This window comes from Pseudorca crassidens, chromosome 16, assembly GCF_039906515.1.
Source record: "Pseudorca crassidens isolate mPseCra1 chromosome 16, mPseCra1.hap1, whole genome shotgun sequence".
NCBI lineage: Eukaryota > Metazoa > Chordata > Mammalia > Artiodactyla > Delphinidae > Pseudorca > Pseudorca crassidens.
Genome location: NC_090311.1, coordinates 36,757,171 through 37,040,785, shown reverse-complemented (window position 1 = coordinate 37,040,785; position 283,615 = coordinate 36,757,171). Strand labels below are relative to the sequence as shown.

At 41.2% G+C, this 283,615-nt stretch overlaps 6 protein-coding genes and 2 pseudogenes across 8 annotated transcripts; 3 read left to right on the top strand and 5 right to left on the bottom strand.

Moving 5' to 3' along the window:
• Positions 1-94,963: 94,963 nt before the first annotated feature.
• CH25H (cholesterol 25-hydroxylase) lies at positions 94,964-102,706 on the bottom strand. The gene is made up of 2 exons (XM_067710067.1): positions 97,143-102,706; positions 94,964-96,736 (listed from the first exon to the last, which is right to left on the bottom strand). The coding sequence occupies exon 2, from the start codon at positions 96,616-96,618 to the stop codon at positions 95,806-95,808; it is 813 nt and encodes a 270-aa protein (XP_067566168.1). The 5' UTR covers positions 96,619-96,736; positions 97,143-102,706; the 3' UTR covers positions 94,964-95,805.
• A 643-nt stretch (positions 102,707-103,349) lies between these two features.
• LIPA (lipase A, lysosomal acid type) lies at positions 103,350-204,851 on the bottom strand. Of its 2 annotated transcripts, none has more exons than XM_067710065.1 (10): positions 204,713-204,851; positions 135,919-136,030; positions 133,513-133,630; positions 117,808-118,006; positions 116,577-116,686; positions 114,892-115,028; positions 112,021-112,167; positions 111,064-111,135; positions 104,541-104,612; positions 103,350-103,666 (listed from the first exon to the last, which is right to left on the bottom strand). In XM_067710065.1, the coding sequence occupies exons 2-10, from the start codon at positions 136,027-136,029 to the stop codon at positions 103,433-103,435; spliced, it is 1,200 nt and encodes a 399-aa protein (XP_067566166.1). In that variant the 5' UTR covers position 136,030; positions 204,713-204,851; the 3' UTR covers positions 103,350-103,432. The 2 variants fall into 2 exon arrangements, with proteins under 2 accessions (XP_067566166.1, XP_067566165.1); XM_067710064.1 differs by lacking the exon at positions 204,713-204,851 and adding an exon at positions 138,759-138,902.
• LOC137208457 (serine/threonine-protein kinase MARK2-like) lies at positions 150,199-154,073 on the bottom strand (annotated as a pseudogene).
• Positions 161,719-168,101, top strand: LOC137208444 (interferon-induced protein with tetratricopeptide repeats 2-like). The gene is given in 4 exon segments (XM_067708884.1): positions 161,719-162,098; positions 164,023-164,134; positions 166,358-167,235; positions 167,238-168,101. Coding segments are annotated over 3 exon segments (1,272 nt in total). The 5' UTR covers positions 161,719-162,098; positions 164,023-164,066; the 3' UTR covers positions 167,564-168,101.
• On the top strand, positions 174,146-199,271 carry LOC137209015 (interferon-induced protein with tetratricopeptide repeats 1-like). The gene is made up of 2 exons (XM_067710063.1): positions 174,146-174,357; positions 196,501-199,271. The coding sequence occupies exons 1-2, from the start codon at positions 174,353-174,355 to the stop codon at positions 197,936-197,938; spliced, it is 1,443 nt and encodes a 480-aa protein (XP_067566164.1). The 5' UTR covers positions 174,146-174,352; the 3' UTR covers positions 197,939-199,271.
• A 61-nt stretch (positions 204,852-204,912) lies between the features above and the next one.
• On the top strand, positions 204,913-216,757 carry LOC137209017 (interferon-induced protein with tetratricopeptide repeats 5). The gene is made up of 2 exons (XM_067710066.1): positions 204,913-205,032; positions 212,705-216,757. Exons 1-2 carry the CDS (start codon positions 205,028-205,030, stop codon positions 214,146-214,148), a joined length of 1,449 nt encoding a protein of 482 aa, XP_067566167.1. The 5' UTR covers positions 204,913-205,027; the 3' UTR covers positions 214,149-216,757.
• A 9,370-nt stretch (positions 216,758-226,127) lies between these two features.
• On the bottom strand, positions 226,128-250,106 carry SLC16A12 (solute carrier family 16 member 12). 2 transcript variants are annotated; one of them, XM_067710060.1, is made up of 5 exons: positions 249,862-250,106; positions 239,397-239,500; positions 234,448-235,027; positions 231,977-232,236; positions 226,128-228,984 (listed from the first exon to the last, which is right to left on the bottom strand). In XM_067710060.1, the coding sequence occupies exons 1-5, from the start codon at positions 249,969-249,971 to the stop codon at positions 228,722-228,724; spliced, it is 1,317 nt and encodes a 438-aa protein (XP_067566161.1). In that variant the 5' UTR covers positions 249,972-250,106; the 3' UTR covers positions 226,128-228,721. The 2 variants fall into 2 exon arrangements, with proteins under 2 accessions (XP_067566161.1, XP_067566162.1); XM_067710061.1 differs by lacking the exons at positions 239,397-239,500; positions 249,862-250,106 and adding an exon at positions 236,687-236,853.
• An 11,816-nt stretch (positions 250,107-261,922) lies between these two features.
• On the bottom strand, positions 261,923-263,677 carry LOC137208443 (SNW domain-containing protein 1 pseudogene; annotated as a pseudogene).
• Between the last annotated feature and the right edge of the window lie 19,938 nt (positions 263,678-283,615).

Here is a 283,615-nt window from a genome sequence, read left to right as displayed (position 1 = left end):
CACACACATACACACAGACCTTTAATATTACCCCTTGTTAACTCAAGAAATATATATATTTCAGGAATATATATATATTCTTGAGTTTATCTCATGGGGGAAATATATAGCAGAAAACATCTATACTAATTAACTAAATAATTTCTTCTCTAATGATGGATATCAAGAAAAAAGTACAGGTGCTATGAATTGGTGTAACAGGGAAACCTAATCTAGACTGGGATGGGGCTAGAAGATTAGGGAAGGGCTTCTCAAGGAAATGATGTCAGACTGTGTATTTTTCCATATCTAAATGTATCTCTATATAGATACGAACAGATATTCATGAAAAATTAAAACATGATTACCTCCGGGCAGTGAGCATTGGAATGATGTGGGATTATTCTTTTGCACACACACACATATATGAAACAAAAGTTATTTTTTAAGGCATTTCCTATGCAGATAAAGTACATACACATTTGTTGAAAGTTAGGTTTAAGCACAATCAAATCAAAAGCTGGTTTAATCTCTGCTGATTTTGTATCTTTGACTTTGTAACTTTTACTAAATAAGGAGCTATTTGATGTTCATAGAGAAACTTAGGAAATCTCAGATGTTTTATGTTTCCGAGAATTGGATTGCAAAATAGGTATTACAAACTCAAATAATGACAGTGTCTGCTGGACCCTAATTGAAGCCATCACACGGGGCTAATTTTCCTGTAACACCAGGCAGTGAGCCTTCTTTGTGACGAACTCACTCAGGTCACAACACCTTTGCTGGGTGGGTCTGTGAAGGAGGCTACTGGGCAGAGTTTCCAGTACTCGGGAGCTTGCTGTCTTGCGGGAAAGACAAGCCAATCACACAAAAGCACATTCTGAGTGCACATGGGCTGCATTCTCTTATTCCTGCAAATAACCCAAAATGTCAGGCAGGACATATTGACTGTGGTCATTTAATCTGTATGGTAATGAGGGCACATGAATCACCTTGTGGGGTAAGTTTAAAACGTAGAGGACTGTTTTCATGTGTAGATTCTAATGCAGAGGAGCAGAGCTGACATCTGAATTCCTAACGTGGTTCCCCATTAGTGAATTCCAGTGAAGACCCCCTGAGAAATACTGACCTAGAGGACCTGTAGATGGGCTTCAAGGAGCCTTGAATCCTCTAAAATTATGTATTAAATTGAGGTTGCGTGTAAATTTGTCTAGGAAACAGCCCATCCTGTTCATCATCGTCTCTAAAATCCACGCTGAAAATGGGTTACAAATCACCTCCTTGAAGAGTATCGATTGCCGTGCACTTCTCAAGGGCAAGATGCTCATCAGGCATTTCACTTCACTCCAACAAAAACGTATGGACTGGGGGCTTCCCTCGTGGCGCAGTGGTTGAGAGTCCGCCTGCCGATGCAGGGGACACGGGTTCGTGCCCCAGCCCGGGAAGATCCCACATGCCGCGGAGCGGCTGGGCCCGTGAGCCATGGCCGCTGAGCCTGCACGTCCGGAGGCTGTGCTCCGCAACGGGAGAGGCCACGGCAGTGAGAGGCCCAAGTACCGCAAAACAAAAAAAAACAAAAAAACGTATGGACTAAGTATTTTACAAATGACGAAACTGAAGCTCAGAGAAGTTAACTGTTCCCTCCACCTCCTCAACACCCCTGTACAATTCACCCATTTAAAGTGTATAGTTCAGGGAGGGTGGGAGGGAGACACAAGAAGGAGGGGATATGGGGATATATGTATATGTAAAACTGATTCACTTTGTTATAAAGCAGAAACTAACACACCACTGTAAAGCAATTATACTCCAATAAAGATGTTAAAAAAAATAAAGTGTGTAGTTCAGTAGTTTTTAAAATATTCATGGAATTGTGCAGCCATCACTATAATCTAAATTTAGAACATTTTCATCACCTCACCAAAAAAAACCCATACCCATTACCAATGAGTCCACATTTCCCCACCTCCAGCCCTAGGTAACCACTAATCTACTTTCTGTCTCTATATTCTGGACCTTGGATGTCAATGGAATCATGCAATATGTTACCTTTTGTGACTGGCTTCTTTCCACTTAGCATAATATTTTCAAAGTTCATCCATGTTATACTATGTACCAGTACTTCACTCTGTTTTACAGGTGAATACTGTATACAATATACATTGTATAGATGTATCACAGTTTATTTATCAGTGGATGGATATTTGGGTGGCTTAAACTTCTTGGCTATTATAAATAATGCTGCTATGCACATTCGTGTACTAGTTTTTGTGTGGACATATGTTGTTATTTCTCTTGGGTGTATACCTAGAATTGCTGGATCGTATGGTAACTCTATGGTTTACATTTGGATGAACTGTCAAACTTTTCTGCAAAGTGGCTATGCCACTTTACATTTTCAGCTGCAATGAGTGTGGGCTCCAATTTCTCCACATTGTCCCTAGTACTTGTTACTGTCTGCCTTTTTGATTATAGCCATCCCACGGGGATGTGAAATGATATCGCACTGTGGTTTTGATTTGCAACTCAGTAATGACTAATGATGTCGACTTATAATTTATGAGCCTATAGGCCATTTGTACATCTTCTGTGGAGATATGGCTATTCATATCCACTGCCCCCTTTTTTTGGCTTATTTGTCTTTTTTATTACTGAATTGTTAGTGTTCTTTATACATTCTGGATACAAGTCCCTTATCAGATATACGATTTGCAATATTTCTCCTGTTCTTTGGGTTGACTTTTCACTTTCTTAATGATATCATTTGCGGTCCAAAACTTTTTAATTTTAATACAGTCCACTTTATCTATCTTATCTTGTCACTTGTGCTTTTGGTATTATATTTATGAACCCATTGTTTAACCCAATGTCACAAAGATTTATACTTATGTTTTCCTCTAAAAATTTCATAGTTTTATACCTTTAGGTTTATGTCTATTTCAAGATAATTTTGTTATATGGTGTGAGATAGGCGCCCAACTTGATTTATTGGCATGTGGATACCCAGTTGTCCCAGAACCATTTGTTGAGGAGACTGTTCTTTCCCCATTGAACTGCCTTGGCACCCTTGTCAAAAATCAATTGACGATAAATATAAGCGTTTATATATGAACCCTTAATTCTACTCCATCAATCCATATATCTATCCTTATGCCAGGACGTTTTGAAACAAGAAAATACGAGTTCTAGCTTTATTCTTTCTTTTCAAGATTGCTTTGGCTATTTGAGGTCTCTTGCATTTCCATATAAATTTTAGGATCAGTTTTTACATTTGTGAGAAATAAAAAAGCCATGTAACTGCAAACCACATTTTATACATTATCTCCCTCTTCTTTCTTTTTTTTTGTGGTACGCGGGCCTCTCACTGTTGTGGCCTCTCCCGTCGCAGAGCACAGGCTCTGGACACGTAGGCTCAGCGGCCATGGCTCACGGGCCCAGCCACTCCGCGGCATGTGGGATCTTCCCGGACCGGGGCACGAACCCGTGTCCCCTGCATCGGCAGGCGGACTCTCAACCACTGCGCCACCAGGGAAGCCCCTCCCTCTTCTTTCTTGATATTAGACCCAGAATATATATGTCATTGGCAGACATATATGCTATTCAAGATGCTGTGTTATTAAATAATGTTTCCGTATTCAATTTTTTTTTTACATTTTTTTTTTTTTTTTTTCTGTATGCAGGCCTCTCACTGTTGTGGCCTCTCCCGTTGTTGAGCACAGGCTCCGGACGCACAGGCTCCGCGGCCATGGCTCACGGGCCCATGGCGCACAGGCTCCGCGGCACGTGGGATCCTCCCGGACTGGGGCACGAACCCACGTCCCCTGCATCGGCAGGCGGACTCCCAACCAGTGCGCCACCAGGGAAGCCCCCGTATTCAATTTTCACCAAACTATCATCAAACACAAACTTAATTATAGCTGTCAAAGAAGGAAAACCCAAAATATCTGTAATGTTATGGGCTTTCAAAGCTATGGGATCTTAATAACTTACTAAGTGTTGTGCTTCAAAGGCTTTTATACTGTTGATGACTGATTACTATATAGGAGTTAAGGTTACATGCTTAAAGTATAACATTTGAGATAAAGAAAATCTGCTGGTATATTGTTAAAATTTAACAATTTGTTTCTAAATGATGAGATGGGGATTCCATTCTGCTCTAGGTGAGCACTTTTCCATAAATAATATACTGTAGGTGAGAGAAGTATTCCTACCAATGAAAATTCACGTTGTATATAATTAAAACTCTTTTTTTTCCTTCTAAACTATATTTTTCGGCATTCAAAAAGGGCCCAGAATCCTATGATTTTGAAAAATTACATAACAGGAAAGTTAAGGAGAAAGAATTGCAAATATAATACTTTTTCTAGTAATGAGTGTCTTGTTTATTAAATTCATTTAAGCAATGCTAACTGAACATGTACCATCTGGGGCAACAGAACAGACAAGGTCTCAACTTCACGACGCTGACAGTCAAGTGCAGGAAGCTTTCCTCCAAGCCTGCCAGTTTAGTACTGTGACCCGTAAATTCCTTCCAAATCGTTCTGCATTTCTAGCAGTGTGGCCTTGGCCAACACATGTAACCTCTCTGGATCTTAATTTCCTCACCTGTAAAATGTCTATAAGGTTAAAAAGATTAGATGATGTGAACAGAGCACTTAGTGTGCAGCAATGACATAGATAAGAAGAATAGGTTATGTATGGAGCACAAATCTTCTGAGTCCTTTCAGATTCCTTCAACTCCGCCTATCTCCCAGGGCCCCAACTACTACCCCACCTATCAAGTACAGTCCCCTAAACTCTGCTTATCCCTGTCATCTGCCACCTAAGGCCACCCAGTAACTCGCACTGAGTGTGTTGACTCAGCCTTGACTGACCACCCGCGCTCTTGGCATTTCTGGTTCTGATCATCATTTCTGGGTTTAGACAGAATGCCCCATATCAGGGTTTGGAGTCTAGCAGCCCAAGAGGTTACTGAAAAGACTAGATGACACAACCCAGAAGTACAGGGGCATTTTCTCCTTGTGGGGAAAATTTTGACCATTGGAAAACATCCATTGGGAGGAATCTAGGCAGATAAATCCTCTCTCCCTCCTCTTTCCTCAAAGGATAGTTTCTCCTTGCCACTCAATTGGAGAACATCCAAGTAGACAGAGATGCCTGCTGAGCAACACTCTGTGTCTTTTCATGACTTGTCATGGAGCAGTAGACAGCATCATTTCTGATGGCTTCACATCCTTCCTTGCCAGGAATTCTCAGATACACATTTCAGCAGAGTTCAGTTCTAAATTTTATTGCCATTTCTTCCTTTTTTGGTGTAAGAATTTTCTTTTAAGAATTTTTTTCGTGTAGATTTTGAGTAAGAAATATCTAAGAGCTATGACACAATCATTGATAAACTAGTAGAAAACTCGTGCCCTGAACATAAGTTCCTGGAAGACTTTTGCAGATCAGGCTCTCTGGAAAAGTCGGAAATGATAACAATAGAAAGGAAACATTCCAGCTGTTCTGTCTTAAGGAGAAATCATTTAAGCTTTAAAACTCAAGCATCGTCATCTTCTTTTCCTCCCTCACTTCCCACAGCCTATCTATCTCCCATGCTAGTCAATGGAACTTATTAATAATTTTTTAACCATGTCCTTGGTCTTTGTCCCATTATCAATTTATTCAGCCTCTACTCACCACACTTCTCAACAAAATCCTCAGAGTTGCTGGTTAGCCAGCCTCCAGTCTCACCCTACTTGAACCCATTTTCCAAATTGCCACCAGATCCATCTTTCTTTCTTTTCTTTTAAACACTGTGTTTTTAATATTTATTTATTTCATTTAAAAATTTTCCTTATTTTTTTTTTGGCTGCGTCGGGTCTCAGTTGCGGCACATGGGATCTTCGTTGAGGCATGCAGGATCTCCTGTTACGGTGCGTGGTCTCTTCGTTGCAGTGCTCGCGCTTCTCTCTGGTTGTGGAGTGAGGTTTTCTCTCTCTAGTTGTGGTGTGAGGGCTCCAGGGCGCATGGGCTCTGTAGTTTGCAGCACACAGGCTCTCTCGTTGAGGCGCGCGAGCTCAACAGTGGTGGCACGCAGACTTCGTTGTCCCACGGCATGTGGGATCTTAGTTTCCCATCCAGGGATCGAACCCAATGCCCCTGCACTGGAAGGCGGATTCTTTACCACTGGACCACCAGGGAAGTCCCCAGATCAGTCTTTCTAAAATATAAGGCAGATTGCTTTGCTCTTCTGCTCACAAATCCTCAATAATTCCTCACCGTCTTTTAGAGAAAGCCTCCAGGTTAAACTCATTGTGTGACCACCTGCCCACCAGTATGGAGTAATTACAAGAGTATTATAAATATTGAGGAGGGAAATACTAAGTGCTATGAGAACAGGGAAACAATCTTACACGCTGGTTGGGATAGTGGGCAACGTTTTAAGAAATGTGTTGATATTTGAGCAATGTTTTTTTGGAAACTAGATTTAAAAAGTGTCCAACCATTGACTCTTTACTGTTCTTTCTCCTACATAAGGATGTTCACTCTGGCAGATCACATCATTGTCCAGAGTGTCCCCCACTCCTCCCTGTGAAAGGGTGATGCATGCAGGCCCCAGTGTGGCTGGACATACAACTTCTGCTCCTTCTTGCAGGAGGATCATCCTTTCCTGCCCCATTTGAAATGTTGTCAGTCTGGGCCACTTGATTTCTTTGCCCAGTGACGTGTGAGTGGAAACGTGTGCCTCTTCTGAGTAGCAGCTTTCAGAGCCTTAGTGTGGTTCCTTCACTTCCGTTTTGCCCTTTACTGTGACATCATTATGCTGCAGATTGAGGTTGTTCTTTCATCTGGGTCCAGAGCAAGGATTATTTGGAGTAGAATGCAGCTGACCCACAATGGACAAGTGAAATGAGCGAGAAGTAAACTTTTGCTGTTACTAAGTCTCTGGGATTTGGGGAGTTGTTCCTGTAGTAAAACCTAGTCTAAGCTGATCCACATGTTCACAGACAAGGTGTTTCAGTTATCAATTGTTGTTTACAATCCACCCTAAAATTAATGGCTTAAAACAGCACTAATCATTGTGTTTGCTTACAAATCTACAACTTAGGTGGAGCTTGGGGCTAGGGAGAGTTGAGTAGTGTCTTTCTGTCCCCTGCAGTATAAACTAGTGCAGTTCAGTGGCTGAGGGCTGGAACCACAAGATGGCTCACTCGCTCCCTCCCTCTCTCCCTCCTGTGTCTGGTGGTTGAGGTTGGCTACCACCTGGGATCTCAGCTGGACTCTGGTCAGAACACCAACATGCAGTTTTTTGATTTACCTTCCTCACAGCATGGTCACTGGCTCTCAACAGCAAGCACTCCAAAAGAAGCAAGGAGAAGTTCCATCGCCTTTATAACCTATAGCCTTATCAATCATATAGAGTCATTTCTACATAGCACTTCATATCCTAAACAAAACAAAATAAAACCAAAAAATTGTATTTGTCATACATAGTTCTCCACAGAAACAGAACCAACAAGATATATATAATGAGAGAGAGTTTTAAGGGATTGGCTCATGCAATCATGGGGCTGACATGCCTGCAATTTGCAGGGCAGGTAGGCAGGAATCTACATTACAGTTTTGAGTCTGAAGGTGGTCTAGAGGCAGAATTCTGTCAGATTTAAATCAGATGTTACAAATTCCCCAGGAGAAACACAGCTCTAACCACATGAGAGAGATTATCAGTTCTTTTTGTGATTCAAGACAACAACATATATTCATGGACACTAGTGAAAAGTAGCTATTTTACAAAAAATTTCATAGGGCAGAGGAGGTTAATAATGCACATGCAATTTAAGATACTCTAATTACAATGAAAAAAATCAAATCAATTTAATGGGAAAGGAAAAATTCTGAATGTAGAGGTGAAAAAGAAATGATTTGAAAGAGTGAATAAAAGGAGAAGATGACAAATATTTGTCATTAAAATGACTTTAGAGTTGTGGTTAATATACTCAAGCATTAAATAGATTTATGGATTTATTTCATCCAATTAATTAATAAAACAACCTAGGAAGGGTTTACAGAGTATCATCTAACCATATCATGTGACAAATTTGAAAGAACCCAGAGGTCAGGGTTTTAAAACTAATCTCATAAAATGAGTATTAACTTGGAATCTCCCATTGCCTTCATAAAAACTCAAAAAGAATGTGTGTGTAGGCAGGTGGAGTGGGAGGGTGTTAGTGTTTCTGTCTGTGGCTCAAGAAGACTCATCTTAGAATTATGTAGCCTCCAGTTCTTCATACTGGTCCCAAGCTTTTGACTGACACATAATCGTATTCAAGTTATCAATTGTCAACCCAGAAACCAAAACCTATTGCAAATTTTGAAGTATTTAACAAGAAAATTGAATATAAAAATTATAAATGCATTTAAAATGTCACATAATTTAATTTACTAAGTTTGTAGATAATTTAATATGTTTGAAATGAGGTTATCGAACGTTAATCAAAACCTCCCCCAGAAATAATAGCTCTTGTTTTACATAATCTGTACTCAATTAGTAAATATACAAGATTGACAAAAGATGTATAAAGTCTTAAAGAAAACTAGGTTTCTAAATTTTTACTTTAATAAGTTAACCAGTACAATTGGAATCAAAGTAATATCGCACATGACTAAATTAAACATATTAATAAAATTTAGTGGATAAAGAGCTGAAATGTAGGACTAGCAGTGTTTGGAAGTTTCTTTTCTATTTCTACTTTATTCTCAGTACTGAAATGTGTTTCTGGCACCACATTCTTCGTTCCATTATTTAGTTTGAATCCCTCACCATTTTTTGAGTATAACATAATAATCCTAGTGGTAAGAGTCTATTAAGTAGCTCTATACCAACAATGGCTTAGTTCTATATATAACCTCAGGTACTGATCTGTATGAATTACAAAGAAGAAGCTCATAATTTTAATTGCCAAGGAACTTGCAAAATTATTTTTATGACAAAAAGTTACATTGATTTGAGTCCTTTATCATTCTATTTCCTTTTTTAATTGGGAAGAAACTAGTAAACTATTCAGAGACAAAAATTCTCTTTCATCAGGAAGTTTTCCATATTGTATTCTTCTGAAGGCCAAAGAATGTATTAAGTAAGCTTAAGTTATCAGTAAGATCTCTAAATATTCATATAAACATATAAATTTATATGCTAAAACTTTTAACTCTGAGTACTATATTCTGTGTGATTAGCTTCCTATGCACTTTGTATTGTTAAAATTATCTCTCATAAATATATGTAATTAGAACAAATTTTTTAAAATTTAAATGACATATACAATGTTCTAAATACCAAATAAGATAGTCATACTTACATAAGAATATATGACCACAGGGAACCAACAGAAAGAGCTCTCAATGGTCGAAGCTGGAACAATTTGAGCAACAAAATAACACAGTATTGGATTATAACCCAAAGTATAAAAGAAATATCCACAAATCCATACTGATATAAACAAATGATTGATTAAATTAACAAAGAAGGGAGAAGAGACAAGTCTCCCATGCAGAAAACTTCCAAATAATTGATGCAGATACTCCCTAATCTCTACGTGTGAGCTGTTTAGGGTGACTTCCTTCCAAAGAGTAGGATATGGGGCTTCCCTGGTGGTGCAGTGGTTGAGAGTCCGCCTGCCGATGCAGGGGACGCAGGTTCGTGCCCCGGTCTGGGAAGATCCCGCATGCCGTGGAGCGGCTGGGCCCGTGAGTCATGGCCGCTGAGCCTGCGCGTCCGGAGCCTGTGCTCCACAGCGGGAGAGGCCACAACAGTGAGAGGCCCGCGTATCGCAAAAAAAAAAAAAAAAAAAAAAGTTAATAGGATTTAGTGATGGTCTCAGGAATAGAGGGCATTTGCTAAGGTTACACAATGCAACCTTCATTGAGGTTTTCAATGAAGTTGAAAAATGCAAACAAACCACTAATTATACACATTAAAAATACCAGTTCACTCAAGCAAGCAGCACGTGCTTGTTGAAGATTCACAAGGTGTACAACTTCTGAAGTCACTGAGCTCAGGGACTCCAAAATCATAACACCAAGCTCTTGTTAAAGAATTTACAGTCCAGGACTTCCCGGGTGGCTTCCCAGTGGTTAAGAATCTGCCTGCGAATGCAGGGGACATGGGTTCGAGCCCTGGTCCAGGAAGATCCCACATGATCCCACATGATCCGAGGCTCCACATGCCTTGGAGCAACTAAGCCCGTGTGCCACAACTACTAAACCTGTTCTCTAGAGCCTGTGAGCCACAACTGCTGAGCCCGCGAGCCACAACTACTGAAGCCCAGGCGCCTAGAGCCTGTGCTCCGCAACAAGAGAAGCCACTGAAATGAGAAGCCCGCTCACCGCAATGAAGAGTAGCCCCCACTCACTGCAACTAGGTAAAACCTGCGCACAGCAAGGAAGACCCAACACAGCCAAACATAAATAAAATAAATAAATTAAAAAAAAAAGAATTTACAATCCACTTGGGGAGATAAGTTATAAAATTATAAACAAAATGATTAGTGATAAGAACTAACAGCATTATGGAGTTATGTAATAGATCACTCAACTGTCTAAATCAAGGAATATGATAGCAGATGATAAGGTGATGGTTGTTTAGACAGTAAGAGGCAAAGAAATTAGAAATAAAGTAAATCTGACCTCTCAGTGATTTTGGAAGTTCCAGAAAGAAAAAACCCTGAGACAAATTAGTGTGTGTGTGTGTATGTGTGTGTACATGATTGTATTTTTCCAGGAAAGATAAACTCAAGGTTGTATTTTAGTCTTTCTGTATCTTTTTTTTTCCTTTTTCCCTTCTGTATCCTTTTTGAAGTAAGTTACTTCCTGACACTATAAGAGGAAACTTGTGATATTTTCCCCCTCCTCTTAAGGGTACAGATTTCTATTAATTTCCTATTTCTCAGAACTTTGTACTGTACTTTTTTTCTTTTGCTGAGTCTGTACATCTTAACTTCCTACTATATTCAAGGTACAATACAGAATTCTTAGAATGGAATTTTTGTAGTTTTTATAGTTTTTTCCTGGGCATATATTTTTAATTTTTTTCTTTTATTAAAATATTTGAAACAGTTATAAGAACTGTTATTTGTTACACTTAGGTAGTGAGTACATGAATGTTTTATTATTGTATCACACTGTGTAATGTTGTATTATATTTATCTGTACCATATATATTGCATTATACTACATTTAAATTTTTCAAAATAGAAACAAATGTTTTGCCCAGTTACAGTACTCCCAAATTCTTGGCACTAGGAATACAGCTCACTGCTACAATCCAACATCCAGCATCAACAAATGAGGCAAACCCCAGCATAACTTAAGTCCAACACAGCAAGAAGGAGGAAGGTGGAAAAGATTAGCTTGGGCTGACAGATACAAAACTGTTTTAATACAAAGGGGAAGGCGAAGCTCTAACTTCAGTTTTACGAAATCAAATTGTGATAGAGGTAAAACGCACCACCCAGAGAACAAAAAAAGAAATGGTATAATTCCACATTTTTCACTATCCCTCTTCTCTACCTCCCTCTAAGGCTTCCAAACACACAAGGTATTTATATATCAAATTAAGAAAAGGCCTTAGGAACTCAAGAAATGAAGTGACTGGCTCGTTGTATAATAGTTTGGGGGCACAGGCTTCCTGGGAGTCACTCTCAAATCATAGCACGTAAGTTTTCCAGTTGGACCTGGACTTCCATCAGAATAGTTGGTGGAAGTGTTTCCATTTTTGAAAGTTTTGTGTTTGGAAGACAGTGAAATTTTTTTAATGGACTTTGTTTTCTAGAACAGAGTTAGAGGTTTACAGAAAAATTGAGATGATGATACAGGGCGTTTCCATATACCTAGCACCCCATTTCCCCTATTTTTTAATTGAGGCAACATTGGTTTACAACATTATATGTTTCATGTGTACAACATTATATTTCAACTTCTGTATACATTTTCCACCCATCATATTAACAGTTGAATTTCTTTACCCATTTTGCCTTCCCCTTTCCACCTCGCCCACCCTGGTAACCACTACTCTTTTCTCTGTATCTATGTGTTTGGTTTTGTTTGTTAATTTATTTATTTGTTTTATACTTCACATATGAATGAAATCATATGGTATTTGTCTTTCTCCATCTGATTTATTTCACTTTGCATAATATTTTCAAGGTCTATCCATGTTTTTGCAAATGGAAAGATTTTATCTTTTTTATCACTGAGTAGTATTCTACTCTGTGTGTGTGTGTGTGTGTGTGTGTGTGTGTGTGTACTAACTACATCTTCTGTATTCATTTATCCATGGGCACTTAAGTTGTTTCCATCTCTTGGCTATTGTAAACAATGCTGCAATGAACATAGGGGTGTGTATGTTGTTTTGAACTAGTGTTTTTGTATTCTTCAGATAAATACCCAGAGGTGGATATTAATTGGCTGGATCATATGGTAGTTCTATTCTTAATTTTTTGAGGAATCTCCATACTGTTTTCCACAGTGGCTGTACCAATTTACAATCCCAGCAACAGTGTATAAGTGTGCTTTTTTCTCCACATTCTCTCCAACATTTGTTATTTCTATTCTTTTTGACAATAGCCTTTATAATTCTAATTATAGATTTGATTTGCATTTCCCTAATACAGTAACATTGAACATCTTTTCATGTGCCTGTTGGCCATCTGTATGTCTTCTTTAGAAAAATGTCTATTCAAATCTTCTGCCCATTTTTAATTGGGTTGTTTGTTTTTTTGTTGTTAAGTTGTTTGAATTCTTTACATAGTTGAATATTAACCCCTTATTGGATATATGATGTGCAAATATCTTCTCCCATTCAGTAGGTTGTCTTTTCATTTTGTTGATAGTTTCCTTTGCTGTGCAGAAGCTTTTTAGTTTGATGTCGTTCCATTTGTTTATTTTTGCTTTTGTCTCCCTTGCCTGAGGAGACAGATCCAAAAAACTATTTCTCCTTTATATCTGAATGATAACCTTGCTGGTTAGAGTATTCTTGGCAGACAGTTCTTATCTTTCAGTATTTTAAATATGTCATTCCACTGTCTCCTGGCCTGTAAAGTTTCTGCTGAGAAGTCTGTTGATTGCCTAATGGGGTTTCCTTTGCAGGTTACTGCCTTTTTTCCCTGTCTGCCTTCAAAATTCTTTCTTTGTCATTGACTTTTGATAGAAAGTGGCGAGTACATGAATGTTTTATTACAGTTCTTATAGGGGAATAACTCATATTTTAGTTTATATAGTACATTATACTTACATTTAAGTTATATTGTAACTTACATTTTCACGTTTATACTTTGGCACATGCTATGAGCAATTTGACTAGAGATCACAGAAAGTCTGCATCTTGAAGTCAGAGGCCAGACACAAACTGGTTATAGGACCCTAATCATACAGGTTATATGATGCCATGCCTGGAGGGTGCTCCATAAACGTTTGTGGAATAAATTAAATAACCCTCCTGCTCTCAGTTTTTTCATCTATCAAACGGGTGTAATTGGATCTAACCTAGAAGAATTATTGTAAGGACTAAAAGACATAATGTGTTAAATGTAACCATATATAACAGAAAATGTATATTTCAGGACATACCATTGGCATTTGCCTGACTTTTGGTTTCCCATAGACGTAGTGTGTTTTCTTTATATTTTTTCTTTGCCTTTGAAGGAAAACAAGCCCAGTTCATCTTTTATTCCTTCTCTCACTGTACTCCACTTATTTCATTCACGGCACTAATTATGATGCATGTTTTTTGGTGCGCCCGCCACCTTATTTTTAGTATCTTTCTCTAGACATCCAAGCGCACCATGTATTGTTCACCTCTATGACCTATGTGTGCCTTACACTGAGCCTGACTACCCATTTGGAACTTCTTCTGAGGATTATCAAGTCTGAGCTGCATAACACAGGGTACACTCACTGGTGTGAGTCACCCTCAGGACAAAAGGAAACAATCTCTGCTCCCACTCTGCCCCTAATAATGAGCTAGGAGAATAAATTATCCTTTCCTCTGAGGGATGTTGGAGGCACACTGGCAGGAATAGGTGGGAAATTTCTCCCTTGGGCTGGGAAGTGCATTGGCTCCTGAAGGAGGTCTATTAACTCCTTCAGGACAAAATGACTCATTTCCTAAGGACTTTCTTAAGCAGGAATTTTCTAATATTCTAGTGCATAAAAATAGTCAAGTGTATAAAAATATTTGAGTGCATAAATATCACCAAAGGAGTTTATTAAAAATGCAGATTTCCCAGGTCTCATTTGCTGGGAGACTAATTTGTTAGGGGTAGTGCCCAGAAATCTGCATTTATCAGTCACGACTCTCCCCCCTCCCCATTATATTGATGCAGATGGTCTTCTGGCCCCAATTCAGGAAAGATTGTTAGGCTCCCAAATTTTCTTTTCTCCAGATTGGTCAGCACCTTCCTTGGCAGGGCCAGGTGTGTCCAAAAGCCCCATATGATACCAATTGGGCTGATAGGATGATACCTTTACCGCTCAGTTGGTTGCTTTGGCAACATGAATTCTAGTAGAACCAGAAACAATCAATGGAGTTAGTCATTTAGATACTCAGCAGTTTAAAAGATGAACTCAGGACCCCAAAATTCTGTCCAGTTCCAGATGATACACTCTTAGAGTGTTCTGAGATATGTCCAGAAAAAGATTAAGTTGGGGAAGCGTTTAAAAACCATGACATCTGTGGGGTGGCTGAAAGACCTGAGGATGCTGAAGGCTTTGGGGAAGGAGCTGTCTTCAGATAGCTGTAACACTGCTGTCATAATCTGGGGTGAGTGGAGGGGCGTTTATTCTGTGGGCTCCAGAAGGTAAAATATATTTATCCCAGCAGATTGTATCCTGACCTGTACCCCACCCCTCAGTGCCTTCAACTCAATGATCTGTCTCACAAACATACCTGGGATCATGATTACATCAACTTAGAGCAAAAATAAATTTAAATAATTATCAAAATTTGATTAAATCTTTGAAGCTGAGAAAAATACTTTAGTCCCTAGTCATTGGAAATTGTCCTGGTACTTTCCTCATCCCATCTCCAGGTCTTTGCTCCAGGTCTTTGCTCACTCAGTTTCCACTCTCTGAAGTGTCTTTTCTCTTACTTCTCTGCCCGGTGACCTCCTATTTATTGTTAAAATTAGACAACTCTTCTAGGAAGCCCTCCTTGATTTCCAGGCAGAGCTAATTCTCCATGGGTCTCTTGTGATTCTGCATGTCTTGTGAGTGGGACACAAAGCGTCCTTTTGTTTCTGGCTGCCTTTTTAAGGATATTTATACAGCAAGCAGCCTTGGAAGATAGATACAATGTCTCCCTCTGAGGAGGAGGGAGTAGTACTTTCATACTAGATTCAGGTTCCCTAAACTCAAGGGGACCTCAGCTATGAAGCAAGCATCCAGATGCGTCTCTCCCAGTCACCTCTGTGGAAATTGCTGGGCAAGAGGAAGTGACACAAACATGAAATTCACAGTTTCCATGAAACTGTGTTAGACTAATTTGTTAGCTTGCAAGGAGGGTGAAAGCTCTGATCCATCACAGCTCTTGATAAGTGGCCTCCCTGTTAACTCTTTTTATCATAGCATTAGTCATCTCCAATACTCAGTTTATATTGTGATAACCCCACTGGAAGTAAGTGACCATTTTTGTGTTTTTGCTTGTATATGTACCTCATGTGATTCAGTGAAACAATTATCATTAGAGGAATTTGGTGGCCCTCAACTGAACTGAAGACTTAATATGTTGCACTGAATTGAATTCAATTACTATTATTTGCAAATTCTCCTGCTAAAGGAACTTTTTTTTGCGGGTACGCGGGCCTCTCACTGCTGTGGCCTCTCCCGTTGCGGAGCACAGGCTCCAGACGCGCAGGCTCAGCGGCCATGGCTCACGGGCCCAGCCGCTCCGCGGCATGTGGGATCCTCCTGGACCGGGGCACGAACCCGCGTCCCCTGCATCGGCAGGCGGGGTCTCAACCACTGCGCCACCAGGGAAGCCCTAAAGGAACTTTTTGAAGGAAAAAAAACGTCTTAGAAGACAGGAGAGTAGAGGTGAAAGTGAGAGTGAAGTTATGAAAAAATCAGGAGCAATTTAAGGACACATATTTAGGGCTGGGAGAAAAGCCCTCTCACAGGATGAGAAATGGGTTGGTTCAGGGAAACATTATTTAGACCCATCAGCCAAGGTGCCAATCAGGAGCTCTCTGCTAATACTTTTCAACTAATTTTTACCTCTAGTTGTTTCCTAATGGTCATTATCAGCAGCCTCCTGTACCTTCCCTAATTTAACATCCTAAGCAATGAGAACATAGACTCAGAAACATACTCCCCCCAACACACACATTCCTAATGAATATTGGTAAACTATTCTAGCATTCTTTTCTTCTAAACTAGGAATCTGTTTCTCCACCTAGTTCTCCAGTTACCCATTACCAAACAAGAGGAATTGATACAGGCATTAAACCTATATGCCATTACAGACAAATCTCTCTGGAATGATTTTTCACAATGGGATATAAATAAATGGTAAATCACTCCCAGAAGAGTAGTGCTGAACAAATGATAAGCCTTGTCACCCTAGCCCTGATGAAGGGCAACCAGAAAAGTAACTTTTAGGATCAAGAATCAAACTCCCACAGAGATGAGCACCAGATTCTATACAAAACCAGACACACTTGACCACAGCAGTTGTAGGACTTTGGCTTGCCCACTTCCTTTGCCCTCTCCACTGCTTTTTCCTCCTCAAAGGAGGAGAGGCATAAAGAAGAGAGGAGGGGTGGGGGGGAAGTTCCTATAGTACGAGAAACACACCGGGGGAAAACTCACTGTGAAGCAATGTCTTCTAAATGTCCTTTGGGGCTCTGTGCATACCACTTCTGGAGCTTCTGAGGGCATTGGGGAAATGCACCAGATGTCTCTGTGGGAAACTACCAAATGTGGTTTAATACCATTTGATGTCAGTGAAGACAGGAGACGTGGAGGATGGGTTGCCTGCCAGATATCCTCGGCGGCCTCCCACATCATGCGGTCCTGCCCATCAGCACCACAGTCTTTACATGCAGGGGCGTGTGGTTTGGCTATGCCTGTTTGTAGCCCACATTTTCTGCTCCCACAATGAAGCATTTTGGATAATCATCCAATACTTGGATGATCTTAAGGAAGCAGTTGGATTCCCAGGTCATGCTGTCTTCCCTGGGCAAACTGGTGGTGCATCAGAGATTGTCATGTAGGGTTTAAAGATGATTTCATTCTCATGAGGACACCTGGCAAGAGGGACCCCAACAGTTTCATAGAATCCTAGAGTCAGGCATAAAACCAAATATTAATTTACAAGAATGTTTGCTCCCGTATGATTCAGAACAGAGAAAAAATCCAAAGAAACCTGAAATTACCAATAATAATGGTTCTGTTAAATTGTTTATTTGATGCCAATATGTTGGAAGAGTACTATTTAATTATTTTTAAAGTCATAGAAATTTATCATATATAATAATTTTTTTATTATATATAAATTTATTATATAATATATAGAAATTTATTCAAGTGAGAAAATATCTCTGAAATATGTTAGGAGACAAAGGAAGATAGAAAAGATTATATATAGCATGGTCCTCATTTTATGGCATATATGGAAGATATTTACATGAAAATATTCACAGTGATTTTACCAGAAGGTAGAAATCATGAATGAATTATTGATTTTCTCTCCCCTTTTTTGTAGTTGAACATTTTTTGTACATTGAATAATTATTATGTAGGTAATCAGAAAACTGTATATTAATAAAATAGTGATAAATAAAAAATAAAATCTTGTGAGAAGGACGGTGTGGTCTTTTTGAGAAATATAAATAAGTTTGAGAGAAAGCTGAAGGCCTAAAAAACAGGTACTGAAATCATGTTAATGGATAAAGTGACTCACTGCTGTAAAAATGTCACTTCTCCCCAAAGTGATCTATAAATTTAATGCAAATCCAGTCAAATTCCAAGCAAGTCGGTGTGTGTGTGGACATGTAGAAATTAATAAGATGTCTGTATAATTTATATGAGAAGTGAAAAGATCCAAGAATAACTAAGTCAATATTGCAGAAGAAACATAAACCTGAAGGTCTTAAACTATTAGATACAAAGACTTGTTATAGAGCAGTTAATCAGTTTCAGCGGGGCACTGGTGCAAGAACAGACAAATAGACCAGTGGAACAGAAAGGAGAGTCCAGAAACAAATCACATATGGTCACTTGATTACTGCAGTGCACTGGGGAAAGGTTGGTCTTAATAAATGATGCTGTGTCAAGTGGATAGCCGTATGACAAAAAATTTCACCCCTACTTCTCACTGTAAACAAAATTAATTCCAGATAGACAGATGTTATGACAGATAAAATAATTAAAGCTTCAAGCTTAAAGTATAGAAGAATGTCTTTATGACTTTGAAGTAGGCAAAGATTTCCTAAATAAAATAAGTTAAAAAGCACTGACCATAAAAAAAAAAACCAGATACATTGGACTACATTATAATTTAAAATATCAGTTCACCAAAAGACATCACTAGTGAAAAGACGAGCTTCAGAATGGGAGAAGATACCTGCAAAACAGGTATCACGAAAGGGTTCATATACAGAATACATATACTTTTAAAACTCATAGAAAGGGAAAAAAGCAAATAATGTAATAGGAAAAAGTGGACAAAAGACATGAAAAAATGCTTTTTAAAAGGGAATACTCAAATGGCCAATCAATATAAGAAATGCTGCTCAACTTTACAGGTTATTAGGGAAATGCTAATTAAAAACAATTTAAGTACCAATTCACAATTACATGAATGGCTAAAATGAAAAAGACAAGGAAACCAACTCAAATGCACATCTAACAGAGTGAATATATAAATTATGGTGTTTTCATACAACAGCAGTAAAACAAGGCTACGTGCAACAATGTGTGATTTTCACAAATATAATATTGAACCAAAAAAGCCAGTATGTACTGCGTGATTCCAGTTACATATTAATTACAAAACAAGAAAAAGTCATCTATGTGTCATGTAAGGTTAGCGGTTAGCCTTAGAAGAATAATGCCTGTGAAGACCATGAAGGTGTTGGTAATGTTTTATTTTTTGATCTGGATGCTGATTACCTGGTATGTTCACTTATAAAAAGAAGTCCTTAAACTGCACACTTGTATGTGTTACGCTTTCATAAAATGTATACTTTAAGGAAAATTGCTAAAGAAACCATTTCTACGTCATATTAAGCTATTTGGTGGACAGGTGTTAGAATATGATTTTTTTTTTTTAAAGATTAAAGGTAAGCCACCCAACCTGGCCTCAAGTTTCTATGTGTGCTCAAGTCTTGAAACCTAGGCAGGACACAGGTTCCAAACATGTTTTCCTCTTTGAGTTTCCTGAGCTCTGACTTGGCTCTTCCAGTAAGGTCTGGACTTGGCCCCTCTTGGCTGCTCTCTGATCTTTGCGCTCTGATTCACAGCTTCCTGCCAGCCTCCAACTCGGCTCAGCCCCACACGTGAGCCCAGGTCCTCACGCCATGGACTGGCTTCGTTCATGTCCTGTCTATGACTCCATCTCCTTGATTTTCACCCCTACGTCAGCAGTCTCTGATAAGCTTACAGCTTGAGTTTATCACTATTCAGATATACACTGATAGGAAAAATAAAAATACTAAAGATTTATTTTACAGAAAACAACAGTTCTCCCTCTCTCTTCTGGCTTTCGTAAAGCTCTGAGAAACGAAAAGCGTGGAATCTCCACCACAGAAAAAAGACAGTAAGGCAAGAGTTGTAAAATCAAATACCCAAAGGGGCCAGGCAGATTAAAAGTGATTAAATTTCTGTAAAAAACCTCATTTTCCTATTAAGAGAAAAATACATGCTCATTTCCATTTTTCTAAAATTATACAGCTCTCAGTCTAAATTTGTGGTACAGGGAAATACATATTTACTATACATTTGGAGATTAACAGAGCAAATACAATCATTCAGGGCAACTCCTCTTAGGTCAGACATGCACTGTAGCAAAGTGTAGGGCTCATGCCTTGTCTAAAACAGGTAGTGAGTGATATTCTGATCCACCATGTGATGCTGCAAGAGATATAGACATAGTGCAAGAAGAGAGAGAACCTATATTTTTAGGTAAAATCTCACAATTCCTAAATTTTAATTAAAAAAAAAAGACTGTGTAAGTCAAATAAAAAGTGTTTTGGGGCTGGATTTGGCTAATGGATTGTTATTTTGTTACCTTTCTTATGAGCTGGTTGCATATTCATTAAATTCATCCCTTCATTGAAGAAATTTCAGAGAAATACTCATGATGAAAATAACTAGAGATCTGGGTGCTGCATACAAGTTTTCGACAAAGAATTAAGGGTCAATGTCAAGCCTTCTTTCTCAGTTCCAGAGACAGAACCAGGTTTAGGTAGGTAAGGCAGTTCATTCATTTATTCATTCACACAGTGAGTAGTTAATGGGCGGCTACTCCCCACATGTACTTCAATTTGGCTCAATTAGAATTATTTAATTATTTTGAAGTAGACAACCAAATATAAGCAAAGGCACAAACCAGCAAAACTTTTGGTCAAATGATAGGCCTGGACTTAAAATTCAGAAACCATGACCCCTCTCTGGGAAAGCTTTTTGGCATCAGCTTTTATGGTAGTTACTCAGAGGTTAGTCCTAGAGTCTAGAAGGACTCTAAAAGCCTCTTGAAGGCTGACCTTTCAAACCAAAGTCTAGCCACTGCTCAATTCAAATTCAAAAGAGCGAAACAGAAGATAGAGAAAAGTTTCACTAGACACACAGTTAAATAAGTTAATTCACGCAGAATGATATTTCAAAGCGGAAATAGCAGTTAGAGCTACTATTCTAAGAGCTAAGGAGAGATCAAGGGCAAAATGACATAGTACCTCAGTGATACTGCTGTTCCACATCCCAGTTTATTTCTTTTAAAGAAAAAGGCATAAAGAATAAAATGTCTGTCATCCCAATGGCCTTTTTTTTCTTCTTTCTCTAATAGGAGGAGAGTTGAGATCACTACTCTTTTTTTTTTGTTATTGTTACTGTCTCCGGGGTCTAGTTTTTCCTTACATACACAAGCCAGTCTTTAATAAATATTTTGCTTCTCACAATACCACCCGAGGACTCAAACATTAATTAATTCAAATGACAGAAATTACTCTTTTATGTAACATCAGTTCTCCAAGCTACTCAGGGGCTTCCCAAAGATGTTGCAGCTGCCAATTCAACCCTGATTGAATGCAGACCCGAAGTGAATTCTTTCCTGGAACCAAACGGCGTCTTTCTGAACTTTGTTTACAGAATTTAATTTCTTCTCCCTTTAGTTCCAAGAGAGCTTGTGACCAAGGAATATGAACACATTCTTTAGCAATTACAAGGTCAAGACCGTAGGACAAAAGGGGCCCCGTGGTTTGCTCCTTCTTAACATTTTGTGCAGAAGAGAAAGGATTTTTAGATTCCCCTGCATTAAGGTAGTCAAAATCATGTCTGAGTCGGGAAAAGAACAAACAAAAAAAACCTTGCATTGGATTTTGTTTGCCTAGACCTCATCCTCAATAGAAAAGAATGGAAATGCTTGGCAAATTCTGTCTGCCCATATTCCTTCCCAGGCCCATATTCCTTTCTCCATACCCGCTTCTTCTAGCCTAACATATGCTGATTTACGGGCATAGGATGGTGCCTTGGTGAGCACAGCATAAGGCTTCTTGTCTCCTAGACTTCTCAGCAGTGACAGTCTCTAGAAGAAGACAATCTCTGAGGGTCACTAATAGGATGGAAAAGTCTTACATTTGGAGTCAGAATTCTAGCTGGACGAGACAATTTCAATGGCTTCTGTTTTCTTACTTGTATAATGGGAATAAATATCTATACCCATATCTGTAGTTGCAGTAAAAATTAAATGAAGAATATGAAATATCCAGAATGGTATCTTGTGGCAATTGAATTTGAACTCCTAAGAAAAATGGCATCTTGAACATTGATCACAATATTGTATATTATTCACAAAACCCTAAGAGAATGGTCAACCTGAATTATTTATCAATATATGTCTCTTTTATTGGTTTGAAAAAGCCCAAATACTCTAGAATTTTACTAAACTAATCACGTATATTTTTCAGAACATACACAGTCTCCAAATTATGCTGCTAGGAACACTAGCACGTAACAAATCAAACACATTTTTTCCCCACAAATGAACACATAAAAGTTTGCAATTCCAAATCCAACTATCCAGAAAATTAATATAAAGGTCAAAACAGGACAATTTTTCTAGTTGAAAATCCTGTTTAGTTTTTAATCTAAACATTTTACAAATCTGAAAAGTACGTTGGTTATATTTTAAATGCTCACTTTTGGTTTATTTGGGTCTATTTGGTTAAAGGGTTATGGGATCTGGCCAGGCATTTTTTTCCCCAGAATCAAGAGTCATTCTCCGAGGAAGATCAAACCCACTCACTGTCTTGAAACACTGAACATCTGTACTATTCACCAGACTATGCAGGGAAACTGCATGGGTGTAATTCGTTTTTTTAAAAAATCTTTATTGACATACAACGTACCTACAAAAAAGTGTGTACATCATAAGGGTATAGCTCAGCTGAATTTAATAAACTGATTACACCCGTGCAGCCAGCACCCAAATTAAAAAACAAAACAAAACCAGCATGTCAGAAACCCCCTGGTGCCCCCACCGCAGCTCTGCCCGTCCAAGGGTAACCTGATAACACACAGAAATTTTGCCAGTTTTTATACATTATACAAAATGACTCATATAGTATATATGCTTTTTTTGGTCTGGCTTCTTTTACTCAACATTATGTTTGTGAGATTGATTCATATTTTTGCACATATCCGTAGATCAATGTAGTATTTCATTGCGTGAATATATCACAGTTGGTTTGCCTACTGTGCTGATGGATATTTGGGGGTTTTTTTCCTTCTAGTTTTCAGTTTTTACAAATAGTGCTGTAAAAAGCTTTCTAGTGCTTGCATTTTGGGGAACATATGTATGTATTTCTGTTGTTTATATACCTAGAAGTAATATTTAAAAATTAAAAAATAAGCATATCTTTATCTTTGCAGATAATGCCAAACAGCCATCCAAAATGGCGGTGCCAAAATCTACTCTCATCAGCAGTATACGGGAATTCTGATTGACCCACATCCTCATCAACACTTGGTATTGTCAGCCTTTTTATATTAGGCATTCTTCTGAGTGTGTAGTTATTATATGGAAATCACATGTGTATTTAGAAACAAACTGATTTCTATAAAGGAAAATGATATATCATCCTGGCCCTGAAGAAGTATAGTTGGAGAAGTCATTTTTAGGATCAGGAATCACACTTCCACAGAGATGAGCTGCCTACATATTCTTCACAAAGTACAGACACATTTGACCATAGTATAGTTGTGCGCTATTGGTCATAGCTTACAGTTTTTGAGACCAAGGTTCAGATGTATTGAAGCCACAAATGAGCTGGGTAGCTTTCCCAAAGTAATACTCTTCCTGTCCAGAAGTGGCACACTTAATGTTTGCTAGCAACTTTGTACATAGATGTTGGTCATTCCCAAGGGCAATGAAAAAGAGTGAGTGGATGGACCACCACAAAGCCTTTAGGGAGATCAGAAAAGCTCAAATTTACGGGCTTTTCCAATGGTACCTCTATAAATTTATCATTACTTGATAAAAGAATTGCTTTTACTATATTGAGGTACTTGTTAAGCATAGAGTCTGGAACCAGGCTGCAAGGATCTGACTCCTGATTCTCCTATTTACTAGCTGTCTCACCTTGCCCAAGTGTTTTAGCCTCCCTGTTCCCCAGTTTCCTCATATGGAAAATGTGGAAATAATAGTATATACTAACAGTGTAGTCATGAAGATTACATGAGTTAAATGAGTTAATGAAGTGCTTAGAACAGTGTTTAGCACATGGTAGGCATTATGCAAATATTTGCCATTATTTCATAGTATTATGTCATGAAACTGTGCCCCATCACCTAAGATAACCCTCCAATAGTTCTTAAAACCTGGCATCATACGTGGACAGATTCTCCTTCTAGAGTAGTCCATGGCCAAAGAGGAGAAGTTACCAGCCTTAGACCAAGTCAGGAGTCATGAATTATCAAGTCAACCATGCTGATCAGTATGACTTTTGGGATCTCTTGCATCTGTTAGATTCTCTAGTTCTGAAACGGGGCCAAGAAGTAAGTATTGAAATAAGAGATGTCTTAATATTTGAGCTTGCTAATCTTTTAATCTTGAAACTTCTTGCCTATTTCAAGGATGAAATAGGCAAGATAGAGAAGATCAATACCCTAAGTACCTTAGAGGAACTTATCTAGAAGTCAGTCAAGAAATAAAGGTTAGTCTAGCTAAGAAGCTGTGTGTGTTAGGATGCATTGTTGATAATAATAAAAAAACCAACTTAAAACTGCCCAATGATAAAGGAAAATTCAGTGTGTGTGGATAGTCAGGTTTCAGGCACATTGTTTCAGCAATGCCTTCCTCCATGCCTTAAGATGACTGCCAGCAGAATCACGGCTACATGCTTTCTGGTTCACATACAAAGACAGAGAGAGGATCTCTTCCCAACATCATTACACCAAAGTCCTAGGCAGTACCACAACTGGACCTGAGAGACTGACTCTGAGGCAAGAGCTATGCTGAAGAGGATAGCAATGATCTAATTGATCTAGTACAACCAGAGTACAGTCCAGAATTTGGTATAAGGTAAACCATCCCAAAATCTCAAAGCTGCTATGTTTGGGGAGGTGTGGAATAAATATGGGTATAGGTGGAGATAAAATGATGTTCACATAATCAAAGGAGGCCATATTATTAATTTGGCCATGGGAATTGAGAAGGGAAGGTACAATGAAATCACATTATGGAAAAAGCAAGGAAATGTCTTAGCAACAAGAAATAAAGAGAAGGGTAAGAATTGGAGTCCCATAAAGATCATACCTGAGGCCAGTTTTATTTAACCTGTTCATAAAATAATTTGGAGGAGAGAATGAAGATTGAAGAGTGGAGGAACCCTCCAATCTGCTGACTATGAACCTATTCTCGTTGTAAAACACATAGGCTGAGAATAAACTGTATGTAGAAAGACTGCTATATTGACGAGTAGGTAAAAAAATTGCAGATTTGTTTAAAAATGGGCATTGACTCTAATGCTAAGCATTAACTCTAATTGCTTTTAGAGTTAAATAAACATAACTCAAAGTATCCTGAGTATGACAGACCCTTTCTAGGCTCTCTGCCTTTATACATGGAGTGCCCTGTGTCCAGAATGCCCTCCCCTCCACCTTTCCTCATAGCAAACTCTCATGCATCCTTTAACACCCAATTTAAATGTCATCACTTATATAAAACCTTTCCTGATTTTTTCCCCAGAAGAGTCACCTCTGCCTGTTTCGTAGCAATCTCTATATACCTCTAATACAGCACTTAATTTACTGTATTAAGATTGTTTATATATTGTCTCTGTGGCCTAGATTTGTACTATTACATGAGGCTACTTAAGTTAAATTGACATTTAAACGTCCGTCCTTTAGTCATGCTGGTCCCATTTCACGTGTTCAATAGCTGCATGTATCTAGAGACTACTGTAGCAGGCAGTGCAGGTATACACTATTTCCTTCACTGCAGAAAGTGCTACTGGATAGCACTTCTAGACTAAAAAATCCACAAGGGTGTTAGTATTCTTTTATTCATCTCTGTCTACACAAGGCTTAGTGCCACATCTTGCACATGGCATATTCCTGGCATATCCCTACTACATATCTGATTGATTGATTGATAATGAACATAAAGATATTATTTAATATTGTTAAGTACTAACTATATGCTAGGCACTGTGCTAGTCTACAAAAAACAAACTTTTATTTTGGAAAGATAAAGCCTGAGTACAGTATGACTTTGGTCAAAAACCATGACAGAAAAACTACTTTAAAAAATAATGTACATATATATATATGTATAACTGAATCACTTGGCTGTACAACAGAAATTAACACAACATTGTGAATCAACTATACTCTAATAAAAAAAACCATAACAGACTAGATAATGAAGAGACTCTATTGCACTAAATAAATCTTCAAGTATTAGCCCAAGGCTGTGTGAAATCAGAATTTCAAAGAACTGTTCGTGAGCGACCAAAAAACCCAGATGAAAGAACATGGATGACGCAGTTGAAATTAACCACATCATTAGACAAATCACTCAAAACCTTGTCAAAGAGGAGAGTTAGACATTTTTTATAAGATATAATACTAGTCATTTGGGACAAATAAAAGAAAGGACAACTTGTCACAGCAGGCAGTATATACAAGGAGTCTGTTACACTCAAGGGATAGAAAAGAAAAGAGAAGAAGAAACAAAGAATGAATTAATGAATAAGTAAATAGGTTTAAAAGTATAAATACATTCAAAAATCACCCTTGGAAAATTGGAAAGTCCGGGGTATCCCTTGTACTTAGTATCTGGTCTACATTTAGGACTGGATGAATCAGCACCTTCAACCATTGTGATACTTCTTTTTCTTCTTTCTTTTGCTTTCTTTTCCTTTTTCTTTCTCTCTTTTTGTCATTATAAGATATTTAACATAGGGTATGTTAACTTTATTTATTTATTTCTCTATCTTTTAATTTTTGACATATAGTTGACTTACAATATTATATTAGTTTCAGGTGTACAATATAGTGATTCAATACTTTTATAGATTACATACCATACAAAGCTCATACCGTATTATCGACTGTATTCCCTGTGCTTTGCGTCACACCCCTGTGACTTATTTTTTTATAATGGTAGTTTGTACCTCTTAATCCCCTTCACCTATTTTTTTTTTTTTTTTTTTTTTTTTTTGCAGTATACGGGCCTCTCAATGTTGTGGCCTCTCCCGTCACTCCGGACGCGCAGGCTCCGCGGCCATGGCTCACGGGCCCAGCCGCTCCGCGGCACGTGGGATCCTCCCAGACCGGGGCACGAACCCGTGTCCCCTGCATCGGCAGGCGGACTCTCAACCACTGTGCCACCAGGGAAGCCCCCCTTCACCTATTTGACCCACCTCCCTCCCCCTTGGCGACCACTAGTTAGTTCTTTGTATCTGTGAGCCTGTTTCTGTTTTGTTAAATCTGTTCATTTGTTTTGTGTTTTAGAATCCACCTATATGTGAAAATATACAGTATTTGTTTTTCTCAGTCTGACTTTATTTCACATAGCATAATACCTTCTAGGTCCATTTATTTTGTCATTTCTTTTGATTAATTCCAATTCAATCATTTAGAAGCTATATGACCCTGGTCTCCTTACCTGTAAAATGATGGCTATAATACCTCTCCACTGGGCTGTGAGGATTAAACATGAGTGTTATAAATGATTAAAACAACACCTTTTTTACTTTCGTAGGTAAGGAAAAATTGATCGTCTGGGTGGGTTGCTTCTGTCTGACAGTGCATAGAAATAACGTAGCTAAAATCTGCTTTGAATCCAAGCCTCAGAAAAGACAAATAATTTGCACAAAGGAAAACTCTTTGAAATGGTTAAAGAATGTATCTTCAACACCTGCCTGGAAGTTGGAAATGCTCAGCTTTAGAAAGGTTGGTCCCCAGACGACAGAGAGCTGATGAATAAGCACGAACTCATTCCCAGTCTAACAAAGACTTATTTGATTCTCATCAGACATTACTGTTCGACCAAAAGAGGCTATTTCTTAATATTTTGATAATCATTCCATAACCTCATGAAGATTTTCTACTTTTACAAATAAAACTTCTAAATAATTCTGGAACCCTGCCCCTTCTTTAAATCTGCATTTGGTCAACTGTATTTGTCGACATAAAAAAAAAAAAAAAAAAAGGTCGATTTCTATCACAAATGATTCTAAAAAAAATCTCAGTTACAGACCTTCCTGCTCTTAATTTGCTGATACAGTCAATGAAAGAAGCCTGATAAGTCTGATTAAAAGGTAAACCTTAAAGTGTGAAATAGATGCATCTCATGCAGTGTTCAAGGAAAAATTTACTGTTGCTTATTGAAAGAGATCCCTTCAAACATGTCTGAATTCTTAGGATGCACGCGTAATGGGACTTCCCTGTGGGAAACTCAATAATTCACTTGTAATTTGTAAGTTCACTGAAGGTAAATTTGTTGAATGAGACTGAAAGTGCCACCATTTCACTCAGAGCTGTTTTCGGCCATGATTAAACAAATCACCTTAGTAAATTTAACATTGAGTTATTTAACCAGCAATTAAAAGACCAGTTGTAGACTCCATGTAGTATAGCTGCTTAAACAGCTGCACTACCTTACTGGTTATTTTCAGACCAGATTGCTTACATTTTAGTCTCATTTATAAACCTTTTTTAAGGTCTTAATTTGTATTAAAGACAATACTCATTCTATTTAGTACTCTAGCCAACAGAAGATATTGCAAGGATAGATTCAATTTCAGCTAAAAGGGCTTTAATTACTACATAAGGAATGACCATGTTGAGTGTACAATTTAAGCTTGAATTTTGTAGCCAAATTTCCATGAAAATCATGAGTAATATTAAAGCAGCAAATAAGTGCCAATTTTTCTTTATTGAGCCAATATTTAAAATTTGTTTTGAAGGCATCCACGTTTTGTTTTAAGCACCACTTCATCTGTCTTTGCAGCTGTTAATACAAGAATATAATTCATGACAAGCTCCCTTTGGATCACTGCTCCTTCTATCCTTTCTCTTCTTACCCGCCTTTTTCTCCTACTGTCTCCTCCACCAGCCCCTCATAGCTTTTCTCATCTTCAATATGTAGGATGGGTCCTACTTATTAGCATTTTCAAATTGATTAAAATAAAAGCCATCCATATTTCAAACAGTCTATGTTATAAACTGTCCACTCGAAAAGACTATGTTCAGGAAATGGAATGTTAGCTAAAATATAGCTTCATTAATATGCTATTCTTCATAGTTAGGATGAGAGCTAGGACTCTGGCCAGAATGTAAGCTCCCATGAGAACAAGGAGTTATTTCTTACTACTTAATAGATACTTGAATTTCCCCCTATAATTCAAATATTATTACTATGGACTTTAATGACTATACAGCAAACATTAACAAGTCATTCTAGAACATTCTATGTGCCAGGCAACACATATTACATTTGTAAAATTACAATGATAATCCCTTTATGAGTGGAGGGACAACGCCAATATAAAGTTGGGGGCTGGCACATGTGGAAAGAAAACAAGCTTGAGGGGATATGGTGGTCTATTTAATTTGGGTAAATATTTTCAAATTCACGAAGGGGAATATGGTACAACCTTGAAGGGCTGATGCCAATGTGAACAATTTGAACTCATCTAGGAAGAACATAATATGACTCCAAGCAGTAAGCAACTCCAAGGTGAGTCTGGTAAGGTTCCAAGGTTGGAGGTCGTAAGAACCAGTAAAGGTATAGTGGAAAACCAAGGAGTAGGAAATGAAGAGCAAGAGGCCCGTTTTCCTAGATGGTTCTTTCTGAAAGGCTTCCCAAGGCTGGCTTGATCTCACCCTTCAGATGTCAGGCTTTGACCAGCTTTCCAGTCCAAGTTCTCTCTCCCCTCCCACCATTGACCTTTGTCCTGTCACACTGTTTACATCAGCCATAGCACTTACCATGATGTGAATTTATTATTTACATGTCTTTTACTTCTCCTCACTGGGTTGCGAACTCCATGAGGGCAGTAACCCTGTCGATCTTTTTCATCACTCTAATCCTCAAAGAGGTGCCCAGTACGTAATTGTTGAATGATAGATTGATTAGTTGACTGAAGGAATGAAAAACTGAAAGAACTGATTTGCTTCAGGGGAGAAGCAATAGAACATAATGAATGAGGTACTGGTATGAAAACAGAAATATAGATCAATGGCATAGGATAGAAAGCCCAGAGATAAACCCACGTACCTGGTCAACTAACCTATGAAAAAGGAAGCAAGGATATACAATGGAGAAAAGACAGTCTCTTCAGTAAGTGATGCTGGGGAAACTGGACAGCTACATGGAAAAGAATGAAATTAGAACACTCCCTAACACCATACACAAAAATAAACTCAAAATGGATTAGAGACCTAAATGTAAGACTGGACACTATAAAACTCTTAGAGGAAAACATAGTTAGAACACTCTTTGACATAAATCACAGAAAGATCTTTTTTGACCCACCTTCTAGAGTAATGGAAATAAAAACAAAAATAAACAAATGGGACCTAATGAAACTTAAAAGCTCCTGCACAGCAAAGGAAACCATAAACAAGATGAAAAGACAACCCTCAGAACTGGAGAAAATAACTGCAAACGAATCAATGGACAAAGGATTAACCTCCAAAATATACAAACAGCTCATGCAGCTTAATATCAAAAAAACAAACAACCCAATCCAAAAATGGGTGGAAGGCTTAAATAGACATTTCTCCACAGAAGACATACAGATGGCCAAGAAGCACATGAAAAGCTGCTCAATGTCACTAATTATTAGAGAAATGCAAATCAAAACTAGAATGAGGTATCACCTCACACCAGTCAGAATGGCCATCATCAAAAAATCTACAAACAGTAAATGCTGGAGCGGGTATGAAGAAAAGGGAACCCTCTTGCACTGTTGGTGGGAATGTAAATTGATAAAGCCACTATGGAGAACAATATGGAGGTTCCTTAAAAAACTAAAAATAGAATTACCATGTGACCCAGTAATCCCACTCCTGGGCATATACCCAGAGAAAACCATAACTCAAAAAGACACATGCACCCTGATGTTCATTGCAACACTATTTACAATAGCCAGGACATGGAAGCAACCTAAATGCCCATCGACAGACAAAAGGATAAAGAAGATGGGGTACATATATACAATGGAATATCACTCAGCCATAAAAAGGAACAAAATCGGGTCATTTGTAGAGACTTGGATGGACCTAGAGACTATCATAAAGAGTGATGTAAGTCAGAAAGAGAAAAACAAATATTGTATATTAACATGTATATGTGGAATCTAGAAAAATGGTACAGATAAAACTGTTGCCAAGGCAAAATAAAGAGACAGTCGTAGAGAACAAACGTATGGACACCAAGGGGGAAAGGGGAGGATGGGATGCATTGGGAGATTGGGATTAACATATATACACTAATATATATAAAATAGATAACTAATGGGAATCTGCTGTATAGCACAGGGGACTCCACTTCGCTGTACAATAGAAACTAACACAACATTGTAAAACAAATATATCCCAATTAAAAAAAAAAAAAGGAAAGAACATAATGGATGAGACAGCAGACTGGAAGATTTGTATTCAGATGTGGTGTCCAACAAGTACTGGCTATGTGTGGTCAAGTGACTCAATTTCTCTGACCCTCCATTGCCTCATCTATAAATTGGGTACCCTTTTCAGTGGTTGTGAAGATAAAGGAGATATTCTGTGTGGCATGATTATCATAGTATTTGTATTAGTTACCTATTGCTGTGTAACAAATTACAGCTGATTCTTGAATAACACGTTTGAACTGCGTGAGTCCCCTTATACATGGATTTTTTTTTTTTTTTTTTTTTTTTTTTTGCTGTACACAGACCTCTCACTGTTGTGGCCTCTCCCGTTGCGGAGCACAGGCCCCGGACGCACAGGCTCAGCGGCCATATACATGGATTTTTTTTCCCACTAAATATGTGCTACAGCACCACACGATCCGTGGATATGGAAGAACCATGGATAAGGAGGACTATTAATTATACTCGGATTTTCCAATGAGCAGAAAGTAGATGCCACTAACCCCCAGTGATGTTCCAGGGTCACTGTATCCCAAAACATGACAACTGGAAACAAGGAACATATATTATTTCACCAGTTCTGTGGATCAGGAATCTGGGAAGTGCTAAGCCAGGTCTCTTACAAGGCTGCGATTGAGATTTTAGCAAAGGCTGCAACCACCTCCAGGCTCATCTTGGGGGTTCCACTTCCAAGCTCACCCATGAACCTCTCTGAGGACTGTCTCATAACATGGCAGCTGGCATCTCTCACAGTGAGCAATCCAAGAGAAAGCTAGAGAGAGCTCAGGACGAGTCACAGTCTTTTTATAATCTAATTTCAGAAGTGATATACCATCACTTAGCCATATTCTGTTTGTTAGAAGTGAGTTATTGGGTCCGTCTCACGCTCAAGAGGAGGAGATTTCATAAGGGCATAAAGGTGGGGAGACAGGGATCAGTGGGGCCGTCTTAGAGGCTGCCTACCACAGTGCCTGAATATGGTAATAATAATACGCTAACATTAAACATGGTTTACTGCCCGCCAGTAAAATACTTTATATGTATTATGTATTCAATTCTCACACAGTACTTTGAGGGAAATAGAATTATCAGCCTCATTTAATAGATGAGGAAACTGTGGCAGAGTCCCAACATTACTGTGTAGCATCCTCAGCCCTTGAAACGTGATAATCTGAACCCAAGACCATGATCTTAACCTCCAGTGCTAAACTCTTCCAGAGAAGGGTTTAATGAATGGTAGCTATTGTCATTAAATTCAAGGACAGCAAGTGTTACAGATCATTCAAAGAGCAGAGTAGGGGAAAGACCCAGAAGATGGGTAGCTGGACTCAAGAAACTGAAAAAAAAAGGAAATGAAATGTCACATCCGGGAGAAAACACAATGATCTCTTGTGGGTTAAGTCCAAGGGTTAGGGCCATCAGGAGAGCATCTTGGTGGTTGAAAGGCATGAGTCTGACTCAAATAAAAAAGAGCCTTGCCAAAGAGAGCGTCATAGCCTTATGATATTGGACAGCATCGTAGACACGGATGCCTGGGCAAGATTTTTAGAACCTTAAACATTTGCCACAATATCGTGATTTTGTTCCTAATGCAGGGGTATTCAGGGTAAAAGTTTTGGCCTGGGACTTCCACACTAAGTTATTGTTTGGGGTTAGAGGAAAGAAAAAGAATATTTACTGAAATGACATGTACCCTTTCATCTGTTTCCCTAAATTTAAAAATATTGTTTCAAAAAAGATACATGATTCAAGAGCCAAGTTTACATCACATCCCTGGAAAGGAGACAACGACTCTGCACATGACACCTGGCAAACTGTCTCACGAACCTTGGGAACACTTACTATGATCCTAGCAAAAATGCATTATTAACGAGTGAAACAGCAGCTTCTCCCTTCTAAGCTAAACACATGGTCAAAACATTTGGTTAGAGGACAGGAAACAGAAGATAAGGGTAGTTTCGTTTGGACTCATACTTGCTATAGTTACATCCAAAAAGTTTCAAAGGAAGCCACAGCTGGTGTTCAGATAATCATCTAGTAGTGCTAGCAAAGACATAGAAAAAGGGGACATGGGCCAATGAATTTTTCAGGGAAAGAGAAGAAAATGATTCCTTGATCACTTCTAACTCTGGCCAGAATGTGATGCAGGGAAGCATGAATAACATGTAAAAAGTTCTCTTGCAAACTGTGAGTTACTTTAAGAAATGCAGTGTGAAATTTTTCAGTTGGAGAATAAATGATTTTGAGAGTGACTCTCTACTGCATTCATAAGCATTGTTTCATTTAGGAAAGGATTCTGCTAAGACTTCAGAGTTTCTGTTTTTCAGAAGTTTGCCTGGAATTGTGGCATTGTAAATTTTTGGAGCTGGAGAGGACGGTGGTCAGAGTAGATCTGGAAGTGTTGCTTGAGGGATAGTGACCAGGGAAGGAGATCACATGGCTGCTAGTAAAATTAAGTTTTCTGTTATATTTCTGAATGGGACAAGGAAGGACTGAATGTATCATGGGATTTGCTTCTTTCCCTAATGAATGGTTGTGTTTTGGAAGAAAGATGCACAAGAAAAGCCTCACGGTGTATTTATTGCATTTCCCTTGTCCCAAAGAAGTTTCAGTGAAGCTCTTTATACCTCAAGAGAATCTGAACCAAAATTCTTGTAAAGGAGTGGGATCTCAGAGGTATTGAAAACTATGGAGCTCTGTGGTGTTCTTTGAGTACTATTATATCACTAGTCCACACTTCACCACCTAAGTCAGTATAAAACATCTAAATATAAACCCTTTGAAGGCAGAGTTCAGTCTGCATCATCTTTGCATTCCCTGCTCTGCCCAAGGTGCTCAGTGAGTTGCCGTAAATGTTGAAATGTAATTGATAACATTGATAACATGTAGTTCGGCGCAGTGATGTCTCTGATCAGCACGTTCACGTCCTGATACCTACACCCTCCACTTCTCACAACCAGAGCAAATCATACCCAAATTCAGGGGCCAGAAGCATCCAAAGAAGGTTTTTGGGAATCCTGGTTCATTCATGAAAGCAGGTGTCTATTATTTAATTAAGTAATTTGTTGAGCATCTTCATGTTAGTATCCCAGGTGTTGAGGATCAAAAGATAAACAAGGCACACATCTTTGCAAAAAGGGCATTTTTTTTTACACTAAAAACATGACTCGTTTCATAACATTTCTGTGTACATTTTACTTGCCAGGAATATATCTGTTCCTTACAGCTCTGTACCTCTAGAGTCAAACAAACAAACAAAAAGCGCTCAGAATCTATGACTTACCTATGTAGAGAGTATGTCTTGCCTTTGCAAATGAAGTTGAGCACACATAAATAGGCAGATGATAAATACAGCCACTTTTCAAAAAAAACTTGAAGACTGAAGCTCCAGTTCTATTTTCTTACTTGCTAGACACATAAATGTGGGCAAGTCATCTGTAAAAGGAGTGAATGAAATTTGCCCCGCATTTTAGTCTCAGCACTCATACTATAGTAAATTAACAATAACTATTTCTTAAATAGATTACTGAATAAACATGTATCTCATCTACGTTCTAAAATGTCTTCTTATTCTGTTAAGAAGACTATGAAAAGCGCTGGGAGATCATCCTTTGGAATAATGCACGTGAAGCTGCTTTCACTCCACAAATACTTTTTGAGCACATATTATATGCCACAGCCTGCGCTGGGCTCTGTGGATCCAGTGGTGAGCAGACAAACTCACTTTGGAGGAAGGCAAATTATGAGATTATTTCTGAAATGTAAGTGATATCTGGAGCATTGTCATTTATTTTAAAAAGACAACAAACGATATGCAGTCTGGCTCTGGAATTGCATGACCCCTTTTCCTCATGAGTGGGAAATAGTGAGAGCTCCAACTTTGGAAATGATCCCTTTTACATCTATAATAATTCTGCTTCTCTTTCTTCTAATCCTCTTTGTATTTTCTCTCTCTCTATTTTTGGTCAAGTCATGTGCATTGAAATAATTCTTTTCAAGGATAACATTCAAATATGTTTTACAACCAGCATAGTTCAGGCAACAACCTGACACGGGTCGTGGTGCTGAAGCCCAGATCTGGGTGTCCCTTGTTATTCTGGATGTAATCTCTTTAGACACTGGATTATGAAGAAATTCTGAGAAAGGTCCTGGGGAGGGGGCTGCAGGGGCGGGATGATGGGAGGATTCAGGTTCAGGACAGTATCTACCTACCCAAGCTATAAAGGTAGTATTTCAATGCTTCCACAAATGACACAGCCATGCCAGATGCGAAATAAAGCATCTGCATGCTTAGTGTCTGGCTACAGCAGAGTTTCATGTGATGCTAAGCTTTAAGAATGTTTATTCTGCTTCCATATACTCTGCAAAATGAAAATGATCACCATTATAACCACATTTCAAAGCAGCCATGCGTGGACTTGCATACAAGCTCTTGGCTTTTTAATAAAATGGCAATTTCTAGTTTGTGTCATACGTAAAATTGGGTAGGAATCACAGAGTCTTTGCTGGTTTCCCATTCTCCCTGGAAATATTAGTTTAAGCGTTTTATGCCTCCTTTCATATTGGTTACACCCATGACCTAGTCACATGGATTCCCAAAATGGCAGGTTGCCCACTAAAAGTTCTAGGAAGCTGACATCTCAGTTACTGTTATACCTTGCTTATGTAAATTGTTACTTATTTTAAAAAATAGTCTGGGTTGCTTCTGGTTGTTTGGAGTAGGAGAAAGAATGAAGGAAAACAGGGAATAAACTTGTTCGCCTTTCGTTCAAAAGAGGAAGCTCAGTTCTCTGTAAAGGATTGGGAAATAGCAGAGTATTCAAGGAGAAGCCCCCTGGGAAGGTGGCTGTTCCTGAGACAGAGAAAAGACAAACACCAAGGGCAATAAGGCCTCTCCATGAAGATAAGCAGCCTGGTGGGTGGTGGAGGGAAAGTCCGCTGAGCACTCAACTGAAAAAGAACAGGAGGATGAGAAATAATTCTGAGGAAAAATAGTGCAGAAAATGATCTTGGCTCACTTGGACTTCTGGTTTTGCTCCAGATTAATGGTCAGTTGTAATACTGATTCCTGAAGCACAATGAAAAGGTTTCTGTGATGCTGATGAAATGAAGAAAGTGGGAATTTTGACCTATTGAAATAAAGCCATTGCTCCTTTCTCTCTCCCTCTGCCCTTCTGTGGTTTTCTTCCTTCTTCTCTCCCCACTCCCTCCCTCCTCTTATCCTTCTTCTTTCCCTTTTTCCTCTTTCTTCTCCCTCCTTTGTCTTTTCTCTGAAGGAAGGAAAGGGCTGTGTTCAGTTGACTCCCACCAGGCTTAACTCACAAGTCCATCTGTGTTCTCTAGAAATTAAATCTCATTGGGAGCCAATGTGTCTCTACCGCAGATAACGAATGCATTTGAACAGATAAACTGCAATATTTGGAAAGATTTTCCCATTTGCCAGCTCTACCCATGCCCCATTCCCCAACTCCTACCCCAACGCAAACGCGAAGACAACCTTCGGGTATAAAGTTAAGCAAAGAAGAAATCCATGACCTGCTGATTTTTAGATTATAACAGATCATCAATGCACTCACCATTGTTTTCCCACTTTCTAGTGTAATATCTATCACAGAGGAGGCATCCAGAGAAAAAAAATCTTGAATAAATTATGACAAATTCATAAATAGAGTCTAAACGTAGAGTCTAAATGTGGACTTTTTGCAGCGTCATATTTCCATGGAGTAGCTTTGGTTTCCTGGGCAGTTTCACAACAAGGTTAATTGCTTTTATCAAGTTTTCTCTTTCACCCCATCACCATTTTCATAACAGGTCGTTTATTTGGTGACAAGAGTTAATAGTGATGAGTAGTGAGCAGAGAGTGAGATTCATTCACTTTTCTTTCCAACAAGCATTTATCGTGTCAAACACTGTGTTGGGTGCCAGGGATACAACTGTAACCAAGATAGAATCCGTTTGTGCCCTGGAAGAACTTACCTTCTATTGGATACTTAAGCTGCTCAGATTGTGAAATGGGCCAGGCTCTCCAGAGCTGAGTGACCATATTATTCAAAATTTTCATTACTACACGTTGTGGATAGTCATTGTCTCCGGCTGAAAACCAGAGGTGAAAGTCATGACTGCTAAACTTAGACTACATGCACATCTAAGCAATTAGCACGTCTAAAACATCTAGGAAGATGGTCTTCTCTTCCTCCCAGAATCAATGTCACTTCCTTACATTGGGGAGGTGCTTTTATGTGCATCTTAACTTTTTAGCCCCTAAAAAATAATTTAAAGCTTATAATTTACTCCTTTTTTTCCTTTAGCAATAATTAAAGAAAACCCCAAAGTTCAGACACTGACCTATATTCAGTAGTGTGCATGCTATGACTTATTTTTCCCAGAAGTGGACATAAATTTGCACTTTTTTTTACCACACTCATAGGTTCAGTTTTCTCTGTTAAACAATAGCTAACATGTGAAAGTCAGTTCATGGGTGTGGTTCATGGCCTGGAACATGGTCAAGGAGCTGCCTCCATGGAGCTGAAAATGATTTGTGGTGGGCCTGGAAGCACAGTTCAATCTATTCCTGGGCCCACCCCAGGGCAGGCCTTGCCCATGTAACTGTCTGTGTGTGCAACACACAAGGAGGAATTGAGACAGGCTGGCACCTGAGACCTGGGACCCTTTGCTGCGATGCTTGCACCTGGACAAATATCTCCTCAAGCTACAAAATACAATGACACTATAAGGGACTAAAAATAACTGCGTGCATGCGCAGTTGGGGCAAATTCTGTTGGGACAGAAGGTACAAAAAGACCAAAAAACCCAAATGCCACTTCTGAAGAGCTGGGAGCAAAAACTGAGTGTTGGGAGCAAAAGCAGGGTACTGTGCATGCCCCCTGCACTCAACACCACCAGAGGGGTGGGCAGACCACCTAAGCCCCCTCCGGCCCCACCCCTGGACACACCCCTACCCTCACTCCCTGTGAAGAAGCAGCTGGACCCACCCACCTCAGGGAGTGATCAAGGGAACCTGTTACTTGTATTTGCTCCCTTCTGTGGCTGTAGGACCCCCAGTTAAGCCTTGGCTGAATTTCTTGTCTGGCCTCTAGTCAATTTCTATTGATTGCGGAAGGCCAAGAACCCTGGTTGGCATCAGAATGGCTTCAGGTCAGACCAAAACAAACAAATGATCGAAAATCATTATGGCTAGATTTTTAAATGAAATTATTGAACCGAAAAAGGACATCCAAGATCAAGAAGCTGGGACCATCGAGGCCAAAAAATTTAAATAAATAAATAATAAGAGGGAGGGGGCACAAGGGAAAGTCTCCAAAAGCAGAGCTGGGAACCAATCCTGCCAACAAAAAGTGGCCCGGGTGCATCGATGCAAAGTCAGAAGTACAGACGTCCTATCTTCTCCCCTTCCTAAAGTAAGTTATACCCTTTTGGAATTCACCCATTTCATTAAAAGTTATCTGTTTTACCTGTAAAAAATAAATAAATAAAAAATAAAAAAATAAAGTAAGTTATACCCACTGTAATCATGAAGAAGGCTCTTAATACATTTTTGTCCCTTTTTCTTGGGCTCTGAATATAATTTGAAATAGTGGTAAAAGGACAGAATAACCTGAATAATTGTGACTATCCATGGGGTGGAGCTCAATAGTGAGTGCTCTCAACCATCCAGATGCTTAAATAAATCTAGATTTTATTTTCCATGCCAAGAAAATATCGAGATGATTTAGTGCATTTCCCATTTTCCCTCTACATGTGTGGAATCATGTAAACATTATTTGAGCAGATTAATCAAATTCTTTTTGAAGAAATGGAAAAAAAAAATGTATCCCCCTTCAACAAGATTCCCAAGATGGCTAACCCCTAAGCCTAATTTTAAATTTAACTTCAATTTCCAGGTTCCCAGGGAAAAGTCTACTCCAAATAAATTTGTTCAAAAAATGTCTTCTGACATTCCATCCATTTAGAGAGGCTTATGAGGAAGCTTGATGAGCAAACTTTAAATACACAAGGCACCTTCACTCTCTGACAAAGACCCAAATCAACGAACCACCAAATCAATCAATAAAAAGGAAGATAAATCTGCATTAGGTGAATCAGCAGCCCCTAGTCTTACCCTTGAGTGTGCCTGTTAATCTTGAAGTTTGACCTAATATGTAGCATGGGGTGAGTGTTAGGAGACGTAAGTCAAAAACATCATTGTAAATGTTTCCTGGTTCCCTCAGTAATATTCCAGTTGGGTTTCTCTCATGCCTCTCTTATAGCACGTGTCACTTTGTCTTACAGCTATTTGCACATGTGGCAGAAATTTATTCCAGAGTACTTAATAGATGTATGCCCCACTTCCTACACCCCCTCCCCTTCAAAGTCTGAGGTTGGCCCAGCCCTTTCCTTGTTCAGGAAACCATTTATGTGTCAGCCATTTCCTGAGGGGAAGGTCTCAGGGCAAAACCACCAAAGAAGTCTCTGGGCTGTGAACTTAAAAACTGAGAGGAAGCGGTGAAACGGAAAGATTTGGAAAATAGAGGAATTGTTTTCTCCTTCTCCTATAATCTCCCAGACCAAGAAAATCCTCTATGGACTGGGGAAAGAGGAGAGGAAAGACATGCTAGGAAATGAGAATAAAGGAATAAATAGAGAAGAGTGAGGTCAACGTGAGACATAATTCACCATCATATGGGGAGAAAAGGAACTGGCAGAAGGAATAGCAGTCTCGATTAAAGTGGGAGTGAGTCAGGGAGTGAAAGGAAAAGGAGGCTGTGATCAGAGAATGGCACACTCATTTCTGCCATAGAACATTCCCAGTTGGTGTAAAGGACAGGTATGACCACAGGTACATAGAGCAAGGTGGAAACAAAGGCCACTGCATAGAGAATATCAAGGAATTTTGAAGTGAGGGAGCTGCCTGAGTAATTGCACTGCCATCTTATCTACACAAAGCAAAAGGGTCTCCACCCTGCCTACAAGCAGAACGTAAGCTACCAGCTGATGGCACAGAGTAGCAGAATGGACTTGTCTCAGTGAAATAGACAGCATCCTCCCCATAAACCAATAAGATGATATAATGCAAAGAGAGTGGAGTGGGAGCTGAGAGGCTGGTGCATCTTCAACCCTCATGAATGAGGGAAAATGATGCGGTCAAGGACGCAGGTAGAGCAGCTGGAGCACAGCTGAGAGCACAGAAGTGAGTCATGGCAACGCTTCATAAAAGACCGCCAGGATCTCGCCACCTGCCCTCAGCTGGGGCTGGTGGAAGTTCTAAAAGCGTCCGAGAAGGGACACAGCTCTGAAGACAGCCTCTCTCCCTAAGTGTTTCTGGAAATGTGGGAACAAACATCTTCTCTGGCCTCCGGAAGAACGTTCTAAGACTAAACTGCTTTCATCTTGGGAGATGCTGGCAACAGAGACTCTGATTTTCTCCAGTCATTAGAGTTCATTGAAATCAGGGCAAGCTTTTTGTTAAGCTTTTCCAGTTTCCTCAAATGTGGGAGATCAAATCTCTCCCACACGCCTGTCTCCACCCAGCTATACCAGGCAGCCCTCAGGGGCGGATGCTGTCAGTTCCCATTTGTTAGCATCAATACTCATCAGCAAAATTCCTTTTGTTGCATAATGTAATTTATTCACAGATTCCAAGGATTAGAGCACAAACACCTTGCATTGGGGGAGGCATTATTTTATCTACCACACTCAGCTTCCTTTATCTGTAAAATGAGAATAATAATACTACCTACCTTGCAGAGTTAATACATATACATCTCTTAGAACAGTGTTTGGCATTCTCTTAAAGTTACAGCCTGTTGCTGCAGAGCACACCAGCTATAAATCCAGGTAAGATACAGCAGGAGAGAGAGGATGGAAGAGAAGACCGTATTTTATGGCTCAGTGCAATGGAAAGTTTGTGAAGCCGGGAGCCCGGTCAATCTGAAATTGAATCCTGGCTTTGTCACTGATAGCTTCATCACCTTAGAAAATGAACCTTTTTTGAGCCTCAATTTCTTCATCTGGAAAAAGGAGACAATAATATCAACTTTACACAGTCTGTGGCAGGATTAATTATGATGACATGTATAAAACTTGGTGAATAGTAGTGCATGATCAGGTAATAAGTTCACTTGCTCCTCCTTATCTCTTTTTTTTACTTACATAAGTGCCATGTCCTGGTGTCTGTGACAGTGCAGAACGTAATGTGTCATCTTATATTCTGCTATTGAATTCCTAAGACTGCAATAAACTCATAATTTTTTCCTGCAAGTTGGCTTTTATACTCTTCCACTGTTACTTTTTTCCAATGAGTTCTACCTCCTTGCATTATCCTGGATTCCATCTCCTGTCATTAGATGGTATTTACTGTGGAAAGACAAACTCTTTGGAATACTAGATTCTGGAAACCCTAATAAGAATGCTAGATATTAAATCATGGGCAAACTCATACACTGCACACCCAAGCATTTTTGAATCATTCACTCTTTTGAAATTACCCTTCACATGCATAGATTAACTCAATACAAAGGTAGATATATATAAGACTGGTTCCTTAAAGGATCATGTAATCTCATTCCTTTAGAAATCCAAGCATGATGTACCCCAAAAAGATATTTACTTATTATGATTAATTATCCTCCAAATATTCTTCATTTATGTATTAAAAATCTAGTAGGAGAGTAGTTCTCAAATTTTGCCTCCCACTGGTATTACTTGGGAGTCTTAAAAAAAAAAAAATCCAGGCTTTTCTTTGCCACTTCCAGACGTTACGACTTAATTGATACAGGATTTGACCTGAGCCTGGGGTTTTTCCCAGATGATTCTAATTAATGTACAGCAAAGTTTGGAAACTGCTGTTTGAGGCTAGTATCTACCCAAGAGCCATTACAGAAAAGAAGTTTGTTTATATTAATGTTATTCTGCTTGAGTTCACTGATTCATTCAGTAAATATTTGTATAAGACATTGGGAGACAGAACATTGTTTAAATGTATTGATTTTAGTAGTACTAATTTATTTGTATTTTCTTTTATAATTAGGATGAGCGCCTCAACTCAAAATGAAGCATGGAATTTGTTAGTCAAATGAATTTTTTTTTTCAGTGAAAGGTAAACCTCACAAACTATATGACAGAATAGCCTGTATCACTTTCTCTTTTATTTTGCTTTTCTCTCTCAGGACACTCTGCTTCCAGCCACATACAAAAGTATAAAAGCAAGCCAAGTGGAGGGCTGTGTGCATGTGTGTGTGCATGTGTGTGCATGCTTGTGTCTTCACATATGTATGTGTGTACATATTTTTGTCGAGGGAGAGCCAGGCTTACTTATGGCTTGTAAAAGTCACATGACACAATTCTGTCTCCTCATACCCTACACCCCTTTCTACATTCGCCTCATCTGCTGCTGATCCCAATCCCTTTTTACCCTCCATTTCTCTCTTCCTCATCTCTACTCTTTGTAGAAATAGCAGACACTCATCACTCAGGGGGTTATGGAATTTTTTTTTTCAGACTTATTTATTTGCTGAGGTGTGGTGGAATACATCTAATATGGGCTTTGCAGCCAAAAAAACCCTGTTAATATAAATATTTACCTTTAGCATTAGCTGGCTACCTGTCTACTTAGGGGAATCACTTGAAGAACTTTAAAAAACAAAAATTCAAAAAAACGAATGCCAATGCCAGGGCGCCAGCTCCATAGATTCTGGTTCAGTTGGTTTGGGTGAAGTCCAAATTTAGGGCATTCATGTTTTGCCTTCTCCTTCTCCTTCTCCTTCTTCTTATTCTTTTTCTCCCCCTTCTTCTTCCTCCTCTTCTTCTTCAAAGTTCCTAAGGTAATGCTCATATAGAACTTGAGATAAGCGCTGGAAGAAAAAGGTAATGTATTTCCAGGCAGAGATGGGTCAAGGAATAACATAACATTAGTAAATACATATGAATGCAAAAACCTGCACAGAAGTAGCATAAAACAATTGAAAGTGCATTCATTTAATTAAATCATACGAAATCATTGCTTCTGTGTACCATCAATTCAAATCAATGGTTACTGAGTCGGCATCTACTATGTCCCTTGGTGATGCTACGTGGCTCTTTGTTAATACCTCCACTCTAGCTGTCCACTCAGTTGATTGTAACTCTTTCCCAACATGTTTGCTGCTCCCAGGACTGGGAATTCTTTTTTTTTTTCCGGTGCGCGGGCGTCTCACCGCTGTGGCCCCTCCCGCTGCGGAGCACAGGCTCCGGACAAGCAGGCTCAGCGGCCATGGCTCACGGGTCTAGCCCCTCCGCGGCACGTGGGATCCTCCCGGACCGGGGCACGAACTTGCGCCCCCTGCATCGGCAGGCGGACCCCCAACCGCGGACCCCCAACCACTGCGGCACCAGGGAAGCCCGATGACTGGGAATTCTTGATGCAGACGTCCCCAGCTTTTTTGTGCTCTCAGGGCCTGACCAATAGAGTCTCACACGTAGCTGGTGCTCACTGATGTTTTGTCGATTGAATGCGGAAGTGGGAAAGTAAATGAAATGCAGAGTGTCATGAAACATTCAGGCGAAGATACAGTCTGACTCCCGCATTCATGGCATTTATAAGCTCATGTGAGAGTCGCATGATATAGATCCATGGCACAATTAGAAAATAACATGGGACATCCTCCCTCAAAAAAATTTAACGAGATGCAAGAGGGAGGAGATATGGGGATATATGTATACATATGGCTGATTCACTTTGTTGTGGAGCAGAAGCTAACACACCATTGTAAAGCAATTATACTCCAATAAAGGTGTTAAAAAAAATTAATGGCTAAAGCAGTTGTTAATGCAGTTGAGGGGGGAGATCTTTGAGTGGTCAAGAAGAGGAAAAATAAACATAGGACTAAGGCGTTAGGAGGAAGGCTTCGAGAGAGAAATGAAACTTAAATTCAGTGTGTAAGTGGTGGCAGAATTTGAAGGATAAGAACAGGAGCAGGCATTGTGTAAAGTGAGAACTAAAGTGTGGAAATGTAATGATGGAGGCCCAGTGTAACATCTGAATGAGGATCTTGTTGTCTGTGCAATTGACAACAGTAACATAGATTTTTGAATAAATCATGTGACAATAAACTCTGGATGAATGGAACTTGTTCACCACTATAGTCTTAGTTCCTAGAAGAATGTGTTGCCTATAGTAGGCTCTTAATAAATATTTGTTGAATAACTGGTTAATGAATAAGTGACTAAATGAAAACATGCAGGAAGGCATGAAGAATCAGTATTCATCAGACATTTATTTATTGCTCAACATTTATTAAGCTCCAACTGCATGCCTGGTTACATGCTAGAAACTAGGGACACAAAGATGAATATAAATGTAGTCTTTATTGTTCTTATAGTATATTCCAGTGGTTCTCAAATTTTCATTTGCCTAAGAATCACCTAAGGAGCTTAGTAAAAATGCAGATTCTTGGGATTCACTCTCTAGAGATCCCAGAGATTCTGACTGAAAATGTTGGGAGTGGGGCTTAGGAATAGGTGACTTGCTCCAGTCACCGGATATTCTGATGCCTCTGATCCAAGAATTATACTTTGAGAAATTCTCGCCTAGAAGAAAATATCTAACAGCCAACTCACCAAAAGAAATCCCTCAATAACTGTGAATATCAGGTAATAGGTGTCATAACAGAGACTCCTTCAGGGAATGACAGGGGTGGTATCGCTCGAACCGACTCCTGAGGAATCAGTCAGCTTCTAGAGAGTCGGCGTGAGAAGAGACAAGACATTCCTGGCAGAAGGAACAGCCAGGAGATGTGAAAAAACATAGAATATTCAGGAAACCGCAATTGGTTTGATACAAGGATTTGAGGTATTTGGGGATGCACCGATTTCTGTCAGTACTTGGCTGCTTGGTCTGGTATTGTTAGGAAAGAAAGGACAAGCAATGCTTAAATCAGATGAACCAATTAAGAACTCAGGAACAACAGAGAGACCATCACCAGATGGCTGTGATCATGTTTCTAAGAGTCTAACTCTGGTCCACTGCTTGATTTAAGTTCACATATTTTACAATTAGCTTGATGCTTAGTTTCCTAAACACAGGACCTTCAGTTCTCCGGTACTGGAAAAACTGGACTCGAAAAAGCAGAACAAAACACTTTCTTAGTACCTATTTCCTCTGTACCAAGAATATTCTTTTGTTTTTTCAAGGAAATGTGGCATTTTGCCTTATCAAGAAAGGAGCAAATGATTTTCCAACTAAATACAAATCATTTAGATATACTTCTTAAAGGAGGAGTTTGGGCTGTTTATACAAAGCAGTCGAACACAACCTTTTGTCCATCCAGGTAAACCTGTAGGTTAATCTCTAACTTTACTGTCTGGAAAGAACACACAGAAAATGATCCTAACAACAATATCTAGTTGATTTTTTTTATATCGATGGTCCTGATTCTCCCTTTTACCTATGGGAGAAGAATTCTGTGAATTGGACAGAAAACAAGATTCAGCTTGAGTCTACAAGACACATCCACCTGCATAATTTAGATGTTTCAGCTCAGACAGGCTTGGTAATTCCTCAAATACGAGACAAGCCTGAGTAAAAGACCATCAACCATAAATTGGGGGGATGCTAAGGACATAAGCTCCCAGGCTACCCATCTCTGAAAATAATTATTAATTTAAAACTTAGACATCCTCTGGGGTTTCTACAACTGTAGAACATTTGGAAGGGCCATTCTCTCACTCAGCCTTGTGGCTTGGACGGGGGGACAGTATCTCCTCGGCTTCCTGAAGTGGGTCACCACCACTCTAACCTAGCCACACATGGGGCTGACGGCACCAGTGCATGTTAGTGGGGCCCCTCAGAGGCTGAGGAGTGGGGAGTTGTTATTTCATCAATTGAGGTAGAAGAGGTTCCCAAGTGACCTAAAGGCAGGTTGAATTTCTTCTGCCACATTTATATCCTCACAGCCAAGGCCCTGCTGCGGGCCACTGACCCTCGTATCTGGAAGAAGCATCGTTTAGGGGTGGCCCTCCCTACCTCAGCTCCTCTCTCGTGGGGATGCAGTTACTCCCACCCCCTGCAGCATTTCATGGTCTTTTTTTGAGGGACAAAATAGTTTCTTTCACATATACAACCTGCCACAAGATGCTATTCCTTTTAACAACCAGAACAGTTGGGTAAATGTTTCTACCTCATTCAGTGCTCTTTTTTTTTTTTTTTTTTTTTAAACTGTCTGCTGTTTCCACACCAAACATACTGGGCTTTACTGTGCTAGAGCGCACTGTTCCTGTTTATCCCTTTGAATTTGGAAGCAAATTAAAAGGCATGACTTCTGACTTATTTTGGTGCCCGTGACCGAAATTGGGGTCTCCATCCCCCATCCCTAGGATCCTATTTGGGAATGCCCCAACTTGAAGAGTTGAGTCGCACTCACAGGAGCCTCCGGTCACCGGATTGAAATAGGCATCTCCGAACCTGACTTCCCTCTTTGGTCTTGTTCTTTAACATTGCTTCATTTTTTCTCTCTTCTTCCTCTTGAAGTATTTTTATTTATAGCCAAATCACTGGCAAGTTGAAGGGAGAAGTAGCCATATGATCCTTTCAAGTGCCAGTTGGGTCTGATTTCCCAAACTGCACCTCATAGCATTTCGTGGTATGTTTCTTCACAGAAGTCTTAACAATTGTGTAAGGCTTTCCCTTTCCTCTGCATATGTGGCCAGCATACACATCCCAGTAACTATATACATCACCAACCACCAATAACCTTTGCAGTGCTACCAGGTTTTATCCCAAAAAGGCACAGTCATTTACACTGTCACGACGACTTATATATAATTCTTAAGGCTGGACCGGGAAAGTCATGGAGTAATTGACAGCCTTTGTTTCTCGATCTCCAAGGCCAGGTACCCTATGGCAGATGCTATCTGTACATTGCTCCTCATGAAGGACCCCTGCAGACAGTTTCCATTCAGAGCAATGGTTTCCTGAAGCTTTATACCTTAGAGCATCTGTTCAACTTATATTCAGCCTGTGCTTAGAACAGGCAGGAAATGCCAAATAGTAAGGTGTCAGGAAGGATTCTTGCCTATTGTGGAAGGAAAGATTCCTTGTCCCTCTTTGGACAATTCTGAAGTGTGTTCTGCACAGTTTCTCAGAGGGTCCCCTGTGGGATTGAACCCCAGTGACCCTTAGCCATCACCTGATGATGAACTCACCCTTCCCTGGTTTTTCTCCCTACCCTGTCTGCCTTCCTCATGTTGTTGGCATGCTTTCTGGAATCACCTTCAAAATAAATTTACACTGAAATCCTTATCTCTGGGTTTGCTCTAAAGAGTACTCAAACGAAGACAGATCCCAGGCAAGTCTGGGACCTGTCCTAACCACAACCTAAATCATTCTCCTTAGGATCAGGAACTACAATACCCAGCGGTCTATGGTTTCTGGCAGCATGTAGCCTTGACGAGGGTTTCCAGTGAATGACTGAGAGCACTCTCTATACCAGTGGTTCACCTGATCACCAGTAATTCCTATTTTGTCAGGCAAAACAAAAAGACCATGAACCAGCACAAGCGTACCTGCCTTCAACCAAGAAAGGTTCCAGGTCCTTAATAAAAGGTTTGTACACAAAGGCTGGAAAGAATGCCCACTTCTGGCCTTTTCTCTCACGAGTTTCTTAGACATTCTTATTATTCTCATGTGAGGCTGCATTTGCCTTATTCTGATGCTTCCCTCAAGGGCTGTACTGCCTATTGCAGAGTACCTTCCACAACTTCTGTCCATCACTGATGCAGTGTTTGGGGAGTCCAGCCAGAGACGATAATCCCACGTGTGGTCCTTCAGGCCCTAAACCTCAGATGACGATGAAGCTCTGCACGGCAGGCCTCCTGGGGGTAGCCGTCCCCCCCACACTAGATGAGGTGCTCAGCCAACGCACTGCAGTTTTCTGAAGGGAGCTGCAGTCAAGGACTCAGGCCTCGCCCCTTACTCCCAGGGCAACCACGTTTATACTCACATCTGCATCCCCAGCCCAGACGTCTCCTTACTGGGGCCTCAGCCGAGGCACTTCCTAGGTGCCTTCCTTATCCGGGCACTTTTCTCCACTCTGATCCAGTAATTTTTCCACTCTTATCTCTTCCCCATTTTCCTACCCCTGACCCCCAGGTTCATGAAGAGAAGAACCCCTTAGTTTAGGGTCCTTCAGCAGTGAGACAACTCTTCTCATCTGTACTACATGTCATGTCACCTGATCCGTGCCCAGTACCGTTCCAGGGAAAAAAAAGAAAAACTGGGAAGCCAGTGCTTCTCTTTTGGGCCTCTTGCTTGTGCTATCACAGTAAGTGTCTAAAGCCTTGATTGTCACTTTCAGTTTGGTTCTTTGCCCTAAGTGACCACCTTGACAGCTAGAGGCTCTATAACAATCTGCAGACCATCACAGCCCATGTTGGACCCTCAGGTCCAACACTTTGGCTGTCAGGGTGAAGGCATACACCTGGCTGGATTCTGTGTGATGAAATGTTGTCACCAGAGATGTGGCAAGGAAATGCACCTCTCTTTAAATATCAAAGCCATGATTCCAAAAGACAACCCTGGGATCACCCAAGAACTCCTTAGCCTTTAGTGTTTTTTTTGTTTCTGTTTTGTTTTGTTTTGTGGTACGCGGGCCTCTCACTGCTGTGGCCTCTCCCGTTGTGGAGCACAGGCTCTGGATGCGCAGGTTCAGCGGCCGTGGCTCACAGGCCCAGATGCTTCCTGGCATGTGGGATCTTCCCGGGCCGGGGCACGAACCCATGTCCCCTGCATCGGCAGGCGAACTCTCAACCACTGCGCCACCAGGGAAGCCCGAAATTCTGATCTTAATAATCATGTCATTTCCTTCTCTGGGCCTCATATTCCTGTTCTGTAAAACAGAGCTTAAAACATGTATTCACAGAATTATTGAGAGGATGTTTACCAAGCAATTAATATAGTAGCCCTTTTATTCCATTTAGCTATCAAGTGTCCCATGAGGAAGAATGCTAAGTGGAAGGATTCATCCAAATCTTACTTTAACCTTAATCTCTAGCCCCTAAATCTCTAACTATCCATTCTTCGCTGCCAATGCTCTCTTCAGTTCAATGATCATTTTTGAAGGCCTTCTTCATGTCTGGTCTTAGGATATGAAGATTAATAACACATCCATTCTGTCACTGAGGAACTTCAAGTTCTTTCCCTGAAAGTTGTCCCTGTAGTCATATAGCATTTTGTTTATATCTCTAGGGTATAACTCTTTATTAATATCTTACAAAAATAACTGTCCCACTGAACTTGGGGGGACAGTTACCCTCATACCACCAGACTGCAAGCTTTCTTAAAGTGATGTCTATCTATGTCTTATTCAATTTTATATCCTCAACCTTGTAATAATGTCTGCCATAAGATCATGCCCAATAATTGCTTTTGTTGTTGTTTCTTTGTTTTTATTGAATTGAAAATAATCAGAAACATAATACTGAATACAAAAATCATTGGATTTAGGGCTTCCCTGGTGGCGCAGTGGTTGGGAGTCCGCCTGCCGATGCAGGGGCCGCGGGTTCGTGCCCCGGTCCGGGAGGATCCCACGTGCCGCGGAGCGGCTGGGCCCGTGAGCCATGGCCGCTGAGCCTGCGCGTCCGGAGCCTGTGCTCCGCGACGGGAGAGGCAGCAGCGGTGAGAGGCCCGCGTACCGCAAAAAAAAAAAAAAAAAAAAAGTCTCTGTAGTTCTAGTATTCCTAGAATTTTTTGTTTTATTCCCAGCATACACACACAAATTGGTTCATGTAGGATAGTTATCATCATTAAAGGATTCCCTGCTATACCTTGTATTTGTTTAATTGATGTGGTAGATTGTTCATCAGATTAGGATATCACCCCTATTTCCCTTCCGCCTTTCCACACCTAATTCCTTAGAATTAGCAGTCTCACAACAAACTGTCCTTTCTTTCCTCTAAAGAAAGAGTCATGATTTGTTTCTACCAGTTCCTTTTCCTGACGTGAACCCATTCCTAATATAATAGGTCTTCTGCTAGTCCTGGACAAAGCCCTTCAAGTCTTTAAACTCCCAAGATGTAAAAGTGTGAAACTTCAAAAATAATTCTTAATATAACTAATTAATACCATACATATGAAACTTCATCTAGAAATTCAAAAGGGAAATCTGGCTATGAGTCATGTGCCTTTGCCCTAAGAGAGAATTCCTTTTCATGTATTTCAGTTATAGAAAGTGGAAAAAATTCTTTTATTAGCGCCAATGTATTCGAATTTAAATTTAATTCTTTAATTTAAAGTAATTTTTAAAGCAGAAAGTAAATTGAGGATACTAAAAGGATATGTTTAATGTTTAATGGAGGAAAGTACTTTTGTCTAAAAAAAAATGTAATTCCAATGGCACAGGATGTTTAATTCTCCAAAAGGATAACTTTTATGAAAACCTACAGGAAATGAAAATTTTTTCCTCTGGTAATGAAAATTCAAATGAAGTATTCTATGCACGAGCGTTGTGTAGAGGCTGGAATGTGATAGACATTCAAGAAACTTTCATTTCTAACCCTCTGCTCTGCCTAAATTTGACTAAGATAATGGTAAATAATTTTGGGGTATTTACACAGTGCCAGGCATTGTCCTATGCTCTTTTCATAAATAATCTCATTAAATCCTTACCAGAACTCCATGAAATTAGTACTAGGTTATTTCTATTTTAGAGATGTGAAAACTGAAGCATGTAGAGATTTGTAATTTATCCTTAGTCACACAATTAGTGAGTGGCAGAGTAAAATTTTGAACTCAAGTCTGTCTAGCTCCAGAATGTGTGCTCTTAATCTATATATTATGTCTCCTAACCCCCATGTTATTATTCCAGCTAATTAGAGAGGTAAAAGCTTCTGGAAGAGGAAGAGCATAAGTTAGGTGTGTCCACCAAGCCTATGGCTACACCAAAACATTGGTTTGAACATCAGAAAACTCAACGAGTAAGGCTTGTTGGAAGACATCCAGCTTCCTGCCAGAAACTCAGTCTTTATACTGCTAAGCATTGGATAGACATTGCCTAAATTTCCAAACTGGAGTATAAAACCTTGGCTAATGGATCTCCATCTGACTCTGACAGAAGCTGTACCTGAGAAAATAACATAGACTTTTCAAGGGATAAAGAACCCTATTTAACATACACTATCATCTTCAGAAGATGAAAGGGTAAGAGTAAACTTAAGCCCTCCTCAAATTCAACACCGCTTTTCATCTGGAAGCAGTATTATATGTGCAGTTGCCTAGGGTGCAGTTGGGTAACAGAATAAATCTAACTAGATGTTATATATTCATCAAACATCTACTCATCACTAACACAGATCAAAGCTCTGTGTTTGGGGAGAGACAGGCTACAAAGGTAAATTAAACAGATCTGTGTGCTACACAAGAAGTTTACAATCTTAAATTTATAATAAAGTGAGTTCACCGATGACAGGAATCCAGGGCAGTATGGTAGGTTCATTGATGTGTTGGTAATAGTCACAAAAGGAGTACAAGGAGCGATAGGAGTTCAAAGAAGGAAGAGAGACCACCTATATTTGGAGTGATCAAGGAAGAATCTAGGTGCACTTGAGCTGCACATTGAAGAAATTTCTACTATTTGTAGAGGAGCTATCGGAATGAAAATCCAGGCTTTAAGGGATAACGCAAACAAAGGTCTTTCCGTAAATAAGTACCAAGACTTAACTGAACCCTAATATGCCCATATTAAAATTTTACTATTTTTTCACCAATTTATTCCGCCAATTTTTTAACAAATGTAACAGATAGATCTCTACCGAATGTGTCTGAATGTTTATGAAATTTATTCATTCAGTTAACTCTTCCTACTTTGTGTTGGGAACTGTGCCAGCCTCTAGAAACAGGGAGATGAAAGCCTACCGCCTGTCCTCAAGGAAACTGGTTTAGTTACTGGGGAAGACAGATAAGTAAATATGTTGCTAATCACACACACAATAGCACAATTTGAAATTTTCTGGACTTGGGAATAAAAAGCCATGTCAAGTCTGAAAGGAAATGATTTTTTAATGACCCTCCCCAAAGAATCTATTAATCTTCAAGATTAAAATAAAAATTTTTAAATCTAGAATAGAGAACAATAGGGGTGAAGGGCAAAGGAACTCAAATGTCTGGAGTGAGAGGAGAAGGAAAATGAGTCAGAAAATAGTATTGAAAGAATATGGGGTGAGTCTTGTTTTGACAAGAGTAGCACTTAAAAATAAAAGAGAAGCCCTGGGATCCAGACAATGAAACGATTAGTATCCAGAAAGCTAGAAAGAGCCCAATCAAATGAAATACGTGTGTATCCCAAGACTATGTATTCCAGGACTTGGCAAGCATGCATACCTTGTTTAGACATACCTTTTAATATACCTTTGAGTGTATTCAGGCTGGTCTGATCCATCTTACCGCTGACTTTTTTGACTAAGATATCCAATAAACCCTTACAAAATTGTTTTTCTCGAGCCTAGTTTAAATTGAGTTTCTGTCACTTATAAGCAAGAGGCTTAACAGAGGTCCACATGCAAAACTCTGGAACTCCCTCTGTCCCTTCCTTCCATCCTCAAATCCAGTGACACAGACACACCCGCTCAGCTCTCCGTGAGAGCAGTCCCTCTGTAGGTGAGTAAAGGGGCCCCTTGAGATTGGGCTGCCTTTCGTCATTCCATCTCCGAATGGCTAGACTGTTCATCTTCTCATTTGCTCTTTAAACACAGGAATTGTTTTGAATCAAATGCAACATTTGTTGCCTTCTAAAGAAGTCAGAATCATTTTAACTAATTAAAACCTTTGGCTTCCTTTGTATATGCTTTTTGAAGATGACTGATCCAATCAGGTCAGAACTGGAGAGTTTTGTTTCATCATAAGAGGCAAATTTCTGCAGTTATTCCTCTTTTAAGAGACAGTAGGATCCCAAATGGTGATAGCTGAAGTTGAGCAAAGACATTCGGTAAGTCACATAGAGGAAGTGTTTCGTGTAAGAATTTTGAGGTAGTCAGCAGGGACTGTTACCAACGCCTCCACTTCATTTATTTTTACTCTGTTGAAAAATAATTCTATTATAAGGATTCATCCGTCAACAGTAAAGTATTAGGTTCATGCCTCACATCTGCAAACGTCGGATTTCAAGGAAAATACTGATGAGATATAAATAAAGAATGCGGAACATGATACTTGACTTTCCTGAGAAACAGAGATAAAGAGGGAGAGAGAAAGAGAGAGAGAGAAATAGTTATGCAAGTATATTCAGAACATCATTCCAAATAAGGAAAATGCTACTTACAGAAGCAAAATCAGTTGGCGCTATTTTGCAAGTCAACACTAAACCAGATTAGGATTACCACTCAGTTTTAGGGAGATAACAAGCCTGATGCAATCAATTCAGACAGAATAGAGAACAAATATTTTTGGTGGCACAGTGTGTACAGAATTGGTGCATGACTTTGGACTTCCCATGTTATCAAGCTAGCCAGAAACTCACAGCCTGGGCCACCACTCAGAATCATATACAAGAATCAAAATTCTTTAAAACCATATACTTACTTTTGTGACGTGATGGATTTAGAGAGCACAATACTTAGTTTTATGACATTTGAAGTTTTAACAATTTGATAGGATCTAAGGCTCAACAAGGACCCCAAAACCAAGGTTTGACAGCTCAGCTCACTCAGAAGAATGACTAGGGCAACAAGTGTTTTTTTGAGTTTGATTGTTTATCTAGCTCTGTAGCAAAGGAGTTGTAAGAGAATAATAAGGCCTGTGTCCTATCCCTCTCACACAGTTTTTTTTTTTTTCCTCTCACATAGTTTTGGTTATCAAATATCAAACTGCATAGAACAGTTATAAGTGATCAGTAACAGAGGGTGAAATAGGAAAGGCTTTTTGGAACAGATATGAGGCTGGAAGAACTGGTAGAATTTGGTTATTTGGATGTGTAAAGAGAAGGAAACTATTCGGGAACGGGCTCTCTCTCTCTCTCTCTCTCTCTGTGTGTGTGTGTGTGTGTGTGTGGTGTGTTTTCATGTATTGTGTTCTATGGGTTTTAGAGGTACCATAATGGCACTGATTTGACTAGAAGAAATAAATAGTGCTCAGGTTTTTATAGAGAGGTAGGTTCAGATGAAAGAGGCCCTGGGAGACAAGGCAGAAGGTTCGGCACTTGGTAAGGGAGGGAGCAATGAGTCAGTATAGTTCACTGGGTAGGAGAAAGATATGATGTGTTACCTTCTGATGGCTGCTGTAACAAATTACCACAAACACAGTGGCTTTAAAACAACACAACTTTATGATCTTACAGCTCTAGAAATTACTAATCCCAAATGGGGCATACTGGGCTAAAATCAAGGTTTACACAGTGCTGTATTCTTTCTGGAGGCTCTAGGAAAGAATCCATTTCTTTGCCTTCTCCAGCTTCTAGAGGCTGCCTACATTCCTTGGCTTGTTGCCCCTTCTTCCATCTTCAAAACCAGCAATCATATCACTCCAACCTCTACTTCCACCCCTACATCTCCTTCTCTGACTCTTCTGCCTTTATCTTCCACCTTTTAAAGGTCTGTGTGATTACAGTAAGTCCCCCACATACAAATGGGTTCCATTCCGAGAGACTGTTTATAAGTCCAGTTTGTTCGTTAAGTCCAACAACGTTAGCCTAGGTACTCAACTAAAACAATTGGCTATATAGTACTGTACTGTAATGGGTTTATAATACTTTTCACACAAATAACACATAAAAAACAAACACAAAAATAAAGAAAACATTTTTAATTGTACAGTACAGTACCTTGAAAAATACAATAGTAAAGTACAACAGGTGGCATACAGGGGCTGGCATCAAGTGAACAGGCAAGAAGAGTTACTGACTAGAGTGGGGAGAGGAGACGGGAGGTGGTAGAGCTGAAGGATTGTCGGCAGTGGGAGACGGAGGATGAGCTGCAATTTCACTCACGCCTGACGTGGATGGCACAGTTTCTGGTTCCTGGCCAGATTCAATTCTATCTACCCTTTGGAAAACCAATCCAGTGATGTCCGGGTAGTCTCTTTTTTTCTCATCATAGATAACATGGTAGCACAGGATTGCGTTTTGAAAGGCTACTGCATCCTTCATGTACTGTTCTACATTCAGGTTCTGTGCCTCAAAAACTAACAGTGCCTCCTCAGATAAAGAAAATCCCTTGCCATTTCCTGCATTGTGAATCTCTTTGGTACTTCAGTTACTTCTTCTTCCTCTTGTCTCTCTTCCTCCTTCCTCTGGGCCCCCAATTCCATCAGGTCTTCATTAGTAAGCTCCTCATGTTGCATAGCAAGGAGTTCAATGAAGTCGTTCTCTTGAAGATCTAGCTGGAAATAAAGATACTGTACTACTGTACTCTATACAGTACTATACAGTAAAGTACACAGAAGCACAACCACTTGTAGAGGATGCAGGCAAGTGACAATGTACGCCAGACATGTGAACTTACGTGATTGGACATGTGAACACATGTTCACACCTTTGAAACCTCACAACTTGAAGGTTCGTATGTAGGGGACTTACTGTATCCTGGGCTCATCTGGATAATCCAGAATACTTTCCCTATTTTAAGACCCTTAACTTTATCACATATGCACAGCCCCTTTTACCATGAAAGGTAGCATACTTGTAGGTTCTGTGGATAGGATGTGAACACTTTGGGGGGAGCATTAGTCTGCCTACCACATATGGAACGGTGACTTAATCCTAGCCCTGAATCAGTAAATCACTGTCAGCTTTTAAAATTTGATGATAAAGTAAAGATGTTAAACAGGAAAATATAACAGGCTTCATTCCTTATAATGACTGCTTTTGGTACATCTCTGTGTTTCTGATACACATATCAACTCTAGAAACCAGCAACCTAGAAGAGAATACCATGGGCCCACCAAAGGCAATTCGGACTGGTCTAGCACTTAGAAATTCTGCAGGTGTAAATAACCTGGAAAGGGTAGGATTGCCAGTGAATGGAAAACTGAAGTACTTTGTTCAGAATGGAAAACTGAGACTTTAGGAAATGGTACAGACATATCTACAGTAAGTGACCACAGAAGGAACTGGATCATGTTAACAAATGCACTGAGTACTTAATTTCACTTCTCCTTTTACATGAGTGGGTTTTTTTTTATTTCCTTCATAAATTCTCAATGTAAGTTGTCAGTTTGGTCACATGGATGAAGAAAATGTCTATGGATATATTTCATTGCAGTGAGAAGTAATGATATTTTTAAATTACTTCATAATGGCTGACTCAATCATTCTTTCAACAAATAGATATTGCAGACCAACTTAGTGCCAGGTGCTAAGGACAGAAAAATGACATTTAATCCATAGTGTCAAGGATGTCGTGGTCAAGTAATCTTCACAGTAATTATGTGAGTTAGATGGACCCTTACCAACTTTCAGGTAAAAGAATAAAGTCTCAAAAAGGTTGAATAACTCATCCCAAGTCATTCAGCTAAGAAACGACAGGGTAGGCATTTGAATGCACATCCAAGGGTAAGACCTATTTTTCTTTCCACTATGTGGCTTTCCTCTGGACTCAAACACTTTTATAAAAAATACTTTATACCTTGCCATTTTTTGCTCATATTCTATCAAATTTTATATTCACTAAAATAAAAAGCGCTCATGACTGCAAAAATTTACAAGTTTGTTCTTTCCATCAGTCTTAGGTAATATGGCCCTGTAATTCTGAAATTCACTGACTCTCCTGTCAATTGTGGTTGTGGTGTACTCTTTCCACCTTACACTGATGCATATAGTTAACAATTTTAAAAATATGCAAGAGGGACTTCCCTGGTGGTGCAGTGGTTAAGAATCCGCCTGCCAATGCAGGGGACACGGGATCAATCCCTGGTCTGGGAAGATCCCACATGCCGCGGAGCAACTAAGCCTGTGCACCACAACTACTGAGCCTGCGCTCTAGAGCCCGTGAGCCACAACTACTGAGCCCGTGAGCCACAGCTACTGGAGCCCCTGTGCCACAACTACTGAAGCCTGCGCGCCTAGAGCCCGTGCTCTGCAACAAGAGAAGCCACTGCAATGAGAAGCTCGCTCACTGCAACAAAGAGTTGCCCCCGCTCACCGCAACTAGAGAAAGCCCACGCACAGCAACAAAGACCCAATGCAGCCAAAAATAAATAAATAAATAAATTTTTAAAAATATGAAAGAGAAGTTACAGGTAGTAAATGTTACAGAAGCTCAGAGAGGGCAGATAGAACCATGGTCTGAAGGAGGTCAGATTTAAACCGAGTCTTAAGGGATGGCTGGATTTGGAAAGGCAGATAGGGTAAGAGAAGCCAGGTCAAAGGAAGGGTAAAAAACATGAAAGATAAGAAGCCCGTAGCGTTTTCTGAGGCAGTGAGACAACTAATTTGGAAAGAAACAGTGTTATGCAAATGTGGAAGCCACCCTAAAGGTTGTATGAAACCTCTTCTCCCTCTTTCCGGATATTTTTTCCATATTTCTGTTTTAGCCTTTAACTTTGCATCATAATTATATGTTTGCGATACCTTATTGACTATTAAATCTGTGGCACAGGGCTCACAGTAGGAGAAACTATTGATTAACTGACTGAATGACTACCTCTCTCATTAGCTGTGGAGTCTGTGGCCGAGGCTGTGTCTTCCTCAGCCCTGTAGCTCCGACTCTGAACCAATACTTGTAGGTTTTCAGTAAATGTTTATAAAAATGATTTATTCAGTCAAACTCCTACTCATTCTTCAAGGATCTCCCATGCTACACTTCCACCTTTTCCCCCTTTTGAAGTCTTTCCTATTCACTAGCCAGACAAATGTAGAACACACCCCAACCCTCCGCACCGTGCACAAGGGTGCTATTTACAATGGTGTGCTGGAGTCATCTCATACCAGATCCTGGAAGCCCATTACAAGATGTTCAGGAACTTAGCAAGTCAGCTGTTAAACTTGAGTAAATTACATAAACTTGAAATTAAATAAATTATTAAAAATAAAGATAATAAACTTGAAACTCATCACTTCCTAATTATTTTACTGTATGTTTTGATTATCCATGCCCTTGAAATTCTTTATGTCAATTTTAACTGTACAGTACAAGTATTATATAATCATGTGCCACTACTGTGCATCTCTTCCCAGCTCCACGTTCAGTGATGTCACGTTGGAAGCTTGAAATGAGCCTTCAAGTGTTACAACATGGAAATTGGCAAACACTACAGGACAGTGTGTGATTTGCTGTTTTGCTGATTGTCTAGACTAGAGGTCAGTGACCCTTTTCTGTGAAGAGTCAGATTATAAACACTTTAGATTTTACGAGCCATCCCAGCCACAACTAATCAACTCAGGCTACAGCTTAAAAGCAGCCATACACAACATGGAAACAAATGAGTATGCTTGTGTTCCAATAACATATTCTTTTAAGTAAAATCAAGGTGTTTGGGGATGGTGGAGTAGATTTGGTTGCTTGGTCTAGACTTAGGAAAACAATGGAGAAATGTTAACATTGCAAATTCAACTTAAAAGTTGAAACAGCATCATAACGGTTATATTATGCGTAGTATCAAAATTTGAGGATTATTCTTCTAGTGTTCTAAAACTATTATCCAATTCAGCAATGAAATCAATCACGTAACTGATGAATGAGTGAGGTTCCAATGTTGGTCTTTGCTGCTTCATTTTCACCTTACTCGTTAACACCTATGAAAGTATCAATAAGCATCCCTATCAGAACTACATTACTTTGTCAGTTGTAACTACAGTTGGACTAGAGTTACGAGGTTTCAGCCAAAATCATTGAAGGCATTCTTTGAGAATCAATTGCTTATGTAGAATTGACAATGGAATAGAATCTGAAAAAAATATATAACTGAATCGCTTTGCTGTACACCCGAAAAAAAGGGTGTTGTATATTTTATTGTTATTTGTAAATTGTGTGCTACATATCCTTCATATCACTAAGATTTATAATAAATGTTTGCACGTAGAAGTGCTATGCCCTTGGTCCTCAACTGTAATTCCATCTCTGTTACTTAGAAGCTAGGCTTTAGTTATATCTGAGTCTTCTAGTCAAATGACATCCCACGGGCCCCAATCTCAAATCAATATCTGAAAAACAAGTTTTATGAAAGCAACCTGATACCTCATACAGATACTCCAAGGAGAGTTAAACTAAATTCTGTGGAGAATTATAAATTGTTTATGTAATAGCTTGTCTTTAAATAAAGTCCTTCTAGACAAGTTTTATTACTGTTTGGTGTGTTATACTTAATACAGTTATCTTTTATCATGTGGAAGCACAACTGGCTTGATTAAACTCCACTCGTAGAGTGGGTTGAAAGCCAAAAGACAACATCCTGGAATGAGATGGCCTAGAAAAGGAGAGAGAGCATTTGGTCACATACCCTCCTCCTCTGCTTTAAGAAGTCATTATCCCTGCCAGAAAAGACATTGCTAGTTTGTTTAAAGTATCTAAGATTAAAAAATTAGATAATGGTTTAGAACTGCAATGTGGTTCTGATGAAAACACAGTGGTGGAAAAAAAATCCCCTCCAGATATAGATAATAGGAAAAAAGAAAAGTATACTGACTGCAGCTCAGCTTCAGCACTCAAATTAGTGTGTGGGGTGAGATCAGTGTGATCAGATCAATCTTTACCACCTCTGAACAGGCGTCCATGGGAAACTTCAGGGACGCTGCCAAAGAAACTCAGGGTACATTCCCGTCGCTCCATTGTGTCAGAAAAAGACGCTGGTCTGGCAGATACCATCTTGTATTGCCATTGTTTTCCTGTCTATTGTTCCATTTGTGAACAACTTGGCAGTAAGGGTGGGGACCTATTTATCTTTGTAATCCAGTTTCTAAAATAGTGGCTGATAGTGTATATATGTCAATGCCAAATGTAAAATCGATAGCTAGTGGGAAGCAGCCGCATAGCACAGGGAGATCAGCTCGGTGCTTTGTGACCACCTGGAGGGGTGGGATAGGGAGGGTGGGAGGGAGGGAGACACAAGAGGGAGGAGATATGGGGATATATGTATATGTACAGCGGATTCACTTTGTTATACAGCAGAAACTAACACACCATTGTAAAGCAATTATACTCCAATAAAGATGTTAAAATAAATAAATAAATAAAATAAAATAAAGTAGTGGCTGAGGTGTAGTCAATGTTCCATAAAGGTACACCACCTGGCTGCATGAAATTGAATTAGGGAGCTTCTGAGAGGGTTGGGTGTCCTGTAACCAGTTTCATGTTTTGTTATAATTTAGAAGTCTCATCCAACAATACTATGAGAGCAGTAAGGCAGAAATGATTAAAATAATTCTACCGATTTAAAAAAAATGGAAACTTTTTTTTTTTTTTTTTTTGCGGTACGCGGGCCTCTCACTGCTGTGGCCTCTCCCGTTGCGGAGCACAGGCTCCGGACGCGCAGGCTCAGCGGCCATGGCTCACAGGCCCCGCCGCTCGGCGGCATGTGGGGTCTTCCCGGACCGGGGCACGAACTCGTGTCCCCTGCATCGGCAGGCGGACTCTCAACCACTGTGCCACCAGGGAAGCCTGGAAACTTTTTTTTAAAAGCAACATTTTTTTTAAAAGAGGGAGGTTAAGTGTTTGCCCAAACTCATAAAAATGGTGGGTGGAAGATTCAAGAATAAACTCCCAAGTCTGAAGCAAGTTTGAGAATCCTAATCATAACATAGACTCAGGAAGTTTAGGAAAGCAAATAGAGCATCATTTCAGTAATCAATGGATCTCAGAAGTTGCAGATATAAGAAGGTTGGCTTTAAAAGAATAATCAGTTCTTCCATTTTGAAGAAAATAATAATGAGTAGTTTTGTTTTGGTTGCCTCAAGCCAGTTAGATGCCTAAAATTCCAATAATTAGTCTTATTCCATAGGGACCATATTAAGGAACAGTTTCCCTTTGCTCCACGCAAGGCAAAATGTTTATTTCATCCTATTATTTGATGACCATAGCCCATTGTTAACATGTCCATTGGCCATGGAATGCAGGCCAGGCATACAGAGAACAGGGCTAGAAAGTTGTGGCTCTGTCTGGGAGAATAGTTCTCAGCCTTGGCTGGATCAAATCACCTGAGGAATTTCTAATAACACAGATTCCCAGGCCACAAGCCAGAGCATTTTTATCAGAATCTTTGGGAGTGCCACCCAGGCATCAGTATTTCTGAAAGCTCTTTGGGTGACATAAATGTGCAGCCAAAATTGAAAACCTCATTAGTGGATCTTTTTTTTTTTTTTTTTCCTTTGCGGTACGCGGGCCTCTCACTGTTGTGGCCTCTCCTGTTGCGGAGCACAGGCTCCGGACGCGCAGGCCCAGCGGCCATGGCTCACGGGCCCAGCTGCTCTGCGGCATGTGGGATCTTCCCGGACCGGGGCACGAACCCGTGTCCCCTGCATCAGCAGGCAGACTCCCAACCACTGCGCCACCAGGGAAGACCCTCTAATGTATCTTTATTTATAGATCTTACTTATTATTTCCCTCCCTTGCCTTGAAGGTAAGCTCTGAGAGGCAAGTGTTTCTGTTTGCTTTGTTCTCTACTATACCCCTTATGTCTAAAATAGTGCATAGCATATAGTTGTTGCTCAATAATCACTGAATGAATGTCTGCTACCATTTTCTAGTTGAAGGAACAGGAATTCAGGAACACAAGTTCCCATGGTCACAGAGCTAGTAAACTGCAAAGCTGTGCGGAATGCTAGTCTATCCGACACTATCTCTTACCAATGGTAAGAGATTTCTCTTATTATTAATCAATGTCATAGACTGCTTCTTTTTGAAAGAGTTTTATATGATCGCTTTAATTCTTCAGCTTTCATTTTGGTAATTGATGTGTCTGGGGGGACTCAGTGCTCTCCTCCTGAACAGGACTGCATTCTCTACCAAGACATGTTAAAACGTAGTCAAACAATAAGGAAGTGTCAGGATGACATCTTGCGTGAGGCGTTGTGCTTCCAAGGGGTCCTGTTTCAGAGAATTTGATTCAGAGCTAAAAGGGAAATGTGTACTGCTTCTGCTTCATTCCTTCCTGCCACCCCCTCCTTCCTCTGCCTCCACAGTTTGAGGACAGTCTTCCCACGGGACGAGCATAGGAAGTAAAGCCTTATCATGTTCCATGGCTCCCCTAAAAAATAAGGTCTGGTTTAGAATATCAGGAAACACGCTTGATTCTTTTCTCTGACTAGACAGTTAGAAGTCAATGTCCTTGCCTCTCCCGTCACTGTAGCCACAGGACTAGGGCTGGTGAACGGGAGCGGAATTTATGCGAAAGTATTACTCTTAGCTCTGCCATTTTCCAGTGTTCAATCAGAACTTCTCTGAGTTTCACTTTTCTTATCTCTAAAACAGAAATAACAGCACTAATTGAGAGGGCTCCTGCGAGTATTAGCGATAATACACCCGGGTGCTTAGGGCACAGCTTACAAGCCTTTATGACAGGCTACTTGTTTCTGACTGCGGTAAAAGAAATCTTCTTTGTAGGACTATGGCGGCTTATTCACTCCAGTAGTAAAGCACATGGATTGGCTTCCCTGGGGAAGAAGAAAAGAGCTCTGATGTGGGCCAAGTGGCACACATTATCAGTGACTCTGTAAGGTAAGTGAAATTAGCTCCATCTCAGAGATGTGGAAACTCAGGTTCAGAGATGGTAAAGGAAAGGCTCTGACTTGTATAATCAGTAAGCAGCAGAATGAGGATTCCAATGCAAGCCCAACTCCAAAAAGCCCATCATTTGTACCAGAACAGCACATCCACAGGCCCCCCAAAACCCTCCCCTCACCATACAGTATCCTTATAAATTTTATGGCATGCTAACCACGAACTTAACTGTGAATATTCCTGGCATTCTTTGAAGTCTATTCTTATGTAAGGACCAAAAACAAGAAGGACCAAAACAAGAAAAGAAGAGGACATCTCAGGAGGAAAAGGATCAGGAATCACAATGCTCCTTGATTTTGCCTCTTCTGGATTTCCTTCTCCATCTCTGTTCTAATCCCTCCAGCTTTTCCCTGTGCCTTGGGTGATAACGGCATAATGGGTAAGAGATGGATTTGGCATCAGACTTGGGTGTAAATGCACGTTCCCTAATTAGTTGCCGGGGTCTTGGGAAATTTGTTTAACTGAATCTCAGGGCTCTCTTCTAGAGAACTGGAATAATAATAGCGACCTGGTATTGAGATGAAGGATGGAAATAGCTTAATCCTGTTTCTCTCACTTAGTATGCCTGCACCAAGTGTAATTTGACAGAATAATTTATATAAATTTGCTTTGTGCTTTGATACAGATGCCAAAGGAGATTTAGAAGGAAGATTTTTCCCCACTCTGCAGTCCAAAAGCTTACAGCCTTCTGAACATCTCTGAGCATTTTCCCTCCCTTTACTCTTAGGTTTCTCTTTCTTCTGGGAAGGGAAGTGATCCTCTATTTACACTGTTCAAATCCAAATGTTTAGACTTAGATGCTTTCTCTCATGGAGATTTCACTCACATTTTCTTACAGTTTTCATGCAGTTTGGGGTTGACTCTGTTTCTAATCCATCTATCAAAAGTAGTTGAAAGCAAGAGTCTCGTTAGTTATTGCTTGAACTATTAATCAGTATTACTGATGGAAGGGTGGTTGGACCATCCCTACAAAGCAATAATTCTTAAACTTTGTTCACTGTTGCATCCCCATCACCTAGGAAATACTGACACACAGCAGGAATTCAATAATGAATAAATGGACAAATACACTTTTTGACAGTGTGCCTCTATGGGTAAAAACATTTGAGCAAGCACCCCTAGTGTATATACATGAACATATTTAGTTATTATATTTGTATAGCATTTTATTACTATATATTATGTACACTAGAAAACACACACCAAAACAGAAACTAAAAAGACTGAGATGAAAAAGCTACTAAGAGTAAAAGTTTTAATATTGTTTTCTCATGTTCCAACAGTTCTCTCCTAGGACTTCAGACAGAGCAGAGGCAAGGGTAAGAGAAATACCAGCAGTGACCCCCAAACCATCATTCAGTTTCTCATCAATCTGTGCCCAGAAGCTTAAGCTTCCACAGTCACTAGTCCTTTCATTCTCTTCTTCTTGCCCCCAAGAAGGAACCCGAAGTCCTCTGCAGAAGTAGGTTGGCCCTGCACTCCTAGGAAACGCACAGTATTTCTTTGGCAGATCAAGAAGGAGGAAATGGTTAGGTACCTTCCAGAGAATACACATAGAATTCTGTTTGTTTCCTCCAAAGCGCCAAGAAAATAGTCAAAAAGTTTATTACACACATGTTATTTTCAGGTACTAAAAATTAAAGAATCACTACAGCCTCACATGCCCCAGCTTCTTCTCCTAAAACTACAACCTCCAGGAGAGACGGAGGAGCCATCTTTCTCTCTGCTTCCTACATCTTCCTCTCTTCCACCCTGAGAATCTTCTAAATCAAGGATGTCTTAACTTAGAAGTCTGATCAGGTAATGGGGGAAGGAGGGCAACTTTTAGGGTAAAAAATAAATGAAAGAGAGAGATGCAGGGCAGGAAGTCAAGAACCATGCAAGGCTGGGTTTGGAGGAAGTTTTTATTGAAGTGAAATTGAAAGGTAAACAGAGAATCTCCATGGTAGTGATAGGTTGACAGAGATCTTGAGAGCAAGAGAGATGAGAAACAAGAATTTTATGAAGGAATGGGAAATGAGAATCTTACCACAGGATATAAACTGAGTCCTCATAGATGTTCTACAGGAAGTTCTAATAAACATTTGAAATGCTTCGAATCACTTTCATTTGGCAGACTATTTCTTTGAGTGAGATTCTATACTAGACATTGTGAATCCTCCCCCCCTGCCCCTCCCTAGCTTTTTTTTTGCTTTTGTTTTTGTTTTGTTTTGCGGTACGCGGGCCTCTCACTGTTGTGGCCTCTTCTGTTGCGGAGCACAGGCTCCGGACCCGCAGGCTCAGCGGCCATGGCTCACGGGCCCAGCCGCTCCGTGGCATGTGGGATCCTCCCGGACCGGGGCACGAACCCGTGTCCCCTGCATCGGCAGGCAGACTCTCAACCACTGTGCCATCAGGGAAGCCCCCTCCCTGGCTTTTATTCATTTTATATGAGTAGTAAATCTTTTAAGTTCTGAGGTCCATAGTTAGGAAAACTACAAAGAGGGGAGCGCATTGGTGGTAAACAAGTTTAGAGCCATACAGTTACACCTTTTAAACCCCATGGCACCATGGAGCAGATTAGTAAATTAAGAAGCACAGAATCTGGCTGTTGAAATTCTGTTTCTGTGTTTACAATAAAAAGGATGACCCACTTGCGACCTCAGGGAGAACTTCCTAAGGGCCAAATAGCAGAGGAGACACACAGAACTGGAAGACCCTCAAAGCCAGACTGAAAAATGTTGAACCCATATAGGACACTCTTAGACAAAGAGAATTTCAAAGTATCACTCACCTTACCACCACTATCTCAAGCTTAAATCTCCAATTTTCCAGTTGGAAAAATAAAAGAGTGGACCCAATATTGACTACTCTAACCCCATACTATGCACTGATTCTATTGGAATAATACCAAACTTATTTCTAACTCGTTTCCTTACATAAACGTTTGCTTTCAAAAATAAAATGTTTAATATTCTCATATAAGCAAAGAGGCATGTGCAGGTATTACAGGATTTATAATAGCAAGAAATAAATAGATAAGTTAGAGAGAGAGAGGAATGGAAAAGGTAAATAAATGATCTATACTAAAGAATTTTACTTGCAGTTAAAAAGAATAGGGTAGCGCTACATGCATGGACCTAGAAGATCTCCAGGATCTATGTGAAAAATTGCAATAAAATATGTATGAATATATAAATATATAAAATAGTATAAAATGATTCTATTAATGTTTTTTTAATCCACAAAATATTACTCTACACCTCCGTGTGTGTCTATGTGTGTGTGTATATATATACATATATCTAGAGAAAGAGAGAGAGAGAGAGAAGGGTACATCATATAAAATTGCTGATATTCAACCATCTGTGTTCTACAAAACAAAAACAAAAAAACAATTTCATATGATCCAACCTAGTAATTGTAGAAGAAAAGACATGGAAGGATACATATCAACTAATAACAATGGTTACCTCTGGGAATGGGGGTGAGACTAGGGATCAGTGCTCAAGGGGACTTTTTTTTCCAAAGGGACCTTCTGATTATCTGAATTATTTGAATTTATATCATGTAAATTCTATAGGAATTACTTATATAATTAACAGTAAGGTGAAATTTACATTTAGTAATAAAGCAAGGAAAGAAGACAGGCAGGGAGGAAGGAAAACATGCTGGAGGCCAGAACAACTGGAGAGCGATGGAAAGTAAGTAAAAGGAGACTTCTGAAAACAGACTTTGAGGGTGCGAGGGATGACTCAAGAAAACTTTAAGGAAATATCGCCTGATCATTTGTGTGTCCGAGCACACCTCAGATATCTTCTTGCAAGATTAAGCAAGTATTTAAATTTTGTTCAATTGATAAGAAAGAAAGGAAGGAAGGAAGGAAGGAAGGAAGGAAGGATTCACTTATTAATCACCTCTCTTCAGTATTCATTCCAACTAAATTCCATTAACTTTTTCCATTTCATAGGCTACTTTTAACATCTTGAACTTAATGATGAGATAGTTTTTAATGACTTCCGTTTAGGAATCCCATGAGTGCCCCTGTGGCCAGTGTGAATGATAGCCCCACTGTTATCAGAACCTCCTATCCCAGCTGATGACCATCCAGCCCAAAGTTGATCAAATTCTGTTGTCTTTTAATGAACAACATTATCTACTTAAAAAGGCACAACTCTTCTGTCTCAGGCTTGGCAGTTAAAACTTGGGAGCTGCTCACAAGAACTGGGATTTCCTTTGGGAGTTAATGAAGGTGAAGAATTAGAGCCATGGTCCTATGTGTAAACAGTAGCCTCAGCACTGAGGGTGGCGGCTGTGTGTGCAGTGAGAACAGAGGTGCTGCTTACACTTGGTTACCTCTCCAAGCCAACAGACAGGTCCACATCACCACTTAGATAGAATAGTCTTTTTCTTTCCTCCAGGGGGAAAAAAATCCAGAAAGAACCACTGAAATCCTCAGAAAGAAAAAGAAAACAATCTTGAGAAATTCCCCAAAATAGCTACAGCAGAATGAAAGTGACCATCCAACCATCATCCTTAGAATAAAATCACATTTTGGTCAGTTGGGTCTTAAATAAATAATCTCTTTTTGTACTTTATGAGATGACTAAATGTTTTATTTCTGACTTGTCTCAAACTTTTGAAGAAATACGTGTGTGTGTGTGTGTGTGTGTGTGTGTGTGTGTGTGTGTTGAAAATTTAAACAATACAAAAGTAGATACTGAAGCTTCTTCTATTTCCTAGAGGTAACTATTACTAATATTTGAGTACTTATGTCTCAGCTATTTTTCTGTGTATACAGAGATACAGTTTTATAAAACAAATGAAATAATACTGTTCAACAATGTGCTTTCCTATTTTGTAACAAATCATACCCTTCTTATCAGAATATATAAGTCAACATTTTTTTAATAACTGCAAAGTCCATCATATGGTAACACCTGCATTCTTCCTGAAGGACCTGTTTCCACTAAATTACATGGACAGTAGTTAGTTTTTTCTATTTTTCTCTATTTCATGAAATGTAATATTTAAGTTTCATATCTGAATTTTTGCACAGATGTGGAAATATTTGTTAGGATACATCTTAGAACTAAAAGAGATCAAGAAATGAAACAGTTAAAATTATAATAGCTTTTTAATATTTGACAAATTGTTGGTATTTATTTGTGTTTGACATTTGATTGAATTTTTTTAATTTGAAAATATTTAAGAAATAATAATTACAGTTTTGATTTGCTATTTAATGATCAGTAAAGTTAATCTTACCATGACAGTAATATTCATATTATTAATCTATTTATTTTTCCACTTGTTTTCTTTATTTGGTTTATTGATTTCTTTATAGACCTCTACTCTTTGTTACCTAGACTACAAATTTTTTTCTCAGTTGTTTCCTTTTTAACTTTGTTTGTGCTTTCTTTTGCCCTAACAACATTTTAAATTAGTCCTATCAGTCTTTACTTTCTTTTATAAATTATGGGCTGATGCCATACTTAGCAAAGCCTTCTCCACCCTTAATAATATAAAAATACTTTCTACATTTTATCTTTTCATGGAGTTTTGTATTTTTTATTTAGATATTTTACCTACCTGGAATTTATTCATGAATGGTCTGAGAGTCTAATTCTTTCCAAAATTGGTTCATCAATCATTTTATTTTTAGATAAATGCTTTATTGTGTGATGGTTAATAGCACAAGGGTTTTTGGTCACAAGGATCTTTACTGGAGACCCAACTCAGTCTTTCTGGTACAGTGAGACTCCTGGCTGGTTATTTTCTAACTCTTAATTCTTCCATCTGTAAAATGTGAATATTCCACTGCATACCTGGAAGAGTTATGAAGAATAAATGAGGGCATCCAGGAAAGCAGTTAGCACAGGACTGGGACATGAGAAGAACTGAATAAATATCAGCTACTCTCATTATTATTATTTTATTTTGAAATGTGTCACTGCAATCAATTTCTGTAATGTTAGAAACCTCTTGCTGTTTAATTATTTTATGTTTGTTGGTTGATGGATTTGCTGTTGAGTTAGTTGCTTTGCTTGTTTGGTTTGAATTGGATTGATTTTCATTTCCTTTTTGAGAAGATTAAGGCAAAACAAATTATTATCTATGGGACAACTCTTTCAACTTTTCTGGTATATATCATAAAACCCATTATGTAATAGCTCCAATTTTCTACTAAGAAATGGATGCTAAAATGTTTTCTTTCTTGCTTATATTAAAAACTGCTGATTTCCAGTATTGTACCACACGTAGGGTTAAGTGATGGCAGGAACTAACATAGCGTCCTGTTTATTTTCTTAGTTTTTATTGTAATTATAGCATTATTTGTAAGATTATCTGTAAAATTTTTGTCTCCTCCACTAGATTAACTATAAGCATTCTAAGGACAGAGACTCCATCCCTAGTATAGTGTCTGGCTCACTGTAGATGCTCAATAAATATTCCATAAATAATGAATAGAATTTCTGTTGTACATCTAACGTATACTTTGAAATAATTTAATTTTTAGCACAATCTTGCAAGATAAGTGGTAATAGTCTCATTTCAAAGATGAAGAAATTGAGTGCAGAGTTGATGAACTGAAGACTGAAGATATGCATGACCTAAACCAGAGCCTTGATATCTTTAGTGCTGGTAGCAGATGCATGACTGGCCCTGGGAGAGGTATATGTAGGAAGTGAGGGTCACAGCTTGGCACTACTCAGGGGCAACCACCCAGGATGCTTTCTAGTAAGTCCAATCTTAGTGGTTTCCTTTACATAAATTAGACAACAAACTATGTGTGGCCTTGAGAAGCTAAAATCGACACTCGTCTTCCCTCTGTGCAAGTAATCAAGACTGACTCTCTGCAAATTGGATCGGAATTGCAATCTGGCTGGTGGTCCACTCTCCAATAGGTTGACAAATAGGTTCTAACCTAGGTGCAGAAAGGAAAAAGTGAGTAGGTGTCTGAAAAACTAACACCACCTGCAAGATGAGTTATATTTTCCTGTATGTTCTGGCTTTCTGCTTATCCTGGCTCCCTGCTGTGCATTTGTACCAGCTGGGCAGCAAAACAAGACTTGTCAGGAAGTGGAAACTTGCAACCAAACAAGAGAGGCCACTCACCAGATAGCATGTCCCAACATTGCTCTGTCAGCTTCCCAACATACATAATTGCCTAGCTTTGCACAGACATGAATTTGAATCAGTAGCAATGTTAAGTTTGGTTTCATGTCATCTATTCAAACATTCTAGATTGGAAATTCTACCTGTGGTTTTTCCAGTAACTTTGTGGTATTAGGAGTCTTTTAACTTCTCTGGGAGTAATATGTCTGCAAAGCCAACCTTAAAGAGAGTTTAAGGAAAAAATAAATTTTGTCTATGTGAGAGGGAAGGGTATGGTGGAAAGGAGGCATCATGGCTACTCAAGGTGATTAGAAGGGGCAGAGGGCTGCCAGTGACTCTCAAGGAGGCATCCCAGAAAGTACAGGAGGCAGAGGACAGGTGTGGGCACCAGCCAAGTAGAACCTGGTGGAGAGAAGAACTAACTGTTAAGAGCCATTGCAGCCAGCGCATAACCGATGGGAGTTGGGGGCTGGGTTGAGCCATCTGAGCCTAGGATAGTTTTCCCTGGATTATGCCAGGGATTGGTGACTCCTATAAATGAATACCAGAAATAGAAGAAGAATGGAAAAAAAATTTAACAGGGAGATGCAGGAGAAGAGTTTTAAAAGAAAAGGAGAGAAGGGGGAAAAAAAGGAGAGAAAGAAGATTCTGGTCATTATATCTTCTGTGTTACAGGATAAAGAAGGGGCTATATAATCTAGGCTGAGGATGGTGGTGTGGAGAACTTTAAGGGTCACTCATGGAGAAGGAGGTTATCAGTGGAAAAAACTCTAGGAAGTCACCACAGAAAGAAATCACTGGGAAGCATTTATCGAATGAAAACGAATAGAGTTAGAAACATCCTCCCGCTGCAGATGTCCGTCTGCTAAGGCACAGAACAAGGGACATAAAGACAGTGCATTTGAGTTCTTAACATAAAGACGCAAGCCTAATACGATAAATATCAATAATCAATACTATTTTATTAAATGGAATTCACACTCAAAATGCAATAATAGAAGAAGAATATTCCTTTTTCAAAAGCATTGGTGTGATGAGGATTGTTGCAGCCCAGTTGCAAAGGTTGCTGCTTGTTTTATTTAGAAGGGACTCCTTCCCCCAGGGCTGGCTGCTATCTCCACTGAATAGGACACTGTCATAGACCACCCCTTACTGCCAAGAAATCTAATTGTTCAGCTGGTCTCATTTCAGCTCTGAAAAAAAAATTATTATCTTAGTAAAGGAGGATAAGGAGGGGAATTCCCTGGCAGTCCAGCAGTTAGGACTCTGCGCTTCCACTGCAGCGGGCCCGGGTTGGATCCCTGCTCAGGGAACTAAGATCCCACAATCCTCGCGACTAGGCAGACAAACTGAGTATCATGATAGGAATTAACATTTTAAATAAAATCTTATAATTATTATTTAGTAATTAAATTGAATTTTTTTCTCTATGAAAAACTGTATTTAAAAATATATAATTAAAATATACCGTGATTTTTAACACTGTATTCTTATTTTTTATCATTTTTAAATAATCGGTTAACTTCAAAAATACTTTAATGGCTTGGGCCTCTCTGAATCTCTGAAAGATGTTGGTGCTGATATAAAGATGGTAAATTATAAATGTTTGTAGACCCAGAAGAAATGCATAAATCTGATGGTGGGGAATTAGAGAAAATGTGAAAGTATAGAAATAATGATTAGTGAATAAGTTCTAGAATTCCCACTTACTAGACAAAGGACATAAAAGTGTATTCCTGACAAAGATAACTAAATCAGCACAGAATGAAATATAGTAGCAACAGAAAACCTCTCCTATCTGGATATCTGATTAAATTAGCCAAAATTAGAGAACTGAATACATTTGTGACCTTAGTTTTGAAGCTTAGTTTCAGCTTCAAAGAAAGTGAAAGCTATTTCCAGGTTGAATTATCCACAAAGGGGAAACAGACCCACATAAATATAGTTAACTAACCTTTGACAAGGGAACAAAAGTAATACAATAAAGAAAAGATGGTCTTTTCAACAATTGGTGCTAGAACAATTGGACATCCACCTAGCAAAAAATAGTGAATCCGTATACAGACTTTACACGCTTCACAAATTTTAATTCCAAATAGATCATAGACCTAAATGTCAAATGTAAAAATATAAAACCCCTAGGTTTTAGAGGAGAAATCTAGATAATCTTGGGGATGGTGATGGTATTTCAGTACAACACCAAAGGCACAATCCATGAAAGAAATCATTGGTAAGATGGACTTCATTAAAATTTTAAAACTTCTGCTCTGCAAAAACACTATCCAGAGAATGGGAAGACAAGTCATAGACACTGGAAGAAAATATTTGCAGAAGACGTATCTGATAAAGGACTGTTACCTAAATATATCAAAAATTCATAAAACTTAACAATAAGAGAACAAACAACCTGATTAAAGAATGAACAAAAGACCTGAATAAACACTCCACCAAAGAATTTATACAGATGGCAATTAAGTACATGAAAAGATGCTCAACATCATATTTCATTAGGGAATTGCAAATATAATAATAATGAGATACCACTACACACCTTTTAAAATGGTCAAAATCCAAAACACTGACAACACCAAATGCTGATGGGGATGTAGAGCAACAAGAACTAATTGCTAGTGAGAATGCAAAATGGTACAGCCACTTGGGAAGATAGTTTGGTTGTTTCTTACAAAACTAAACATACTCATGCCCCTTGATGTTTACCCAAATAAGCTGAAAACTTATGTCCACACAAAAACCTAAACTGGATGCTTACAGCAGCTTTATTCATAATTACCAAAACTTGGAAGTATGAAGATACCCTTCAGTAAGTGAATGGATAAATAAACTGTGGTACATTCAGACAACAGAGTACTATTCAGCACTAGAAAGAAATGAGCTAGAAAGCCATGAAAAAACATGGAGGAACCTCAATTTCATATTTCTAAGTGAGAGAAACCAATCTGAAAGGCTACATATTTTATGTTTCCAACTCTATTACATTCTGGAAAAGCCAAAATTATGGAGACCATTAAAGGATCAGGGATTACCATGGGGTGTGGGGGGAGGGAAGGATGAATAGGCAGAGCAGAGAGGATTTTTAGACCAATGAAACTACTCTGTATGATACTGTAATGGTGGATGCATGTCATTATACAGTTGTCAAAACCCATAGAATGTACAACACCAAGAGTGCACGTAATGCAAACTAGGAATTTGGGTGATCATGATGTGTCAGCGTAGATCACTGATTGTAACAAATGCACCACTCTGGCGTGGGATGTTGATGGACGGGGAGACTGGGTGAGGGGGCAGGGAGTATATGGGAATGCTCTTGTACTTTTCTCTCAGTTGTGCTGTGAACTAAAACTGTTCTAAAAGATAAAGTGTGTTTTTTAAAAAAGCCAAAAAATAAAGTGGGAAAGAAAGAGAAATCTCATGACCTGAGACTCTGAAATGTAAGCTGTTCTAGCAAGACGGAACATTCTTAAGGGAATTCAGACAATAAAGTCATGTGAGAAATAACGGAGAAGGCAGCTAAAGAAAGCTCTGGGGTTAGATAGGAAGCTCTTTACTATGTTCTTATTTTAGAGGGCAGGTAGAAAATATGAAAGGAAAATGCATGTCAAAGGTACATAATGGACTTCTTAAGAAGAGTCTCAAAAAGCTAAAGCTCAGGAAAAAAAAAGAAATTTCTTTATAAAAATAAATTTTAAAACAAATTTTATTAATTGTAAAGTAATACAAGTTCTTCATAGAAAATTTTGAATATGCATATAAGCAAAATGGAAAACAAAATTATCTCACACTCCTATAGCCCATCAATAACCACAGTGAACATTTTGATGTCTCTCCTACAAGTTTTCTTTCTATGTACGTTTTTACAAATAATGTAATTTTATTCTAAATAGCTTTTCAAGTTCTTTTTCATCCAGTAACACATTGTATATCTTACCTTTTGTCATCAAGTATCAAAGTGAATTTAAATTACTGATCATTATTATGTTATGGCTTTACCATATTAATTAACAAATATCATACTATTGAACTTTTGAGTTGTTTGTAATTTTTTAATATTATACGTAACGCTGCAATGAACATCCTTGAAGTGAAAGCTTGTCACATGTGTGATTATCTCATTGACCAACATTTGAAGTGATATTGTTTGATCAAAGGGTATATCACACTTGAAGTGCCAAAATATATTCCAGAAAGTTTCTGTCCTCAAATGAGCCTTTAAATTTGTATTTAGAACAAGAAGATACTAAAAAAAAAAGTGTAAGCCTCTCAGCTGGAGACACATGGCAAATGGGAAAAGATTATAAAGTGACCATGAAACTACTGACACTGATTTTACTTATCTCTTTCAAAGAGAAGGATTTTTAGGCAAGGAAAATAGAAGAAAAATGGCTAAAGAGAGGTTTAAGGCCTTTAGAAAGCATATAAATATTCAAAATGAGCCAAGTTTTCTAACGGAGTTGAAATAGGTCCCAGGATGCTAAAAGAAAGTATAGATGTAATTATTGAACTGGTGTTTATACACTATTGAGAAATTATGGAGAATGGGAGAAGTGCTACAAGAATGGAGGATGGGCAAGGTAAATTCTAAAAACTCAATGTTGAATTTGAAATTGAGCAGATCACACCCTCAGAAGAGTTTGAGGGACAATGAGGTTTGAAGGGAGGAAACTTAAGGAGCTAGAGGACCAATATGGCACCTGGTGACCTAGGTTGGAATCCTAGCTCCCTCACTTACATGCCAAGTGGGCTTTAGCAAATTATTGCATTTCCTGTAGCCTCAGTTTCCCTGCCTATAAAGTAGTCATAATAACACATTTTTCTTTAGGTTGTAACGAAGATGCTATTAGATAACATCAATTAGCATAAAGCCTCCAGACCAGTAGGCTCCTAGCATGTAGCAGTCACTCAACAAACATCTGTTCGCTTTCTCCCTCTTGGTTGCACAGAGGGTTTATTTTTCTTATTTTTTTTTTCAGACAGCTGGGAATCAAGAAGAACTGGGAGGGAACAGTTTCTCTACAGATGTAGGAGAATTGAGGAGCCCTATCACTGACACCTGTCCATTACTGGGACCTGTCCTCCTTGCTATCCTGTTTTACACTTCTTCTCCAGTGACTAATATGCAGTCAGAGAGAACCTGCCTATCAAAATGTACAGGAGACAAAAAGCCAAGTTGAGTAGAATCCAAAAAGATCCTAGTCCACTGGAGGAAAAGGTCAAATTTAAGGGATATAATATAAAAGAGTAAGTGTAAGCTCGCTCCCACACTTGGTTCCAACAACTCAAGTGTGTAAAGACAAACATCATACTTCAATGGAAGAGACTAACCTATCACTCTATTCTGCACCTAAGGAGAACATACTTCTAAGGTCCTTTTCTGGTCCTCCATTTACAAACAGAAAGAGCTTTACATTCATGTTTGCTGAGTTTAAGTTGAAAATTGTATTTTTAATATGGTTTAGCCTAATTTGTATGTAACATGAACCCTTAGGCAAGTGAAACTCTATGAACTTTGGCACCTTAGCTTGAGTTTACATTTATGGGAAAAAAGTCTGTGCTTGAATGACTCAGATAGATGAAATAGACTCTTTCATTTTCTCCAAGTGTCTTCAGGCTGTTCTAACACAACATGGCCAACATGACTCAGAGGATAGAGCAGCATGTCCTATTCTCCTACATGAATCTCATATTCCTGAGAAAGGCTTTCTTATAAGCATGAAAGATACTAAGAATCAAGACTTGAAATCCTGAAAAAAAAAAACACCTGAGAACAATTATAATAAATGAGGAAGCAATTAGCATTTTTGCTATGATAGAGCCAAGAAACAAACCATATAAGTAAAGGTCTCTGCTTAATGCCAAAAATGAAGAACATTGGTGGTTTCTTCAGGGTGATTTTAGAGATAGGTGAATGCAATAATTCCATTCTCCCCAAGGACTAGGAAATAAGGGAAATTCAGTTGCCCTTTGAGGATGAACTTCACTTTTAAGATGAAGGAAAAACAATATTCTAAGTCGTAAAAATAACTACTTCTGTGGGAACGGCTATCTTGATGAAGGAGGGATTACAATTCAAGTAAAGCAAGAATGTAACAACTAATGGGCTGGAAAATTTAGAGAAGTGCAGTTTGGAGAAGCACAGATGAGGCAAGGAGGCTCATTAGGGTCAATGTAGCTAAGGGGGCTCAGAATTAAACAAGCAACCACCTGGCACCTAGGTCAGCTCCCTAGATACCAAAATACTGGAAACTGCATCCTGGGCAAGGGATGTCCCCCGCTTGTTAAATAAGAAGTTGGCCACTTAATCCATGGGGGTTGTCAGTAAAGCTAAGAGTCTGGGTATACACAGTTTAAGACCAGAGTCTGGGCCGCACATTGGATGCCATGAGATGGTGACTCACTTTGACTTGGCAAAAATTTGACTTGGCAAATACAAGTATTGTATCTCCAGCATCATGGCAGGTTCTGAGAACAGTGATGGACAAGACAAAGATCCTGTTCTCATGGAGCCTGCAATTCAATTTTATCCTGTAGGATTTCTTCGTAGGCAGCCAGTTGCCTCCCCAAACAACCTTGATAGACCAAACATCTTTCAGACCCCCCAAAAGTGTTAAGTATGTTTAAAATTCCCAGGGCACTGACAACCCATTAGAGATCAGTCATAAGAAGCCAGATTACACTCTCCTACTTCACAGAGAGCTCTTTTATATGGCAGGTGGTAAGTGTATGATATTTTATAGCCCTAAGCCACTGGCACAAGAAAAAAGATAACTTCCTTTGAGAAGAGATTGGAGGAAAGAAATGTATTAGCCCTGATCCCAGTTGATGAGTCTACAAGAAGCTCCTGCGGTGAGGTGGGATGGGGGTTGAGGGAGAAACAGCAGCTTCCTTTGGTGGTTGATTTCAAGAAACACAGTGTATCTTCTCTTTAAACATCTCTTGGGACTTCCCTGGTGGTCCAGAGGTTAAGACTCTGTGCTTCCACTGCAGGGGGAGCGGGTTTGATCCCTGGTTAGGGAACTAAGATCCCACGTGCCACATCTCTTAATGCAGAGAAATGGAATATGGGACTGGATACACCAGGGATTGTCAATAGGGGCTTACTCACATTTCACACAAAATAAAAGATGACGGCATGCTTTCCTGGTGAGATTGTATCAGAAATTTTGTCAGAAGTCTTGTTTTATACTTGTTGAACTGAACAGAATTTTTGGATAATGTTTAAACATTACTTTTCATACTTGAAATAAACATTTATTTTCACAAATAAAATCGGCATGAAAGCATGCCATCATCCTTTATTTTGTGTAATGAAAATAGTAAAATAAAAATAAATAGAAGTTACTGCTTGTGGATGTATTGGACATATAAAGAATGTGGAGGCATAAAAAAAGAGTTTGCAAACTAGGGATAGACCATGAGTCTCACTGGTAACAGAACTCTTAAGTTTTAGGAAGGTAGCAGAGTACAGTGTAAAGGGAAATAAACTTTGGAATTAAAAGTCCTGGCTTAAGATCCAGGTACAACATTATTAACTGTGGCATTATAGCTTTTGTGGAGGATGTATTTCTTCATCTGCAAATATCTTGTACTTAAACTTAAATAGCCATTTTACTTACACAAGAATAACAGTAAATCTTCTTCTGTTAGGATAATTACTGTGAGAATGAGTCTGGACAGTTGCACGGGGTTGAGAGAAGGAGAGAGGTAGATTACCATGGCCTCAAGCAAAACTCTTTCAATTCAAAGACCTTCCCCACGCATCCCTCAAATTAATCACAGGACTCAAACATGAACAGCAATCTATACTTGGAAAGAAAGCCTTAGAGGCTGCTGTTACTGAAGAAAAGATGCCTTCTCAGTGCACTTGTGGAAGGAGCCTGTAATGACTCCTGACTGGACCAGACCAGAGCCTCAGAACTCTCAGCTAGGAAAACTGAGACTAGCACCCGCCATAGGGAGAGACAAGAAATCTGTTCAAAACCTGGCATCGCATGACTTCTCTCCAAATAATGTTTAGTCGGAATTGTAACTGGATCAAGGGCAGGGAAGCCTAGAAGCAGAAATAAATCAGAAACTGGTGTAGGAACATTATTTGCCAAGAAATGTTAATAGATACCCTATGCAAAAACGGTTTTCTGGTCCAATAAACTTGAGAAACATTGCAAACAAAATCACCCCTTTTGAACATTCACATTGCACAGGAGTGCATTAAGGCTCTTCCTTCAATTACTACTCTTGACTCACAATGGCCTTCGTTCTGTTCTTTAACCACACCAACATATCTTAGGTTGTTGAAGGAGTGATTCCTTCTGCCTAGAATCCTCTTCCTTCTAATCATCACATGATTGCCTCCTTCTTGTTCCTAGGATCTCAGGTTAAATGAAGCTTTTTCAGAGAAACTTTCCTGACCACCAAATTTAAACCAGCCATCAGCCCTCTCTATCATATTTTAATGACACATTTTAATTTTCCTTATATTACATAAGCTCCATGCAAGCATGAACTTTTCTTCCTGTTCATCATTGAATCCCTAGTGCATTGAAGTGTCTGGTGCAAATTTAACACTCAGTAAGTGCTTGTGAATAAATTGTTGAAACAACATCTCTTGTTGCATGTTTGGAATATAATACCCAGTTTCAACATTTTCTTGGATAGTGAGAAAATGTTTCCCTGCAGATGTACACTGGCTTGCCAAGTCATGGCATTCACTGTAAGCACAAGGAAAAGCAAGATAGACCTAGATCCCAGAATGAGGAAGGAATCAACATGTACTGAGTGTCCCCTATGTGCTTTTTAGTGTTAAAGCACACTTAGAACAACAACTCTGCAAGAGGGGTCTTATCACATGCGTTTCTTCAGATGAGGAAACCAAGGCTCAAGGCAGGACTTCAATTTGAACCCACATCCAAGGCAGCCCAAAGCTCAGGACATTATACTGCACCACCCCTGCCTTTGTACCATGGCCTTAATCATCCGTGGTAAAGAGAGGAAGCACACCCTAACCAAGTGGACTTCAAATGCCCTCTTACAGGCACAGAAGTCCAAGGACAGGGCATGCACAGGAACAAGCTGCTGAATTAAACCTTCTTCAGCACCGCCTTTCAAACCTGGACCCAAACCTGGCGTCAGTATTAGGCAGCAGATGCGACCCCCAGGGCCTTCAACTTGAAGGGTTTCTACTGCGGGGGAACAAGGCGGGTCATCCTGAATACTTAACAACAGAAGGCGACTTGGAGCAAAGAAGCTGAAAACCCTCTACAGATATTCCAGCTTAATTATTCATTCAGTTGACACATAACCTAGGGGCAGGACAGGAATAAAGACACAGACGTAGAGAATGGACTTGGAGACATGGGGAGGGGGAAGGGTAAGCTGGGACGAAGTGAGAGAGTGGCGTGGACATATATACACTACCAAATGTAAAATAGATAGCTAGTGGGAAGCAGCCGCATAGCACAGGGAGATCAGCTCGGTGCTTTGTGACCACCTAGAGGGGTGGGATAGGGAGGGTGGGAGGGAGACGCAAGAGGGAGGGGATATATGTATATGTATAGCTGATTCACTCTGTTATACAGCAGAAACTAACACGACAATGTAAATCAATTATACACCAGTAAATATGTTAAAAAAAAAAGATGTCTATCATTCAGTCAACAAAAACTCCATGAATGTTTGCCACATCCCAGGCACTGTGTTACATGCTGGCGATACAGTGGTGAACAGGACAGAGAGAGTCCCTGCCCTATTCAGTAAATGTTTCAAGCAGGAATGAATGAATGTAAGAATTAATGAATACAGCTAAAGACGTGCAGGGCCTAAAGGGCTGCTGGCTCTGGTTCAAGAGATGTGCACTTTGGCAAAAACAAACAAACAAACATATATATATATATATATATATATATATATTTCTGGGAAAAAGCATTTAATTACCTCATTATTTCCCATCTAAGTGTCCATTTACCTCGGGTAAATTTGGTTTTGAGTTCTGCTCCAAAGGAAGCTATTCTATCATGCCTCTGTCTAATGGGGCAGGTCTAATCAAGCAGCAGTTACCACCTGCTTCTACTTACCCCCCGGTAAACTGACACCTGAGAAATTATCTAACCAACTTTGATTTAAAAGCCTTTTTCACTTTCAAGAAAACATGTGATATGACCTCTGCATCAGTCAGGGTTCTCCAGAGAAACAGAACCAACAGGATACAGGTTTCCCCTGCTCTCTGAAAGCAGAGCATTCCTGTGAAACCTTTTGTGAGTCAAAATGGCATACAGTGAAGAAGCAATTACCTTAGGACACATCTTGTTAACAGATGCACAAAATAAATCGAGATAAAGCACAGATGCTCACAGAGTTCAAAGCTATGGTGGCTGTATGCTGAGATGCTGAGTGTAGTTCCTGGGAAAGGAGCTTGGTGACACCACTCCCACTGCCCTGCCCGTGCACTGCCTCGCCAAAATAACTGGAAAACAAACGCTGAACACTATTTTTACTTTTTGCCTTTTTTCTGAAAAGCAAAAATTTTTGGATTTCGTTTGAACCTACAGGTTCTAATGTAGGTCTTCCACAAGAGCAAAGTGGCATCAAGCAAACTTTTGAAAAGCAGGAGCTACCTGTATGTAGGTATTTATAGAGAGAGCTTTGTTTTAAGGAATTGGTTCATGTGATTGTAGACACTACCAAGTTTTAAACCTGTAAGGCAAGCTGGCTGTCTGGAAACTCAGGCAAGATTTCTATGTTACAGTCGTGAAGCAGAATTCCTTCTCTGAGAAATCTGCTTTGCTCTTGAGTTCTTCAGCTGATTGGATGAGGCCCACCCACACTATGGAGGGAAATCTCCTTTACCTGAAGTCAACTGATGGTAGTAATCACATCTGCGAAACACCTTGACAGCAACAGCTCGACCAAACAACTGGGCACCATAGCCATTGGCTTATAAAATTAACTATCACCATTGGCTTATAAAATTAACTATCACCATTGGCTTATAAAATTAACTATCACAACCTCTTAAGTAGCCAGAGCTTTCTGTGTGACTTAACTGAAGTCTTTGGTTACATTATTGTTTTACATTTTTCAGCAGTAGTTCCAAACAAAGTCAAATATCCCTCAGGGACTTTTTCAGTAAAATGTAACAAGTGAAGTTAGCCAGAAAAAAGAAACAGAACAAAAGTTATGTTTTTACTGTTTGCAGAGACACTGCTCAAAACTCTACTGATCTTCAAAGGATTGATTGCGTGATATTCACTGAAGTAAACAACACTCCAGACAGCCTAATTATTGCTGTCACCATAATAGGCAGGATGCCAGCAAAGATGGTGAATTTTCACAGGATGCTGGCTCCTTCAGCAAAATCAGACCCAAAGAAACTATATATTCTTCTATAGAAGAATATATAGACTTTAGGAATTAAAGAGGAGAAAGAAGGAGGCTAAAAAGGAAGAGGAGATGAAGAAAAAGGAGGAAGAGAGGGGAGGGGAGTAGAGGAGGAAGAAAGGGGGAGGAGCAGAGCAGAAGAGAAGAAACCCCTTGGGAGATGGAAGACTATTTTGAACTGGTGTGTGTGTGTGTGTGTGTGTGTGTGTGTGTGTGTGTGTGTGTTTTGGCCAATGCACTGAGTAATGGCTACAGCCTCGGTGGAGGGTGGCTGGCACTGTGAAAAGATCAGTTGGAGAAAAGCAGAGTAAGTTCTGCTCTTGCCTTTCCCCCTCCATCATCTTAGGACAATCATTGCCTGTGGGATTCCTCTCTGCAGAAATCTGCAACAATGGCAAGAGCATGGATGCAGGAGCCTTTGGAAATAAAATCACAGCAGAGCACAAGCCCATCTGGGGTGAGAAGGTGAAGAAAACGGATGTAACTAAATGGCTTCAGGAATCCACCATACTCGCTGCAGGCACCCAGTTCTGGTGTTTTAAAACCCCGCCTCTCCCCACCCTTTCTCTTTGAGGGTTTGAAAACAAAGCCCTCATGGTTATTGATGAGTTACTGAAGGGTTGCTGGTGGGTGATTCCAAAGGAAATGGGTTAACTCTGATTTTTTAAATCCTAGGGCTCATATCCTTCTCTTCTTGAACTCACCACTGACTAGAACAGAGTTTCTCGAGTAATTACTGCACAAAAAGAAGAGGAATAACACCCTTTATTTGCCAATAAAAAACAAGGATCAAAAGAGTAAGGCAAATTGAAATCATATATGGGTTGTGTATTTTCTTAAAATTTGGATGTAAGTTAAAACAACTACTGGAAAGGTCAGAGAGTTCCCATCTCTGGCATGATCAGCTTATTAGAAAAACAACTTGCAGCAGCTGAGAGAGAAAGAGAGAGAGAGGTGAACATCTAGAATTTTTTTAACCTCATAGTGAGAGGTACGCATGGAACCAAAAGGAATGGGAATGACTGTTGGGCGGACCAAACAACAGTGGTAACCACATAGCATGTCTACTGTGGTGCCTTTGATGATGGAGAGAGGAGAAAGGGGCTAAGAAGAGCAGAGACAGTAAGGGGTCAGGGCTGCAAGCACTTGCCCTTGAACCCAGGTCTGTCTTACTCCAAAGTCAAGATCTCAGTGGCTATGTGGCTGAAGGGTGTGAACAGAACACAAGATTTAGAAGAAGAAGAAGGAGGAGAAGGAGGAAAGCAGAGAAAAGAGAAATTTGTGAAGTTAGAGGCCACAATATGAGACACATCATTATCAACAAATGTCCCTAGAAGATTAAAATGGAACAGTAAAACCATATTTGACAGTTTTGAAGATTATTGTATGTATATTGTATTTTTAATTAATATAATTTTGCCACATGAAAATGAATTGTTAGGGCAGCATTTTCTTCTACTCCTGAAATCACACAGAGAAAAGAGGAGGAGAAAGGACAACAAGAATAACAACAACAAAAGTATCTTTTCAGTAGAACTAAGAGATTTTAAAACACTCCATATGTGTAGGGTCTTGAAATATACATGAGGTCGGTAAGAAGTCACACAAAAGGAAGCATAAAGAATTGTAGGAAGGCTGATCAGTGGCAGATCTTAGAATGTGCCAGCAAATAAATTTTCTAAAAGAGAAGAGTTCACTTTGAAAGGCAGAAGCTATATCCCTTGTCTTCAACAAGATTTGAGGGATAAACAGATATAGAAATAGGAGAAGGAAATCCAAAGAAGACAGGAACAATGGATCAGAACAAATATTTACAAAGATATATTATAAAAATTATAATTAAAAAAAATTCCTGAAATAAAAGAAGTTCCAAATCTTCATATTGAAAGAATACCATATGCCCTGGAAAATGACTCAGAATTTATTTGGATGTGAAGACATATCCTAATAAAGTTATTGTACTTGAAAGATAAACATCCCTTCAGACATCCCAGCCAAGATCAAGTTCCTAAGAGAGAAAAAAATCAGTTTGGCCTTAAATTTGTCCATAGCGACATTCAACTCCAGGATAGGGTAGAGCAAGATGGCAAGATGTTTAAGAAAACGGGAACCAAAATTTTTATAACCATTCAAACTTTCCTTCCAAATAAGAAGGGGTGTTTGACATACAAAATAAGAAAGAATAAGTACAGAAACAATAAGACAATCATAAAAAAATTTTTTTTGCTGAACTTAATACAAATAAATTTGCAAACATGGCTGAAATGAGTATTTTTCTAGGAAAATATAAATTTAAATATAATTTAAAATATAATTTAGGAAATTGATAGGTATGCATACAGCAAGCAGAGAAGAACTGCTCTACCTTCCATTCCAAAATACACCAGGATCAGACATTTCACAGGGTACAATGATTTTAAAGAGCAGGGTATTTCAATGTTACTTGTCTCAGAGCACAGAGAGAGAAGGGAAGCTCTCATATTCTTTTTATAAAGTGAATGCAACCTCAATACAAAAACTTGACAAACACCTCCTGACTGACCTCCTCCTCTGTCTCCTCCTTCTTCTGCCTTTCTCCCTCCCGTCTCTCTCTCTTTCCTCTTGCTCCCCCCTCCCCCATTCTGACATGCATCCACACCACAATATTCAAACTCAGTAATGAATATTGGGGGAAAATTCTAAAAAAAAATGTTGGCAAAGCAAATCCAGCAGCATACTGCAAGAATAATACCAAGAGTACCAAATAGTTTTTATTCCAGCGATGTAAGAATAGTTTGATGATGAAATCTATTAATTTAATTTATCAGACTATGAGATCACACTAATGAAGGGTTTTTAATAGATCGCATTAATAGGTCATATCATCTCTGTAGACACTAAAGGGCATTTGACAAATTCAATAACCTTTCTTTATTAAAAATAATAATGGGAAAAGATGAATCATTCCTCAATACGATAAAAGAAAATCTATCTCAGGCCAACTAGTATCATGCTTATTGTAAGGAAAACTGGAGAACTTCCTACAAGAGTCAGCAAGTGGACAAGAATGTCTTCCTTCACCACTATTATTCAATATTTTACTAGAGGTACCAGTAAATCCATGATACAAGGAAAAATTACAGACAGTTTAGAAAGCAGGAGGTAAAACTATAGTCACTTGCAGATAATATCATTGTAAATATTTAAAAACCTAAGAGAATAAATTGAAAAGCAAATGCATGCTTAAGAATAAGAAATAAGGGACTTCCCTGGTGGCACAGTGGTTAAGAATCTGCCTGCCAATACAGAGGACACAGGTTCGAGCCCTGGTCCCGGAAGATCCCACATGTCACGGAGCAACTAACCCCACGTGCCACAACTACTGAGCCTGCGCTCTAGAGCCCGCAAGCCACAATTACTGAGCTCGCATACCACAATTACTGAAGCCTGCGTGCCCTAGAGCCTGTGCTTCGCAACAAGAGAAGCCACCGCAATGAGAAGCCTGCGCACTGCAGTGAAGAATAGTCCCCGCTCGCCACAACTAGAGAAAGCCCGCGCACAGCGACGAAGACCCAACGCGGCCATAAATAAGTAAATAAATAAATAAAAATTAAAAAACTAAAAGAATAAGAAATAAGAATTTGGTACAGTGATGGGTATGCATTTGTTTAAAAATCAGTATCTTTCACCAATACAAACAAGACTCATAGAAAGATATAAAGAGAGGCAGAAAAAACATTAAAAGTAGCAAAAGAAACAGTAAAACAGGAATAAGATTACAAAAATTGTGTATGATCTTGTCAACAAAATAATTCATCAGTCGTCAATCTAAGAAAGAAATGAAACATTTGATTTGAGCCAACCTGAGGATTATAAGCCAGGAGACAGTCTCTCAGAGAGCTCTGAGAATGTTCTGAAGAGGTAAAAGGCGGGCCAGTAAATATGTGATTTTAGTGAAGGCATGCATGAGTCAAGCACACATCTCGGTGGAAAGTTACTGCTCTTCTCAAGGAACAGATACCTTGGTTAATGGTTTTAGTGCTTTTCTGAGCATGGGAAGATGCAAGAAACTGGGTTTACAAAATCTTCTTCTAGAAATATCTAATTATCTAAGTAACAGTTCTGTCAGTTTTCCCAGACAACAAAGTACCTCATCCTGATCTTTGCCCTGAATTCCTGTTAGGGTATGTGGTAGGTCAGCAACTCAGTGGCTAATGAATCATCTTGTAGAACTGGACAGTGGCAAACATTCTTTATTCTACGATCCCTTCTCTTTCTGTCTTAATTTCAACCAAAGTTTGAGAGGCATTTTGTAACCAATTTGTCCCACGGAGCTAGGAATGCTCATTCCCAGGTCAGGTGAGGATTCGTTGATAGGCCACTCACTGTGCACTCTGGTCTAGACCCTGCTAACAGCAACCAAATGCCTCTGGGCCACCCGTCTTACTAGTCTGTTATGGTCCAGGAAACGGTTTCCTCTTGTTGCTTCTTCCCATATTTAGAGTTACAGGATTATAATCATTAATCTTATAGAACTATATTTTTGATCAATTGTATCAAGTCATCACTGATTTTATCTGAGGCTCAGTCACACACTTGGTAATGCAAGAAACAATAATCTTATAAAATAGGCAGAGTGCATTTATAAGGTCACAAGTAAGTATTTAAGCTAAGAACTTCCATTAGGTGCTGCACAGTTTCTTCCCAGGTAGTCTGACCCATCTGTTCTGCACCAATTGCTTTTTTTTTTTTTTTTTTTTTGCGGTACACGGGCCTCTCACTGCTGTGGCCTCTCCCATTGTGGAGCACAGGCTCCAGACGCGCAGGCCTAGCGGCCATGGCTCACGGGCCCAGCCGCTCCGCTGCATGTGGGATTCTCCCGGACCGGGGCACAAACCCGTGTCCCCTGCATCGGCAGGCGGACTCTCAACCACTGCACCACCAGGGAAGCCCCCAGTTGTTATCTTTAAGGGGAATGATGTACTGGCATTGTGCACAAAGTTCACTGAAGATGTCTGCACATACATCTTTGGTGAACTTTATGTAGATGAGGACTGGGTCATCCTGCCTTAAAAGACTGAGAAAGGAATGTTATCTTCTAAGGAGTTACATGGTCGGCGCCAGAAGAAGAAAAATTGACCTTTATGGTTGAGTCGGTATTTCTACCATTGGGGAGGTCTGGTTAACACATAATGCAGATGCATGATATGCACACTAGAGGGGAAGGAAGAGGCCAAAAGGTAGAGAAAAAAGCTTTATGTTTAAATGTTTCTTGTCTTGCCTTAAAATGTGGATTTTTATTTCATCAATTCTATGTAAAGAGAGATGTAAAACACTGGAAAGACATACCATTGTTGGGCAGGAAGAAACATTCCTCTACCCTTCTAGGTTCTTCTGGCTGGTCTAAGAATTAAACTGATGAGAGACAGATTAACAGGAGAAAATCAAACAAAAGACCCAGTAAAATGGAGTAACTCACCAAAATGGCTGAAACCCTCACCTGAAATATACCATCTTCAGCTAAAGACAAAAGGGAACCTTGGGGGCAGTGGTTTAGGACATCACAGAGGAGGAAGGTAATTCACATGGAGAGGGAAGAAGAAAAGTTTGGTAAACAAGTGTTTGCTGGGCCTGCAGAGACAGTAGGACATAGAGTGAACTAGAAGCCTGAAGTTTCTTCCTGAGTCTTTTGGGCCTTGATTGTTTTCAGCTCAAATAATCCACATGCCAAAGAGACATTTTGGGGTGGCAAATTTTGTCCTCCTACACCATGTTCTTAATAGAAAGGTCCAACATAATAAAGATATCGGTTCTAATTAAGCTAATTTATAAATTTATTTTAGTAGCAGTAAATAAAACCAACGGGGTTTGGGGGAGACTGAAGGGACCCAGAACAAATCATTTGAAAGTTTATAAAGAAAGATAAACAAACAAGACTGGTTAAAAATTCTTTGGGGGAAAAAAAAAAGTAGCAATGAGAGGTGACTAGCCCTACCAGATAATAAAACATATTATGAAGCTCCAATAACTAACAGGTACTAAATAGGCTGACAGGCAAATAAAAGAAATAATGAATTCAATAAGTGGAGTCCAGATAACTGCATTGCTATTGGGAAAAAACTATAATTGGCTTCACCTCTCACAAAATGTCAGTGTATATTATATGTATATATGTATAAAATATTAAACCACAAATGGCCTCAAGAAACAAGAATTCTTTATAACCTTAGGGTAGTGGAGAAGGCCTTTATTATTTGACTCAAAATCAAAAAACCATTAAAAAACTAAGTTCAATTCTTTAAAAAAAAATTAATGACTTTACTTGGGTAAAACTCACCATAAACAAATCAAAAAATAAATTAACAAGCTGGGAAAACTATTAACAATTCATCCCAGCAAAAGACTAATCACTCTAAAATATATAATCCCCAGAAATGTTTAAGAAAGAGAACAACAACACAAGAGAAAATGGATAAAGAATACAAACAGTTTATGGGAATAAAGATACAAATAACTTTCAAGCCTATGAAAGAATACATAACTCACTCATAATAAAAGAATAGTATATTAAAACTACACTGAGGGCTTCCCTGGTGGCGCAGTGGTTGAGAGTCCGCCTGCCGATGCAGGGGACACGGGTTCGTGCCCCGGTCCAGGAGGAACCCACATGCCGCGGAGCGGCTGGGCCCGTGAGCCATGGCCGCTGAGCCTGCGCGTCTGGAGCCTGTGCTCCACAATGGGAGAGGCCACAACAGTGAGAGGCCCGCATACTGCAAAAAACAAAACCAAAAAAACCCAAAACCAACAAAAAAACATGAGGTCCTGGATTAACTTATCACCATCATCGTCATCATCTAGTATAACTGATATCCAATAAACTACACATATTTAAAGTATAAAATTCAATAAATTTTGACATATGTATACACCTATGAAACCAGTCCCACAACCAAAGGTACTGAACATATTCATCATTCCTAAAAGTTTTCTCGTGCCCCTTAGTGATCCATCTTTGCAGCCACTCTTCCTCCCCCAAACAACTGCAGTCATATGAATTTCTGTCATATGAATTCATTTACATTTCCTGGAATTTTATATACATGGAACCATATAGTACACATTTTTTTGGTCTGGCTTCCTTTACTCAGCATAATTATTTTAAGATTCATCTTTGTTGTTGTATGCATCGAGTTCATTTTTGCTTATTGCTGAGTTGTAGTCCATTGCACGGAGGCTTTCTTAAACATTTTCTAAAACAAGATTTTCAGAGTTCACAGGAATGAAAGAAAAGTTCACACCAGCTCTGCATGAAGGTATGCAAAATAGACCTCAGCAAAATTTGAAATAAATGCTTCACTCAAGTTCCTACAAATCAGCAGAGCTGTTTATGTTGTGTTTATCCAAATGATTAATGAAGAATATGGATCACAACAATTCCTAAGCAGTGTCCCCTAACTGCATTTCTGCTACTCAGCAGGAGACAGCTCCCAGTGGCTCTGAGGACCCAGAGGGTGGGAGGGAAGCAGAAGGGAAAAGCAGGAAGAGCACGGGTCTTTGAGTTCTAACCCAGCTGTGTGACCCCGGGAAAGTTACTTCCCATCTCTGAGCCTCAGTTTCCTTATTCATAAAATAGGGAAACTGGACAGTGGTGTCTCAGCCTTAGCATTTGTAGAATCTCCGAGCTTGACAGTGTCAGCATGTGAGCTACCCTCCCTAGGCGATGCTGGATCTCAGGCAGATCAAACCCACTGCCAAGCGTGGGTCACTCTTCCTTTTCACCTCATGACAAGGAACTCAAACTGCCTAGTGAAGGGTGACTTCTTTTCAGTTACTGTCCAACTCCAAGGGGCTTCTTTCAAAAGCCTTTTGCGGCCAAATTCCACTTATCCAGCAGGCTGCAGCTCCTGGCTTGGAGCCGGTCCTTGGTACAGAAAGAAGAGCCCTCTCCTGGCGTGTCTCAGATTGACACGACTTCTGACTCCGGCACAAATACTACCGCTCCGTCTACTTCTGCAAACTGCGCTACCCTGGGGCCAGCTTCCTCCACTCCTGGTCCCTCTAAAGCCCGCCTCTCTTCCTATATTCTCCTGAGATTCAGCAGGGCAGCAAGAGCCAGGGCATGCAGAGGACGGGAATACAAGTAACAGAAGGTATGGAGCGCAAGAGGCAGGGGCTGGATGGAGGAAGCCCTCCATCCATGGAGGAGTGTGGTTGTGGCAGAGATGGAGGGAGATGGCAGCCATAGCAGCTTGGTGCCCCCCAGCTGCCGAAGGTCCACATCGTCCCACACCCACTCAGCCACTCGCTGCTCTATCTCATTGGGGCATCCCAGCAGCCTGAGGAAGTAGGCAATGCCAGTTATTATCACTCCAACCTCCACCCATTTCACAGAGAGAGAAACTGATGTTCAGCATGATTCAATGATTTCTCCCCAAACAGAAAATCAGGCAGCTCAACCTCAGGCTCTTCGGCCTCCAAGCCCTGGAGCCTCCCCTCCAGAGACATTTATTGAGCATTGTTCAAGTGCAAGATCCTTGAAGGAATCAAAGATCTGTAAGACATGACCTCTTCTTTCAGAGACCTCTCTCCCCGGCAGAGAAGGCAACTGCTTCGCTGGAAGGCAGAAAGTAAAGTCACGGTAAGAGGCACCAAAGAAACGCTCTAGGCGTGAGAAGGGGAAGCAAGGAAAACCTCGCTTTTCCTCTGGCCCCGGGCAGTTCTGTGCGCTGTGAAGAGAGACAACTTGAGTTTCTCTTCTTGTTTTGAGTAGTGATCAAAAGGAATAGAAAAAAGAAATAAGCAAAAGATATTTAGAAGGAGGAAATGCTCTTGGGCCTTTGTCCAGAGAACTTCTGTTCACACTAACTTCCTTTTATTTTAATGCATTCATTCAATGCAAACCACTTAATGCATCCCAGCTGAAAGGGAGAAAGAGAGAAAAGACACTGAATGACTGACTTACTGTTTGGCATCCTAAAAAGGGTTAACTTTGATTATATCTGTGGTGGAAGTAAATTCATTGAATGGGGATTGTTGTTACTTTTTACCTTACACTGTTCTCTAGGTTTGAAATTTTTCCATGACCGTATGTTACTTTTATGTTAAAAGAGAAATCTATGTCTTAGTCTCCACCTCTCTCTCAGCTTGTTTTGCTGCAGGCTTATCATCTCACACTTGCAATTATTACCCTTTTGTAACAACTTCTAACAAAAGAGCTACTATTTACAGTTTTTGCTCTATGTGGGGCAGAGTGCTAAATTCTCTAAATATCCTCCTTATTCCTCACCATAATTCTACAAGTAGGTATTATCACCCTGTTTTTCCAGATGAAGAATCTGAGCCTTAGATGAAGTAATCTGCTCAAACACACAAAGTTCATCAATGGTGGAGGCAGGATTAGAATCCAGGCAGAACTTGCAACGGTCCTAACTGGAATCACCACTACCATTCTCTGCTGCCACTTATCTTCTTCCATCAGATCTGATCACATCACCCCTTTGCTTAAGGTCTGTGGAACTCTCACCCCTGTCCCCCACCATTGCCTAAAGAATACAACCTAAGCTTATTAGCATGTCATTTCCAAGTCCAGTTTTCAATTCATCCTCATTATAAATCAACAAATAATAGCAAGGCCTAATGTTCATTTCAAAGCAATTTTCCACACCATCTCCCAAATCCCTGTGACATAGGCAAACGAGCAAGCGGTTCGAAGCAGCTTCAATAGCTTGTCAAGTGGTGAGACAACATGCCTTGACGTTCCTTCCTTGGTCGCCCAGTGCTTGGAGCTTCCCACCATGTTTCTGGCATATCCTGTTATTTCATCCCTCTCTGATTTACGTGCTGTTTCTTCTTCCAGGTATGCCCTTTACCCCGCCCAGTGAATGCATACAAATTTTTCATGATTTCTAGTGTTCAAAGGACCTGTCTTTCTTTGGGCTCCCTTAACAACCTGTTAACACACCCCCAGTGTGGCACTAACTACATTAGATTAGATGCATTTGCTTGCCTGATGCTCCTTCCCAGTAGACTGTGAACTTCTCTAGAACAGAGATTATGGGTTGTGGGCATGGCCTTAGTTAGGAAGCTAGGATGGACTAGTGATGGAAGATGGAATAAATGAAGAAAAACATGATTAATGGCAAATCTGTGTTTCTACTGCTTCCAGGATTCACACAACACTGAACCAGTATTTATCAAGAACGAGGCATAGTACTAGGGGCACAGATGAATGTTAAACAGGACCGAAATAGCAGTGTGTGTGTGTAGTTAGAGAGAGGAGTATATATATATATATATACACATATCCGTATATATACACATATACCTGAATATACATATGTATATATATACATATACACATATATCTGTATATATACATATACATATGCATATTACATACACATATATAATATATGGTAGATGTACGTATATAATGTCTCTATATATGTACACATATATGTCACGTTTGAACATGTATATATATAGTGTATATATATTATGGGTACATATATACATGTATAGGGTGTATAAAGTATGTTTGTACATATATAGTGTTCATACATATACTGTGTATGTTCACATACACATATACTGGGCAAATGCATGTCTGTGTCCGTATAACAGTGTGTGGACATATAGTCTGTACGTGGTAGGTACATAGACAGTGTGTATACATATGTCGTGCACTTATACACATTCACATGGCCTGTGCACGTAGAAGTGCCCACGTGTGCACTGGAATGCAATGCAAGCAGAGATTTAGAGGGTGCACCAGAAGATGGTAGGAAGGATCGTCATTACACACAGCATAGATACTTTTTAATAAAATGAGAAGCACCTTGAGGCTGGCCTCCCTGCTGAGGAGAGCGTGCAGCCACTGAAGGAAGGAGAAACAGCTGGAGAATTGGGAAGGAAAACAACATAGAGAAGCATCACTAAAACCAAGCAAGAACCACATTCTAAGAGGCTGGTGAGCAGAAACAAATACCTTAAAAACAAAGCCAAGGGGCTTCCCTGGTGGCGCAGTGGTTGAGAGTCCGCCTGCCGATGCAGGGGTCACGGGTTCGTGCCCCGGTGCGGGAAGATCCCACATGCTGTGGAGAAGCTGGGCCCGTGAGCCGTGGCCGCTGGGCCTGCGCGTCTGGAGCCTGTGCTCTGCAACGGGAGAGGCCACAACAGTGAGAGGCCCGCGTACTGCCAAAAAAAAAAAAAAAAAAGCCAAGGAGATGGAAAATCAAGGGTGGGAAATCGTTGGATTTGATCATTAGGAAGATAGCAGTGAATAGGGAGTGAAAGTCTCAGGAAGAGGTGGGAGTGGGATGACTCAGAGGTGAGGAAACAGAATCAGACAAACACAGACCTCTGGCTCTTTCCAACACTTTTTTTGGTTCCCTGTAGACAGGAGAGCTCAAACATCTGTGTGGACAGAAGATTACGATCCTGGTACAGTCCTGGAGCTCACATCGTGAAGCATCATTTGTAGCAAACACAAATACAGTCCAGACCTCCAACCCACCTAGCACTCACACAGAGTAGCTCAAAATCTCTCACAACAGCTCTAGGAGGTAGGTTCTATAATTAACTACATTTTACAGATGAGGAAGCCAAGCACAGAGAGGTTAAGTAACTTGTCCAGAGTCACTCAGTTTGTTAAGTCCCAAGTCAAGTTTCCCCCCACACCCCTCCCGGGGCAATCTGGCTTCAGCATGTGTACTCTTCCCTGATGTGCAACGAGGGTACAGAAAACAGAGCCTCTGACCTGCTTCATGCTTTCCCAAGCCCTGCTGAGATTAATCTGGCTTTCTCCTCTGCCAAGCAGAGGCTTTGAATTCATGGCGGACGCTGTGTTTGACAGGGGAGGAATAGCAGAGGGAGGCCATTTGTTGGTGTTGCAGGGTTTGTAGCTCACTGGCAGTTGTGAAGATTACCATAAGCGCCACCCAAAGACAGGTACAGTATACACTACAAGACCTAAGTTCAAGAACCAGCTCCAAATCCTAGTACTTTATCATCTGGAGCAAATCACTTGACCGGTGCAGATACCAAGTCTCCATCCATATCATGAAAAAATAATGATAATTATTTTTTATATTATATTATTATATATATATTTTATATTATATTATTATATATATTATATTAAAATATATTATATTTTTATATTATTTTAATTATAATAATAATTAAAATTTAAAAAATAATAACTATTCTACATCCCTTAGAGTGTAAGGAACAAGTGAAACAATGTGAGAAAATTCATGCAAATGTGCATTATTTCGTTATTATCATTGTTCTTCTTCTCTCAAAACTATCCAAGAAATTGCTCATCCTCTTCACCCCCCTAGTTCCACCCCCCAAGGTATCAGAAACTGCTAAGACATCCAACTCTGAGAAAGTGTTCTGAACCCAAGTAATTTCCACGTGTACAATTTGTCCTAAATGGGAAATTCCCTTACACAGTGAGGCATTATGACCCATTTCAAAAATTCTCTGGGAGGGAGCTGTAACAAATTGTCATTATCCAAGATTTGCAGACTGCTTTTGCATGCCTAAAGCTGCTCAAAGCAACTAATAGTATATATTCTACCCCAGCCTGTTCATCCCCCTTTTCTTTCTCTGCTCACCGTTTGGCTCATGATAATAACATACTACCTCCAGTGAGGCATTTTCCCCTCACTACCTGCGCTCGCGAATTTCACTTTTTATTCTTGATATAATCTTTAAGTCCCAGCATGGTCCTGCTGCTGACAGAGGAGGAGGTGACTTCAGCAGAAGCCAAGAGGGCACGCCCATTGGGAGGGAATGTGAGAAAATCAGAGGGGCAGCCAGGCACTCTGATTGCATCTTGCAAAGGTTTGGAGCACTGCAACATATTTCTAGGGAGGTTCATTTGGCAGAGTATGGATATCAAGTCTTTAGATGGATTTTTTTCATCTTTAAACAAGATAGTTTGGTGCATATATTATGAGCCTAGAATTCCATGCAAAGCTGCCTCTCTTTAGATCTTCTGTCTAAAGTGTCTTGATTTTTTACCTTTACCCTATCTATCTAAACGGTGTTCCAAAGATAAAATTAAAACAATTATGCAGCAGCAGAATGGGGTACATGATGGGTGACAGGTGTGCAGTCAGTTATAGGCACATTTACTGTCACAAGTAATCTATGAGAACATCTGGGACACAATCAATCTCCTTTTGCAAGTGAGGAACTAGGGATCTAGGGCCAAATTTCACTTTTTTCTTTCTTTGAGAAACGAGTATGCAGTTTGCATGTAAGTCTTCATAAAGAAAAGTGAACATACAAAAATCTCAGATTGTAGAGACAATGTGTGATGGTCATTTGTATTAGATGGCTTTATGAAAAGGGGGGGCTCACTCATAATCCCTCCCCTACCTATCAGCCCCTTTAAAGCACACACTTGACTTACCCGTTTTGCAAAGCAAGGCACTTCACTAATTCTACTCATCCCCCAACACCGCCCTTTCCCCCCCAAATAATGCAATGGTGGCCCAGTGTTAATCTCTCTGTAAAACTTTACAGAGTAAGTTTTATCAGTTTTCTGTTACACAGAAATCAACTAAAACACATCCAGAACAACAGTGTTTTTCCCTCTGTGAAATCTCTAGACCCAAACCAACAAACAGATCCCTTCTCTGACCTCCTTTCCTACAAGCTTCCCCTCCCCCAAACCTGCCACCACCAGATTCCTCTTTCCACAGCTGGGCTGACGCAGACTCTGAAGAGCACCTGCCATCCCAGCTCCCTGTTCTCATTCCAGTTTCTATCAGTCAAAATGCCAGTGAAAATGCCAGAAGCCAGTACTTGTTTGGTTTATGTCCTTTTTTAACTTTTTTTCAGACATAAATAACGTTTCCTTCGATATAAATATACAGCTCTATGAAAACAAAGAAAAAAGGCACAATAATCTTAGTCACTGTCCAGCAGGAACATGTTTCATTGTTTACAGAGTCACAGATCAGATTCTCCATAAAAATATATATTTTAGCCTAGTTCTAGGACACCTTCAAACAGAGTAAAACTCCTTGTTCTTCAAACAAACCCTTTCAGAGATTATTTAAATACGCCAGTGATTTTGGATACTTTGTACCCAGATATCAAGGCTATTGAAGTGAGCTGAAATTCCACATCAAGAATATAATTGTTGATATACAAACATTACATAAATTACTAGATTGTGAAAAATACATCAGATTTTCTCTGTAAGTTTCCAGCAAATAAAACAAAAAAGCAACCTCAAGGGCGTCTCTCCCGATTCAAGGGTGAAATGCACAACGTCTGAGGTACACCCACCCCTCACCACAGCACACACTACTACGCCGGGAGGGGTGCCTGCATGTCACTTGGCGCGAGCAGACCGCAGAGTTCCCAGTATTTTGTCCCAGTGTGTGAAGTAAGGGGCGAAGTTGCAGGTAAACTGGGAGTGATGCAGGTCGTGGTGTTCCACGCCCCCATACCACCCGAAAGGTACCAGTTTGTGCGTGGACCAGGGGAAGTCGTAGCCCGAGTGGTCCTCCACCGACAGCCAGATGTTGACCACGTGGAAGGTCAGGACAGTGAGCGGGTGGCACTGGAGCAGCAAGACGTTCATCATGTCAAAGAAACCCAAGGATAACAGCTCCCCGACGCTCATGTATTGCGTGGCCAGCGCGAACGGGGCCGAGTTCTGGTGGTGCATCTTGTGGAAAGTCCGGTACAGCCAGGGCACCTTGTGGTGCAGCACGTGCCACACGAAGAACTCGGTGTCGAAGAGCAGCAGGCAGAGCACGACGTGGCGGACCAGCTGGAGCAGCTCGGGGGCTTCGGGGGGCAGGAGGGCGGGGCTGGCCGCCCAGTGCAGCAGTGTCATGGGGAACACGAACACCACGTGCTGGTAGAGCGTCTGCCCCAGACAGGGCAGCTGCTGCCAAGCCGACGGCGAGAAGTCCGGGTGGATCTTGTAGCGCCGTAGCGCGGGCACCCAGGGGCACAGGACGTCCAGCACCACGAAGGGCAGGCAGAAGCCCACGTAGGTGGTGATGGAGAAGAAGACGGGGAAGAAGGGCGACTGGATGAGGGCCTCCCAGGTCCTGAGGCGGTCCCAGAGGGGCTGCAAGAACAGCTGGCCGGAGCTGCAGAGGACGTGGAGCTCGGAGCCGTTGCGGCTGCTCATGATGAGCTGGTGTCTGGCTGCGGCTGCCGCTCGGGTCCTACCGACTTTTCTTAGGGCTTTCGGCCCCGCCCCGAGTGATGTCAGCCGCCGTTTTTCTCCCCTTCCCGGCTTCGGGGAGCTTGCATAATTAAATAATCCAACAGAGTTGCGCTTAGTTGCTATAAATACTCATCTACAGCTGCATTTAATCGGCATTCATGTATGCAGTTACGCAACGGCACGCAGTACTTTCTACGCATGCAAGATTACGTTCTGATTTTCTAATTGACGTACAATTTACACACGATACCATGCACAGATCTTCAGTGTAGAGTTTCTACGAGTTCTGACAACTCAATTCATGGATCATCACCATTCCCAAACAAGATGAAGAATATTTCCATCATCACCGGAAAGAGCTCCTTTGCAACCAGTGCAGAATTACTTGTGTTTTTTCATGCATACGTAAAATTGCATCTATGTGTTTTAATAAAGATACAAGTGTAACTGCATTAAAAAACAAAAAACTTTTAAAAGCCACGTACCTTTCATATTTCGGATCTTTTCTTTCTGCTCTCGCCGTATTGATCTAACCAGCAGTGATCAGCAAACTACCCTTTTGCAGTTAACCGCGGGTCTTGAGCGGCGCGCGGCGGCGAGCAGCGCAGGAAATCAGATTGGCGGGACGGGAACCTCCTCCAGTTTCAGTGTCTCCGGTGAGGAGCTATGCCCGCCAGCTCGCGGACTGCTCCAGATCCCACCTCACGCAGACTCCCCCGGAGGAGCCCCCAAACCTGGCGGGCGGGTCGTCCCTTCGCGGCGCGCCGGGGTCGCCCAGACCAGCGACGGGAACCTGGAGGCACGGAGGGATGAGAGGGGACCGCGACTGTTATCCTTCACTTTACAAAAAAAGAGAAAAAAGTAAGTCAAGGGCTGGATTTAACATCCAGAGCCTGCCCAGATCTGGCTAAAAGCCGCTGCATCTCAATTTGGGGTGGAAGCAGTGAAATCAGTAAACCACCCACTTTGAGAATCAAGGGAGTATTTTTGCATTCTGGAAGCCTCAGGGGAGGCTGTTGATTGAACAGATGATGTCACGCCCTCCCTACCTTTCCCTTGCTGGCTTCGCGAAGCCAACTTGCCCCACGTCCTTGACGCCTATTCCCCCAAACCATCCCAGGCTCAGAGAGCCCACCGGCGAGGCCACGCTCACCTCTGCGTTTCTCCACCATCAGCTGGAGTCGACTGGCCTGGACTGAGCCTGAGGAAGTCGGTACTAAGAGAGCTGTGCTGGGTCGGGGGCAGGGGGTGACCCCAGAACTTGCATGAAAAGCAACCTCCGCGTTTGACCCGGGGGCCAGACACAAGGGGCGCCTAGAGGATAGAAGTTTGGGACGGAAACTTCGAAGCCAGGGATCGCTCCCAACCCTAGCTTTGCCTCTTCTTGCCTCACAGACAATGAGGATGGGGCCAGCGCCTCTCTCCATGAAGCTTTGCGTATTCTTATCACCCCTTCCTTTCCAAAGGGAAATAACAATAGTAGCCGCCGCATGAGGCTACTGCAAGCATTAAATGAGAAAACAATAACAATAATGTTAAAGTTACTATGTAACGTCTGCCAGGCATTAACTAAGTGTTTTACTTGAAGTGATTTCATCCAGTCCTTAGAAGAGCAGGGTTTGCCACACGGCCAAGATGATTATTGCCATGGCCTTACAGAAGGAAAAGTATAGTGCCTGGAACAGAGTTACAGAATGAGACATATTATTTTAAATGTATACTCCACATTTTACCTAAAGAATAATTGAGGAAGTTTTCATTTAACATCAAATAAAGTTATGTAAAGAGAAATAAAAGATAAAAAGCCATGTACTATGAGGAAATAAGTACAACAAAAATATAGACCAATATATGGGCCTAAAATAGATGATGTGTAATAGTCCAATTCATAACATATATATTAATATATAAGATATATATGGGATGTTTTATGTGTATGTATACACACACACACCCCTATAATAGGTCAATTCATAATTCAGAACCTCCTTGAACTGCCACTAATGGAATATGGATATTCCTTAGATGCCCATTCTCTGGAACCCCCAGCCTCTGGCCCTACTGCAGCCTTTTTTATTTTTTTTTAACTCAGTTGGCCATAAGAATATTACGATATTCTGCTTGTGTCTTGATCAATGTTCAGAAGCAGCTTTGAGCTTCTTGACAGCCAATGCGAAAAAGGAAAGGGGGTGAATTTTCTAATGTTGCTTGGATATCTGGATGGTAGCAGAGACAGGTACCATGCAGGCCCTTGGCTTCCCTGCTGGGGGGGTTTCTCCCAGTTAGACAGCCTGGCCTTTCTAGGCTTCTCTTCAATCTTCCCCCTCCTCCACTGCTCTTTGCAGTTCACCTTTAGGACAACCCAGGCACTTCTTCTTTCCCATTCCTGGCAGACATCACCCTACCTTTGAATTTTGTGTAACTCATGCAGCAACTCAGAGAGAAGAGGAGGGCTTTTTCTCCTTTACTTTTTTGGGGGGTGTTGGGGGGGTGGGGTGATTTTTTAAGAAGAAGTTTGAGAATTACACCACACTATTGAATGTCTCTTATGCCATTTACTAAGCCTTCACTCTTGGGCTCCTCAGTGCTCCAGAGGGACCATCAAAGCTCACTTTCTCACACTTCCAAATGAATTCTGCTCAGAAGTACAATGTCACTCAGATTTGCCCTCCACAGACATTAAGTCAACCTTCAAATTTCCGTTCAGCACATGCTGTTCTTTTCTTTGGCTTCAGCTCTCATGCTTGAATGCTTTGGAATCTCTCAGATTTAAGTAGGTGGCTTCATTTGCTTAATTTGGATTTAGCTAATAGATTGCTATCAGGACTGCCTCCTCTGAGACCCCAGCCTCAACCATCACGTTCTTTTCCTTACTTGGTTCTTCCAGCCTCTATCTCTAAGCCTGTTAGAATATGCTCCATAAAACCCTGAGCAGCAAGACCTGAAGCCACAGCTTCAGCCTGCTTGGCCCAGGCTCTCCCCTCTTACTCGCAGCAGCACTTTGAAGAATAGCCACCAGCTTCTCTGCCTTTCCAGCCCATGAAGCACCCCCCGCCCCAGGACAGAAGTCTGTGTCCTCCTATCTACAAATGCAATTGTCTCGGGGAAAGTGGTCAGTTAAAATCTCATCAGTTGTCCACTCTCTCTCACAGAGGATGCTGAAACAGTAGGCACAACATTTTGACCGATCAAAACCAGCACCCCACTTAATGGACCCAAATAAAATTGAGCCCTATTTAGCCTTAAGTAATGCCACTTCCTGCACTGGCAAACATGCACCTTTAAACACTTTAAACTTACACAAAATTTAGTTAATGGCTTGCTAGATGAATAGGTCTTTTTAGGGCACAGAGTCTATCGTCTAGGATTTTTTTCCCACAGTGTCAAGCATCATATGAGGTTCAAAAGATATCTGTGAACTCAATGCTCATTTTAGAAGATATTGGCTTTAAATAGAGGCTTAAAAAGGAATTTTTTCTGGGGCACTGGTTGATATCATTTAAGTCTATTTACTTACTGGGATTACTGGGATGGTTTTCCATAGAAGGGGGTGTTTGCTGACTTGTGATGGTATTAGGATTTTGGCCACACTATTTCTTGTGCTTCTCCAGTTGGTTTCGACTTCTGTGTATTTTTATCTTGGCGTGGTCTTTCTGACAGAGATCCAATCACTCTTCTGAGAGTACACCAATCGGGTCTGTGCCTGTTTAACACAATCTCAAAGCTCTTTGGTACCAACTCACCAAAAGACAACGTGTAATGCCCCCACCTCCCCACAAGAAAAAAATAGAAGATGTAGTTGGAAAAACCCTTTACCAATGACACAATTTCATTTTTTTGCATGGCCTTTACGATTATTTTTTCTTTCCATAATTAGGTGAGACTGTGTTGGCATCTGTCTAGCCGAAACGATTATTCCTGGGTATCAGAGATGAGAAGTGTTTTAACGTTTTACAGCTGTAACACGTAAAACTCATAGAGGCTGGAGCAAACTCAAAGATCAAAATCTAATCCCTCCTTGTAAACATGAAGACTCAGTCTCAGAAAAGTCAAGACTAGCTAGGGTTCAATAGGAAGTAAGAGCCAAACTGAGAGCAGAACTTGGTCAGTGTCAATTTCAAGGTAGGTACCTCTACAGGAGGAGTTTGGTGTTGGAGTGCGGCATCGAAGTTCCACTTATAGGGCAGTTTACAAGAGACTCAGAAAACAATAATTATCAACACCAAAACAGTAGGGGATGCTGATGAAGAACTTGGTGGGGGGAGGGTATAAGCTCCCCCAAGAGAGTCCTTGATGGCCTTATTTGACACAGATGCTGAGACATACTTGGTTTTAAAAGTGTTCTCTTTATATTTTGATCCATCTGTGTCACATGTAAGTGGGTGCTTCTACTGACATTGTTGGAACTCTCAACAACCTGCTTAAAATATTTAAAGCATATAAAATCATCCCCATTAAAAGGCATACCGTTGCCTGTAAAGCAGAGAAAATACTCACCTTACCCGTCAAAGGGGTGCTGTAAAGATCAAAGCCTTATGAGAAGGCTTCAAAACCCCGGAAGGCACAGTGTAAAAATGCCAAGTATTTGTTTTAGTACTACTAAACCAAGTTGGTAGAGAAGGTTTTACTTGTTTAGTTTGGAATTGATCTTGAAATCTGTACCTTGCACAGTACAATAAATACTCAATAAATACTCTTGAATGAATCACTGACAAACTTTTTAAAATCAGAGTTATGATAACTTGATGTTGTCTTTCAGGGGTCACATTTTGAAAATCTCTCCATATATCAAAAAAAAAATGACGAGTTAAAATTACAGGATACTTTAAAGGCATACATTTAACAAATTAACACATTTCATACCCACAAACACAAAATAATCATTGTTTGGAGATAATATCAACAGTCTTAATAAGTGTGAAGCCTTGGTTAAAGCATTCCCCACTTCCTCCTCATGTCTGAGGTTCTGACCACTCTTAGCTATTAGGCAAGTTTTTATTTTCATGTCCCATTTGGGGCACAGTTATTCTTTGAGAACATTTTTCAGATATTACGAATTAGGCAAGAATTAGTTATAATCCTGGACAGAAATGACCACAGACATGGTTGGTCTTATCAGTCCTCAAATTACCAGTTGCCTCCTAAATCAGCAAAGTTCTCTGCCTAGCCCAGAAAAGGTTAAGAAGCAGAGCCAAGAGCGCCCCCTTATGGCGAATGAAAAAAATGACTTCATTCTCAATTGTGACTTCATGCAGTGGCTTTACCCAAGTAAACACAAGATCTTGGAGTTCCAAGTTGACGGAATATTAACTAGTCTTCTCCTTGCCCTAGAGGTCTGTGGAGATCTCTGTGCTCTGCTCAAAAGAATATATAGCAAACCCAGTGGAAAAGAAGAGAGTCAGAACTCCTCCCAACCTGTTACAGGACTTCTCAAGGTACAAGGTCCAATCTTGTTCTGTACTGTCAGCCAACGGTAAAATAAAGCTACATGAATGCAGCTAGGGTTGTAAGGATATAAGAGCCTACACAGCTGCATCAGGAGCAAGAGGCCAGCAACAAAGGCAAATGCACCGTGTAGCCCAACTGTAGTAAAAACCACCATGCAACATCTCCACCTCTGGACTGGCCCACATACTGAAGAAAAATCCCCAAAGAACAGTTTGGGAAGGAGGTGAAGAGAAAAACACTCCAACAGGTGGACTCTATAGAATGTAGCCCCTGCTCATTCATTCCCGTGGTCTGAGTGGCAGATTGACTGACCACAAGTTCTCAAGGGCATCTGAAGGAGACTCCACGGCAGCAACCAAAGAAGGGAAACCAAGTCACCCGGGACACAGAAGCCATTCTCTGACGAGCTCTCTCCCACTGCTGCTGGAAAACAACAAACAAAAACAGCCACTCACTGTCCTGTCCTTTCTGGCCCTGACCCAAGAATCTTGTACCTGGTTGGCCAAACCAGTTTGCCTTCGTCAAAGGAGAAAGCATTGTTCTTTCTTGAGGGGGACATAAGGCCAGTGGGGAGAGTGGCATCCTCCTGGGGACGTAGATCCTTCGCATCTAGTACAATTTTACTCTCTTCTTTATGATTTCACTTTAGTTGCCATGAAAAATCAGATTCCACTTCAGACCCGCCCAGATGTTACTTGTGCATCTAATTTCATATAGCTAAATGACAAAGTCCATCGCTTGTCACACATTCTGTCAGTCCGCATATATTTATTAACTCACTAATATTCCAGGTATTGTGTTAGATTCGGGGCATACAGAGATAAGTAAGATATATCTTCAAGCTTACAGAGTAGTGGAAGAGATCACATTAGACTCCTAAATCTATGTTTTGGGGGCCCTATGGCATTGTCTCTGCCAGCTTTGGTTGCTTCATTTGTCCAAGGAGAGCATTGGATGGACAGTCCTTGAATCCAGGGTCGCACCTGCAGCCACTACCTGCAAATGGGGTCAATCAGGGCTCAGTCTCCACTCACAGCCTCGCTCAATGGAAACTGCGGATTTCCAAACCACCACCCACCCCTCCTCAGGTTTAAGACCACTCTCCTCCCCATGGGAGAGGATCAAAGGTTGGCGGGCAGTTTGTTTGATTAAACAAAAAAAGCAAAAGCGTTTCTTATCCTAACTGGAGAGAACTGGGCATCTTCAACGGCATCATTTTCTTGAATATAAAAATACGAAACGCCTGGGAAAGGAAAACAAGTATATTTAGAGAAATTAAGCAAACAGATTTAACATGACTTGACAGTAAATGTCTCCAGCCTGGCGTTCACTGATACTTCCTCATTAGACTTATTATTTCATTATAGAGCCGCCACGGGGCATCCAAGCCCCAGATGAAGTCGAGATGCTCCCACTCAGGAATGTGCTTGTGGTACACCAAGTTGGAGATCTGGGTCAGTAAGACACTGACGTCGCTGACGTCCGCGAGCCAGTCCTGCCCCCCACTCCAGACAGCGGTCCGCACCAGCATGTCTCTCACATTGTAAGAGGGAGGGTAACTCTGTAATGAAAACCCATAGAAAGCTTTGTCTTTGTTGTTTTAATTGACAAAAATACAATCCCCAGTAAACACTGATTAGTCAATCTGATCTGAGAATCAAAGACTAAAGTTTGAAAATCACTCTAGTTACTTTTCAGGTTGCTATTACCAGAACAAAAAGAAGCCTAACCCACAAGAAAAGAATGCTAGCCGTTACCACTGCTAGCTATCGAGTTGTTACCCTGTGTTGGGCAAGGTAACGAGTTTCATCCCCTGGGAGGAAGGCGTCATTCTCCCAGGTAGTTGATGCCAAGCTGTAAAACCAAACCAAGTGGTTGGGAAGGGGCTTTGGAGTCATAGCCACACCTCCCTTCCCTCTGGGGTGTGACCCAAGTCATAGAAATTCCCTAAGCCTCTGTTTCTTCCTCTTTAATCATCATCACATCTATGTCACAGGGATATTCTGAGAATTAAATAAGAAAAACATGAGCAGAGTGCCTCCCATTTTAGAGCCCTTAGCACCCAAAAAGTGGTCAATTCATGTGTATATGGAAGAAAAGGTTTAGGCAACGTAATTTGGCCAAGGCCCCCCAACCACCAGATAACAGCCCTATAGGCTTGTCTGACTCTTAAGGTCTGTGTGCCTGCCTGATCACTATCCATGACCGATGACAGAGATGACTATACAGAGCCAGGGAAAGGACAAGGTCCAAAGCACGAACCAGGATGCTTAGGTTGTTCTAGAACTGACTGGGGGGAAACAAAGGCTACCTAGTCAACCCTCCCGACCATTTCCCCTGGCACCTGAACCCAGCCAGAATCCTCATAACTCAGGGTGGCTTCCTTGATGAGTTTTCAGGGCCCATTTTAATTCTAAAGACTCTGAAGACTTTACCTGGTTGTAATGAAAATAATTCTTGGCACTACTTCCCCAGTCGAAGGCTTGAAACTTCTGCAATTTAACAAGCTAGACAGAAGATAATTGGGGGAGAAATAAAGTTATCTAACACAGAAATTTGATATAGCATCACAGGTTGCAAGAGTTAAGCCACCCCCTCAGATACCAAGTTTACACCGATACCCAGATTCACTCTTAATTTCCAAACTGCAATTTAAAATAAAACGGCATAATTTTGCTCTCCTTTCCTAAATGACTCAATTTCTCACTGTATGATTGGAAAGTAGCTATTACATGACACAATAAAGCAGCTACACATATGTGCTGTAAACGATCCTGGATCAGCATTGCACCCGTTGGATAAACTTTACGCTGATGTTTTTTTATTGGAATTTGAATCTTAAACTTTTCCAAAGAGTTCACTATCTCACTTGGGAAAGAAATACATATTACATATAACAATGGATTAATATATTAATGTGTATTTATATTAGTATGTAAATACATTAATTGTATATGTAACTATATTACATATAATCTCCATCATATTTCCTATATATCCATCCGATTTGACTAGTTATATTATTTAATATTTTACAAATTTAATTCATTTAACACTTTTTCTTGAATACCAGTACCAGTAAAATCACCAAATTGTACTGTACACTGAACAATTCTAATCAGTTGAGGATACTAGAGCCATGAAATGATATTGTATATGAAATTTAAATGTATGCTTATTTAGGATAGCATGATAGAAAAATATGAACAAAAAGTCACTTATTCATAAATTTTTAAATAATGCAAATCCATACCTCCTCTATATCCCCCAATTAAAAATATGTCAAGAATTAAATCCAAAATTGGCGAACCAAATGAATTGGAAACTGTTTAATAAGCTTTGGCCAGAGGGTGGCGTCTGGTAAACAGGAAAAACCTAGGCATTCTTTGTCAGAACTGCCTTTGGCTTCAGTTCTTATCAATTGCATAAAATTCTACTGGTTTCTACAATAAACAACAGTGTGAGATGAGGTACTACAGGGGGACTGTTTAGCATCTGCATTTGCCATTGCAAATGACAGAGATTAATACCTGCAGCACATTTAACAAGCAGAATAAGATATGAATTTACAGCACCTGTTAGTGCATCTCTTCCCTAGCTCTAAATGCCAGTGAAAATATATCAGTGCAAGTTGTTCTGCCCCCATAGACAGACACCAGCTTGTCACTTTCTCACATATGTCTTTGGCTTTTATATAAAGCACCCAGAGTGAGTGTAGAAACAAAGGAAAGACGTGCCGAGAGTTCAGGCTAAACTTCAGATTTGACTTTTGTGCTCAGCGTCATAGGACTTCAAACTACGCCCTTGAAAGGGCATCTCAGAAGGAGGGAAATGTGAAGAAGACTATTCATAGTAACAAAAACCTGCGAATAAGCTAACATCCAATGACAGATACTTGGTTAAATACATTATATTACATCAATATACACATGGTATGCCACTGTCGTAAATACAAATATAATACAATAGAAAGAAAAACTGTTTATAAATAATACTAAGTGGAGAAAAGTCAGAAAGTAAAATTGAACATGCACTATGGCTATACTTAAGTGGCAATCTTATGTGGATAAAGGTCAGGTGAAAATGCTTATAATACTAGGAGAGACAGTTTTTAAAGTCTCTCCTAATATTATAAGCATTTCCACCTGACCTTTATCCACATATGAATATTTTAAGTTTAAGTTAATTTTAAACTATTTAAAAAATTATTTTAACATCTTGTTGGTAATGAAAATGTAAATAGGTTCAACCTTTCTAAAGTACCAAACATATTTGGAAGTCTTAAAGAGATGCCTACCCTCTGATCACTAAGTCTACTAAGACTGTATCCTAAGGAAGTCATCTGCCTAATGTATAAGGACAGATCTCTAATTCAAGAATATTTATCCCAGAATGTTTTATTGCCAAAAAACCTATCATAGTAATAATAATAATAATAAATTCGAACAATAAAAAGTTGTCCTCAGTTACAAATATTTTTAAGTGTAGTTACTGACCTGGAAAAGCATTTCTGATCATGGCAGAGGCTGCTATCTGCCCCCCAGTACCCATTCCTGCCTTCTTCCTTTCAGTAATAAAATTTCTAAAGTTTTTGCTGAGCACATGGCTGCCAGGGTAGGAACCATATCCCTCATGTGCCTTCTTCCTGGGGGCTGGAACTGCCATGAACGTGACCCAGTTTCAACCAGGCAGAAGAGGCCAGCGCCCCAGAGATGGCCAAGCTATAGTGCAGAGGGGACTGGGTCACTGCATGACTTCCCAAAGCAGTCACAACTCCTCCACAACTGTGTGCCACTGATGTCTGGACTGGATTCTGAGGAAGGAAACTATTTATTTAGATGCTGTATTTTAGGGTCTTTGATACAGCAACTTAGCCTGTACCTCAGAAATACAATGCTGTTTGATCAAATAAAAAATAAAATTATTAAAAAGTGCATGTAGCATAATCCTCCTTCTGTAATGGAAACAATTATACCAAAAAAAATAATAAGATTACAGTGTAAGAGTTCAGAACATGCCACCCCAAAATATGCCGCTTTGGCATAATGATTATTTTGAGTTAAAGGCACTTGAAAAACAGAAGATGTGAAGAGGACGCTGACCTTCCTTTTTCTTTCTAAAAGGAGAACACAAAACTCCCATGTGAAAGAAGCCCTCCCTATACCAGGAGGAAGAAGCGTGCTCATCACCAGAGTCTAAAAGAGGAGGCTGACAGAAATCTATACAAAAAGACCTTGTGAAAATAACTCTCATGTCTTGTAAGTCTCCCCATATATTTTAGTTACTTTTCTAAAACTGCTACCCTTTGTTCAACCTAGTATATAAGCACTCAGGCCTAGTTACTTCTTTGGGTCTTCATTTTTGTGAGGGCTCCCATGTACACGTAAATGAAATCCATATGCTTTTCTCCAGTTAATTTGTCCTATGTCAGTCCCAGTCAGAAACCCCAAGAGAGTAAAGGAAAAATTTTACCTCCCCTAGAATACGCAAATACTAATCGTAGTTATCCCTGGTGGTAGACATACAGGTAATGTATTTTCTTCTTGTACTCACATATTTTTAAAATTTCATAATGAACATATATGTATAACAAAAATTTTACTAAATGTCTCTTACAGTGTTTTGAAGAGCCTAGCTAATGTATATTTTGCTTTTTTTTTTTTTAAGCAGCAGGTTTCAAACAATAGAGAACATCAGATCTTACAAGGTGCTTATTAAAATGCAGATCCCAGAGCCATACCCTCAGGAATTCTGATTCTCAACAAGTCTTGGGTAGACCCAAGAAACTGTATTTTTTTATAGCACCCTAAGTAATTCTGAACAGCGCTGTAAAGATATGTTAGGACCAGCCTTCTTCAAACAGGAGCAAGTAGCTGGGCTCTGGGCATAGCTGGCAAGGGGGCTAGAGATTCCGGAGGGTCTCTGAAACGTGTGAGGCTTATAAGAGAAGGAGAAGATTTCTAAGCTAAATTAAAAAAACCAGTGAAGAACTAGGGTTTAGAACTTCGAGAACTGAATGCTAATTACTTATACAAAAGATCCATTTCAAAGTTTACTATGAATAGAATGGCCTTTAAGGGCACCCCCAAACTCCTGCCACGGAAACCTCCCAACTTCACATCTGAATTGTAGCCCTCAAGCCTGCCAGGATCCAGGCCCCGCACACCCTCAGTGGAAGCCTCTCCCAGCAGGGACCAGGGCTGCTGCCCCAGCACGTCCTGGGTAGGCAGAGAGTGGCAGTCCCTGGCCGGCAGCCCTTGGCCAACAGCCCAGAGGAGGGAGAGTCAAGAAGATCCTATGAAACAGCTGCACAAAGCAACCATTTTCTTAACAAAGGGATGACACAGGGAGCAGAGGAACAAAGGGCAGGGCTGACTGCTGCAGGGAATCTGGCCTTCAGAAACGTTCGTGGTGCACATTGCAATGCAGTGAGGACCTAAAACCACGTGGTCACCACTGGTGCTCTGATCCACAGCCAGCAGCCCCCGACCCCAGTCAGCTGCTTGACAAAAGGGCTGGAATGGGCTTCCCTGGTGGCGCAGTGGTTGAGAGTCCGCCTGCCGATGCAGGGGACGCGGGTTCGTGCCCCGGTCCGGGAGGATCCCACGTGCCACGGAGCGGCTGGGCCCGTGAGCCGTGGCCGCTGAGCCTGCACGCCCGGAGCCTGTGCTCCGCAACGGGAGAGGCCACAGCAGTGAGAGGCCTGCGTACCACAAAAAAAAAGGGCTGGAACAAGAGCAGGAGCCTGGATTGCAGGCAATCCAAGAGCTCTAGGCAAACCCAGCGCCAGTGGGGGCCTGCAGCACAGAAGGCTGGAGGACTACCGTGCTGTGACATGCACCACATTCCCAAGGGTACCTGAAAGGCTAGGGCTGGCGGTCCCCTGTGCTCTGCTGAGGCACGGGGGTGCCAGCGTGGGCCGCTCAGCAACAGCCCCCAGCTCGGCTCAGTCGTCCTCCACACAGGGGAGCACTGACTCTTGAGGTGACAGAAACTGGACCTTACTGAAAAATGTCCAATAGGTAAGAGGGTAAAAATGCTCAGAAAGATAAGGCTCTTCTGATGGCAGGGCATACAGAGAAAACAAGCGGCTCTAGATGGAGAAGTGTCTGGGGAGAAAAGTAGGGGACTGAGGGGACGTTTGGGGGTGAACATCTGAGGACTTCTGAAGGTTTCGGGACATCCCTTCAGAGGTAAAGGTGTACTCCTCAGCATGTCATGAGCTACCTGCCTTCCAGATGCCCCTCTTCTAGGCCAAACTCTGGTACTGAGTCCCTGACGCTTAACACTAGGCCTTACAGTCACTACGGGGCTAAAAGCCTCAGGCCGAGTCCTGCCTGGTTCCATAGGGATAAGCCCAAGGAGAGGTAACCGACAGCACTCACAACTGACAGCGTTCCTGGGACAACTGAGGAAGGATACCAAAGCACCAGTGATGTCCCGGATCAGAGGTTCCCAAATCCAGTTGGGCAGAAGAATCTAATGGGCAGAATTTTTAAAAAATATAAATTCTCACCACTCAGCACCAGAAAGAAATGAAGTACTGATGCACATGACAACTTGGGTGAATCTCAAAATAATGATGCTGAGAGAAGCCAGACAAAAACAAATATATACTGTATGATTATATTTAGACAAAACTCTGGAAAATTCAAAGTAACCTATAGTGACAGAAAGTAGATGGGTCGCTGCAGATGGGAGAGGGTGGAGGGGGTACTCAAGGGGGCTTCTGGGGGTGACAGATACGTTCACTGGTTTGATTGTGGTGATGGCTTTGCAGGTGTATATCTATGGCAAAACATACTACATTGTACACTTCAAATATTGTATGTCACTTATACCTCGGCAAAGATGTTTAAAAAAAGTAAAGGTATACACACTGCAGTCCGAATGAATTAGAATCTCTAGGGATGGGACACAGGAGTCTTTGTGTTTAAAAGCCTGGATTGTAGCTAATCCAACAGCTCTACCACAAACCCAATATCCCTTACTTTTTAAAAATAATATTATATTAAAAAGTATACTTTTAAAAGCAACTCACATGATTCTGATACAGGCAGTGACTGCCAGTTGTTTGAAGATTGCTATCCAAGGCACTCACTGCATCTTGGTCTGACACTTAAATGGTGAGTTATTTCATATTTAAAAAGAATTTTGGGGGAAAAGTTATACAAAAACATGTCCTGAGGTAGAAAAAGTCCCTGACATATTGTCAGGTGAAAAAAAAACAGCTATAAAAGAGTAAGAAGAAAAGTAAACGATCTATTTCTACAATTATGATTTCTATCTGTATCTTTAACCACTTCTTTCTGAAATGATACGCAGCAAGAGATATGGAGTAGAATGCAGAGACATTTTATATCCCTGGTACACATTCTCTATCTCTGTGTGGGATTACAGAACAATTTTATTTTTCACCTTATGAGAATTTTTATTATTATACTCGTATGTAATTTATACATTTTCTAGAATGAACATGCATACTTTCGTGATGTGTGATCATACAATCACAACTCTATTTTAAAATTTAGTGTCTCTTACTTATATCCTTGACTGATTTAGCTCTGTTTCTCCACTGATGTTTCAGGCATACAGTGTTCATAGGTTAATGCTGAAATAGCAGCTTCTATCTCCAAAGCTGCTCTAAAATCTTGCTTTCTGGAGCAGCACAGAAATAAAATAAATCTGGGACTCAATGAAAAACTGACAGAGGGGAGGGGGAAGAAAAGAACAAACAAGTCAACCCCAAGAGCTGTTTGGTGAACTCATACCGTAGTACAGTCTGCCCCAGGGAGGATAACACAAGCGAGATAAACATAGTGACAGGAGCCCAGGACTCAGGAAGGAAAGCAGCTCAGATGTGTAAGCAGACTACCTTTCTATTTGCTTCATGGAATGCACAGAACTTTCTAAGGCCGATGTTCCACAAACCCCCCACTGTATTCCTGGAATGAGTACCTGGCTCCAGTGTAACATATTTTGCACAGAAGTTCCGGCAGGACAGTGTGTGGCATACACAGCCACTCTAGACTGCAAAATAAACACATGGAAATAAAGGATGAAAACAGCCTGAAGGAGGCATTGATAATAAACACAGTTTGCACCTTGAAGCATTAAAAACTACAGAGCCACAATCTCAAATACGTGAGATTAAGAGCAGGAAAAAAAATTCTTTGACTACAAATACGTCCTGTAAAAATATGAATAACCACACATACACACACAGAATACACATGAAGGATATACAGCAACATGGTAACCGTGGGGCTGTATTGGTTGAGATTACTGCTCATTTCTATTTTCTTCTTCATATTTTTCTGAATTTCCAAAATTTTATATAACAATCATACCTTGCTTTTATTCATCAGAAACAAGAAAAATTAACATCCCTTAAAAATTCCCTAGAGCCTTCATTCCAGAATTTTAAGACCTGTTTTCAAAATACAACATGACAAACTACGAATGTATTTAGAAACACCAGCACATTGCTGGCCAAGGGTTTACATTTTATAAAATAAATAAATAAATGTATATATACATGGGTGGGTATGTGCCTGTGTGTGTGTGTAAATGGCCATTCCAAATTTAAACACATTTATAGTAATTATTTTGAAGAAAAAGATCACTATAATAAATATAAATATTGCAATTTAAATGACGACCGATCTCCCTCATTCCATAGTTTCCACATAGGTACAATGTAGGAAGCTGACAATGGCTGGCCTGAGGTTAGGCGCAAATGGTGTTCCAGGTACCTGCCAAGGTCGATTCTTATACCCGTTAAATGAAAGAGCCTTTAGAGCTCTAATGAGGTCATTCCTGCCTCTCCCACACCCTCCAACACAAAGAAGCACATTCACAGATAAAATAAAATCACTGACAGTTTAAAGCAAGTGTTATTGTAAACATACATACCATATTTAAATTTCTCTCATTAAATCCACACATAACAAAAAAGACATTTCCGCAAAGCTCCTTCAGAATGACATGAGTACAAACATGTGTACTCAGCCACTTCACAAACATACTCTGGGGAAGAAATTCTTTAACCCCAAATAAGTCCTGCAAAATAAAAAGAATATCTCAGCATTTGCTTCTGGTGTATGGCCTCCACGTCCCACCTCACAAGCAGACACATGCCAACCGTGTCCACGGATGGCCTCAGAAGAGAAATGGCAACCAGTGGGCATTCAAACTAGGACACCTGTGTGATATGTTTACTAAGGCAATAGCAGATGTTACAGACGTGTATTTAAAGTCTCAAACGAGAAAAAGAAGGCAAAAAATCACATAGGTCCACAGAAGACTTTTACAGTGAGAGGGGGCCTGAATGATCCCTGATCCCAGGGCCATCCCCAAAGTTTCATCTGACTTTGACGGATTGCTAGTGAATTCTGAGAAAGAGTTGAAACTGTGGTTGGTCAGCAATGTGTCTGCTTAGGACACATACATCTGATCCGATGCTACTGGCCAGTGGGCCAAATCCTGCCCACTGCCTTTGGGGTTTTTTAATACTTAATACAAAATTTACCATTTTAACCATTTTTAAGTGTTCAGATCAGCAGCATTAGTACATTCACATTGTTGTGCAACCATCACTACTATCCATCCATCTCCAGAGCTCTTTCAACATCTCAGACTGAAACTCTGTACCCGTTTAAACAATAACTCCCCATGCCTCCTCTGCCAGCACTGCCTGTTTTTATAAAGTTTACTGGAACACGGCCATGCTTTTCTCTATACACATTGTCTCTGGCTGTTTTCATGAGACAAAGGCAGAGGACTTCCCTGGTGGCGCAGTGGTTAAGAATCCACCTGCCAATGCAGGGGACGTGGGTTTGAGCCCTAGTCCGGGAAGATCCCACATGCCACGGAGCAACTAAGCCCGTGCACCACAACTACTGAAGCCCACGTGCTCTAGGGCCCGCGAGCCACAACTACTGAGCACATGTGCCACAACTACTGAAGCCACGCGCCTACAGCCCGTGCTCCGCAACAAGAGAAGCCACCGTGATGAAAAGCCCGGGCACCGCAACGAAGAGTAGTCCCCGCTCACCGCAACTAGAGAAAGCCCACGCACAGCAACGGAGACCCAATGCAGCCAAAAAAAAAGAAGACAAAGGCAGAGTTCAGTAGTTGAAACAGAAACCATATGACCCACAAAGCCAAAAATATTTATCATCTGGACCTTTAACAGAAAACATCTGCTGACTCCTGGTGTACATCAGACCTGACCAATGGCCCCTGGACCTGTGCTCAAGTATTTCTGGGGCAATCACTATGCCCTCAAGGCAGATCGTCGTGTACATGTGTAATAGGAAATAGGAAAAAGATCTTCTTTATAGTGAACCCAAATTTGTCTCCTTATAATTTACACTTTCGCTGATGCCTACCCTCTGGAGGGACAAGCAGAGTGAAAAATTCAGATGCCTACAAAGGCAGTTTTATGGGTTGAATTGTGTCCCTCCCGAAAAAGATATGTGGAAGTCCTAATTCCCTGTATCTCAGCATGTGACATTATTTGGAAATAGGGTCTTTGTCAAGGTACTCAAGTTACATAGTTGGATACTGTCTACAGTGAAACAAAACAATACATTTCTCTCTGGACCTATATAGGTATACAAATTCACACACAAGGTCTATAGGAAAAGACCCCAGGCTGAGCATGGTGCTTAATTCTGAGGAAGGCGCTAGGAGAAGCCTTGGTAGTTGAAGCGTACTTTATTTGTAATCTCTGAATTGTTTATAATGAAAATCGAAGGTTCTGTTATCCAAGGTATTGAAAATAAATGTGGTTAGAGGGGCCCACATCTTACCTGCCTGTCTGATCACTGGTACAGAGAATCCCATCTTAGGTGAGAGTCAGACTCTAAGGTCAGAGTATAGTCTATATGTCCTGTGAACATATTTCTTAAATGGCCAAGAGATATGTATAAGTTAAGTATATATTTCTGTATAGGATTTCATATGTGTATGTACACACCTATCATACATAAAACATAGATAGTGCGTGCGTAACGGACCATCTGGCCTCAGCTGGCTCTCAACTCCTCATAAAAACTGCTTCCTGGGCTTCCCTGGTGGCGCAGTGGTTGAGAGTCTGCCTGCTGATGCAGGGGACACAGGTTCGTGCCCCGGTCCGGGAAGATCCCACATGCCGCGGAGCGGCTGGGCCCATGAGCCATGGCCGCTGAGCCTGCGCGTCTGGAGCCTGTGCTCCGCAACGGGATAGGCCACAACAGTGAGAGGCCCGCGTACCGCAAAAAAAACAAAAAAAACCTGCTTCCTCCTTGAGCAAATCCTGGAGGGTTCACACATTGAGCTCCGATGAAGTTACTGGCCTCTGCTTAGGAGCCATATAATAAAATATAATAGATCACCCTCAGTGTGGTCAGGGTCGGGCATGTGGAATAGCACATCGCCTGTCTCCCATCTGCTGCCTACTCCTAAGCACAGACCCACCCTATGGAATAAAGGGCAACTTCAGGGAGGTTTAAGGTTTAAGCTATGCTCTCTTTGTAAGGTGGGTGGGGATCTGCACTGACGTGTTAGCCATGAGAACAGGGAGCTCCAGTGTGGAGTTAAGGACACCTTCCCTGGCTCCCCCGGATCTGGAAGTAGGGGTGAAAGGGGAAAGAAAAACCACAGAGAGAGGAAAACCCACTGTTCCATTGATAGCAAAACACAGGGGAGGAAGACACACCTTCTTCCTCTAAAGGCCAATTCTTCAGAACCAAAAAGGAAATCTGTGAGGGAAGGGAGTGGAGGTGGGGGAAATCCAAGTACCTTAATGAGAAGATCTGAAAATCGTCCTAATTTAACTAGAGGGCTAGTAGCGAACTGGGCTGAGGTCACGGGAGCCAGGGCAAAAAACATTTTAATCTTTTTGGCCAGCTCCGGGATCCGTGAAAATGCTATGAAACCTGTGGGAACAAAAGGAAAATAAGAGAATTCCATCTTCTGGGACTCTTCTCTGAAAAGGCAAGGGCAGGCATGCGTGTCGCCTTCTAGTGGCAATCTGAGACCTGTGCAAGCAATGCCAGGAGGCAAAACTCCTGAAACAAGGGCCTCTGAACTCCTACGTGCAAAAACACTGAATTTGGTTAAACCAGTAAATCAAGTTTTGCTAAGTGCTTGTTTTGATTTTCAGCCTACCTATGCACTGGAAGAAATCCGGGTTGCTAGAACCAGAAGATGTTTCCCGTTCCTTTAATGATGTAAGCCAGGGAATCGAAGACTATTCCTAACAGCTCCACCGCACTGTGTCCATCCCCTACTGCCCCCCCCCCCTTCACCAAGAGTGATGTACGAAGGTGCTCAACGCAGTCGCCAAGGACTCGAAAGGAACTTACACATTTAGAATCCTCTAGCTTTAAAATATCTTTTAGCTTCCTCTCAGGTCACTTCTTGCCTTAAACTTGACCCCAGAATGTCAATTTTGAAAGCAGTGGGGCAAAGGACACCAATGGACAAGTCATGGAAGAACGAATATAGATGCAAGAAATGCTTAAGTCCATTAGTAAGGAGGGCAATTACGTCCATGTTACTTGTTGCTTGAAGGCTCTCAAGGTGACCAAGGGGAGTGGTAGTGAGGACAAGGCAGCTTAACCACGCATAAGGAGACACTTCAAAGCATTCCTACCTTTCACATCATAGCTGTCTTCTAGGAATGTATTCTAAGAAGATTGTGTGATAGGAACACAAAGATATGAGTCATAGGAAACACTAACAGGGGAATTAAATAAATTACGGGACAGGTCTCTAGTCCCTAATCAGAGGAGCTCTTGTTTGCTCGAATTACGAGCATTTTTTAGGCGGGGGGGCGGGGGGTAGGCCACGACGCGTGGCTTGAAGGATCTCAGTTGCCTGACCAGGGATTGAACCCAGGACGAGGCAGTGAAAGCTCAAAGTCCTAACCACTAGGCCACCAGAGAACTCCTGGCAATTTTTATTTTTTTAAAACTTTGCTAACTTTTCTGTTTCTGTTTACAATGAACACATAATACTTTTATCATCAGCATAAATTAAAAATATATATGACTTTAAAAAATTATTTGTAAATAAAGTGTACTATGGCATCCTTGGAGCTAGCTTTATTCCACTTCACTTTAAAAAATCAGTGTATTTCCTTGTTTTCTTTATAAAAGTCTCTGCATTTATACAACTTCCTGTTTTCTACTCTCTCACATCCCCATATCACTTAACTAGGAAAATATGTAATACGCTGTGGTTTACATTGATTCCTTCAATCAAGGGAACCATACACCATGTTCATCTATTTATGTTTGTCTGAATTTCCAGAGAAGACTCAATATTACCAAAATTCTTTGCCCTATTCATTATTTCTGCCTGGCATTAAAAAACAAACACAAAACTCTATCTGAACATTATTTTTTTTATATTTCACTTTTAAGAAGGAACAAACTGTAATAAAACATTATATCAACCTCCCATCTTTATTTTATACATACCTATCGTGGTGCCTTGAGAATGGCCCACATAATACACTTGTTCTTGGCCAGTTTTATTCAGAATGAAGTTAATTGAAGCTGGTAGGTCATAATTTGCCATCTCATCGTAACTGTAATCCAAACAAGGAAATTTTTCATTGAGACATTGCATGCAACTACGACAGCATACAAGTGTGCTGCTGGACGAGTTATCACAAACTGAACACAGCTGGGTAAACCAGCCCTGAGCACAGGGAACTGAACGTTACCAGCGCTGCAGAAGCCTCCCTGGGCTCCTTGCTAACCATGCCTCCCCCAAATAACCACTATCCTCCTTTCTTAAACCCTAAATTAGTTTGATCCATGTGGGAACTTTTCTATGAATGGGATCAAACAGCGTGTATCATTCTGCATCCGACTTCATCTTTGCCGTCACATACAGCTGTCGGCTGGTCATTGTGTAAATACATGACACTTTATTTGTTCACTCACTGCTGATGGGCATTTGGTAGTTTCCAATTTCTCGCTATTACAAACAGTGTAACAACGAGTATATTCTTGGAGATGCCTTTGGTAGAAGCTCTCATTCCTGTGTTTCACGGCCTCGAGTAGGTTCTGGTTTTACAAATGGGGAAGCAAGCCCGAAGGAGTCATGGTGCTGACTTTCTCTAATGCGTGGTACAGAGACACAGCCCTGAACCTGTACGCATGTGTACTGACTGTAACCACCACTTGCGCTGTGCCAGGCTCTGTGTCAGCCTCTTTCCTTGTATCCTCTCCTTTAAGCCCCCAGTGACCTTATGAGAAAGGTATTTATTATCCCCACTTTACAAAAAGGCAACAGACACAGGGCTTATGCCACATGCCTAATATCATGCAGTGATCAACTGGTAGAGCCAGAAGTAAGAGAGAGAAGAGGAGAACTTCTAGAAATAAGAGGAGTGAATAGTTGCAGGACGTGTTTATGGAGGAAGGGAGAGGGTATGGTACACAATTTACACAGCGACACCCGCACCACCAGGAATGTCAAAATAACTAAAAATCCCTTATTGAATGTAACCCATAAATGTAATCATTTATTTATAATTTACCTTACTGCTATTTATTAAATTCCTAACAAGGCATAAAACCTTTCATAAACCATTAGTTTCCCATCATATGATCTTGAGTTTCCTGTCTATTTGCCTCCCCAGTGTCTATGTTGAGGGTACCAAGGGAAAAGACCCCCCCGTCATAATCAATTCAAAGATACCTGAAGGCCCAGAACTCATCTTGGTCTATGGAGAGGGTCTTGTGTTTCCGAGACCAGGTGTTTCCCCTGCTGTTCCCCATCCACACATCAAAACCCGCGTCTGCCAGAATGAAGCCCAGGCTGCTGTTGGGCAGGTTTGTGACCCAGTTACTGGAATCTGCCAGCAAGCCATGCTGCAGGAACACAACTGGTTTGGGACCTGGAAAGCAATCATGTTTAGGGGTTAGCAGCACTAAGCTTCAAAACAAACATGATATCTTGCTAATCAGAAAAGTCACAAAAGATCACAAAGCAAATAAGGAAACAGAAACAAGACTGAGGTAGCATTATCATTCCGTGGTAACTGTACTATATGTACTTGTGTGAAGGGCGCTTGGGAGCTGTATGCTTTCCTTGGGCACATTAAGACACTTCTCACACACCCAAGGTGCTCTGGGGCTGGGCCATGAGGAAGAAGACTGGACCTTAAAAGACCAGAAAGTCAGGCTAAGCAAGAAAAGACCTTGGCAACATATGGGGAGCAGTGGGGCAGGACTGCCTTGTTCCAAGAGGTGCTGCTGCTGGTCACCAGTCAGAGAGAAGGAGCGTGGGCACTGCGGTGGCCCCTGCTGGGGAAAGGAGAGTTAGAGCGAGGCAGAAGGAGAGCACGATGGGGGCCAGATTCCTTGTGCTGGTTCCAACCTGTGCCTCTTCAGACACTTAGTGAAACCTGAGGCTGTGCAGCCAACTTCACAGGGCAGAGTCCTGAGAAAGAAGGACGGGTTTCAGTGGGGGTGGGAGAACTGAGGAGGGGAGAGCAGGATAGAGAGTGGGGCAGCCAGGCCAGGACTGAGCTGGAAGGGGGGTCAGGTGCCAGTTTTCAGGGACCAGGAGTCAGCTGCCTACCTTTTCTTTCTTTTTTTTTCTTTAACATCTTTATTGGAGTATAATTGCTTTACAATGTCGTGTTACTTTCTGCTGTATCACAAAGTTAGTTTCAGCTATATGTATACATATATCCCCACATCCCCTCCCTCTTGCATCTCCCTCCCACCCTCCCTATCCCACCCGTCTAGGTGGTCACAAAGCACGGAGCTGATCTCCCTGTGCTAGGTGGCTGCTTCCCACTAGCTATCTGTTTTACATTTGGGAGTGTATATATGTCCGTGCCACTCTCTCACTTCGTCCCAGCTTACCCTTCCCCCTCCCCATGTCCTCAAGTCCATTCTCTACATCTGCGTCTTTATTCCTGTCCTACCCCTAGGTTCTTCAGAACCATTTTTTTTTAGATGCCATACATATGTGTCAGCACACGGTATTTGTTTTTCTCTGCCTACTTTTTCTAGATGGGGAATATGTCAAATTCCCCTGAAATCTCTCTGCACTTCCCTCCCTAACCCCACAGAAGGCTTCAAGGGAGAAATTTAGGAGTTGGCAAGTTGAAGATATACCAGGAAACTCTTTAAGCATCACCAACAAATAACTTCTGGATTCCCACAGGCAATTAGGAGCCACTAACACTTTCCCAGGAGATGAGCGTGAAGCCCAGGAAAGTGCAGGCGGCCAACTCAGGCATGTGCCCACCATGCATGTGTGCCCACCATGCATGTGTGCCCACCATGCACGTGTGCCAATTATGGTGGCTGAGGGGCTTCCAACAATACCTGCAAATACCCCCACTGCAGCCCGTACCTACCATTCACCCCTGCACGAGGCTTAAAACATTCCCAGACCCCTCGCCCTACACTCCATGGAAGGGTTTCCCAAAGTTCCTATATTCTCCCTGTACATTGAACTTCCATGGACTTGGCTTTGCCTAAAACAACCACTACTGCAATCCAGGTTATAAAGAGTCTCTGTTTAATAGAAAAAGAAACAAAGAAAATATGTTTAATTACTTTGGAATTTAAATAAACTGTTTACATTAAAGGGTAATCTGTGGACATCCATTAACTCTATGCCACAATCAGCTGGGTACCTACAAAATGAAAGTAACTGCACAAGGACAAAGAGAACACACCTACACACACACACACACACACACACACACACACACACACACGCGCGCGCACAACCAGACCATGCAGACCCCAGGGTGACAGCAAAGCCATCCAGTGTGTGCCGGGGGAGGGGGGGTGGAGAAAACTCAGTGATTTGTTAAGACACCTGTCACGGGGGAAGGGAGCGGATCGAAGTCGCTTGTTTTTCTAATTCTCTTCTTGTGTGTTGGGATTCCCCCATCCCTCACTTCAAGCTGAATATGAAAAGCTCAATGAACAGACAGAAGAGGTGGCACCCAGGAAGAAAACAGTGAATCTGTTCTTGGAAAGCCAGGTGTTTCCAAATCTGGAGGATCCGGGCCAAGAACTCAAAGCATATGGCAGACCCCACGGCTTTCTCGTGGGAAATGCCAGCAGGGGAGGAAAGGGGCTGGCAGGGAAAGGCACATGCTGAGAAACGGCATCTCAGCAACCTCAGCCTCTCAGCTGCGTCCTACTCATTCATCGGAAGAGTTTTTACTGAGAATTCTACTGTATAATAAGCAGTGCACTAGAAGTCAAAAGAAATCGAGTGATTCAGAACACACGTTACATCTTGTATAAACCTGTCCTGGTACCTACTATGTGTTAGTCACTGTGTTAGATTCAGGGACACGAAAGTGGGTAAGCCATGCTCCCTCCCCCACGGAGCTCCATTCTAGTGAAGGAGACAGACACACGATTACCTTCTAGCCCAGTGTGGAAAAGGTCAGACCACCACGCAGGAAAGCCCAGAGGAAAGAGAAAAGTACTCAGCCAGGGGAGTAATATTCGAGCCGGTTCTTAAGTAAGAGACAGACTGCCCCACAAAGGGTTCGGGTGAGGAAACGGCAGCCTGGATTGGCAGAGAACTGGCACCGCATCCCAGGCCTCAGCCCGATGGGACCCCAGAGTGTACTGTAAAATGTAAACGCTCCCTACAGGAGTCTGATGCACAGGCAGCTTGGGGAACCGCTGGGAGGGCATGGTGCCTTGTCTGACCTGCGCATAGAGGGGATATGAAGGACTTCCTTCAGGGCTGCACATCCTTGCAGGTGTGGCCAGCTCCCTTTCCTCCCAGAACAAAAGGGGCCTCTAAGGAGGAAGCTGCAGAGGATACAACCCACTGGGCTTCCCATGCCCGTGATTCCATTAGACACGATGGGCCACCAACAAAGAGAAAATATTAACAAATCCCGTCCTGGGATGGAAAATGGGTGCTAAACTGCTTGTCCCTTCCCTCTGGCATTTAGCGAATGCAAAAGGGCAGCAGAATAGACAAGGGCACTGTGACGGGCCTACCCACATGTCTGCCAGCTTCTCCCACCTGCTCCTAAGAGGGGGCGAGTGGGGAGAAAGGAAGGCATTATGTCATCTTTCCCATCCCGCCACCAATCAAGGATTTAAGGATTTGCAGGAAAAAGAAGTTTCTCTCTAGGAGGGTTAAACCTACTGCCATTCACACCTTCCAGTGAATTACTTTTTTTTTTTTTTTAACATCTTTATTGGGGTATAATTGCTTTACAATGGTGTGTTAGTTTCTGCTTTATAACAAAGTGAATCAGTTATACATATACATATGTTCCCATATGTCTTCCCTCTTGCGTCTCCCTCCCTCCCACCCTCCCTATCCCACCCCTCCAGGCTGTCACAAAGCACTGAGCCGATATCCCTGTGCTATGCGGCTGCTTCCCACTAGCTATCTATTTTACTACGTTTGTTAGTGTGTATATGTCCATGACTCTCTCTGTGACAGGGCGAGAGAGAGCCAGTGAATTACTTTAATCAGATTTCTTTTCATCCTGCTGAGAGAAGCCGATTGAATTAACAGCTAGCTATATTATTATGCACCCCTGTGCTCTAAGGCACTGTGCTGAAAATCCTATGAAGTTAGTACTATCTCCATTTAACAGAACAAGAAATTGTGGCTAACAGAAGTCAAGTAATTTGCACAAGATTGGATAAGAGCTAAAAAGTGGGGGAGCTGGGGTTCGAATCTACATAAGGCTAATGCCAGGGTCCATGCTCTTAGCGGTTTTGCTACGGGAAAGGCTAACAACAGAGTCATTCTACAACGTACAGCTATGGGAAAGGCTAACAACAGAGAGTCATTCCACAACATACAGAGGCCCTCAGGGAATGACAAGCCAAAGACAGAACGCTATTTTGGAGGGAGTTGGACCAAGTGCTTGGAAGAAAGGAATCTCTAGTAGATGGATGAAGGAGACAGAGAACAGGAGGCCAGGCCACGATATGCAACCTTGCCCGCTCAGGCAATTCTTCCAAGGACCAGCCTAGCCCACACACTCCAGCACCTGCAGCCTGGTCTGTCTTTGAGCAACAAACCAACAGGTCAGGACAAGGGCTGCCTTTCCTGCTGTGCCCTGCAATTAGCTTGTCCAAACTGGCTGTACGAGGGCTGGGGGCTGAGGGAAAGCCCTAAAAGTACCTTGGCCCAGAGAGGGCAAGTGACTTCTTCACAGTCACCTACGTAGTTAGCACAGAGCCAGCAAAGGAATGCAGCCCGGTGACAGGCCGCCACGGCGCTGCCTGCCTGACGGGGCCAAACGTGGGTGGAAGCCAGGAGGGGATTACTCAGCCTCCAAAAATGAATCTGCTGAGCCCACAGCCTCACAAGAGGAAGATGACCGGGTGCACGGGCAAGTTCCTCCTGCCTCCCAAGCACTGGCCTTCTCTACCAGGGCGGTGTCTGGACAGGCCTCCACCTTGCTCAAAAATGGTGTGAGACACCAGCTGAGGTCCAACAAAGAACCAAAAGAAGGAGGAAGAGAGGAGGAGATCACAAAGATCAGCACGATGGCATGAAATAGACTTTGGTTCTTACTGGATATGTAACCCTTTAGAATTTACTCAATCTCTCTGGAGTATCGATGTCCTTTTCTAAAGTGGGGATGGTACAATGGCTGATAAATAATAGTGACTCACAATAATAATAAATGTACAAATGTAATAAATCATTACTAGAACGCAAGCTCTGTGAAGAAAGACAACATGAAGTGGCATTCTTTAGCCGAGAAAAGGCTAATGGCAAAAGGAACTTGGCAGACGGGATTAAGGATCTTGAGATGGGGTAGCATCCAAGATTATCCAGTGGGCCCAGCGTAATCACAAGGCTCCTTCTAAGAGGGTCAGAATCAGAGAGAGACTGGAAAATGCTACCCTACTGGCTTTGAAGATGGAGGATGGGGCCAGAAGCCGAGGAATGTGGGCAGCGTCCAGATGCTGGAAAAGGCAAGTGAATGGATCTTCCCCAAGTGCCTCCAAAAGGCAGCCCTACGAACACCTTGATCTTAGGACTTCTGGCCTCCAGGAGAGTAAGGTAATAAATTTATGCTGTTTTCAGCCACTAAGTTCGTGGTAGTTTGTTACAGCAGCAGTAGGAAACTAATGCATTTGGGGACGAGTTTTCACCCCCATTTTTCAGATAAGGACTCTGAGGCAGTGTGGCTAAGTAACCTGTGCAGAGTTGCACAGCCACCAATCCCAAACCAGGACCCAGAGGTGGGCAGGATGTCTCCTGGGCCTGAAGAAGAGAGAGACCTGGCTGCTTGCTAGTTTGGCAGGAGCCTGCATGACCTAAAATCTTCTAGAAAAGCTTAGAAGACGGGCTGTAAGTGGCATAAGGGCCCCCCCATCTCCTTCTGCAAAGGCAGGTTCTAGACAAAATGGCAACAAGGACCTGGCTTATGGCGCACACGCATCCCTGGCACCCCATACTGAGTAATGCAAAGTCGGGATCACCCCTCACTTTAGACCTCCCTGCAGCCATCCATGGGACTGGACAAAGCCAAAGTCCAAGGGCTGGTTCAACCACGCCAAAGATAGGCTGTCGATCACCCAAAGAGCCAGGGCCCAGGGGGCTTCCTGAATCTGCCCCGACTACTTAAGACAAACTCTAGCCAGCACTGTGGCACCTGGTGGATTTGTTGTTATTATTACTATTCATCAGTAACAGCTATCTATCATGCACCACGTTCCACATGGATTACACTGTTGCCAAGAGAGCTGTTAAGATCCACCCCCATGGTACAGATGAGGTAACTGATGCCCGGAGAGAGAGGATAGGTAACCTGCTCTGAAACAATCACCTAAGCAGTGAGCCAGAATTGAAACCCAAGTCAGCCCCATTCTAAAGTCCTTGCCTGTAACCACTACTCTAAAGAAAACGTCATTCAAAAGTAAAGAGGTAGGGCTTCCCTGGTGGCGCAGTGGTTGAGAGTCCGCCTGCCGATGCAGGGGACACGGGTTCGTGCCCCAGTCCGGGAGGATCCCACATGCTGCGGAGCGGCTGGGCCCGTGAGCCATGGCCGCTGAGCCTGTGCGTCCGGAGCCTGTGCTCCGCAGCGGGAGAGGCCACAACAGTGAGAGGCCCCGTACTGAGAAAAAAATAAATAAATAAATAAAGAGGTAGGGGATGGGGGAGCGCTTATAAATATTCCGTTTGTACGTGGCCACTTCAAATCAAGCCAAGCACTATTTCCTAGAAGTGGCTACATCTCAAAATCATCTGGGGGCGCTCCACGCACATTTCTGCCCTTGGTCCTGATTTAGGGAATCAGGAAGTCCAGAGACGGAGCCTGGAAATATTTATTTTCGGCAAGCTCCCTCAGCTCTTCTGACGTAGCCCATCCATAGCTGTGCTCAAAGTGGCTTCATTGAAAGGGGAGCATGTCCAGTCCTCTGCTGCACCAGGCTGGCCCAGAGAGGAGGCCAACCAGACGCGAAGATCCCGGGTCCAGCACCCAAGAGGCCCCTGAAGGTAGCTCTAGGGCCTCCGACTCCAGAATAATCAAGAGTGGACTTTTATTTATCCACAACAGGGGACGACTGGGTGAATTTTTGTAGTCTAATTCTAATGTGAAGAATGGGCCTCAAAGACAGCCCAAAACACTGTCAACAAATAACATTAGTGGGAAGGCTCGGCCACAACACCTTATACTCACTGGAGGGAGAAATAAGGAGAGGCTTATCTCCAAAGCACTCATCACCAGGAACGTAAGCAATGGAAGCTGGTACGCAGGTTATCTAAATCAAGCACTTTGCACGCTGTCCCTTGATCAGAGACATTGCTGCAGTGCTAAGAGCCCAAGGGGCAGACATGCCATCACAAGCCATGGGAATCCTGCCTTTACTACCAACCACCAGCTACTTTATAATAAGCAAGTTAATTAACCTCTGTAACCTTGGTTTCCTCCTCTGTAACAGGGGGTAATAAGAGCCCTTACATCCAAGAGCTGTGTGACAAGTCATGTGACAGTTCACACAGAGTGCAGCACGTGGCCCAACCACAGGAAGCGTTCAGAAAGGCACGCAGACCTTGCCACTGCCCAGATCACTGCACTCACATTTCACAGTCACCCTGCTGGAAAGGGGGTGACCCGCGGCAGAAGGAAACACAATAGTGCCGTGATCACAGAGCAGGGAAGAAAAACACCCCATCCTCGGGATGCCATTCGCCCCACCAGCCGCAGTGGTGGTCACTTTGATCGCTAAGCAACCAGAAGGCAGCAATCGGTCCGTCTCATTCACTGCAGCCTCCGTGGCGCCCAATGCTGAGTCTGCCACGTGGTGCTCGCTCCAGGCAAATTTGATGAATAAAAGCAATAATGAAGGAATAAAGGAAGGAAAGAAATAAAAAAACACCCAACAGCGCATATTCACACACACAGAGATACCCACCCCACATATACCATGTGTGCTTTCCAGGGCACTGCCTTAATTAGAGTTTACTGTGTACCCAGGATGGCACTACGTCATTTAAGTTATCCTTCCTACGTTACAGACAGGGACTCTGAGGCATAGAAAAAAGAAATGATTTGCCCAAGGATGTAAATACAATTAGTATATGGTGGAACCGGGAACCATGTGATTACGTGACACCAAAGTGCTTGTTATCTCCATGCCAAACTGCCTTTCTGCTTCCCCTGCCCTTCTCTGCTACCACAGCCTGCCTTCAAACAGAGGTACGGTTTGAAGCCATAGCCTGATGCTCTTTCCCCCCGAAACCTAACTCAGAAGCCACGTTGTGAATTTTCAATTATGACTCAAAAAGTTCAATGGGCAACCCCACGGCAAAGTTCAAAAACCCTGTTTGTGCACGAAGGCAATTACTCACACTCCAGAATGAACTCACTCACCAGGCCATCAGACACATACTGCTTTTCAGACATAAATGTTCCACGGTTGGTGCTTTTTTTGATGATTGCTTTATTTTACAGTTTATTTCCTAGTTAGGCAGAAGTAAGTCGGCCTCGCTGTTACTGTTGCTATTTTATGTGTTTTAGGCAAGGCCTTTCTCTATTTCTTTGTTTTAACCAACAAATAAATACGCTATCATAGGATCAAGTTGCTCAATACTTACTACGTAAGGCCGCACACTCCAGTTCAAAGGACACTGAACCCGGAGTCAAACTGGCTGGGCCACTAACTTTTGACCTAAAGCAAATCCCCTTCCCTCTTTGAACCTAACAGTCACGCCCAGTAAAATGAGAGTGTTGCTCTAGAACCTGGGTTCCCAAACCCAAGGATTTTCCCTTGGAATCCACTAGAGAGTTATGTTAAAAATGCAAGTTCGGGCTTCTCTGGTGGCGTAGTGGTTGAGAGTCCGCCTGCCGATGCAGGGGACACGGGTTCGTGCCCTGGTCTGGGAAGATCCCACATGCCGCGGAGCGGCTGGGCCCGTGAGCCATGGCCGCTGAGCCTGAGTGTCCGGAGCCTGTGCTCCGCAACGGGAGAGGCCACAACAGTGAGAGGCCCGCGTACCGCAAAAAAAAAAATGCAAGTTCTCCAAACTGCCGGCCCAGGCAGGACTCTGAGATCCTTCTAGTGCCAGCATCCCGTGACTTTCTGAAATAAGGCTGAGCAGATTAAAATATAACCACTTCCCTATAAAGGATGGATTTCTGAATTTCAATTCCCTTATTGGAGTTAGTGCAAAGTAGGGGTAGCTCAACACTTGATAGAGAAGTTTGCTTAACATTGAGAAACAGCCCACATACACTCCACAGGTCACTAACAGTTTTCTAAATACACATTTCAAGCTTCCTAATTAGTAGAGGTCTGACCAGACAGACAAAGGATTACCTAAATCAGGGGATTCTTTAAAACAGTGTGGAATTGGTACAAAAACAGGCATATGGATCAATAGAACAGAATAGAGAGCCCCAAAATAAACCCACACACCTATGGTTAATTAATCTTTGACAAAGGAGGCAAGATTATAAAATGGGAAAAAGTCTCTTCAGCAAGTAATATTGCGAAAGCTGGACAGCTGCATGTAAATCGATGAAGTTAGAACACATCCTCACATCATACACAAAAACAAACTCAAAATGGCTTAAAGACTTAAACACAAGACATGACACCATAAAACTCCTAGAAGAGAGCATAGGCAAAACATTCTCTGACATAAATTGTACCACTGTTTTCTTACGTCAGTCTCCCAAGGCAATAGAATTAAAAACAAAAATAAACAAATGGGACCTAATCAAACTTACAAGCTTTTGCACAGCAAAGGAAACCATAAAAAAATGAAAAGACAACCTACGGAATGGGAGAGAATATTTGCAAATGATTCAATAGACAAAGGCTTAATCTCCAAAATATACAAACAGCTCATACAGCTCAACAACAACAACAAAAACAACCCAATTGAAAAATGGGCAGAAGACCTTAATAAGACATTTCTCCAAAGAAGACATACAGATGGCCAGTAGGCACATGAAAAGATGCTCAACATCGCTAATTATTAGAGAAATGCAAATCAAAACCACAATGAGGTACCACCTCACACCGGTCAGAATGCCCATCATTAAAAAGTCTACAAATAACAAGTGCTGGAGAGGGTGTGGAGAAAAGGGAACCCTCCTACACTCTTGGTGGGAATGTAAATTGGTAGAGCCACTATGGAAAACAGTATGGAGGTTCCTCAGAAAACTAAAAATAGAATTACCATATGACCCAGCAATCCCACTCCTGGGCATATACCCGGACAAAACTGTAATTCAAAAAGATACATGCACCCCTATGTTCATAGCGGCACTGTTCACAATAGCCAAAACGTGGAAACCACCTAAATGTCCATCGACAGATGAATGGATAAAGAAGATGTGGTACATATATACAATGGAATAAAAAAGAATGAAATAATGCCATTTGCAGCAACATGGATGCAACTAGAGATTATCATACTAAGTGAAGTAAGTCAGAAAGAGAAAGACAAATACCATATGATATCACTTATATGTGGAATCTAAAATATGGCACAAATGAACCTGTCTACAAAACAGAAACAGACTCACAGACATAGAGAACAGACTTGTGGTTGCCAAGGGGGAGAAGGGGAGGGAGAGGGATGGACTGGGACTTTGGGGCTGGCAGATGCAAACTATCACATTTAGAATGGATAAACAACAAGGACCTACTGTAGAGCACAGGGAACTATATTCAGTATCTTGTGATAAACCATAATGGAAAAGAATATGAAAAAAGAATGTCTATATGTGTATAACTGATTCACTTTGCTGTACAGCAGAGACTGGCACAACACTGTAAATCAACTCTACTTCAATAAAGAAAATTTTTTTAAATAAAAATAAATCAGGGGATTCTTTACTGAGTCCACACAACCTCTGCATCTTAATAAAAAATCTGTGTGTGCACAAATGTCTATTTTATTTTACTAGAGAGAGGATCCATTGCCTTCATGCACTTCAGAATCCCAATTCTGAAGACTGCCCGATATATCTCTTAATTAGGCCACCCACGCAGGCAACCTGGTGCTGCTGGTTGCTGTGAGGAACACAGAGGTGACAAAGACACAGCCTCTGCCTTCAAAGAGTGGTTGCAGGGAGGGATGGCGGGGAGAGAGAAGTACACACGTGAGTTAACCCCGAAGCAGAGGAAGAAAAACACCTCAGGAGGGGTGTTAGCAAGGCATCTGGGAGTTTGGAGGAAGTGTGTCTCCTTCATGCTCAAGCAGCATGTTAAGCTGGGTGGGGCTGGAAGGACAGAAAAAAAAAAATGTTTTTAGGAATGCATAGAAATAAAGATGGTGGGCAGAGTGAACACCAATCCAGAGGGTTGTGTCACCAGCTGAGGCCCAGGGAGAATTTAGCAAAAGGGAAATAACTCATTTGGATTTCAGCATGTGAGAGAGCAGTTCTTTGATACTTATCACAGATACAACTTCAGTTATACCATTTGCAATTTGGCTATGGTGCCAATTTAAACCTGTGCTGTTGATAAATGATAAATGTTTCTTAGATGATGGGTAAACACAGCTGGCAACCAGTGGTTCTCAAGCACTCCTCATAAACCTTGTGAAAGAGGTATTCTATCCCATTCTACAGAGGAAGTCACCGTAGACATCATAGCCCATAACTGTAATCACTAGTTTGAGGAATCATGAAGTTCTTGCACATATCCATGGTGAACTTCAAAGGTCCACTGCTGTATAAAATGAGGGTGAACAGTAAAGACAACAGCTAGGACAAAATATTAAGGAATACTGTTATCTTCATTTATGACGCTCATGAAGATTGCTGAGTGGCCATATCATATAATTATACCTGCGCTCCACGAAGCTTAATCCTGCAAAACTACATAAGACGGGTGAGAACAGGGAGGTTGGCAGAAAGGAGAGCAGTTGGCATGGGTAGAGGAGCCATGTGGCCAAGTCCTGTGATCATAAAAAACTTCCAGTGATCCCCAAGTGAGGCTCTACATACAATCAGAGGGGGTCACTGAGACAGGACTGAAAGATGCTCACCACACAGCTTTTTTTTTTTTTTTTTTTCCTGCGGCACATGGGCCTCTCACCGCTGTGGCCTCTCCCGTTGTGGAGCACAGGCTCCGGACATGCAGGCTCAGTGGCCATGGCTCACGGGCCCAGCTGCTCGGTAGCATGTGGGATCTTCCCGGACCGGGGCACGAACCTGTGTCCCCTGCATCGGCAGGTGGACTCTCAACCACTGCGCCACCAGGGAAGCCCTCACCACACAGCTTTAAACTAAGGTTCCACAAGGAATGTGGTACCTATAAATAAATAACGGAGGTGACATCGGCAAGATGGCAGAATAGGAGATCCCCAGCTCTAGCCCCCTCACAGAAACTCCAACTTAGCAACTATCCACATACAAGAATGCCTTTGTTAGCACCCCTGAACCCAGGGGTAAGGTTACAGCATCACAGAAGAACACAAAAACTGAGAAAAACTACATTAAGAAGGGTAAGAGGAATAGCTTCACTTCATCCTTGATAAATGAATAATGTTTTAACGTATCTTGTAATGACTTATAAATAGTACAGATGTCCGGCATTATTTTCTTAAAGCATTAATTTCTTAAAAGATAAGCAGACTGAATTTCCCTATTCCTGTTTTGAAATTCTTTCTCTCTCTCAGGTTCTAAGCTTAATTTCAGATGGCCAAGTAAATGGTCATAAGAGCATAAGGTACGATGGTGGCCTGGCGAAGAGAAGAAAGGGCTGAACTGGAGCCATATAACAGGGAAGCCTAGAGAGGCCCTGACAGCTCCTCCAGGATGGGAGTCAAGAGTGACTATGCAGTTTCTGGTCTAGGTCCAGGAGGACAAGGGTGTGATTAATAGAGAGGGAGTCAGGAGAGGAAGGGGCATGGATGAGCTGGGTTCCATGTTGGGTGTGAAGGATTGTGTGTATTCTTTTTGTCTATCTGGCTTAAATAAGCCAAATTAGTACCACTGACAACACTGCTCCTGAATGGGAGTGAAGGACAGTGCAGAGCCTCAGCTCCGTGCTCTGCCTTGGATCATGGAAATGCAAACCATCAGAGAAACACCTATGCAGTTTTCAGGAGAATCACAAATTCCTTTAGATAACTAAGTCACTTGTCACAGATTTCCTCCAAAACTCGTCTCTGAGCTTAGCTCACAGCAGGTGTTACATACATACCACTGATCCTCTACAGGGAGGTCTCCGGCAGAACAGAGGAAAAGGGTGGGGACTTAATGCTATCACCAGACTTGGTTTAGAGTGCATTCAGTCTGTTCCCCATTCTGAAAACCAAGGGTATCCACTGCCCCAATCCACACACCCCTGCCAATAAATGAATGAATATAGAATATAACCCGTAGAACCAGAGAGTGATAAAGACTAATGGGGAACTTTGAGATCATCCCAGCCAATGGACTGTTTTTACAGATGAAGAATCCAAGGCCTACAGAGGAGAAAGCACAGAAGTATTTAGGGGCAGGCAGACTTCTCCTGATTCTTCTTCCCACCACCTGAGAGCAAATCAAAAAGGATGCTGGGCTCCCCTGGTGGCGCAGTGGTTGAGGGTCCGCCTGCCGATGCAGGGGACGCGGGTTCATGTCCCGGTCCGGGAAGATCCCACATGCCGCGGAGCGGCTAGGCCCGTGAGCCATGGCCGCTGAGCCTGCGCGTCCGGAGCCTGTGCTCCGCAACGGGAGAGACCACAACAGTGAGAGGTCCGCGTACCGCAAAAAAAAAAAAAAAAAAAGGATGCTCACTTCCCAGGGCATAGCACCTTCACCTGCAGTGGCTGAGATACATACCATAGGGCATCTGGCACTATATGCTTTAATTGCTGTAGGAAAGAGAAGCCTAGAGGTGGATATAGAAAAAGAAAGGAGGCACATTCTCTAAGCATGTTTTTACTGGGGTTCCCTGCATTTTTTTAACAATGGCTCACACTACTAATTATTAGTCAACTAACCACTTTTAAGAGAAATAATATCAATACCTACTTTTCTTTATATGGTATCCGAAATCTGTATACAGGGTTTACTTCTTTTTAAAAAAGGGAAGGAAATCAAGATCATATGTTCACTCTGAAATAAAATACGTTTTGTGTGTCTTGAGCAGAAGGAAAAATAGAAGCCCTTGCTGTAACTCATTGCTCATTTTGTAACATGCTTTTAAGAGGATCTGTAAATCATAAAACTCTCAAGAGTTAGAAATTAAATTTCAAAAACAGCATTGGCTGTCTTGACCAGGTAACATTACTGAAAGGCTCATTATAGCTAGAATTTATGGCAGAACAACATGGATAAATCAGATTATATTAAGAGAAAAACATATAATGATACAAAGCTCACATTAACACAGAGGGCTTTTAAGTTTGCTTTGAATAAAAATTTTCTACTCACATAAAATTTTAATTGAAGAAGAGATAGTTATCCAATTACCTTAGTCTCACCTTAATTTCCTAAGTTTCTAAAATCAGAAAATGTTCAAAGAAAAAAAATAAGCTACATCTGGAGAGATGATTGACTAAGGATCAGATCCTTATTCTGATATCTAACAAGTTCAAGTAATCTATATAGAAATTCCTCAATCCTCATTGGAAACCACAGTTTTGCTTGAGTTATAAGAAAAAATATGTATATATTTTAAGCCAAAACTATAAGAACTTTCATATATTGCTTATGAGAGTAATTACCAGAACAAGACCACATGAAAAGCAATTTAACAATATCTATCAAAATCACAAATCCATATATCCTCTGACCCAAAAATTCTATTTCTGAAAACGTATCTTATAAATAAACTTGCACACATACAAGGTTACTTACAGCAGCAATATTTGTTAATCGAAGACTAGAAATAGTCTAAATGCCCATTAATAGGACACTTGTTAAATAAATCATGGTACAGTTATACAGTGGAATACTATGTATCAGCAGAGATAAATGATGAAGTGCTCTCTGTATTGTATGGAAAAATCTCTAAAATATTAAGTAAAAAATTCAAGGAACAAAAGAATGTGCATTATAAGCCACATTTTATATTAAAAGGGAAGCAAGGAAAAAGAATAATTTATGTTTGCTTCTAAAGAGATTTTTTTAGAGATAAAGAAATTTAAAATAAAGAGATTTTGGAAAGATACATAAAAAACTGGGGAGGTGGAGAATGAGATGGGAGGGAGGTATTTCACTGTGTATCTTTTTATTCTCTTTGATTTTTGAACTATGGGAATACATTACCTATTCAAAAAATTAAGTAATTTTCAATCAGCAAGAGCTATCTACTTAATGCTCAAACCATTTTATTAAATGAAATGCTTCCTTATAACAAAGAAAGCAGAGATTTTAGCATATCCTCAAACAAACCTGACCTTCGAACCTTTAAGCGAAATATGAAATTAGATGACTCTTGTCCTTATTTCTTTAAAAGAAGAAGTGTTTTTTTTTTTAAAGGAATTTTGCCTTTTTTTTTTAAAATTTTATTTATTTATTTATGGCTGTGTTGGCTCTTCGCTTCTGTGCGAGGGCTTTCTCTAGTTGCAGCAAGTGGGGGCCACTCCTCAACGCGGTGCGCGGGCCTCTCACTATCGCGGCCTCTCTTGTTGCAGAGCACAGGCTCCAGATGCGCAGGCTCAGTAACTGTGGCTCACGGGGCTAGTTGCTCCGCGGCATGTGGGATCCTCCCAGACCAGGGCTCGAACCCGTGTCCCCTGCATTGGCAGGCAGATTCTCAACCATTGCGCCACCAGGGAAGCCCGAAGAAGTGTTTTTTATACACCTTGCATAAATGTAACATGTTGAGTACTTTGGTCTAAAAATTAATCCCATTTCAATGTTTTCAAGTTAAATCTGAACTTGGTTACTGACATAAAAAAAGAACCAAATTCCAGCAATGCTGTTAAATTTTCAGAGCTTTCCTTTCTCACCACAGAAAACACCCATACCTCTGTCAGAATGGTTCTTCCTCCCGTGGGGGATTCGGTTAAGGCAAAGAATATATCCATCTTCTGTCACAACTAGGTGTTCCTCACTAGGGAATCCCCAGTGAGAGATAATTTCACTCTGTGGAGCAAAGGAGAAGACGAAGTGTCAATGACATTCTCCAGGTTTTCCTTAAGAAATGAATTGTTACTGAAATTGCAGTCTGCTCAATCTAGCAGCCAACATCCCATCGCAAAAGTAAATCCTCCCCTTGTTTTACCTCTGTGTTCTACTCATAGATGTTCAGCTAAACCATTTTAACATGTTCTACGCCAAGTGTGTTTTATTTTACCATAGCTTTGGGCTTGTTTCCATCCTGGCTCCCAGGTACAAATAAACACTTCTTTCTTTCTTTTCTAGATATGCCAGGTAATACTGTAATCTACCATTTTCCTTGTTTTAAGAGACCCCATCCCGGGAAATGAAGCATAAAAAGTATTAATCTGTTTTTAACCAATGGACCAATAAAACTACACTAGAATGTCAAGGTAGAGTTGAACAAGAAAAGAAAAAATGATTGTGATAGCATACGCTATTTGTTTTTCTCTTTCTGACTTACTTCACTCTGTATGACAGACTCTAGGTCCATCCACCTCACTACAAATAACTCAACTGCGTTTCTTTTTATGGCTGAGTAATGTTCCATTGTATATATGTGCCACATCTTCTTTATCCATTCATCTGTCGATGGACGCTTAGGTTGCTTCCATGTCCTGGCTATTGTAAATAGGGGTGGGAGGGCTTCCCTGGTGGCGCAGTGGTTGAGCGTCCGCCTGCCGATGCAGGGGACACGGGTTCGTGCCCCGGTCCGGGAAGATCCCACATGCCGCGGAGCGGCTGGGCCCGTGAGCCATGGCCGCTGAGCCTGCGCGTCCGGAGCCTGTGCTCCGCAACGGGAGAGGCCACAACAGTGAGAGGCCCACATACCGCAAAAAAAAAAAAAAAAAAAAAAAAAATAGGGGTGGGATAGGGAGGGTGGGAGGGAGACACAAGAGGGAGGAGATATGGGGATATATGTATATGTATAGCTGATTCACTTTGTTATAAAGCAGAAACGAACACACCATTGTAAAGCAATTATATTCCAATAAAGATGTTAAATAAATAAATTAATTAAATGATTGTGGTAATCATTTTACAATATATACATAGTGCAAATCATTATGTTGTACACCTTAAACTAATACAATGTTATATGTCAATTATATCTCAATAAAACTGGAGGGAAAAGAGGAAAAGTAAGGAATTATGATCAAATTCACTACTCCATAAGGAAAGATCCATGGGGCAATTAATTGTTTTTTGTTTTCTTTTTTTTTAAACTGAGGTTATAGCTGATGTACAATATTATATGTTTCAGGTGTGCAACACAGTGATTCACAATTTTTAAAGGTTAAATTCCATTTATAGTTATTATAAAATATTGGCTACATTCCCTGTGTTGTACAACATATCCTCGTTTATCTATTTTATACATAACAGTTTGTACCAATTAATCCATGGGGCAATTGTTAATTGGGAGCTCAGTGGCATATGGATAACTCAATTATCCAGAAGACTTAGTGTAAATAAGTACTCATTATTCTCTCTACCACAAACACTTGAAAGGATTTAAGTTTATCATTCTTACAGGAAAAAAATTTTAAAATAAAAATGCTTTCAATTTTAAAAAAACTTAAAAAGAAAAGATCTGGGACAAGAAATAAAATGTAACCTTAAGACCCAGATATCAGGTCATACTCTCTTGGCTGACTATAAATTTATCTCCATCTCCAAGGTTGCCTGATTCTTCAGTTGCGTCACTGCATCATCTGTTTTAAAGCTGCTGTTTTCTGTAGCAACATGTACTTTCCTGATATTTTATGCCTAAATAAGGTATCGCCAGATTTAATTGTTTACTTAAGATTAATAACTTTGAAATGTTTTCATTACTCGAGGGACTATTTTTGCTTATTTGTTCTAACAAATTTTTTTTCAGATACTTTGATTTTTGTATTGAACTATGGACATTGGTAATCCGTCCTTGTTCAGCACATTGAGTATTAACATTCTTTCAAAGTTTTGACACTTTTTTTTATTGTTGTTTAAACAAATTCAGTGAGACTTAAAAATGAAATGAATGTATAAAAATATCACTTATCTTACTAAGAAGTATATGTTTTAACAGCAAATGAGGTTTGTAAAATACACATTACCTTTTAGGTAAAGTCCAGCTAGCTGAATCTAAGATTCGGAGAACAGGAAAAACATAATGTGATATAAAGAGAATAGAGTTTGTGGCTTCGTGTAGCTACATAACTGGATTTCAGAAAATAATTAACATTGATCACAGATGCGCTTTTAAAAACAGATGACTTTGAGAAACTTACCACATTCATGTTTGTTTCAGGATCCACAGGTGCCAGCTTCCCTCTGGATACCTCGGAATGCAGGGTCCCAAGGACCAAACAGACCACCAAACACCAGAGCCACATTTTCATTCTGTATAAAACAGTCTGCTGTTACTTGTCTACACAAAGTTTTACTACACAAAATTATGTTAGTAAATAATGCTCCCATACAAAGTTCTGAACCAGGTTTAGGTCAGGTAAAAGTTAGGTAAAGGGCAAATATAGAACAAATGACTCAAGCCATACCTCGAAGCAAAAATTGAGGAATTCTCTTTTACTGGGAAACCTCCCACCCGCCACCCCCAGTTAATATGTGACATTTGGAGCCCAGAACACCCACTCACCTCCTCACCAGGTGGTTAAACATAATGTTCCCAGAGAAATAGCAGAAAGAAGGACTCAGAAGAGAATAGGTTGAGAAAAAGGAAGATCCCCCAAATTCCAGAGCCTGTTAACCTCCCACCTTTTCCTAATTGTAATTTAAACACTTTTAAGTTCAGCGATATGAGTTCTTGCTCCCACTAGCTATTCACTTCCCTTCATGCATAAAATTACACCCAAGGGAAAAAGTGTAATGAAAGAAAAGAGAGCTTGCAAGAGCAATAGAGGGAAAGAAGACCACCCCTCTTTGCTTCTGAGACCCTCCAGCCATCACCAAAGACCATCTAGTTTCTGGCAGTGATGGCACAAAATCATAGTGTAGCAAAGACCTTGAAGATGGATGTTAAAGGCAAAATGAAGTGACTCTTCCAAGGACACCCAGATGGTTAGAGGCAAAGCTGGGACAACAGCCCAGGCCTCCCACATTTTTTAAAATAAATATAATCATTCAAAAAGATGCATGAGTGTATACCCATACAAAGACTTGTGCAACAGCCAAACACTGGAAAAACCCAAATGCCCCTAATGGGTGAATGGGTCAACATATTGTGATATATACACACTACTCAGCAATAAAAAGGAATGCACATAAAATAACATGGATGAATCTCAAAACAATTATGGTGAGTGAAAGAAGCCAGACCATATAAATAAATATGTACGATTTCATGTCTATAAAACTCTAGAAAATGCAACCTTATCTCTATTGATGCAGATCAATGGCTGCCTGGGGAGACGAGGGCCAGGAGCTAAGCATTGCAAAGGGAAATCTTTTGGGGGTGATGAACAGGTTAATGATATTGAACGTATCACAGTTTCACATGTGTATACATATCAAAACATAAAATTGTACATTCTAAATATGCCCTGCTATTGTACGTCAGTAATACAATACAGCTGTTTTTTTTTTTTTTAATACAGCTGTTTTTAAGTCTTGGGCTTAAACTGAGTATTCCACAAGTCTTAAGAAATTGGTTCTCAGAAGATTGCAAAAGTGAACTGACTCCCTTCTGTCGGTGCATCTCTTGATGGTGCTACAGTGATTTCTCCCAGCAGTGGTGAACCTGGAAATTCTAGACAGGAGGGGATGTTATCTTGAGTCTCTACTGGCAAAGCAAGCCCACTGTGCTTACTCATATAAGTTTGTATTTCTCTACAGTGGTTGCGAAGGGCTGTACAGTTCCGGGCTACCTTTTATTATAAATATAACCTTCCAAAAGCCCATTATTACTCGGGAATAAGGAGTATATTGAAAAGAAAAGTGAAAGTCTGTAACCACAATTTGAAACAGTGAAGCCTCTGGCAGTACCTGCGTTTCCACTCAGGCCTATCCTCCGGGACCTGGACCAGCTGTCCACAATGGAAGCTCCAGGACGATAACAGCTGAAGCCACTCAACTGGAAATGTCACCCAGCTGATTTTTCCTTCCAACAAAACACTAGTTTTTCAACCTACTCGTCCAGTAATTGTCATAAGGATGAGGATTGAGAAGTTCAAAAGAGAAAAAGCCTCCTCCAGGATGCATGCAATGTGCTTTGCTGGGCTCTCTTAGCAACTTTTATCTCAACCCTTTTTATACTGTAACAATCCAATTAAGTACTTGTCTGTCTTCATTTTACCCCAGCCCAAGGGCAGAGCCAGCATCTGAGTCAACTCTGAACCCCCAGGACCTAGCAAAGTGTAGGTGCACAAGACAGATTTTGAAAAATGGGATCGGGGCAGTCCAGAGTTCAGTGGCTGAAGAAAAGCTCCAAAGCAGCTTGTCATTCAGCTTTCTAATAATACCACCACCACTAATAATTTCCGCTCCCATTTAATCTCCTGCTATGCTCCAGACTTCCGCAGGCAGCGTTTCCGACCTACTATGTTAATTACGCCTCCGACAACTTTCTGCAGTACCGTTAGGTCCTTTTTCCAGGAAACTGAGCCTCACCCAAGTTAAGTACTGGAAGCAAAATGCCAACTGATTAAATAGTATCGCCAAGATATCCACCAGGACCGATGGCAAACCGTTATCGACCACACCTTGACTAACAAGTTAGAGTGGTCTGCAGGCTGCCTGGGGGAGTTAATAGGAGTAAAGGACAAGGAGGAATGAAGTGAGGGAAGCTGGGAATCAGAAATCCTGGGTGTCGCTGCAGCCTGCGCCTGCCCAGGAAACCCGGGGTGACCTGGGAAAGAGCAGGCAAATTCAAGACAGCCCTCAATTCCTGGGTCACCGCGAGATGCCTCGGGCGACCACCTGCAGAAGAGGCATCCACAGGTGCTCCAGGTAAGACGCGCCGGAGACCAGCGCAGAGAGTCCTGCCGGCGTGCGGAGGCTCAGGGCCGGCTGGAATGAGCCTTGGAAGCGGTGCGGGGCCCTGGCCTCAGAGCCCGTGGGGGGAAGCCGAAGCTGCGGCACCCGCACCTGGCAGCGCAACGGGGCCGGCACTCACCTGCAGCAATCCTCCCGGGCCGCTGTCCACAGCCGCAGTGCCAGCTCGCGGGGCTGGGTCCCCGGCTGGGACCTGGAGGAGGCGGTGACGGCTGGACGCCAGGGCCAGCTCCCGCCTCCGGCTACCAGCGCCCCCAATCAGAGCAGCCGGCCGCCGGGAAGTGCCGCGGAGACACCGCCCAGGCCTAGCGCCGCCGCCGCTTCTGAGAGGGTCCTCCGCTGAAGCGGAGCATGCGCCATGGACCAAGAGGTGCGGCGCCCTGCGGCCTCCTCCCCGGCGGAGTCGATTACCAGCTACACCTGCAGGCCGCACCCGCCCGGTCTCCTAGCGGCTGCCCCCGGCTCTGCCCCAGGGGCTCTTGCAGGGCCGCCACTCTCTGCGCCTAGCACGGAAAACATAGGCTCTACAGATGAAAAGAAATTATATGCTACGTATAAAGCCCTTAGCGGTGTGCCTGCTGCAAAGTAATCTTACTGTACATTTTATTTTTATTGCTAAGATGCCTAGCATTATTAAGACACTAGGGGTATAGTAGCCAAACAAGAGCCCTCTTCTCCTGCTTACATTCTAATGGGAAGAAACACCATGAATAAATTAAAAAATGAGGTAATGGAAAGTGCTATGAAGAGCAATAAAAAACTAAAGGGATAAAGAAGGTGGGTGCTATGTTATGTACAAGGTAATCAGGAAAGGACTCTCTGATGAAGTGACACCGGAGCACAAACAAAAAGGAGGTGACTCAGAGCCATGTGGATACTGGGGAAGGAGTATTCTGAGATGAGAGAATAGCAAATGCAAAGGTCCTGAGGCAGGAATATTCTTACTAGGTTCTAGTAAGCGAAATTCGGTCAGCGTGGCTGGAACAGAATGTACGTGGTGGAGAGTGGTAGAACATGAAGTCCTAGAGGTGCCTTGGGGGCCAATTGTAACGACTCTGCTATTTCTTCTGACCAAGATAAGAAGCCATTGGAAGGTTTTCAGGAGAAAGGCAACAAAACCTTGCCAGTCATATCATTTGTAAATATTTTTCCCCATTCCATAGGTTGTCCTTTTATTTTGTCAGTGATGTCCTTTGCTGTGCAAAAGCTTTTAAGTGTAACTAGATTCCCCCTCCCCTTTTTTTGCTTTTGTTTCCTTTGCCTTTGGAGACAGATCTAAAAATATATGTATATATTACTATGATTTATGTCAAAGAATGTTCTGCCTATGTTCTCTTCTAGGAGTTTTATGGTTTCAGGTCTTACATTTAGGTCTTGAATCCATTTTGAGTTTATTTTTGTATATGGTGTGAGGAAATGTTCTAATCTCATTGTTTTGCATATAGCTGTCCAGTTTTCCCAGCACCACTTGTTGAAGTGTCTTTTCTCCATTGTATATTTTTGCTTCCTTTGTCATAGATTAATTGGCCATAGGTGCGTGGGTTTATTTCTGGGCTCTCTATTCCATTCCCTCTTAATAGTTTAACTGCCAGCAGGCCATTTTTCACTTCGTCACAAAGAAGGGGCCAATTGAGTCCTGAAGGAAATGGGGGAGCTTGCCCTGTCAATATTGGGGCAGGGGAGGCTTCCAGGTGAAGATTCAGAGGGTGGCAGGGGTAGAGGTAAGGATGGGGAAGTCCATCATGTATGGCTACATAAATCCTTGCAAGAACTTTGGCTTTTACTGATTTGAAAATGCTTTTGTTGTTTTATTTTAACATTGCTTATTATTGAGTTTGTGGTTGTTCTGTGATACACTTACAGGATATTTTAAAACAATGAAATTGTGCTTATGTCTTTAAACAATTTGTTTGCAGTGACTTCTATACCCCTTGTAACATTATAATCCACAAATTTCTGTTGGAGTTCTATAACATATTATCATTTTAAAAATGATTCATGGTTCAAAACAAAACAAAACCAGACAAATGAAAAAACAAACAAACAAAAAAACTCAGAGGAGCTATTAAAGTAGAGAGAGAGGGGGCAATTACACTTTTTGTCTGTACCATTCATTTCATTACAGAGAAGGAATCTTCCAAAGAAGAGAAGAACCAGGCTAAATCCCTGGGATCTTTAGGAGAAAAGAAGGCCTGAAAGGGAGCAGACTGAGACCTGAGTAAAGGCCACAGTGGTCGGCAGTGCTGGGTTCTCCCACAAGATCCTGGTTACCCTGTAAACCCTAGGAATATGGAAATCAGTGTCAATACTAAGTGCCAACCAATTGTAGACAGCCAGGCCAGTCTCACAATTACTCTCATAAGATCAGTCTTTCCAAGTATTGCAGAATTTATTTGCATTTTATAGAAAGCACAGATCTGAATGTAGTTAAGGAAGCAACTATAGACAGAACTAGCAGATGCAGCATTAGCTTTAAAAGATGTTCTGTACCTTTATATCTGCTGGCTTGTTCCTTTTATGTGTAGGCAACTTTCTAGAATTTCTCCTTATTCTCTACCTCCTCCTCCAACCCTTTCCCTTCCTGTGTGAGTCAGAACTGAGCTGTCAGAGCAGAAAATGAAAGCCTCTCTCCTTGCCTCAAATTTAGAAAAATATATATTTATTTTTTGTTTTTATGAAACTTTTATATGTTATCACCATCAATCATGTTGGGTACAAAATAAGAAGGCAGCTGCCTCAAGGGAGTGGAAGAGTGACCCGGTCATGACTTGTGATGCTTGACTGTAGACACACCTTTTCTGCAAGTCCTAAAATGTCTGTTCTGCTCAGACTTGTGAAATAGTTCAACAGTTAACGAGAAGGGCCTCAATATTAGAGGACTGAGAAAGCAGGGAAAGAACTGTGTTATTATATTATGCTTTATGTTATCTTGAGTGGAAGATAAGGAGTCTATACAAATTTTTGTTTGTTTGTTTTTGTTTTTTTTGTTTTTGCGGGATGCGGGCCTCTCACTGTTGTGGCCTCTCCCGTTGCGGAGCACAGGCTCCGGACGTGCAGGCTCAGCGGCCATGGCTCACGGGCCCAGCCGCTCCGCGGCATGTGGGATCTTCCCGGACCTGGGCACGAACCCATGTCCCCTGCATCGGCAGGCAGACTCTCAACCACTGCACCACCAGGGAAGCCTTATACAAATGTTTTGACTCAAGTCTGTCTCAGCTTCTATTTTCTGTTTCTCAGTTTCTATAGAGGGCCTATCTAATGACCTCATAAATCTGTTCCAGATAAAGAGCTGTCTATAAAATGCTGTATGATTCGATGACCATGTGTGTCACAAGGTCTGTAAATTGCTCTGAAAACTGCTGTGAGAATTACTTTGATATAATTACTTATGACAGCAAGATTGCAAAACTTCAGAGAGCATTTTGATCACCCTGCAGCATGCTTTACAGATATCTCTACAGCTAATCTGTCTAAAAGAGGAAAATAAGGAATGGAGAATAGAATAATGTGCAGGTGGCCATGAACATGCAACTTAAAATATCTTAGTTTGTAACCATCAACCTTACTCCTACAGTGGATCTATTCTTATACTAGCTTCAACCTTCCTGTTCATGTGGTGTATACCCGAAACGCTCAATGTCAGCTTTTTGAAAACAGGTATCACGACTTGTATCAGTTTGGATTCTAACTAGGACACTTAAAATGGGATGATTGAGAGAGCTGATTTACAAAGGGACTATTTAACAGTTGTTGGGTAGGGGAATCACAAGACAGCACAGCAGTTAGCCATCACTAGGCCCAAAGAGATGAGATGGCTACTGGAAAACGGAAGGAAAGAGTCTCATAGAAGGCCCCTTGAAAGGAACAGTACCCTTCAGTAGACTGACATAGCACTTAGCCTCTCAGCAGGGAGAGAACCAGAGAAATAAACCCTCTACCGTCACTGTCTCTCTCCCTTCTTCTCCAAAGTGCTCCCCATTGACAAAACTCAATCAGTAGCTGGAGGACATAGGAGCCTGTTAATATAGTCTATTCCATAATCCTTCCACTTCACAGGGCAGGATGGAAAAAGATGAAAAATGGAGCTAGATTGGGGAAATTCAAGATAATGTTCACATGATCTTTCTACACTCTATGCTGGCAGAGGGAAGTAGGAGGAAGGCCAGAATTGTGGTTAACAATGCGGACTCAGGGATCAGACCTCCCAAGTTCAAGCCAGTATCTACAACTTGTTAGCTATGCAAACTTGGGGAAGATTTTTAACTTCTTTCTGCCTGTTTCCGCATCTCTAAAATAAAATCAGTAGTGTCTAAGACCATTTCAAAGCTTAGACAAGATAAAAAGTGTAAAAGCACTTAAGAGTTATTTGTAGTGAGGTCGATGGACCTAGAGTCTGTCATACAGAGTGAAGTAAGTCAGAAAGAGAAAAACAAATACCGTATGCTAACACATATATATGGAATCTAAAAAAAAAAAAAAAATTGGTCATGAAGAACCTAGGGGCAGGATGGGAATAAAGATGCAGACCTACTAGAGAATGGACTTGAGGATATGGGGAGGGGAAAGGGTAAGCTGGGACAAAGTGAGAGAGTGGCATGGACATATATACACTACCAAACATAAAATCGATAGCTAGTGGGAAGCAGCCGCATAGCATAGGGAGATCAGCTCGGTGCTTTGTGACCACCTAGAGGGGTGGGATAGGGAGGGTGGGAGGGAGAGAGACACAAGAGGGAAGAGATATGGGGATATATGTATATGTATAGCTGATTCACTTTGTTATACAGCAGAAAATAACACACCATTGTAAAGCAATTATACTCCAATAAAGATGTTAAAAAATAAAAAGCACTTATAATAGGTCTGGCATATAGCACTCGATAAATGTTGGTTAATTGTTTTTTTTTTTTAACATTTTTCCTTACAGTAAATTCCTTTCTATAAATTCAGTTTATTTGCTTATTATTAATGGCTTTTCGTTATCATATAGGTTCAATATAATTCCCACTTTGGTGTGTATATATCTAACACAATTCTCCTCTGCATACCTAATTTTACAAAAATGGCCTCATACTATACATATTATTTAGTTGTCTACTTTATTCCCACTTAATATTGGAAATCTTTCTATGCCATTCAACATTTAAAAAATCATTTTTAATGGTTGCATGTATGATTTTGTCATTTGGAGGTACAATAATTTACTAACAAATCCCCTTTGTTGGATGTTTAAGTTATTTCCATTTTTAAAAACCAATATCAGGGACTTCCCTGGTGGCGCAGTGGTTAAGAATCCGCCTGCCAATGCCAGGGGCACGGGTTCGATCCCTGGTCGGGGAAGATCCCACATGCCACGGAGCAACTAAGCCCGTGCACCACAACTACTGAGCCTGCACTAGAGAGCCCGCAAGCCACAACTACTGAAACCCGCGTGCCTAGAGCCCATGCTCCGCAACAAGAGAAGCCTCCACAACAAGAGAAGCCACCGCAATGAGAAGCCTGTGCACCGCAGCGAAGAGTAGCCCCCGCTCACCGCAACTAGAGAAAGCCCGCGTGCAGCAACGAAGACCCAACGCAGCCAAATAAATAAATAAATTTATAAAAAAACAATATCAGCTATTATGCATGGTAATTCCATTAGGATAAAGTCTTTGAAATAAAATTTATAGGTTTAACGAAGGTTCTCCTTTAAGGATTTTTCTTATTTGTTCTAATATTTTATTCTTCTTTCAACGTTGTTTAAAGATGCCAACATAGGGACTTCCCTGATGGCACAGTGGTTAAGAATCCGCCTGCCAATGCCGGGGACACGGGTTCGATCCCTGGTCAGGGAAGATCCCACATGCCATGGAGCAACTAAGCCCGTGCGCCACAACTACTGAGCCTGCGCTCTAGAGCCTGTGAGCCACAACTACTGATGCCCGCGCGCCTAGAGCCCGTGCTCCGCAACAAGAGAAGCCACCACAATGAGAAGCCCGTGCACTGCAACGAAGAGTAGCCCCCACTCACCGCAACTAGAGAAAGCCCGCACACAGCAACGAAGACCCAACGCAGCCAAAAATAAATAAATAAAAATAAATTAATTCAGAAAAGAAGAGATGCCAACATATTAGACAAACAAATCTTTGGTAATGTAAGTGTTAACTTCTCTGGAGACAACCATACAATCCTTTAAGATGACATGAAAGTGTGTATAAGTGAGACTGAGGTTTCTGCAGCCTAGAGGTTTCCCTCTCTTTGGGGGTAAATTTAAAGTGACATATTGGCAAGACAATAGTTCAACTGTAGCTTTTTTTTTAATGGGTAAGCACTTTATTTATTTATTTTGGCTGTGCTGGGTCTCAGTTGCAGCACGCGGGATCTTTAGTTGCGGTATGCGAACTCTTAGCTGCAGCATGCATGCAGATCTAGTTCCCTGACCAGGGACTGAACCCCGGCCCCCTGCATTGGTAGCGCAGAGTCTTACCCACTGGATCACCAGGGAAGTCCCTCAACCATAGCTTTTGAAAATATTTCCTTTCCAAACGTTAACATCCGGTAAATGAACATATCCCCTGTTAGATCAAAGAACTCAACACAGGAAAAGCACAAGCATGGGTACTCCCTTCACCTCCGTGCATCATCTTAGACCTTTCTTAGACCCCAGGCTGCTCCAGGAAATTCTGGTCACCTAGAAAGACCCTTCACCTCTAGCTCATGCTAAAAGTACTCCTTATTCTGAACAAGATGAAAGATAACATTCTTCCTAAGGGAAGGCAGAAGGAGGAATCACATTTGTTAAGCATTTCCTGTAAGTGTCTTCCTAAGTACTTCACATCCAATATCTCAATAACCCCTTGCAAATATGCATAAAATTCTCTAGACTGCTCACTTCTTTATCCAAAAAAGAAGGATGTTATATCTTTCTAATTCATTTTAGGTGACTCCTGGCACAACTAAGTATCTCCCTGAAAGACAGGTAATAAGTAATATCTGATAGAGATGAGAATAAGACAAAAAGGACTCACTTGCTTTCATTTGGCTTAAAGAAAAAAAAGAAAGCACTCTATTATAAGCAATACTCAGACCAATGCATGATACAGTGCAAAATTTTAATACAATGTGGTTAAACACAATATTCAAGCACAGGAAGGTCATCTTCTGACAGATGAACTGGGCATTTTTTCAATAGTTTCCTTAGTGTAACTTTATAAAATTCTTGCCTTCAAAAGTGTCTGGTGTCTTGATACTTGTTCAAAAGTCTGATATAAGACAACCACATCTCAACAGTGAGAGATTTAGGAGATCTTCCTAATGCCCGTCTTCAGAATACATCATCAGAGAACTGATCACCATCTTCATCCCTTACTTCTTGGTATTTCCCCCAAAGTCTACCCTCTGGATTATAGGTATGCATTTTAATGTTCGGTCTTTCAGCTAATCTTTGTCCTGGGATCTTGGCTTGCATCTCCTCACAACTGTTTCTGCTCTTTCTGAAGTACCAAATATCCTTCTAGGAAAGCAGCCGTGTAGGTGTACAGTGACGTGGTAGATGTCCAGCTGCTGTGATGCCATTAAGATGCTTCTTATCCTTGTGCCTCCTTCTTCAGAGGAAACAGGAGGCCCTCTTCTTGCATAATGACAAAAGGGAATACATTTGTTTTAAGTTTTCGTGGTGAGGGCGCTGGGTTTTTGGCCCAAATTCCTAGCACTTCCATGAATGAGGCTCCTTCTGAGTTCCACTGTGAAGGCCTAGCCACAGGTACAGTACTTGTGTTTTCCTCTGAGTGATTTTTACCTTGTGATCCTTTGTAACCTATCAATAAACAGGTTGTCAGAGCTGGAGTATCTTCTGCTTCACTTGAATGTCGATGCTGAGGGAGGTACTCACTAGCTTCGGAAGAGGAAGGCGCGCAGGCCCTGCAGCTGGAAGGCCGGCTCTCTCCCGCTGAGGACTCGCTTTTGAAGTCTCTCCACCGTTCGTGAAGGGGACGAGTGGTCCCTGTTTGTGTGAGGTTGCTTTAGATGACCGGCTGTTATCTGCGGAGGAACAGCCAGGAACGGGTCATAAAATGTCGCGAATCACTGTCAGAATTCTGGGCCTTAGCCGGGTCCACATCCTTTCCCGCAGTGGCTTTTCGCCTTGGTGCACGGTCTACGGGATGAAACAGTTCGTGTTTCCTCCAAGCTCCTCACGTTGTGCAATTTGGCCACAGAGTTGAAGCCCTTTTCACTCTCGGCGGGCAGTTTGCAAGTGACCTTGTCGTTGTCAAAGCCTCGTCTAGCGCTTCAGCGCCTCCCAGAGCTCTGCCGGACTCGGCGGCCCGAGTCCCAGAAGCTGGGGCTCCAAGCGGGTACACGGGCGCGAGGCTGGAGGGCGACGTACAACTCGGTCCCCCAGCAGTCCCGCCGCTCGCGCCCATCGCTGCCGAGAAAGACAAATACCGTATGCTAACACATATATATGGAATCTAAGAAAAAAAAAATGTCATGAAGAACCTAGGGGTAAGACGGGAATAAAGACACAGACCTACTAGAGAATGGACTTGAGGATATGGGGAGGGAAGGGTAAGCTGTGACGGGGTGAGAGAGTGGCATGGACATGTATACACTACCAAACGTAAAATCGATAGCTAGTGAGAAGCAGCTGCATAGCACAGGGAGATCAGCTCGGTGCTTTGTGACCACCTAGAGGGGTTGGGATAGGGAGGGTGGGAGGGAGGGAGACGCAAGAGGGAAGAGATATGGGGACATATGTATATGTATAACTGATTCACTTTGTTATAAAGCAGAAACTAACACACCATTGTAAAGCAATTATACTCCAATAAAGATGTTAAAAAAAAAAGGATGTTGATTCATTACAAAACCGCCATCTAGAAAGCCAGTCACGAGTTAAACTTCCATCAGAGATCAGTTATTGCAGGATTGGATCATATTTGGGGCACCTATTTTGCAATCTATTTCATATTTGAGAGAGGATGAATTTTAAAAAATTTCTTTACCAAAAATTGAGACTAAGTCCTAGTAATGAATCTGCAGGTCCAATTTGTGATGGCGACTGGATGTGATTACAGAGTCGCTGAGGTGTTAAGATGTGAGGACCTGGGCTTAGACTTTGGAGTCAGAATTCTTGGTCTGTCATTTGTTCGTTGTGTGGTCTCAGTGCCAATTTCTTTCTCTTTAAAGGATTGCTTAACTATGTCTATGCAAAGGGCAGATGGATCTTGGGGACAGTGGATTTTAGTCAACTTAATGAGATGGTCACTTCAGTTTAGCTGCTGTTCCTGCTTTTCATTGTTGGAGAAAATTGACCCATTCTGGGGCAGGTGGTATGCAGCTATGCAACTGGTAAATGCTGTATTATCTATTCATGTTAGTAAAGACCAATAGAAGCAGTTTGCTTCCAGCTGGCCAGACCGGAAATTCACCTTCCCTGTCTTATCTCAGGGATACAGCCCTCTGTCACTGTTTCCTTCACAGAGACTGATATTTCTTCATTTCCCAAGACATCATGCTGGTCCACTGTGATGCTGATGGTATGCTGCTGATTTGGATATGGTAAGCAGGAAGTTGCAACCATTCTAGACACCTTGGTAAGACTCATGTATATCAGTGGGTGGAAATAAGCCCCTTAACATTTCAGAGGTCTGCCACCTTAGTGACGTTTCTAGGAGTCCAGTGTCTGGGGCATGTTGACATGTACTTTCCAATGTGGAATACAAGTTGTTGCATCTGCTCCCTTCTCCTACTGATAAAGAGGTACCAAGCCTAGTGGGCCTCCTTGGAGTCTGAGACAATGTGTACCCCGTTTGAGCCTGCTACTTTGACCCATTTTCTGAATTATCCTAAAGGCTGCCAGTTTTGAGTGCCCACAGAGCAAGAGAAGGGTCTGCAACAGGTCTGAGCTGCAGGCAAGCTGCTCTGCTACTTGTGCCACATGACCCAACAGATTTGAGAGGCCCAAAGTGCCTGTGACAGATAGTGATGCTCTATGGAGCCTTTGTCAGGTGAATCACAGAACACACCTTTAGGATCTTGGAGCATAGCTATGTCATCCTCTGCGAATTACTATTCTCCTTTGAGGAACAGTGTCTGGCTTGTTCAGGACTCTTAGTAGAGATTGAATGAATACTTGACGATAGGCCATCAAGCTATATGTGATTGACTACCCATGATGAATTGGGTGTAGCCTGACCAATCAAACTATAAAGTTGGGTGTACACAGGAGCTCTCCATCATCAAGAAGTTCTGTAGATGAAACTGAGCCCATGTAGGACCTAAAGACGCAAGGAAGTCCCACAAGCAAGATTCCCATGACCCGTATTCTTTCTACATTGCCTTTTCTCTCTCAGTCCTCACCTATGGCCTCATGGGGAGTTCCATGTGACTAGCTGACTGAGGAAGAGATTATTTGGACCAGTTTATACATGGTTCTGTATGATATGCTTGGTACCTCCCCAAAGTAGACAGCTGTAGCACTCTAGCCCCATTTAGGGGTGGTTCCAAAGGACAGTGGTTATGGGAATTTCCCCCAGTGGAAGAGCTTTGAACAGTTAACCTGCATGTTAATCTTTCCAAGAAGGAAAGATGTCCAGAATTAATGGATCTACGTTGACTGTGGCTCCTTTAACCTGGAAGCTGAAATACCTAAGTCACCACTTTGGGCTCCTTATTCCAGTAATGCAACAGGCATCAGAACTTGGGTCAATGATTGCCAGCTTCCTTTTTTTTTTTTTCCCTCCCCACACCTATACTCCCCTTCCAACTCAGGTCCAAGCAGAGAAAGCCAAATACGTTTCTTAAACCAATCACATAAGATGTCCATCTCTAGTTAGTCCTCCTCCAGCTTCCCGGTGCCAGCAGCCCCCAGTCTGGGCTCCTGGAGCCTTCCCTTTCCACCTGGGAGCTTCCCACTGCTCTGTCTGCCTGGGGTCCCCGCCAAATGCAAGTGATGGTGGCGACTCCTCTGGGCACCTCTGAGTAAACAGCTGTGTGTTCTCACTGGAGTCGCCTGTGTTTATCTTACAGGGCATCGCGCCTCCCCAGCAGGTAGAAAAGAAGAAGAGCAGGGTTCCAGGGAGGCGCCGGGCCTGGCTGCGGTTTGGCTCCAGGTGGGGGAGCGCGGCCTCAACTTGGAACAGGGCCTCCTCTAGCTCCCGGGCGGGGGTTCTGGAGGCGATGCTTCTGGAGGCGTGGAGATGGGGGTCCGCGTTTCAATCCCCTAGGTCGGGAGGCCGCCCTCCCTGCTCGCGAGTCCCGGCTGCTCGCACAGCTGCGGTTCCTGCTTTGGCCGCACCTGCAGCTGCTCGCTTGGAGCGCCGCCCGCCCCCGCATCGTCTCCTGCCTCCGCATCGTCTCCTGTCCCCGCATCCTCTCCTGCCTCCGCATCGTCTCCTGTCCCCGCATCCTCTCCTGCCCCCGCATCGTCTCCTGCCCCCGCATCCTCTCCTCCCGCTCCACGGAGCTCGTGGTCTCCATCGTCCATCTCAAGTGTAGTGAGCGCGGCTCACGTTTCATCCCTGCCTCGGCTGCTCACCACGTGAGTGAGGAGTGTCATCCCTCTGTCTTGGCTTTCAGCTTCATTCAGGTTCCTCCGGCAAACCTCGATTTCTTCCTGTCGATTTGGACTTGAACTTCCTGAAGAAGCTCCCGGTGGAGCCGATCGTGGCTTTTGCCGCTGGCGGAGGCTGGGGTCTCACCTCAGGGCAGAATGTCTGGGTCTGGCACCTGTCGGGCTGCCCCTGTGGGCGAAGTTCCCTTTGGACAGAGCCGGGGCTCCACTCCCTACTGACACTGCAGGTAGACGGGTGGACTCGGGGACAGGTGGGGGCTGTGCTGGGCTTGGGCTCCTCACAGGTACTCTCCGCGGGGCGGGGCCCGGAGGCCCCCGTGGGCTGCACTTGGATTCCTGGTGCAGGCGGGGCCGGGTTAGACTGTGGCCGAAGCCGAAGCCAAGGGGGCCCCGGACCCGCACGGTTAGGCTGCCTTGGCCGTTCCGCACGGAGGCTGGCCGAGGCTGGCGCTTTCCCAGCGCGGGGGATTCCTGCTCTGATTTGTGCCGGTGGAGAGGGCGCTGGGGGTGGGCGGCAGCGGCGGTCTTCTTCCCCTGCCGCTCGAGGGCTGTGCTGTGGCCGCCGCCCTGCGCCCTGATCCTCCGCCACATCTGCGTTCCTCCCCGGCGGAGTGTTCTCAGAGCAGCAGTTAGAGGTGGGAATGTGCTGCTTGCAGCTGGCGGGGACCCTGTGCCGTTCCTGGGGGCGGGGAAGGAACGCTGCGGTTAGATCCGCTGAAGGCTGAGGCTTCAGGGTGACCCGGTAGCCCTCTGGCTCAGATCTCTTATAACCCAGGAGCAGATATTGGAACATTACCTTGTCTTTCCGGCCTGTAAGTGAGTCCTGGATCTCTGTCTCCACGTGTAACCATGGACGCCATGAATTCAGTCTGCTGGGGGTTTCTGGACGTCAGAGAGTGGCTCCATGTAGAGCTTTAGTTCCTCATATCCATGACCCACAGTAATCCACGGATCCTTCATGATTTGCTCTTACTTCTTACTGAGAATCAGAGATTTCTTAAACAGATTTTCATTCCATAAACATGCAGAAGAGAATATAATATATTCTGTCCTAGTACCTCTCTGGCAGTTCTTGAAGTTCTGTCCATCAAGAGGCAGGAATCCATCGGCCAGTGTCGACAGAATGACTTCCTGTGCTTCTTCCCTGGAAGAGTTCCGGGCAGCATGAGGGGGACCACCCCAGAAGGTGTCCAGCTTGTTGTAAAAGGTGCATTTGTTGCTGAAGCCAAAGTGTGATGTTCGCATCCAAGAGCAGGTTTTCTGCCTTTAAATCTCTGTGGACAATACCCTCCTGGTGGACTCTGCTCTCAGCTGCTTTGCTTTCCTACTGCCATGAGCCACGAGGTACTCAAACACGTCTCCTCCACTAGTGTCCTCCTCTCCGCAAAGGCGGAGAGTTTCCTCAGCCTCCATCACTTCAAATACTTCACTATGTTGAGATGATCCAAACCTTCATGATTCCTGCTTTGCGGGACAGTCTCCGGAGGCTGGAGGAGTTCCACTGAGTCTCATCAATGATCTTCACGGCTCTTGCTTTCCCATCTAGGATGTGCCGGCCAACTTCACCGTAGCCCAGTCTTCCTTGCCAACCGTCTCGAGGGTCTAGAGGACACCATGTGAATCTGGGTCTCTCCTCAACAGAGACGGCTCAGAGGCCCCGCAGCACGCTGGACTCACTGCTGTGCTTGGAGTCGAGGCGTCCTAATGTCGGCTTACATCTGGGAAGAGCTGGTGAGAAGCTTGGTCCAAATCAAAGAAAATCAGTTCAAAGTTCACCCCATGAACTGGTCTTTATGATTGAATCAAAACACAATGCCAAACAAAAATGAAAATAAACTAAACTAATAAGAAAAACTGAAAAAGGAGTGATAAAAAGAATAAAGAAAAAAAAAGAATAAAAAGTAAAAATGAGAAAAAGAAAAAAGTGAGAAAAAGAAAGTAACAAATGAAATACACAAAAATGCCAAGGAGGAAACAGGGTACCTTTGGTCAAAGTCTCTCAGGTCACTGAAAAGCAGCTTCCTGAGCCAGAAGGACTGACAATTTAGGCCCAGCCAGGGACTTGGATAAGTGATAGGAGCTCCAAAGCAATAGTTTTGCATGAGGTCATGGGAAGAAATGAATCTACCAACAAGGCTGGGGATAATCCATTGTGATTGTCTCACTTTTTGATCTCAAAACCCCCTTACTCTTTTAAAAAAAATATTAAGGGCCTCAGAGAGCTTTTTGTATGGGTTATAGCAAGTGACATTACCTTATTAGAAATGGAAACCTGTAGTATGCTTCAGTGGGCTTTTCTAGTTTGGAAAGGTGTGATCATTTCTGGCTTTTGAATACCTCATAATGTCTACACTTAAAATATTCAATATCCTTTAAAACCTGGATGATTCGGCTCAAAATAATGTCACAACTTAATTGGCATTATGATACTGTCTGAAATGTTCTGTTGCATAAGACACAGTAAAGAACATTATTAATAACTCTAAAGCTGAAGGGAAACTAGCAGGTATCATAGTCTGATTTCTTATTCACAGTCTGCCCAGTTTCTTTGGAGTACATTTCTCTTTCCACACTCTTTCTCTCTTTCTCTCTTTCCTCAGGGCTCTGTACTAACTCCTACTTCTGCCTGGACCATTCTCAGAGATCCATATGGTTTCCTCCCCAACCTCATTCAAGTCTTTGCTCCAATGTCACCTTCTCAGTGCGACCTTCCCTGATTAACCTATTTGGTCTTACAAAACCCATTGCATGTCTTATCTGCCACCCCTATTCCAAACTATGTATCATGGAAATTTTTTAAACATACAAAAAATTTTTAAAGTATCTTCCTCATGTATCTATCATCCAATATCAATAATTTGCAACATTTTTGCAATCTTAGTTTATACATAAACACTTCAGTCTGCATCTTTAAATAAATGTATTTTAGAAACACTGCTACCATGCCATTATCAAATCTAAGAAACTAACATTATCATATACCAGTATATATTCAAATCTCCCGGTTATCTCAAAGATGTCTTGTTACAGTTGATATGTTTGACAAGGTACATATATTGCTTTATAATTTTTCCATAGCTATGTCACCACTTAAAATACTACATATTTTACATATCTGCTTCCTGTCTGTATCTCCCATTAGAATTTCAACTTTGAGCAAACAGAGATTTTTGTTTTGTCCTTTGTTCTAGGTATCTTCAGCCCCTAGAATGGCTTTCACATGCAGTAGGCGTTCAATAAATGTTTGTGGAATGAATGAATGAATGGAATTGGCAACAAGGATGTGACAATCGAGGGGTATGCTGTCTAAACCTCGTCAGATCTGTTAGTTTCTATCTCTAAAACTTTGAGCAACTTTTCTGAGCCTTGTTTTTCCCATCTGTAAAGTGGGACTAATAACACCCACTTTGCAGAACTGATTGCAGGGCTGCAGTCTTGTGAGAAACAGGGAAAACATGCGTACAGTGCCTGGCATGTAGTACACCCTCAATGAGGCTACTATTTATATCTTTCATTAAGTTACAGATCTTGAGATGAGATCATCCTGGATTAGGATTAGCCCTAAATCCTCTGACAGTGTCCTTATGACAGAAAAGAAGACACAGGGACACACAGGTAAGAAGACCATATGAAGACAGAAGCAGAGACTAGAGTAATGCAGCCACAAACCAAGTAACACAGGACCCATCAGAAGCTAGAAGAGGCAAGAATGGATTCTCACCTACAGCCTTCAGAGGGAGTGTGGCCCTGCCAACACGTTGATTTTGGATTTCTAGCCTCCAGAACAGTGGAGAACAAATTTCTGTTGTTTGGGGATTTCTGTCTTACTCCAAGTTTGGGAGTACTGTGCCTGGGCTCAACCAATCCAATGGTTTGGAGCATGTTCACCATATTTTCAACGGATTTGAAGTTAAGGCCAAACTGGTTCTCAGTCTTCATTTATCTCTCTCTCTCTCTCTCTCTCTCTGTCACTATTCTCAATATATCTCCCCCAACTCCCACCTCCACTCTCCTACTTTTATGATGAACTCAGAGGCACCAAAAGATCTAATGATTTATTTCTGGCTTTTTCAGAGAGTTGTGACAATGGGACAAATATCAATTGGAGGGTCTCTACTTATGTGATCTGATGCTGTACAAATACATTTTCCATCATCCTACGAAAGGTCAGGAAGGTGGGACAAATAGAAACATCAAGAGTGATTGGAGAGGGCCTGCACAGAATGGGAGAGGCAGCATGTGGAAAGGAAGGCCTCTGGAGTATGGAGTTCTGGAGTTTGGAGGATGATTTAACAAAGGCATGAGGAAAGGGCAGACAGCAGAAGCAAGAAGAACTACAACCGTGCAGCCTGTGGAACGAAAACCACATTCACAGAAAGACAGACAAGATGAAAAGGCAGAGGGCTATGTACCAGATGAAGAAACAAGATAAACCCCCAGAAAAACAACTAAATGAAGTGGAGATAGACAACCTTCCAGAAAAAGAATTCAGAATAATGATAGTGAAGATGATCAGGGACCTTGGAAAAAGAATGGAGGCAAAGATCTAGAAGATGCAACAAATGCTTAACAAAGACCTAGAAGAATTAAAGAACAAACAAACAGAGATGAACAGTACAATAACTGAAATGAAAAATACACTAGAAGGAATCAACAGGAGAATAACTGAGGCAGAAAAATGGATAAGTGATCTGGAAGACAGAATGGTGGAATTCACTGCCATGGAACATAATAAAGAAAAAAGAATGAAAATGAAGACAGCCTAAGAAACCTCTGAGACAACATTAAGTACAACAACATTCACATTATAGGGGTCCCAGAAGGAGAAGAGTGAGAGAAAGGACCCAAGAAAATATTTGAAGAGATTATAGTTGAAAACTTCCCTAACATGGGAAAGGAAATAGCCACCCAAGTCCAGGAAGCACAGAGAGTCCCAGGCAGGATAAATCCAAGGAGAAACATGCCCAGACACATAGTAATCAAATTGGCAAAAATTAAAGACAAGGAGAAATTATTGAAAGCAACAACGGAAAAATGACAAATAACATACAAGGGAACTCCCATAAGGTTAACAGCTGATTTCTCAGCAGAAACTCTACAGGCCAGAAGGGAGTGGCACAATATATTTAAAGTAATGAAAGGGAAGAATCTACAACCAAGATTACTCTACCTGGCAAGGATCTCATTCAGATTTCATGGAGAAATCAAAAGCTTTACAGACAAGCAAAAGCTAAGAGAATTCAGCACCACCAAACCAGCTCTACAACAAATGCTAAAGTAAGTTCTCTAAGTGGAAAACACAAGAAAAGAAAAGGACCTACAAAAACAAACCCAAAACAATTAAGAAAATGGTAATAGGATCATACATATCTATAATTACCTTAAATGTGAATGGATTAAATGCTCCAACCAAAAGACACAGACTCACTGAATGGATACCAAAATAAGACTCATATATATGCTGCCTACAAGAGACCCAGTTCAGACCTAGGGACACACAGAGACTGAAAGTGAGGGGATGGAAAAAGATATTCCAAGCAAATGGAAATCAAAAGAAAGCTGGGGTAGCAATACTCATATCAGATAAAATAGACTTTAAAATAAAGAATGTTACAACAGACAGGAAGGACACTACATAATGATCAAGGGATCAATCCAAGAAGAAGATATAAAAATTGTAAATATATATGCACCCAACATAGGAGCACCTCAATACATAAAGCAAATGCTAACAGCTATAAAAGAGGAAATCGACAGTAACACAATAATAATGGGGGACTTTAACACCTCACTTACAACAATGGACAGATCATCCAAACAGAAAATTAATAAGGAAACAGAAGCTTTAAATGACACAGTAGACCAGATAGATTTAATTGATATTAATAGGACATTCCATCCCAGAACAGCAGATTACACTTTCTTCTCAAGTGCACACAGAATATTCTCCAGGATAGATCACATCTTGGGTCACAAATCAAGCCTCAGTAAATTTAAGAAAATTGAAATCATATCAAGTATCTTTTCTGACCACAATGCTATGAGATTAGAAATCAATTACAGGGGAAAAAACATAAAAAACACAAGCACATGGAGGCTAAACAGTATGTTACTAAATAACCAAGAGATCACTGAAGAAATCAAAGAGTAAATCAAAAAATACCTAGAGACAAAGGACAAAACACGACGATCCAAAACCTATGGGATGCAGCAAAAGCAGTTCTAAGAGGGAAGTTTACAGAAATACAATCCTACCTAAAGAAACAACAAACATCTCAAATAAACAATCTAACTTTACACCTAAACGAACTAGAGAAAGAAGAACAAAAAAAACCCAAAGTTAGTAGAAGGAAATAAATCATAAAGATCAGAGCAGAAATAAATGAAATAGAAACAAAGAAAACAATAGCAAAGATCAATAAAACTAAAAGCTGGTTCTTTGAGAAGATAAACAAAATTGATAAACCATTAGCCAGACTCATCAAGAAAAAGAGGGAGAGGACTCAAATCAATAAAATTAGAAATGAAAAAGAAGTTACAGTGGACACCGCAGAAATACAAAACATCCTAAGAGACTACTACAAGCAACTCTATGCCAATAAAATGGACAACCTGGAAGAAACTGACAAATTCTTAGAAAGGTATAACCTTCCAAGACTGAACCAGGAAGAAATAGAAAATATGAACAGACCAATCACAAGTAATGAAATTGAAACTTGATTAAAAATCTTCCAGCAAACAAAAGTCCAGGACCAGATGGCTTCACAGGTGAATTCTATCAAACATTTAGAGAAGAGCTAACACCCATCCTTCTCAAACTCTTCCAAAAAATTGTAGAGGAAGGACTCCCAAACTCATTCTATGAGGCCACCATCACTCTGATACCAAAACCAGACAAAGATACTACAAAAAAAGAAAATTACAGACCAATATCACTGATGAATATAGATGCAAAAATTCTCAACAAAATACTAGCAAACAGAATCCAACAACACATTAAAAGGATCATACACCACAATCAAGTGGGATTTATCCCAGGGATGAAAGGATTCTTTAATATATGCAAATCAATCAATGTGATACACCATATTAACAAACTGAAGAAGAAAAACCATATCATCATCTCAATAGATGCAGAAAAAGCTTTTGACAAAATTCAACACCCATTTAGGATAAAAGCTTTCCAGAATGTGGGCATAAAGGGAACCTACCTCAACACAATAAAGGCCATATATGACAAACCCACAGCAAACATCATTCTCAATGGTGAAAAACTGAAAGCATTCCTAAGATCAGGAACAAGACAAGGTTGTCCACTCTCACCACTATTATTCAACATAGTTTTGGAACTCCTAGCCATGGCAATCAGAGAAGAAAAAGAAATAAAAGGAATACAAATTGGAAAAGAAGAAGTAAAACTATCACTGTTTGCAGATGACATGATACTATACATAGAGAATCCTAAAGATGCCACCAGAAAACTACTAGAGCTAATCAATGAATTTGGTAAAGTTGCAGTATACAAAATTAATGCACAGAAATCTCTTGCATTCCTATACAAGAATGATGAAAAATCTGAAAGAGAAATTAAGGAAACACTCTCATTTACCACTGCAACAAAAAGAATAAAATACCTAGGAATAATCCTACCTAGGGAGACAAAAGTCCTGTATGCAGAAAACTATAAGACACTGATGAAAGAAATTAAAGATGATACAAACAGATGGAGAGATATACCATGTTCTTGGATTGGAAGAATCAATATTGTGAAAATGACTATACTACCCAAAGCAATCTACAGATTCAATGCAATCCCTATCAAATTACCAATGGCATTTTTTACAGAACTAGAACAAAAAAATCTTAAGATTTGTATGGAGACACAAAAGACCCTGAATAGCAAAAGTGGTCTTGAGGAAAAAAAACGGAGCTGGAGGAATCAGACTCCCTGACTTCAAACTATACTACAAAGCTACAGTAATCAAGACAATATGGTACTGGCACAAAAACAGAAATATAGATCAATGGAACAGGATAGAAAGCCCAGAGATAAACCCACACACCTATGGTCAACTAATCTATAACAAAGGAGGCAAGGATATACAATGGAGAGAAGACAGTCTCTTCAATAAGTGGTGCTGGGAAAACTGGACAGCTACATGTAAAAGAATGAAATTAGAACGTTCCGTAACACTATACACAAAAATAAACTCAAAATGGATTAAAAACCTAAATGTAAGACCAGACACTATAAAACCCTTAGAAGAAAACATAGGAAGAACACTCTTTGACATTAATCACAGCAAGATCTTTTTTGATCCACCTCCTAGAGTAATGGAAAGAAAAACAAAAATAAACAAATGGGACCTAATGAAACGTAAAAGTTTTTGCACAGCAAAGGAAACTACAAACAAGATGAAAAGACAACCCTCAGAATGGGAGAAAATATTTGCAAATGAATTAATGGACAAAGGATTAATCTCCAAAATATATAAACAGCTCATGCAGCTCAGTATTAAAAATACAACAACACAATCCAAAAATGGGCAGAAGACCTAAATAGACATTTCTCCAAAGAAGACATACAGATGGCCAAGAAGCACATGAAAAGCTGCTCAACATCACTAATTATCAGAAATGCAAATCAAAACTAGAATGAGGTATCACCTCACACCAGTCAGAATGGGCATCAACAGAAAATCTACAAACGACAAATGCTGGAGAGAGTGTGTAGAAAAGGGAACCCTCTTGCACTGTTGGTGGGAATGTAAATTGATACAGCCACTATGGAGAACAGTATGGAAGTTCCTTAAAAGGCTAAAATAGAATTACCATATGACCCAGCAATCCCAGTACTGGGCATATACCCAGCGAAAAGCCTAATTCAAAAAGACACATGCAGGGCTTCCCTGGTGGCGCAGTGGTTGAGAGTCCGCCTGCTGATGCAGGGGACACGAGTTCGTGTCCCAGTCCAGGAAGATCCCACATGCCGCAGAGCGGCTGGGCCCGTGAGCCATGGCCACTGAGCCTGCGCTTCCGGAGCTTGTGCTCCGCAACGGGAGAGGCCACAACAGTGAGAGGCCCGCGTACCACAAACAAACAAACAAACAAAAAAAGTCACATGCACCCCCATGTTCATTGCAGCACTATTTACAATAGCCAGTTCATGGAAGCAACCTAAATGCCCATCGACAGACAAATGGATAAAGAAGAAATGGTACATATATACAACAGAATATTACTCAGCCATTAAAAAGTAACGAAATTGGGTCATCTGTAGAGACGCGGATGGATCTAGAGATTGTCATACAGAGTGAAGTAAGTCAGAAAGAGAAAAACAAATATCGTTCATTAACGCATATATGTGGAACCTAGGAAAATGGTACAGATGAACCAGTGTGCAGGGCAGAAATTGAGACACAGATGTAGAGAACAAACATACGGACAGCAAGGGGGGAAAGTGGTGGTGGGGGAGGTGGGGGTGGTGGTGAGATGAACTGGCAGATTGGGATTGACATGTATACACTAATATGTATAAAATGGATAACTAATAAGAACCTGCTGTATAAAAACATAAAATAAAAACTAAAAAAAAAGAGTGATTGGAGATAGAAATATTTCAAATAGGAGACAAATCAGTGTGTGTACATGTGTATGTGCTCGTGTGTGTATGTGTGTGGGCTGATGTGTATGATTAGTGTGTGTGCGTCCAGGCAAGAGAAGCAGGATCGTGGCTTAAAAACTTAAGTGGTACTAAGCTGAGTCTGACCCCACCATGCCACTGGGGGCATTCAGGGGTTAATTGTTACTGGTGTGTCGCTGTATGGGGTGGTGCCCTTCTGGGGGCCATTTGCAGAAATGACTAGGAGTGTCTTGGATAGATTTTAAGGTAACGGAAGAGAAAATGGGAACACAGATTTGGTGTGAGGAACGTGACTCAGTGTGAAAGGGAGGGGAGGTTTGGGGAGTATTTTTCATTCTAGATCTGCCTTCCCTTCCTGCCCAGCCTAGGCTCTTACTTGTGTAGGTAAAAGTACATTAAAGCTCTTCTGTCACTACAGTTTCCATATGTGGTAACCCAGCTACATGCAGGGAGTCAAGGCAAACCTTTCTGCCAGTTCACTGGGGAGCAGGTGGGCTGGCCAAGGACACCAGGCTCAGCTTGGGCTTTGGAGAGAGCAGTGGCAGGAGTGTCACCATGGCACAGGAAGCAGGAAGAAGCCCCATGGAGATTCCATGGAGCTCCCAGACATATTTGGGAGTGGGGGGTAGACTAGGGCAGGGCTGGATTCTGCTCTTGTGGGTGGAAATGGAGCCAGAGAAACAGGGTTTTACTTCTCTCTTCTGTTTCTCTCATGGAGATGCCGGTTTTGAGTCCAGGCTGGAATGACCTGGGAATCACTGGTGACAGTAGGGGTATGAAACCAGTTACACTTATTGAAAGCCTGTCATTGCTGGAACTCATTGAAAACAAGCTTATTTTACAAAGCCAATGAAAAGAACTTGTAAGACTTGTTATAATTTAGTGAAATTGATCAATAAAAAGAATTTACTTTGCATAGATGTGGATAACAAACAAATGAAAAAAATCTCCAAGATTAGAACCTATTAAGGCTATCATATCCTATTTGCATCAAAAACTTGTGGTCGTATGGTCCTCCTCTCTCCCCTCAGTCTCTCTTAGCCATGTCAGGCCTGTCAATCAGGAGGTGTCCAGTATCTGGGAGCATCTCAGCATCTACACTCAGGTCTCCACTCACCCAGCAGCTTCTCCCGGAAGAGCAGCTGGGAATCCTGGGGATAGGGACTCCCACTGGGTCACCTTTAATTGTGGTGAAGTGTTCTGCTTTTCAATCAAGTACTGTGGTTACCATGGGCAAGGTGCTGTGTTAGGCAGAGTGGGGAAATCTGCAGGGCTCCACACACCGCCTTCACCCTTAGGAGTGTTTGGGGAGAGTGAACACACTGAAATTAGAAAAGGAAGAGAGAAGAAAGCAACAGAAGGACAGTGTCATGTAGTGTTCATGTCCTGATGTAGTCTCATTTGTTTACTTTTGCTTTTAGTGCTTGTGCTTCTGGTGTCATATCCAAAAAAATCATTGTCAAGACGGATGTCAAGGAGCTTTCTCTGCAAGGACAATTTTAACGGACCCTGGAGGGGTGGAGAGCGCTGTCAGGTTTCCCCACTAGGGGGCGGGCTTGGCCACCTCACTGGCCCCTCGTGAGCTGGGCGGTGGTGGCCTGTCCATCTTCTTTCCCCGCAAAGGTTTCCACAGCACCTTCAGAAGTGAGTGCTTGAAAAACACCATTTTTCTTTTGCAGTTCTTGAAAAGGACTACTCATAAAATTAAGAAAATACAGAAAACCACAAAGAAAAATTATCCACAGTCTCAGAACACTGGGATTCCACTAGCATTTTAGTGTGGAATGAGTTGACTTTTCCTTTTTAAAGTAGCAACTGGCATCTCAATTCCTTTTGTGTGTGTGGGGTTCTATTTTCTTTCTTCATGTTTTTTTTTCTTTTTTTGAGAAAAATAAACTGGTTCATTTTCTGTGTTCAGAGTGGGAGGACATCTTGTCCCTGGATACAGGAAGGAAAGAGATGGGGTGTGGGGACCGGGTGTCCTCTGACAAAAGGGATTCAGAGCTGGGAGGAAGCTGGGTGACCTGGCTTTTTTTTGGCAACAAATGCAAAATCGTTTGTTGCACTGTGTGAATGGGTATTTTAGGGGTGCTGTGCGGAGGTGTTAATTTCACATCTAGGTCAAAACAAACACCATAAACATGGAGTCTGGGAAGAGGGAACTCAGGAGGCCCTGAGCACAGAAACCCACGTGGAGCTGCAGAAATCTGGAGCTTTGGGCTTCAGGCATTTGGACATCGACAGGCTGTGGTGGATTGACAGGGGTGAGTCAGCTATACCTGGAAATCTGGGGAAAGGAAAACATCTGGCTGGGTTATTGTGTCATGCTAGAAATATACCACTGGAATCATGCTGTTATTATATATATATGTATGTATCAATACACCACTACTCCTTCCAGTGACCACGGGCGACATCAGCTACCAATTCATGGGAGCTGATACTCAAGAAGAAACTTTCTGCTCATCTTGGCGTAACCATAATACCCATTCTAGAGAGGACAATCCTCTTATAATGCCTTTGATTCAAGGCTTCCCACATTTGCCTCCAACTTTTCTCTCTAGCTCTAAACAACGACATGCCATCAAATGGAATGCTCTCTGTTGCCCAATAAAGCCTTCACTGTTCTTGTGTTACTTGGTAAGTCTTTGGAAGTCTCCAGCAGTGCTCCCACCTCAATAACATTCCAGCATCCCTCAGCAAGCATCCAAGAGCTGCTTCTGCAGCAAGTCTTCTAACCATTTATGCCTCAGAGAATTTTCTGTGATCACTTCTTCATTTAAATCTTCACAACACTCTGCACCTTTTAGTAAAACCCTAGCAAGTGTTTTGCCACCAAGACTTCTTCCATGGTTACTGCTTTTTGTTTCCTGTTTAAGAAACCAAGTCTGCCCCAATTTACCTAAGTATCAATCAGATCACATTTTTGACAGCCAGGAAAGAAGTCTGCTAGGAAAAATACTGTAAAGTGGGGAGCAGCGAGGAGCCTGCTAAGGAGAGGACCAGGCCACAATTGTCAGGACTTTATCGATCACTTAGTCAAAAGATTTAGCCAATGTATAGACGGAGATGGTATGTTTGGGATGTTCAATGAGATATTCCTGTAGGTCATTTGTTGTAATTACAGGAATTTGGGAGTTCCCTGGTGGCCTAGTGGTGAGGATGTGGCGCTTTCACTGCAGAGGCCCAGGTTCGATCCCTGGTCAGGGAACCATCCTGTATGTCGTGCAGCGCAGCCGAAAAATACCACAATAATAATAATAATAAAATTTTTAAAAAATAACAGAAATTTGAAGTAAAAGGAGGTAGAGTGAATAACACTATGTGCCATTTCCTCAAGATGCTCTGTGAATATGAAGACTGTATTGGGCCATAGAGCAAGGACTAACACCCTACTGCCAGTTGCTTTCATAAATATGTCTTACTGGAACATGTATTGTCTATGACTGCTTTTGTAGTGTAACAGCAGAGTTAAGGGGTTGAGACAGAGACTGTGTTGCCCACAATGCTGAAAATAGTTACTATCTGGCCCTTTAAAAATGTTAGCAATCTCTGCTAGAGAACATTATTATAGCTGTGATTACCATTCCTGGGATCCTTGAGACTCACCAGATGGTAGAAACTGCTGATGGTGTGCCAGGGATCCCTGGACAAAAGTGCAGACACCCTCTGGGGTATTTTTTGGTTATTTGAAATGTTTCAATGCTTCCTATGAGACATACTTTAATTAAATAATAACAGGAATCTAAAATAGAGCAAAGGATTGCCTCTGGTCTTGCATTCTGCTGTAAGAATATTTGCACACTTGTTGCTTTGAACTGTCTTTGTTAGAGAAGAGAGAATGGAAACCCAAGTGAAAACGAGAGACATATATGGATGTCGTCATTGCCAGTCATTTGGGGATAATTAGAGAAGGAGACAGATGATCTTGAGGGAAAGGACCATATCCACAGACATAGGATAGGTCCACAGTGCCTGATTCCAGGCAGCCTTTGGTGTGGGTCCTCTTAAAAGGGGGGATGCTCAAGTCTCTGCTCTGCTCAGTCCCCAAAAGCAGCCCACAAGTTAAAAAGAGAGACCTCTGTGTTGGACAGCTAACCAGGGCAGATCATGTCTTCATAGATTCTTAATTAGGCAATAAAGGGATTTTTTTTAAAAAATCATTTTTGACTGATGTCTGTCCCTTAGCATCCTGGATCTTGTATTCATTGACTCAAACAACAATACTGTTTATGCTACTGAAATCTGGCAGGATGAAGAAAATTTCCCCTGATCCTTGGACCGTGACAAGAGACTATGGGTAAGGATGGGGTCTGGGGCTCCCAGCAAGAACTGTCATTTCTATGTCTGATGGAAGGGAGGTGACTTCCCTGAAGATCGATGCAGAATGGTTTCATTTCTTGGTGCTGCTGCTATTATTAGCAGAGGCTTCTGGTGCTACGACTTCTGTCATCATCCCAGAAATCAAGAATGCATTGCTCAACAATGACGTTTCTTTTCCTGTACACACACAGACACACACACACACATTTGGTTGGCTGAAATGGCAGTGTATTTGCTGTGTGATACTGTGTAAGAAACTAGCTCTTTCAGTTCCTCATCTGAAAATGGGGTTATTGACCACCTACCTCCTGGGCCTGTTGTGAATATCAAATAAGATGATCCCTGTGAATGGCCTCACTTGATTAATGTAGCTTGTTGTTGCCCGTAATGATAACAGTAGTAACAAATAACATTTTCAGATGCTTTCCATGTGCCAGGCAATGTTACAGGCACTTTATATGTATCTCATTTAATCCTCACAAAAGATATAAGAAATCTAAGCTCAGAAAGGCTAAACAACTTGCACAAGGTCACAAAAAGAATGTGCTAATTTCATCTGCCAATTAGTTCTCAGGTCCTGAGTCCTGGTTTTTAAGGTTTCCTTTCTTTTTCTGTGTAAATCAGGTTCCTGGCAGGAAACTGATGTTGAACTCAAGCTGAGTAATTAAAGAAAGTTGAATAAGAAGTGGTTTGGGTTCAGAGATAAGAAGAGATGATGTAATACACTGGGGCTAATAACACACTAGGTTCCCAAGCCGCAAGAGAAAGGAGAAGTTATAGGAACCTGAAAAAAGAATTGTAAACAGAAGGCCAACTGACAGCACCTGTGGGCTTCAGGAGAGGAACGTTCTGCAGGGTGGAAGCCCCAGAAGTGAATACTCGAGGATACCACTCCCTCCCTCTGAGCTCTTGTGGCTCCCTTTGGCCAAACCCACTGGGAAGCCAGAGACCATGGAGCTCCCTCTCTGACGGTGACAGTCTGGTGGGGAAGGTTGCAGAGTGGATCTGAAGGGGCAAGTGGAAACTATCGAGTCCTGACTCCATGGAGTCATAATGCTTACATTTCTTGGTTTACAAAATGCATGCTCAAAAGCAAAAACTTAGAGGTAGAGGAGAAGGAAACACAGAGAAATAAATAAAGATAAAAAGTATTGCTAACATTTTGGTGTATACCTTCCCTAAGAGGCAAACTTAGAGAACCACCCTCACATGTCCCTATCAAATCTTCTACCTGCCTAAATCTATGCCTTCAGCCTGCCTTCCCCTCCATAGTTTGGATGAATTATCCCTAGTGTTTTAAAAAAAATGGTTGAGCATCATAATTTTGTTCTAGTTCACATCCCATTTCACCTCGTTAAAGACTTCTCTACAGCAATTATCAGCGCTTTGGTATCAGTTTTTCCATCCCTACTGCATCACTCTCATCAGCACATAAACATTCACTAATATCACCCACTTTCAAAAATAATCTCCCCTCAGCCATCTCCAGCCATAGCCACCCTACTTCCTGCCTTTACAGCGAAACTTCTCAGAGGAACTATCTCCTCACTTCTTGTTTTCTCAACTCATCCCAAAGGAGCATTTACTTCATCACTTTTGTTTGTTTGTTTGTGGTACGCGGGCCTCTCACTGTTGTGGCCTCTCCCGTTGCAGGGCACAGGCTCCGGACGCGCAGGCTCAGCGGCCATGGCTCATGGGCCCAGCCGCTCCGTGGCATGCGGGATCTTCCCGGACCGGGGCACGAACCCATGTCCCCTGCATCGGCAGGCGGACTCTCAACCACTGCGCCACCAGGGAAGCCTGGAAAGGATATTCCTTAAAAAAAAAATTTTAAATTAACTTTTATTGGAGTATGGTTGCTTTACAATGTTGTGTTAGTCTCTACTGCCCAACAAAATGAATCAGCCAGACACATACAGATATCCCCTCCCTTTTGGACTTCCCTCCCACTTAGGTTACCACAGTGCATTATGTAGAGTTCCCTGTGCTATACAGTGTGTTCCCATCAGTTGTCTGTCTTATACATAGTATCAATAGTGTATATGTTTCAATCCCAGTCTTCCAATAGAATATTCTTTTTTGATTGGGGTTGACACCCTTTACGAGAAGGAGAATGCTATTTGTCAGGCTCCCCATTTCTTGTCTGGTGAATCTGTGCTATGTCTCAGAGTGTTCATCTTTCTGTTTTTTCCCCCCACAGAGAGACCACAAAGAACTCCTTGGGCAGCAGCCTACGGCAACTAAAATGCCATTTCACCTGGAACTTGGTAGAGGGAGAAAATTCCTTGGATGATTTTGAAGACAGAGTGTGTAACCTGATTGAGTTTCAGAACAGCGAATTCCAAGCCACAATGTGCAACATATTGGCCTACATAAAACACTGCAGAGGCCAGCACAAGGCAGCCCTGGGATGCTTACAGCAGGCTGAAGAGTTCATCCAGCGAGAGCACGCTGACCAGGCAGAGATCAGAAGCCTGGTCACCTGGGGGAACTACGCCTGGGTCTACTACCACCTGGGAAGATTCTCAGAAGCTCAGGTTTATGTAGACGAGGTGCAACAAGTATGCCGGAAGTATTTCAGCCCCTACAGAACTGAGAGTCCTGAGATGGATTGTGAGGGAGGGTGGACACGGTTAAGGTGTGGAGGAAACCAAAATGAAAGGGCCAAGGTGTGTTTTGAGAAGGCTCTGGAAAAGAAACCCAAGAACCCAGAATTCTCCTCTGGACTGGCCATCGCGAGCTACCGTCTGGATAACTGGCCACCGTCTCAGAATCCCGTTGACCCTTTGAGGCAAGCCATTCAGCTGAATCCTGACAACCAGTATGTCAAAGTCCTCCTGGCCCTGAAACTTCAAAAGATTAATAAAGAAGGTGAAGGAGAGAGGTTAGTCAAAGAAGCTTTGGAGAAAGCCCCATTGGCAACACATGTGCTTCGTGGGGCAGCAAAGCTGTATTGAAGAAAAGGTGACCTGGACCAAGCTATAGAACTCCTGAGAAAGGCTCTAAAACGCGTGCCAAACAACACCTACCTGCATCGCCACATTGGGTGCTACTGTAGGGCCAAAGTCCTTGAAATACAGAAATGGGTGGGAAAAGGGAGAAGTTACAGGAACTCATAGGACACGCTCTAGGTCATTTAAAGAGAGCTGATGAGAGCGGTGGAAATTTCTTCCACATCTGCTTCTATCTCGCCTGCCTCTCTTCACAAGCCGGTCGGTATGAAGAAGCAGAGTATTACTTTCAAAAAGAATTCAGCAAAGAGCTTCCTCCTGTAGCCAAACAAGCGCTCCATCTGCGATATGGCAACTTTCAGCTGTATCAAACGAAGTGTGAAGACAAGGCCATCCACCATTTTACGACGGGTGTGAAAATAAACCAGGAGTCAAAGGAGAGAGAAAAAATGTAAAACAGACTGCAAAAATTTGCCAAAATCAAGCTCTCAAAAAACGGAGCAGATCCTAAGGCTTTGCATCTCTTGGCGTTTCTTCAGGAACTGAATGGAGAAATGCAGCCAGCAGAGAAAAACTCTGAGAGGGGTTTGGACTCTGGAAACCTCATCCCTTTAGCATCTTTAGCTGAGGAATAAGGAATCGGAATGTGGTACCCATAGGGCTACTGCTGGAAGGGAGCTGAAACCCTTCCGCCAAGTGGGTATTCAAAATATTTAACAACTGGTGTGGCATAGGCATGGACTTAGACCCTGGCCACAGTACTGGATCAGGGTTAAGGAGAAACTCTGCTAGGCAAGTGTTAACACTTGAATTGCTCAGGGAGTTCTGGGAGGGGGACCAGACTGGGGGCAGGTCCTGGGGCTCAGTAAAGGGGCTATTTCCCGATTGACCTCTTGGGAGCAGTTGGCACTGTGACATTCCCTCTGTGGGGTGATGTCTTGGGGTTTTTTTCTATGTTTCTATAAAGCAGTCAGATACCTCACACCTGTAACACTGTGGTCCTTTTTAGCAATGTTTTTTCCATCCTTGGAGTCATTTTAGATCCTGTACAGATTGGCCCTGTGATACAGTTCAACGCAGGCTGCCCCAAAATATGCCAGTGGCATATTGATTATTTTGAATTTGTTGCTTGAGAAAACAGCCAGTGCAAGAAGAACACTCTGACCCTCCTCTGAAAGCAGGAAATAAATCTCCCACGTGAAAGGTACCCTCACTGCAGCAGGAGGTAGCGAGACATCCTTGTCGCCAGATAGGGAATTGAGGGCTGAGAAGGCTATGTAAACCAGGTCTGCTTAGATTCTCCACTAATTAGTCCCCAAGCCCAAGTTTCTTTGCCTTGTCAATTCCTCACAAATTTATTATTTCTTTGCCTAAAAGATATAAAAGCTGCTTGCTTTGGTCACTTCTTAGGCTGTATCTATGAGACCTCCATATGTATGAAATTAACTTAGATTTTCTCCTGTTCATTTGTCTTGTGTCAATTTAATTATTAGATCAGCCAGAGGAACCCCAAAGGGTAAGGCGAAATTTCCCCTCCCTGACACCCTGCATAGACACGAAAGTGTTGTGTCCATCCAAAGGCCGGGGGACCAAAGCCTAGAGAGGGCTGGCTGTCCTCTCTCTCTACCTTCTGCCTTTTCCCCCCATCTCCTCAGAAAAGCCTCCATCTAGGATTGTCTCTACAAACTCTACAAACAACATGAGTTCAACTGTCCCATTAACTGAAGGGGGAGGAGAGTTTTTAGAAAAAGAAAGCAGAGAACAGGTCAAATCTAGAAGGAACATATCTAAAAGAAATGGGGTCAGGCAACCACAATACAAGAGTTTCAGGAGGCATGTGGGGAGATTTCACCTCCTTTCTGCCCCCCGCCCCGTAATCATAACACAGCATGTGAAGGATTAAAAAGTAGATTCTGTACAATATGCTAGAAACCAAAATAATACTTTTCTTTAAAACTTATATGGAAAAATGTCTTACCAGTAGGAATGGGGAAAGAGTAGGCAAAAGAGAAGGAGAGAAGAATGCTGGGTTGTCATTGTACATTATAATCATACGGAGAGAATTTCATTTTCTTAGCCACTATTGGGAAAATTTCTTTATAACACGAAGACTTGCTTTATTCAAAAATGCTTTGATGAGCGCAGGTTCAAGATGATAGGAAAGCGGCTGGACAGAGGAATTATTTGGTGGTTAAGGACCTAGTGAAAGGTCTTAGGAAATAATAATGGAGGTTTTTTCCCCCATTAGAAATATTGTATATTAGGTGATATAAAACGTCATTTAACCCTGAAAATCTTGAGGGAAACCACAGAAGTCATGGTACGCCTGGGGCAGTTGGGATTTTCTGGGTAAATATTGAATGGCCAGGGACAGACATCAAGGTTGGTGTGAATCAAAACAGTCAGCTGACCCAGCATGAGACCACCCGTCACCCTCTGGGTTGCAAAATGATTGCCTGTTGGAATTAATTTAAATTTACATGGTGGTTGTCAGGGGCTGGGGTGTGGGGCGGAATAGGAGAGATGTAGTTTAAGGGTATAAGCTTCCAACTGGTAGATAAATAAGACCTGGAGGTTTAATGCACAGTATAGTGAATATTTTTTGTTTTAAAAACAGCGTGGTGTGCACTTGAGATCATCAGTATACATAGTGTGAATGCCTGAAAAAGTCATCGATTTAATTAATAAATAACTTAGGTGCGATGGGACATAAAGGCGTGTTCTGTTTTTTCTGAAATTTTACTGTACCTTAAATCTTCCAGACTCAACTACTGATAAATACAATGTTACACTGAGCATGAACTGGCTCCATGTAACACGGACTGGTCTAACTTCATGACCACTGAATAGAACCACCATTTCTTCTACAGCTTTAAGAGTCCAGGGCTTCAGCTTACACCCTGACACCACCACCAAGCACCCCGTGTACATAAACACCCTGCCCCCATAGGGAAGCAGGTGGCCTGCTGCCCTTCTCTCTGCTAGATCTTGTTAACATCTTGTGCTTCCACCCACATTCTCTCTCCTCTTCTGATGTCCATTACGAGAAAGGAGGAGTATCTCCAATTCTGTGGTAGGCCCCATCCTGGAGGCAATCTAAACACACGTGGGAGAATTTTTTCTGTTAAGTGAAGAACAGAGAGAGACAGGAAGCCGTGAAGTCTCTCTTGTTTCTCAAGAGGCCTCCGGTGGAAAATACAATTCATACCAGCCGCAAAGGTAAACTTATTCGATGGCACTGACTTGGACAAGTGTCCGTTGCAGGCGAAGATTTAGCTAACTTGGCCTGAGTAACTTATTATCGGATCTGGTGCCTGGGGAGAAAAACTGCGAGTGTTCTGAGTGGAGGGTAAGATGGGCAGGCATGCTGACCTTGAGAGAGGACCATCAGTGCCTGCAGAGTGCTAAAGAAGGTACCCCAGGTGTACGTGACCTTGTCCTTGCATGTCATGCCACCAAAACCCTAGCTGGAACAGGAGCCTGAAACGAAAAAAGGTAGAAAGGGTAGGGAAGAGATGTATGTCACATTACACTTAATATTTATTCGAGGACTTAAAGCTAAGAGACATGATTGGAAAACAATCAAAACAATTATGTATGTAGCTCTTGTTTCCTGAAATCTCACTACCCAGAAATAACAAATGGAGCCACATTAATTGGAATGCCTTGTAATTCCCTGGCTCTTAACCTATCTCTCAGTGCATTTCCCTCCCCTCAGATACTCACCAGATAAATAACAAGCCCCCAACAGGTGTCTCCTAAGTGTGGATGAACAAGTCTGTCAGACTTATCTGATAACATCTGCTTCTTGCATGGCTCCAGCACCCACAATGTCCTCTGCCCACAAAACTGCTTCAATACAGCTCGTCATTCTCTGTATTTGATTGTCACCTGGGGAGTACTGATATCCCTGCCAAAGACATTCTCAAGTGTGTTGATGCCCATGAAGGCATGAGGAGAATTTCTCTCATCCTGCTTGGGTTCTAAGTGATACTAATTATTCCTCAGCCTCAGAGTCCTCAGCAAAAGATTCATCAGCCTCTGCCCCCAGCCCCCTTTTCCACAGAAACTTTCATCTTTCTTTCCACTTCATGTCAGCTGACTTGTACAATGTGTGTCCAGGGCGACTGGAAGCATGGACGTGTGAGAATCCTGAAGATAAACACAGATAGGGTCCCTACCATGTGCAGGGTCAACCCTGGATGCCAGTGTGGAAAATGTGGGTTCCAACTAGAGACCATGTACTCCTGTTCCCTCCCTTCCTCCACCATTTCCCCCATCAGCTCTTTTGGGGAGAAGTAACTTGCTTTGACTAATTACAAAATTTCCTTATGATTTACAGCATAGTTGCCTCCCAAGAAGGTAATCTATACCTTCTTGGGAGGCCACAAAGAGGGAAACTGACTAAAATCTTCTCTGTAAAAATGGTACAGTGCCATTGGAAAAACAGTTTGCAGCTCCTCAAATGGTTAGACACAGAAAATTACCACAGGACCCAGCCATTTTATTCCTAGGTATATACCCAAGAGAAATGGAAACGCACATTCACATAAATCTGTACATGAATGTTTACAGTAGTATTCACAGTAGCCGAAAGGTGGATCCACCCACTGATGAACTGATATATTAAATAAAGTATCTCCGTACAGTGGAATATTATTCAGCAATAAAAATAAAGTCCTTACTGATACATGCTACACCATGGATGAAATTTGAAAATATTATGCTAAATGAAAGAAGCCAGTCACAAAAGGTCCCATATTGTATGATTCTATTTATACGAAATGTCCAAAGTAGGTGAATCTATAAGAGACAGAAAGTAGATTGGTGGTTGCCTAGGCCTGGGAGGGATGGAAGGACTGGAGGTGACAGCAAAGGGGGGTAGGGCTTCTTTTTGGGGTAATGAGAATATTCTAAAATTGACTGTGGTGACGGTTGCACAGCTCTGTGAAATGCTGAAACTATTGAACTGTATAGTTTAAATGGGTGAATTGTACGGTATGTGGATTATATTTCAATATGGCTATTTAAAAAAAGAATGAGTACTCTTGTTATAAATGTATATAAAGAAAGCAAGCTTTCCTTTCATCACCTTCTATTTTTAACCTCTAAGTTTGTTGGCACTGTGTTGTGCCCTTCTTATTACTAACATTTTAAGTACCATCATTACTTTTGCACCCAAGAGACATGCTGGAGAAATTCTATATTCTATTTTCTGAGTAGGGTGTGGGTATGAAAATCTGGTCCCACTTGTTTTATTTTTAAATACCCATTCTCAGGAACCATTCATCAGCAAATTGGCACAAAGGAAGAGTTTAAAAGCAGAAGAAAATGTGATTCACCGTGTAAGTCTAAATGTACATGTGTACAAATTTAAGCACACTATGAATTTCTTCACACACAGAATGTTATTCAACTACCATAGGCAGCTGTTGCAAATACCATGCTAATTCATGAGTGCTGCCTAAGCCAGGAATTAGAACAAGAAAAGCAGCAAGAAATGGGCAGCTGGTGCAACTGTACTGGAAAATAACTTCATAATGTAAGATCGATTGCATTCAGGCTGAGAGGAAGGCTTTGGCCAGTTCAGTAACTTTGCCTTTTCTCTGATCTAATCACTTCCGATCATTTCCGCACTTCAAAGCAGTGTCTATCCCTAAAATCAGCACCCTCACCACACAGACATTTTTATGACACAATTTCATTTCTCTTTGAGCAAAGAAGGCAAGAGATAGAGACACATTTTCCCTGGGCTGGATGTTTAAGGTTTCAGGTCTCGCTATGCCAGGATTAAGCACCAGCTTCTCAGTAACAGAGATGCCATGTGTTCCTTAAAAAATTTACATTTTATGTGTCTGTGGCATGTGGGACGTTTAAGGTTTCAAGTCTCGCTATGCCAGGATTAAGCACTGGATTCTCAGTAACAGAGATGCCATGTGTTCCTTCACAAATTTACATCTTGTGTGTCTGTGGTATGTGGGCCAAAAGCAGGGGCCCCTCTTACCTGGGTGACACTATAAAAGATATAAAGGGATGTCACTTTATCACTACCAGGATAACAAATAGTTAAGTCAGACAACCAACAGAATTATAGACTTTCCCAGTTGCAGGTTACTTTGGCTGGACATAACACAGTCTCTGAACTCGAAGTATCTTATGGTGCTCCCATTGTTGGGAAAAGACAAACAGGTGTCAGTTTTGTTACACAAGCATCTCTCTCTCTCACCTTCTGCAGCTTCAGAATGGAGGGAGCCTTTCTCCTACGCAACTGACGATTCTTGCATCTTCAAATCAGCCATGAGAACTATATTCCCTATATTTTCACGGATATTTACATCATAGAAAATTTTATTTAAAAAAATCTCTCAGGGTATTATCACTCCTTCAGAGCTTAAAGCATAAATATGTAAATTTATCAGCTAGGCAGCTTGCCAACAATATTATATGTGTTACTATTTCCCATTTTATAGCTGGAAGAACTGAACGATTGCCTTAGACCTCAGAGATTGAAAGTGCTCAGGGTTTACCCCAGGGCTTGGCTTCTTACATTTAGCATGGGGGAAAAAAAATCAGGCTCAGTGATTTGACTCATGGATAATCCCAGAGCTAGTAAATAACACACAGAATTAAATCCAGGTCTCAAGGTGCAAATTGTCTCCCACAAGTAAATTGACTTGACGAAGTTACTTTTTACAACATATTTCTGGAGCAGTCTTTCACAATATGTGCTCCCAGAAACCCCTACACCAGAATCTCCTACAGACTTCATTAAAAAAGCAATTTCCTGGGACCCACCCTAGAGTTAGGGTCAGATTCCTGGGAGTGCGATTTTTTTTTTTTTTTTTTTTTTGCTGTGCCCCGAGGCTTGTGGGATCTTAGTTCCCCCACCAGGGATGGAACCCACGCCCCCTGCAGTGGAAGCACAGAGTCTTAACCACTGGACCGCCAGGGAAGTCCCCAGTCATGATTTTTAAACGATTTACTTCTACTGAGTCATGACAGATTCTTAAGTTTCTTTTTCCTCCTCTTGATTTTAAATCAGTTTCACTTTCCAAATCCTCTTCGGTTTCATAAAGGCAGTCACTCAGAGATTGGGAGAAAATATCAGCTGATGCATTCTCCCTACCCCACATCCCTCTTTTATAGCCCCCTCAGTATTTACTTGAGGCAGACGTGAAAGATTTCTGAAGAGCAAATCAGCTTGGACCCCAGCTTTTCAGAACAGCAGAGAACAGATCACCATCATGAGGTCAGTGAGATACCTTGCAAGCACCCTCGATCTTGAAACCAAATTGTAAGCTGAGCTTCTTGGGTGCAGGCAAGTTCCAGAGTTGTCCTGTTGCTTGTGGACTAAACATGCCTTTACCAATATGGGTACTTTTTTTTTCTGTGACTTTTTCTGGTGTGTGCACTCCGACTCCCTAAGCTTCACGGGTGGAGCTGGGAGCCAGGAGCCGGATGTGAGGGAGGCTTGGCAGGAGTGGTTAGATCCAATCAGCTACAAAGTTTGCTGGTTCAAAGTCAGATCTAAGCAAATTACTCTTTTGAGGTTTTTTCTGTTGTTTTCTTGGAAAGAACTAAGAGGCTTTCTTCTTGTCATTTTAAAAGGAAGCATTTCTTTTCAGCAGATGTTATTAAAGATGAAATTGGTAGTAAAAAGGCAACTCATGTTGGTAATTTTGCCCTGAAAGTTTGATCACTTCAAGGTGAGAAGTGGAAAAAACAATCCTTACAGATGGACATTTTTCCCATTTCTTATAGGAAAACAAACTGGAAGCTGGGAGTTTATTTTTATTGCTGTAATGAGAACTTGTGAGCAGCAGAAAATAATTTCTCTTCAAAACATAATGACCTAATCTCTTTCCTAATACTGATCTAATTTCTAATGAAGGAAAGCAGAGCAACGGTTGCCTGGGGTTGGTGGAGGGTGAGACTGGGCTTGACGAGGAGGGTACACAGGGGATGATGCAAATAGTCTATAGAGAGATAGTGGTGGTGGTTACATGGGTATATATGTTTGTCAAAATTCATCAAACTACACTTTAAATGGGTTCATTTTATTAAATGTAAAGCATAATCTTAGTAAATTTGATTTTCAAAGATTCATATAGACCTGCTTGAGTTCTAACATCAGTTAGAGACTCAGGAAAAAAACAGCTGAGAGAAAAGGAAAACTTTCCCATCAAACACCTGGGAAGGGATCGAGGGGTTGACTGGCTGGGGAGGGAGCACCCTAGTGACCATTCAGGGAATGAGGACAGGGCGACCCAAGGGCTCCCAAATGCTCTGCAGGCTTGTATCTGGGGATGGGGTGGATATGAGGAATTCACTGCTAAATGCCTCAGGTCACTTCCCCTATGTGATGGGCTCCCAGGCATGAGTGATGTGAATCATGTCTGCATGAGTGAGTTGACCAGAAAAACCTAGCCCTGCCCAGTGCCTTGGTAGCCAGTCTGCCTAAGAAGTTTGGCAGTGATCTGTGCTTGGGTGTGTCCAGAGCCACGGACCTGAGGAATTCTGAGGGAGGCTCTCTGGACTATGCTGGACTGAGGCCCACATCAAGGTGCCCTGTTCCCAGAGGCTGTAGGGACAGGGGCAAGTTAGGCTGTTCCTTCTTGGCTGTGCTAAAAATTTCCAAACGGGGAAGCCACCTGGGGAAACACCTCATACCTGCTGGCTGGCTAATGAGTGCCCTCCTCTGCCCCATCCACTGAGGAAATCTGTTGGCCCCTTTGCACACTCAGAATTCACTTAAAATGATAACACTGATATGCCAGTTATCATGGCAGTAACAGTTTCCTTGTAGTTGGAAGAGCACTCTGTCCAGGGCTCTACACGCATTATCTATCATCATCCTCCCAGTAGCCCTAGGAAGGGAACGCTATTATTTTTTATTAGCTTCACTTTCTAGATGAGAAAAATGGGCCTCAGAGGGCAAATTATTTGGCCAAGAAGTCATATAGAGAGTGTGTCAGAGCAGGGTCGTTACTAAGGTGCCAAACTCCAGGGCTGGGCTTCTTCTGGGTACAAAGGCCAAACGGGTGAAATGTATTAATGCTTTTAATTATGCTCACATTAGAGAGGAGGGGCAGGGACTGGGAGGTCTGGACCCTCGGGTCCCTATTTGGAGAGGGAAGATCAGTCCTTAGAGTGCCCAGAGCCACACCTGAGATGAAGGTAAAAGTGCATCTCCCTACAGCACAGTTTCCTATCATTTGGATGGAAGAAAAAAGGAAATTTATTCCAGGCCATTTTAGAAGTGAGGAAATGAGGCTGTGATGTGATTCAAGAAATACCCCAGAGCTGGTCAAAGAGAAAACCGAAGTCCAGGCTTTCTGTGGTTATTTTCCTTTCTTCTAGATGTCTGACTCACTGTTTGATACTTACATGATCTCCTACAAGTAAATGGGAAACTGCTTTCCAAAATACCTCCAGGGACTTCCCTGGCAGTCCAGTGGTTAATACTCTTCACTTCCATTGCAGCGGGCATGAGTCCAATCCCCTGGTGGGGGAACTAAGATCCCGCATACTGTACTGCCAAAAAAAAACAAAACAAAACAGAAAACAAAATACCTCCAGGACTATGCTTCTCAAAACACAATACAGGGACTTCTGCAACAGAATTTCCAGGGTGCTTGTTAAAATGCAGAGTCCGGAGCCCAAGCCCGCCCCTAGGTTGCATCTGAATCTCTGGGAGGAGGGCCTATAATGTGCATGGCATCGACAATGCCTTCTTTCAAATTCTCAAGCACAGTTGCAGAATCTGTGTAGAATGGTACTCCCAGTGGAGAATTGAGCTCAGCTCTGCATGTTCAGTTGCAGTTTCTCCTCAGCAGGAATCTTGATAGCATTCCCTCAGTTTTGTTTTCCTTTTCTACTTTATAAAAGCACAGACCTAACAGCTAGCATCTTGAGTGGAAACCTCCTCTGCATTTGCTTGCATCCCACAGCAGAAAATAAAATCTGCCTGAACCCCAGCTTTTCAGAATTGCAGGGAAACAGCCATCATGAGGTAAATGTTCCCTGGTTCTCTGATAGGAAGTTGAGAATCTCTCCCAAATCTTGTTCTTGAGTGCAACTTCCTGAATTATGCTGAGTCAGTTTTTGCTAGTAGATTAAATATGCATTTCACTAATCATCTATCTGACCTATGTTACCAATTCATGCACTTTTATTTCTGTGGCTCTTCCCGATTTACAGAGTCAGGCGCTGAGGGAGGTGCTCCCAGCAGAGCTGGCAGCTGGCAGCTGGGAAGGGATGTTGAGAGAGCCTAGGAGGGCATGCTCAGATCCTTTCAGGCAAAATCTGGTCAATGAGAGCTGGGGCCTGGAGGAAAGTTGCTGCAGGTCCCGGTCCCCCTTTTGTTTCTTATATTTGAAAGGACAAAATCAGAGCTTTGTGTGTTTTGTTATGGTTGCTGTGGTTATTTTAAAAGCACGCTTACTTCTCAGCAAACGTGCTAAGGATTAGTTCAGCACTATGAAACTTCATAATGAAGTCGCTTTTGCCTTGAAATATGCTCTGACAGGACTGGGGGATATGTCTACGTGAACCGTCTTCTTACCGACCTGCTAGACTTCCCGTGTGAACTATAAACAGGGAGTAAGTGTCACAGAGTCTCTCAAACTGCGTGGCATATTCCCTGTACCACACCCGACCTGAGTGCTCTATTAGAACGCAAATTACTAGGCCCTGCATATTTGGCTCTCATGTTTCACTCAGAACCCTTCCTGGGAAGTGAGAAAACCAAAACATGTTTATGTGTTGGGAATATGGAAAAGATGAGTTAGGAATCTACACTTCTGTGAACCCTCTCTCCACATTTCTTCTGAGAGCATTAGTGGTGTACTACAATGCTGAGAGGGGGCAGAAGGAAAGAAGGGGTTTGCAGTGTTGAGGGTGATGCTGAAATCATTTTAACATTAGCAGAATTAATTTCTTTCCAGCTGCCTTTTAGACTTCATATTACCTGCCTGTTGGCACCATGAAGTAATTAGCATTTCCTCAGGGTTTTTACACCAACGTGCTTTTTGTCCTAATGACGTGACCATAGAATCCTGGGAGGCAACAGATAAAGAAGGCAAGGACACGGGGGACGGATAATATTTGAGTATTCAAAGTACTGGCTTCATTTCCATTAGATTGAATCCTCCTAAAAAATACAAATACAGTGATGAATCAAATGGAAATCTCATGGAACATAGCCTGGGTCAACTGAGATGTCACTTTACATGGGAGTTGCTAATTGAAGACACAAATATCTGATTTAGAAAACAGGGTTCAGATGTGATTGAGTTCCCAGATTTGCTGGTTAGTGAGCCAAGTCTATAACCTCAAAATAAATTCAAACTTTAAAATTTACATTTGTCCAGCTACTGGCAATCATGAGAGACCTATGTGCTCCAAACACTTGGCTGGACATTTATTCACACCTAAGCAAAGTTAAAATGTACTGTGGAAAGGCAAAGTAAGGGAAAAACCTGTTTAGGATGTGCAAGCTAAAAATGACACAAATACCTTCATGCATCTTTTAAGTGTTTGCTTTGTGGTATGTGATATAATCTTCTCCTTTCTCTCCCTAAAATATTTTCTCCAAAAACATTCAATAAAGTTAACAACTCAATAAGCTAATAAAGTCTCTGCATGTATTTTACTGGTGAGATTTTTAAAAGATTGTATGCTTTTTGTATATTCTTTGTTTGGGTGGAAGTAGAAAAACACAGAGGCAACTTACATAGCAGTAGAAGACCTGAGGCAAGGAAGCCATGGGAATATAAACCCTACCAAGAATTTTTTTAAATATTGGGAGTGGGGGTGGATTTACTTCTACAGGCCATGGAATTAAAAGGTTGACTTATGCTACCTGATCCCTGAGAGCTGGAATTGACCAATGGCAGAGGGTAAGGGAGTTTTGAGTGGGGTCATTCAGATGATACCTGGGGAACACACAAGTAACACCCATTTCAACTTTGATACTAAACTAAGAGCAGATTTATTAGATTTAACCAGAAGAAAACTACTAGAGCAGGAATATCGTCTTTTCCTTGTAAACAAGGTCTGACTAAAGTTACAACAATATGCATGCTGAAATGTTTTATCAATTAATTGCACTGATGACCTTCTTACACAACAAAAAAATAAGATAAATTCATGGGTGGATAGAGAAATTGATGGCTGAATAGATATGTAATAAAGCAAATATGGTAAAATGTTAACTGTAGAATCTAGGTGGTGAGTGTATTAGTGTTTGTTGGAAAATTCTCTGAACTCTATGTTTAACAATGTTCATAATAAAATGTTAGGATAAAAAAGTAAAAAAAAAGAAGTATTCTAGAAGTAAATCAAAATGAGGCAAATGAACCAAAATATATGTGAGATAAAGGATAAAACCACACAGAGAAGTATTCCAAGTGGTTTTTTTAATACATTGTAATTCGACTCTACATCTTTAGAAGGTTATATCTTACGATGAAAGAACAGCAAAAAACAAAAACAAAAACAAAACCGCTAAACTCTACTCAGCAATCATTTTGAAGGTGTTCTGAGTTTGTTATTCTGAGACTGTTGTCAGTGTATTGTGGAATAGATCATATGTACGCTGGTATCACATAGAAAAGAGATATTCAATTTGGGAGGAAAAAATACACAGATGTAGGATCAATTAGGTTAAGTAAAAATCCTGTAAATTTGAATTTGTAAGATGAAATCATAATATATTTTATCTTTAAAATATACACACAGTACCAATGTCATTTTCCTGGTTTTGATATTGTACTACAGTTACACAAGATGTTGCTACTGGGGGGGTCAGGGGTTGGCTGCACAAGACTCTTCCTGCAACTTCCTGTGAGTCTGTAATTATTTCAAAATAAGCCTGAAATGTAAAGGAGGAAATGATAAAAACTCAGTACTTGACTGTGTTGCAATAAGCCAAACTGTGGGTTAAGGTGGGCTGAGTGGACCCTTGAAAACCCATGAGAAAATGTGAAAATCATCAGACCATTCACTACAAAGGACTTCTGTTGTCTCTGAGTTCTTCTCCATGGATGTGATCAGAAGTATTTAGAAATAATCTCAAAAGGAACACACATTTTTTTGTTGTTGGTTTATAACATTATATAAGTTTTATATGTACAATATTATATTTCAACTTCTGTACATACTACAGTGTACTCACCACCAAATGTTTAGTTTCCATCTGTCACCACAGAGTTCCCCCCTTACCCATTTTGCCCTCCCCCGATCCCCCTTCCCCTCTGGTAGTGGCCAAAGCACTCAGAATCCCATTCTTTTTCCATCCATCCTGTGGTTCAGGAAGAGACTGAGGAGCTCATTGCCCACCGTGCAGGTGGGGAAACAAGGCGCAGAGTAATGAAGAGGCTGAACCCGGGACTCACAGAAAGGGAAGTAGGTCCAGGGACTGAGTCCCAGATCACTCAGTCAGAGAATTTCTGTCAAACAACAGACACCAGGGATCATCAAGGTCCTGGTTCTAGCCCAGCTGCACATCAAAATCACCTGAGCATTCCGTTTTAATACTGAGACGCGGGGCCCATTCCCAGGGGTGTATTCAATTGGTCTGGGACAGGGCCTGATTGGCATTATTCTTGGAGCCTCCCTAGATGATTCTAGTGTGCAGTGAGGGTAGAGATTCGATAATCTATTCCAAATCACTTATGTATCAGTTGAGGAAATTGAGGCTTATAGAGGTGAAGTGGCTTATCATAGTTGGCCAATCACTCAGGGAGCTAGCTGGTCCTAGACTCCTGGGGATGGACTTACAGCATAGTGCTGAAATTTCATTTTCTATAAGCATCATTTTCTCCAGTTCTTGTTTTGTTTTCCTAACTGTAAGCACATGTTCGGGGACACACACACACACACACACACACACACACACACACACACACTCTTGACTGTTTCCTCTCTACTGCTCTGTCTTGTATTGCTCACAGCTCTGTTTAATCCACAGAGACAGTAGGCAAGATTCTGAATACCTAATCAGCCCAAGCCAGAGCCCCATAGAACCAGAACTGCTGGCAAGTTCATGGCAATGACAAGATAAACACTTCGTCTGCTTCTCTACATTCTATCTAGTACATTGGAAAATTACAAACCCAACTACTTTTCTCCACAAAGATTCCAAAGACACCTTGCTCCCCAAAAAGAGAGCTTTTCTAATTCATTTATTTCAGTGTTTGCTTATAGCCTGAACATTTATCAGAATACACGGATAAACCTGTATTATTTATTCAGAAATTTTTATTTGTGTAGAACTTTCTAACCAGTTCAGGATGTCTCAGTGGAAGCTTATAGCATTGGTGAGGGCTGGCATGGGAGATGAGCTGGGCAGGAGGGGCTGAGCAGAAACTTTTTGGATCTGACAGGGTGTTTGATGAAGTGTTTCTAAGAGGAAAACGTTCTTGCAGCTGCCCCTTTTCTGTTTCTTATTTTAAAAGAAAAAGTATAGGAAGCTTTTTTTTTAAAGAAAGCACTATTTAAACTTGATGACTGAAAATACTGCTGCAGCTGCTGCTGCTACTACTGCTACCACCAACAGTCACCTTTTTTAAAAATTTTTGAATTTTATTTTTTTTATCTTTTATACAGAAGGTTCTTATTAGTTATCCATTTTATACATATTAGTATATATGTGTCAATCCCAATCTCCCAATAGTCACCTTTTATTTGCATGCTTCTATGTGCCAGGTAGTTGCTAAGTATTTAAATTCAAGTTCCATGAACTACAGTTGAGTTGGAATTTGACTGAGGTGTCATTCTGCAGCATCAGAGAGCTCTCTATTCCAGAGCATCTTACTTTTACCTTCTGCTCAAGTGATCAAAGATCAGGAGGCTTTCTTGGTATCTGGCATATTTCCTTCGTTTCTGAACTAGGTGGATTGTCTATTTCTGTCAATCTGAAACCAAAAGTAATGACCAGAATCCTGGCCACTTCATTAGGAGTAGGTTTTTATATTTCATAGCCTTCTATATACAGGAGAGTAACTAAAAATGAGGCTACCTCCCTCAACTCTCCCTTTTCTACGCAGTCATCGAGAACCTAGCCACCAACCTTCATGATAGGTAACAATGGGCTGACGCTCTCCTTTAGGGTAGGAGGCAGATCTGGTTCCAAACCCTTGCCAGTCCCTGGGTTTTTGCAGCACTAGGAACAACCCTCAATATGGTCCCAGGTCCACAGTCGTTGGTAATCTGGGTTCATACAACTCGGTACACACCCTGAAATCCGATAAGATACTCCTTGCCCCTTGACTCTTCACGGTGAAGCTATGGACAGAAGGCGTCATCAAAACCTTCCATCGCTTATCTCAAATTCTGTTTCACTCCTCTCAACCACTTGATATTCTTCTCTGTGAATAAACTTCCTCTGTTTTTATTATTGTCAGGTGCCATGGAAAAACATAGCTAACAATGGTAGCCAAATATATATATGTCAAGCTCAACAGATTCAGCTTCTCAGGGAAGCAAGTCTAATTGTCTCCTCTCAATAAGGGGCCTTCCAGTGATTAAATTAACTGTGATTGGGGAGAAATTTGCTTTGCAAAATCTGCTGGAATCACCACTTTACTACACGTATCAGGAGAGTAGGGCAATTTCCAATACAAAGTAGGGAAAACAAGAGCTCAGAGAACACCAGTAATAGGAGCGTAATCTGTACCCAGGACCATAGTCTCAGCACTTATTCTTCCCAACCTCTTAACACAAGCACCACGACTACAGAAGACTGTATGGGTCAGGATGGGGTAGAACTGGATGCCACGGGCACCAAGAGGAGACTCTCTTGCACAGGTATGGTAATCATGTCTGGTTAACGAGAACACTTTAGATGACTACAAGAGAGAGCATTAAGAATAAGGAAATGTTTTCGTTAAGGCCCAACATGTTTTGTTTGATGTCTCAAGATGCTAGCACTTACACTTTCTTTGTTCCTATGAATAAAGAAGAAGTTATAGAACTCTTTTTATCCTTGACCATTCTCCAGAAAGAAGGGTATGCAAAGGCACAAAATAATTAGTAAGATACAACCTCTCAGAGAATTGGAACAAATTTGAGTTAAGGCTCTAGTTTAGTGATTTGCAGAATTTTATACCATAAAAAGAAGAATTTCTGTTTCCAGATGAGCAAACAAGGCACAGACTGGGGGCATGACCTTGGCAAGTTCACAGAGCCAATTTTCACAGGTCTCCCTGGCTGTGGGTTCAGTGGACTCTACATTACTGGCATCTCTTGGTTCCTGGGTTTCTATAAGGCCTTATGGAGTCTGAGAGAGGAATTAGCACATCAATAAAACTGCTTTCCACCAGCCTTTTCTCAATCCGTTTTCAATACAGAACAAAGGAAGCAATAACTGTTTAAGTTTCGTTTTCTACCACTCTGCCTACTTTAATTTCACTTTCTACTTTCTGTGTAAAGTTTCTGGAAAAAATGTTAATCATACTGTCTCAACAAACTTAGTTTCAGTGATGACATTCCCTTATTCTTCTATCTGATCATCTGCTTTCGACTGAATGTGTGTGTGTGTGTGTGTGTGCGCGCGCACGTGCACACGTGTGTGCTCACACACATGCACATTCATACACACACATAAACTGTTTTATTAGTTCAGACATCTTTATTATTCTTAGCAACTCCCTGAGGAAGATGTTAAAACCCAAAGAAGGGGAGGGAAATGGGAAGGGAGGAAAGGAGAAAATGATCCCAATCTCTGAAGTAATTTTTCACCAACCTCACTTCTGTCTGACCTAGGGAGGGAATGGACAGTTTGTCTGGATAGAAATATTGCTCTCTGGCTCCACAACAGGGAAAAAAGTAGGACCCACACAGCTGTGTGAGCCATAGTCATGGCTCAGATGTCTTGAGGGAAATATTGTGTGGGAAGAGTAGGAGAAGCTCACTGCTTAGAGAATAAGACCTTTCTCTGTTGGCTTCTGGTCTCACTATCTGCACTGCCGGGTTCCTATGTTGGGCCTTCTCAACCTGACTGGATTTAAGATTAGCAGATTACGTGTCCTCTGGGGAAGCCATGTGGTCTGCAGATGTTTGACAGCCTCCTGGCTTGGCTAGAGTTCTGTGCTTGGGAACTCCCTCATCTTCCTTAGGTAAAGGGCCTAATGTGAACATTTCTATATTACCCAAACTGAATCTTCATTCAAATAACTCTTGATATCAGCAGATCAAAAAAACATTAATTTGTATCAACCTGCAAATTCCCCCTCAGTGCTCCAGTGGGCAAAATTTTGAAGGGGCAACAGCTTCAGAAAATGCATATAATTATGGGCCTATTATCAACCCTTCTCCCCTCCTTTGGTCCACAGACAGACAAGAGTGGACTATCACTGATAATTAAGAAAATAGTAATAATAATGATAAAGTAGATATCACTTCCTGAATGCTTATCAAGGGCCAACCTGGCTTCCAAAGTATTACGTAAATTACTACATTTACAAAAGAAACCTATGAGGCAGGTACTCCTATTATACTTATTTTGCAATACGAATTTTAAATTAAGAAATGTTGAGGCTACACAGATAATAAGTGATAGAGCTGAGACATGAACCAGAGTCTCTATTCAATGATACCTTATTTAACCTTTAAACAAATGTTTCTTAAAGGGTACCAGTGGAGGTTCATGAGCTCATTTCAGATGGCATGGTAATTAGCTTTTATGTTTTAATGCTTTTGTGTTTATTTCAACATGTACTAGAAATATATATATATATACACACACACAGACATATATAATTTGTAGAATTTCTATTCGTTAGTAATATGATTTTTTGTGTGATAAAATACACGTAAGACAAAATTTACCATTTTAACTATTTTTAAGTATACAATTTTGTGGTATTTAATACAACCACAGTGTTGTGCAACCATCACCACTATCTACTTCAAGAACATTTTTGTCACTCTGAGCAGCCATTCCCCACTCATCCTTCACCCTAGGCCTGGCAACCATTAATCTGCTTTTTGTCTCTATGGATTTGCCTATCATTGATATTTCATATAAATGGAAGCATACAACACATGGCCTTTTGTGACTGGCTTATTTCACTTTTCATAATGTCTTCGAGGTTCATCCATTTTGAAGCATGTGTCAGAACGTCCTTCCATTTTAAGGCTGAATAATATATCATTGTATGTATAGATCACATTTTGTTTATCCATTCTTCCACTGATGGACACTTGGGTTGCTTCCACCTTTTGACTATTGTGAATAATGCTATGAATATCTACTCAAGTCTGTGCTTTCATTTATTTTAGGTATATACCCAAAAGTGGAATTGCTGAATAATATGGTAATTCTATGTTTAATTTTTTGAGGAATCACCACCATTTTCCTCAGCAGCTGCCCCATTTGACATTCTCACTAGAAGTGCACAAGGGTTCTAATTTCTCCACATCCTCAGCGACACTTGTTATTTTCTGTGTTTTTGATAACAGCTATCACAATTGGTGTGAAGAGATATCTTATGGTTTTGATTTGCATTTCACTAACATTGGTGATGTTGAACATCTTTTCATCTGCTTACCGGCCATTTGTATATTTTTGGGGGGGAAATATCTATTCAAGTCCTTTACCCATTTTTTAATCAGTTGTTTTTTTCTTGCTGTTGAGTTGTAGGAATTGCTTATATAGTCTAGATATTAATCCCTTATCGGGTACATGATTTGCAAATATTTTCTCCCATTCTGTGGGTTGTCTCTTCATTCTATTGATAGTGCCCTTTGAGGCACAAAAGTTTTTAATTTTGATGAAGTTCAACTTATTCATTCTTACTTTTGTTACTTGTGCTTTTGGTGTCATATCCAAGAAATTGTTGCCAAATCCAATGTCATGGAGTTTCTTCCCTGTTTCTTTCAAGATTTTTATAGTTTTAGGTCTTACATTTAGATCTTTGATGCATTTTGATTTCATTTTTTGTATACGGTATAAGGTAGGGGTCCAACTTCATTCTCTTGTATATGGATATTCCTCTTTTCTGCATATATCCCAGACTGAGTGCTGGAGAAGCCAGCAACCTAGAAATGCCAGCAGGCGTAGACAGAAAAGTCCCATGAAAAGCCTGCTATCTCTAGCCAAAGGACCAAGGAGGGGACAGCCTAGCAAGACAAAAAATTTATGAACAACCATTCTACTCCAGCCAAATACACAGGAAAAAATCAAATGAAAACTAAAGCCCCATTCCGAACTTTGCCAGCAAAGGCTGAGTGGGTAGCCTAGACTTCTACCCTCACCAGGCTATAGCTAGGCATCCCAACTCTCACCCTCCCCCTACTCCCATGGATGATGCCAGAGAAGGGCAAGTGGAATGCAAAGACTTCCATCCCCACCAGGGTGGTAACAAGAGTCCCTCTCTCTGCAGTGAGGGAGTGAAGACCACAAAGGAGGTGTGGACATCAGCCCCCACCTAGTGGTAATGAGGTATCCTCCCACTCCCCACTGAGGTGGTATCAGAGAGGCCTAGTGGAGTTCAGGACTTTCACCACCATCCAGAGGTAATAAGGTCACTCTTCCCCACTCACCTCCCTTCCCAGCATCAGTAAAGGCCACATGGAGAAGAGTAACAAGGCACACCTACCCCTTCAAGCCAGGGTGGTATCAGCAGAGGCCTGGGGGATCCTGAACTCCCACCCCCATCCAGCAGTAATGAGGAGCCCAGGCTCCCCATAAAGTGTTAATGAAAGACAAGTGAGTAAACAGGATTCCACCTTGATCTGGCAGTGTGGAATGAGGTGTCCTTCCCCTTTCCCTAGAACAACAGTATTAGAGGAGGCCTGCTAAAACAGATTTATATGTAACTCAGAGTCCTATAATATATAATAATACCCAAATGCCCAGGTTTTCATTAAAAATTGCTTATCATGCCAAGAACCAGGAAAATCTCAACTTGAATGAGAAAGAATAATCATCAGACAACAACACTGAGATGACACAGATATTAGCATTGTCTAACCAGGATTTTAAAGCTGCCATCGTAAAAATGGTTCAATGGGCAATTGCAAACACACTTGAAACAAATGAAAATATAAAAAGTCTCAGCAAAGAAAAGGAGATATAAAGAAGAACCAAATGGGAATTTTAGAATTGAAAAGTACAATAACCAAAATGAAAACCCAGTGGGTGGGCTCAAAAACAGGATGGAGAGGACAGAGGAAAGAATTCATGAACTTGAAGACAGAATGATAGAAATTATCCAATGTGATTCTAATTTCAAGTAGCTGACCAAAGTCCAAAGATGATAAACCCAAAGAAATCCAAGACACGTCACAGTTAAAATTCTGAAGACTAAAGACAAAAAGAAAACCCATGAAAGCAGTAGAGAGAAATGACACCTCAGCTATAAGGAAGGGAAAAACATACACACAAGTCTAATGGCAAGTTATTTCTCGTTAGAAACCATGGAGTTGAGAAGAAAGGGGCATAACATTTTTCAAGTGCTGAAAGAAAAGAATTTTCAACCTAGAATCCTATATCCAGCAAAAATATCCTTCTGGAATAAATAGGAAATTAAGACATTCTCAAATGAAGGAAAGCTAAGAGAATTTGGCACCAACAGACCTACCCTTAAGGAATAGCTAAAGAAATTTTTCCAGTGAGCAAAAAAGGAAATAAAAGGTATACAGATCAGAAAGAAAAAATAAAACTGTCCCTATTTATAGATGCCATGATGGTCTACATAGAAAATCCCAAGGTATCTATAAAACAATTCCTAGAACTAAAAAGTGGGTTCATTGAGGTTACAGAATACAAGATTTACATACAAAAGTCAATTGTATTTCTATATACTAGCAAGGAACATGTAAAAATTAAGTTAAAAACACAATATAATTTTAAATTGCACAAAAAGAAACACATAAGTGTACTTAAGTGTAAATCTAACATAACATGCATAGGACTTCAATGCCTATAAACTATTAAAATGCTAATGAAAGAAATTAAAGAATATCTAAATAAACAGATACAGAATGTTCATGGATTAGAAGACTCAGCATAGCAACAATGTCAATTCTCCCCCAACTGATATAAAATTCCTATCAAAACTCCAGCAAGATTTTTTATAGATATAGAAAATATTAATCTAAAATTTATATGGAAAAGCAAAGGAACTAGAATAACAATTTTGGAAAAGAAAAATAGAAAGGAATCACCCTACCCAGTTTTAAGATTGATTACACACAGTAAACAAGATTGTATGGTATTGGTGGAAGGATAAACACACAGATCAGTGGAACAGAATAAGGAACCCAGAAATAATCCCACACGAGCACAGCCAACTGATTTTTGACAAAGGTGCAAAAGTAATTCAATAGAGGATGAACAGTCTTCAACAAATGCCGCTGGAGCAACTGGATATCCATAGGCTGAAAAATGAGACACTGACCTAATCTTCATACATTATGCAAAAATTAACTCAAAATGGATCACAGATTTAAATGTAAAATTATAAAACTTGTAGAAGAAAATACAGGAGAAAATCTTCAGGACTTAGGGCCTGGTGAAGAGTTCCTGGACATGATACCAAACACATGACCCATAAGAGAAAAAAAATCAATAGATTATACTTCATCAAAAGTAAAAACTTTTGCTCTTCAAAAGACCTTATTAAAGGATAATAAGACAAGCCACACACTGAGAGAAAATATTTGAAAACATCACAAAGCACTCATATCTAGAATCTATAAAGAGTTATTGAAACCCAACAATAAAAAAAACCTAATTAGAAAATAGGCAAAGGATATGAAGAGATATTTCATGAAAGAGGATATGTAGATGGCAAATAAGCACATAAAAATATGTTCAACACCACTAGCCATTAGGGAAATGCAAATTAAGACCACAAGGAGATACCACTACATGTCTATTAAAAGGGCTAACATTAAAAAAAAAAGTGAAAATACCAAATTCTGGTAAGAATGCAAAGAACTAGATCATTCATACATTACTAGTAGGAATGAAAAATGATACTATTCATCTGGAAAACAGTGTGGCAGCTTCTTAAAAACATAAGCATACACTTACCACATGACCTAGCAATTGCACTCCTCAACATTTATCCCAGAGAAATGAAAACGTATGTCCATGTAAAGGCCTGTATACAACTCTTCATAGCACTTTTATTTGTAATAAGCCAAAACCAGAAACAATTGAAATGTCCTACAACAGATGAATAGTTAACTGTGATACTCCCATACCATGGCAAATGACCCCCCAGTAGAAAGGAATGAACTGTTGATAAAACTCAACAACTTGGATGTATGTCAAGGGCATTATGATGAGTGAAAAGGGCAATCTCCAAAGATTACATAATATATGACTCCATGTATATGACACTCATGAAATGACAAAATTATAGAGATGAAAAACATGTTAGTAGTTACCAGAGGCTAGAAATGTTTGGAAATGGAGGGAGGCAACAGTTTTGACTCTAAAGAAACAGCATGAGAGAGATGTTTGTGATGATGGAGTAGTTCTCTAACTTGATCAAATGATGGTTCCATGGATTTACACATGTGATAGAATGACAGAACTGTATGCATATTGTACCACTGCCAATTTCCTAGTTTTGACATAGTTAGATAAGATATAATCTTTGGGAGAAACTGGGTGAAGGATACACTGGACCTATGTACAATCTTTGCAAATTTCTGTGAATCCATTATTATTTCCAAATAAATGGGCCAAATATTATTGCTTTTAGGTGGTCTTAATTTGTTGCATAATCTGTAGACTAAGTTCCTAAGGTCAATAATGTTTCCTAAGGCTCTGCATTTCTTACTGGTCTCTATCCTAATTACAAAAATAGGAAACATTTTTTTTTTTTTTTAATGGCCTGAGTCCTGATTTTGCCACTCATGCAGCTGTGTGATCTCAGGAACCTGTGCTTTGACTTTATTTTTTATACAGCAGGTTCTTATTAGTTACCTATTTTTATACATATTAGTATATGCATGTCAATCCCAATCTCCCAATTCATCCCACCCTGCCACCCCCCCACCCCCACTTTCCCCCCTTGGTGTCCATACGTTTGCTCTCTAGATCTGTGTCTCTATTTCTGCCTTGCAAACCGGTTCAGCTGTACCATTTTACTAGATTCCACATATATGCGTTAATATACAATATTTGTTTTTCTCCTTCTGACTTACTTCACTCTGTATGACAATCTCTAGGTCCATTCACGTCTCTACAAATGACCCAATTTCGTTCCTTTCTATGGCTGAGTAATATGTACCACATCTTCTTTATCCATTCATCTGTCGATGGGCATTTAGGTTGCTTCCATGACTTGGTTATTGTAAATAGTGCTGCAGTGAACATGGGGGTGCATGAGACTTTTTGAATTATGGTTTCCTCTGGGTATATATGCCCAGTAGTGGGATTGCTGGGTCATACGGTAATTCTATTTTTATTTTTTTAAGGAACATCCATACTGTTCTCCATAGTGGCTGTATCAATTTACATTCCCACCAACAGTGCAAGAGGGTTCCATTTTCTCCACACCCTCTCCAGCATTTGTTGTTTGTAGATTTTCTGATGATGCCCATTCTAACTGGTGTGAGGTGATACCTCATTGTAGTTTTAATTTGCATTTCTCTGATAATTAGTGATGTTGAGCAACTTTTCATGTGCCTCTTGGCCATCTGTATGTCTTCTGTGGAGAAATGTCTATTTAGGTCTTCTGCCCATTTTTTGATTGGGTTGTTTGCTTTTTTTTTTTCGGTACGCAGGCCTCTCACTGTTGTGGCCTCTCCCATTGCGGAGCACAGGCTATGGACACACAGGTTCAGCGGCCATGGCTCACAGGCCTAGCCGCTCCGCGGCATGTGGGATCTTCCTGGACCGGGTCACGAACCCGTGTCCCCTGCATTGGCAGGCGGACTCTCAACCACTGTGCCACCAGGGAAGCCTGGTTTGCTTTTTGATATTGAGCTGTATGAGCTGTTTATATATTTTGGAGATTAATCCTTTGTCCGTTGATTCATTTGCAAATATTTTCTCCCATTCTGAGGGTTGTCTTTTTGTCTTGTTTGTAGTTTCCTCTGCTGTGCAAAAGCTTTTAAGTTTCATTAGGTCCCATTTGTTTATTTTTGTTTTTCTTTCCATTACTCTAGGAGGTGGATCAAAAAAGATCTTGCTGTGATTTATGTCAAAGAGTGTTCTTCCTATATTTTCCTCTAAGAGTTTTATAGTGTCCAGTCTTACATTTAGGTTTTTAATCCATTTTGAGTTTATTTTTGTGTATAGTGTTAGGGAACATTCTAATTTCATTCTTTTACATGTAGCTGTCCAGTTTTCCCAGCACCACTTACTGAAGAGACTGTCTTCTCTCCATTGTATATCTTTGTCCCCTTTGTCATAGATTAGTTGACCATAGGTGTGTGGGTTTATCTCTGGGCTTTCTATTCTGTTCCATTGATCTATATTTCTGTTTTTGTGCCAGTACCATATTGTCTTGATTACTGTAGCTTTGTAGTATAGTCTGAAGTCAGGGAGTCTGATTCCTCCAGCTCCGTTTTTTTCCCTCAAGATTGCTTTGCCTATTTGGGGTCTTTTGTGTCTCCATACAAATTTTAAGATTTTTTTTCTAGTTCTGAAAAAAATGCCATTGGTAGTTTGATAGGGATTGCATTGAATCTGTAGATTGCTTTGGGTAGTACAGTCATTTTCACAATATTGATTCTTCCAATCCAAGAACATGGTATATATCTCCATCTGTTTGTGTCATCTCTGATTTCTTTCATCAGTGTCTTATAGTTTTCTGAGTACAAGTCTTTCACCTACTTAGGTAGGTTTATTCCTAGGTATTTTATTCTTTTTGTTGTAATGGTGAATGGGATTGTTACCTTAATTTCTCTTTCTGATCTTTTGTTGTTAGTGTACAGGAATGCAAGAAATTTCTGTGCATTAATTTTTTATCCTGCAACTTTACCAAATTCATTGATTAGCTCTAGTAGTCTTCTGGTGGCATCTTTAGGATTCTCTATATATAGTATCATGTCATCTGCAAACAGTGACAGTTTTACTTCTTCTTTTCCAATTTGTATTCCTTTTATTTCTTTCTTCTTTTCTGATTGCCATGGCTAGGACTTCCAAAACTGTGTTGAATAATAGTGGTGAGCGTGGACATCCTTGTCTTTTTCCTGATCTTTGAGGAAATGCTTTCAGTTTTTCACCATTGAGAATGATGTTTGCTGTGGGTTTGTCATATATGGCCTTTATTATGTTGAGGTAGGTTCCCTCTATGCCCACTTTCTGGAGAGTTTTTATCCTAAATGGGTGTTGAATTTTGTCAAAAGATTTTTATGCATCTATTGAGATGATGATATGGTTTTTCTTCTTCAGTTTGTTAATATGGTGTATCACATTGATTGATTTGCGTATATTGAAGAATCCTTGCATCCCTGGGATAAATCCCACTTGATCACGGTGTATGATCCTTTTAATGTGCTGTTGGATTCTGTTTGCTAGTATCTTGTTGAGGATTTTTACATCTACATTCATCAGTGATATTGGTGTGTAATTTTCTTTTTTTGTAGTATCTTTGTGCAGTTTTTCTAATCAGGGTGATGGGGGCCTCATAGAATGAGTTTGGGAGTGTTCCTTCCTCTGCAATTTTTTGGAAGAGTTTGAGAAGGATGGGTGTTAGCTCTTCTCTAAATGTTTGATAGAATTCACCTGTGAAGCCATCTGGTCCTGGACTTTTGTTTGTTGGAAGATTTTAAATCACAGTTTCATTTTCATTACTTGTGATTGGTCTGTTCATATTTTCTATTTCTTCCTGGTTCAGTCTTGGAAAGTTATACCCATCTAAGAATATGTCCATTTCTTCCAGGTTGTCCATTTTATTGGCATAGAGTTGCTTGTAGTAGTTTCTTAGGATGCTTTGTATTTCTGCAGTGTCTGTTGTAACTTCTCCTTTTTCATTTCAATTTTATTGATTTGAGTCCTCTCCCTCTTTTACTTGATGAGTCTGACTAATGGTTTATCAATTTTGTTTATCTTCTCAAAGAACCAGCGTTTAGTTTTATTGATCTTTGCTATTGTTCCCTTTGTTTCTATTTCATTTATTTCTGCTCTGATCTTTATGATTTCTTTCCTTCTACTAAATTTGTCCATAGGTCCGTAGGTCTACTAACTTTGGGTTTTGTTTGTTCTTTCTCTAGTTCGTTTAGGTGTAAAGTTAGATTCTTTATTTGAGATATTTGTTGTTTCTTGAGTTAGGATTGTATTGCTGTAAGCTTCCCTCTTAGGACTAGTTTCACTGCATCCCATAGGTTTTGGATTGTCGTGTTCTCGTTGTCACTTGTCTCTAGGTATTTTTTGATTTCCTCTTTGATTTCTTCAGTGATCTTTTGGTTATTTAGTAACCTATTGTTTAGCCTCCATGTGTTTGTGTTTTTTACGGTTTTTTTTCACTGTAATTGATTTCTAATCTCATAGCGTTGTGGTCGGAAAAATTGCTTGATATGATTTCAATTTCCTTAAATTTACTAAGGCTTGATTTGTGACCCAAGTTGTGATCTATCCTGAAGAATGTTCCGTGTGCACTTGAGAAGAAAGTGTAATCTGCTGTTTTGGGATGGAATGTCCTATAAATATCAATTAAATCTATCTGGTTTACTGTGTCATTTAAAGCTTCTGTTTCCTTATTAATTTTCTGTCTGGATGGTCTGTCCATTGGTGTAAGTGAGGTATTAAAGTCCCTCACTATTATTGTGTTTCTGTTGATTTCCTCTTTTATAGCTGTTAGAAGTTGCCTTATGTATTGAGGTGCTCCTATGTCGGGTGTGTATATATTTATAATTGTTGTATCTTCTTCTTGGATTGATCCCTTGGTCATTATATAGTGTCCTTCCTTGTCTCTTGTAACATTCTTTATTTTAAAGTCTATTTTATCTGATATGAGTATTGCTACTCCAGCTTTCTCTTGATTTCCATTTGCATGGAATATCTTTTTCCATCCCCTCAGTTTCAGTCTGTATGTGTCCCTAGGCTTGAAGTGGGTCTCTTGTAGACAGCATGTATATGGGTCTTGTTTTAGTATCCATTCACCGAGCCTGTGTCTTTTGATTGGAGCCTTTAATCCATTCATGTTTAAGGTAATTATCAATATGTATGTTCCTATTACCATTTTCTTAATTGTTATGGGCTTGTTTTTGTAGGTCCTTTCCTTCTCTTGTGTTTCCCACTTAGAGAAGTTCCTTTAGCATTTGTTGTAGAGCTGGTTTGGTGGTGCTGAATTCTCTTAGCTTTTGCTTGTCTGTAAAGCTTTTGATTTCTCCATGAAATCTGAATGAGATCCTTGCTGGGTAGAGTAATCTTGGTTGTAGGTTCTTCCCTTTCATTACTTTAAATATACTGTGCCACTCCCTTCTGGCCTGTAGAGTTTCTGCTGAGAAATCAGCTGTTAACCTTATGGGAGTTCCCTTGTATGTTATTTGTTGTTTTTCCCTTGTTGCTTTCAATAATTTTTCTTTGTCTTTAATTTTTGTCAATTTGATTACTATGTGTCTCAGAGTGTTTCTCCTTGGGTTTATCCTGCCTGGGACTCTCTGTGCTTCCTGGACTTGGGTGGCTGTTTCCTTTCCCATGTTAGGGAAGTTTCTGACTATAATCTCTTCAAATATTTTCTTGGGTCGTTTCTCTCTGTCTTCTCCTTCTGCAACCCCTATAATGTGAATGTTGGTGCATTTAATGTTGTCCCAGACGTCTCTTAGGCTGTCTTCATTTCTTTTCATTCTTTTTTCTTTATTCTGTTCCATGGCAGTGAATTCCACCAACCTGTCTTCTAGGTCACTTATCCGTTCTTCTGCCTCAGTTATTCTGCTACTGATTCCTTCTAGTATATTTTTCATTTCAGTTATTGTATTGCTCGTCTCTGTTTGTTTGTTCTTTAATTCTTCTAGTGGTTGGTTAATTCGTCTAGGTCTTTGTTAAACATTTGTTGCATCTTCTCGATCTTTGCCTCCATTCTTTTTCCAAGGTCCTGGATCACCTTCACTATCATTATTCTGAATTCTTTTTCTGGAAAGTTGCCTATCTCCACTTCATTTAGTTGTTTTTCTGGGATTTTATCTTGTTCCTTCATCTGGTACATAGTCCTCTGCCTTTCATTTTGTCTATCTTTCTGTGAATGTGGTTTTCCTTTCACAGGTTGCAGGATTGTAGTTCTTCTTGCTTCTGCTGACTGTCCTCTGGTGGATGAGGCTATCTAAGAGGCTTGTGCAAGTTTCCTGATGGGAGGGACTGGTGGGGGGTAGAGCTGGGTGTTGCTCTGGTGGGCAGAGCTCAGTAAAACTTTAATCTACTTGTCTGCTGATGAATGGGGCTGAGTTCCCTCCCAGTTGGTTGTTTGGCCTGAGGTGACCCAGCACGGGAGCCTACCGGCTGTTTGGTGGGGCTAATGGCAGACTCTGGGAGGGCTCACGCCAAGGAGTACTTCCCAGAACTTCTGCTGTCAGTGTTCTTGTCCCCGCGGTGAGCCACAGCTGTCCCTGGGCTCTTCAGGAGACCCTCCAACACTAGCAGGTAGGTCTGGTTCAGTCTCCTATGGGGTCACTGCTCCTTCCCCTGGGTCCTGATGCACACACTACTTTGTGTGTGCCCTCCAAGAGTGGAGTCTCTGTTTCCCCCAGTCCTGTCAAGGTCCTGCAATCAAATCCCGCTAGCTTTCAAAGTCTGATTCTCTGGGAATTCCTCCTCCCTTGTCGGACCCCCAGGTTGGGAAGCCTGACGTGAGGCTCAGAACCTTCACTCCAGTGGGTGGACTTTGGTGGTATAATTGTTCTCCAGATTCTGAGTCACCCACCCAGCGGTTATGGGATTTTACTTTATTGTGATTGTGGCCCTCCTACCGTCTCACTGTGGCTTCCCCTTTGTCTTTGGGTGTGGGGTGTCTTTTTTGGTGAGTTCCAGTGTCCTCCTGTCGATGATTGTTCAGCAGTTAGTTGTGATTCCGGTGCTCTTGCAAGAGGGAGTGAGCGCATGTCCTTCTACTCTGCCATCTTGAACCAGTCTCCTAGGAAACTCTTACATAGCATGAAATCTGTATGCTCTAAGTGCTTTCCATAGATAGGCTTATTAATTCTCACCAAATCCTGTGTGATAAGTCTATTATTTTCCCCACTTTACAAAAGAGACTCTGAAGCACAGAGAGGCTGCATGGGTAGAAAGTGCTGGGGCCAGTGTATGAAGCCAAGCAAACTGCATTTAAAGGCCACAGGGATCTTAGAAATACAGGAACTCAAAGGAAGATCAAAGCAGGCGTGCCCTTTTCAAGGCTAAGCTCTAAATACGCAGTGTTTTGTCTAGCTTATTTCTATTGGCTGTTTGTCACCTAACAAAGAAAATCTGCTTTTGTTTTTATAGTACTAATGCTGATGAAGATCAGATCAAGGATAAACTGGAACAGTTGAGATGTCACTTTACATGGGAGTTGGTCATTGACGACACTGAAATACCTGAATTAGAAAACAGGGTCTTGGAGGAGATTGAGTTCCTAGACAACACATACAAAGTGGGAATATACAACTTACTGGCCTATGTGAAACACCTGAGAGGCCAGAATGAGGAAGCCTTGAAGAGTTTGAAAGAAGCTGAAGACTTAACCCAGCAAGAACATGCCAACCACTCAGACATGAGAAGTCTGGTTACCTGGGGCGACTATGCCTGGCTGCATTACCACATGGGCCGACATGCAGAAGCCCAGATTTACCTGGACAAGGTGAAGAACACTCGCAGGAAGCTTGCAAATTCCTCCAGCTATAGAATGGAGTGTCCTTATATGGACTGTGAGGAAGGATGGGCCTTGCTGAAATGTGGAGGAAAGAATTATGAACGGGCCAAGGTCTGCTTTGAAAAGGCTCTGGAAGTGGACCCTGAAAACCCTGAATTCAGCGCTGGGTATGCAATCACCGTCTATCGCCTGGAGAGCTTTAACAAAGCAGCAAAGCGTACTGGGGAATTTTGTCTGAATACCCTACAACAGGCTGTCAGGCTAAACCCAAAAGATGCATATCTTAAGGCTCTCCTTGCCCTGGAGCTTCAAGGTGCAGGACGAGAAGCTGAAGGAGAAAAATACATTAAAGAAGCACTGACCAACGGGTCCTCAAAGATCTATGTCTTCCGATATACTGCCACGTTTTACCGAAGAAAAGGCTCTCCGGATAAAGCTCTTCAGTTCTTAAAACTGGCCTTGAAAGTAACACCCTCCTCTGTCATGCTGCATCACCAGATGGGGCTTTGCTACAAGTCACAAATGATCCAAATAAAGAGAGCTACAAACTGGCAGCCTAAAGGACAGGATAAAGAAAACATCAACAGAATAATACAATCAGCCATATCTCATTTTGCATTTGCTGTGCAACAAAAGCCCACATTTGAGTTTGCTTACATAGACCTGGCAGAAATGTACACAGAAGCAGGTGACCACAAAAAAGCTGAAGATGCTTATCAACAGGTGTTATGCATGGAATCACTCAGCGAATATATGCTGCAACAGGTACATTTCCACTATGGCCAATTTCTGGAATTTCACAAAAAATCTGAAGTTGATGCAATCAGCCATTATTTAAAAGTAGTAAAAATAGAAATGGCATCATTAGCAAGGAATAAAAGTATCAGTTCTTTGAAGAAATTTGCTTTAAAGAAACTTCAGAGAGATGCATCCGATATAGAAAGCTTGTGCATCCTTGGGTTCATCCACAAAGTACAAGGAGAAATGAATGAAGCCCTGGAGTACTACGAGCAGGCCCTGAGGCTGGATCCTGTCTTGGAGAACTCTGTGTTTGTGACCTGTACGCACTGAAATATGGACCACTCTTACATATCATTTGATTTTACATCAACATATACTAATCATCTTTTCTGCTTGCTGCTTTCAGAAACATGTAATTCACTGCAATGATGTAATCTTTGAACAGTTACTCAAACCTGATAAAACATTGGTTGTATTGGGAAAATAGTGAAACAGACTATACAGGTCTCTCTGTGTGAAAGAGAGAGAGGAAGAGAGAGAAGAACCATTTCTCTGTGAATGTTATATAGTAGAAAAAAAAAGTTTGTTGAGTAGATTTGTAGCAAGTAAAACACTGGCCTTGACATGGAACCAACCTAAATGTCCATCGACAGATGAATGGATAAAGAAGATGTGGCACATATAAACAATGGAATATTACTCAGCCATAAAAAGAAATGAAATTGTGTTATCTGTAGTGAGGTGGATGGACCTAGAGTCTGTCATATAGAGTGAAGTAAGTAAGAAAGAGAAAAACAAATACTGTATTCTAACTATATATGGACTCTAAAACAAAAAAATGATACTGATGAACCTAGTTGCAGGGCAGGAATAAAGATGTAGACATAGAGAATGGACTTGAGGACGTGGGGTGGGAGGGGGAAGCTGGGGTAAAGTGAGAGTAGCATCGACATATATACACCACTGATTGTAAAATAGCTAGTGGGAAGCAGCTGCAGAGAACAGGAAGATCAGCTCGGTGCTTTGTGATGACCTAGAGGGGTGGGATACAGAGGATGGGAGGGAGGCTCAAGAGGGAGGGGATATGGGGACATGTGTATGCATATGGCTGATTCACTTTGGTGTACAACAGAAACTAACACAGTATTGTGAAGCAATTATACTCCAATAAAGATCTATTAAAAAAAAACCCACTGGACTTACGTAAAATAAAATGTTCAATTCATTCATTTTATCAATAAATAGTTTTCAGTGCTAGATACCAAAAATACTATGGTAATGTAGGGGAGGGAAAATTCTTTTTCCTGTACCCATCTTAGGTTCATTGGCTTGGGCCTTAAATTAAACTGAAAAAAGACAGATTAACAAGAGAAAAACAAACAAGTTTATTAACACATGCATTGGGCATACCCAGGGGAGTACCCAGTGATGAGTAATTCAAAGGGGTGGGTTTACATAGCATCCTAACAAACAAACAATACATTTTTAGAGAAGTGATAAGGCAAAGGCAAAGAACTTTAGTTTCTAAGTGGCAAATTATAGGAAGGCAAATATATGAGGGAAACTAATGGAAGATAATAGCCTGCTTATAAGGTTTGTTATGTATATTTTTCTGTTTGTGTCTCTGGGTTGATTAGGGACTAGAGTTGTCTCAGGTGATCAACTTCTCTCCTTCCCGGTAGAGGAGGAGAGACATTTTTTTCAGGAAGACGGGGGAGAGCAGAGAGCTTTCCTTATATCTGCTTCTTTTCAACTGCCTTTAGCTCAAAATAATCCTATGGCAAGGTGGCATATTTGGGGGTGGCATATTCTGCTACCCTTCAGTGAAACAAAGCAGACATTTTCCCCAAACCTCATGCAGCTTACAATCTAGTGAGAAAGACAGTAAAACAAATACACAGTCAATTAAAGGTCAGCTTTCCCCATGAAGATGTTTGAAATTTAATTGTCAAACTGTGCCAAGTAGTTTCTCTTGTTTTATGCCATTTTGTTTGAAGTGTTATTGATTCAGTCATTTGCTGGTATTGACCTTTCTCCAAAGAAGATATACAGATTACCAACAAACACATGAAAGGATGCTCAACATCACTAATCATTAGAGAAATGCAAATCAAAACTGCAGTAAGGTATCACCTCACGCCTGTCAGAATGGCCATCATCAAAAAATCTACAAACAATAAATGCTGGAGAGGGTGTGGAGAAAGGGGAACCCTCTTGCACTGTTGGTGGGAATGTAAATTGATACAGCCACTATGGAGAACAGTGTGGAGTTTCCTTAAAAAACTAAAAATAGAACTACCATATGACCCAGGAATCACACTACTGGGCATATACTCAGAGAAAACCATAATTCAAAGACACGTGCACCCCAATGTTCATTGCAGGTCTATTTACAAGAGCCAGGACATGCAAGCAACCTAAGTGTCCATCGACAGATGAATGGATAAAGAAGATGTGGCACATATACACAATGGAATATTACTAAGCCATAAAAAGAAATGAAATTGAGTTATTTGTAGTGAGGCGGATGGACCTAGAGTCTGTCATACAGAGTGAAGTAAGTCAGAAAGAGAAAAACAAATACCATATTCTAACACATATATATGGACTCTAAAACAAAAAAATGGTTCTGAAGAACCTAGGGGCAGGACAGGAATAAAGACTCAGATGTAGAGAATGGACCTGAGGACATGGGGAGGGGGAAGGGTAAGCTGGGACGAAGTGAGAGAGTAGCACTGACATATATACACTACCAAATGTAAAACAGATAGCTAGTGGGAAGCAGTTGCATGGCACAGGGAGATCAGCTCGGTGCTTTGTGACCACCTAGAGGGGTGGGATAGGGAGGGTGGGTGGGAGTGAGGGAGACACAAGAGGGAAGAGATATGGGGATATATGTATATGTATAGCTGATTCACTTTGTTATAAAGCAGAAACTAACACACCATTGTAAAGCAATTATACTCTTTAACAATAAGCAATAAGCAATTATACTCTTTAACAATAAAGATGTTAAAAAAAAGAAAAAAGAAATATTAAAAGGATGCTAAAGGATCTGAGAGACCGTCTGTAGCAATCATCTTTGATTATGACATTTTATTGATAGACAATGCACAACAAATAATGTTTTTAAAAGGAAAATTAAGGAAGCAATGTTATTGTTTTTTCATTCTTGTGTGTGTCTGGGGGGGAGGATGTATTAATTTCCTGTCGTGGCTCTAATAAATTACCACAAACTTGGTGGCTTAAAACCACACTAATTTATTATCTTACGGTTCTAGAGATGAGAAGTCTGAAATTGGTTTCATTGGCCTGAAGTCAAGGTGTTGGCACAAATTCCCTCCAGAGGCTCTAGGGGACAATTCTTTTGGTACCTTTTCCAGATTCTGGAGGCTGCCTGTATTTCCTGGTGTGGACCCCTAATCCACAGAAAATACAAGTCCCCAGGGAATTCCCAGAAATATTGGGCAAGGCTTTGGCTTTCTACTGAAATTCTATAGGAAATGAAGTGAGCAAAATTTATATCATTGAGGGGCAGGCATCAGAGTTACACAGAAGCAATCTTCACAATTTCCTTATCACTAAAACAAGAGATTTATTAGATTAACAAAAACATAACTTAAAGTGCTTGTGTTGGTGGGAGGAGGCTGTAAGGTACTAAAATAAGTCTAACTCACTGCCAACTCCCCGAGTCAGGAATATTAAAAGTAAATAATTATTGGATAAGTGGTCAATTCTCAACGAGGCAGTTTTTCCCAGGTATTGTTATACATCGTTTGTACCCAGAAAGCAGAGCTCATTAAAATAAATTAAATTAAAATAAATAATTAAATAAATTAAAAATAAAATAAATAAATTAAAAATTAAATAATAAATTAAAAATAAAATAAAATAAATTAAAATAAAATAAAGTAAAATAAATAAAATAAAATAAATAAAGTAAAATAAATCTCTGGATTATGTAAGGTGTTTGTGTGAGATGTGTTTGACAACCTTCAGAGATCACATTTACTTAAGTGTGTATAACTTATAACCTAATACCACCTCTCTCTCCCATCCTTCCCAACTCTGGAAGAGATCTCTGCACTTCCCGGAGCTCAGTAAAACTAAAATGTGTGACAGCCTGGATGTTTGCAGAGGAAAACAACAAGCAGCAAATCCAGGAAAACAGATGCTCTTTGGTACTAAAGATACTATTGCCAAGCTTACAAATGACTATATCCAGGGATTACCAAGCAGTAACTGATGGCTTTAGATTGACAGCTGAATTTCAGGAGCTTGTTACTCCCATGGAAATGACTGACAGAACCTCAGTCGGTGTCCTTATTTAGAGTTCCCCCCAGGTGCCCAGCGGGGGTCTCTCATGTACCCTGAATCAAGCCAAGCCATACCTCCTGCCATTCACTACTATTATAGGTGCCCCAGCCCAAGTCCTTGCTAACTGCTGTCTACCCACCACCACTGGCTCTGCCTCCTTGAGGATCATCCTGGCCACCAATGTCTCCATTCTCACGATGCTGCTAGAGCTGGAACTGCATTGGGACTAAAAGCCTCTACCCTACAGCCTGCCCCAGCTTGAACTGCCCACCCTCAGTCTGTGTCCATAGCTCTGTATCTTGTCCCCAGCCAGACCAAATGTGATACAGGCACCTCCACTTTGAAGCCCATGCTGAAGGGAGTAGGCCTTTACTGCCATTCCCCTGGATATCAATCCTCTCACCCAGGCCATCTCTTGAACTCCAGTATCACCCCCAACTTCCCTTCATCTGTATCCACTTTCCCTCTCCTACCTAAAGTCCACCTCCTCTTTCTTTCGGGCTGTGCTGGAAGACTAATTCAAATAAATTAGGTATATACATGAGGGTATTACTTACATGATTCGCAACTGTGGGGAAGAGGGAAGAGGAGGATTTTGCCCCTCGGGACAAAAACAAAAAACAAAAAAAGTTGGATTTGGCATTATATGGAGACAATTTCATTTGTCACAACTGCAGGGTGCTACTGACATCTAGTGGAGAGATGTAAGATTGCTGCTTAAACATCCTAAACTGTCAATAGTGTCAAGGTTGAGAAACTCTGGCTTATATCTATTTCTTGGAAGAGTTATTACTTAAGTTTCAGTTTCCCAAGCAGATTTTTGATCAGCTGCCATGTTTCATGTTCTATTTCTCTTTTTCTCTAGTTGCTGTGTTTCACAGGTTGATGAGAATAAATTCAGAAGGTAATACACGATTAATTTTCCCAAGAATCCACCCAATCCAACAGTCTGTGAAAAAAAGACTGAGATTCAAATTCCATCCAGTACTTTCAGCATGTTCAACACCTACTCAACAGTTGGGTCTTTGCTTCTTCCCAATCGTGAAAGTGTATATTCCTTTAAAATTTTTATAGATGGTTTTTGTCTTTCTGAATTTGAATTCCTAAACAATATAAGATGATAACCAGGATCCTTTTTTCCCTTTTGGTTTTTATCATTGATTGTTTAGTTGCTGTCCACGCAAACCTTAATAAGCAAAGACTATCTCTTGGCCCAGATACAGCTAAAAGAAAGGAAAGGAAAGGAGTACGAACAAGGAAGAAAAAACACTACCTACGCACTGGAAATTTTTTCAAACAGAGCTCTATTAAATGTTCTACATCCTTAGGAAGGAGGAAATTCTGGGCTTATTTTTCTACCTCCAAATAAACCATTCAGTACTTTTTCTAAAATGTGGCTTCCCACTTAAACATTACAACAGACTACACACCCACTGCATCCACATTACCGCTCCGGCCTCATTTCTTAGGACGTTTTCCCTACTCTCTGCACTCCAACCACACCATCTGCGCTTGCCAAGTATGCTTGCACCTCCAGGCCTTGCACTTACCGTTCCCCCAGCCTGGAACGCTCTTCCTTAGCCCCATATCTACAGTGCTCATTCGTTCACCCCCTTCAGATCTTTGCTCAACTGTCACGTTCTCAGTGAAACCTTCCCTCACCAAGGTATTTATAACAGCAAAACACTTTGCACTCCAACCTTCTCTCTGCTTTTTCTCCATAGCACCACCTAACAAAAAATGTTTTATATGTTCTTTATCTTTACCTCTCACACTAAAAATTATCTCCAAACAAATAGGAGAGCAATAAAATCACAAACGCACAACTAACTACACTTCTGTACCTACACTGTTAGCCATGTTTGCCGTGATTCTGGGGAAGCAAGAACTGACTTTATCTACAGGCCCCTTTTTCCAGCAAAACTGAATGAAAAAGTCAGCACTTTTAAAACTAGTGACCACATAGTAAAAACTGTACATCACTGCCCATTCATTTGAAAGCAAAGTGACTAGGATGGTATAAAAGTGATAAGCTGGTGCCTTTGAAACGTTTCGATGATGAACACGTTTTCTCAAAGTTTGAGAATTATCTCCCCTCTCTGTGCACAACCAGGAACAAAATGCAGAAGACGGTGAACGGGGTAGGGCTTGCCCCTTGCCTCTTTTATTCCCAGCTATATTGACAGGGCCTTCAGCAATGTCTGGCTCTTAGGAGTTATTTAATAAAACTTGTTGAAGAAATGAATGATTGAATTCGAAGGGGACAAAATTTTTAGTGTATTGGCGTTCGCTATTTTCTGCTTAGATTCCTAATACCACCTCATCTTTATTGGGACCTTATTATAGGAAGCTCGGTTGGCAAGGGCATGGAAGGCAAGGGAACTTTCATACAATTGTGGGTGGGGGGTGTATAAACATCTTTTCAAAGCTATTCGGCAATAGCTGCCAAAATGTTGAATGTATACACATTTTGGCCCCCAAGTTTCTCTGGATTTACCCAATGGAAATCATGGCACAAGTGCACGGCACTGCACCTGTGTTGGCTGAATCAAGACTTGAGTTCCAGCCTAGGACGCAGAAAGCTGTAAAGAGCATCGCCTCCACCCAACCAAAATAACGCTGAGCAATCTCCTGTCATTTTAGTTAAAACAACAACAACAACAAACAACCATCCCCAAGAAAGCTAATCTTGAGGCAAGTGGCCTCAGCGAGATAGGTGAGAGCCAATACCGAAGTCTCGAGGCCCAGCTGTAAATTCCACCCCGAACGACCCCGCGCTGCGCAAACCTCTCACTGAGACTCCTCAGCCGGCTCCGGGGCCCACTCAACTAGCTCTTCCAGAAGTTTCTGTTTTCCGGGGCTGGACTCCGCCTAGTCGGGGATCAGATTCACTTTCTAGTTTCCTCTTCCCGCTCGGGTCCTGCCTTGAACAAAGCGGACGCCCCCGCGCGCGCGCGCGCGCGCGCGCGGACTAGCGCTGCGGTCATCTTGCTCGCGCGCGCGCACACGCACGGGGCCGCTCAGTCCGCGCAGCAGCCGAGCGCTGAGGGGAGAAGCGGAGAGGACCGGCGCCTCCCAAGACGGACTCAGAGCCCAGCCACCATGAGGTGAGGGCTTCTGCCCGCTTCTTCTCCCCAACTCCGTGGGGCCTTTGTGGCACACCCGCGTTTCTCGCGTATTCCATTTCCAGCGCAGCGCTGCGGCCTTTGAAGGGGCCGAGCCCGGCCGCCAGGCATCTGCGTTGGCGGCGCTCCCCGGGAGCCCCGTCCGGGCCCGGGACGGCTGAAGGCGGGCCTGCTGGGGAGGGTGGCCGAGCGGACCCTTCTTTGGAGCCCCGGGCGTCCGCGGTCGGGACTGTCGGGCCGGGGGGCGGCGGGGCTGGGGGTGCCGGGCGACGCGTCCCGCGGGCCTGTCACCTCCCTGCGGCTTTGGTCGTCGCCGGCCCCGGACCGGTGCGGGCGGCTTCTGCGTGGCCGGTCCCCGCAGGCCTCAGCGCCCGGCGTCACACGCGTCCGTTCCTGCCATTTTGCCTTCTGATTCCTGGGTCTGACTTCTCCCCCTCCTTTGTACCATGGACAGATTGCTCTAGTTCCACCCCATCCACCGTTTTATGAGGCTTTCTTTCTCGTCTCCTTGACTGGCGTGTGGTGGGTGGTCCTAGCCTGACCCATGTAATCCGGTCCCCTGCCCTGCACGTGGGTAGTTAACGCTCTCCATCGGGAAGCTGAGGAGTGGGAGATTCCGACCTTGGGCCCCTGAAGCCCGTAGAGCCCTTTGTTCTAAATCCTGACTTTGACCACCTACGAGTTGGGTGACCCAAAGCAAAGTTTCTTCAGTTCGGTGGGTCTGTTTCTTACCTGTAGAAATTGATAGCATCCATCTCTTAGGACTGTAGAAGGGGGCACATAATATTTGCAAATGTTGACTAAAAATATTTAATAAATGCCTCACTTCTACCATTTGTAAGAAGGGAGGGAGGTGGGAAGTATCAGGAAGGAGCCTGAAGAAATAGGGAAGGAAAGGCGGGTGCACAGTATGTAGATGCAGGTTGGTGTGGAAGAGGGGTGGACCCCATTGGGCACTAACTGTCTCCCAAGAAAAATGAAAGACTACTCCTTCCTGGCAAAAAACAAAAACAAAAAACACCCCCCCACACACACACAAAATTACCTGAAGATAGATGTTGCCTCTTGAGACACAATAGCCTCTCTCTGCCAGCTTCCCAGAGACAAAGTTTAAAAATTAAGTAGACATAGTTGAAAAAGTAAAACTTGTCATAAGTGTCCAGTTGTGCATAAATTCCAGAGTGTGGGCAAAGCACTTACACGGCTAACTGAATGTCCCTTGGAGATCTCACAGCCACATCATAATGCCTGGGGCAGCCCTCCGTCCTCATCGTCCTTGTGCAGAGGCAGATGTTCATTTTACTCTGTGGTTGGGCAGAGGGCTGGTAAGCCCATGTTGGATAGGGGAGACTGAAGTGGCAGAAAGTTTGGAGCCATTAGCAAGATGGGAAGAGCTAGCAGGAATTCCCTCATCTGAAATTCAGGTGCTTTTTTTTTTTTTAATGCTAGGCTCATGCCTCTGGGCTGGAAATGCCAGAAGCTACCAGTATATAATTGCATTCACTCAACAAATATTTATTATTGAGTTTCTCTTATATGCCTGAAATCACAGATGCTGGGGACACAGAGGTGAAAAACATAAAACTGGAGTAAGGTCCTTATTCTCATTTAAATGGGGGAAATAGACAACCAAGAATGAATGAGTAAATAATCAACATAATTCAGAAAGTGATAACAGCTATAAGGAAAATAAAATAGTGCTAAGAGAGTGACCTAGAATGGAGGGGGTGATTTTAGATAGCTCTACCACAGGCGGCCTCTTGGGTAAGGAATATTTGAGCTGAGTTAAAGGAAGGAGCTAGTCATACAAAGATTTAGGAGCAGAGCTTTTTAAGTAGAGTAAAAACAACAGGTGTAAAAGGCCTTGAACTTGATATGTTCAAGATAGGAAGAAGGTCAGTATGTCTAAAACACAGTTAATGAGGAGGAGAGTAGGAGAAGACAAGGTTGGGTGGGTAGACAAGTCCAGCTCCTTTAGGGACTTGTAAGACATGGCAAAGGCTAGATTAAAATCTAAGGGTGTTGGGAAGCTATTGGGAGATTTTAAACCAGAAGACTGACGTAATCTGGTTTACATTTTTAAAAGTTTACTGATACTGTATGGGGACCAAGAGTGGAAACAGAGACCAGATTTTTGCCACAGCTCAAAGGAAAGGTAATAGTCTTTCCTATTTTCCTAGACTAGCAGTGGAAATGGAAAAAAGTGGATGGATTTGAGATGTATTTGGGTGATAGAATTAACAGGACTTCCTATTGAAGAATAGGAATCAAAGATGACTCCTAGGTTATTTGGCCTGTGGAACTAAGAGGTACCGAACAAGGTGGGGAAAACCAAGGGAGGAACAGGCTCAAGGAACCCAGATTTCTATAATTTCTATATTTACTTGAGATGCCAACTGAACTTCTAATTGAAGGTGTAAACTAAAAGTTAGATAAGTCTGGAATTCAGGGGAGAGATCAGAGATAGAAGAAATACCTTGGAAGATCATCAGCATATCTTTGGATTATGGAAAAAAAGGTATTTTAATTCCCTTACATGAATAATGATGATAATTATATCTTTGATAACTAAGATTTTTGTCCTTCCTTCAGATCACTTTTAATACATTTCCACCCAGCTCTTTTGTTATTTGAAAGAATCATTAATCACCCTCTCTGCCCCTCCACAGCGTGTCCTAGTGAGAAGCAGCTCCATCTCAAAACAGCTCCAACAATGCAGAATGCTATGACTTTAGATTGAGGGCTCGTATTTGAAACCATTGTTTTCTTATCCTGAGACCTTTAACTGTCTGACATGTCCTTTCCAATGGGCAGTTACACAACCTCTTACCTGCTCTTTAAGCCGCTCTAAAATCTCTTGTTTTCTTTTAAGTCCTTCCCAGGCAAAGTGAATTTTACATACATTAGACATATCCTATATTTTAAAGCAAACTATTCTTAAAAACAACTCCAATTTTTATGTGAAAGGGGTAGTATAGCATTATGGTTAAAAGGCATAACCTTTTGTTTAAGTCAGGCAGAACTAGGTTTGAATCTGTGCTTGGACACTTTATAGCTGTGTAACCTTGGACATGTAATTTAAACTCTGTTTCCCAGCCCTCATCCATAAAATTGTGAAAATAATAAGACACTGTTATAAAAATTAAATGTAATTTGTGTAAAGTGCTTGGCAGACTGCCTGACATGTGCAGTGTGGCAAGTGAATGGTTTTGGGGGGGTGTTTTTTTTGACCTCTCATCTGATTCTAGAAATATATTGTACAAGTGTAACATTTATACTATTGAGCTGAATCTGTAGTGAACCTAGGTCTTATGCATAAAGTTGTTTTCTCATATATATCCTTGTTTGCCATTTAATTTAGCCCTCACTGTCAATAAAATAGGGAAAATTTCAAGTTAGAGTAGAGGTCTAGCCTGTTGGGCTTGAGGCTTTTTTATACATTAAGCTCTATAGGCCCAGTGTCTTCAACTGTCCTGTCCCATGCAGTAACCACTAGTCATACGTGACTATTCAAATTAATTAAAAGTAAATAAAATATAAAAAGCAGTCCAGTGGTCATCCTAGCCACATTTCATGTGATCAGTGGTCACGTGTGTAGTGTCTATCACATTGTGCAGCACAGATAAGAACATTCCCATCGTGGCAGGAAGTTCTGTTAGAAAGCTCTGGTCTAGAACCTGCAATCACTAAAATGTGGGACCTGTATATATGTGTTTACATGTATATACAGACCACACAAGAGAATAAATATGAAAAATTTATAAAATTAAAATTAGTAATTATAAGTGAATGTAAATGTCTACTAAATATAATACTAAGTTAGCTATTAATGTTTAAATTTAGTATTTATAAAATTAGAAAACATGTCATGAAGTATATGATTAGATTATAACTATGAAGTGGTTTTATTTTTCTAGTCACTACTGCTAATTGTGTACTTAGTCCAGTTCTCTGACTCTTCTGCCACTTTTGGCTATTAGGACAGCCTCTTTCCAGTTCCTGAAGACTCAGCCCAATTCATTTTAAAACCTCAATCTCATATTTGATTCAAAGCACTCTTCTCTTCCTTCCCAACTCCCAGAAAATATTGATAAAGGTGCTGTGAAGAATAGGAAAATGTGATAGACTAGACTGTAGGATGGCAGGCAAGGTGGAGATGCAGCTTGAGCTAAAGTGGTCAGGGGTAGCCTTCTTTGAAGAGCTGAGATTTGAGCCAAGCCCAGAATTATGAGAATAAGTAAACCCTAGTACTCTCTTAGGAAGAATTCACAGAGTGAGGGAATAAAAAGCAGGTACAAATGCCCTGACGTAGGTGCATACTTGGCATAAGAAATAATAAACAATAAAATTTTGTAAAGGCTTGTAAGACTGGAGTGCAGTGAGCATGAGGAAAGTGGTACAAAATGAGGTTAGAGAAGTAGACATGGGCCAGATGGTAAAGGGCATAGTAACCATGGTTAGGAGTTTGGGGCTGGAGATAAAGATTTGAGTAGTATTAACAGTGTATAGTTTCACTCTGCTTCATATTCCGTCCTTCTCACAAGTATCCCCATCTCTCCCACAAGAATCATTTTCTCCCTTAATACTGGATCATTTCCCTTTGACATATCATTAAGTCATTAAAAATATGAAAAAATTTTTGACAATTTCCTCAGATTTGCCTCTGTTTCACTTTTAATACATTTCTGCATACATTGAGTGAATGCTGACAATTTCCTCAGATTTGCCTCTGTTTCTCTACTCCCTTCATAGTAAAATTCCTTGAAGGAGTGACCATATCCACTTCTTCTTCTCTTCCCATTATCTCCTCAACCCACTCCAGTAATATTTTCATCCCTACCGTTCTGTTAAAACAACAAGTTCCCCCACAACTTTACTCCTCCCCCAACAGTGATCTCTGTCCTCATTTTCTCAACCTCTTAGGATCATTGTGCACATTAAACATTTCTCTTTTTTCAAAATCAACATTTTCTTCTTTAGGCTTTCATGACACGAGATTTCTTGGTTTATCTGCTCCCCTACTGATTATTAAGATTAGAAAGGGGCAATTGAGTTGAAGTAAGATCTCAACAATGAAAAGGAGGAAGTCATAAAAGATCTGAGGGCAGAATGGTCTAAGCCAGTGCTTCTCAACCAGGGTGATTTTTGCTCCCCCAGGGGACATTTGGTGATGTCTGGAGACAGTTTCGGTTGTCACCACCGGAGGAATGCTAGTTACATCTACTGGGTCAAGGCCAGGGATGCTACTAAATATCCTGCAATGCACAGGTCAGCCCCAACTAAAAGAATTCCTCGACAATCATAACTAAAGTACACCACCACTACCACCACCACCACATAATCCCATTACTCTGATTTTTTTTTTCTTAACACTTATTACTGTCTGGAATTATGTTGTCTGTTGATTTGTTTACATGTTTATTTTCTGTCAACCCCTTTTGTTCCCTCCTCTCCTATAATAGAATTACCATGAAGAAAAGGCCTTTTTCTATCTTGCTCATTACTGTATTCACTACAACCAGCATATTGCCTGGCACGTATGACATGAGGTGATCAATAAATGTTTCCTTCTTTTTTTCATTTATTTGGCTGCATTGGGTCTTAGTTGCGGCACACGGGATCCTCGTTGCAGCATGCGGGATCTTTCGTTGTGGCACGTGGGCTCTTTATTGCGGCGTGCGGGTTTCTCTCTAGTTGTGGTGCGTGGGCTCCAGAGTGTGCGGGCTCAGTAGCTGCGGCGTGCAGGCTTAGTTGCCCCGTGGCATGTGAGATCTTAGTTCCCCAACCAGGTATCGAACCCGCATCCCCTGCATTGGAAGGCGGATTATTAACCACTGGACCACCAGGAAAGTCCCCAATAAATGTTTCTTGATAGAAATACTATAGTTCCCGTAAACATTTATACAAATATGCATACATACATATAAGGAGGAGAGTCCTGTGCACAGCATAAAGGGAAATACACACACTGTACATTATTCATCCGATAATTAGAATATTTCCCTCTTTGAGAGAAGCCTTAAGTAGCTTTTTTTTTTTCTGTAAATTTCTTTCAACCCTTAATTGTGGCCGATTGTAGATTTAGAAAGTCTTTCCTGACTGCCTCGCCACTACCATCAGCAAAACTAGGTATATTAATCAGGATTTTGTCAGTTGCAGACAGGAGAAACCCAGTTCAAACTGGCTTAAGCAAAAAGAGAGATTATTTCCTTAAAAAAGTAGAAGTCCAGGGATGGATAGGGTGATCCAGGTATTTAATCAGCACCACAAGCAATCTGTCTTTATTCCTGTCTAAGCCCTGCTTTCCTCTATGCTTGATTCTTTCTCAGGCAGGCTGTCCCCAAGAGTTTGGAAAGATGGCCACCAGCAACTCCAGCTTATATTCTACAAGCTTAAAATTTTTGGAAGAGAGTTCCAGCAAAGCCCCATTTCAGCAAAATTATATTTTAATTGGATTATCTCTGAATATATCACTGGGTCCAAGGAATGGCTGGAATATGTGTGCTTTCCTACAGACTGGAAGAAAGTGTAGACAGCCTGTCTCAGATCACATGGACTGAGAGTAGGGGGAGATGTTCCACCAAATGAAGGCCCCAGATGTCCACAACACTGGACTATGTGCCCTTCCTGAGTCACTTCCATGGAACTTTACTGGAATGCTGAGTTGTAATTGACTGTGTACTTAGTGTACTTATAAGCTCTGTATAAGCAGGGCTGTGTCTTATTCACAGTTACATCCCCAGGGTTATTCAGAACATCTTGCACATAAAAGTCTTTCGGTAATGAATAAATACTTCCTGTCCCTTCCTTTCCCCTTCAGCTTCCTAGCTTCAGAGATGAAACTAGGCCCTGCAGAGATAACACTGTGCTTCACACAAAGGGAGTTCAACAAATATTTGTGAAGTGAACATTAAGGGTAATGTTAAGTTAATAATAGGTGGTAGCCTTTATTTATGCCCACAATCCTAAAGGTCAGAAGGATATTCCACATAACATCAAAACCTACTAACCCTCCCTTTGCTTTTTCCCCATTTTCTCTAAATCTTCGTTATATCTCAAACTTATACTTCTTCCCGTCTCTTGGTGTTCCTGTTCCTGTTCCTTTCTGACTCTGTGTCTTTTTTTTCTCTGTGGGGTTTCCTTTGTTTGTTTCTTTATTTCTCTGCAAAAATTATATATTCATGTGGCTTCTCTCTCCTTCAGTGTACTTATTTTTCTTATTTCTCACCTTCTCCTCTTTCCCTTCACTACTCATAATACAGAAAAGAAATTTTTATGTTGTTTATTAACTGTGTATATATCTATTATTATTAATTTTCAGAACTAGTAAATACGATATTTTAAATTCCCCTCTCTAAAAATAGGTGGTCCTTGTGGGTTAGTGACTGCCAAAAGGAAATAGATACCCTATAACATAGAAAATGCTGTCATCTCTCCAGAATTGGTTTTGCAATAAATAATGTGAATTTAATGAAATATTTTAGGACATAACTATACTAGTTTCCTCTGTGTATAGAGTTATAGAAACCTAGTGCTTTAACTGTAAGATCAAATAGATAAAATACAGTTCTTTGCTTAACAACCTGTTTAAGCTTTAAAAAATTATTATTTCCTTTATTTCTTCAAAAATTAAAAAGGATTTTATCTTTGACAGTGAAATTCCTAAGGACTCATTGAAGGCCATTCTGTTGGAGTTAGAATGTCACTTCACATGGAACTTACTTAAGGAAGACATTGATCTGTTTGATGTAGAAGATACAATTGGGCAACAGCTTGAATTTCTTACCACAAAATCCAGACTCACTCTTTATAACCTGTTGGCCTATGTGAAACACCTGAAGGGCCAAAATAAAGATGCTCTAGAGTGCTTGAAACAAGCAGAAGAAATAATACAGCGAGAACACTCGGACAAAGAAGAAGTACAAAGTCTGGTCACTTGGGGAAACTACGCCTGGGTTTATTATCACATGGACCAGCTTAAAGAAGCTCAGAAGTATATAGACAAGGTAGGGAACGTCTGCAAGAAATTGTCCAGTCCTTCTGACTACAAGTTGGAGCGTCCAGAGATTGACTGTGAGAAAGGGTGGGCACTCTTGAAATTTGGAGGAAAGTATTACCAAAAGGCTAAAGCAGCTTTTGAGAAGGCTCTGGAAGCAGAACCCGACAATCCAGAATTTAACATCGGCTATGCCATCACAGTGTATCGGCTGGATGATTCTGACAGAGAAGGGTCTATAAAGAGCTTTTCTCTGGGCCCCCTGCGGAAAGCTGTTACCCTGAACCCAGATAATTCCTATATTAAGGTTTTTCTGGCGCTGAAGCTTCAAGATGTACATGCAGAAGCCGAAGGGGAAAAGTATATTGAAGAAATCCTGGACCAAATATCATCCCAACCTTACGTTCTTCGTTATGCAGCCAAATTCTATAGGAGAAAAAATTCCTGGGACAAAGCTCTTGAACTTTTGAAAAAGGCCTTAGAGGCAACACCAACCTCTTCTTTCCTGCATCACCAAATGGGACTTTGCTATAGGGCACAAATGATCCAAATCAAGAAGGCCACTCGCAACAGACCTAAAGGAAAGGATAAACTGAAAGTTGATGAGCTGATTACATCAGCTATATTTCATTTCAAAGAAGCTGTGGAGCGAGATTCTATGTTTGCATTTGCCTACACGGACCTGGCCAACATGTATGCTGAGGGAGGCCAGTATGGCAACGCTGAAGACATTTTTCAGAAAGCTCTTCGTCTGGAGAACATAACTGATGACCACAAACATCAGATCCACTACCACTATGGCCGCTTTCAGGAATTTCACTGTAAATCAGAAAATACTGCCATCCACCATTATTTAGAAGCCTTAAAGGTCAAAGACAGGTCATCTCTGCGTACTAAACTGACAAGTGCTCTAAAGAAATTGGCTTCCAAGAGACTTGGTCACAATGATTCAGATGTGCAGAGTTTAAGTGCCCTAGGGTTTGTTTACAAGCTGGAGGGAGAAAAGAGGCAAGCTGCTGAGTACTATGAAAGGGCCCAAAAGATAGATCCAGAAAATGCAGAATTTCTTACTGCTCTCTGTGAGCTTCGACTTTCCATTTAAATACATACTCCAGGAAATTAGTTCTAAGCTTTTTTCCTCCATTTTGGTTTCTTATATTTTTCTTTATTGTTTTAATCCATTGTTCATTATAGAGCTAAGTTTTATTGAATTGTTATTTTGTATCTGGCATCATGCTAAATACTTTATATATTTAGTTATGATGAATCTTTTTTTTTAATTAAAATACAGTAATCCATTGAGAAACAGCAAAATTCCAGCTGTTGTAACTTTATAAAGTATGGTCATTATGACTTTATATCCTTTATCTCTGCTATTTATAATAATTTTCTGATTAGGTTTTGTGAAGTTTTCCATATCACTTCCTTATGCTGCGAGTATAATCCTACACATGCCTTTGACACCTACGTCAGGAACAGTCTTTTAAGGAGTGCAAAATTATATTAGTTAAGCACTTAACTATGTAGCTTGCAGAAGACGGAAACCTCTAGTTACAGATGTTCCAACTTTGAGGATATTTAACCATCAACATGATAGTTACCTAAAGAATCCTCTTTGTTGGAAGAAAAAAGTTTATAATAGAAGTTTGTCATCCCTGATGACTTCAATAAAAGGAGAAAATACTAGAACATGAGAAAAAAGATTTCCCCATATACAGAACTTCAGGGACCCATGAGAAATCCAAAGTATTACCTCCCAAAATATTCATTAAGTAGCTAGAAATAGTGATGAGGAAAAAAATGGATAATGGAAAGTCATTAGTTTCAAATTTTTCTAGTTCTTTTAACTAGAAGAATAAACCTAAAGTTAATCTAGATGGAATTAATTTTATTCCTTCCAATTAAAATTGCAGTATTTTTAGGTTAAAATCATTGAGATAAAAAGCGGACCAATTGAGAAGTTGGGAGAAATGATAAACAAATGGGTAAAGTAGATGCCCCTAACCTACATCCCCAGATTACCAAGATTTCAGTGATTTAGTTTTGGGTCTGGACTGGTTGGAATTCTCATCCACACAATTTCTGGCCTTTGGTTAACTGTTTTAGTATTCCAAAGTTACTTCTATGAAGCTTTTCCTTTTGTCTGAAGTTTTCAGATTGACATGTCTTCCTGTAGATCCTCTAGGAATAGTTAAGCCCTGTTTTCAGTTTTAATATCCACTTTGAAGGGTCACTGCTTAAGGGCTTTTACCCCAGAGGACTTTTTAAATCGGGATGTTGCTAAAAGTGGCTTCTTTAATGTTGTTTCCTTGATTATAGACGACACAATTATATTTACCACCACAGTGTTAGTGGAAAAATATGCCATATGATTTAATTCTCCATACCTTCAACGTAGCTCTTAAAACTACTGTAATATATACTGTATATATTCTCCATACCTCCTAAAACTACTGTGTTTTTTACTTTTTGTTACTATTTTTATTTTTTAAATTTCTATTATAGTTTTAATTATTATAGAAGTAGTGAACTCTCATTGTAAAATTTCAAACAATACTAAAGTATATGAATTTAAAAGAGCACTTCCTTCGCCCTACCCCAGTTCCACATGCCCAAGGTAAACTGTTAATAATTTGATAGGTATCCCTCCAGATATTTTTTTCTCAGCATATTCAAACATACATAAATACTGCAGTGTATCTCATGAATTAAATTTTTTTTAAGGTTCGTTTTACTTATCTCCCTGCTGGTTTTATTTATTTCGCTGATTTCACTTGTTTATTCAAGAATTAAGAACAGGCAAGGGAATGGTCTTTAAGTATTTCAGTAATTCAGGACTGAAGTCCTAACCTATCAGTAGAAGCATTTGTCCTGTTTGGCAGCAAATAGCTTATTTTGCAGCAAGTCATTTTCTCCCATTGGGAATAATGTTACGATTAAGGTTATGTTCCCAAGTAGAGACTTCATATGCAATAAAATTACAGTTGTGATATCAAAACAAAGATACAACTATACAAGCCTCTCTATTTAAACATTAGACTTTAAGGTCTATTAAGTGATTTTAAAATCCACTAGATATTAAAATATTGAAATATATAAGAAGCATAACACTAAGAAAGTATAAAATCAGCGTATGAATAATACAACTATATAAGTTGAACTAAAATTAATATTTATAATAACTTTAAATTTTGTCAGTATTGTGCTTGCCTTCCTAAACTTTATTTAGAGATACTTTCATAGACTCTTCAGTTTAAAAAAGACCTCAAAATTCACCTTTATTAATTAACCATCAAAATTTGAAGGTTGAATTATCTTCCTAAACGATAATTTTTGTCTTCAGATAGTCCTTATTCTTAGAAATTTGGGACTTCCCTAGTGGTGCAGTGGTTAAGAATCCACCTGCCAATGCAGGGGACACGGGTTAGATCCCTGGTCCAGAAAGATCCCACATGCCGCGGAGCAACTAAGCCTGTGCGCCACGACTACTGAGCCTGTACTCCAGAGCCCGTGAGCCACAACTACGGAAGCCCGCACGCCTAGAGCCTGAGCTCTGCAACAAGAGAAGCCACCGCAATGAGAAACCTGCGTACCACGGCGAAGAGTAGCCCCCGCTTGCTACAACCAGAAAAAGCCCGCGCGCAGCGACGAAGACCCAATGCAGCCAAAAATAAATTTATTAAAAAAATAAAATTTGTTTCTGCCATTTAACTGAAGACTTCTAGCGTGTAGTTTACACATTTTGGTCTGTCCTTAGGGACTTCAAAGATCTAATGCTTTTTAGAGATGACATTTTGTATTAGTTAAAACTCTTTTTTTTTTTTTTTTTTTTGCGTTACGCGGGCCTCTCACTGCTGTGACCTCTCCCGTTGCGGAGCACAGGCTCCAGACGCGCAGGCTCAGCGGCCATGGCTCACGGGCCCAGCCGCTACCGCGGCATGTGGGATCCTCCCAGACCGGGGCACGAACCCACGTCCCCTGCATCGGCAGGCGGACTCTCAACCACTGCGCCACCAGGGAAGCCCTAGTTAAAACTCTTAATTGCAAATCAAAAAACTCAGCTAAACTGACCTAAGCAAAAATGAAAATATAATGAATGATGTAATTTAATAGTCCAGCGGCAGCACTAATTTCAGATAAATTTGAAGGAACAAATGAATCACCAAATACATATGGCTGTTATGTGAAGTCGTGACACTGAGTTGCCAAAAACCAAATGTCTACTACACATATCTTAAAGTAATTGAAGACAATTGCCCTGTGTCCCCTGAAACTTGAGTTAAACATTCCATTTCCTTTCACCCACCGCCATAAGACATATTGCAGTCTCCTCCCCATCATGGTTATTTTGAATTCTCTTCAAATTGTCTTTATCCTTTGGCAAGGGTTTGTGCACAGGGTTTAACTTCATACCTAAAGTGAGGTTTTAGGACTCTGGTAGAATTATCCCTTATCTTTTCTATGAACTATATGTATATTAATGTAGCCAAAATAATAACATCCACTTCCTATCTACTTAAGTGTAGGTTTTTCCACACATGCCGTTTTAAGGCATGCCTTACATATCCTATACCTGACCATTTGGCTTTTGAAAGTGTTTTATGTTCCTTGGTAGCATTCAGTACTTCAATTCAGATGACCCACATCTCTTAAAGAAATTGTATAAATATTTGTATATAAGATGCTATCCACTGTAAATGACAGAAAATAGAAAACCTGGCATAATCTGTCTTTAAACCAGTAAGAAACAAAAGTAAATCGTGTTTTCAAACAAGGCTTAATCTTTTCAAAGCACTGTGGCCAAGACACAATCACTGTCTCTACTTCTCTACTGATTTATCAAATTTGGCTCCATTCTGAGAAAACTACCTTTGTGATCCTAAGATGGCTGCCACATGCACTCTTGTCTCTATGCAGTGGAAAAGAGCACATCTCTTCTCTGAACCATCTGAGAAGTCCAGGTTTGCAGTGTGATAGGACTGTCATAGGTTATGGAACCATTTTCAAATAAGTCATCATGGCCAGAGAGGAAGAGACCATGTTCATTAGTTAGGCCTGAGACATAGCTGGCACAGAAAGACAGGAATGAGGAGAAAGTTAACTTCCTTAGAAGCATGGACTGCAAGGTGCAGGGATGGAATTATCAAGAAAATCGGGATTGGATACTGGCAGCCAAAAATACCAAAGTCATGTAGATTCAAATTTTGTCTTCTTCCCCATTCCATACATGTCTATAGCAAGTGAAGTATTTCAAAAAGGAGGTAGTCATTCTAGCTCTAGTCATTACTGAAGCCCCCAGTAAACTTTTTCTGTTGAGATTTCAGTCTGGTTCTCTTATCCCTCTTTATTGCTACAGATCTGTTCTCAGCATCATGGGTAGGGGGAGTGGGGTATGGAAAGTGGAGCAAGGGAAGAAGTTATACTCACATTGTAGCAACTGCTACCAACTGTAATTCAGACAACTTCAAAAAATAGGTAGAATTATGGGCTTCCCCGGTGGCGCAGTGGTTAAGAACCCGCCTGCCAATGTAGGGGACACAGGTTTGAGCCCTGGTCCAGGAAGATCCCACATGTCACGGAGCAACTAAGCCCGTGCGCCACAACTACTGAGCCTGCGCTCTAGAGCCCACGAGCCAAAACTACTGAAGCCTGCGTGCCACAACTACTGAAACCTGCGTGCCTAGAGCCTGTGCTCCACAACAAAAGAAGCCACCGCAATGAGAAGCCCACGCACTGCAACGAAGAGTAGCCCCTGCTCACTGCAACTAGAGAAAGCCCGCGTGCAGCAACGAAGACCCAACGCAGCTATAAATAAATAAATAAATAAATAAAATTTTTAGAAATAGGTAGAATTATGGCTGTGAATGTATCCGAAGTACCAAAGATGGCTGTGTTGACTGAAATAATGACTTATATCCAATAAAGCTGAGCAGAGGCTGAAGAAGCCATCACCAGCTTATTCACAGCTGCTGTGAGGTCTACAGGCCTTGAACTGGACTTGTCCAAATTCAAAGTGGAAAAGGTAGATGATAAAAGTGAGTATGGGATGACCTAGACATCAAAGGACAGCCAGATTACCCACGTGGTCAGCTTGTACATATATATGTACAGCTATATGTGTGTGTGTGTGTGTGTGTATATATATATATATATATGTAATGGTAAAGGCCCATATAAAAATAACTGCTTTGCACTAATTATAAGATACTTTAATATTATACCTTATTTAACTATTTCAACACTGCAAATAAATAGAGCAACGCTCAGAAGTTAGTTAACATTATCAGAATCACACAAGCTACTTAGTTACTAAGTGGTAGCGCTAGGACCAGATCTGACCTCATTTACAGTCCACTCTCTCTGCATTGTATCAGTCGTTCATAAACCTAACCCTAAATCAGAACCACTGGTGAAGTTTTTTAAATATCAAATTCCCAGGTCCCATGAAAGACCTACTAAACTAGAACCTCCAGGGGTGGGGCCTATATATTTGTAAAGCACCCAAAGGGATTCTGAGGATCATCTAGGTAAGGAAACGACTGTAATAACTTTGGGGGGATGGCCTTGTCTGCTCTACATCCTATGCATTCCATCTGTAAGTAGAAATCCTAAGGGAAACTACATATGTTAGGTTAAAGTTAACAACAGCCCAAGTTTAGATACAACCTTTACCCTGTTATGTGGAAGCTCTCTGAATAAAAAGGTTAGGGGAAATAACAAGGAATAAGCAAGAATAATGTAGAATCAGAGGTTTGGGGAGGATCTTACCTCTCCACTCTTCTCTCCCACTTCTCTCCCAGGACCACAGCCTCCCATTCCTCTGCAATTCTCTTCTTAGCCAAAGTTCTCTGGATCACTGAGGTGTGGTTTCTTTTCTGCCTTAGCTTCCTCTTTTCCTGTATCAAGCCACACATACCTATCCCACCCCAAACAAAACTCCCACCTTCTCTGGCAGTGTCTTATTTGCTAAGATAAATTTGTTAAGTGTTTCGTTGTACTTCACTTTAAGTGAATTAAAAAACAGATCTAATTACTAGGAACATGCACAGAAATGCCATGTATATATTCTATCTGCTCAGAACCTAGGGGTCCTTTATAAGTGATGAACTAGAATTCTCAATATCTCCTTTCATGATGGGCTCTAGGAAGAGAAAACAACAAAATAATGAAGGTGAGATGTGTAAGCTTTGGGAAAGCCAAATCTCATGGGAGCACACAGATGCCACGTGGATAAACTCTGAAGGACAAGCATGGATTGATGTCACTTGGATTTAACACCAAAGACACTGAACACACTGGCCTTTCCTATTCTTCAGGAAAAGCCATTCCTGTTGAAACTTCTTCCATTCCAATTTGATAAAGGGTAAAATGGGGTGAGGAAGAAAGAGATGAATACCCAAGAGTTCAAAAGTGAGCCTATAGGTCACCTTCCTCCAAACATGTCCCTAACTCACCACCAGATTGGAGCAAAGCCCTAGGAAGGAGGGAATCCTAGTTCAGCCACATATATAGACTATAGTGTCATGTGAATAGCCATAGCTAACTCATAGCTACATAGAATATAATATGTACTAGGTGCTGTTTTAAGTGCATTACATGCATTAAACTTACAAAATCCTCACAAAATCTCTATAGATAAGCATTTTTGTTATTTCCTTTTGCATATGAGTACACTGAAATTGAGAGAGATTAAGTAAGCCCAAGGTCACGTAGCTAATAAGAGGTAGAAAGAGATTCAAACGCTGGGTATCTGGTTCTAGAATCTAACATTTAACCACTAATCACCCAAGGTCACGTAGCTAATAAGAGGTAGAAAGAGATTCAAACCCTGGGTATCTGGTTCTAGAATCTAACATTTAACCACTAATCAATATTTTCTAAATAGCTTTAAAATTTGTAATGAAGGATATGGGACGATAGGACCAATCTTTACAGAAACTGTAGGAGAATGCTACAGAGAATCACACAAAGCACAGACATTCTACAATCATAGGTCACCCAGCACTTTCACAGAGTCCCAGAACTCCCTGGAAGGAATTGTGAAAGGGATTAAAAGCTGCTCCGAGGGCTTCCCTGGTGGCGCAGTGGTTGAGAGTCCGCCTGCCGATGCAGGAGACATGGGTTCATGCCCCGGTCTGGGAAGATCCCACATGCCGCGGAGCGGCTGGGCCCGTGAGCCGTGGCTGCTGAGCCTGCGCGTCCGGAGCCTGTGCTCCGCAACGGGAGAGGCCACAACAGTGAGAGGCCCGCATACCGAAAAAAAAAAAAGCTGCTCTGAAACCCCTGGAGAGAATGGCCTGAGAAATCAAGGGACTCAGTCTAAGGGAGGGGCTTAAGAGTTGGATGTTAGAAATCAGAGATTTGGAATAAATTCCTCGAAAAAGGAAGCAAACCTACTTTGGAAGGTTGAAAAACCAGTAAACAATTAGAAGCCAGAATATCCCATTCTTTGCCCTTGGGAAGTAGGATATATCTCCCATGCACATACCAACCAGAATCAGAACTTTACCCAGTGTGGAGAACAACACAAGAAGGCAAGGAAGGAGGGTGCTGTAACTCATGAAACGACAAGAAGTAGGCTGGGATCACCTGCCCCTTAATATCCCCTGAGTTTGCCTTGAGCCTCCAAGCCATGGACTTTGGAAAGTAGCTCTGAGCCCCTAATTCCACTGAATACTAATTTAGTTTAAGAGGCACTTCACCTCTTCACATGATTTCCCTTTTCCATACCACCTTAACACTGGTAACCTTACACCTCAATCTCACCAAAACAAACAACAAACATAAAAACCAAACAAACACCAAAAATGAAAGCCATTTACAGGCCATTTGTATATAAAAACCCTTTATTGATAAAGTTTAGGAGAGGAGAATCCACAACTTAGTAATTTAATATTATATAATCACTTTTTTAAGGAAGAGAGCAGGAGAAAGCATAGAAGGAAGGAGAGGAGAGGAGATGGGGAGAAAGAAAGAAGGAAAGAAAGAAAAGAGAGAGATGGATTGAAGGGAAAAGAGAAAGAAAGAAGGAAACACCCTCAACCGTTTCTTGATATTCCTGCCTCTTGCCATGATTCTGGGCCTTATCTCCTTCCCTATCTCTACTCTTCTCCTGAAAAAAAAAACCAATTCCACTGTTTTCCTGAAACAGAGTAATTCAGTTTTCTCTTATCCTCATATACAGCCACAGACACACTTATGCATAACCAAATTCATTTAGTTGTTTAGTTCAACAAAAGAGTCTTTCATTTTAACATGATACACTCTCTTTGAAGGCAATTGTTGCTATAAATAACATCCCTTCACAATTTCATGGGAAGTACACATTTAAAAGTAAATTCAATCACTAAATCTGTCATAATTGGTATACAGTATAACCAGCATGACATTTTATGTTTCCAAATTATACAGAATACACTCCCCTATGTCATTTGGTTTCAACATTTCTCAAAATTTGACTTCTGGTATGTGTTTGAGATTTCATCTTACACTTTAACTTAATCCTTTTTCAACTCATATCAAATCAATTAACACAATAGTAGGGGACCAAGAATGGGACCCAGGATGGCAATCTGAATTCCCAAAGAAGGCCACAGAGGGCTCAAAATATTTTTTTTCACATTAAATTTTACCTATGGTTAGCCCTAGTTAAGTCAATTAAAATTATCACTCATATTAACTTCGATATTCTACATAGAGAAGTGACCTAGGCAATGAAAATATATCCTGAAAAATACAACACAGCATCTTTATCCCTATATTTGTACTTGCAAGAGGAAGAGGATACATGTGGGATGGGTAGTGAGCAGGGACTAGGGGAGGGAAGAGAAGGGAACAACAAACTTTGTTCTAAGGCTGGCCTTGTCCAATTAAACTGTAATTGGAGGCATCACCAACTTTTGGGAAGTGGTCTAATTCCAGCAGATGGCAGCGCTGCATAACATGTAGTTATTTGAAAAACAAAACAAAACAAACAAAACAAACCAAAACAAAAACTTTCTTGAATCTCTGGACTATTTAAGAAGAAAAAACTTACAAATAATTCCTTTTTTTTTTTTTTTCGGTACGCGGGCCTCTCACTGTTGTGGCCTCTCCCGTTGCGGAGCACAGGCTCCGGACACGCAGGCTCAGCGGCCATGGCTCACGGGCCCAGCCGCTCCGCGGCATGTGGGATCTTCCCGGACCGCGGCACGAACCCGTGTCCCCTGCATCGGCAGGCGGACTCTCAACCACTGCACCACCAGGGAAGCCCTAAATGATTCCTTTTTAGAGTTGAGAGGTAATTGTTAAAGTATAACCCCAGGCCCTGAAAATCCCTGTTTTTAATTTAGCCAAATGTAGCCCAAAATCCCAGCAGTCCCCAAAGTTCCAGACACCTTTGTGGATCCCCTCACCAGAACATTTATTAGTGTCAGCTTGTGTTTGATTTTGCATTGGCCTTAGGAATCGACTAGAACTTCAGGTAGCCACATAAAGAGGCTTCCCCACATCCTCTTCCCTTACTCCCCAGCTTCTTCCCCTGAAAAGAGTAGAGGCTGTTTCCAACCCACTCAATTCCATACCTGAGTTCCTCGGAATCATCTCAAATTTCTCTGGCAGAGCACGAATTCTTCCTCTCCTGACGCCCAGAGAACCAACGCCCTTAGCCTCAGTCAGCGTTTAAACACCTCTTGGGATTATTCTCACCTGAGTTAGTTTCAATTTACCAATTAGGAAGTACACCTGAGATCATGGAAGGGGTGGTACGTGTATTTTGAATTCCCCACCATATATAACATGGTGCCAGATTCCAAGGAGGTGCTTAATAAATAGTTTTGGTTGATTAACTCCTCTCACCAACTCTTAAAAAAGTTAGCCAGTACGCCGTCTGATTTTCAGTCATGCCCTGTGAGTTAGAGGCCAGCCATAGTACCGGGCAAGACGCCAGTCAGGGGCTTCTGCTCCCGGCCAAATCCTGGAGCAGGGTTTTCATGTAAAGTAAAAGCAGCTTGTGTGGTCCCTGTAACTGAAACCCCATCTTTTCACGATGAGACTCCTGCGCTCCACCTTTTCCCAATATTCCAGGGCTCCTTTGCACGGGCAGTGCCTCTTGCCCAGGCCTCCCACTCAATTTGATCACAACAGAGCTATTTAATTACGTCTGTCTGGGTTCAACACAGTTGTATCATTTTTACATTCAGGCCTTAATCTAAAGTTTTAATTAATATATTTCTACCAACTCTTCTCTTTGCCACCTTTATTCCCTTTCCCAAACCTGCCCCATGATGCTCAGTGCTCTGGAGCTCCTGCTATTTACGTGACACTTCTTACCAGGTGTCCTATTTAGGGCCACTGAATTGGGAACATCTAACATTTCCTATGCATTCTGGGTACAAGAGCTACTTCAAGCAAACGTGACCTTCAGTCAGCCCTACCCTTGCTGCATTATAATGCTCTTTAGCCGTTTCTTCCTTCGTTCTTTTTTTCATTTGCTCACTTATTGTTTTCACTCATTCACCAAGTGTTTATTGAGTGACTATGAATTAGGCACTGGACTCAGTGGTAAGTGCCCCGGTCTGGGAGGATTCCACATGCCGCGGAGCGGCTGGGCCCGTGAGCCATGGCCGCTGAGCCTGCGCGTCCGGAGCCTGTGCTCCGCAACGGGAGAGGCCATAACAGTGAGAGGCCCGCGTACCGCAAAAAAAAAAAAAAAAAAAGTGCTTTGTATTTAATTTTAGACCAATCCTAGGTCCTGGACCCCTCAAAGAGGGCTCTGACACTTAAATAATTACGAGGAATAATGAAAGTAATAGTGATCACTCTCTCCCAGAATTCAGAAGCACTTTTCACTTATTTGACACCTCCTTAAGCTTCAGGTAGATAGACCACATCGGGGCTGGGAACGAAGCAGGAAGAGTTTTAGCCTGCAATTCAGACGCCCAAAGGAAGACTGCGGCAAGCAAGGGGTCCCCATCAGCTTTGTAGGTAATGATGTGGCTCTTGAATAGGTGATACTGACCACCCATACCCTCCGCTAGCATGTTCTTGCCAAGTTTAGTTATTCCTTGTTCTGTCAACATATTTCAAACAGCTTCATCAGGGGTGTAGGGAAAGGGGTAGATAAATGCTGGGGGATGGGTACATCAAGTTCATTGTACTTTTCTTTCTGGTTTTGTATATGTTTGGAAATTTTCATAATAAAATGTTTTAAACATCAATCTTTTTATCATTATTTAATATTTTTCCCAATCCTCCCACCAAATATTTCTCTGTGCTAATGGGACAAAATCCCAGTCATCTCTTACTGGTAGCTGCTCTGGCAACATGTATAAAAACGTATGGTTCAGTGGAGTTTAAAAAAAAAAGACAAACTTTGAAGCATGAGAAGAAAAACTCATATCTACCTTGAATTCACACTATTTCATTTCAATAAACAATTTCCAAATTAGACCTATTGGGACCAGGAAGATGAGTGCCAAATAGATATTACCATCTTCATCATCACTGGGCAATGGTATAGGCACTTCAGAAAGAACTCACCTCTTGACTGAGAAAGCGTGACTTTGGTAATGCGGAAGGTGGGACAAAGCGTGCTGCCCAGCCTTCTCCACATCCTCCCATCCCCCCACCCCCCACCCCCGACAAATACTCCCAAAGAGGAGCCTGGATCAATAGACAGCAAATTAAGCCACTTAGCCTGGAAGTAGTGGTCTTGATAGAACCAGACTCTTGGAAAGATTCTTGGAAATTTCCAATCCAGGATCCTCCCATCTATACTGATTGGAAGACTGCAGCATAACCCAGAGGATTTCATCTGCCCAAGGAAGGGCTTATTTCCAAATGGTTTCTTGAACCCACATGAGAAGATCTGAGCAGGTGCAAAGGGAGGGAGGCAGACTCCAGCATCAGACGGCTTCCTAGTTTTACAGGAATTCACTACAGGCACTAGAGTGCAGTGACTGCAGGGTCAGAAGACGTGGGACCTAATGCCTCAGTTTCCATGTCTATTAAATGGTGATAATACAGACTGTTACGGGGATTAAATAAGACAATGCATAGGAAGTGCTTAACACGGTAGCTAACACATTGGAAGTTCTCAATAAATGGTTCTGCTTTTTGTAAATTATTTGATCGCTTACCACATCTTTATATGCCAGTTACATCCTGGCATAATCCAGACAGAGCCACTCACAATACAATCCAAACCCTTTGTGCAGGGGAAAAATGTTCTTCCAAACATGACTATCAACTCATTTTATTATGCTTTTGAAATAAGAAAATATTATCATCAATAGCCAATCTGTTAGCGAAATCACAATCTGAACAAAAGGCCAAATGGTACAGTGTATCTACAGAAGTTAGACATTTCGTTTGCTTTTCTACTCATTCAATTTCAAAGTAGAACTTGCAGTGATATAAAGAAATATTTAAGATGTAAAATCATCCCACCACAATTTTGTTCTTGATTCCACAAAACAAACACATCATTCCCATGAATTGCTCCATTTTGAAATAAACAGTATAGACAAATGGAACATAACAGTAAAATTTTGTGTCGATGACAATGGTAACCTCTAAGATCTACATTTTCCTTACTGGTTTCCTAAAAATGCCACTCCAAAAAGAAAAGTAAAATACAAATGTACGCATGTATAAAGGCAGAATATCACAAATATTTTATACAAATTTTTAAAAGCTCTGATCTCTATGCTCATTTTTCATGAGTACTTATAATACTTTAGAGAAATTACATCACAGAACCAGATAAACAAAATTTTACTGTGATCATCACTAGGAAAAAATATGTATAAGAATATTTATAACTCTTTATATTTCAAAAAATCTTTAGGCTTGAAGATTCAAGAAATGACATTTAGTGTAAAGTGCTATTCCAAACACATAAAACTTCATTTTAACTTTGACTGTTTACAGGTATTTTCCAAATATTGTTTTAAAATTGCAAATGACAAAGGAAGTGTTTCACAACTAAATTCTCAAACTAAGTATAAAGATAACAGGAAACATTCCTGTTTTCTCTTTGGAAAACACCTATGAGATATTAGTTTTCTGCCATCAAATCAAGTCAGCATTTCATTCGGAAAGCAATGTATTAATATATAATTATATATATATATATTTAAAATCCAGTTATAGGCAAAGACTCTTGCTGAATGTGCTTAGTCAACCCTGGATCTTCCTCATGGCTGTGTTTTTTCTCTCAGCACCCCTGGCAAGGCATTTGTGAGATCTGTTGGGGGACAGTGGATTGAATGGCCTTCAGGGTCAAAATAGTTCCCTGAGGTTCAGATTTTAAATTTTTGAATAATTAAAATCCCCTTTCAATTGTATAACTTGCCCCTGTGTTACAAGTGCAACATGATTTGGGATTCAGGATTATAATTCAGAGGACTTAAAATGGTCGGAGACAGGCTGGGGGATCTGGCCTTTCTCTTCTCTCCCTATGCCCTCCCTCTTCAATCTGAAGACTTTATCCCACACCACAGGAAAGTAGGGTACTTGGGAATGAGCAAACTATAATCCAATGAGTTAAGGTATGTGATTATAAACTGTAAAACAACACACCACTAGCCTTCTTAACTTTGTCCTCCCTCTCCCCTGGCCAAAGCTACAATCTGTGGGAGGGCTGTGATGCTGAGGTTAACCCCTGAAGTCTTCTCATTCAGCTGAAAAGGTCCACTAATGATTATCTATAAAGAGATGAAGAGCAGTGGACATTGGAACAAAAATTAACACAGGGAGAAAGGAATCTCAGCTTCAGAGTATCTCTAGAATAATATTTTTCAGGCCAAATTCCCAAGTCCTGTTTTGGGTAATGAACCTAAATATCTGATCTGAAAAGAAAACTTTCACCAGAGACCTGCTGATTCAAGAATTCAATTCCTGCCCAGTTGGAATGCTGCCAACATTTTTCCATTCCTAACAGGAATTGTCTACAGTTTAAATAAATGCTTTATTTCTAAAGGAAAAAAAAAAGGGAAGCATTAGAGTTAACATTTCTGGTAAGATTTAGAAATCGCCCATGTGTCTTGGTGTGTTCTACTCAATTTAGAGCAAATGTTATATGTGATAGCAACAGAGGTGAGCGTCTGGTTGGAGGTTAAGTGCCTCGTTTTAGGAAAAGAGCTTTCAGTGGTGGTGGAAGGTGAGGATGACAAACCTTCTTCCTAGTGGAGTTTCTCATTAGCATTTGAAACAGGTTGTTGAAGAGTACTTTAGGTTCTTCAAAAGGCAATGATTAATACAGGACCCCCTTCTCTGAACAGCATAAAGAAACCTACATGTCAATGTTTCTGTTTACCTTCTAACTGAGGAGGGAAGATGGAAGGGCAGAGAATTTGAAACAAAGCTGCGTCCAGTGTCATCTGCTTTGGTCGTGCCTTGAAATTACCTCTATTTACAGTGAATTGTATCAGCTAGGTCCTAACATTCTCCATAGTGTGATGCTCACTGCCCAAAAGATGCGAGTTCAATTGTGAGTACAAATCCCAAAAGGGGATACTCTGAGCCAGTCCAGCTTGCTTTGTTATTTGCTATTTTTCCATTACAAACATATTAATAAAACGATAAATTTCCTTAGAAGGCAATACTTCTGCCAAAATAAAATCCTTCAGAAACATGTACAATACAGTGGTCCCACCTCTTTCAGCCCTGAAGATTCAGGCTCAAGGCCATTGATCATGCAGGGTTGGAACCAAGCATTGCTATAGCCACAGACTCCCCATCTTTCTGATCTAATTCTCTTGCTACAGAATAAGCCACCGATCCATTGGTCCATAGCTGCAGCTTGGGATCTGACTCTTTGGCAAGGAACTGCAGCTGGGTTTTTCTCATCTTCTTTACAAGTCTAGCAAAGCCAAGCAACACAGAACTAAATATCATTGAAAACCCACAGAGAAGAAACGCTGCAGTGTAGCTGCCAGTCGTGTCTACGAGCCATCCTGTAACAAGCAACAGAAAAATGATATTGAGTTGAAAATTCAATTATTTACCCATTTTCAAATCTAATAATTTGTCAGGATAATAACAATAGATGGCTAGCAACACTGCTATTATTTTGACATAAAAAGCAGATGTCCTAAAAGTATTGTGCAGCAACTGAAAAATGCATTCTATTTTCTAGGGAAACTTCTAAAATGGGTTGTTGTTATTATGTAAAGTGCTTGGAAGTGTCACACTCTTAGTATTGACACAATAAATATTAGTTATTATTATTAATCCCATGAAATACGGTAAAAAAGATAAAAACAGCATCATTCAAATTACTGATGATGGGATTCTTTCTTTATCTAGGGTGTTAAGAGAATGTAATTGTACAGAATGCTAGTAGTAGTATTCCCAGCAGCCATATACTGACTATCCTGAGTAATAGAACACGCTTCTAGATAAAGCAGAATCCAAATTTTCTGTTGGATCCAGTCATCGTACCCCATCCAGTTTGAAAATTAGAACGTTGGACCATCTTACAGTTTAAAATGCAAACTTCAGAAAGCAGAATTCTGTAATCACGGAATTTTTTTTATCTCTTTTTTTCTTTATCTTTAAAGAAAAGATAAATTTTCTTTATCTCTTATTGCAACAAATTAACCACAATATCTCTTCCGGCTCTAAATTTTGAGGAGAACCAGAGTATATGATATGCAAAATATAGGTCACAATAATCAGAGACTCAGTGGGGTAAAATTAGACCTTGGCAGGAAATTATTTTGTGATTAAAAAAGTTTAAAAAATTTTTATTTTATATTGGAGTATGGTTGATTAACAATGTTGTGTTAGTTTCAGGTGTACAGCAAAGTGATTCAGTTATACATATACACGTGTCTATTCTTTTTCAAATTCTAAAAAGGTTTTTTAAAATTCCTCCAAACTTTACTTATATGCCAAGAAAATCCACCAGAGAAGTGTATGATTTCTCCTCTCACCTACTTCAAAACGATTAGTCTAAAGAGGCATGCAAAAATTGTTAGAAGCCCTAAGTTTCCTGCAATCCAAACTACTCTCAAATATTTTAGTTATCATGTGATTTGCTTGTACATTTTTGTAGCAGAAAACAGAAGAGATTGAGTAGAGAGTTATCTTAAAAGTAATTAAATACGAGAAGTATTAAATAGGAACTCACATGCTAATCCTCTAGTACCTGGCAATGAGTATAATGTCTGATTTGCCAAATGAAGGCCATGGTTTGAAAAAAGGATCCAGGAATCCCAATTTACGTCCTATGACTTTTTAACAGAGTTACACTGTCCCTAAAGGTTGGTAAATACAAAAAAGTGGCTGTGGAGGGAGGATGTGGGAACATTTTGGGGGCATTTTCCAAAAATGAAGCACTAAACATGTAGTCCTTTATCATGGAGTTTAAACTGACGAGGAACTTTCATCAGCAGCTGTCAAGCAGTCAGTTTCCCTTGGTTTGATGCTTTAGCAATTGCTGGAGTTTAGAAATAAGCCGAACTTTGTATTCATAATAGCAGCTAAAGCAGAAATCCTGCGTTCTTCAAAAAATTCCCTCCCTTCCTTCTAAGCAAATGCTTGACTCATATCTCTTCTGCCTATCTTCAGAGAACTTCTTCACTCTCGTTTTTAATTTAGGCAGGTAATAATCTGGACCAATTATTCTCAATCTTTAGTGTACAGGAGCATCACAAGAAAACTGGCTGAGAGTGTAGATTCCTGGAACTCACCCCCAAAGGTCCAGATCACAGAGGGAGGGTCAAGGAGTCTGCATTCTAACAAGGGCCCCAGGGGATTCTGATGCAGGTGGTCCCAAGATCTCATTCTGAGACACACTGGTCTAGACCACACACCCCAGCAAGAAGGCATGGGTTCTGACCTGTCTGCTGCTATACCGACAGCGCCAAACACAGTGCTGGTGTACACAGGCAATAAAGATTTGTTGAATTACTTGTTTAATGTATGCAATAAATATTTGTTGAATTATTTAATGCATGCAATGAATAGTTGTTGAATTACTTATTTATGTTTTTAATTTTTATATCATTTTTACAGTTTACAAAACATTCTAGATGCTTTATCCTGAATCCCAAATCTGTATATCCAAACCTGGCCTCCCTCAAATGCTCAGATTTCATCCTTAAACAGCACTACTGAGCATTTTATTGGGTATTTCTGATATCTGAATATGTCTAAACATTAAATTTTTAGTATTTTTCTGGCAAAGCTACTCTCTCCAGCTTCCTTATTTCTTTCAACTATGCCATTATCTCCTAAGTTATCTTGGACTTCTTTCCCTCTGTTATCACCACATGCTAAATCCAGTTGATTTTTTTCCCCCAAATTTCCCCCTCGCCCCAGAGCTCATTCTTATTTCTGCCACAGCAGCCCTAGTTCAGGCCTTTATCAGATGGCTCTTGAACTATTAGGATAAAATCCTGTTTCTCCCCTAAGTTACCAGATCAATTGCTAGACCATGTTTTCTAAAATATACTCTTTACTATACTACCCCTTTGCACAAAAGCTGTAATACTAGCAATATTCTCTGAAGTGTATAGGGCCCCACTCCTTCGGCTGGCACTCAAGACATTCCACTATGACACCCGCACTTCATCATTTCAGCCTCACCGCCTACCGCCCCCCACTACTGGAATCCTGTTCTCCTGCCAGCCTTCCCTTTGAACGTGCCCAACTTATTTATAAGTCTGAACAGCTGCTTCATTCCATTGCTTCTATCATTAGTATGGAATGGAATCAAGATCCTAATTTGGGATTTTTTCTTTCCAAGTATGCTAAGGTCCCCCAGTTAGTGGGAAGAAGATTATAAAACAAGGATGTAGGTGAGACCATGATGTTTTGTGGCTCTGGCATCCCTTTCTCTTTCACTCCTTACTTCCAATCCTCATGGGTGTGTGTGAGTTCACTGTTTTTACATCAATATGACAGAGAAGAGGTGATTGGGGGTTCTCTCTGCAAACTTACCTGCGATGGGTGGGCTCACCAAATATGGCACTGCATGGAGGAAGTACACCACGCCAAGCGCTGATGACAAAGAGGTGGTCCCCACGATTTCTGCAGTCACTACTGGGATCAGAGTCACATAGGCACCATCAAAGTAGCCAAAAGTACAAGCGAAAGGCACGAGCAGGGGGAGACTCTGAAGCATTGGGAGGCAGAGGTAGCAGAGCCCATCCATTCCGATGGCAAAGAGGTAGCAAATATACTGGTAATTCTTCAGACACCTGTGGATGTGAAGACCAAGAATGAGTGCAGTATGCACAGGTTCTATTAAAGAGCTCTAGAACCGTGCCCAGGTGGCAGTAAGCACTACAATTATTTATAGAGATGGCCTCCGCACTGTGTGTTTTCTACGTTGTCTTCCTGTCTTTCTCTTGGTATATGCAAATGCAAGAATGTATCTTCCCAGGAAGCATGGTATGGTAGAAAATAACCTGTGCTCTAAAATTAGACAGATAGAAGTTTGAATCCAATTCTACCACCTACTAACTGCCTAACTCTAACCTCAATTCCTTTAGCTATAAAATGGGGAGGCTGTCTATCTCATAGTGTTATTCAAGGATAGTTGTGAAATAACACATAGAGTGTCAGGAGACTAATATTTTCTAGATGCTTTCAGATGTGTCATCCGTTAGTCTCCAGCACATCATATATGCTCAGTAACCCAAGTGGTTATACAAAGAGGAAGTCATAATATGAAGAAACGAAGGTGATTTGCCAGAGATTATGAAGGTCTTGTATTAGGACTAAGTCGTATTTCAAGACCTCCCCAGTGGTACTTCCATGAACACTTCCCTTTGTAGATCCAAAGCCATCTATGATACCAATTATTTTAAAGACTCTGTATAATATCAGCACCAGCAATTTATGCTTTACAAATGTTTTTCTGCCCACAATCTCATTTAAGCCTCACAAAATGCTATAATGTCCATAGGCAAATATTGAACTGGCCCATTTTACAGATGAAGACCCTTGGGGATCTGAGGGTTAGGTGATTTTCTCTAGGTCACAGGGATAATAAGGGGCAGAGCCAGCACAAGAACTTAGGTCTTGGATATCTCAGACTAGAGATCCGTCTCTCAGACTTATACCAGGCTGCTTCTTGTTGAGTTATTTGATTGTAAGGATGGTTACCCTTTGCTCTCCCGCCAACTCATTAACCATTAAAAATGTGGATTTAATACTAAATATTATATTCACGATACTGGATAACGGCAGTTGGATCCTGATTAGTTCCCAAAGATATAACGTGTGAGAAGCCATAGGATGATAGCTCTTCCAGGTCATAGCTCAAGTGTGAGGAGTCCATCATTTAGGAGAATATGAGTAGTTTGCTCTCTTCAATCCAAACAGATTAGCATTAGCTGAAGAAACTACTCAGTAGATTTCTTATAACTTTGGTTTCTAAGCCTAAAATCATAATGAAACTATTTGCTCTTTGCACTGTCAAATATAAATACATGGCTACAGGGCTCCCCTGGTGGCGCAGTGGTTGAGAGTCCGCCTGCCGATGCAGGGGACACGGGTTCGTGCCCCGGTCCGGGAAGATCCCACATGCCGCGGAGCGGCTGGGCCCGTGAACCATGGCGGCTGAGCTTGCGCATCCAGAGCCTGTGCTCCGCAACGGGAGAGGCCACAACAGTGAGAGGCCGGCGTACCGCAAAAAAATAAAAAATAAAAAATAAAAATAAATTAAAAAAATCAATCAATAAATAAATAAATACGTGGCTACAGATAATGTGTTATTATTGACCTGATCCTCCTGCCTGGACTGGAGTCTGTTCCTCTCTCTATTGCCAGCCACTCTCTGGGGTGGTTCAAAAGAAACTAAAACCACAATGCCCAGACAGAAGTTGTCTCACAGGAGGACTGATTTGACTTAGAATGGAATTAAATCTGTCACCAGAACTTCGCTTCTGCCATTTATACATACCCAACATCCTAAAAAATCTAGAACAGGTGTCAGCAAACTATGGCCAAATCCAGCCCACTACTTGTTTTTTGGACTGTGAACTAAGAATGGTTTTTCCAATTTTCAATGTTTGGAAAAAATCGAAACAACAATAAAATTTTGTGAGGGAAAAATTGTATGAGAAATTAAAATTTTAATTTAAAATTAAATAAAGTCTTATTGGAACATGGCCACTCTCTTGGTCACATATTGTCTATGGCTGCTTTTGTGTTACAACAGCAGAGTTGGAGAGTTGGAATCATATGACCCACAAAGCCAAGGTGACTTCGTCTGTTTAATGTCTGTCCCTTTACAGAAAAGTTTGCTGACCTCTGACTAGAAGAACCAACAAGGGAGTTGCCTTCAGATATCAAAAACCTGTTAACATTATTCAGACCTAGGTATTCTAGAGGGTAAGGTGATGAGGGGAAACTCAAAGTTTAAAGTCCCTGGTGGGGAACCAATGGCGGTTTCATGGATTTACCTTCTGTCAGTTAGCCATCCGAACGTGATATTGCCAATAATGTCAATCACCCCAAGTATGGACATGAGAAAAGCAGCTTGCTGGTGACTCACTCCAATACTCAGAGCATAAGGCACCATGTATACAAAGAGAGGGCTGCAGCCATAAGCCATAAATAGAACAGAGATGGCCAATACAATGAAGTCTGACATCAGTAAAAAATTGTATTCCTGCTGCAAAGAGCCACAGAGGCAGGTCTGCACCCATTCTTTAGTCCAAGTCGAAGAGGGAGATGCCCGCTGAAAGCCTTGTGTCTCAGTTCTACAGACATGGTTCTGCTCTGAAGTTGTTTGGTCATCTTTAAGAGTAATTGGCCGCATCAAGGCGCCACAAACACAGAGATTCAGAACGAAACCCCCAAGGATGAGTAATGCTCCCCTCCAGGAAAATTGTTCAATAAGGAGCTGAACCACAGGAGCCAGGATGAAGATGCCAATGCCACTTCCCGACATGGAGATCCCATAAGCAAGGGCTTTCCGTCTGCTGAAATACTTTCCAACCATGGCAATAGCTGGAGAGTAACAAAGTGCAAATCCAAGACCTGGGGATAAAGAGAACTCTATGAGTGCTGGTGGCATGGCACGAACAGCCTGTGAAAGAACATTTCTCAGAATCATACTATTTGGAATAAAGAGAATCTGAATCAAATAAGCCCTTTTAAAACTGCTTTCTACACCAAGCTGAAAATGAGTCTCCCCTCACCAGTCTTCCACAATTTGCAAAGTATAGCATATATATGACTTTCTTCTTGGGAAGAAAAGCCTTAAGGGAATATGACTTAAGCAAAATAAAAGGAAGAACTTAAAAACTATTATACAAGCTCAATTTGAATTAACTAGAAAATCAGGATAACACTGACCTAAGAAATTTATTCTCCCCACCACTTCTTTTTTAATAAATTAAAATTAATTTTAATAAATTAAATTATCTCTGGATAATTTGAGTATTTTTAAATTATCTCTGGATAATTTAACTATTTTTAAATTATCCAGAGAATTACTTCAACTCTTCACTGCCCCTGAAGACACAACTCTGATAACCTGGACCACACTGGAATTTGGGTCTAAATAGCATTTGTGACCCCGTGAAAGCTCAGAGTAATCTCACATATTGGGAAACATTGTGCCAGTTTTATACACGAACGTAGCATGTACACGTAGCCACCTGAAAATAGCCCTTAAAGTCAGCAGAACACCTCTTCAAGATTTTCCATTTCTATTCCTTTTAAGTCGAGAAAACTTGAAGGGCTTTAAACCTGGAATTTAAATGTCAAGGAAGGAAAAGGAGAACTACCTTCAGCTCCTGTTCCCATCTACAGAGCAGAGTGAGCAATGATCCCAATTTGCCTGGACTGAGGGGTTTCCCAGATGTGAGGCTTTCAGCACCAAGACCAGGATAGTTCCTGGTAAACTGGGATGATGGGACACCCTAGCAGTCAGGCCCTTTGGATGACAGGGGACAGATACCGTTTTTAGCTGACAGAGCGAGATTTATAACCTTACTACGAGATTATATCCTGTATTGGCCTGATCATGCTACCCCTGTGGCCCAGACAAGAGTTAGTGTCACCCTCCCCTCTAAGTGATGGGGCAGAAAACTGCTACTCTAGTCCCACCAACCAAGCCCACCTTGATCCTATGCAGTCCCTGTAAGTGTGATTTATGGAATGCACATCAGTTGCTTCTCTTTCTATGGGCTTCATTTTTCTAAAGATACTTCCGTAACATCGAAAGAAAATGTGCAATGTAAGAATATTCACAGGGGCTTTCTTTTTAAAATGGTAAAACCCCATTTATTGGACAATGGTACTCGCTATAAAGTAGGGGCAACTCAGGTCAACCACAGACAGTATTTCAATGTCTTGGCAAAGATGTTGGGAGAATGATCATTGCCGAAAATTTATGCTGCTCTGGCTAATGTCACATTGCTTCTGAGTGGAGAATCTCAGCCATACACGGCTGCCCAAGGGAAAGCCAGCAGTCACTGTTGTCAAGTGGCTGAATTAAAGTGGTGACACATTTTCACTACAGTATGACAGTCCATTGCATTTCTAGCCCTTTTGTTTAACTGCTAGGTAGGCAGACATTAAGATAAATGATGCATCTTACAAAATGAATATTTTATGAATTACTGATCTGTTGGTGGGCTTGACAACCCCTGGATAGGGTGGGGTGAGAAGGGTGGTACGAAGTGCCCTTACCTGTAAGAACTCCCAGAGTGAGGTAGAGATGCTTCAGACTGGTGGCAAATGAGCCCAGGATGAGACCAGTAGATGCAAGCAAGCCACCCAGCATGATTCCCACTTGACAGGAAAAATGGTTACTGACAACACTCCCAAGTGGAGCTTCAAAAACAATAATAAATAGGTTCAACACAAAGGCCTTGAGGGCACTGTGGAAAGGCTGTGGGTGCTGCGTTGGCAGAGCAGAGAACGATCCATCTTCAAAGCCTCGAGCCCGCCCCACTCATTCTACAGATTCGGAAACCAAGGAGAGAGGAAGTGACTTGTCCATGGTCCCACAGAGAATAAGTAGCAAAGCTGGAATTAGGATCACATCTCCTGACTGGCGTTTGACGGCTCATTCCACATCTCCATTCTATGACAGCCATGATCCCAGGATTATGTGGTGTTTTTTAAACAGTGAATCAGCTCCTTTAAACTACATGTCACTGGCACAGCGATGTGCCTTGTATGTTTCATATAGTGTTGATCATACACAATTAACAATAATTATGACAGGTAAACGGTAGAAAAGGAAAGTGGGCAACATGGCATGGCCAGCAGTGTTATGCAGGAAAAGGCCAGGCAGAGAGATCATAGACAAATTTCACAATCTGGCACTGTTTCCAGGCTTTTGGAAACCCTGTGGATGAGAAATCAAAGTCCAGAAAATCTAGGAAATGAGATGATGACATTTTGGTTGGCCTCACTCTATTTGTGGTTTAACAATGTGTCAGAATTGTGCCAACTTCCAGGCTTATAGACTAATAATTAAAGCTGGAAGAGGCCAAACAGAAATTGAAGCTTAGGGGAATATGACATACCCAAGATCACCAAGAACTATACAGTTCAGGGAACCTTACACCGAGTGCAGGGTTATTTCACCCTGTTATTCTGGCTCCTTGGGTCTCTCAGACTGATGGCAGAGATGATGGGTGAGGAATGTATGTGAATTTCTTTCTGAAGAATAATTCATGCTGACACCAGTACTCCTAGTAACAAGATCAGAAGAGCCAATTCTCTAGGTATCTGTGGAGTATAATTTTTATATCGATCAGGTTAAAATTGGGTGTGACACAAATGTACACGATAGAATCAGTCGTCAGCTTAATATCCCATCTAGTTAGAATAGTGGCTGGCTGCATATATAACCTCTGGAGAATAGGAATGAGCAAATCTCCTGAAAATATATCTAATTCTTCAGACTGATGCTGCTGTGGCTATTGGAAAGTGACAAAATGTATACTAAACTCAATGAAAAATGTTCACTTCCCTGTTCGTCATAGGACAAATATGACCCCAATGGGTGTCCCAGATGTGATTCTGCAGAATTTAAATATTCTGCATCTAACATGACCCCGCTCTTAGCTCAATGCCTCACATGGTCATTGTGACCACTGTGGTCACTGAAGGCCATTTATTCCTCTTTGAGGGATTATAAATATTCTCCAAAAGATATCAGTGAGAGAAATGAATCACCTGTATCCTCCATGAAAGATAAACACGGCTGTCTTGGCATGCTCACACAAAGGCTGTGCCTAATCATCTGACCCTGAAAACCAGGTGATCATCTTACTGGTTAAAATAAAAAACCTGAAAATATGATTTCTTGATCCCTTATGACCTTCCTGCGTTATCAGTAGCGTCTACTTAGCCATCTCATGAAACCTAGAATTGCACTCAAATTCCTCCCAACCAAGGAAATACATTTCAGCACAAATCAACCAATTCCTGATTATGTACATTTTTCTAAAAATAAATATGCATCAGTACCTAGAATGGCATAGATGACATTATTTATGATACCAAATAATATAGTATTTCTCTTTTGCCATTAAGACATGGCCTGAAGAGATAACAGTTTTCTAAAATATTCAGGAGTCACCTAAACGAAAGGATTACATGGGTCTCGTCTGCAAATAGATCATTTTGATTTGACCCGATTGCAGAAAATTTCTATGGCACTCATTTAATAACTTTGGTTGGAAAGTTTTAAAAAGAAAACTCTCAAGGTTAGTTTTTCCTTAGATCGATGAGAGATTCCATGAATCTTGAGAACACTCTGTACACCGTACGTAGCACCTGTGTGGCTCTCGATGAAAACTACAGCCATAGTGAATGTGCTTATCTCATGATTGCACCTTTCTATCCTTCTACAATACTTCCCTAAGAATGAAGATTGATGCATGAAAAACGAGCCAAATTTTGAACCCTCTGGGAAGGGATGAGAATGAAAACAAGACTTGAGACGTGATGCACACATTGTTGGCACTCATATAAGGAGATCACATTGAAACGGCTCATGGTACTTTCCAATGGCTGTTTATGTGACTGGAGAATGAGGGGACCACAGCATTCAGAAGAAAGCAAGCATATACTGTACGGTTAACTGCGTCCAAAATCAGGACAAGTACTGTGATTGCCCAGTTCCCTATCTCTATAGGTATGTGTCCAATTGACTGTATTCACTACCTGGTCCATCTGACATCAGCCAAGAATGTTAACTGCAAAAGCACATCTGGGGGAGTTTGGCTAAATGCAGGATCGTACTTTTCTTTTTAGATGGTTTTAGCCAATTTTTAATCATAGCCCTTCTACTCAGAAAAACTGGTCATCAAAGGCAGTGGAAGGTCACTGTCATGTATAGTTCAAGGGTAGCCAGTAATTATCTATCCCTGGAGATACTCACCACAGAGCATGGTCACACAGTCTACAATGGAATGGATCCAGGCTGTCTGTGCATAATCCTGAGAGAAGTATGTCTGGAAGTCCACAAAAAAAATTGAAATACATCTGAAAAAAAAAAGTGCAAACATTTTATACCAAAAAAAAAAAAAAAGAATGAACATGTATTCGATTGAGAGTTTCAAGTTTTGGTTCAATCATCTGTTCCAGTCTCCAGGGCTTTTAATTGATTTTCAATGGTACGTTGCTGGCCTGTAATAAGTGGGAAATCAGAAGCTAACCATTGAGATGTTCTAAGGGATGAGAACAAGTGTTTAGGACTTCCCTGGTGGCACAGTGGTTAAGAATCCACCTGCCAATGCACGGGACATGGGTTCGATCCCTGGTCCAAGAAGATCCCACACGCTGAGGAGCAACTAAGCGCATGAGCCACAACTACTGAGCCTGTGCTCTAGAGCCCTTGAGCCACAACTACTGAGCCCGTGTGCCGCAACTACTGAATCCCACATGCCTAGAGCCCGTGCTCTGCAACAAGAGAAGCCACCGCAGTGAGAAGCCCACGCACTGCAACCAAGAGTAGCCCCTGCTCGCCGCAACTAGAGAAAGCCTGCACGCAGCAGTGAAGACCCAACGCAGCCAAAAATAAATAAATTAATTAATTAAAGAAAAAAAGAAACAAGTGTTCACCCACTAGAGTGGCTGCTGAAACCAAGTGGTTGCGAAGATCACTGCTGTAGGGAAGGTCTTACGGAAAAGATGACAGGTCAGACACATGGATTGTTACTCATCATACTGTTTCACTAACATCTGAAACTTCTAAGAGGTTGTTATACAAGTTAAGACTTGACAATAAAGTATTATACATCACCCAGCAATTTCACTTCTAGGTTTTAAGCAAAGTTAATAAACAGATGGTGATGATAATAATAATAGATACACATAAAAGGATATACTCCGGAGAACTATTTATAATAGCCAAATATTGTAAACAGCATATATGTCCGTCAGTAAGGGACTGGTTAAGTAACTTATAGCACATCAATAAAATGAAATATTATTAGGTATTAAAAATGATTTGCTTTGTATTTATTGATTTGGAAATAAATTCACAATATAATGCTAAGTAAAAAAGTAAGTTACAAAATAGCTCATATAGTAAGGGCTTATTTTTATAAAAATGTACTTCATGTAACTAGAAAAAGACTGAAAGCATATTAACCAAAATGTATCCGGTCATTATATGTGCATGGTGAGGTTATAAATGATTTTTTGTCTTTATTCTGCATTTTGAATTATTTTACAGCGAACCTGATTTCTTATACAATCAGAAATTTATCTGTGTGTGTGTATATACATACGTATGGGGGTGTATATACAGAGACAGAGACAGAAACAGAGACAGAAAAATTTTTATGCTGAAAAATAGCTAATTACTCAAGAAAAACAAGACATAAGTGATCCAGAAGCAATAGTTTGGAATGAACCGCACACAGATAATTCAAGACAGGAAGCTTTTAGAGCTCCGTGATAGCAGGGAAAGAAATCAGGCCTTGCAGCTTGGAGATGAGATAGGAGGATATCTGTCTCCTTGGATAGGACCACATTCCAACTCATTGTGCTTCAGCAGCCCCTAATAACCTGTTATTTTACTCTCTCTTTCCTCTCCAGTTGCTGCTGGATGTAAAAGTGAGTGATGGAAAAGTTAAAGAAGGGGGAAGAGAATCAGGACTGCTGTGTTATGATGGTCCAGCTTCATGGGCATACAACCTATACAGTCGCACAGAATCTGGCACTCAGAAGCATTAAACTTGGTTCAACTCAGCTGTCACTGTCTTAAAATTCCTAATAATTTTATCTTTGAATTTGCATATTGTAAGTGAAGTCCAATGGGACAATGAAGCATGCATGTGAGCAGAGAGCTACGGATTCTTCAGTCTGCAATTCTGTGCGTTTCCATTTGCACATAGTCTTAGAGATGCCCCAGGACACAGAATTCCAGTAGACTCTTGTGTGGGAGTCCAGTAAGACTCAGACTGAGTACCAGGTAAGTGTGTTACACCTACAACTGAGTGAGCACGTGCACAGGGGAGTGAGAGAGAAAGACCATGCTTTCCTTTCAAACGAAAACTTGCTTCAAATGCAGAAGAAGGCAATGGTGTTTTAAGAAAGACAAAGGGCCGAGTATTCCTATCAGATCCTTTCTTACTCGTGTTGCTTCTCTGGATTAGCTGATCACTTAATGCTTAAAATGATGACACAGAAGGAAAGTAAAAGGTAGGGCTACCGGTAATATAAAGATGAACGGCAGATTTGTGCTACTAATTTAACATTTCCATTTTCTTTACTCAGAACAACACTAAATAGTAAATTTAAAACACCGTGAAAAACCGAGACCGCTGAAAAAAGGAAAAGCTTCCCATTTTAGTACGTTTACCGGCCCTTTTTTCCCTGCCTTTTGAACAAGTGGTCCTGCATTTTCATCTTGCACCAGGCCCTGTAATAATGTTGCTAGTCCTGGTGATAGGAAAGAGAAAAGGGACGGTATAGGGCAGCGATCACCAACCTTCTCGGCACCAGGGACCAGGGACCGGTTTCGTGAAGACAATTTTTCCACGAAGCGGGGCGGGGTGGCGTGAGGTGGGGGATGGCTCAGGAGGCAATGCGGGCGATGGGGAGCTGCCGATGAAGCTTCGCTCACTCTCGCCCTGCTCACCTCGTGCTGTGCGGCCCTGTTCCTAACAGACCGCGGGCTCGTGTCCGCAGCCCGGGGGTTGGAGACCCCTGGTATAGGGTGCTAAATTCTAAGTCCCATAAGGTACTGGGATGGAGTTTGATGTGCAGAGTACAGAGAGGGATCAACCCTCGTGGGCAGGATTAGGCAGAGTGAGCTGGGCAAACAGATATAGGCCTGACAGGCCTCAGCCAATCCCCAGGGAAATGGGCGGGCCTTTACGCACCTCCCTCCGTCAATCATTGGATATGGACACCGCTGGAGGGGCGAGCTCTCGCGAGAGGCAGCTCTGCGCAGGTGAGGGGGACCCTGCGGACACTGACAGCTGATGTTCACCCTGCAGCTGAGGCCCTCCAGATGGCACACCTCCGTATTCACCAGAGTTCCGTTCTTGTCCTCCACACTGAGCACTGTATGGGATGATATCTATCAAAGGGACATCAAAAGTTGTCCTTCCCCTTTCACTGATTTAAGAAACCAGACAACGTGCTATAGTAGATCCGATGCTAGGTTAATAATTATATCAGAGTTTGGAGTACTGAAACATAGTCACAACGAAAATGCAGAGAACGATAACATAAACTACCCGGCTGAGTGTATAAATTTAACTTTAATTAAAATATTGCAGAACTTTTTCTAAAGCATGAGCTAACTGCAACAGACTTAGACTAGTTTTAATTCGGTACAACAATAACAGGAAACTCTACGATGTTTCTTAACATCCTAAAGATTGCTAGACTAGTACAAAAAGTCTATTATTTTCTCCTAACCACTAGGCCTTCGATTTAAGTGAATAATGATTTCTTGGATATAGCCTCAGTATCAAAATAGTTAAGTTATCCTTAGCCCAGGGTTTCTCAGTCGAAGCACTATTGACATTTCGGACCTGATAATTCTTTGTCCTGGGGGCTGTCCTGTGCGTTGCAGGATGTTAAGCAGCATCACTGGCCCCTGCTCAGAATGTCTCCAGACGCTGCCAAAGGTGCCCCCGGAGGGCAAAGTCAGCCTGTTTAGGACCACTGATCTAATCAACCATCAAATTCTGCTATCCTACCTTATACATATCTTTCAAACGCTGCCACGGAGCTCCACTGCCTTTATCATTTATCATTCATGACAACACTTCTCTCCTGGACTGCAGCCAAAACCCTCCTAACTGATTTTCCTGAATTCACACTTGGCTGCCTTCAGTATATTCTACACTCCATGGTCCAAGTGTCCTCCTCACTAGAACACAAATCAGATCCTGATGCTTCAAACTTTTTTTTTTCCCGTTGCGGAGCACAGGCTCCAGACGCGCAGGCCCAGCGGCCATGGCTCACGGGCCCAGCTGCTCCACAGCATGTGGGATCTTCCCGGACCGGGGCACGAACCCGTGTCCCCTGCATCGGCAGGCGAACTCTCAACCACTGCGCCACCAGGGAAGCTCACTTCAAACTTTTTAACATGACTTATGAGACCCTGCATAAGTTGGTCCTTCTTAGCATCTCTCCTTTCTTCCCATCTGGTGCAAGCCTCCCTCATTCTTTTAGTCTCAAGATAATAGTCAACTCCTCCAGGAAGGCTTCCTTGACTACCTGAGTCTGGGCTTGATACCTTTCTTAAGTATTTCCACTACATGCTGGACCCTTACCACACTGTGTGGCAATGTTCTTTGCATTTGTTTGTATTTTCCACTAGACTCTTGCTCTGTGACAGCAAAGACCATGTCTGTCTTATCTTGCATTGAATCCCAAATATCTAGTACCATAGCTTCCATGTATGCGGTGCTCATTAAACATTGTTCAAGGTTCAAGGTACAAAAGGAAGGAAATTAGGAGGGAAGGCAGGCTGAGAGTTGCTAGAGAAGTCACTGGAAGATAAAGAAGTGAAATGGTTGAGTAGCAACTTCAAGAACGTGAATGAGAAAGGAAGAAGAACAGATGGCATCTATGTAGGAGCACGTGGCTAGATACGGTACAGTAGAGGTGTGAAGAATCTGAGCTTATAAGCTGAGAGAAAGAATTAGTAAAAGAGAGATGCAGAAGTTGGAAATGTGGAAGAACATAGGACAACTAAGAGGAAAGCACCCCAAATGATAATAAGATATTTTGGTGTTGTAAATCATAATCTCTTCTCTCCACTAAATTGTTTTGGGGGGTTTAACATTTGTGGGACTATGTTTATTTCTTGTGACTTTTTTACCTTGTTCTGTTATTTTGTTTTCTGTTTGATGGGTTTTTTCCAACTGATTTGAATAGTCATATCAAACTGTAGGTATGTAAAATTCAGAAGTAACACCTGAGATTCTTGCCCACACATGTGAGTAGGCTTGTCAGAGGTAAAATTTAATAACCACATACATATGCTTCTTTTTTTAATATATAAATTTATTTATTTTTTTATTTTTGGCTGTGTTGGGTCTTCGTTGCTGCGTGTATGCTTTCTCTAGTTGCAGTGAGCAGGGGCTACTCTTCATTGCGGTGCGCGGGCTTCTCATTGCAGTGGCTTCTCTTGTTGTGGAGCACAGGCTCCAGGCACACGGGCTTCAGTAGTTGTGGCATGTGGGCTCAGTAGTTGTCGCTCATGGGCTCTAGAGCAAAGGCTCACTAGTTGTGGCGCATGGGCTTAGTGGCTCCGCGGCATGTGGGATCATCCCGGACCAGGGCTCGAACCCGTATCCCTTGCACTGGCAGGTGGATTCTTAACCACTGTGCCACCAGGAAAGTCCTGAAATATGATTCTTAACATAGATATTGTGTTTGGTAACAAGATGTCTTGAAGAAAAAATATGTAAGCAATGCACATTAACGAACAGAGGGAGTAAATAAATAAGAACGACTACTTTAATAGCCTGCACAACTTTAAGCTTATATAAATTTTATGTGTAAGGAAGCATCATCAGTTACAAGGTAAGAGTGAAATATGATTTTTAAATGCCCTGGATTATAAATGGTAGCATTGTCTGTAAAGCAAAAACCAGCAAGCAATATAAACGTCCATCAATAAAAATGTTTTAAATAAATTATGGAAACATCCATATGGTGAAATTTTAAGCACCTACCTTTCAGTGAGGTAGAGCCATATGTGCTGATATGGAAATATTTCCAAAAGATATTATTAAGCAAAAAAAAAGTTCAAAACAGTGTGTATAATATGATCCCATTGGTGTAAATGAAAAGAACATGCTTTATATATGGACATAAGGTTTTTAAAAAATTTTCTGGACAGATCTCAAGAAACTATTTATGAGATTAACTTTAGGCAGTGAAACAGGGATTCAGGAAGTGAGGAGAAAAAGGCTTTATCTTATATGTTTCTGTATTGTTTGAATTTTTACCTTCCAGATGTATGGTTTAACCTTTAAGCATATTATTTAAATCAAAGAGAAGGGAACACTCCCAAACTCATTTTATGAGACTAGCATTATCCTAATACCAAAACCAGAAAAGAACATTACTAGAAAAGAAAACTACAGGCCAATATTCCTGATGAGTATAGATGCAAAAATTCTGAATAAAATACTAGCAAACTGAATTGGCAGCATATTAAGAGGATCATTCACCAGGTTCAAGTGGAATTTATTCCTGGGATGCAAGGATGGTTCAACATACACAAATCAATCAATGTGACACATCATATTAATAGAATGAAAGAAATGAATTGTATGATCATCTCAGTAGACACAGAAAAAGCATTTGACAAAATTCAACATCCATTTATGATAAAAACTCTTAACAAATTGGGCATGGAAGGAACATATCTCAGCATAATAAAGCCATAAGTCACAAGCCCACAGCTAATATCATGCTCAATGGTAAAAGGCTGAAAGTTTTCTTCTAAAATGAGGAACAAGACAAGGGTGGCCACTCTCATCACTCCTATTCAACATAGTCCTAGAAGTCCTAGCCTTGGCAATCAGGCAAGAAAAATTAATAAAAGGTATTAGAATTGGAAAGGAAGAAGTAAAATTGTCTCTATTTGCAGATGATATGATTTTATATATAGAAAATCCTAAAGACACAACCAAAAGGCTCTTAGATCTAATCAATGAACTCAGTAAGTTGCCGGATATAAAACTAACATACAAAAAATCAGTAGTGTTTGTATACACTAACAATAAAATTTCCAAAAAAGAAATAAAGAAATTGATCCCATTTACAATAGCCTCAAATACAGTAAGTTTAACTAAGGGCATGAAAGATCTCTATGCTGAAAACTACAAGACATCAGTGAAAGAAACTGAAGAAGACACAAATAAGTGGAAAGATATCCCATGTTTGTAGACTGGAAGAATCAACATTATTAAAATGTCAACACTATCAAAAGCCATCTATATATTCAATGCAATTCCTATCAAGAATCCAATGGCATTTTTTACAGACGTAGATAAAACACTCTTAAAATTTACATGGAACCACAAATGACCCTAAATAGCCAAAGAAATCCTAAGAAAGAGGTATCACACTTCCTGATTTCTAACTATAATATAAAGCTGTACTCATCAAAACAGTTTGGTACTGGCATAAAAACAGACACATAAACCAGTGGAACAGAACTGAGAACCCAGAAATAAACCTAAGCGTCAACTAATGTTTGAAAAGGGAGCCAAGAATATTCAATGGAGAAAAGACAGTCTCTTCAGTAAATAGTGCTGAGATAATTGGATATTTGCATGTAAAAGAATAAAACTAGACCCATATTTTAGACCACTCACAAAAATTACCTTGATATGGATTTAAGGATTAAATATAAGACCCAAAACTATGAAACTACTAGAAGAAAACATAGGAATAAAGTTCCTCAACATGGGTCTTGGTAATGGTTTTTTGGATATGTCACCTAAAACACAAGCGACAAAATAAAAAATAAACAAGCAGGACTACATCAAACTAAAAAGCTTCTGCACAGCAAAAGAAACCATCAACAAAGTGATAAGAATGGGAAAAAATATTTGCAAACCATGTATCTGATAAAGGGTTAATATCCCAAACATACAAAGAATGCACACAACTCAATAGTAAAAAAACAAATAACCCAATTTAAAAAATGAGCAAAGGACCTAAATAGACATTTCTTCAAAGAAGATATACTAAAGACCAACAGGTACATGAAAAGATGCTCAACATCACTAGTTGTTAGGGAAATGCAAGTTAAAACCACAATGAGCTATTACCTCACACGTATTAAAATAGTCATCATCAAAAAGATAAGAGATAACAAATGCTGGTATGGATGCAGAGAAAAGGGAACCCTTGTGCACTGTTGATGAGATTGTAAATTGGTACAGCCACCATAGAAAACAGTAGGGATAAAAATAGAACTACCATGTGATCCAGAAATTCCACTGTTGGGAATAGATCCAAAGACAATGAAAGCACTAACTAGAAAAGATATCTGCACCCCCATGCTCATAGCAGCACGATTTTTAATAGCCAAGACATGGATGGATGAATGGATAAAGAAGGTGTGGTATGTATATACAATGGAATATTATTCAGCCAGAAAAAAAACGAGGAAATCCTACCATTTGCAACAATATGAACAGACTTTGAAGGCATTCTGCTAAGTGAAATAAGTTAGAGAGAGAAAGACAAATACTGTATAATCTTAAATATATGTGGAATCTAAAGCAACAACCAAGCGCATATAAAAAGAGATCAGACTTATGGTTACCAAGGCGGGGGGTGGGGAGGGAAAGGGAATTGGAGGAAGGTGGTCAAAAAATACAAACTTCCAGTTATAAGATAAATAAGTACTAGGGATGTCATGAACAATATGATGACTACAGCTAACAATGATGTATGATATATAGGAAAGTTGTTAAGAGAATAAATCCTAGGAGTTCTCATCGTGAAGAGAAAAGTTTTTATCTTTTTTCTTTTCTTTCCTTTTTATTGTAGTTATATGAGAAGACGGATGTTAGCTGAACCTACAGTATATGTAAATCAAATCATTATGCTTACAAACTATTATATATAAAATAGATAGACAACAAGGTCCTAATGTATAGCACATGGAACTAAATTCAATATTCTGTAATAAACCATAATGGAAAAGAATATATATATTCAGTTATATATATATATATATATACACACACACACACATATAAAAAAATTGAATCACTTTGCTGTACACCAGAAACTAACACAACACTGTAAATCAACTATACTTCAATAAAAAAAACATGCTGTATGCCTTAAAATTATATAGCGATGAATGTCAATTAGTTCTCCATAAAACTGGAAAAAGAATTAACTGCCCAATAGGCACTGATCCTCTGAACTGACAAGTCACCGTGCAGGCTGCTTTCCTCGTCTCTGTCTCCAGTTCTCTTGGTTGCTTCCTGGTGTGTCACCCTTTTCTCCTCTGAGCCTATTGTGCTCAGGTATCCTCCTCTCAGCCTCTCCCAGGAACCTCTGAAAACAGGCCTTTGCTGCCAGCCACAATCCTCTTTTCTGGTTCCCAGCTGCCCTTCTTATAGAAGCACTAAGCTCACTTCCAGAACTTTCCTCTCATGGGAATGATGAAAGCTTCCACATGTAAGAACAAAGATGAAAGAGATGCCTTTTAACTCTATGACCTCCTCACTCCCAGAACATAAGATCCATAATCCAGATGGGAGAAAAATCAGACTCAACCATCATATTATTTTAAACAAATCTACAGTTTATTTTGACACATAATCAACGAATCCTTATTGTAGCAAAAACAAACATCCTGCTTCTTTCCTGCATTATCTATTTGTTATGGGGGGTACATCGATGCTTTTATTTATTTTTATTTTTTATTTTTGTGGTACTCGGGCCTCTCAACTGTTGTGGCCTCTCCCGTCGTGGAGCACAGGCTCCGGACGCGCAGGCTCAGCGGCCATGGCTCACGGGCCCAGCCGCTCCGCGGCATGTGGGATCTTCCCGGACCGGGGCACGAACCCGCGTCCCCTGCATCGGCTGGCTGACTCTCAACCACTACGCCACCAGGGAAGCCCGATGCTTTTATTGATGATGCTATCAAGTGAAGATATGTAGTGCAAATCAGTTTCTTTGGCTGCCAAGGGAGTGTTGCCAGAGAAGAGCAACAGAGTTCAATTAGAACGAAGGCACCTCTAGAGGAGAGAGCGAGCACATGCAGATTTCAAGTGTGGCTTTATTCCAAATGTAAATGAGATGAATGAACCTCAGTGTACACACGTTTAACTTAAGTATAGTCAAGGCTATGCCCTTGGGTAAAAGGAAAAGAGGAAACACGACCAAATGAGATGAGAGAATCCCTGTATTTATGCTCTTTCTGCCCTTCAACCTAGAAATCAGCCTCCACTACCACAGCCAAGTGCAAAATGAAGCAAAAGAATTTAAACTCTAGGCTTTAAGCTTCCAACGGCTCAGTATTCTGGTGAGCCGAGATGTTTTCAAGGACTATTTTGAGCTTATATATTTGTCCTTTGTGAGATGAGCTGCTTAGGAAAAGAAATGTCTGGCAGAGCCATAATATTTAGCTGAAAAATGTCCTAACACTCCAGGTTTATGTGGCAGAGATTATAGGAGACCACTACCCAGGACTTTTAAGTGTCAGGAAATCACATTCCTTGCAAAGAAAAAGATATCCGATCAGTCAAAGGAAACACACACACATGCACAAAACATATATTTACACATATATTTTCACAATGACAGGTTCAGAACTAGAACGAAGCCGACTTAGAAAAAAAGACAAGCCAGGTCATCTGATAATAAATCGAGAAGAAAGTCCCACCTACCTGGTTACTGCCCGGGTGCAGATGGTAACAAGGAAACAGCCAGCCACAATCATCCAACCCCATCCTCCATCCGGTGGGGAGGTAGACCGAGCTCTATTTACTTTTGCCATGGTTTCAGTTCTTTTTTCTTCTTTTCCAAGTTACTCCAACAGCCCAGTTATGATCTTGGAAGGGTCTGCTGTCCAGTGATTTCCTGTTGGCATTCAAGACTGGTATAGAATGCTACCTGGAACATGGGTTACTGGCCATCTAAAACCAAAAATCAGGACATAGTTGTATTTTATTGCCATATCCAAAGACACTTTTTCACTTGGTAAAAATGATTATTACTTTCCTGTTAAATATGATTATTTGTTAACTGTGAATACTGGCCTAGTGCAAAGACCATTAGTTGTCCTTGGAACCTCTCCCCCTTCTTCTTTTTTTAATAACAGATCTTCTCAACTTTTAGCCAAATCCATGATGACAGTTTGGATACCATACCTTGAAGGTAGATGTGGCAACGTGGTTTAGTCTAGACTAAAGGGATATGAGCAAAATATTACATGCCACTGCGGGTTCCTCAGCTCAAAGGCAAAGGCACTTTCTTAAGACTTCCGCCACCTCCTTTCCCATAGACTGGAATGTGGATGTGGGGATGAGACAGTTCCAACCACACAGGCCCAGACATCGCCCAAGGGGCTGGCAGAGCTACAGGACAGAAGGAGCCTGGGTCCTCAAACGACTCTGTGGGGAAGAGGTGCCTCTCCAGCTCCCGACTTCACACACCCCTCACTGTTACACCAAAGTTAAATAAGCCTCAGCTTTATTTGAGGCTCTCCATTCTGGAGTCTTTCTGTTACAACAGCTTAGGCTATGTCTTAATTATTATACTGAATGATTCTGACAGTAAGTGCGTTGGCCTTTCTGACCAAGAATGCTATAATTCTTAGATGGAAAAAATTGAAGCAAGAAGAGAATGAAAAATAAGTGAAACAGAATAGAAAGCCCAGAAGCTATCACATAATAATTCAATACAACTAAATAAGGAAGCAAAGAGGGATGGGGAAAAAAAGGATTATTTGCTACCTCCCATTACAACTCTCCATTTAATTCCTTTTTTAAAAAAATAAACTTATTTATTTTTGGCTGCACTGGGTCTTCTTTGCTGTGTGCGGGCTTTCTCTAGTTGCGGTGAGCGGGGGCTACTCTTCGTTGCGGTGCGTGTGCTTCTCATTGCAGTGGAGCATGCGCTCCAGGGCACGTGGGCTTCAGTAGTTGTGGTGCATGGGCTCAGTAGTTGTGGCTCGCGGGCTCTAGAGCGCAAGCTCAGTAGTTGTGGTGCATGGGCTTAGTTGATCCATGGCATGTGGGATCTTCCTGGACCAGGGCTCGAACCCATGTCCCCTGCATTGGCAGGTGGACTCTCAACCACTGCGCCACCAGGGAAGTCCCTCCATTTATTTCTTAACCTTCTAGATAGATCAGAGTTAAATGTAAAAAAGAAGTCATTTAGAATCTAGGAGAAAACATATGCAAATAATTATCTAACCTCTGGATGGGAAGAGGACTCCCTGAGATGTAAAGTAATGTTAACAAACCAAGGGAAAATTTTGTTGATTTGTCTAAATTAAAACTTAACATGTCTATATACCAAAACATGTAATAAATAAGACCAAAAGGTAAACCATAGACTTGGGGGAAAAAAAAAGCAACACATGATTCAGAGAAGTAATATCTGCAACATTAGTTCATTCAACTACCAACACTTATGGAGGATCTAATGTGTGTTAGGCATTATTCTGGACACCGAGGATTCAGTGATAAGCAAGACACACACAGCTCCTTGTGGTAGACAGTTTCTAAGCTACCCCTACGGTCTCACATCCTGTTGTTCTTGTCCTTGTGTAATCCCTTCCATTGAGTGTGGGTGGGACCTGTGACTTGCTTCTAACCAGAATATGGCACAAGTGATGACACATGACTCCCATGATTAGGTCATGCTGATTAAGACTCAGCCTTGCTAGTCGACTCACTCTCCTGCTGGCCTTGAAGAAGCAGGCTGCCGTGTTGCACACTGCCATGGAGAAGGCCACGTGGCAGGGAACTATGGGTAGCCAGTAGGAGCTGAGGACAGCCTCAAAAGCTAAAGTGACAGCAAAAAGCTAAACCTCTCAGTCCTACAACAGAAGGAAATGAATTCTGCCAACATGCCAAGTGAGCTTGGAAGCAGACTTTTTCCCTAGTTGAGCCTCCAGTTGAGAACACACTCTGGCTGACACTTTGATTGCAGCTTTGTGAGACCCTGAGCCAAGCCAGCCAGGCCCAGCTAAGCGCGGCCTGAATGTGGTCCCACAAGAACTGTGAGATCAAGTGTTTCTTACGGTATACTTCGGCATGTCAATCAAGCTTCTAATTACAGTTAGGGATGAATTTTTTAAGAGACTAAATCAGAGTTTTAACAGGTGATTTTTCCACTGGATTGAGCCAATCACCCAATTTGGGGTACAATTTTATAATGATCACCAGAAGAAATTTTAAATAATATTGATTAAACGAAACATCAGGGACTTCCCTGGTGGTCCAGTGGCTAAGACTCTGTGCTCCCAATGCAGGGGGCCCAGGTTTGATCCCTGGCCAGGGAATTAGATCCCGCATGCTGCAACTAAGAGTTTGCGTGCTGCAACTAAGACCCAGCACAGCCAAATAAATACATAAATAAAATGAATATTAAAGAAAAAAAAAAGATCTGCTCTTTATAAATAAATAAATAAAACATCATTTCAAATATGACTAAGCATGCATTGTTTGGTGACCACAGACCACGCACCACCTGGTAAATCATGGACAAAAAAAACTGTCTAATAAAGAAAAATTTACTTTAAAACCATGACTTTCTCAAGAAAATGGCTCCTGTGTGCCGCAACTAAGACCCAGCGCAGCATGAATGAATGAATGGATAAATAGATAAATATTAGAAATACAACAAGGGATGCAAAGTTGAAAAAATTAAAAAAATAAAAGACCCCAGAGAGCTACTTTGCCCCTTCTGCTGTATGATGTCACAGTAAAAGCATGGCATCTATGAACCAGGCAGTGGGTTCCCACCAGACACTGAATGTGCCAGCTCCTTGATCTTGGACTTCCCAGCCTCTAGAACTATGAGAACTAAAGGTCTGTTTAAGCCACCCAGGCTGTGAGATTTTCGTTATAGCAGCCTGTACCAGCTAAGATATCTAAAACCACAGATTTCCAAGTCGTCTTGAAAAACTGAGAGCGCTAAAGATACTGGTCTGGCATTCCTTCTTGGTAGCCATCAGTTGGAGTCAAGTATGACACCCTTCCTTTGGATAACGCCTGTACAGCCCATTCAGCCCGCCCCTGACCTCCTGTACTGTCCAATCCCTGTGCCGTTTCACTCATGTACAACACCTGCCTGACTCCTTTAGGCAATAAGATCTTCCACTTCTGCCTATACTGTGTTGCCATAAATCAAAGTTTCTTGAACAGCCATACGTGAGTCATGTTTATGGCATGCTTGACGCCTAGCACTCCGGCAATTGCAATAGGACTAGCACTGGTGATTCTACCAGCGCCCGCGGACAAACACACACAATGTCATAACTCACTGATTGGACACAAACACGTGTCACGAAATGATAGGATCGGTTGTACAAGTGAAAAAGCCAAAGCTTAGAAAGCTGACTATAGTCCTAGCCTCTTCAGAGTTTTTTCTGTTAGAATAGTCCCCAAGGTTAAATTGTCTTCAATGTAAGATTATAAAGCCATCTACCCATACGTGGACAGTGTGAGACCGTCCTCGGTCTGTGCTGCCCAGTGCTGTTGAAAAATTCTGAGACAGGCAGTGCTATGCAACAGCCCTTTGGAAAGCAACACAGGGCAACGGATCAAGGATTAGAAAGTTATTCATATTCTTTGAAGAGTAATCTCAGTTCTGGGAAGTTATCCTAAGAAAACAATTTAAGAGAAGCTGAACACTACTGGCAAAATAAATAATAGCTGTGCTATGAATAACGTAAAACCGAAACAACCTAAATGCTCAACAACTGGGAAATGTCTAGAGAATTATGATACGTCAAACAAATGGGATGATAGACAATCCTTTAAAATTATAAAGAAGAAGAAAATACTGTAATATGTGAAAACATTTATGATGCAATGCTAAAGCAAAAAGGGGACTCTAAAATTGTGTGTACAATGTGAGGGAAGCTATGTAAAACTTCTATAAAAGATGTATACTTGTAACTCAGAAAGAATGGGGAGAACATGCAAAAAGAAATTTAGGTGGGATGGTATAATTAAGATTCATTTTCGGGCTTCCCTGGTGGCACAGTGGTTGAGAGTCCGCCTGCCGATGCAGGGGACGCGGGTTCGTGCCCTGGTCCGGGCGGATCCCATGTGCCGCGGAGCGGCTGGGCCCGTGAGCTGTGGCCGCTGAGCCTGCGCGTCCGGAGCCTGTGCTCCGCAACGGGAGGGGCCACAGCAGTGAGAGGCCCGCGTACCGAAAAAAAAAAAAAAATTCATTTTCAAAATTGCATTCTATTCTGAAGAATACTATAATGGTGGATACATGACATTATACATTTGTCAAAGCTCAGAACTGTAGAACACGAAAAGTGAACCCAAATGCAAACTATGGACTTTAGTTAATAATGTATCAATATTTGTCCATCAATTGTAACAAATGTACCACACTAAGCTAAGACGTTAATGACAGAGGAAATTGGTGGGGGAAGGAGAAAGGGTACACAGGAACTCTTTGTACTTTCTGCTCAATTTTTCTGTAAACCTAAAATTTCTTTAAAAAATAAAGTCCATCAATTAAAATAAAATAAAATAAAATCGCATTCAATACCATTTTATATATAATTTTCTGAAATAAAATATTTCAGGTTACTCCTGCAGTGTAAATAATGAGCACAAAAATCTCTTTTGTATGGTTTCTCCAGGACTAAAAATAACCATATTATTTACTGACGCTGCACATTGAAAATTAGGTGGGGCTTCCCTGGTGGCGCAGTGGTTGAGAGTCCGCCTGCCGATGCTGCCGATGCAGGGGACACGGGTTCGTGCCCCGGTCCGGGAAGATCCCACATGCCGCGGAGCGGCTGGGCCCGTGAGCCATGGCCGCTGAGCCTGCGCGTCCAGAGCCTGTGCTCCGCAGCGGGAGAGGCCACAACAGTGAGAGGTCCGCGTACCGCAAAAAAAAAAAAAAAAGAAAATTAGGTGATTATCCCATAGAAGACACAGGGAAGGTAACAAGCCTTTGGCAAAATAAAATGTTCTGTTTCTTTAAAAGATATTTAACATCATTAATTTTTACCTTGCCTCCGTTATCCCCAGATGATTCCATTTTTATTTGTTTCACTTAGACAACCTCCTTTGGCATTCCCACAACTTATAAGTTCAGAACTGATTGGTGAGGGTCTCTCAAAAAAACATAATTGCATAAATCCAAATAAAAATTGTTAAGTAACAGCATAGTGAGCACAGGTATGTTGTAAGTTAGAGTCAAGCTGGGTAAACCACAGAACAAGGAACATCCTCACACGGTTCCAGGGTGGGGAGAAAGGACTTCTCTGAAAGCATCAGTATGCGAGACTGTTACTAATAATTCCTCATGAATAGTCGCCCTTGAGCCTCACAAGCCTCAGAGATGGGCACGATTTCCCCCCTTTCCACGATGAGGAAGCTGAAGCGCTCAGAAGTAAAGGGACTCGCCTGACAACACTGTATCTGAGGCAAAATAGGGATAAGTAGCTCTGGTGGATTTTGGACAGTATACTTGCCCATCTGCCCTCCAGATTTCAAAATTGTCGTTGGGCATTTCTGTCAACAAGCCATGGTACAGCTTAAGCACTCATTCATGTGCGTGACCACGACCAAAGGAAGCAGGGGGTGGGGTGGGGTAGCAGGGGAGGTTTAACCACCAGCTTAACTCAGGGGTGTATGGCTGCTCACAAAACATGTGAGTTTCTTTCAAAACAGGTCATGTAATAGATTTATATGTATTCCGAAGAGATGCACAGGTTAAACAAGGCTAACCTAGTTTCCCGGAGACTTTGGAGCAGCCTGTGGTCCCCTTAGAATATCAGCCTGAGCCTCTTGTAAATAATCAACCCACCTGATATGACACAAATATAATGGAAAAGTTTCACTGAGTTAAGAGAATACCTACAACTATAAGCAAAGAAAGTACATTTCCATCATGCAATTCTTCATTTTAGTAAGCAGCCTTCCGTTTATTTTATTTTGACATCCAACCACTAAAATATAATTGCATTCTGCATCTCATTTTGGCTTCAGGAAAAAAAATTTTTGAAACCAAAGAGGCTCTATATTAGGATGTTCCTCTAAGGTTACTCCTTAAACAGTACAGGTTGGGATATATTTTCAATTTCACTTTGTCCTCTTTGCTTTCAAAAACCTAATCATGTGTAAAAAATTCTTGCTAACAGTCGATCACCTTCCAGTAAGGCACTCCATTTGTAGGGCAAATCTTTCACATTGCCCTCAGTATAGTTTTCTGACGTGATCCCTTCTATCAGAAAATCTACACACTTCTTACAGTTAGTATGCAGTTGGAGAAAAGGCGCTTATTTGGGTGGGCTCCCAACACTGTCTTTCCATTGTTCTTTCCTTCCTTGATCCTTTCTGCTTATTTCCAGTGCCTTAACCTTTAGCAGTATCCTTACTTTTTACATTGGTTTGCAGACAAAAGGGAAGTAGAGGTGTGTGGCAGAAAGATACCAAGAGTGGGATTCAAGACTACTGGGTCCAAGTGACACTACTTAGTCGTCTGATCCTGCGTGAATCACTTCCTCTCTGCCACTATTCCCTAATCTGTAAAAACAGGGCATCAAATTACTGATGTCTAAACTTTAAACCAGTTGGCTGATTGCTAAGTATCTCTTCCCCAATATCTAAGATACCTGGTAGACTATGCTTATTGTTTATTTCTCTGTGGAACAAGGAAAAGGGTCCCATCCAGAATAAATCCATTTATAAGTAAGAAGTCACAGTATTGTGTTGTAGAGGAAGTTCTCACCACACAGAAAGGGAGAGCAGAAGCCTACACCAAGAGAGGAAGGGGAAATTTTTCTTAAAGGAAGGGTGATGAGCTGCCCAGATATCTCAGGGACCACGTCTCCCACTCCCTACAGCCTTGACCAGGGGTAGGTATGTGATAGAGAGAAGACATAGGAACCTGAGCAGTTGAGGGGGAAGCTGCAGTAAGAAGGCCCGTGCTGTGTGTCCCATGGGTAACAATGGGAAGACACTGCTTCACTGGGTGCCTTTGGCCTGTGATGTGTCTGGGCAGAGAGAGAGAAAGCCAAGAGAGTGTCCACCGACTGTCCCTCACCGCCAATCTGGCGCAGGAGTGATCTGAGGCTCTCTCATGTTCTCAGTAGAAGACAGCTAAGAGATGAGAGGCAGGGCTGGGGCCAAGGGGAAAGTGACTCCGTGGCCAATAACCTGAGCCTAATGGAAATCATGGCTGATCCTCAAGAACTACAACAAAAAAGGTGAGGAATTTCCCCACGTGCTGGACAGTCAGAGAGTACAAACTACAAGTTCCACCAGCAGCAGATATGTCATCACAGTACACAGTGAGGAGAGAAGCCACTACCTAGAGACCACCAAGATGAGTTTCATCAGCAGGATGCCCAGTGACCAATACTAGGGACAGTTCTGCTTAGGCCAATGAGAATTCACGGATCTGCATGCCAACCACCTCCGCCACTGTTACCATGAGGTCACATGAATTCTCCCCTAAACCAACCACTCATACAGGAGAGGGAGGAATGAACACAGTACAGGGGAGAAATGACCTTTATACAGAAATCAACCTTCAATTGGGCTGCTTATTGATTCAAAAAAGACTGAGCTAAATGAAAGACATTACTTTAACCTTGCAAAACCTGCTAGAAACTTTTTACATTGAGGTATAATTTACATACAATAAAACACACCCATTTTAAGTCTACATTTTGATGACTTTTGACAAATGTACACACTCATGTAAAACCACCACAATCAAGATATAGAACGTTTTCATCACCCCAAACATTCCCTCACGCTCCTTTGCAGTCAATCTCCACCAACCTCAGCATTGCGTTACCACTGGTTTGCTTTCTGTTGATGTAGATGAGTTTTGCCAGTCAAGAATGTCGTAAATATAGAATCACACAATATGGACTATTTTGCTTCTGGCTTCTTTCACTTATGACAATTTTTTAAAATAAATTTATTTATTTATTTTTGGCTGCATTGGGTCTTGGCTGCTGCACAAGGGTTTTCTCTACTTGCAGTGAGCGGGGACCGCTCTTCGTTGCGGTGCTCGGGCTTCTCACTGCGGTGGCTTCAGTAGTTGTGGCATACGGGCTCAATAGTTGTGGCACACGGGCTCAGTAGTTGTGGCACGGGCTCCAGGTGCGCAGGCTGAGTAGTTGTGGCACGCAGGCTCAGTAGTTGTAGCGCACGGGCTTAGTTGTTCCACGGCACGTGGGATCTTCCCGGACCGGGGCTCGAACCCGTGTCCCCTGCATTGGCAGGCAGATTCTTAACCACTGCACCACCAAGGAAGCCCGTATGATGATGTTTTGAGATTCATCCAGGTTGCTGTGCATACCTGTACTCGATTCCTTTTTACTGCTAAATAGTAATCTGTTTTATGGATATATTACAATTTATTTATCTGTTGATGGACATTAGGATTGTTTCCGATTTTTGACCATTATGAATAAAGCTTATGTGAATATCTCTATACAAGTCTTTTATGGACATAGGTTTTCACTTTCTTGAGTAAATACCTAGGAATGAAATTACTGTGTCATATTGTAAGTGTATATTTAACTTTAGAAGATCAACATGGCTGTATGATATTACTGTAACACATTAGAGCTCCAGTGTGTAATGGAGTCTCATTGTAATTTTAATTTGTACTTTCCTTACTACTAATGATGTTAACCGTTTTTTCATGTTTTATTAGCTATTCATATATCTTCTTTTGTGAAGCCTCTGTTCAAATATCATGCCATTTTTAATTGGGTTGTTTATCTTATTATTGAGATACAAGAATTCTTTGTATATCCTCGATACAAGTCTTTTGTAGATATATGTATTGCAAATATTTTCTCCTATTCTGTGGTTTGCCCATTCATTTCCCAATGGTGCATCTTGAAGAGCAGAAACTATTAATTTTGGTGAACTGAAATTTATTATTTTTCCTTTTTAGTCAATTGTATTTCTATACATTAGTAGTTGTTGCTGAAACTCAGCCTCTGTTCACCGGTGCCGAACAGAAATGCGGAGACAGAGTTTTGGGTGAAGCAGAAAAGAATAGCTTTTTATTGCTTTGCCAGGCAAAGGGGGCCACAGTGCGCTAATGCCCTCAAAACTGGGTGTCCCGCCCTAGAGGAGGTAGCGAGGAGTCTTATAGTGTTCAAGGAGCAGGGCGTGATCAGCACGTGGATAATTCTTGGATTGGTTGGTGTCAAGATGAAATTTCAAGCATCATCAACCTTCTGGTTTCAACCAGTCTAGGGTCTATGTTCTTGCAGTCAGCAGTTTTCATCTGGTGGGGGTCTGCTTCCTATAAAAACACCTTAGCAATGTGTGTCAGGCCTTATCTGTAGCTTTCAGGGAAAGCTACAGTTCCCCAGCCCAACAGCTATTCTTTGTTTCTACATCTTCACATTTCCCAATCATTAACTCTTGAGTCAGACTTTTACTTCAAAAGACAAGGACACAGGGGCTTGTACACAATTTCATAGTGAACAAATAGAAAGTGGAATTTAAAAATACCACTTTACATTAGGCATTTTCAAAAGCCATGAGATGCCTAGGAATACTTTTAACATAATATGTGCATTATTTGGACATTCAAAGCTACAAAACAGTGCTGAGAGAAATTTATAAAGGCTTGAGAGAAAGGGAGAGCGAGCGAGCAAGCATGTTCATTCCATGGAACACTGAGAAGACGTCATATCTACCCAAGTTGATTGTTTCAATGAAATGCCAAACAAAGTCCAACAGCCTTTTTTTTTAAAATAGAAACTGACAAGCTGATTCTAAAACTCATATGGAAATGCAAAGAACCTAGAAAATCCAAAATCATTTTCAAAAGATAGAACAAAAGTTGAAGGCTTATACTAACTGATTTCAAAGACTTGTTCTAAAACCAAAGTAATCAAGAGTGATATCGGTATATTAGATTAGTGGAACAGAATAGAGAGTTTAGAAATAGACCCACACGTTTATTCGTATGGGAAGAAAACGACTCTCTAGTGTCACCTCACACCATACACAAAACCTAACTCGAAATAGCATATCTAAACATAAACGTAAAAACTATAAAAAAAAAAAACTTCTGGAAGAAAACATAGGAGAAAATCTTCATAATTGGGGGACAGGCAAAGGTTTTTTAGACAGGACATAAAAAGCAAAATGAACTCCCCCCTCTTGCCTTCATAGAGGCTTTGAAGAGGTTTAGATTTATTATAGCAACAAAGAAGCTGTTATTTTTTTCACATCTGTGTCATCATATGAGCAAATCTCGACCCTACCACAACTTACTAGAGAAGATTTCCAAATGGACTCTACTATTGCCTCTACAGTGGGAAAGTACTCTTTAACGATACACCGTTTGTACCCCTTAGGGTGTCCCATTTGAAGCTCTTTATTGAGATACTCACTCCTGTCTCCGTAGAAACAAGAGGGAAACTGAGAGATACTATTTCTGATAATGGAAACTCAGTGTCCTCAGCTACGACCTGTTGGCCGAGGACCGTCTGGGCCCATATTCAGCCCATATATATGTCCGTTATCTGTAGCCAAATATCAGCCTCATTCCCAGCCCATCGCCCCACTCCCACCTATCCCATGATACTACATGTTCCTTGCAACCCACGGAAAAAATCGAGCTTTAGTATCTTCTTACATGCTGTTTTCTTTACCTTCAAATTCCTTCCTTCGCCACTTTCCCACCTGACTTATCATTTCTGCTTCAACTGCTTCCACCCCATCTCCATCCTCAAAGTAGTTATCTTCCTGTTACAGACTCTTGGAGCTCTCTGTACCTACCCCTCCTGGCCCTGATCAGATGCACTTTTGTTATCTATTTAACGTCTCTCTCTACCACTGGCCTGTTGAACTCCACAGAACAGAAACAACCTTAAGTCATCCTTGTCTCTTCCCCCAATTCTCTCCACCATCTCCAAACCCCAACACACACACACACACACAATGTCTGATGCAGAGTAAGAGCTCTATCAGTGTCTAATAAATGAATGAAATAAGCTCTGCCTTCACCAGAAAGAACCCCAGCAAGTCATAAAAAATAAATTAAAAGCATTAATAACAGTCACTAGTTTTAACATGGTAATTCAATTGAAAGAAACGGGAAAAGAACTTCATCTTCGTCAGAAAGGTCTAATCTTCAGACATCAGGCAAGAAAATCAACCATTCCAGCTAGAAAATGAAGAATATTCAGCACAACCGGCTTCCCTCTAAAGGACGCTCACTCAGGAGCAAAGCAGTCTTGTCACAGAGGAACCAGCCAGTACTTAGAGCTCAAGTCTCTGACTCCTGGGCCAGTGAAGCCACACAGCAATAATAGTAACGACAGTTACTATTTGGGGGCACTTAATCCACCAGGCTCTGGATTCACTATTATACATATGTTATCTCATTTTATCTTTTTTTTTTTTTTGTCTAAATGTTTTTATTGGAAACAAATAGTTGCACCAAGCAAGAGCTTACTTTCCCCACTCCAAATTAAAACAGAGCACGATAGGGGCAAACATCATTTGGCAGGACGGTTCCAATATGTGGACATCCTTCTTTCTACTCACTGTGGTTGGGGTAACTTTATTCATAAGCAGTCACTCTTAGACACAATATTAACCCCAAAGTGTTAATGTCACTCAAAAGGAAGTGGCCTTAATTTCATGTGTGGGGCAGTATGTTCTATAAATGCCAAAAAGTGGGAGAAGCACAAACACAACCCACTCTTTAAAAAAACGAAATAATTCAAAGTAGAATTTTTCCATCCCCCCTTTCTCCTGTCATAAAAAGTAGCGCTGGGCTCTGACACCCAGATTTCGTTTTTATCCTGGTCATTTACAAAGTGTTCCCCCATATGACTTGCATCATTAGGGTTATGAATGATAGTTCATTCACTCTGAAGAAAGTATCTACTCCTTTCTCCTCTTCTCGCCTCTATGCTCATGTTCCTTGGGGCGGCTGCTATCTGAGGGTCTCTTAGAGCCACCGTGCTGTTTGGCTTCTTCCAAAAATGTGTCCAAACCAAAAGGATCCTCCTCAAACTGGACTGGTCCTTCTCGGCCTCTGTCTATGGTCTGAACCAGAAAACTCCTTATTGGGAACAAATCTGTGAGTCTTTATTCTGGCTTCTAGGTCATCACTAACCATGTCCTTGTCCAGATTTTGACTGGGCCTGTAAATATTCTGGGCCATATCTTTACCACCTCTCCAGGCTTGATCATAAACATTGTAAATTTCATCTTCCCCATCTGCAAAACCACTCTCCGTACCCTTGGATTGGTTGAAGAGCCTTTGGTCATCCTGAACTTCATTGGAAGTCCGAGGATTGGGCACACCAAGAACAATGACTTCACTGATATCTCGATTTTCATCTGCAGTTTCAACCTATTATCTGGAGCTGCCCTGGAGAGATTCCGGTCGTGCTGTCTCTCTTTTCGCCTGTCACGCCGGATTTCATCCCTCTCACATGCCTCCCCATTCTCTTTTTCCACATGGGTTTTGATCCCAGCTCTTCTCTCCCCCTGGCTTTCTGGGCCATTTCTCTAAGTTTCTCTTCATGTTTCTCCTTTTCTTTTTTGAGCCATCTTTCTCTCTACTTGAGCTCGCATTTCCACAGCTTCACGAGCCTTCCAATCAGCAATATAGAGGGCTTCAGCCAGTTTTGCAAAATTTTTATTGATGTGAACTGTCTGCAGTCCTCTTCCATCAGCCGCCAGACGTTTATCTAATGGAACTGTATAACCCTTTGCATTTTTCCAGTTTGAAACACAGGGAGGAATCTTCCACTCTTGTTGTTCCTTCACGGTCATCTTTCGGCTAGGAGAGTGCATGACAGGTGCAGGAGGAGAAGGTGGTCCCCGGGGAATCTTCTTATTAATCTTGAACCTTGGCGGCTCCATCGGATCTTTCTGCATTTCCACCATTTGAATAACTCTCTGTTTAGCTCCAGAGTTGAAAGCCACTCCTTGTTGAGATGGTGTGTATTGGATATACCGAGGAGCGGCCAGTTTATCAGCTGCTGCTCGGACTGGCATGGCTGCAGCAACCTTCTGTGATAAAGGATTTTTCTAAGGTTACCCTTGTCTTTTTTCTCTTTAATGGCTTCTTCATCAGGTCTTTGCAGGTCTGGGTCATCTGCATTCATGACTTCTTTGGGAACCATGTCAGTGTACTTGCTATAAATGACCTTGTCTTTTGACTGTCCCTGTCGAGCAGTTGCATCATACTTAATTTTTCCTTCAGCATGCACCTGAGTGGCCAGTGTATTTGACATTTTTTTTCTCTTGTCCCATATTCAGGGGATACTGGGCCACATGGATCGCTGGAAAAGCACCTCCACCTCCAAAGTCCTCTAATAACCGAGGTATCCAGCCTTTCCGGTACCCGCATGGGGAAGGTTCTCTTTGGGAGGAGACCAGTGAGGTCTGTCGTGATCTCTGGGATCTTGCCTTTTCTTCAGCCTCAAGCTGGTCCTGGGATAGCTGAGTAGGCACAAGTAAAAAGCTGGTGAGCACCATCTTCTTCCGCCTCCTCTCCTCATTTTATCTTTATCCCAGCCCTGTGGAGGAGGTATTATAATTTCCGTTTTACAGATAAAGAATGCTCTAACTATCCAAGATTTAGCCTCGGCCTGAGTTCAAAGCTTGTGGTCTTAATCTCTGCATCCCGTTGCTCTCCACTGGCCTCCAAGCTCCCTCCTGGTGGAAGCCATGATTATGTTTGATCTTGTGTCTCCAGCACCCAGAACAGTGCCTGGCATATATTTGCTAAATGCTACGGTGAAATACAAACCTCTTGGGAAAGAGAAAGATATCTTGCCTCCCAGCCCCTGGATATTTTATTACACCCTCTTACCAATGATTAAATGTCTGCTTCTACCCGCCCGGGACTCAAGGGCCCACTGAACACCCTGGCCTAGGGGATGTGCAGTGAAGGGCCATCTTCCAGGTCTGCCATGAGGGAATTCCAACACTTCTGCACGGCCTTTATAACAGTGGAGAAAAGTATCCCAGCTGAGCCTTACAGACTTCTATCCAGGGGCAAACTCAAGCCCCCAAAACAACTGAAAGTCGGGGAGAAGTTAAAGAAACCCCTTCTCTCTCTGCTTGGGCTTAGATTGTCTCTGGCTCAGGGACCCAACTTTTTTTCCACTTGAAGTCTCTGGGTCTTAGGGATGCCTTCTAATGCATATGGACTTATTTATTTTTGTTGCCCAATGATATTACACATACGTTGTGAAAAAAAATATATTGTTCTTGGGACTTCCCTGGTGGCGCAGTGGTTAAGAATTCACCTGCCAGTGCAGAGGCACGGGTTCGATCCCTGGTCCGGGAAGATCCCACATGCTGCGGAGCAACTAAGTTCGTGCACCACAACTACTGGGCCTGCGCGTCTAAAGCCGGTGCTCCACGACAAGAGAAGCCACCGCAACGAGAAGCCTGTGCACCGCTCTCTGCAACTAGCGAAAGCCCACGTGCAGCAACAAAGACCCAACACAGCCAAAATAAAAAAAAAAAATTTTTTTTAATATATTGTTCTTAAGTGCAGAAATACTTTGCTTTTTTTTTTTTTTTGCTTTTCTTTTCCTTTCTGCTTCTCTCTGCTTAGTCCTCAGACAGATTCTGGTAACGGGGGAGTAAATAATTACCGACTTCAACCAGAAATTTTTGGATGTCTGTCAGGACCTTTTGGCACTAAACTGAAACACTAACCTTTGCTAATAAAGCTGCCGACGTTTCTACATGGTCTATGAGACTTTGAGGACAGGAATACTTTACATAAGACGTAGAATAAGCAGCAGGGTGATTTATATGGCATTTGGTTTACAGAAAAGGAGAAAAAGGTACAATTTTTGATTCACAAGAGGCAGAGAGTAGAAAGCAAGTTTCTTTCTCACCCTGTCAGTTCCTAATCCAGAGTCGCTGATTCTAGGCAACAACAGAAAAATGCTTACTCCTGAGTCCAATAGTTTGTTGACAGTGCAATTCAAAACAAGGAGCTTGCCCCCAGTAACCATTTTCTGCAAAAATACAGTTCTTTTCTCTCCTATCTGGAAATACAAGTAAAAGCAGTGATAGGCCTGAGCTGTAGCTAGCTCTCTTTGATAAAAAATACAACATGTAGTTGAATATTCCAGCACTTAGCACAATGTCTGGTATAAAACTGGTGCTCAATATTTGTGGGGTTCAGGGAAGAAATTTTTGTGTCTAACTCAGTGACCTTGCAGAACTCTTTAATTCTAATTTTACACTAAACAGCATATGGAATCATTAAATCAGATGACGTTATATCAGAGGCTTCTTGGCTACAGAGGAGAAACTTGGAGCTTGAGATGCATTTCACAGATTCGTTTTGTTAGTTGACAGAGAACCTTTTATGGAAGAACAGTGCTGCCTGTCTCTACAACATTTTCCTTACTCTGTCATCACTGCTCCCGCCATGTTGTTGACACGGAAGGGGAACCGAGTGAAATATTTCAGTTGGCTGGAAGTTAACCCCTCAAGTCACGGGGTGTTCTAGAGAACTTGTGTTTCAAAGAGAGTGCAGGCAGGGATTCCCTGGCAGTCCAAAGGTTAGGACTCTGTGCTTCCACTGCTGGGGGCCTGGGCTCAATCCCTACTCCGGGAACTAAGAGCCCACAAGCCGCGTGGGGCGGCGAAAGATAATAAATAAATAAATAAATAAATAAATAAATATAAAAGAGAGTGCAAGCAGAAAAACTCAGGTCTGCACTCAGAGTGTGAGCTCCCTGTGAGCAGGGACCCTTAATGCTTCAGTGCCTAGGATGGTTCCTGGAAAAAAATGGCACTCAGTAAATATTTAGTAAACGAACACCCCCAAACTTGAGTTATGGATGTTTTCTCAAGTCACGTGGGAAGGGTGCCCAGGGAGCTTGAGGAATGGGGGCAAGAAATTATCCATTCTTTCTTTGTTCTTTTTAGCCACTGTCAAACCAGATTAACTAGCCTTCCCATTATCTGGGTAACAGAGGCCTAAGTGAATATATCTCAATGAGATACCCTGAGAACACGGGGGCAGGGCCAGGTCCTGACACCAGACAGGGCCAAACGTGGAAACAGAACTTCACTGCCAGGCTGGCTGTCTCTTCTTGCTTTGACCGAGTGGCTAAAAATGAACGTGGGCTGCTGAGAGGCTCACCTACAGGGCCTGGCCCTCGGCCCATGTCTGCCCCATACTGCACAGGCCATCAAATTCCACAGGCCCTTAGAGATGTTTATTTTTGCACTCTGTAGACTCTGCTCGCTGCTGGAGCCACGGCAGGTCACACAAAGGACAAGGTGTTGCCAAGCTGAGAATGTGGGGTGCTCCTCAGTGCAAGACCCAGGACCAGGGCTTCCCTGGTGGCGCAGTGGTTGAGGGTCCGCCTGCCGATGCAGGGGGCGCGGGTTCGTGCCCCGGTCCGGGAGGATCCCACATGCCGCGGAGCGGCTGGGCCCGTGAGCCATGGCCTCTGAGCCTGCGCGTCTGGAGCCTGTGCTCCGCAACGGGAGACGCCACAACAGTGAGAGGCCGGCGTACGGCAAAAAAAAAAAAAAAAAAAAGACCCAGGACCTTAATTTCTCCCCAGAAATGAAAGTTACGGGCGCTTTTTACAAAAGTTCCTTTAACAGGTAGGTGGTTGTCTTTGTCTCTGTCTTTATTGAAATAGTTAGGAATGAACCAGTTCATCCCACTTCCTTCTAGATTTGGACCCACAGAAAAGTCTGATGAACAAAGGCCTTGGAAGTAGTTTCCAACCCTTTTTCATGTGAGGTCCCTCCATACATCGTAAAGTATTTGCTTAGCCAAGCAAGGCAATAGTCATGTTTTTAGAATAAGTTATCTGTTGATCAATAAAATATGTAAAGGCAACAGTTAAAATGAATTTCATGGCATTTTCAAATACATTTTGTTTTATTTGATGAATCACTCAGACATTTACAACGAGCTGAAAAATTGTGGTAACTGTGTAAGATATTTTTCTGTCCACTGACAGGATGCCGTCATGTACGTGTGGATTTGCCCACCTTGTACTAATTCTGTCATCTCCTCCCAGGTCTGACACCCCCAGATTAGAAGCCCCTCTCTGTTTATTAAGGGTAAGCCTAGTGCCTTGAAGAACATCAATTCCTTCTGGTTTATGAGGCATATTATTTGTTCAAGGTCCCAGAAGGAACTGGGAAACTGGGTAGACTTCAACAAAGATATTATTTATAAAGGTGTGAACAAGTGTTCATAAAATCTAACAAAGGTCAGTAGAGTCCTCTGGGGCCAGTAACACTAGCACTTCTAGACCTGACAGGCAAAGGGAGAGAGCAGTTACTGGAACCTTCTGCAGAGTCACTGGGTAAAGGAAAGCAGCCAGTCCATAAGGATCTGACAGTAAAAGAACCAAGGAAAAAAATGCACCAGCCTCACACTCTTCCTGCCTTCTAAGTCCCATCAGTGGCTGAACCAAACAGGAACCAAGTTGATGTAGCCTATAAGTGTCAGCCTTCCAGGGCAGAGAAGTGGGTGGAAATGGGATGAACAGTGAACTTGGAGGTGCAAATGGAAACTGTCCTGCACACCAGGGTAACCTGTAAGCTTGCCCTGTAGTGCACTAGGGCTATGGTTAAAAACGAGATCAAGGGGCTTCCCTGGTGGCGCAGTGGTTGAGAGTCCGTCTGCCGATGCAGGGAACACGGGTTTGTGCCCCGGTCCAGGAAGATCCCACATGCCGCGGAGCGGCTGGGCCCGTGAGCCATGGCTGCTGAGCCTGCGTGTCCGGAGCCTGTGCTCCGCAACGGGAGAGGCCACAACAGTGAGAGGCCCGCGTACCGCAAAAAAAAAAAAAACGAGATCAACTCCTGAGCCAATCAGTGCTGGGCCTTGCCTTTAAATTAGATCAAGCCACTCAAGGTTACCGACTCAAATCTTCTGGTGTATTTCAAACACAAAACTCAATTTGTGGAACCAACCTCCTCTTTTGCTGCTCATACTAAAATGCTCCCTTAGTTTCAGCCAGCGATCACCTTTAAAAGGACAGCTCCAAAATCTGCATCTCTGCTACCGATCTTCCTCCGGAGTTGAAAACTCCGATTTCCAACAGCCTGTAAGTTACCTCAAAGTCACATGCCTACAAAGCACTGGCTGGTCTATCCTGGAAACACATTTTACTTTCATGCTTTCACCATTTTCCAACTAGGTATGCTAGAACACTCTGAGTCTTTTGACTCTCCTCCCCAACCCTCAGAATAAGTGAGTCCAACTCATACCACTTCCTCTGGTGTCCCTCTCACACCTGCCCTCCCTTTTTAGTTTCCCATGACCTTGTACCTGAACGAAGGCAGAGCCTGTCCCAGCTGGCCTCGCTAATCCTGACTCCACCACTTAGTGGCTCTGTTTAGACTTTCCTGCACTTACTAATTATGACTCTTATATAGTGTCTCAGGGACTCAGTTTCCTCATCTGTAGGGTAGAGCCATGCACAGTACCTACAACTAGGGACAAAGACCTCCTTTCCATTGATTCCACGGGGCAGAAACCCCAGTGGAGCTATTAGCACCCCTGGTGTTTCCCTACTCACCTACTCTTCTCTGCAGGAGGAGAGGTTGGTTATCTGATTCATAGGTTTGGGAGAAACAGATGCACATGCTCAGCTTTTGGTTTTTCTTTTTTTTTTTCAGCTTGGGATCTGCCTGTGAGTAGAGAGGGCTCATCCTACTCAGCTCTTCCACCCTGTACATGAAACAGGGGTACGTGCCCTTCAAAGCAGGCCTGTGGTTGTTTGAGGGCTTCCAAGGACGGTGACTGGGTAAGTCCATCTTTTATGTACCCAGAGTGCTACAGCCCTTCCTGGCTGGTACTCCTAAGCCTCATTCCCCTCTTATCAGCATTATCAGCACATAAGGCAGCATTTTAGTCTTTGATTCCTGTTTCTACCTCTAAATTGGTATTGAACTTGTGAGAAGACAGGTGGTTTTTATTGATCCAATTTTTTTTTTTTTTTTTTTTTCGGTACGCAGGCCTCTCAGTGTTGTGGCCTCTCCCGTTGCGGAGCACAGGCTCCGGACGCGCAGGCTCAGCGGCCATGGCTCACGGGCCCAGCCGCTCCGCAGCATGTGGGATCTTCCCGGATCGGGGCACGAACCCGTGTTCCCTGCATCGGCAGGTGGACTCTCAACCACTGCGCCACCATGGAAGCCCTTTATTGATCCTTTTGATCCCAATTCCTACCTCATGGAGTTGTTAAGAAAATGAAATGAGGTAATCCATATTATATCACAAAGCGTAGGATCTGCCCGAAGTACGCATTCAAATAAATGTTAGCTCTTCTTACTGTCGTGGCTATTGTTGTTATAGATTGCTTCCATGAGTCTTAGGAAAGGGATAGGAATTTTAAATTTCAATATCCTATGATTATCATAATACTTTATATCAAGATAGTGTGGAGAATAACAGCTATAAAGCGATTATATAACTTTAATTTGTAAAATAAAAGTTATAAAGCAGAACCTTCTAAACAGCAGAAGAAAAGCTATCACCATTTCCTCTCCAAAGACTTCACATGGAGGCATTCACATGTGTTCTGAGGCTGGGTGTGAAAGCTGTTCTGAAAGCACATTTCTCTGAGGAGGCTTCCAAGAGGCCCTTAGGCCACGATGCAGCTGTAAACAGTAACATAACATGGCTCAGAAAAAACAAGTTTTAAGAAGAAAAAAGAAACCCACATTCCTCTGACAGGATACTCCTCTCTGAAAGAGTTCCAGAGGTCTCCCCTGCCCTCAGTTATACTACTGCTCTTTGAGGCCTTTAAGATTGCTACAAATATGAATGCTGCATTACATTTTGAAGCACATAAACCAGTGCACTTGGCCTGGGGTCAGACATGCCTGCCTTTGAAACCCAGTGCTCACAACTAATAGCTGTATGAACCTGACATGCGACTTAGCTTCCTGAGTCTGTCTCCTGCTCTGTATATTGAAGTTAATAGTTCCCCTTTGTTAGGGCTTTAATGAGGATTAAAGGGCAAATATGTGTAAAAGCTCTGACACCTATGAAAATATTCACATAATAACATACATTAACTCCCTTCCCTGTTATACCAGCTGATACATTTTTCATCTTCTTTTGTATCTTTCAATAATTTTCCAAATTAAAAAGTGAAGCAAGGGCTTCCCTGGTGGCGCAGTGGTTGAGAGTCCGCCTGCCGATGCAGGGGACACGGGTTGGTGCCCCGGTCCGGGAGGATCCCACATGCCGTGGAGCGGCTGGGCCCGTGAGCCATGGCCGCTGAGCCTGCATGTCCGGAGCCTGTGCTCCGCAACGGGAGAGGCCACAACATTGAGAAGCCTGCGTACCACAAAAAGAAAATGAAAAAAAAAACGTGAAGCAAAAAAAAAAAAAAAAAGCAAAGCAATTATACAAGATATATAGTAGCATACAGGAGGCACTCAAAAAATACTTACCTAAGTTAAACATATACCAGTTACTAGTTCAAACAGTGACATGGTTAGCAAATTATTAGTAAATAAGTATCTTTATCATACCTGAAAGCACCCATATTTCTTGTCTTAGAGTATCCAAAGGAAAAAAGGGAGAGACCCAGAGACTTTATCTTTCTATGTCAAGTTTCCCTTATGATATTGGGACAAGACAAAAGAACTAAATAATTGAATGAGGGAGAGTGGCAGAGAGAAAATGATGGGGAAAACAATAAATCCAAGAAATACTATGCACTTTGAACATTTAAACTAATTTTTACTTCTTTGCAGTATTTAGTTGGTTCTTTCTTTTGAATTGCACACTGAAATTCTTTGCAGGCAAATATCTGTATATCGAATATCTGTGTCCATGTTCTCTTCCCTTTTTAGTGACTTTTCCTAAGTAGTACATGTCCCAACCATGGATCATTATAAAGCCTTTACGAATGATGGTTATGAGGACTGTAGCAGCACCCAAAAAATGCCTGTGTTGGGCTAACTCATAGTCAGAACACAAAATGTACAAGCTATGAGTACAACTACAGAAAATACATGTGCACAAGGACAAAATGAGAAGGGAATGCAGAAAGAAAATAGTTGTGTGAGGAAAGTAAGATTATAAATGGTCTCTTCCTGTATTTTCTGAACTTCTTGGAATAATCTCATACCCTTCTTATAAAAAGTAATAAAACCACTTTTACATAGTTGTATCTAAGTGTATTCTTACTGCTTTCTTTCCCATTCAACATCGATTCATATATGCTTTTTTGCATATTTGACAGAGTTGACATTTGACATTTTATATCTTTACCATGGTTGAGTTTGCCCTCTTCTTTTAAACTTGTCAAAATTTTATCCTCTTGGAATACTTAGGAGGGCTTTACTTTGGGACCACTCTCTTATACTTGGATCAAAGGTCACCCCTCACTTCTTTTCTTCCTAACAGGCTGAAAACAAGAATCTATCTGTGGAAAGAGAAAATTTACAATCATTTCTTAAGGCTGTCTAAGGAAACAATCCAATTAGCAGAGTTTAGTTCTGTTTTTTTTTTTCCCAAAAAAGTGAATGTGTGTGTTGTGTATGTGTAAAATAAAGAAATTTATTCCAGCATGCTCTTTCACTATAATTTTCAAAATTGTTTTTCTCTTAAAAAGTGATGAAATATTTGATGAGTAACTAATAGGAAGTGAAAAAGTCCACTTTAGGGCAACTGTACTAGACAGAATGAGAATGTGATGTTCTTTCTCGTGGCATTTTAGGCTCACGCAAAGATATCATTCCCTTTCCTTTGATAAACTTCTTGAGAGAATGCTGATAATGACAAAACTGTCTTTGCTGGGGGCTAGTAGAAGAATGAGTTCCTTAATATTTTCAGGGTAAAAATAAATAAATGCTTGATTTATATTGAAATAATTTTAGGATCTTAGAATGAGAATAGAAAATAAACATTTTGATTTCTGCAAAATAATTAATTGCCTATAAGATTGAAAAGTACAGTTTCATCTGTAATTAACCATTCAAGTCTTATATCCATACTCCTCACTTAAAAGAGAATGTCAAATAATACAAATTTATTTGATTTCTTGTTTCTCAAGAATGCAATCAATTAAGAACACAGCAAAAAAAGGCTGATGAATGGCTGAAGTCTACATTCCAAAGGCCAGAGTATTTTTACTGTGTATTCTATGCTAACAAGGTTGTTTCAATGGGTTTCAAGCCCTCCAATGATAAGCTATAATCACAGTGCAGTGCAAAAAGGTATCACAGACAAATCTGTAACCAAGTGTGAGGAGATCATTGTTAAGAGTCTAATGGCAATAGAATCGACCAAGAAAAAAAGAAAAGAGAAAAAGAAAAGACCCAGAAAATTCAATGGCTTGGAGTCATTTTGTATACAAGGAAATACATCAACATGTCTTAATTCAGAGCTTCCCAACTGCTGAACAGTGCTACAGGTGTGATATGGGTCTGTATTAGTCAGCTTGGGCTGCATAACAAAATACCACTGACTGAGTGGCTTAAACAACAGACATTTATTTCTCATAGTTCTGGTGGCTAGAAGCCCATGATCAAGGTTCTGACAAATTTGGTTTCTGGTGAGAGCTTTCTTCCTGGCTTGTAAATGGCTACCTTCTTGCTGTGTCCTCACACGGCCTTTCCTTGCCACGTGTGTGTATTGGGGGGGGGGGGGGAGTTGACCAGAAATAGAGAGAGGTGGGGGGAGCTCTTTGGTATCTCTTCTCATAAGGACACTAATCCTATCAGAAAGGGCCCCACATTTATGACTTCATTTAACCTTAATCACTTCCTTAGAAGCCCCATCTTCAAATGGGTAACAGCCACACTGGTGGTCAGGGCTTCCATATATGAATTTGATGAGGGACACAAGCATTCAGCCCATAACAGGATCCCTCAGCTGGGCAGAACCTTGAGTTGGCCAGAGCCCAGGCCAGGAACAGTCTCATGGTTTACCCCAATTTGGCTGAGAAAGATCATGATTTTTGAGGTCTGGCTCCATGAGAGAGGTTGGGAAGCACTGCTTTTAATGGACCCTGAATGCATCACTGCACTGACGACCACTATGATAATAAATCTCAGTGACCCCTTAGAATGAAGAAAAATTACAATAATAATTAATGCTTCAATAACATTCACTATGTGCCACACCTGCTCTCAGTGTTTCTTTACACATATTAACTCATTTAACACAACAACCCTCTGATATATGAAGTATTATAACACCAGGCTCGAGAGAAAGTCCTTTGTCATCAGACTGCCTGAGTCCACATCTCAGCTTCTGCACTTTTAGCTCTGTAACCTTGGTCAGGTTACTAACTCTCTCTGAACCTGTTTCCTCTTCTATAAAATGGGGATGAATATACAAGTGTACAATTCCAAAAAGTTCTGAAATTTTTTTCCAAAATTTTTCCATAGGTTGGCAATGTACTCATTTTGTGGCTAGACCCAAACACTCATAGTTTTAATATATCTTTCCGAGTGGGATATTCTTATGTTTTAGTGCAAAATCATTTGTGGTTGGTTGATCACAGGGTGCTCTCCCCAGCCCTGTTGGGGGGTTACATATATATATTCTATATACCACAACAAAACACTTTGTCCTAAGGATTTCTGAAAAGGTTTCAACTCACAGCTGTGAGAATTTAGTTAACTAACATACTTAGAACAGTGCCTGGCACATGTGGTAAGTGATATACTAGTATTAATTATTATTGCTGTTGTTCTTATTATTACTGCCATTCTCTAGATGAAGAAACTGGGGCAGAGAGAGATCAAGCAGTCTGTCCAAGCCACAGCCAGCATGTGGCACAGCTGAAAGTGAACCCAGACAATCTGGCTCCTAAGACTGTGGTCTTAACCACTGCACTATACCCTCTCTACAAATTACATACGTTTCATTTCTGTTCAGTCATGTTCAATGTTCCATGTTTAAGAAATATCACTCAGCCATAAAAAAGAATGAAATAATGCCATTTGCAGCAACATGGATGGACCTAGAGATTTTCATACTAAGTGAACTAAGTCAGACAGAGAAAGACAAATATATGATATCACATATGTGGAATCTAAAAAAGTGATATAAATAAACTTACTTATAAAACAGAAACAGACCCACAGACTTAGAAAACAAACTTAGGGTTACCAAAGGGGGAAGGTGGGAGGGAGGGATAAATTAGGAGTTTGGGATTAACAGATACATACTACTATATATAAAATAGATAATCAGCAAGGACCTACTTTATAGCACAGGGAAGTATACCCAATATTAAATGGGAAAAGAATCTGAAAAAAGATAGATATATGTATATGTATAACTGAATCACTGTGCTGTACGCCTGAAACTAACAGGACATTGTAAATCAACTATACTCCAATATGAAATAAAATTTTGTAAAAGGCAATGCTTTAATAAAATATTTTTAGAAATTTTGTCCAGCTCAGCTTCAAGGGAATTCGGCTCCATCATTCAGAATGATCCAAGAGCAGACCCTGGGGGAGGGGGCCTGCAGCCATGTCAGTTCTGTAAGATCTGCACCTCCCTGGCCCAGCTCACCGAACAGAAGTCCACACCTGATCCCAAGGAGCCAACCACAGGCTGAACCAAACTCTGAGATTCTACGTCTTCGCAACTGGGAATGGGAAAATGAAGTGACTGAGTCAGGCTGGAGCTGGGAGGTGCTAGGAGGCAAGCTGGGGAGCCATGCTCTGCCACGTTCATACCCACAGGATCTGAGGACCAGCAGCGGAAGGTAGCAGTTCTGTGCAGACCAGTGGTTCTCAACCAGGGACAATGTGGTCCCCCAGGGGACATTCGGCAATGTCTAGACACATATTTTGCTGTCACAGCCAGAGTGCTTTTTTAAGCATCTGGTGGACAAAGGTCAAGGATGCTGCTTCACCCTACAGTGCACAGGACAGCTCTGCAAAAAAAAAAAGAGTATTACCTGGCCCAAAGAGTCAATCATGACAAGGCTGAAAAACGCTGGTATAGACTCAGAGCAAGCAACCATGTGGCACACAGAGAGGGTGAGATAGAGGAGTTAATTGCTTTAGCTCCAGTGGCTCCCCAGGCCCTGATTGCAGCTGCTCAGAAAACCTAACAGCTCTTCCTGCCCCAAGTTTCCCTGAACTACTTTATGGCCCGTGTTCTTCCTGTCCATGTAACATTCCATAAAAGTTCCCCTCTACCTTGCAACAGTTTAATGAGTTGATGTTACCTGCAACCAAAGATACCAGAGACAGGTTTGGGGGAGAGCAACTCAGGATGGTGGGAACAGTGTTTCAGGCAGAAGGAACAGTATATGTAAAGGCGCAGAGATTGAGAAGGCAGGTGCAGAAACACAGAGGGAAAAATGAAGAACAATGCAGGTGAGAGGAAAAACATGAGTCAGGGCACAAAAACAGCCATAAGCATGGTGTGTTTCCATGCAGAAAGGAGAGTGGTCTGACTAGATCAGCAGGTGTGTGCCGGGGAAATGAAAGAAATTAATCTCAGTGGAAACAGCTTTGAAAGAGGCATCAGACTATACAACTGTAATACAGGCCTGCATATCAGTGACTGTTCTAGGCCTAATTCATCCTTTGAATGGATAAAAGAAGAAAAGCACGTTTGGGAATGTATACTCCCTTAGCAAGCCATCTCTACTTGGTAAAAACATTGCCCTCTCAGTAAAAAGAAAAAAAAAAAAGCAACAAAGAGCATTTTCCCAATATGTGAAATAAACTAAAGCAGAGACAGAAATCTCTAGCATTCATGGCAATCAGCCAAAAGAGTTTTTAATCAGTAAGCTCCTCGGTTCCCCATTCTGTACTCCAGGGAAGATGCAGGGTGGGTGGGCAGCGATCTCACTGCCTGGAACTCAGAAGGGTCTGCGGTTGTATGTAAAAGCCTCATATGGTTTACTTATTTTTTAAAAAAAACTTTTGCCTTCCCCTTCACCTCAGTCAAGGAAGGAGATTTAGGATTCATAAAAGCATCACTAAGTCTTTCTGGGGAAGAAAAAACAAACAAGAGAGTCAAACACACATGTCGATTATGCAACGGTGACATGTAATAGAAATAAGTCTAGCAACAAAAAGAGAAAAGGAAATGAATGTTATTAAAACTGAGGCCTCCTCAATGCCTTGTTTCTCTTTTTTCTTCCTTGCTTTCTAACGTGGATAATGTGATTCCCTGAGGAAAAGCTGCTTTTGTAGTCAGCAGGTCAAAGGTCTTAGATCCGAAAACAGTGTATACACAATGTTCCAGAAGAGGTGTGTGTGGCTTCCTGTTACTGAATCGACCCCTGCAGGTCAAAAGACACTCAAAGATGAAATTTGGATCTATGGGATGAAACGTATACCCTTTCACTGCCAACGGGAAGTGCTTCAGACACTGGTGGATGGCCACCAGGAACCTTTTCACAGCTGGCTGGGAAGGAGGCCTGGGCGCTGTGGGATCTGTACAAAGGGTCAGATTCCTCTGAGTGAGCACAGCCATCCTGGGGAAAGGCAACAAGGCTCCTCTAACGGGAAATAACATCTGACTGACCAATTGGGTGTTTAAAGGAAATGCCCAGGATGGTGTGGCAAAAAGATCTACTCAACATTTTAATTCCATAGGTGAATGTCATCATCACAACAGCAGCCACTTTTTCAGCATTTACCTGTGGGCCAGGGCTTGTGCTCAGGGAGTTACACACATTAATTATAGTCATTCAGAAAGGGATCTGGGTATCTGCCCTTCAGCATCGGTGCAGCTCGGCACCATGGTACCACAATTTTGCACAGCAGAATTGCACTTTCCTTTCTGAATTAATGCTATGTCTATAAAAGTGCTTACAAGGGCTTGGGAACCAAACCTTCACCCCTAAATTGGCAGGCTATGGGACGGGTTCAGTAAGGCTTTGAAAATAAGCTGGCTTTCATTAGTTGGGTCATTGCAATGCCTGCCCCTGGGATAGCAGCAGTAGCAACAAACCAACAACAGGGACAGTTCCCCACCAAAGGATGCTTTAGACATCTAAAGACGCTTTTTCCCTCAGCAGTTTGGGGGATTTTCAAAGGACCACCTCCCTCTGTAAAAGAAGTTGGGAGGAATGATGACCAGGATGCAGAAAGCTCACGGTGAACTAAGATACAAACTATACGCAGAGATATCAAGAGCTGGTTGCGCTTATTCCGCACAATGTTAGGACAAGTAGAAGTTCTGATGCGACAAGAGTCAAAATGGGAACTTACATGTCAGGAAAGTGACTAGGGAGTGGCTTACATCCCTGTTAGCACAAGATATTGTATGGCCTCTTGAAAGGTGTCTTTTGAGAAGAAAGGGTGATTGAACTTTTTACTTTTAAATAATAATCTCTAGAAAATGTGGGTATATTTTAATGGCATTATATAGCGAAAAAGCCTTTGAAATTACCCCGGTATTGTTTTCAAAGCCAGGTTATTTAAATAAGGAATCCATGCTCACCATTTTGCAGACATAGTATTTTGACCCCAAAAGTACTGCTTAAATTGATAATCAATAATGCACACCAGACTTGGTTCCCAGTGACCTTTGATGTTTCCAAAAATTATATTCACCTTCCTGGAGATCAGCCATTATTGAGGATATTCCAAAGAATAAGCTAAAAGTTTAAACTAGTTTTGAAAAATCAGGCTCTAAAATATCATGAACAATGATAGCTTGACCTTAAAAATTCCTAAGGATACTTTTAAAAGGGTAATATCATTTAGATATATATTTCACACTATATTTTTGAAACAATATTCTACTACATGTATTTATACCTGTGACTATATAATAAGGTCTGTTATTTCAGATATGATGAAAAAAAGGTGTAAAACTTATTGTTGACTCATCCCTAAAGATATCAGTCCCATGTCCTTCTATGATCATAAAAGTCAATATAACTGCTGGTCATCATCAAAGAGAAAGTGGAATAAACTGGAAAATATAATTCCCCTTGTACCAAACATCAGTATCCATAATGTTACATATAATTCTGTTCACTTGCAAATAAAAAATACATATATAACACTCTCAGAAGAGTCAGAAATAGACGACTAATATGTCTCAAGATACGAAGTGTCTTCATATGAAAAGGAATTAAAAAGTAGGGTGTTTCTTCAATTGGCAGAGAAGTCGATCAAAGGGTGATGGGCTTGAAGATTACAAAATCCTGATGAGTACATCTGGTGAACCTAGATTAGCAACAAATCTCAGAACTTGCTGGCAACACCTGAAGCCTGGAAGAGATTGGGTTGACTTATACGTAAAACAGTATTCTCTGATTCTCAAATATTCCAACAATCCTCTACCACCTGCATGTCCAACGATTCAGTTCATTTCTGACACTATCATCCTGGAGTTGGCATCAAATCCCACAAGTTACAAGGCTCAGCCCACAAGACTGCCCCCGCCAGTCTCAGGTCCTAGGGCACCTGCACCTCTGGCCGACCAACTAGAAACTGGGCTTTCCACCAGCCCCTCCTCAGGCTATAAAATTTGCTGGAATGGCTCACAGAACTCCAGAAAACAAAAACACTTTAGTTACATTTACTGGTTTATTATAAAAGATACAAAGGAACAGCCAGATAGAAAGGTACGTGGGGCGAGGTCCAGAAGGGTCCTGAGTTGGGAGCTTCTGCTGGTGGAGTTAGTGTGTGCCACCCTCCCAGCAAGTGGATGTCAAGTTTACCAACCTAGAAGATTTCTGAAGCTCTTGTTCAAGACCGTTTTTTTTTTAAATGTTTGTCTTTTATGTTTTTATTTTTATTAATATTTATTTATCTGGTTGCACCGGGTCTTAGTTGTGGCAGCCCCTTTATAAAGCTAAATCTCCAGCCCCACTTCTTTCCTCTCCCAGGAGATCAGGGAGTAGGGCTGAAAGCTCCACCCCTCTAATCACTTAGTCCTGCTGGAGACCAGCCCCGCCCTGAGGCTATCAAGCCCCGCCCCCATTACTTCATTAGCATAAACTCAGGTGTGCTCCAAAAGTGCTGCTTATGAATAACAAAAGACACTCCAGTCACTGAGGAAATCCCAAGGGTTTTCAGGGTGCCTTGCCAGTAGCCATAGACAAAGATCAAATATATATATTTTTTTACTGTAACTCAAGAATGTTCAGTTCAACTTTCAACTGAAATAATGAGATAAAATGAATACGAAATTCTATTGTGATGGGCCAGATGACCATCTTCAGAATTTACACCAAAAAATCTCATTTCACAGCTCTTGGGCTCCTCGCCTAGCTTTGAAAATAGAAAAGGGCTGGGAGAACGGAGTTAAAAAGACGATTATTTTAAGACAATTTCTTTAGAGATGGGGGATGCCCCCACCCCACCTCAAGCTTAGAAAAAGGAGGAAATCAGGGCCTAGGTGGGACTCTGTTTGAAAACTCAGTGGAGGGGACTCCAGGCCCAGGGGATCAGAAGAAAGGCTGGCAAATGGCATTGACCCTGGCACAAAGGAGAATTGCACCCTCCTGGGAATAGTAACTGCATGCCCCCTTCCCCATGGAGTCTCCAGGGATGCAGGAAAGTTTCCCACAGGCCAGTCGCAGACTTTGCCATGGAAAGAGCTGCCTGGAGCCATTATAGTCCCACCCAAGAGGGCCTCCCGGCAGGGGAAATGGTCCTCTAAGGAACAGCAAGGGTCCATAACCACCAGAGGACCAAGAGCTGAGGGGGTTGGAACCAGCCAGAGGAGAAGTACTACATGCCTCACAGGGGCTGGGCCTAGAAAGTATGAATGAAAAAATAAAGTAATAGAATAGAATAGAATAAAATGTAGAATAGAATAGAATAAAGATGAAATCATCCCCTAGATAAAGAGTGTACATACCAAGTAAGATTGTACCCTAGTTTCCTAATCTCCTCTCCTACTGAGCCAGCAAGCCCTAGAGGAGTTAAAAAAATTTTTTTACAACAAGTTGGGCGAAAGGAAACTTTAGGCTGGACACCTTACCCATCCTCAGATCATGTGCTTTGGAAACCTACGTGCTTCTGGAAAGGCCTGGCTAGTTAGAGGCACAGTGATTCATTCAGAGACTTATGAACCAAACTAGACCAGTAAGAGTCAGCCTTGCAGCATTTGCTGGAACTACTGGGAAGGAGCGCCTTCTTTGCATGGGACTCCAAGCCGAAGAATGGATACATAGAGCTGCTGGTAGCCATTTCTGTCTCCACTGGGAGAGACCCCACCTAAAACGAAGTCAACCCAGGAAAGAGAAGGAGTGAGAGAAATACATAGTTCTGAAATTGTATCAACATCTGAATCAGCTTTAACTAAATCCTACCCTCGGAACTCTCTGTTCAGTGAATAAATGAATTAGCTTTTTGCCAAGTTGAATTTGATTTCTGTCACTTGCACCCGAGCTCCTGACTAATTTTTTGAAGCATTGTTATTCTGGTCTTATACATATGGCTCAGAGCTTATGTTATTGTCCAAGATCATGTAGTAATAAGTGGCTAAACCAGGATGCGAACTCAAAGCTGTCAAATCCTCCATCCGTAGCTCTTTTCAGTTCCTCAGTTTGGCTCCCCATCCCTTAAAGTTATCCTACCAGTGTTTTATAGGCCTAAACAAACACATTTTTATCCCTTTTTGCACAGATACTCAAATAATCAGATGAGCCAGCAGTAATCAGAAGCAGTAGGACTGGGACAGTGAGTGTGTAACATGTAGCAGTTAAACGAAGGGTTCTCACTAAAGTAATTTTGTCAAAGCAGACTAGTACCAAATCAATCTCCAGTTCCTCTAATGCTAAAAGTTCTGGAAGCCTAGGAAATTGAAGTATTGTGAGCCACAGGAACACAGTAGAAATAAAGAAAATCCAAGTAACCGTACTGGCTCCATTCCTGTTGGTAGACTGATTCAATTGCCCACACACTATTTTCTCTTTTCTTGAAGAACTGTGATACAGCGATACTTAGGTTCAAGTTTTTCAGCTATCTAATATGAAAGTCTGCCAGGATTATTAAATAAAGCAAATGTTTTAAATCCAACAAAGAAATCAATCAGCCAAGGATCAAAGAGGATATAGAGCTAGTTCATTAACAAAGACATATGTTCTAGCTCACACTGTTGATAAGAGTATTAATTGGTTCAATTTTCTGGAGTGATATTTTGCAACATCTATCAAAAGTTTAAATGAACTTAACTTCTGACCCAATACTTCTACATTTATTTAGGAATCTGTCATATATGCTCAGATATGTTTGGATAAGGGTGCATTAGCATTATTTATAACTGAAATAAGTTTCTATTTGCAGGGAATCAGCTGGATAAATTGTGGTACATTCAGACTGCGATTTATTATAGATTGAACACACACGTTTATCTCTGCTGTCTCCTAAAATGCCACTGATGGTAAAGGAATAAAAAAGAAATAAGCCACAAAGATAAAGAGAGCAGGAAAGATGATGATAGCAGATAAGAAATGTGAACCAAATATTGGAAGCTGGGAAATAAATGAACAGATGGTATAGGACTTAGCCAAACGGAGAACGCTGAAACCTAAGCTGACAGGGAAGGAATACAATAAGGAGTAAGCTGACTGTAGAATCGCAGAAAGACTCAGGGATGGAGGAACAGAGGACTTCTAGAGGCAGCGAATGTGGTTAAAAATAGTATGGATGGAAAGTCTTTAAAAGTTCTCCTCCCCCCGGCACCTGCCCCAGAATCAGATAATGCCACTTGCAGCAACATGGATGGACCTAGAGATGATCATACTAAGTGAAGTAGGTCAGAAGGAGAAAGACAAACACCATATGATATCACTTACATGTGGAATCTAAAATATGACACAAATGAACTTATCTACGAAACAGAAACAGACTCACAGACATAGAAGACAGACTTGTGGCTTCCAAGGGGGAGGTGGGGGGTGGACTGGGAGTTTGGGATGAGCAGATGCCAACTATTTTATATATAGGATGGATAAACAACAAGGCCCTACTGTATAGCACAGGGAACTACATTCACTATCCTGTGATAAACCATAATGGAAAAGAATGTGAAAAAGAATATATATGTAGACACACACATATAGGTAACTGAATCACTTTGCAGTACGGCAGAAATTAAGACGACGTTGTAAATCAACCATACTTCAATAAAATTTTTTAAATAATTCACCCCCCACATCCTGAGACAATTAGCCTCTCCATCTCCACTGGGGGGAGAATGGTGTGTACTCTGTGGAAATGCTACACGCTATGTTATTGGGAACAGCAGATACAGTTGGGGTGCAGGGGGAAGGCGAGGCGCCATATGAAAACAAGGGGATTAAATGAAAACCATACTGAAAGGTGAGATACCCTGTCCCCAAACCCAGGTCTCACTGGACTCCCAGAACACTACCAGCCAAGCTTGTGACCTCAGGGCAAAAGACCGAGATGTATCTTTGGAGAAACCGACCAAACTGAGGGCAAAGGTGCTAACCCTTGGGAGATGCAGGAACTAATCTAACAAAACTGCTGGATCCAGATCTCCTCCTTCATAATGCAGCTTGCCAATTCACCAATTCTTCCATCCAATCAGCTTTTTAGCATCTCGCTCTTAAATGAATAGACAACCACAGATCGCCAGATAATTAAAAGACTCTAATATAAAAGCTCAGATAGAGGGAATCAGGAGGGGAAGGGCGTGGGGGAAATGAACTCAGAGGAAACAAGGACAAAGACAATTCAGGGCATGAAAGAGAAGGACAAGGTCAGGAAAGAAAAATTTTTTTTTTAAACTTTAGTTGATATCTTCAAAAAGATAGAGAAAAGATAATGCACAAGTCAAACAAGAAATGGAGGCTATAAGAAAGAAACATTCAGGAACCAAAAAAGAACTCTTGGAATTAAAAACATGATAGTGGAAATTTAAAATTTAATGGAAGGATTGGAAGATAATGTTTAAGAAATACCCCAGAAAGCAGACAAAAAACACAAAAATATAGAATATTAGAGCGAAAGAATAAGAAACTGCATTGGTTCAGAAGATCAAACATTCAAATAATAGGTATCCCCCAAACAGAGGAAACAGAAAGAAATACATGATGAAAGAAACACGACAGAAACGTTCCACATCTGAGTGTCCAACAAAATTAATGAAAAACCCCACAGCTCCCAATCTCACACCATTTACAAAAATCAATTTCGGGTGTATTATATAACAAAATATGAGAAACAAAATGATTAAGCTTTAAGAATATAATATCTTCATGAGCTGGAGGTAGGGAAAGAATTCTAAAACAGAGCTCAAAAAGCCCTTAATCATGATGGGAAGAACCCTGATACATTTGATTGCATTAAAATTAATAACTTGTGTTTATCAAAAGATATGATTAAAAGAGTAAAAAGACAAGACAGAAAGTGGAAGAATATATCTACAACATATATAACCTAAAACGGTTCCTATCAAGAATATAAAAGACACCCCTATTAATCAATATGATTAATAGGACAATCCAATAGAAAAAGGACCTGGACAGGCAATCCATGCAAA

What these genes read in the sequence shown, in the direction of transcription:
- CH25H (XM_067710067.1), bottom strand. Translation starts at nt 96,618, where the DNA reads ATGAGCAGCCGCAACGGCTCCGAGCTCCACGTCCTCTGCAGCTCCGGC.
- LIPA (XM_067710065.1), bottom strand. Translation starts at nt 136,029, where the DNA reads ATGAAAATGTGGCTCTGGTGTTTGGTGGTCTGTTTGGTCCTTGGGACC. An exon ending in TTTCAGATCTTCTCATTAAG is followed by an intron (nt 112,168 to 114,891) that starts GTACTTGGATTT and finishes TTTATTTTGCAG; the next exon opens with GACTTATTTGGGGTTAAAGA. An exon ending in ATTATTTTCATTACAACCAG is followed by an intron (nt 103,667 to 104,540) that starts GTAAAGTCTTCA and finishes TTTTCATTACAG; the next exon opens with AGTTACCCTCCCTCTTACAA.
- SLC16A12 (XM_067710060.1), bottom strand. Translation starts at nt 249,971, where the DNA reads ATGGCAAAAGTAAATAGAGCTCGGTCTACCTCCCCACCGGATGGAGGA. An exon ending in TGCACCCGGGCAGTAACCAG is followed by an intron (nt 239,501 to 249,861) that starts GTAGGTGGGACT and finishes TTTTTTTTTCAG; the next exon opens with ATGTATTTCAATTTTTTTTG. An exon ending in GGTGAGCCCACCCATCGCAG is followed by an intron (nt 228,985 to 231,976) that starts GTAAGTTTGCAG and finishes TGCTTGTTACAG; the next exon opens with GATGGCTCGTAGACACGACT.